The sequence below is a fragment of the Dermochelys coriacea genome, chromosome 25, assembly GCF_009764565.3.
Source record: "Dermochelys coriacea isolate rDerCor1 chromosome 25, rDerCor1.pri.v4, whole genome shotgun sequence".
In the NCBI taxonomy this organism is placed as follows: Eukaryota; Metazoa; Chordata; order Testudines; family Dermochelyidae; genus Dermochelys; species Dermochelys coriacea.
Genome location: NC_050092.1, coordinates 14,658,050 through 14,937,070, shown reverse-complemented (window position 1 = coordinate 14,937,070; position 279,021 = coordinate 14,658,050). Strand labels below are relative to the sequence as shown.

The window sequence follows — 279,021 nt, the reverse complement described above, 5'->3', positions numbered from 1 at the left end:
TGTGGTCAGTGGTGATTGGCGGTCACCCCCTTCTCCCAGCACCGGTTGCAGCCTGTGTTGCCCCACGTACGCGGCCTCAGCACGACCTGAGCGGGCTCGCTCCCTGGCAGTGAGGATTCCTTGCCTGCCATTCAGCCCCGGCCTCTCTGCTAAGGGGCTGAGCCAGAGACGTGTGCAAACAGCATCCCTGCCTGCTGGCTTCGGCACTGGAGCCCGGCACTGCCATAACTCCTGAGGTTCAGTCCTTCAGGCTACTCCCACATCCCCCTTCACCTGTCAGTGGGTCACTTTCTGCTTCCCCAGCATCACTCCCTGTCTGGCATCCCTCCCAACCCCATCTCCTCACAGCCAGCGTCATCCCTTGTCACTTTTGCTGCCAGCTCCCCAGTGCCTTCAGGCTCAGCCGCCCCAGATACCATGGGGCAGAGTCAAGCCTTACATGGAGAACTGGCTGTAAGTCCCATAGGCTCTGCTGTGGCCTCACCCAGCTCTGGTGCGGGAAGGGGTAGTGGCTTTCGTGGAGTGAGGTGAGTAATCGCTGCATGTGGTCCTGGAAACCTTTGATTTGTTTGTGTCCTTGAAATTGTGATGCCACTTTGCATTCGGCCTTGAGCTCGAGATCCGAGGCTGAGGAACTTCCTTCATCCCACTTTCCAGATAGCGCTTGCTGGCAAGGGAGCCACAAACAGGGCAGGGGTGAAGGAACACACGAGCCAGCCAGCTTCCCCCACGGTGGCAGGATCCCAAGCTCACTGGCGGAGCACTGCAACAGGTCAGGTGGGAAGTCCGTGGGCTGGCCCTGCACGTGTAAGGACAGCTGGAGAGAGCATGGGTACAGCAAGTGCAGGCTGGGCCTGTCCCCTGATCAGCTGCCCCAGTCCGTGTCCCCTCCCAGCATGACCCCCATGACTTCTCTCCCCAGCAGGCCTGGCGCTTCCTGGTCCAGGAGCTGTGATCACAGCACTAGCCCTCAGACCTGGGGGCCTCAGGCTCTTCCTTCATGACCCACAGAGACTGTGTGGCGAGAGTAAATGCCCCAAAGGCCTCTGTGTCTTTGCTCCCCCAGAGTCAGCTGCCTCCTTCCCATTGAGGGTGTGTTAATGAGGGGATGGACACCCAGACACAGCCCCTCCTGCTGCTAGGTGCTGCGTGTGGAAATGCGTGGCAGCTTGCAAATGCCCCATAGCAGCGGGGTGTCCAGGGCCGGTGTCCCAGGAACCTGTCTCTGCTTGTGCTTCCTTGTAACTAGGCCCTGCTGCCATGCAAGCTGCACCCAGGGGTGCCAGACAGAGCTCTTGGGGGGCTAATTCCCGCACTCTCCACTGTGTGTCAGTGTTGGGCTCATCCCCGGGGCTCAGCACCAAGCAACGCATGCTATCCGCTGAGCTATGTCTCACCCAAGGTTCAGCCCCAGCAGTGCGTGTCCTGTTCAGAAAGTCGGGAACCTGGGGCCCCCTTTCATGGGACACCCCCTCCCCAGGAGAGTCTGTGATGGTAACAATTTGTGCTGTTTCTTCTGCTCTTAGACCATCACAGGCTCGTGTATCTTAGGCCTGGTCTACATCAGGAATTTGCTGGAGTCCAGCTTCATCTCTTGGGGCGTGAAAAATCCACGTGCCAGAGAGACGCACCCAGCCCAACCTCACCCCCGTACAGCCCAGTGATAGGTCCCTGGAAGTATTCTCCCAGCATCCTAGCCCCTGTCTCTTGGAAGGTGGATTACCTACGTGGGGGGAGACCCCTGGGCATAGGCAGTGTCTGTTCAGAAGTGCTGCGCTTTCCCCCAGTGCTCCCCAGACACTGGCTCTGACTTCAGAGGCACCGAGGGGTTGGTTGAGTCTGGGAGTTCCCAGCGCTGGTTCCCTGTCCCTGCTCCATCTGGTGCGGGTGGGAGCTGAGTCAGCCCTGGGCTCCTCACCTGTTCTGCTACCGCAGCTACTTTCCCTGCTGCCCTTTCGGCCGGGCCAGGGTTTGCTGTTCTGAACTGCCTGTTTATGGCTTTATTTATCAGGAGGCTTCTGCCCCAGAAGGCCAGTGTGCAAACACGCGGCACAAAGTCCCAGCAGATCAAAGGGCCAGCACTGCCGTTAATGTCTGCCCTGGGGAGTGCAAGGCAGAGCCTGGTGCACCCAGACCGGCACATCCCCCTGCCCTGATCGCCCCTCTGCTCAGCAGCATCCACGCCAGGTCCCTAGGCGTCTCCCTAAGGGAGCCTCCGGGAGCTCTGCTGGGAAACAGCTGTGCTGAAGGATCGAGCCTCGGATGGAGCCACAGCCCGTTACCGTCCCACACCACTGGCTCCGTAGCGCCTGAGGGGCAGAGTTGGGAGGGGGCTGTCAACAGCAGCCAGACTCCTGAGCCCCCTGGAAATCAGTAGGGGAGGGGGGAGCGCAGGCTGGCGTGGCCTCTCAGAGCCCGGTGCCTGGCTCAAAGGCCGTGGTTCGTTGGGGCTCCGGCTGTGCGGGGCTGACAATGGGTGTTTGACGTTGGACAGTCGAGCGCCCTCGTGCTGCAGGCAACTGGCTCCGGGCAGGGGAGGGGGCAGCCTACGTGTTCGCTACTCCCTGGGAATCCCTGAGCTTGGGAATCCAGGCCTGCCAGGGGCCCAGCCCCACAGCCCTGCAGGCCAGGCTCATCTGCTCCCACACTGGGCGGCCCCAGGAGGGGGCAGGCCAGCTGGGCTGTCGGCAAGTCCTGCTGGCACAGGGTCAGCGGGGAGCACCACACTGCTCCCCACGGGGGGCTGTTCCCTGCTCCCCAGCACAGCTGGGCCTGGCTCCAAGCCGGCTTGGCCGGGTTAATGTTTACTGCTCCCTTCATGCCAGTAACACCCCTTATCTGGGTGATTATTAGGTAATTTATTAGATAAGGCACCTCTGCCCCGGGCGCGTGCCACCAGCCAATGGCCGAGAGGGGAGTGATGCCAGTGTGAGGGCTGGCACTTAGGATGGCAGAGAACCTGCCTCAGGGTGCATGGGAGCAGTGCCCTCCCCTTCCCACCTCACCCCACTCTCTCTGCTGTGGGTTTGGGGCACCTCACCCTGCCCCCTCCATACTGGGTCACCAACGGGGGACATTGGCACCATTTGCTGTCTGGTGGGAGCCCAAGAATTGGCCCCCCCAGGGCCCCGGCACCAGCCCAAGCACGGTGACTAGGGAGTGTGCTCTATGGCCATGTGATGGGAGCCTTGTCCAGCTCTTGGCACTCAGTGCCCTGGTGCTGGGGTGTCTAGCAGCTGAGGTCCTGCCCACTCTGTGCTGGGCCCAGCACTATGAACCGAACTGGGCCAGGGAACTCGACCACCATGGGCCACTGCCGCAGCGAGCGAGCAAGTCCCCGCTGGAGGGGCAGCTCTGCCTGTAGCCCCCGGCCCGTTCCTGCTCTGACGCTGGCTCTGTCCCACCCAAGGCTGGTGTCAATGCAGGCTCCATTGGTCCCGCTCCCAGCAGCATGGGGGGCAAGGCCCCATGGCATCGGCCTGCACTCTCCTGCGTGGGGGGTGTTTGTTCCCCGGCCACAGTCACACACTGATCTCGGTGGAAGGGGGGGCGGTTCGCTCTCAGCTCCCTCTCTGCCAGACTGGAGCCTCTCACGGAAGATCCAGGCTTCATTCCCTAGGATCAGGCAGGGAGCACCGACCTGGGAGCCTCGAAACCACAGGCTCCAGCCAGGGCCCCCAGCTTGGCCTGTCGCCTGCACCCAGGGCCACACTGTTCCTTGTAAGCTGTGGGCATGTGCACGCGCACACAGATCCTAAACCCTGTGCACACGGCGAAACACTGCGTGCACAACAATTTGCACAGAAGAAATTTTTTGCGTACACAGCCTGTCAAAAATTAGAGGGAACACCAGGGCCCAGGCTGCCCTAGCTTCTGCTGGGAGGCTGCAGGCTGGGCTGCTATGAACACAGTATCCTCCCCAGGGGAATTGCTCTCGAGGGCTGTGGGTCAGGATCCTGCCCCCGCCACCCCCGGCTCTCTGCTCAGGAGAGGCCCAGCTGGGTGGAGGCGTGTTGGCTGAGAGCGACTGGCAGAGCAGAGGGCTGTTGAGGGGGGCAGCGACACAGCTGGGGGAGAAGGTGGCGCTCTGCCTTGCTGGGCTGTCCCTGCCCTTCAAGGGTATATTCGAGGGCAGCCGAGGGTGTGCCTGGCGCCGCTCTGAGCGGGATGCACGGCCCCATGGCCGGGTGCCCCGGGGAGCCAGGCTCTGGCCCGTGGGAATTGGGCAGGCTCGTGCCTGGGAGTTCAAAGCCCACAGGGAGCTGATATCAGCATCTTCCGCTCCCTCCCCTGCAGCTGCGGCTCCCTGGTGGCCCCTTTGCAAGGCTGAGCAATCACCTGCCGAGGCGGGCGGCCCCTCCCAGTGCCAAGGTGCTGGAGGTGTCAGCGGTTTTACCCATGAAGGCGAGTGCAGTGCTCCCTCCACAGGGCTCCCTGGAGCCCAGCCCCCTCCCCCACACTGCCACGTCTGCTCCTGGCGCCCGGGAGGGCTTAGGCTCCACAGGACGAGTTTCAAAGGCCAAGGGACAGGTGCAGAGTTGGGCTTCCCAGGGATGCTGCCAAGCTTGTCATTCATAACCCGCTGGTCTGGCCTATAGGCAGCCCTGGCTGTCGGGTGTGAAGGCAGGGCCCTGCCCCACATTGGGTTGTGACTGGAGAGCACGAAGGAGCCTGCACCCTGTTTGCCCCCATTGGTCCTGGTGTTTCCAGGGTCCCCGGCAGCTAGCCCCAAATACAACGGAAAGCAAGTCAAGCCCAGGGCACCTGGCCTTCCTGTGGCAGCGCTCAGCAGGGCAGCCTTAGTGCAACCAGCAAGGGGTGCTCCCAGCCCACGGTGACAGGTGACAGCTCAACGCTCAGCCGGGGGCGATCATGGACCCAGCCGGCTAACACAGGCCCCTGCCTGGCTCACCCCAACCTGCTGTACTGTCTTCTGCAGCCAGTCTCCTGAGTGGACAGACGACCCTGCCTGCCTCACGCTCCCTTCCCCTGTTTCTTCTCCTTCCCCTCCCTGTGCCCGTGGGACTAGGAGACCTGGTGCCAGGGCCAGGTTCCTGCGCTGCACCCCTGTCCCTGCAGCCCAAGGAGGAAATGCTGGCTCCACCCCCAGGCACCATTGCTCCTGGCTGTGCAGCATGGGGCAATGCCGTGTGCCCCCATTCTGCCTGGGGGATGTGGGGCAGTGCCGTGTGCCCCTATTGTGCCCAGGGGACGTGGGGCAGTGCTGTGTGCCCCCATTCTGCACAGGGGTAAATAGGAATCAGGCTTCCAGCCCTGCTCGGTCAGTATTTGTATAACCAACACACCTCCTGGATGTGGTGTTCTGGCCTGTCTAGTAGCACCAAGGCCACTGAGAGAAAGATTAATGAGTCCGCCATACAGCCTTAGCTAACAGTTGGTTGGCTTTTAGCTCATGCAATAGAGGCTCGTATGCTAAGCTCCAGAGGTCCCAGGTTCGATCAACGTCAGCGTTACATTTGCACAGTCCTGCTGTGTCACAAGATGCTGCAGCTGGGGATGGTTTCGCTTTGAGCCCCAGCTAAGATGCAGCATCATGTCGCTCAGAACTGGAGCTGAGAATGCGCTGGCCCGGGGCCAGGTGGGAGCACTAGAGTTCACCGTTGCTTCTGTGCCAAGACCAGCGGCAGTGTGCCGGTGACACCTGCTTTGGGCCAAGGCTCCAGGTATGTCCCTGGTGCCCCTTGCCGCAGAAGCTGAGTGCAGAAGGCTCAGCCCCACTGCACGCCCCAGAGCGATTAGGCGCCTTGGCCAAGGTCACCCGCGGGCTTGTGGCAGGAATTGAGCTGGGCGGCCCCCAACGGTCTCTCCATTAGACCATCCAGAGGCAGCATCGGAGCTCTGCCCAGGGGGTGCCATGGTAATGAGTGTGATGTCACACACAGGCCTGTGCCCTCGTGGCACGATGACATCGTATGGAGGGAGCTGGGGGAAGAAGCTTTGTGCCAAACACTGGACTTCTGCAGCGAGACGCCCGGCCCCACCCCACCCCGGCGTGAAAGGCCTTCCTGGGTCAGGACCATTCTCTGGCACTGCCAGCGGCTTCGCCCCGTGGAAGCCGAACAAGCCCTCGCCCCGCCGCACTCTGGGCACAAATCCCCTGTGGTGGGCTTGGTAGGGCAGGCTCAGTGCAGGTCCCATGCTGTCCCCTGCTCTGCTCTGGGGCAGGCAGAGCCCTTGAGCACCTGCCATTTTTCCCTCCCTGCTTCCCCTGGAGTCTCTGCTCTGATGTGCGGCGGGGCTGCCCTGCTAGGCATCCTGGGAAACATGGACCCAGAGTGGGTGGCACACTGCAGAACAGCCCTGCCCCACAGAGCAGCCAGCAAAAAAACAAGGGAATCGAAAGGAACCAGCGTGGAAATGGCCTAGAACCAGCTCCGTATGAGGGACCTGGCATGTCTGTGCGGGGAGAGAGGGCTGAGCGTGGGGAGGCTCACTAAAGAGCAGCTGATGGCTCAGCTTGTAGAGAATGATCAGTCTGAGAAACAGGCTCCAGACCGCGGGGGGCTCCTGGGGTGCCCGGAGAGCCAGGGAGTAGCTGGGGGGGGCAGTCTGGGAAGCAACAGGGAGTATCAGACCTGACTCCCCAGTCAGCACAGGGGGGGCCCCAGTCAGGGTCCCCCCTAGTGGAGCTGCAGAGACTGGAGCTGGAGCTAGAAGCGAAGGAGCTGGAGCTGGAGGAGCAGAGACTGGCAGACAGAGAGAGAGAACGAGAGGACCCTGCAGAACAGCGGAAGCATGAGTTGGAGTTGGAGGAGCAGTGGGCCAAGAGGGCCTGCCGGGGAGTAAGTGGGGAAGGGCCCCGAGATGCCAGTGTTGTAGGGAATCTAGACACCAAACTGCTGCCCAGTTCAAGGAGGGGGGTGGGGGATATTGATGCCTATCTCACAGCCTTTGAGAAGGCTTGTGATCTGAACCAGACTGACCCCACAGACAGGCTCCGCTGTCTGCCCCCCATGCTGGGTCCCAAGGCCATAGAGCCATTCAGCCAAATGGATGGTATTGAGACGGGGGACTATGACCTGTTCAAACAGGCTTTGCTGCTGAACATCCCCAGACACACCCCCTCTATCTATCTATCATTTGAACTGACTCCCAAGGCATACGGGAAACGATTCCAGGGTGTGCGCAAGACCTCGGGTGTCACTTACAAGGAGGTCACCAACCTGCTGGGGGAATATCTCCGCAAGTGGAGGAAGGGCGCAGGGGCCACGACCGCAGGGGACGTGTATCACCTGGTGGGGTTGGAGCAGCTGTAGGACAGCTGCCCTCCGGACCATAAGATGTGGTTAGCGAATTGGAAGCCCAAAGATCTGTGCAGTGCAGAGGCCCTGGCAGATGAGTTTGTGGAAGCAGATCGGGGGCAGGAGAGAGACCCGCATCGGGGACTCAGAAGGGGAGTCACCCAGAGACCTCTCAAAGGTGGGACTCCAGGAAGCCCAACCCAGGGGTGCCCAGGAATGCCGGGGCGGGCCGACCCCCCTCATGGGACTTGAGGGACCTGAAATGTAATTACTGTGGCCAAAAGGGACACAAGGTGGTGCAATGCCTGAGGATGAAGGAAATGGCAGCCAAGCAGAACCTCCGGGGTGTCAGCTGGGTGGGAGCCCACGGAGAGGGGGCACCACCGGGCCCGGGGGCTGCAGTCCAGAGGGCTGTGCCAGGGTGAGGGGACCGCCAGGCCAGGCCCATGGGGGAAGGTGGGGCCTCAGGTCCAGAGCTCCCATACTCAATCCGCCCGGTGAGTGTGGGACAGGCCCCGGGGGACGATCGCCACATCATCCCCATTGAGGTGGGGGAAGAAGCGTCCGGGGTCTGGGACCTGGATGCAGAGGTGATGCTGGCGTGGTCCGAGGTGGTGGGCCCAGACCAGCTAGTGCCCAATGCCTACATGACCCTTAGTCCGTGACGTAGCCCAGCGCTAATAGCTCCTTCTCCAGCAGCTGCCCTCGCTGCTCTGGCAGGAGCAGCCCTCAGACCATGACATCAGCGCACAGCCTCGGATTCACGCCCTCGGCCTCGTTCCAGCAGCTCCATGCAAACCCATCGTTGCAGCAGAGACCAGCCGTGGTGAGGCCTGGGGCCTGTGCTATGGGAAATGGCAGTGCCGGGCGGGCACCAGGGTCACTAATGTTCAACTTGACATGTGCCCACTCAGTTCCGCCCACCTCCCGGGCATTCACTGAGCTGGTCCCAGGATTGCAAGGGTTAGATCCAGCCAACTATTTGCCAGGGCCCCATGCCACCTCCGCTGTGGGGAGTGTGCATGGGGCTGCTCAGCCTGGCTACAGGGCAGTGCCAAGGGCAGGCTGCAAGGGGAGCCAGGCCCAGGCTTTGTAAAGAAATACGGGGGTCTGTGGGGCTCAGCCCATTTGGTGGATCCCCCTCGACTTCCCGCTTTGCCCACCATGCCTGACACTGCCCCGCCCACACAGCTGGAGCCTCTCACTTGCCCAGCCTCACTGCAGGAGTGTCGCTGGCACACAGGGGCAAGCGGAGAATCAATCCCGGTGCCTGGAAGACCTTCGGCAGGGCTCCGGCCATTATCCCACCAGCCCTTAGTGGCTGGCGAGGTGAATTGGAGGGTTCTGTCTGGGAGCAGTCTGTGGCCAGGCCTTGCGTGCCGTGAGCCCCTGCAGGTCCCTGGGCCTGGCTAGAGCTGGGTGAGACCCATGGACCAGAACCTTGCACTGGAAGAGCCACCGCTCGAACACCTGGCCCGTCCCCTTTCCCCGGCTCCTGGATGTTCCCCACCTCCCTGGGCTCTTCGCCCTCAGCCCTGGGCCTGGCACAGAGAGGAGCTCCGCGGTCACTGCTGGCAGCCCCAGACTAGCTCAGTGTGTGCCAAGGCCCCAGCAAGGGACAGAGCCACATTGAGTGGGGATGAGGGTGGCTCTGCACAGCCCCCCTCCACCCCAGCAGGTTCTTTCTCCTGCCATCCCATCCATGCACCAGGGCTGGGGCGTCACCCTCCTTTCCGTCCAGTGCGCCGGGCGTAGCTGTCAGTGGCCGACTCTGCTCTGTGCAGTTGTGCGCCTCGGGTAATGGGACAGTGCGTCCCTCATGCCCCCCCCTTCCCAGCCTGCAAGGTCCCATCCCCCCACCCCCGGCTTGGCCAGGCGTGCTGCAGTTCTAACACTGAGCTGTGGCTTGTAGCTTCTCTCTGGGCCAGGAAGCGTCTGACCTCAGCCCCTCAGAGAAGAGACCTGTAAAGGGATGGGAGAGGGTGTGGGGGCAGGAGGAAGCAGAAAGAGGCTTTGCCTTTAAAAATAACCCCGGTATAAATCCCCTAATAGCTCCTCAGAGCGAGGTGTGGAAGAGCCTGTTGGGGTGGGACGGGGCCCTCAGCTGCAGCGGCATGTGACGCACTCAGCTCACCGGGCTCTGCAGCTGGGTCACCTTGTGCCCAAACAATGCGAAGCTGCAGAGGCAGGAGCTTCTGGGCAAGCTCAAGAGTGCTGTCTTCCCCCCCACCACCCCCCTGAGCTCTTAGACCAGCAGCCTCCACCCCTAGACCTCCAGCATCCGATGAAGTGAGCTGTAGCTCATGAAGCTTATGCCCAAATAAATTTATTAGTCTCTAAGGTGCCACAAGTCCTCCTGTTCTTTTTGCGGATACAGACTAACACGGCTGCTACTCTGACACCACCCTTAGGACCCTACGCTGGTGCAGATGGTCTCTAGCGCCTCCCGGCGGCTGTGTGTGGAAGTGCAGGGCCACAATGGCAGCGTTTCCCACCTGCTTGGGGCAAAGGGCTGCCAGGGACTGTCAGACCCAGGGTATAGGGGCCAGAAGAGGCCCGGGCACAGTGCAGGCCCTACCTGGCACCAGGGATCTGCCCCCTGGCACTGAGCAAGTCTCGCCACCTGCCCTGACTCCAGCCCCAGAAGTTGAACGCTTTTCCACAGGGCCAAGATCCCTGCACAGAGCCAAAAAAGAAAAGGAGGACTTGTGGCACCTTAGAGACTACCAAATTTATTTGAGCATAAGCTTTCGTGAGCTACAGAGCCAGGTGCCACAGTGGAGCCAATCTGATTCCACAGCCCGCTCGTCCTCTCTAGGTGCGCCAGAGGGGGGCTGCCCCAAATGCTGACCATAGGAATGGGGCAGGGCGCTGATCTGAGCCCCTGGGGGGTCCTGGGCCCTAAGGTGAATGAATGGGGCCCCACTCCCCAGCACAGAGCCTTGCCCTGTCAGTGCAGGACCTGCCCCAGTGAGGGAGGGGAGGCCCCTGTGGCCGTCTGGAGGGCAGTGTGGCTATTGACCCTGCAAGTGTGGGCACTGCAGCACGCTGGCTCGTGGCTACAGTCTCTTTATTGAGTCTGGTGCAGACAGCAAAAGCGGGCGGGTCCCCCACCCCAGGAATCCCCATGACACACCATGGCCTGGCTGCCTTGAGCCTTGCTCTGAGCACATCTCCCTCGATTCCTGGAGCCCCAGCGCTTCGGGTCCCTCCTTTCCAGTGAGGCCCCACTTCCTCTGGGAATCAGCTCTGTCCTACCCATGTCCCTTTTGCCCTCTCTTGTGGGTTCCACTGGGCTGCTTAGTGAGCCCCAAGCACTGCACAAGTGGCTGGATGCTCTGTGGGGTGGCCGTTTGCTGTCTTCCCCTCCATAAGTGTCTCCCCCCGCAGTTCCCAGGTGCAGAGGAAACCCCATGGAGGCCGAATTGCTGGTGTTTGGGTCCCAGCAGGGGCTCAGCCAGTCTGGCGCAGAACAAGGCATTTTGGCAGGAGAAGCGAGAGCTATTTCTGGAGGAATTTGCAGACTGATGCAGGGGTAGGATCCCCCTACCCTACCCTGTGAGGAGCTCTCCCTCTGTAGGGGGAGGTGAAATTCTAGCCCTCCCCCACCCCCAGTGGAAACCTAAGCTGTCTGCATTCCCATGGGGCTGAATGGGGTCATGGCGGCAGGGTAATAACCCGGGTGGAAAGCAATTGCCAGGCGATTTTGCTTTAATTGGGAACCCCAGCAGTCCCTCCCTGGGGAGTGACACATGATCACAACTAGAAAAGGAGTACTTGTGGCACCTTAGAGACTAACACCTTAGAGACTATTGGTTAGTCTCTAAGGTGCCACAAGTACTCCTTTTCTTTTTGCAAATACAGACTAACACGTCTGCTCCTCTGAAACCCATGATCACAACTGCTGAATGTGGGACTGTGGCACCCAAGCCCCACGGCTGCCTGAGCCCGCTTCCCTAGAGACAGCCGGGGCTGGGGCGCCTCCAGCTGGGCGGGTGGAGGGCTCATTTGTCCGGGATGATGTACACCTCCTCGCCATCACTGGGTGTGGGGACTCTGCTGCTGTACAGCTGCTGGGTGTTGGCGTAAATGGGCTGGTCTCCGTGGCAGGTATCACTCTCCATGTAACACTCCTCGTCCACCAGCTGCTGGACTCTGCGACAGGCAGTGGAGAGAGCCTTGCGTTACCCTCCCGGAGTGGGGAGCGGCTCAGGAGCTAGTGGACTCGGGGTTCTGCCACCCACTCCTGCGCTTAGTGCCTGGGGACAGCCAGTGCACCAGGGCTGTGCAAGCACCAAAGGCTCCACACGCAGGATCTGAATCCCCCCTGGGCTGGCACTGGCTGGCTGGTCAGCCTGGGGTGGCTCCATTGATGGGGATTAAGTGGAAAGAACTGGGCCGAGACGCATTTATACTGCAATGTCTGAGCGGTGTGCAACCTGCCAATGCCCCAGTGAGGCAGGGCTGTGCTAATAGCTCGGGGGAGCTGAGGCCAGGGAGAGCTGGGGTGACATGCCCTAGGGCCTGTGGGGGGCTGTGGCAGAGCCCAGGTCTCCTGGCTAGCGCCCAGACCGCCCTTCCGCTCCATGTCAACGCTGCCCCAGCATGAATGGGAGGGAACAGGTGGGGCCCCAGCTCCTGGAGAAGTGGCAGCCCTGGGGCCACGGCTTCTAGCACAGGGGAGTGTCACCCCCGCGCCTGGAGTCTGGTCACAAGCTTCTGGTCTTTTTATCCAGGAAACTGACTTTGTTGCAAGAATTTCTCTGTGGCAAATCCAGACAGCAGCTGCGGGGCCAGGGGTAGGTTTGTGGGATGTGGAGTGACATGTGACAGGGGAGGGGGCAGGGAGGGGATGGGATGAAGCGCCGTGATAGGGACTGGGGCGGGGGGGATGGGATGGGATGGAGCGCCATGACAGGGACTGAGGGGCCGGGACTGACTCACCCATCATGCCCTGAGGGTGACGAGCGAGGTGTTGTTCTCAAACCACCTCCCCAAACTTTCCATATTTGTTAATTTCATCAGCGGCTCTGTTTCACCATCCCGGGTTTCAGCAAAGCAGCAGGGTTAACCCCTCCCCTGCCAGTCAGGCCGAATCCCCTGGCCTCGCGGATTTGCCAAGGCAGTGCTGCTCCACGGGGGAACGGGGGGGAGGAATTAGCCAGGAAGTTGCTTAAAACCCTCCTCGGCTCTGATTCATAGATTCATAGATACTAAGGTCAGAAGGGACCATTCTGATCATCTAGTCCGACCTCCTGCACAGCGCAGGCCACAGAATCTCACCCACCCACTCCTATGAAAAACCTCACCCATGTCTGATAAAACATCTTGGGCGAGACCAGAACCCAGCCTCAGCCTGCTGCAGCCCCAGACACATCCAGGTGGCTCACCCGGCTCTCGACGTCTGGCATGTTTCACCCAGACACTAGGTGGTGCCTCCTTGGGTTCCCAGAGTGTTTAAAGGGTTAATAGCCATCCAGTGGAGGCTCTGTTTCTAAGGTGCTCTCTGGACTGAGCACACAAGCCCAACCAGCCGGACGTTGCTCTTACCTTAAATAACCCAAACTGATTGATGAGCCCTCGGAGAGGAAGGCAGGTGGCTACCCCCTCACTCTATCTATCTATCTATCTATCTATCTATCTATCTATCTATACACACCCAGCAATCTATCTATCCATCCATCTATCTATCCCCAGACATGCCCCCTCGATCTATCTATCATTGCATTCTCCCCCTGCATGCAGCCTCCCAGGTTGCCTGCCCTGAGGGAAGGGGACCTGGTGCCCCAGGGATGCAGAGTCAGTGCTCACCTGTACTGCGGTCCCTTTCTCTCCAGACACTTGTATTGCCCTCCTGGCTGGGAGTGGCCAATGAAGACGTTCTCATAGTCGCTGGCCTGGCCGGGGCCTGGCTTTGCGTTGCGGCTGATGTAGCGTGGCTGGCCGCGGGCGACCGATGCGGTGGATTCCCGCTTGCTGTGGATGGCGGAGGCCTGTCTTTTCCTCCCGAGCAGGAGCAAGGCCACACCCAGGCCCCCCGCTAGCAGCAGCACGGCCAGCACTGAGCTGGTGAGGGCCACGCAGAGCAGCGTGCAGAGGGGCTGGCACTCCTGCCTGTAGAACTCGGTGACGTTGAAGGATTCCTCCTGCCCTGAGCGGCAGTAGCAGGTGCGCTCCATGCTGTTGGTGGGGCTGCTGCCCATGCAGTGGCTGAGGACACTCGCCACGACGTTGCACTCACAGTCCGTGACCAGGTGCAGCAGGCTGGAGGCGTTCTTGAAGAACTCAGTGGGCAGCCCCCGCAGCTGGTTGTGCTGCAGGTAAAGCTCCTTGAGAGTGCGCGCCTGGGAGAGGAAATCCGGGGGAAGGGTCTGCAGGTGGTTAAAGGACAGATCCAGCATCTTGACCGACCCCCCCAGCTGGGCAGAGCCATTGATTTTCCTGATGCCATGGTTGCTGAGGTTCAGGCCTGTCGAAGTGTTGCTACTGAATTCCAACCAGTTCAGGAACAGGCAGGAGGTTGTATTTGGAGACCCCAAGCAACGCGCCCAGCCGGACAGCGCACTGTGGAGGAGCAGGAGGAGCAGGGCTGCCAGGAGTGCCAGCATCTTCCTAGCTGGGAAGCCAGACACAAGCAGGCTGTAAACGGGGGGTGTCGCAGCAGCACAGAGGTGCAGGAGGCGAACCCCCCTTCGGTCCTATCTGCTCCACGCCCCAGGCTGGGCTGCTCTGTGCAGGCTCCCCCGTGGGCCAGAGGATGCTGTGGGGACTCCTGGTGCATTATGCCTCAGGCCCAGGTAGTACTAGCCCCTGCATGTTCATTATGCAAAGGAGGTGGCGGGAGGGGGTGGGGAGAAGCGGGGGCTGCTCCCCTGTATCACTCTGGGTGCCCCCAGGAGCCCTGGCTCCCCTCGCCCCAGCCACGGGCTGTAGTCGCACCAGTCTACTGGGCTGTGGAGTTCTGCTCGGAGTGGGCACCTGGCTGAAAAGTAGAGCTGGGGAAGCAGCTGCTCTGCAGAGTCACATGCCCTGGCTTTGTGGGGAGAGGAGGGAGGTGGGGGCGGAGAGCAGAGCTGAAGATGGTCAGGGGCAAATGGGGCTAGAGACACGGCCTGAGCCCGGGGAGCCCGGGGGGGGCGGTGTCCATGCTCCGGCTTGGCCTCGGCCCTATCCCCAGGCCCCATTTTCTCTAGCGGACGATCATGCTGGGCAAAGGGGCAGCTGTTTTGCAGGGCTGGGGGTTGAGTACCAGAGCTGCATGGGCAGGTCACAGCCCTTTAGCTCAGCGGGACTCTCTGCGGACTGCCAGCCCTGGGGGCGCTTGGCAGAGGTGCCCGCGCCCGCAGGGTTACTGCTGCCCCTGTAGGGAGGTATGCCCGGCCACGACCCCGGGGAGATGGAGTTGGGGCAGACGAACCCCTAGGGAGCAGTGGCGTCGTGGGCCATTCGTGGGTGTCTCCGAGGTGTTCACCGCTCAGGCCATTTGCAGGGAAGGGCCCAGTCGCGACACTGCCTCTGCCCTTCAACACCACTGGCTGGGCCCCCCCCGTGCCAGCCTCTTGCACCTTGTCTGCTCAGAGCTGCAAGCTCCGGCTGAGGGGTGAGGATGGGGCCGCCTGGCCCTGCCCTGCCGCGACAGGCTGATGGCTTGTGGCCAACGGGCACTCCGCTCCCCAGAGGTCGTTCACACCTCCCCACGTAGAGGTGAGCCCGGGCACCCCGCGCTGCTCGGTGGCACAGGGCGAGAGGCACCTGCCCACTGGCTCTGTCTCCATCCTGCCCCATGGAGCCCCCTGCCCCGTACCTGAGCTGTCGCCTGCCTCCCGCCCCCAGCTGCGTCTGCTCCTCTGGCTGTGCGACTCGGTGGCTGGACAGAAGAGGAACAAGCAGTTCCTCTCTTGCTGGCCAGAGGCTGTCACAGCGTGCGGGAGGGACGCTCTGTGATGCAGCTAGAGAGCCAGGAGCGGGTTTGAGGAGCCGGAGGGGAGCCCTGCCCTCACTGGGCCATCCCACGCTATGTGCTGGCTCTGGGCTCCTCCTTCTCCACCACTCTCCCTTTGCTTTCATTTTTCAGTCTGGCATCCCCCTGTGCTGGGTGCTGCCGAGTGAGGGGCAAGTGCAGGGCCCAGGGGGTTGCTTCCTGGCCCCCGGGCAGGGCAAGGCGATGCCGTCCTGGGGCACCACAGCCTGGCCGCAGGGCCAGGACAATGGAGATTGGAGCAGCCCCATCAAGGAGGGCTAACTGGGGAGAGTCCCTGTCGGAGTGGGAGTGCTGGGGGGCTCCCAGCTCTGGAGGGAGGCCCCGCTGGGTAACATCACAGACCCTGCAGGACAACGAGAGGGAGGCTGGGCCTTTCAGGCTGCTGGGAGGTTGCCCCAGCACTAGCCCAGGTGTGAAGGACCTGCACAGAGGTGGAGAGGGCCCGAAAGTGGGCACTGCTGCCAACCTGCGGCCATGGCATGGAGCTCCCTTCCACTGCCCCCAGGGAAGGGGGCCGGGCACCCGGGCTTGCAGGGTGTAATACCCTGTCCCACCAGTTCCTGATGCCCAAAACGGAGCATGGCCCCTGCCCAGCCCACGGCCGCTGACTCTGCATCCTGGGCACAGGAAGGAAACGGGCCTTCCTCTGCTCCGATGTCACAACTGGCAAATGAAACCCGCCCCACCCCCAAGCAGGAACAAATGCTGAGCCAGGGCAGCCCACTGTAGAGGTTAGTGAGTTGGGTCTGAGGGCGCCCAGGGCCTGGTGGGGGGAGGCGGGGGGCTTGGGCTCAGGAGCCTTGTGCCCCCCCCGGCCACTAACCCATAGCCTCCCTTAGCTCTCAAGGTTCTGCATGTCAGTGTCCAGTGCTCCTGGGGCCCCTGCATGGAAGCCCCATGGGCCAGTGCACCCCCGGCCTTCTCTTCTGGCCACAAACACCTGCCTTTGGCCCTCCCTTGCACCATGTCACTGCAGACACTGCCACCCCGCCCAGCTCCTCCCCGATCCCCCTCTCCCTGGGTGCTGTATGCCATGCCAGGCAAGGCCCAGTGCCCTGGAGAGCAGCCTCCCTTGGGCTGTTGTAGGGGGACACGGCCCCCTCTCCTAGCAGCCCTCACCGTGGGCACCACACACCTGACCCCTCCCAATCATGGGCCCAGACTCCTGCTGCCTCTGCAGGGCCAGTGCGAGATGCCCCAGAGCAGACGTTAAGTGTTCCCCGAGCATCTGGCCTGGCTGGCCAGCAGGGCCAGCGTGGCCTGGCAGGGGCCAGAAGGGGCATATCGCAGATCTCAGCCCTGCAGCCTCTGCCCTGGCTTGTCCCCTTCGTCGCGCCTTGCCAAGAGCCGCACACAGCATAGCCTACCCAAGCAAGCCTGACTCCAGCTAGCCCAGGTAACCAGAGCCGGGCCAGTGAGCCGGGCATGTCCCCAGGGGCCCCGCTGAGCTAACCCATCTTCGCTGCTGTTGTGCCCGGGCTAGCGAGACTCATGCTCACTGGGGCAGGCTATGCTCCGCTCTGGCCCTGGAGACAGCCCCTTTGTCACTGATGCCAGAGCCATCTGGAGTCCTCGGCCGGCATCTCCTGTCTTGCAAGCCCCAAAGAGCCTCTGGCTCCCCTCCCCCCTTCTAGCCAGTGTCTGACTCAGGCTTTACAGTGAATTGGGGAAGCTGGGCCGGGTGAAGCAAAGGCAGTTACAGTAAATGCAACATGCAGGGGAAAGCGCTGAAATCCCCCAGGGCTGCTGCCCAAAGGTGGGCTGGGCGCTCCCCTCTGCGCTCCCTGCTCCAAGCACGAAGCAAAGGGTCATGGAAACACGCCAGTGCATTGGCTGCTTCCTTCAGCTGGCTCCAGCCTGGCTTCCAAGTGCACGCGGCTCTAGGGACTCGCTCACCCCCATGGCTGGCACCAGGTCTGTGCGGTGTGCCAGTGAGCCATGCTTTCCCGGCACAGGCCCCGCAGGGAGACAGGCTGGGACAACTCAGGGACGTTAAGGCCAGAAGGGACCATCATGATCAGCTAGTCTGACCTGCTAAACATCACGGGCCCCAAAACCACACACCCCCACTCCCGAAAAAGACCCCTAACTTCCGGCTGAGCCACTGACGTCCTCAAATCATGGTTTAAAGACTTCAAGTTAGAGCGAATCCACCACTGACGCTAGTTTAAACCTGCAAGTGACCTGTGCCCCATGCCACAGAGGAAGGCGAACCCCCCCAAGGTCCCTGCCAGTCTGACTGGGGGAAATTCTTTCCCGACTCCAGATATGGGAATCAGTTGGACCCTGAGCATGCGGGCGAGACCCGCCAGCCAGACACCTGGGAGAGAAATCTCTGTAGTAACTCAGAGCAGGGCCGGCGAGTTATGTGGGCCCATGGTGCCCAGGCTCCAGCAAATTCAGGGCCCAGGGGGCCCGGCTCCACCAATGTTCGGGGCTGGGTCTCCTCCCCCGCCCCACCTGCCACCCCCATGCGTCTCCTCCCTCGAGCGTCCCTGCCTGTCCCAGACAGCTCCGTACTGCACTTCCTCACCAGCCGCCGGGGGCAGGCTGAGGCAGCTGCTGCACCTGTGGAGGGAGGAGGGGAGGAGGCACATGGCAGTGTACCCCCTTGTCCCCCCCCCCGCAGGCGACTCTGAGTTGACTCTGGGGGGGAGCCTTATCCTGGCTGGACCTCCTGAACAGCACCCTGGTGGGGGCTTGCGTGAGTGGGGTGCCAGGGAGGCTGGGAAGGGGGCCGCTGTCCCCTCCCCCATAGCTTGCTGGTGCCGTCAGGGAGAGGGCTGGGGGGAGTCCTCCTCTCTGGCCCCCAGCCCCAGGGCAGCCTGCCTGCTGCACCCCAAACTCCTCATCCCCGGCCCAGCCCCATGCCCTGCACCCCAACCCTCTATCCCAGCCCAGAGCTTGCATCCAGCATCCAACTCCCCTCCTGCACCCCCTCCCCCTGTCTCAGCCCAGAGCCTGCACCCAGCAGCCAAACTCTATCCTAGAGCCCACACCCCTCCTGCACCCAAACTCCTTCCCAGAGCCTTAGGCAGCTGTGTGTGTGTGCGGGAGGGGACAACTTGGACCCGTTCTGGGCATCACCAAAAATTATACAACCCTGCCACCCCTGACGCAGAGCCCTACCCATCTAGTGCCCATCTCTGGCCATTGGAGACATTCGCTGCTAGCTGTCAGGGGTCGGCTGAGCCCCATCACACCATGCCTCAGGCCGCACAGTGCTCCGGTGGGCACTTTTATTTCCCACCTGAGGGGCCGGCGGAGTCAAGAGCTCGCCCAGAACTCACTGAGGAGTGAGCTGGGGAGGCAGAAGCAGGCAGGAGGCCTGAAGCTGTTGCAGTGAGGAAGGATGGTCGGGGCGCTGAGGGGAAATCCCAGGATTGGCCATATGCTGACTCCTTAATGAGTGATGTCAGTGTGAGCCAGGAGCTCTGTGCCCACTGGCAGAGAGCGGGGGAGAGGGGGGGCATAAGGCTGGCAGGGATCCCTGGGGTCTGGAACAGACAGACTCGTTCATGGCATAATGGCCCATCAGGTGGCTAAGGAAAGCCAGCGTCATGCTGGTCAGCAAACTCTCTGCGGAGTTACCTGGGCAGTTCTGGCTCTGCACTGGCACCTGTCCTCTCTCGCTCTGTGCGGGAAGGCAGGTCACCAAAAGGTGGTCTCACACTTTGGGGTGGGGGGTGCTTATCTCTCTGGGGAGTCGGGTGTAACCTGAGTATTGTAGGTTCACCATGGACCCCCATTTACTGGTGGAGTACGGTGCTAGTCAGTAGCTTGCGGGGGCTGCCAGAAAAAGCAAATCCAGGTGGGGACAGCCTGGCTGGGGTGAAGACAGTGACCATGCAAAGCTGCAGCTGGCGAGTCGGCAACCCCCCCCGGTTAGCCTTTGCCCGGGGGAGACAGGCTGCAGCAGGCCTGGGCTCATAAAAGGCAGGGCATTACCATCCTGGTGAGACGGCCTTGGGGTTCACAGCCCCTTCTGGGCCAAGAAGCAGCTTGGTAGCTGAGTTTTGGCACTGGCTGATTTGCTGGGTCACCCTTTGTGTCCGATGGTTCCAGGGCTACTGCTTTCAGAGTAGCAGCCGTATTAGTCTGTATTCACAAAAAAGAAAAGGAGGACTTGTGGCACCTTAGAGACTAACAAATTTATTTGAGCATAAGCTTTCGTGAGCTACAGCTACTGCTGCATTCTTTGCTAACGAGCTGGAGCCAGGCTTTCCTGACAAGGGAATCCAGGTGCTGGGTGTTCCTGTGGAGCTGTGTGTGACGGGGTGACCGGGAACCTGCAGCGTCCCTTCCCTTTGGTTTCAGAGTAGCAGCCGTGTTAGTCTGTATTTGCAAAAAAGGAAAGGAGGATTTGTGGCACCGTAGAGACTAACAAATTTATTTGAGCATAAGCTTTCATGAACTACAGCTCACTTAATCGGAGCATAAGCTTTTGTGAGCTATAGCTCACTTCATTGGATGCATCCGATGAAGTGAGCTGTAGCTCACGAAAGCTTATGCTCAAATAAATTTGTTAGTCTCTAAGGTGCCACAAGTACTCCTTTTCTTTTTTGCCTTCCCTTTGGGCCATTCTGTGCGTGGTGGGTGGGTCGACGGACACGGGGGCTAGCATGTGCCTAGTGCTGCCTGCACTGGCTGAGAGGGGAGAGGTCAGGGGGCGGAGGACGTGGGGACAGCCCAGGCTCCCTCACTCGAAGGGCAGGTGCCCCACAGCCAAGAGCTGTGCTAAAGCTTCCCCTACACCTGGGGCTTTAGCTTCAGGGAGCCAAGGGGCAGGGCGGGACGTCGTTCACTGGGCGGAGGGAGGGGGCAGGGCCTCATGCACACCACATTCGCTGAGCGGGTAGGCAGGGGAGGGGCCCCCAAGGGCCCCAGATCCATGTGCCCAAAGATTCTAGGCGCCTCGGCTGGGGAGGTGCCTGTCCTGGGACACTGGGCCTGGTTCTCAAAGCCCCACGACTCCCTCCCGTTACAACCAGCCGGGGGCAGGGTGGAAGCTCTCAGTACCTTGCAGCGGCTGGCCCTGCTAGTGTGAGCACAGAGACATGCCCACGAATATCCTGTGTCCTGGGGTTCCAACATAACAGCCCCCCTGCTTCTCCCTGCCCCACTTCAGAGTCAGCTCGGGTGGGCAGGGTTGGCGGCACGGCTCCACGGGGCCCTCCCAGCCCCGACCCACTCGGCCAGGGAGTGTCTGCGGGTAGCCCTGCTCCTGCCCTCACCACCAGCCAACACAGGGAGGGAGCGACAGCGCCCTGACTCCAGAGTCACCTGCCTGTTCCCCCCTGTACTCTGAGCCCTGCCGGGGAGGGGGTTCAGCGGGGGCTGTGCTGGGGCTGTGCTCTGGCCTGACGCCAGGGGTGAGGGACCCTTTCACTCCAAGGTCTCTGGTTTGAATCCTCATCAAGGTCTCACATCATGGGCCACCCCTACTGGAAAAGGGGCTGGGGGCAGGCTCCCCACTTCACCACACTTCTAGGAGAGCAGGGGCACACTGAGGGCTGGGCCCCACACTGATGCACCGAGTCCCGGCAGATGCCCAGAGCCCACTGGGAAATTGAACAGGTCCTGGGGTGTTGGTGGGTCCACAGGCAGCAAACCCTGTCCCCTGGCTGCACTGCCCAGGGGGAATCTCATAGCGGCTCAATCTGCCCACGCTGGAGGCTGCCCCACCTGGGAGCACTAGACAGTCCTTAACTCTGAGCCCCATATGGAGCTGGGCCCAACCTGCTGCCCTCCATGGGGGAGCAGCAGGGCCAGGCCCACGCGGGAGTGTTCGACTGACATCTGCAGGGGAGCCGGGGAACCACAGCACCTGTCAGGGCCCTGGGAGTGGAACTGAAGTAGGGAGGGAGACAGAGACAGCGCTGCAGAGCAGAAGGCTCCCCCCCAGCTGGGGGGCAGGCCAGAGAGCTGCACAGAGGGGCAGGGAGGGGGGTACAAACAGGAGGGGTCAGATCTTTGCAATGTCACTGGGAGTGTCGGGCGGCCAGGGTTTCTCTAGTCTCCTCTTTAGGCCCTTGTCCCTTGCGGGGAACAGTCCCTCCGGAGAGGGAGTGACAGAGCAGGGCTCAGTGTGGTGAGCCCAGGGATGTGGGTGTGTGTTCCTGACACTCACAGTGTGTGTGCTCCTGACACCCACAGTGTGTGTGTGTGTGTGTGTGATGGAGTGTGGGGGAGTCAGGGCCCTGCACCCCTCTTCCTGGGATTTGCTGTGACTCTCAGCCAGCCAGTAAAACAGAAGGTTTATTGGACAATAGGAACACAGTCTGAAACAGAGCTTGTGGGTACAACCAGGACCCCTCAGTCGAGTCTTTCTGGGGGGCAAGGAGCTTAGACCCCAGCCTTGGGGTTCCCTGCGTTCCACCACCCAGCCCAAAACTGAAACCAAAATCTCTCCAGCAGGCTCCCTCCTGCAGCCTTTGTCCAGTTTCCTGGTGCAAAGGTGTTACCTCCCCCTCCCCCCCCCCCCGGCTCAGGTTACAGGCTCTCAGGTCTCCCATCCCCAATGAAACCCCCCTGCCACATCCCCAAGTCAGCACTCCCCCCTCCCTGCGGAGTCTCACCACCCTGCTCCCTACTGTGTCACAGTGTGCACTCCTGACACCCACAGCAAGTGTGTGTGTGTGTGTGTGTGTGTGTGTGTGATCCATTTGTCAGAACAAATGTGTCTCTTTTTTTAATGGTGCTGGCTATGGAGGCCACTGGCCAGGGCAGATGCAGAGGTGCGGGGGGGGGGGGGGGGCTGGCTGGGGATTTCCCACATGCACATATCCTGCCTGGTGTCACATTTCACAAGCCGGTTTGCAGCTTCCTGACCACAGATGGCTGGTCACGCAATGGGCTGGTCCCAGGGTTCGGAGAAGGGCCCGATTCCAAATCACTGACTGCGGCCAGCAACAAGTGTAGACATGAACTTAGCAGCAGGGCTCTAACCATCGGAGGAGTGAAGCCCTGGAACAGCCTCCCCAGGGGAGCTGTCGGGGCAAAAAAAACGAACTGGCTTCAAGCCTAAGCTTGGAAAGTTTATGGTGGGGATGCTCTGATGAGACTTCCTGGGTCACTTGTATCGGGCGTGGCCAGCTGGCTGGAGGAACGGCCAAGTGCCAACCCCTGGGCTGACAAGACCTCACATGCCATGCTTGGTCCCGTAACAAGAGGGCAGCAAAGCCACGCCATAGGCCTTGGCCCTGGGAGACTCTGCGGATTGTCTCTGGCTGCAGCAACCATCCCTGGGAGCTAATTCAATCTTGCAATAGCTGGGTCCTGTCAGTGCCTCCCTGTCCCTTTGGGGAGGCAGCCCTGGGGCTGGCTGTGGCCTCTAGTGGCAGGGGAGTTTCACCATCACCAGCTAGTCGGGGCCACTGGTGTCAGGAACTGTACCCACCCGCCAGCCCCTGAGGGCACCTCCCTGGCGAGCGGGCAGCTGGAAGCCAGGTGGCTGGGCGCATGTTCCTTATCTGCCCCAGGAAGCAGATATGGGCTCGGAGCTGCCGTTTTATCAGCCCTGCTGGCTGGCAGGGAAGCCAAGCAGCTGCTTTGCTGGCAGTGCTGATAGCAGTGCTTGGAGCCAACTGCTTAGGGGAGGGGTACAACACTCCAGCAGCAGCCAGCCCAGTGTGGGGTGTCACCCCCCTCTTTGGGCTGGGTAGAGACAGCCCCTTGGCAAGCTGCCTGAGAGTGGCAGGGTCATTGGTGCAGGTGTGGACAGGGGCTGATTCTCGCTGGGCCCCCCAGCCCAGGGCAGCTCCCTGCTCTCCCTAAACCCCTTTTCTCTGCAAAGCAGCAGCCGCGTCCCAAAAGAGCTCTGCAGCTCGCAGCCTTTACCCTGGGGCCTTATCAGAGCCCACTGCCGCCACAGCCTCTGGCACAGCACAGCGGGTGTGCTGTGGCACCGCGTGGCCGGGAAGGGGCGTGGGTAAGGGGGAGTGGAGGCAGAGGTGGGTGGTGTGAAGCTGAGCAAAGCGGGGTAGACAGAGCATGAGTTATGGAAAGGGGGCAACTGGGCGAGTGTGTGCTCTGCCAAGGCACAGGGCGGGGGGCAGCAGAGGTACAGCCAGGGCCCTGCCCGTAGTGGTGTCTGCCTTCCAACAGTGACTGCACTTGGTGCAGCCAGGAACTGTCAGGAAAAAGATAGCTCATAAAATAGAAAATACCATAAAGCTGCTGTATAAATCCCTGGTGCACCCCCACCTTGTCCACTGCAGGTTGCTCTGGTCTCTCCATCTCCAGAAAGGATGTATTAGCCTTGGGAAAGGGGCAGAGCAGGGCAGGAAAAAGGGAACAACTTCCAGATGAGGCGAGATTAAAAAGAGTGGGACTGCTCATCTTGGAGACAAGACACAAAGGGGGGGATGTGAAAGTCTGTACAATCGGATACGCTGTGGAGAAAGTGAACAGGGAAATGTCATTTTCTTCTTCCCATAACCCGAGGACCAGGGGTCATCCGATGAAATGAACAGGCAGCAGGTTTCAAACAAACAGAAGGCAGTGCTTCTTCAAACAACGCACCATCACCCTGTGGGACTCATTGCCAGGGGATGTTGTGAAGTCCAAAATATAACCAGGTTTAAAAAAGGACACGAGAAGTTCCTGGCGGCTAGGTCCAGCAATAGCTATCAGCCCAGATACTCAGGAACATCACCTCAAGCCCTAACCTCTGACTGCGGAAGGGGGGCTGACCGACCGGGGATGGGTCATTCAGTAATTGCCCTGTCCTGTTCGTTCCCTCTGAAGCAGCTGGCATTGGCCTCTGGCAGAGACTGGGCTAGCAGGGCCATTGGTCTGGCCCGGTGTGGCCATTCCTGTGACACTGAGTTGGGTCTCACTGCAGTTTTCAGGGAGAGCAAGTCTTGGAGGGGGCGCTCGATCCACCGTGATCCAATAACGAAATGCGAAGCAAGTCTGGTTCCTGGTGTGGTGAGGGGAGCCCGGTGGACGAGGGCTGCTGGCCTGGGGAGGAAACGCAGCCAGGATGCACACCAGTGGCTTGGGCCTGCGGCCAGTAGAGGCCAGCCTCGATCCAGGGAGTCTCGCAGCAGGAAATGGGGGCTCCCTCCCCAGCTACTCCAGATCCAGGATTCCCAGGAGCCGCCTCCATGGAGGATCCATCGAGCTCCAACTCAGCACTGGCTCAGTGCTGTCTCTGATCCACCCTTCTCGGCCAGCTGCACGGACTTGGCCTGCCTCCAGGAGCCTAATGCACCAGCCACTGCCCAGTGGGCACAGTGCCAGGGGCTCAGCCTTGCAGGGGGACAAAGACCCCAGTGGCTCTGAGCAGTTGCCAGGGCTGGAGCAGGGGCTTTACTGGGTTGTTTGCCATTTCCCAACCTCCCAGGTGAGAACTAGATCCCGGGTCTCACCCTGGGGGCTGGGCAAGGGGCTCCCCTGGTATGGGACCTGCTGAGCCTGCTCCGGCGAGCTGGCCTCAGCCCCCAGCCTGACCTCCCCTCCCTGCAGGCTCCCCTCTCCAGGGAGTAGCTGGTCCAGCCCACAGCAAACACCCTAATCCAGAGGAACCAGAGACTGGCTCCAGCCCTGACACAGGAGGTTTGATTCTCCCCACACACAGTGGGGTGCATAAGCTCCTGCTGCCCACGGGGCCCTGTGCAGGCCCAGAGCTCTCCACACTGTGGGCAGCTAGCTCCGCAGAGACCCCTGGGCCAAGTCCTCCCTGGGCCAGGCCAGTGGCTGTATCCAGGGCTGATTGGCAGATTTTGCCCCCCTCCATGCCCCCCCATGGTCCAAGAGGGGGACTTGGCAGCAAGCCCCAACGTTACCCAGGGGTGACGGCAAAAGTGGAGGATGCCAGCGTGCCCAGCACCCTCCCTCAGGGGTTTGGCAGCGGGGGGCGGGCTGGGAAGAGTCCATTGGGGCATCAGGGATGGGATGACACATGGGCACAGGCAGGGAAATACTGGAGGGGCGGCACTGTCTCCTTCGCAGGGGGAAGGTGCCATGGTCTCATCCCAGTGCCTTCCCCTCCCTCCTTTATCTCCAGCAAAGGGCTCTCAGCTCTGCAGCTGCTGCTCCCCCTCCCTGCCGCGGGGCACTGGGCAGGCAGCTGGTTGTGAGCCCCCACCGGCATGGCAGAGGCCGCTTTCCTCGCTCAATCCTTTGCCCTCCACCGGCAGCCAGATCCGCTACGCTGGAGCCTGGAGAGCGACAGGGACATTTTGATGGGTTACCATGGTGACATCCTCCCCCTCGGCACTGGGATGAGATTGGCCAGCAGACGCCAGACCCCGGAGCAGAGCTGAGCCGCTCATCATCAGCCCCAGCATGAGGCGGGGGCCTGGCGTGGGGCACTGCTGGGAGCAAGCTGGACACTGCCGTTGGCCCTGCTTCACAGCATGTGCCATGGGGATGGCACAGCCAGGCAGGGCAGTGGGGGACCAGAGATGTGCAGACATCCTGGCTTCCTCAACAGCTGGGGAGGCACCGGAGTTGTCAAAGGGGGACCAGAGTAATGGGTGTGTTGGCAACATGTCTGTCATAAATGCCCACATAACCAGTGTGATGCTGGCACACCCAGTGGCAGCTCATGCCAAGGTGCCCGTGCCTCGTGACCACTGACAAAGGCGGAGCTGGACTCAGTCTGGCACGCCTGGGGTCAGTGGCATTAACCTGGGTAGCAGGGCTCAGAATGGGTTTGGCTGCACTAAGTGTGTGGAGCTGCTGCTGGCCGTTAAGCTTACTTCCAATACCTGTGATGATTGCAAGGTGAGCCCCAGCATTTGCATTGTGAGTCTTTGTACCCGTGTACCTCACCAGACAGGAGCGAGTCATTGCTTAGTGCGAAGTGCTGGGGTCCCGTCCCGCCCCACCCAGATTTCAGCTGACACCACAGGGACTAGAGTGGAGCGTTAAGGAGGACAAAAGACTTTGTTGTTTACTTTCGCTCTCCCTGCCTCAAGCAGAGTGAAAAGGATTCCTCCCAGTGGCTGAGTTTGCAGCTCAAAGTGGAAGGGGGGGAAGGGAGTAACAAGGAGGAAGTGTATCTCTCTGCTGCTCAGACTGGGGGGCAAGGGTTCTAGGCGTAAGCAAGGGCTCCCCAGCTGCATTAGCCTGGGTTAGTCCCATATAGAGCTTGCTGATTCCTAAGGTTAAGATTTTGTCACAGTTGTTTTTAGTAACAATCATGGACAGGTTGGGAGCAATAAACAAAAATTCACAGGAGCCTGTGACTGGGTGGCGGGGCTGACTGCTGGGGGGACTGTCAGCTCCAGCCCCTGCCGCCTGCAGCAGCTGCTGACAGCTGTGGGTCTCCCACTGCCCGAAATGGCTCAGAGCTCTAGGCCCACCACGCCCATGGCGGATCAGAGCTCTGGGGATCACACTTCCTGCACCAGCTGACAGGTCCGGCCTTGCCGCCCCATGGCATGGGGCTGAAGCTGAAGTGGAAAATATCACGGAGGTCTCTGAAAGTCACAGAACCTGCGGCCTCCATGACAAAATCTGATCTTACTATAGAAGCTACTATTACTGTTTGAAACTTAAGCTTGGAACTCATTCTTTTGGGTGATGTATGTTGACCTGCTTTAAATGTGTAAATGACTCTTGTTTCCCTTCCCTAGTTAATAAATCCGTACAATGTTTATTATAGGATTGGCTACAAGCCGCTGTCTTTGGTGTGAGTTCTAAGGTGCAAGCGACCTGGGGTAAGTGACTGCTCTTTGGGGCTGGGAGTAACCTGAATGTTCCTGTGATCCTTGTTGTAAGGGCCCATCAATCACAAAGGCAGCTTGCCTGAGTGGTGCTAGAGATCAGAGTACCCAAGGGCACTGTCTGGCTCCTTGGTTAGGCTGCGGTAGTGCGTGAGGGGGTCACACTTGGTAATTGGTTGATGAAATCAAGGTGAAGAACTCACCCCCAGTTTGGGATTTGTGCCATGTTTCGTAATAGTCTGAGCTGAAGTTAGTACTCATGCTCCGTGGTCACTGACAGCCAGTTTGGCAGCCAGTATGCACACACGCACAGTGCCTGCACAAAAACACACATAGGATATGGACGCACACTCCCACATGCACAAAATGAGCACAGTGTATGCACACATACCCCACACGTACACACAACTCCCACACACATGCACTCCCCACACACACATACAATATACATGCCCAAGGCATGCACCCCCCCCACCCCACATACACACAGAGTATATGGATGCACGCTCAGACATGCACATGAGCACAATCCATGCACACATACCCCACATGAACAATATACACATACAAAACATAGAATGCATGTGCACACACAAACTCTGCATGCACACACACAATGCATGCATGCTCATGCACACAATAACACACTGCACATACACACTGGAGCGCCTTGAGGCTGGGAGCTGGTTCCCTGGCTAGCTGCCTGCTTGCTCCTGTAGGGTTTGCCTGGCTCCTGCTTTGCCCCGGCTCACTGACGTCAGCCCCTGGGGCATAGGGAGGCTGTGTGCTGCTGATGCTTGGCTCGTGCTGCTGAAGGGCCGCTCCATGTTTGGCATAGAGAGCGCCTGAGAATCCTGGAGTGACTGGCCACGGCGCGCTGGCTAATCCCTGCCAATCCTCATGGAGCCGAGCCGACTCCATGGGGCAGACACAGGGACTTAACTCTGCAGCCCTGAGCGTGCAATACCCCAGCGCTGCAGCCACCTTGGAAATCAGCGCCCGACGTGAGCCGTGCTGGGGCTGGATGTGCCCAGCTCTGGGATGGGAGACTGGCACTGTGGGGATCCCCTGCCCGGCCCCTTGGGTGTCACACCCCGGCACGGGAGTCAAGAAGGTGCAACATCACACTCTGAGCAGCTGTGTCTGACCTCTCAGCCCAGGGGCAGGGCATGGGGCCTCCAGGCCCAGACCATTCTGCTGCTCCTCCCTATAAGCAAAGCCACGAGGCAGCTCCTGGAGCTCCCCAGCACCTCACACCCGTTCCTCGCTCTCTGCACTATGCCCCCTCCCCAGGCAGACGTGAAGGAGCCTGCCGGCTGCCCTGGCTGAAGAGGGGTGAAGAGCACTGCCCGGCTGGACACCAGCATAGGGCCTGGTGTGGCAGCTGGCACCGAAAGGGCACATGGCTCCCCAGGAGTTTGCAGACCCCCACCCGGCCTGGGAACGAGGGATGTGTGCTGCAGGGTGGGAGTGTCCCCAGACAGGGGCCAGGTCAGCCTGGGCTCTCTCCCTGAGCCAGCCTGGGGATCACGTTGATGGGACGCCGTCCCTGGAACATCCCGCTCCAGAAGACACAATATGGCCACAGGCTCCAAGGGGTTAGCAGCACCGTGGCCAGCACTGGCCCCTGACAAATCAGAACCAGATGGGGCTGGCGCTGCTGCTGGAAGCTGCCGTCCTTGGCCCCGGTGAATGTCCCTAAGCATGGCCACTCCCCGCCACCCCCCGCTACCCCCGGGGCGCCTCCGTCTGCCTGCTGGGGCTGCTGCTCCTGCCTTCGCTTGCAGGATGCTCTGCCCCTCAGGCAACACAGATCCTGGTGTTGGGGCTGCTGCTCACGCTGCCCGCAGGTGTCTGGGCCAGGATGGTTCCAGCCCATCGCAATGCAGCCCTGCAGCAAACAGGTGGGCACCGGACAGGCAGCGGCCCCAGGAGACCAGCTGCCTGCACCACCTGGAGGTCTTGGCTGAGCAGCCCTGGCAGTCCCCTGCACTTCCCCTGGGAGAGGGTCCCAGAGAGGGCAGCCCCTGCACCTGGGCCAGTCCCATTGGAATGGGGCCTTATGCACGCCAGGCTGCCCAGGTGCTGGGAAGCACCCCGGTGGGCCCACTTGCAAGGAGGGGGTAACCCATTGCCTGCAGGGTGGGGCCAGCTCGGCACCTTGTGGCTGGCTCCTGGAGCAAGATTTAACCCCTTGTGGGGTCTCCCAGCTGGCAGCCAGGCTCATGGCATGGGCATCCTGTGCAGTCCCCAGGGCAAGGAGCTCCTGTGGCCCATGCGCGGTCATGCTGCAGAGGGCGCCTCCTGCTGGGCCAGGCCGGGACATGTGGCCCTGGGTCTCCACTGCTGAGTGCTGGGCTCCCCCAGCCCCTGGGAGTGCCATGTGAAATGGGGCTGCATGGTCCCGTCTTCCCCAGACCCAGCAGGGGACACGTGGCTCCTTGTCCAACAGGTGCACTGAGGGGCTGTGTCCGGGCATCTCCCCTGCTGTCTGTGTGTCTGCCCACCCACCCCAGCTCCCTGTACCACTGCTATTACCTTATCTGTGCCTGGGCAGCTGCCAGCCGCTGCCCCACACCCTGCCGGGCTAGCAGGAGAGACGGGCGCGGCTGCCAGCCCATGGCTCCCCGTTGCGGCCAAGCTGCCATCCGTGTGGGGGGCGTCCCAGAGCAGCCATGTGGGCCCTGTTGCCAGGGAAGCCACTTCCTCTCTCTGGACATGCTGGGAGCAGCTGCTGCAGTGGGAGTCAGGTGAGGGGGGAACCTGGGGGGGGGTTGAGCAGGCCCTGGGTGACGTGGGTTTGATCCCTGCTTCTGCCATGCATTCCCCGGGCGACCCCAAGCAGGTTCCCGTACACTCTGGACCTCAGCTTCTGGCTGGGAATAGGAGAAGGAGCAGCCTCTCCCCAAGGTGCAGGTCCCCCATTGGGGACAGCGGCATGTGGCTTGGCACTGCCATTGGAAGAGTGCCTCCCCGGCCAGCCCCAAGGGCCTGGTGCTTTCCCAGTACGCTCAGTGGGCAGGGCATCCACTCACAGACAGGCTGGACTGTGCCAAGGGGTCAGCGCCGTGCTGGGCTCTGCTGGGTGATGATGGAGGGCCTGGCATCCTGGCCAAGGTGCTGCCTCTGCTCCATCATAGCTTGCTGCCTGGCAAAGAGCTGGGGAAGCCAGGAGTGGGGCAGGGGAAAGCCTCTCCCCCCCTCAGCTTTCTTCCCACTCCCCCACACGCCACACATCCGCCCAGAAGGGTGATTTGAGTCTGCTCTCTGCCAGCGCCACAGGGGGCTGCTGCCCAGTGGTGGGCCCACTGGCATGTGGGGAGATGACTAGGTGGGGGGAGGCATCACTCCTTGATCCCCTGGCTGTGGAATGCCCAGGTCTGGGGCATGGGGAGCAAGAAGTCGGAGAGATTGCCTATGGCTGTGGCTGCTCCCTGATCCTGCTCCCTGATCTCTCTGCACCAGGACACAGCAGGCAGTGTCAGCAGGAGATGGAAGAGCCAGCTCAGGTTTCTTGGCCGGTTTTCCCCCGTGACACTCACACATTGGCAGCTGGGCTGGCACGATGGCGCTGTGAGGTTCCCAGGTCTGCGGTGTGCCAGCAAGCCAGAGCTGCCACACATTCAGCCGAGCGGGGGATCGGTCACCCTGGGCCTCAGGAACATGGGCTGAGGTGTTACCAGGCGGGCAAGTGAGGCCGGGTGGCTGGCAGCCCTGCTCAGCCTCCCCAGCACCAACTGCTGGGACAGGGATGCACCCGGGAGCAGAGTCATCGACGCCCATTGCACAAAGTAACAGAGGAGACCCCCAGCGGCCTCAACCCCTTTGTATGTGGAGTCTTCTCTTTGCTGGCCACTGGGACCAGGCCTCCCTGCCCAGCCCGGCAGCCCAGGGCCAGCAAGCGCCTGTGCTAGGCAGATGGCTCGTCCCTGGGAACTGATCTGAGCCCCCCAAGCCACCAACAGCCACTGGAGGGACACAGTTGCCAGTCACCACTGACCAGGCCTGGCTACAGGCCAGTGGCTGCCCCCAGCCAGCCTGGCTCCTCAAGGCCCAGAAGGGTTCACAGACCTGCCCTAGGCCCTGCAGTGACTCAGTGGCAGAGTGGGAATAGAACCCAGGTGTCCTGACTCCCAAGGCCATATGCTCCCTCCATCCCTGACAGCCAGAGGGGAGCCATGTGCACCTGGGTGGGTGTGTGGTTTCCAGGCAGGGGAGGGGGCCTGGCTTCAAGGAGGTGGGTTGGCTCTGGGAGGACAGAGCCCTGCACTTCCCCCCACCCCCACTTCCCCGCCATGCCAAGGGCCTTGCTGGGGGGAGACCAGCAACGGGGAATCGCCCCCCTGGAGAAGCCCTAGAGAACTGGACGGGGCTGGAGTCACTAAGCATTGCAGACTGGATGGGCGCCACGCTGCATCTGGGGACAATTCTCTGCTGCCTTCCGCAGGCTGGGCCAGAAGCCCCCAGGCCAGCACCCCCGCTCTGTGCTGACGGGCAGTGCTATGGCCCAGCTTGTGGGAGGGCCGTGCAGAGCAGGCAGCTGTGGCTGGCACCCCCAACTGCTGCCCCACACTTAAAGGAGCCCCTACCCTGATCTCACACAGCCCCAGCCCAGGGACAGCCAGGACCAGCACGTGGGGGAGCGGCAGGGGATATAACCAGGAGACAGGATCTGCATTATGTGAGGTCCCCATCATGAAGCCCCTGCCCTGGGACCTTTCCCCCAGGGGTGCAGGAGGAAGCTAGGTGGGGGTGGAGCTGGAGTCATGCAGGGCTGTGGGCGGCTGATATGGCTCTGAGAGACGGTGGGACATTCTCGGTGCTGCTGGGGTCAGGGCTATGTGTGGCCATCGCTGCCTAGCTCCTGTGCCCAGCGTAAGATGCCCCTTCCACCCCCACGCTGGGGCTCAGGTTTGCTAGACTCAAACTGGAGGGCGGGCCCCAGGTCCAGGGGGTTGGAGAAATGGTCTGGCTGGGGCCAGTCGCCCTGTGCCACTCCCTTACGGTCCATGTGCCTGGCGGCTGAGGAGCCTGGGGAAGGTGCTGTGGGGAGAGCAGCCCCCAGAGAGGCTGGGCTGGGCGAGCTGGGATCTCAAACTACTTCCCAGCTCAGGAAGAGGAGAGAGGCTTTGCCATCCTGCCGGTCCCGTCTCCGGCGCTCCGGGCGACGGAGGGGCTGGGGCCAGGGGACACGGAAGGGCCGACGGATTCCTGGCAGCAGCAATCTGCGGGCAGGGGGCACCTCGCCCCCCGCCTGGCGCCCGGGTTCGCGCCTCGCAGCGGTGGCCCCCGGGTCCCCCCCGGCGGAAAGCGGCTCAGCCCCCATTGCCCCGGGCCCGGGCCGGCCTCTCGGCGGGGGCAGCGCGCACTCCCGGGCACAAAGACGCACCGGTCCCGAGGAAAACCGCGCTGCGCCCCACTCCGCCGGCTCGGGAACCAGCGGCCCCGGCTGTTTCACGCTCCCCGCAATGGGGCTGGATGCCGCGGAAGGGCCGGCTGGATGGGGGCGGGGAACGCAGGGGGCAGGCGGCGGCCGGCCCGCTGAGGCGCACCCAGGCCCGGCCCGGGGGTGGTTTCTGCCCGCCGGAGAGCCCCTCCGACGCCCCCAGGCCCGGGGCCGGGAGCGGGAGGGAGCCCGGGCGCCCCCCACCCCCACGGGCCGCCGCGATGCAGGAGTGGCGGGGTTGGGGGTCGGGAAGCAGCGCTTGGAGTCAGGCGCTGCCTCCCTCCGCTGGGCGCACACGGAGCCCGGCGGTAAGTGCCGCCCCCGGGGGCGGGGAGAAGGCTCCAGGGGCGCCCCCGGGGGCGGGGCAATGCTCTGCCCGGGGGGCCTGTGGCCCGCCTGCCTGGGGTCCCAGCCCATCTCCGCCTCTGCTGCTGGAGCAGGGCGCGGGGGGGCCGGCGCACTCGCTGCCCCCTGCCCCTCTCGGCTTCCCCGCCTGCTGAGCACCCTGCTCCAGCTCTTTGCGGCCGAGAGCAGGGTTTGGGGTGCTGCGGGACCCCAGTGCCATGGGGTGGGGGGGTGGGCACTGGTGCTCGGTAGATCCCGGAGAGCCAATCTCGGGGGCTGTTTTTGGGGGGGGTCGCACCTTAGCACCTCCTAGTGGCTGCTTTGCAGGCTGGAGCTTCAGCATTAGGAAAGGGACCCATTGTCCCGGGAGGGCACGGGGCAGCTCGGCCCACCAGAGCGCTGGCACCCTCCAGCCCCATGTGCTGCCAAGAACCCTCCTCCAGAGGGAGGGGAAAGGTGTGATTGGGCTGATGGGGGGCAGCTGCCAGTCGCAGCGAGGGGCGGGGGGCAGGGTGGTTGTGGGGTCAGTGGCAGCACACAACTCCCTGGCCAGTTTGTTTCTTGCAGTGACTTCCCCAGGGGCCCCCTGGCTCTGAGGCTGGGTTTGGTCACTGGGGTGTTTAATGCAGACCAGGGGGGCTATTTCCATCATTGGCGGGGGTCACAGATCCCCAGGAGTGCGGCGCTGGAACAGTCTCCAGGAGGAACCCTGTCAGTGGGCCAGACCCCCTGGAGGTCTCTCTTCCTCCAGGGGAGCCACAGGGCATCACCAATGCCTTCAGCTGGACCGCAGGGCCTTCAGCCCCCTGCTTCCCCTGTGAGCTCCAGGCAGCGAGTCCCTGGGGGAGACGTGCATTCTCAGCACTCGATGCCCCTCACCCAGTGCTGGCAAAACAGCTGGACTCATTCGTCACTAGCCACAGCATGGGAAGGGCCTGGGCTTAGCACAGAGAATCGTCCATTCTGGGTAGCCAAGCTGTGGTGAGCCCCATTGTTCAAGCTCTGTCTCTCCATCTGTCTGACCCCCTTGGTCCAAATTCCAGGTCCGAGCCCTGGCTGTCCCCAGCAGCCAACACATCCCCACCTCCGCTCTCTCCAGCCGTTTGTTCCCAAGCTGGGGAAGTCTATATCGCTTTGGGGCGTTGATTGCTAGGTATCAAAGTCCAGGCAATTGGATTTGCCATTGTCTTTTCAGAGGCCCCCATTGATAAGGGGACCAAGACCCAGACCAATAGGCGACACCCATATCTATGTCTCTGCCTGGTCTGAGAGCAAACAGCCCTTTCCCACCCCCCTAGAAACAATGCAGCACACTGGGGAAACTGAGGCACAAACAGGACTCATAAAAATATTACCAAAAATTCCCACTCAGGCGGTTATCCATCCCCCTCTGTCCCCTGGTTCCTGCTAACTGGGTCTGGAAGGCCCTGCCGGGAGGGGGCACAGAAAGAAATGGAGAATTTGGTTCTGGGAAGAGGGAGCCTGCAGGCCCCTCCAGGCCCGCCACAGGGCAGGCAGAGCTCCCGTGTGAGCAGAGAGCAGCTCCTTGCACAGACACCCCTACTTTGTGGCAGGGAGGAGAAGCTCTAAGTCCTTCCTCTGCCTCCTGGCAGAGATGGGAGCTGCCCTCCCTTTGTCGTTAGCTGCTGGGGTGACTTGGGGGAGGGTTTGCCCATCACAGGCTGCTCTGCTCCAGAGTCCCCCTGCCCCAATGCCAGAGGCCCATAAAGCCCATGGGCTTAGAGTTGGGACAGGGGGCAGTGTTGCCTCTGGGACAGATTCCTAATGCCCTTGCCGTAGGGGACCCCACTCCCAGGGCTGGCCATGCCCCATGGCTCCTGCTGGCGTCCTGACCACATGCTCACCTCCCACGCCCCGCCTGGTCTGGGAGCCATGGCCACCTCCCCCTGGGGCCAGGATACAGGCTCTGGGGCTGGGGCACTGGGCTGAAGATTCTGCCTCTGGCTTTTCCAGCTGGCCCTGTGGAGCCTGAGTTCCCCACTGCCAGCCCCTGCCCGCAGACCTGGTGCCTGGGCAGGGGCTTCCGGGGCCCGTGTCCCTGGCTGGGGCTCTGGAATCTGTATGAAGCACCCCCAGCAGGTACGAGCGCCATGGGGCCAGGTCACATGGGAGATTCCAGGGAGCTTCCCCCCGAGATGGCGGGTGGCACCGTGACCTCTGGCTGGAGATGTGCAGTGTCCATCCAGGCCCTGTGGGGGTGAGCACCGGGGACTCTGTTTCTGGCTGGGGCCCCAGGCAGTGCAAGAGGGAAGCGGCGTGACCCCCCCATGGGTTCAAACTTGGCTGCTGCAGGTGCAAAGCGTGGCCCAATTGCCTCTACTGAGCCCTGCTCTGTTTGCCCGGGTTCTTGTGACTGTGCCACTCAAGCCAGTTCCCAGGGAAGAGCCGTTTGCCCAGCACGGGCGCTCACTGGCCCTGCGCTGCTGGGCTCTGCAGGAAGGCCCAGGTGGCCAGCAAAGAGCAGGCTCCTTGAACAGTGGGGTTGACGCCGATGGGGGCTCCTCTGTTTCTGTGTGGGATGGGCGTGGGGGCTGCAAGCCATAGGTTCTAGGTCTCGGTGTCTGATCTCTGGGCGCAGGGTCCCACTCTGGTCACAAGCTCAAACTCTTCTCTGCAGCCAGGAGGGCCCGAAACCTCCTTTTCTTGTTTTCAAGGAATGCTGAGATCTGCACCTGGTCACCTGAGTCCAGGCCCTGGGGCTTTAAGAGGGACACCACATATCACATGACCGGCAGTGCTGCCCTATGCTGGCAGCGGTGGGAATGCTGAAGCTGATGTTGCTGTGGAACGGTAAGTTTGCGAGTGTCTCGGTGCCCGTGCCTGCCCACGAGCACTGGGATGGGAAAACAGCCAGTGCCGAGGGGCCCAGTTTTCCAGGGGCTGGATGATTCTGTTTGCGCTGGGCTTTTTCTGCCAGTGGAAGGGGGACAAGTGGCCATGCTGGGAATTAACACAGGACCTTTCCTGGGGGCCCCAGCAGGCCCCAGGAGCCCAGGGTGTGGCAGGGTACCAGAGAGGGGGTGTCCATCTCACTCTGGAGGGCTGCTCCCACATGTGAATGCTGGAGGGAGGAGCCCAGCTGGCTCCTGGGCAAGGGTCAGACTCACACCGGGGCTGACCCTGGAAGAAATGAGCTGAACGTGCCCCTCCCCAAGGAAAGGCTGGGTACTGGGAGACCCTGCCCCACTCTGCCTATGAAAGGGCAGGGACGCCAGCTGTTGGTGAAACAGGCTTGGAGGGGTGCGGGGGGCTCAGCGCGGCATCCTGGTGTGAAGTCAGGGCTCCTGAAACTGTGCTGGACCTGGTACACTTGCAGCACTGCTGCCTGCCATCCCCATGCCAGGCACCTCCCTCCCCAGCTCCCCCAGAGCGGGGAGAGGGCTGGTGGGCAGAGCAGTGCCAGGAGCAGGGGGTCCAGTGGGGAGAGCTCCTGTGGAGGCAGGTCCTGTATGTGTTTCTGCCTGAGAATCTCCAGGCTCAGCATCATTACCTCCAACTGACAGCTGGGGAAACTGAGGCACAGAGGGGCTGACGCTTGTGCTCGCTGTTTGGGTGTGACAGTGAAATCAGCTGGAGGTGTTGGGACTTAACTCCTCTGCAGATCAGATTCTGGGTGTCCCACACCAGCACCCAAAATCCATGGGTGCTCTGGAAAACATGGGTGACTGGGCCACAGTCCCCAGCAAGTCCCATCCTCCATCGCCCAGCCTGGGGCCCCAGCAATGAACATGTATGTAATGAGCCCTGCTGCTCAGGCCTGTGCCTCTCCTGCCCCCGGGTTGGCAGGGCTGCTGGGCACAGCGCTCCACAAAGCCCCTGGGCCTCCCCTCCCCACTCCACCTCACCCCCCCCCATGGGTTGGCCCGGGGGCTCGGGGGCTCCGTATTCCCGTCAGGGAGGAGCCCATGGCGTCTCACTGCAACAGGTTGGTTCTCAAAATGCACCGCAACATGGAGCCACTGCCAGGGCCCCGCGTCTGAGCCCTGCTCCGGGGTGGCTGGAAGTTTGATTTGCATCACTCCTAAAGTTCCCAGTGGGAACCCGGCGTCGAACACTGAAGTGACAGAAAGAAAAGGAGTACTTGTGGCACCTTAGAGACTAACAAATTTATTAGAGCATAAGCTTTCGTGAGCTTATTTTAATTTATATTTATAAAAATTTATATTTTAATTTGTTAGTCTCTAAGGTGCCACAAGTACTCCTTTTCTTTTTGCAAATACAGACTAACACGGCTGCTACTCTGAAACCTGAAGTGACAGAGAAAATCTTCACCCCCGTCGAGTCTCACCTGGCTTTGGAGAGTAGCTCACTCCCCCCCCCCCCCGGCCCTGGCCATGGCTTCCCCCTGGGGCCTAGCGCCAACAGGGGTGTCACGGAGTCTCCGGGCGATGCTCTGGAGCTGCTCCCTGCAAAGCCAGGCAGGACTCTGGGGAAGTTTCTCTGGGAGCAGCCTGTCTGCAGGACACACAGCTCACCCGGCTTCCCCCTTCCTGGGTCTGACCTCGGAGCATCCAGCATCCTCTGCCCCTCCATGCGCTTCCCACAGCCAGTCCATCCAGGCGGGGTCCTGGGGAAGCCAGAGGGTCCTGCCCCCCAACTCTGCAGTCAGACGTGACTCTCAGCCAGTCAGTAAATCAGAAGGTTTATTAGACGACAGGAACATGGTCTAAAACAGAGCTTGTAGGTACAGAGAACAGGACCTCTCAGCCGGGTCCATTTTGGGGGACTGTGAGCCAGACAACCCCGTCTGCACTTCGCTCCTCGTCCTCAGCCAGCCCCAACTGAAACTCTCTCCAGCCCAGAAACAAGGTGTCGGCCATTCTGTGTGTCCAGACTCCTGCACACACCTGCCCTCTAGGGCTCTGCAACGATCATACACCCTTATCCCACCGCCTAGATACTTAAGAACTGCATAGGGGAAACTGAGGCACCCCCACACTATTCAGAGGAAACATTAAGAACAGTCCCGCTTCGTCACATTGGGATCCTGCCCCGGGCCCGAGGGGGACAGATGTGTTGGGAGGGAAGCTGGTGATGGTGCAGTGCCCTGCCGCATCCCGGAGGTCCTGGGTGCCTGCTGAGCTGGGTGCTGGAGTTTCCCTGCGGGCAGCAGCACTACCTGTAACACCCCCAGTCGTGTGGCCCTGCCCCTTTCGCACTTGGAAGGGCTGAGCTGCCTGCCCAGAACGATGGAGGAAGGGGCCCTGCCCAGCCCGCACCCCAGCTCTGGTGCCGGAGTCGCTCTCCTGCCTTCCCTTGGTTAGTTTGCTGTGAGGCGTGGAGCAAAGCGCGTGGCTGGATCCTTCCCAGTCCCCTGCCTTGGGAGCATGCTGGGGGAGCTTTGCTGCCTTTCCCGGGGCTCCCTCCACCCCACTCACTGGAAAGCTCTGAGCCAAGTGTCCTAGAGGGGACCCTGCATGGGCCCTGCCACCTCCCACCAGCACAGGGTGATCCTGGGAGCTGCTGGTTGGGCCAGGGGTCTGAGAGGCACAGTCAGGGCCAGGTGGGTGTCTGTATTCTAGGGGCCCATCACCATGGCTTCTGGGCCTGAGGTGACCTGGCCTGTCACTGGAACTGCTGCTTTGCAAACCTTTACTCCCTTCCGGCGGTGCGATTCCATCCCCATTAAACAGGTCCCAGCAGCCTGGCCTTGCGGGGCACAGTACGGTGCCTTGCAGCCTGACTCCAGCCAGGCAGCGAGTCTCCCAAGGCCTGTGTTTAACTCTTTGCTGGCTGGGCAAGTGGTTGCACCCCTTCCCTGCAGCCAGGGCCCCAGAAGTGAGCCCCAAAACTCCCCAGGAAGGAGCGATAGCAGTGGAAGGTGCAGGCCGGAGGGTCCCACACCTGGCCCTCTCTGCGCTGGCTCTGCTGCCCACAGTGGGCGCTGGCAGAGGGTTTTTGCAGGAACCCAGCGAGAGTGGAGTGTCCTGGGGGCTGGGCTGAGAGCTCCCAGCTCGTGGGGCTCTCCTTGGTTCTCTCTCCTCCCGGCCTCGCCCTGGGCATGCAAATGAGAGCACTGGGCCGGAACCTGCGGCTGCCAAGCCTGGGAGGGTGGGGAGCAGCAGCCATGGAGAGGAGAGGCAGCAGCGTGGCTCCCAGCTGGCTCCAGGGGAGGGGCTGGGGGCCTGGCTGTGCTGCTCTGCTCCACCTCCCAAAGCCCCATCCCAGCTGGCACTGGCCCCCATCGCTCTGCGGGCTGTTCCCAAGGCCTGGCTGGGAGCCCTCAGGGACTCTGGGGTGCGTGGAGGGGACAGCGACTGTGATGGAGAGAGGAAGCAGCACAGACAGCAAGTCCCAAGGTGCCCAGCCTTGCCAAGGGGGTAACCAGTGAGCCGCCCAGGTGAGCCGCCGCCAGGAGGGGGCGGTATATGCAGTATTTGCACAGAGCTCCCCCCCGCGCAGGGTCGCTGCGCCAGGAACCCCCAGCCCAGACAGTTGCGGTGGATGGCTGAGAAGGGACCGTTGGCTCAGCACATCCCTGTGCCAGCCCCGTTCACCTCGCCCCCTTGCACAGTCACGGCTGGACGTTATCTGCCCACCTCCCCCCACTGCAGTCTGAACTCCAGTGGGTCCTTCTGCCAGCTGCTGCATCCGTCTGGCCTGGGCGCATGTGCTGGGTGGAATGAGCCTGTTTATGTAACCGGGGACTTGCTGATCTCTCCTGCTGTGTGCCAGGGGCTTTTGCCTCCATCTGCTCCTTGCCGGTGAGTTCGGCACTGCCGTGGCACACTGAGAGGCCAGGCCCTTGGCTCCCAGCGGGGACCTGTGTCTGGCCAGTAAAATTTTGCACCAAAAATCACAGGCCTGGCAGAGAAGTACGGGGGGGTCAGGGGTCCTTCTACTTCCTTATAGCCCTGCCTCCATTTCCTCCTGCCCTCGCTCCTCTCTTCTCACTCCCCACCTTCCCACTTGTGTGCCAGGACCCCCCCATTGCCACTTGAGGCCACTCGGCATGGCTCCCCCTGCCCCCTTGAGCCAGCCCAGCCTCCTGCTGCATGTGTCTGCAGCGCCCTGCCAGCTGATGCCAGGGGACCATGGGCAAAGGCAGAGTGGATGCTGTGCTGGCATACCAGCCTCCCTTGGCCTTCCCTCCCGGATGCCTCAGTGGCCCCAGGTCTCCTCGCCTGGCCCCTCTGGGGCATGGGGGACTTCAGGGTGTGAGAGCCCAGCTGGCCTGGCTTTCGATCATTCCCAGGGTCATTGCTGGGGAAGCTCCTGCATTCACATCACCATGTCCTGGGACCTGGCAGGGACTCCACCCCTTTCCTGTTCCTGGTACCCCACTTCCCCATCTGCCCCCAGAGCTGCTGATGCCATCTGGAGATGGGGGCAGAGCCAGGGGCCAGTGCCAGGCTGCAGAGCAGGCCTGCAGGGGCTTTCTGTCTCCAGGTTTCTAATGCTCCCTCACCCTGGTATCTGGGTACCTATCCTGGGCTCCCCCACCCCTGCCAGGCCCTCCATCCTGAGGCTTCATCCCATCCTGGCTGAGGTTCCCCACGGCCACCACCTGGGGCCATTGAGCTAGGGACCCTCTGGCCATTTCCTTCCAGCCCCCTTCTCCCTTTGGCCCTCATTTGCTCCCAGCCCCATGTGCCAGCTGGCCCGTGCGCACGCCTCTGTGGAGTGGGCCGAGGACTGTGGTGCATTGGGAGCAGCTGCCGGATGCTGCTGCGCTCACCCCCCCTCTCCTGGGGGGAGCCGGCGCCATCCCACCCCGTTCATTCCCCTTCCCCCACTGGTTCCACGTGCTCCGGAGGGGAGAAACTGGCGTGTGTGGCAGAGTCTGTGTACGCAGCCAAGCGGCAGCTGAGCAAGGCAGGGGGGTGCGCGCAGGAGCATTACCATACGCAGGCTGTAATTATCGCTAATTTCCTAAGTGCAACAAAAAAATGAAAACCCAAATAAAGCTCAGGCAGAGCGGGATGTGGGGGACAGCAGGGTGCGTCCTCCAGCTCCGTGCTGGCATATGGCTTCTGGCCACCTGCCCACGCTGGGATGTGCCTCTGGGGCCAGTCCCACTCCCCTACTCTGCTGGCAGAGATGGATTTGGCCTTGCAGCACCCCTGGGGGAGGGAAACTGAGGCACTGGCATGACCTTCAGAGCTCACAGAGTAAGCTAGTGGCACAGCTGGGAATGGAACCCAGGAATCCTGACCTCCCCCATCCTACCAGTCCTCTGATCTGATCGCTGGAACATGTCCCCACGCATTCCCTTTGAGGGAGGAAGCCTTCTGAGCTTTCAGGTTGCTCCCCAGTGCGGTGCCACGGAATGTGCTGCCCCCACCCCTGGATGGACCCAGTCACCAGAACAGCCCCCACAGCTCTGCGGGCCCCCTGCAGACAGAGCTGGGACCTGGGGTGACAGGATAACACCCCCACCCATGCAGCGGGGGCTGGGCAGTGACAGCCACACGCTGTTCTGCAGGGACATCTGTGGCACTGCAGCAGCTGCCCTGGGACAAGTCTCAGGGGGCCATTGCCAGGCCGGGCATTGCTGGGACCCGGTGCTGAGGCGGCCCCTGGGCCTGGCCTTTGGTTTGTTCAGATCTCATGTTTCTCCACCTTGCCTTGATGTGAAGTGACGTCACTCCCCAGACACCCAGCATAGCACCCAGCTCTGCAAGCCAGCGCACTCCGGGATCCAGCCCCTGCCCAATGCCCCAGTTCTCCCCCCAGGCCCAGGGGCTCAGGGCCATCTTGCTCCTTGAGGCCTGTCCTGCGTCAGCCACACCCCACTGGCATGGCTTGTCTCAGCACTTGGACCCCATGGAGAGAGCCCCCCCCCCGGCTCTGTGCTGGTGCTGTACACTCCCTGATTGGGCTACTTCCCTCAGTGCGCAGGGCTGGGCCTCTCAGCTCTGGGCACCAGGCTGGTCCCCTACCCAGGGGCTCGTGTAGGGGCAACTGGCAAGGGGAAGGGAAGGGGAATGATTGTATCCATCAGCTATGGGGTGCGCCCACCCCAGCCAGGCCATCAGATTCGCCACATCTGTGCCCGACACAGCCTGGCAGCCGAGACCCTAGCCAGCACCTGAGGGCTCCCTGGTAATGGGGCCTGGCTGCACTGGCTGGAGCTGTGTGGTGTGGGGTAGCCCTGGGCTGGGAGCCACATCTGGAGGGTTGGAGGTCTCCACAGGACACAGTCCCTGGAGCCAGACTGTGGTGCTTTGCAGAGGTGGCACATCCGGGAACTGGCAGCCATGGCCTGGGTTCCGGGCTGAGCATGCAGGGCATGGAGAGGCACAAACCCTGTCTCCCACTGACCAGGGGCAGCTCCCATCCCTGGCACATCCCCAATCGCCTCCAGCTGGGATCCCCCTCTGGGGTCCAGAGGGCAGCGGAGGGGAGAAAGGCATGCATGAGACATCCCATAATGCCCAGGCATGTGTCCATTTGCCCCAGTGACAGCTGGTGTAACTGACCCTGGGCCAGCTCTGTGGCCGGAGCTGGGAGAGGGGGTTTGATGGGTCCAGCCAGACCTGCCAATCTGGGTGTGTGTGGAGCGCTGGGCCCTACGCGTGTGCAAGCGTGTGCCGGCGTGAGCAGGCGTGTGCCTTTGTGCATCTCCAGCAGTTTGGTGGTAGATACCGTCTCAAACCCAGATTTAGAAGCATAAATCATATTGCTGTGGACTATCTGCCTGCAGCTAATCAGCACCTGGGCTCCAGGCCGGTAACTGAGCTGCAGACCGGGGGATGCGTGGAACATGTGCACGAGGCGAGATCAAGGACATGCTCGATTCAGCCACTGCTTAAGCTGCAATGAAAAGGGATGAAGACACCCCCCCACTCCCACATGCCCCACAATCCCATGGGCAGATGGGCTGTTCCAGCTAAACCGCTCCCAGCCCAACCAAGAGAGGCACTTTGCTGCGGGAGGGCAGCCAGGAAGCCTCCCCACTCTCCTCCCTCCTCTGGTTCACATCCTCACATGCAGTGGAGCACATCTGGCCGGGGAGCCCAGCTCCTGGGAGCGCTAAATGCTCAGTGGGGTGAGGATGGGAACAGCCCCTGTGGGGCAGGTGTACGGGCCAGTAGCTTCCATAACCGACACAAGGTGGCGCTCCGGCTCCTCGAGACTCCAGCCGCCAGCGTGTTGTTCTGCTCCCGAAGGGGGTGGGTGAGGGGCAGTGCCAGGCACGGTGGGGCAAGCGAGGGGCACCAGCGGGTGTGTGACAGGTGGGCGATGAGCATTGGAGAGCGTGGGTGGGGGGCGTCAGCGGCGCGTGAGGGGCATCAGCAGGCGTGGGGGAGAAGGCCCAGGAACTGCCCCCTCCATCCTGCCTGAGACATGGCTCAGTGGGAGATTTGGGGCCCATCACCCGCCTGGTGGGGCCATGCGAGCACATTGACCGATGTCGGGGGGCGATTAACCCCATCAGTGCCAGCATGCTGTGTGCAGTGGGGGGCAGCATACCGTGCTGTACCCTGGGGGTGCAGTAAGAGCCTGGGGGCTGGGCACATGATGCGCAGAACGGGGGGGCACCATGCCTTTGTCAGCCCTCTCCCCGTTAGCGGCCTGTGAGAGTGGCAGTCATGGAGGAGGCGTTCGGGGACCTGTCGGCCTGGCTGCAGGCGTGAGCTGAGTCACCAGCTGCTGATGAGCAATAGGCAGCTCTGGGCAGCCAAGCTGGCTTCAGACCAGCGACCTCCCGGTGCCAACCCAGAGCTGTCCTGCCCCCCCACCAACCCCTCCCACGAACGTCCCCCGCCCCACAGCTCCAGCCCTAACCATGCCTCCCGGGCACTCCCACGCTGTCCCCTGCGCTCAGCAAGGTCAAGGCCTGGGAGCGGGAGCCTCCTGCTCCGTGCTGCCGAGGGGCCTCTCCCATGTGCCCTCGGAGCAGCCTGCCAGCCCAAATGCAGGAGGCTCCCTGAGGGGGCCATGCAGGGCTGCGACGGGCTGGCCAGCACGGGGTTATGGAGCAGCCAGGGGCTCATGAGACCCCTCCTCACTGCGCTGTAGACAGAGGGAAGCCCAGGTGGTGCAGCCAGCTGGGTGTGTGTGTGCAGGAGCAGACGGGCTGCTCTTAGTGGGGTCAAGAGCTGTCTGGGGACTCGTGCCAGCCCAGAGTGGGGGCTGGGCCTGGCCTGCGTCTTTGATTTGATTGAAGCCCAGGCACTGGGCATGGAGCCAGGCCAGGGCAGTGGGGGCCTGCAGGGAAAGGGACTAGAGGCACAGCCAGGCTGGGCCGAGGATTCCCTCACTTTATCCTCCTGTTGTCATTAGCCCATCACCTGGGCAAGGGCTGAGCTCAGTGGGCAAAGCTACATCCACAGCTGGGGTGGGCTGACAGGGGAAACTGAGGCAGAGCTGCCAGGAGGATGGCACCTCTGTTTCCAGAGGACATAACAGGAGAGAGCTCATACCAGGTGGTCACAGTGGTCCCTTCCAGCCAGAGCATCTATGAATCCGACTCCCCTGGATGGGGCACTTCAGGCTGGCCAGGATCATGCCTGCTGCCCGGTTCACTGTCACACAGCACTGGTGCTGTCCCCAGGACGAAGACGCTGGACAGGAAGATGGGCCATGGCTCTCCCCCTTTCCCCAGCCCCCTGGTGCAGAGAAGAAAGCAACAGTTTGTGTGCGGGGTCATGGTGGAGATTACTCAGTCTTTAAACCAATTCTCTTTCAGTGAGATTTCTACATGGCAGGTTGGCCAGGAAATCTCGTCTTCGGGGGTTTATTTCCCTCGCTGGTGTATCAGCGACAGGGCTGTGTTTTCATAGGGTTTGTACAGGCCATGTTTATTAGTGCAGGTTGTGTGTGGCTAGGGGTTGCGCCCACAGGTTGCTGGGGGGCTGCTGATGTATTGTGCTGACAGAAGGTTGCTGGTACCTGCTGGGCCGGTTGTGCTGGTCAGTGGGGGTGGCTGTGGGTTCAGGCGTGTGGCTTGCACACATGAGTTGCAGGAGTGAGCTGAGTTGTGTGTTGCAGGTTGCTCCCGTGCATGGGGACGGGTTCTGCACACTGGCTAGGGGCTTGGTTGCCCTGAGCACCAGGATGAGGAAACAGCTGAAATGACTAAAAATCGGATTTTATAGGTGATGAAAAGTGCCTGGTAAGTTTCCAAAAAGCTCACGCATTTCTTTCTGTGCTGAAGACCCATGAAAGAGTGGTTTCAGAGTAGTAGCCGTGTTAGTCTGTATTCGCAAAAAGAAAAGGAGTACTTGTGGCACCTTAGAGACTAACAAATTTATTTGAGCATAAGCTATCGTGAGCTACAGCTCACTTGAGTGGCTGGTGCTTGCAGCTTGTGGGGATGGAGGGAGGCCTGGAAAATCCCCTGCCTAGGGCAACCTTGCAAAACAGCCATCAATGCTCATCAGCCCAGGCACAAAGTCTGCTTGGCCGCCCTTCCCAGGGGGAATGGAAGTAATGGGAAACAGAAGGTATTTTACCTGCAGGTGCAAACAAATAATTATGGATACAAACAGCAAGAGGTACCCACACCTGCACCCGCGCGCACACACACTGCCAAGGCCAGTTGAATTCTGCAGGGCTCTGTCAGACAACAACACTTCTCTTCTCTGTGCGTAGCAGCCGCAGCAGGTTCTGACATCCTGTTCCCCTGTTCTTTATCAGTTGCCGGAAACAGGATCTCTGCTTCTTCATGAGTCACCCGCTCCCGCTGCTCGCTCCTCTCCGATGACCTCACCCAGTGACATCATCACTGGCACTGCGATGTCACAGAGTGCATTGGAACAAATGGTGGGAGCTGGAAGGCTCTTGGGAAACCCGAGGCCCTGGTTGCACAGAACACGGGGGAGAGGAATATGCCAAACCCAGCAGCCTGGTTCTGGGGGAAGGCTGAAGAGTTTCTAAATCAAACGTGCTTCCGAGTTCGATTTGAACTGGCCCACAAGGCACCTCAGCAGGGCAGAGCTGCGCACGGAGTCTCCTGGGGGACTGAAAGGAGACGTCCCAGGGTCCCAGCGTCCAGAGAGCTGAGCCCTGCGGCGCTGACCTGCCCTCTGCATGAAGCGGGCTCTTAGTTCTCCGGATTCCCTCCCCCAGGGATTGCAACCGTGGATTCTGAGTGAAGTGTTGTTGCCGTTCCCTGGCAAAGCTGGCCCAGAATGTCTCGTTCCGCCGGTTATTAACCATGTGTTAATACAATGAACAATCATCCCCCCGTATGCATCTTTCATTGTGGTTTAGTAATGGGGAGGAGAAAAGGAAATCACCCTTTTTTCCTTGGCTCTTCCCATGTCCAAACACACCGCGCCAACAGGGGGACCCCACCCAGCTGACTGAAAGGAGAGCCACCGGGCTCTCGGGGGAATCTCGCCAGGCCCGGTGTAACTGTGGAACTCCACGGAGCTACTGAGAGCCAAACTGGGCCCTTAGATCAGGGTGGGGGGCAGCCCCTCCCCCAGGGTCAGCGCCATCTTGGGCATCTTCAGCCCTAGGGTCACCAGCACTCATCTGGCTGCCCTTCTGGGCCAGCCTGTCTCAGCTCCAGGGCCAAAGCTGTCTGCAGACCGCAGGAGGCAGCTCTAAGCCCAGCCACCATTCAGTTCCATGGACCCCCCCAGCCACGGAACTGGGGGGCGGGTGCAGCTCCGGGTGTCATCAGCCAGCGTCAGCTCACTGAATTCAGCAGTTGCGCTGGATTTCTCAATGTAACAGAGCAGAGTCGGGTGTCCAGCTTACCTGACCCAGGGTTTAGAGAAGAGCAGGGGCTAGTGGTCAGGTCACAGGCCTGGGACCCAGACAACCCTGGGCTTTCACTAGAGCTGCCTGGCATGCGCTTGACCAGACACGTTTTCCTTGCACTGTGGCAGTTTGTCAGCGCTGGAAAGTTTCACAGCAACGTTGTGATTTGGGGGAACGTGAAGGGTTCTAATCTGAGTGGAGGCAGCTCTGAGCCGAGATGGGCCGGCTGCTGACGCTCCCCAGGTTGCTGAGCTCTGGATCAGGGCCCACTGCAGAGAGAGGTTTGGGTCACACGGCTCTAGTCCCTCCTCCCCCTAGTGCTGTGTCAGTGGGTCAGGCCCAGGTTTCTGCCCAACCCTGCTCCAAAAATCCAGCACCAGGGAAAAATCAAGAGACTCCAGCCTTATTCTGGGGCTTGTGAGAAAGAACCCCGTGCTTGACCGTCCCCTCCTGGCCCTGCAGCAGCTATGACAGGACCACTCCTCGCACTCCTTTAAACCCCCTCTGCTCATTCCACACAAAGCCCCGGGCAGTGTCACCCCAGCACCTCTGTCTTTATGGGCTTGGCTTGCAGCCGAGCCGGTCAGCTTCCCGCTTGGGATTTCAGGGCTGCTGTTCACTCCTCTCTTGCTGGGGGGCTGCTCGGTGGGAGTCATGCCTGGCCAGTTCTGTTCTATCCCGTCCCAGGGGAGATGGGGCTGGGGGAATCCTGCTCTGCCCACAGGGAAGTACTCTGACTTTCCACACAACGCCCCCCCAGAGTCTCCTCCGCTCCATCCTCCTCTAGTGGTGCCTGGGCACAGGGAGCAGAGAGGCCGATGAGCCAGCCGCAGCCTTGGCTGGGCCCTTAGCTCCGTGCTGCTGACAACCTACCCGGGGCATGAGCTGCCTTGTGCCACAAACCCCCAGTGTCAGCAGGGAGGCCCCAGAGTTTGGCCTCCCTTCTGATTCCCAGCCTGTGAATGCAACTCTCAGCCTCTCGAGAGGGGCCGTAGGCGGAGGGCGCTGGTGCTACAGGAGGCAGCTGCCGCAGGATTTGCCTTTTGACCCACTTGGCTGTCCCCAGGCCACAGCGAGAGGCCAAGCAGCACAGCTGCTGGAGGTGTAGTTTGGCTGCTGATCAGGGACGACTGGCCTGAGCACGGCCTGCAGGGGTCAGTGGTGACTGACCCTGCGTGCAGGGGACTTTGAAACACAGCCCCTTGGCACATCTATTCCCAGCAAGTGGTTTCCATGATATTCGGAGAGTCCCCAAATCTCTCCCAGCTGGGCTCCCTGCACCCCAAGGAGAGACAGCATTCCTCTCGGCCAGGCCTCCATGTCCTGTCCAGGGGAGCCCTGGAAATGTGCCCTCCCTGGGTTAGCACCCAAACGTTCCTGTCACACAGGAAGCAGAAACAGACTAGGAGTTTCTTCTTCCTTTGAAGCCAGAGCCAGTAGACCCAGCAACCTGCACACACAGGAGCTGCTGTGTGAAAATACACATGGGGCATTTCCAGGGAAAATGCAACCAATGAAGGAGTTTCTTACTCAGCCTAGCTGGTCCTGAAATGGTTTCCCAGCCTGAGGGACAAACAGCAAGAGGGGGGTTGGCAGAACACAGTGTCCAGGGCTGGCAGTGGGGTGGTGGGAAGCACCGGGCAGGGTGCTGGCAGTGGGGTGCTGGGTGCAGGTTGCTGAGAGCACTGTGCAGGGTGCTGGGTGCAGGTTGCTGAGAGCACTGTGCAGGGTGCTGGCAGTGGGGTGCTGGGAGTGCAGTGATGGGCCTGCCCACCTTAGCCTTGGGTAGAGTCTGAGGCTGGAGGGAGCACGTGTCAGCGTGGTGGGGGTGAATAGGGGAGTTGAGGGGGGCGCCAGGCCCGTGGATGACGGTGGGGTGTGCACCGTGCCAGGGAGGGGCGGGAAGAATGCGCGCGTGCAGAGCCAGAGCCAGAGCCCCCCGCGCTTCAGCCCCGGCGTTGCCCTTTTAAGAGTTGAGCCGGGGCGGGGGAGGTGGCGCGGTGCCTGGAACAGCCAGCAGAGACAAGGGCGAGCGAGCGCTGCGCGAGCCCCCCCCCGCCCGGTGCCTGCGCGGCGGTTTCAAGCTCCCCCGCCCGAGCGCCGCTGCCGGGTTTGCGGCCGCTGCTCCGGGCCGGGGCCGGCGGGGTGGCCGTGGCGATGGGGCGCTGCGCCGGCCGCGCTCGCTGACGGGCGTGCACAGGCGAACCCCGGCCGCAGCATGTACGCCAAGGGCAAGGGCCCCGCCGTGCCCTCGGACAGCCAGGCCCGGGAGAAGTGAGTGCGCCGGAGCCCGGCGTGGGCCGGCAGCGCGGGGCGCGGGGGGGCCCGTTCCCCGCCCCCTCCCCCGGGGGGCTCCACGCGGGGAGTTCGCCGGGCGATGGGGGCCGGAGCGGGGCGCCCGCGGGCGCGCAGCCGGCGGCCTCCGTCCCGCTCCCCCCGGGGCCGGGGGGGCCGCAGCCGGCTCGGAGCGTCTCAACTTTGCGCCGCCAACTTTGCGCTCTTGGGGCGGCGGCGCGGGGGTCCGCCCGGCTGCGGGCGCCCGGGGCCGCGGCGCCCAGCCCTCGCCCACCGCGGAGCTCCCGGAGCCAGGCGGGTCCGGCCCAGCGCGGGGGGCTGCGAACGGCCGCCCCTTGGGTGACTTGAGCGGCTCGGGGCCCCGGCGTCGCTGCGGGAGCGGAGCGGGGCGGGGGGTCAGCAGGGGCCCCGGGGGGAGTGTCGGGGTGCGGGGACCCAACCGCCGGGGCCGGCCCCGGCAGGAGCCCCCCATTGTTAGGGGCGGCCCGGCCGGGCGCTGCTGGGCCGGGGCTCCCGCCTGGGGCGCTGCCCGGCGGGCCCCGCAATTCGCGGCCGGCCCGGGCTGAAGTGCGGGGGGTGGCCCCGCACACGGGCCCCGCGGCGCTGCTGCTGGTAGCAGGTGTTGATCCTGTCGGGGCCCCGCTGTGCTGGGCGCTGCTCGGACCCAGCCGGCTCCTGTCCCAGGTCTGGGCAAAGGGTCCTGGCCAGGAGGAACCCGCCGCTCCTGGGCTCTCCGTTGCCTGCCCGAGCCGCAAAGCCTGACTGGCAGCGGCCACCCGAGGCAGCAGGTTGCCGTGGCTGGGCACATGTACATGGGGGGGCAGGACAGATGGGGGGTGCTCAGTGTGATGAGTGAGTGAGTTTTGCATGGGGGGGGAAGTGCCAGCTTAGTTTGCCCTGGGGCGGGTGCCAGGTTGGTGCACCGCCTCACCGTGTGCAAACAGACTTTCCCCTGGGGGGGGGCAGTTACTCTGTGGAGAGCCCTGTCTCACCCCCCCCCGTCTCTGCCCCAGGGCAGCTCCCAGTGGCAGCAGGTGGTTTGCGTCCGGCACATCCCAGTGGTCATGCGCTGGCTGGAACCGGGCCCTTTGGCTCAGTGCATGACCTGAGCCGTTTTCTTCGCTGTTGGGCAGATGTGGGATCCCGCAGGGAGGGGAGGGTGAACCTCTTCCTAGCGAGTGGACCAGAGAGTGAAAGGAACCAGCCAGAGACCCTGGAAGGGATTGGTAGCCCCCTCCCCGCCCCCCCAAAGCCTGGCCCTTTTGGGTGGACTTGGGATATTATTTCAGCTACAGAAGGAAGACAATGCAACCTTGGGACCAGACAGCCGCTCGGTGCCTGCCCCTGCCCCTGGAGCTTCCTTGCGTTGGTGGGTGATGGTTGTGAGCATGGGGGTTCCCATAGGATTGGGCCTGTCTCAGCCGGTATCCCATCTCCTACAGTGGCTCTGTGTGTCTCTACTTCAGGGGCTGGAGGGTGCTTTGTGGCCCATCGACTGCCGCTGTGATGGGCCAGGAAGGCTGCGGGTGCTGGGACGGAGGGGGCTGCAGGGCTGGAGCATTTGCTGTAGGAAACTCTGGGACCACCCGCTGCACAAACTGTTCAAGTAATGAGAGCAGGGGAAAGGCCGGATGAGGGAACCCCAGGACTGAGCTTCCCCTCCCCACCCCAGTGCCAGGGCAGGCTCTGGTAGTAGAACGGAGTCTGGACAATTCTCCTTGCTGTGATGGGCCCTGGGGTGCCAGACTGGGCCCTGGCTGAGTCGCTCACGGGAGCCAGATGCTCGACCCGCCTTTGGCACCACTTGGTCCCACTGAGGCAGCCGCGCTGACTCGGGATCCAGGTGAGCCGCATCTTCTTAGCGGCTGCTGCCGGATTCTGTCCCCGCGCTGTCACTCGCTCATTCATAAAAGCGGCCTCTTGAGAGCAGGGGACACGCCTCCTACAAACCCAGCAGTCAGCCGGGGTGGGGGGAACTCTTTGCCTGTGTGTGTCTGTCTGTCTGTCTTCCCTGTGCATGTCTGTGTGTCACCACGGCTCCCTGGGGGGTCAGTGCAAGACCCCGTTCTGCTCCCTTTCCCCAGGCGATGCCAGGCCAGGGGAGCCAAGGGATCAACCCCAGCCTGGCCCCTGAGGGGCTCCCCTGCCCCCGGGCCCCATTGAAATGTCCCTGGCTTGTATCTGGAATCCAGGGGAGAGGGTCTGTTCTATTATGTGACTATTCTTGGGGGTGGGAGGATTACAGGCTGGCTCAGCTGCGCTGGGGGTGGTGAGATGCGGGGGCCCAGCTGGCTGGGGGAATGAATGTGGGGGCCAAGCTCCCTAGGTGGAGGGAATGGCTAGAAGAGCAAGTGACCTGCCCCAGGAGCCGCGGGGCCTGCGGTTCCAGACCCCAGCCTGGTTTAGTAACTCGGAAGGGAGGAGTTGGGGCAGTCGGCCCACCCGGCTGGCTGGGCTCCACGTGGGGTTAGCCGCATTGGAGTCAGTGCAGCTGTTTAGGCAAGTTTACTCCAGGATTGGGGCTGTGGTCTTCCTCGGAGATGGAGAGGGGCTGCCCCCCCCCCCACTGCTTGCTGGCTGGGAGCCCTGGCCTTCTCACCTCAGGGCTGGAGTTCAGGCCTGGCTGGCTGTGTGTGGCCCATGCCAGCTGCTTCCAGGCTCCTGGACAGGAGCATCTGGGTCTGCTCTCCCCGCACGGAGCCGTTCTCCGTACTCCCCACCCCCATGCGGTGCCACTGGTGAGGACAGCTGGCATTGCTAGGTTAGGTCAGCACTGCCCCGTGGGCACCTGGGGCAGGCAGAGCTGGGAGCTGCTGCTGCAGAGGGTGAGGAGAGAGATGGCTGGGGCTGAGCCTGGGGGAGATGCCAGGGGCTTTGGGAGGAACCGTAGCAAGTTGACTTGGCCCCATCTGGGTGTTGTCGATGACCCTTTTGCTTCCCCTGGCGTGACAGGAGGAGAGTGAAGAGCTGGGAGAGGGGGACTCATAGGGAGGGGGCTGGAAGGAGGCAGGAGCAGGTTGGGAGTGCTGCCCGTAGGGGGCCAGTCCCAGCCAGGCCCCGTGGTGACACTCACCAGCGATTGTTCCTGTTGTTTTCTGCACTCGGTTGGTGATCGCTGAGAAGCTGGGATCTCAGCTTGGACTCGCTGGCATTGGTTTTCCTCCAGCACACGTGTGCACACATATTTGTTATTGTAGGGTTGCCAGCAAGGGCTGAGCCTGCATGCAGCTCTTTGTTGTTGTAGCTGTCATGGGGTGCTGGCCAGCTGGGCTCTCAAGGGGTCACCTGAGCCTGGGGGCTGGGCAGCCCAGAGAGTGCCAGGGCCAAGCAGGCATGGCAGAGGTGAGGGGGACCAGGGAGCTTTTGGGGAGACTATGAAGTGAAGAATGTGATCAGTGAGGCCGGCCAGAGCTGGGGAACCCCTGGGGAGTTGCAGGAGCTTGTGCAGCGGCTCCTGGGAACGTGAGGTGATCCAGCCTGGCTGCGGGAAGCCAAGCCTGAAACGGTGGATCCTAGCAGCCAGGGCAGGGCTCCCTGGTGAGTGGAGCCCGGTGGGGATGAAGCCCCCTTGCAGCAGGCCAGAGTGGGAGGAGCCCAGGGGGTAGGGGTTGGGGTTGGAGGGAGGATCCAGAGCAGGGGGTAGGACTTGCAACGGGCAGGCCTGGCTGAGTGGAACTGAAGGGAGCCCTGGCCTGGGGCTGGAGAAGAGGGGAGGATTGAACCTGGGACCTCTCAGGTGGACGTCCTGGAGCACAGGGCCCTGGAACTGGGGCAGAGAGGCTGGCACCAGTCTAGACGTGGGCCCTTGGGAGGCTGAGCTGGAAGGGATGTCCCTGGCAGGGGCAAGGCAGTCAGCTGGGATTTGCTGCGCTCTGGGGATTTGGGACGACTGGCTTTGGCATGAGGATTCTGTGGGTCAGCTCATGGGAATGTGACTGTACTGTGCCCGCAGGGGGACTTCGGATAAACACTAGACTGTTACCTTTGGAGGGTGAACGAAGGGGAAACTGAGGCAGGTGTCCTGGCTGTGCCGTGGAGGCAGTGAGGGGAGGCTGCCCTACTGCAGGAGGGTTGCTGGTGAGCTTTGGGCCTCTCTGTGTTGGTGGGCTATAGTAGGTGAGCCCTGGGCTGTTGGCTTTGGGTTCATTTGTTTTGCTTTAAGGAAAACTTTGTATTGGAGCATTTACACTGAAGAGAAAACACACGAAAGTGAGCCAGACCCTGCCAAGAGATAAAGGGATGAGTCCCAGCCTTCCCCTGTGGGAGGCGCTGCTCTCTGGAGTAGCAGGAGCAGGGGAGAGCCATGCTGCGGGGAAAGCCGGGGGTGGGGGTTGTGCCACCATCCAGGTCCCCTTGGAGACTCCAAAGCATCACTCTGGAAATCTGCCCCATAGAGACTGTCTGGGACCCCCCTGCCCTCACCAGCCTGTGCATCCCCTCATGTGCCAGGCAGTCACCTCCTGCAGCCTTCCCTCCATGCAGAGGGTGAGTGGGCTGGGATAGTATGGGGGGGCTGCCTTCCCAGGAGGGGGCACCAGCTCAGAAGATGGGGTAGTGGCAGCAGCGCTTTCTCCAAGAACTTCTTCCATGTGTCTCCGAGGGTCTCGGATGCGTGGGTCCAGAACCAGTGCTGGCTTTAGTGCTCTGAATAGGCCCTGATCCACTAGCTCTGCAGGGGTTTGTTCATTCCCGGCTGCTGCTCCAGGAGGGGAGAAGACGACACGAGCACTGAATTCTCTGCTGGCATCACTCTGCCCACTGCAGTAGGAGGATGTTGGGTTGCACCAGCTGAGGATCTGGCCCTGGGAAGCAGTGGCTAGAGACTTTTCCCTTTGAATGTCTCATGGAAGTGCAGAGTGGTTGTTATCTGCAGGGCCTTGCCCAGGGGCCAGGGTACTGTGTGCTGCACAAACACAGAGAAAAAAGGACCGCCCTGCCCTGAGTGTAGAGAAAACGTTTAGAATCGGAGACATGCAAAGTTTATCTTGGCGCCCGTAACCATAGTATCTGGGCTCCTTCCATGTCCAGAGCAGTAGCCGCGTCCCCAGTGGGCTCCGTGGAGTGTCTGGCTGCTCTTGCTTTCGGGCAGCTCTCTGCTGGGGGGAGATTTGCGCCTGGCTGTTGTCAGAGGCTCTGTCCTGGGGCTGTCTGGGTGGAAGGATGCTTGTGTCACTCAGGCTCTCCAAGAGGAAGGCTTGGCAGAGACTCTCCGGCTGCACTGGATCCCCTCTGGGCATTTGCTCCAAGGCTGGGTCCCCTCTGTGTGGGCCTCAGCTGTCAGGCCTGCTCCCGGGCTTTGTGAGCCACGGCCTCCCAGACCAGCACATCCCTGACGCCGTCCCAAGGGTCTCTGCCGTTCTGCCCGCTGTTCCCCCAACTCCAGAGACCCAGCTGGTGTCTGGGTGACCATCTCTGCCCTCAGCCCGGCCCCAGACAGCTCCCGAGTCGAGCAGTGGGGCAGCACTGCCTCTGCTGTTCCCCACAGACCTCGGTCCTAGGAGCTCCTGGCTGCGCTGCCTGGGGTCCAGGGCCGAGGCTGGAGCGAGATCTCTGTCCCCGCAGGCTGGTGACTGGGGTGGGAAGCCAGTGTATGCAGGCCAGGCCTGAGCGTCGCAGTGCAGGGGGAGGCTGCTCCTGCTCCCCCTCGCCTGGCCCTGCTGCTGCTGGCCCTTTGGGCCAAGGCATGGCCCATTCCCCTGGGGCTTTCTTGTCCCAGGAAGTCCCGTGCAAGTGACTGTGCCCAGAAGAGCAGTGCTGCCCAGCCCAGTAACAGCCCTGGGTGCTCTGTGAACCCCAGCTTGATAATGGCAGGACCAGAGACCCCATAACTGCCCACGGCGTGTGCCAGGTAAACCATGGCTGGGGGCCCTTTTCACAGGATGGGCTCTCTGTAGGAGTGTAGGGAGCTGGGTCCTGGGCTAGAAAACCATGCATCATCTGTTCCAGCTGGCACACTCCCAGCTTGCAGCCCCTCAGTCTTGCCCCCCCACACACACCTGAGATCCCTGGCAGCATGGTGCCATTTCTTGGCAGGCTGCAGCATTGGGTTTGGGGTGCAGTGGAGCCCCCCCCAGAGTGTCCAATGCACTGAGGTGCCGTCACAGCCCTGCTCTTGCGAGCCCCATAGCGACAGCTCAGAGGGAAGCAAGAGGGCCCTGGGAGAACCTGACTGTGTGGCAATCCTGTCTGGGGGGCTGCTGTCTGCATCTAGCACAAAGGGTTGGGGGAGGGCTTGGGCTCTCTTGGTGCCCAAGGTGTCTGTACAGCACTTAGAGCCCAGGGGGGCTGTAGCTGCTCCTCCCAGGGAGCCAATCGGGGCATCCCCAGCTCCCCACCCAACCAGCTGGCTTCGAGGCCAGCTCAGCCCTTGCTACATGTATGGCTCCCGTCAAGGCCTGCCACTGCCAGCAGTGGGGGGCAGTGCAGGGCACGGGGGGGGGCCGTCCCCCTGCATTCTGGCCTGGCTGTGCTGACCCTGCCTGGATGGTCCCGATTCCAGCCCCCCCACTCCACCCCTCCAGAGACGCAGCTGGAGCAAGCAGGTGCCCCCGCTCCTCTGCCATCCTGGCTGTCTTTACTCTTGCACAGAGGTTACCTCGAGCCTGGAGTTCCTGCGCCCTCTGGCTTGTTCTAATCCTCTGCCCCCCGTGGCATTAAGTCCCGGCTCTGGTGGAAGTGTGTGGTAGTGTTAACCCCCAGGGTGCTGGGCAGGAGCTGATGGAGCCAGCAGGGAGGGTGGAGATCTCCATGCATAGCCCTCTGGCTGGGGTAACCCGTCTGGGTGCCCTGCTGGGTTGGGGCTGCTGGTGGTACCTATAATCACTGCTGCCTGGCATGCCGGGTGGGGGCCCTGGCAGGACTGCGGGAGCCCAAGAGGCCAGTGTGCAGAAAGCTCTTTCCGGTGAGAGGATGAGCAGTGGCTGGCTGTGAATGTGGGCTGGGCCCTGCCATGGAGCCAGGATGGACGGACGGACGTGGGGAGTTCCGGGTAGGGCCGGGCCTGACCTGAGCTGGGCTCTTCCCCTCTGGAGACCCACAGGCCATATCCTGAGCCTGTCCAGGCGCTAACCATGCCGGGAGGGGGAGAGGAGGGGCTGGGTGCCTGGCCGATCCCAGGACACTGTGTGTGTTCCCGGTGTGGATTGTGCTGTCTGTTGCATCCCCAGCTAGCTGAGTGGGCAGGCATGCCAGTGCTGCCCGGGGCCACAGCTGTGTCCCACACCAAGTGGGCACTCACTTTGCAGCCTGAGACCTGGGGTAATTCTCTGCCCTGGGGACGCTCCCATCTCCGCCTATTCTGAGCTGATGCTCTCCAGCCGGCCCTGCCACCTCCTGCTCCCTGTGCCAGAGCAGGCCGGCCGGGCCCCTCAGGTTCCGGCACTGAGCACTCTTGGGGGGGCCCCCTTGGGGGCCAGGCAGCCTGGTGGGGGAGCGGGTTACGTGTGCAGAGCAGGGGCAGTTCTCTGTGGATTTGTCCAGCACTGCGCTTTTCCCCATGGCATATCTGTCTGCCCAGCGGGGCCCTGGTTGGAACCCAGCTCCTGCCATGGCAAGGGGCACCTCCCTGCCTGTGCCAGTTGCTAGCAGTGGGTAGGAGGGGATAATGGCCGTGTCCCGTTCTGAGGGCTGTAGGGCTGAACTGCCTGGCTCCAGCCCTGGCACAAGGAAAGGCTCTCCCGGCCATGTGTTGGGTGGAGATGTGGGCAGGGGGGCACAGAGGATGGCTTCCATTCCTGGCATGGCCACAGCTCGGGGGCAAGTTCCGTAACCCCCCATGCTTCTCCAGATGGGGCTGTGAGGCCAGCGGGAGGCTCCTCCCCCTGTGTATCTAGATGCCAGTCTCCCCAGTCTCATCACCCCACAGCCATCACCCTTTAGAACTGGTGCCCTGCCTGCTCCCTGTGGGGGCTGAATATGCCTGGCCTCTGCCCCTAGGAGCAGAGCAATGCCCCATGAGCCTGTTGCCCTGTGCACTAGTTGCATCTCCTAGGGATCCCGGGGAGTGGAGGGACGATGTTGCATGGGTGGGGAAGTGGCTGAGTTGCCTGCCCTCCGCTCATCCCTCTGCCCCCAGCCTTTCCCTGCTAATCCCCCCTCATGCTCTTTCTCTGCATCGCTTGCCCCTTCGCCTCCCATGAGCCCTGGGGCCTCTCCCGCCCCGTGGCCTGAGCTGGCTGGGAAAACCCCACCCGGTGGGACTTGGACATCATCGTTACCAGTGCCGATGAAGTTTCACTGCCTGTGGCTCCGGGGGACTGAGCCCTGCATGGGACACTTGTCTATGGCTCCTGGTTTGCCAGACGGGTACTGTGTGGGAGCCGCCCTGGCTCATCCCTGCCCTGGCTCGCCCCGGCTGCCTGATGAGGGGGTGGGCTCTGCAGCTGGGGGTGGGGGAGGCACTTCCAGTCCAGGGATTTTAATTCTCAGTGCTCTAGGAAAGCTCCATCTGCGCCTCTCATCATCCCCCTAATGTCCTTCCCAGCCCTGCGGATCCTCCCTTGTGCATGGGGATCTGGCCGCCTGGGGGAGCAGGGGAACCGTGGGTTCTGGCAAGCCCAGCACGCTGGCCCTGTCTGGGGGCCCTGTCTGGCTCCCTGTGTAAACCCAGCAGGGCTGAGGGGGAGGGATCAGCCCGTGCTGCCAGGTGATGCTTTAACGCCTTGTGAGTCTGTATGGACTGGCTGGCCTGGCATGCTGGGGCCACATGGGGGGGTGAAACAAACCTTGCCCCCTTCCCTCCGCTAGTGGTGGGCGAGCTAGCAACCATGACATCCGAGTGAGTATAGTGAGGAGAAGGAGCCAGCTGTGAGAACTGGGGAGGTGGCGTCAGTACTTTTGGGTCACCACTGAACGGGGGCAGCACTGGGGCAGGGTGAAGGGAGGGAGGCTGCAGGCAGCCAGATGACAGGGGTAGTGGGTGAGGGGGACCAGGCAGGGGGGAGCACGGTGCGTGTACCTCCTGCTCCGCAAGGCCTGTTGGGCTCCCTGCTAGGGCGCATCTCAGCCCAGCCGCACAGTGCCATTGTCTGGGGGGCAGGCAGTGTTGATGCTCCGGATTTTCTTGCATTGTCGCGGCTTTTCAATCTGCTTAGGATGTTCTGAATAATTGATGCTTTGCGGTGCAGGCAAATGGATGGAGAAGCAGGAGCCAGTGGCGGGGCTGTAGCAGCCCCACTCTCCCTTGGACAGCCCTGGCTGGGAATGCATTTAAACCCGTCTCCCTGCACGGAATGCCTGGTGCCCAAGGGTGCTCCCTGTGTCACTTCCAGGGCACCGCATGGGACTGGGGGAGCCATGCTGGTTACAGAGTGAGTGTCCTGACCCCTAGGTAGATCCCTGGGGCACTGCCCCTCCTGCTGCATCTGGGGTTATCCCCTGGCTGGGTTTTTTTTCTGAATTTGCCAGTTGCCAGAAAAATAACTTAATCTGCCGGGTTGTTGGTGGGTTTTTTAAATTTATTTTCTTTATTTAGCATGGGTCTAAAGATTTGCATTCCCATCACCATTCACTGGGGTAGCAAATGGTAAAAGTTTTTGTGTCCAGCCAAAGAAGCTGCAGCGTTCCCACTTCTGCAGCTTGAGATAACAGATCAAAATTGTTGAAAATACAGCAGCTGCCTGCCCACCAACACGCCAGCGCCCCGTGCGGGCGTGAGAGGGTTTGAGTCACGCGAGAGTGGGGGGAGGGGTTTGCGGCGTTGCCTGGGGGTGCAGTGGACTTGTCTTGTGGGGGGAGTGTGCGCCTGTCTGTTTGCGTTTCGAAGGGGTAACCCCCGCTGCAGCCCCCCATGCTCTGTGGGTTAGGAGTCTGGCACCCCTGGGGCTGGTACTGAGTGGAGTCCTTTTTCCAACCCTCCCAGCTCCATGGAGCCTGGCATGATGCCAGCAGAGCTGGGCTGTCTGCTCCAGACACAGGCCCCAGCATGTCAGACTCTCCCTGTGGGCCTGGAGGGCGTGCGGTTCCCCTTGGCTTTAGCAGGGCCTGGCAGGGATGGGCACTTTCCAGACTGAGACTGTGCTTGGTTCTGTGGGTCACGGGGTTCTTGGCTTCCTGCCCCGCCTGGTGTGTGGTGTGGCTGTCGTGTTCTACCCCAGAGGCAGCTGCCTGACCCACTGCCTCCCCCCCTCCCCCCAGCAATGGGAGGCGCTTGCTAAATGCTAGATCTGGGCCTGTGGAGGGGCCTTTGTCTGCATCCCTGTTCATGGCAAGGGGAGAAGGAAACCTTCCCCCCCCATGGGGAATCTGGTTTTAGGGGCTCCTGGAAGCACTGGCCACGTATTGCCAGGGCCTGCTCCACACAGCCCCTGTCCTGCATGGGCAGTGCTGTGCCCAGGGGGAGGAGATGGCAGGATTGGACTCCCAGGCCAGATAGCACAGTGGGGCTGACCGTGGGAGGAGGAGGGGTGCAGGCTCCCTGGGGCTTGGCTCTGTGGGGCATCAGGACAGAACTAAACCAGTTCCTCCTGGGATCAAATGCTCTGGCTGGCTCAGCACCATGGGCTGCATGGGGCCCAGAGAGCTCCTTGCATGGGGCCAGGTCCTGCTGCAGAGCGGGCTGTGGGGAGGAGGCATTCCTGGAACTGAGGCATCTCTCGTCTCGTGCAGGTTGGCGCTATATGTGTACGAGTACCTGCTGCATGTGGGAGCCCAGAAATCTGCACAGACCTTCCTCTCGGAGGTAAGACCAGGGTGGCTTTGGGACCCCTGCAGAGTCCGAGGTGGGGGCAGCACCCCACCGGGGTGTCAGGGATGCTAGGTCCCGTCAGGAGGAGGGTCCCTGCCGCACAGAGTGGCTCTCCCATCAGCTGCTGGAGCTTCCATCTCAGCCCTGCTCATGTCCCGTCCCGTGTTTTGGCCAGTGCCGTTTTGGCTCCGCTTGGTTCCATGGGCTGCCAAAGCTTTTGATGGCCCCCTTTGTAGGGGGCAGCCCCAGGCTGGTGAGGGGCCCCAGGTGCACGGCTCCCAGCCAAGGGGGGCTGGGACACAGGGTCTGCAGCTGGGGCAGGGAGAGGGACGCCCAAGTGCGGTGGGGATGGGTCTGGCGGAGGCTGCGTCATCTGGGTGCTGCCACGCCGGGTTCTGTGCCGCTGCAGGACATTGGGCAGCTCTATACCCTGGTGCGCCGGAGTGGGGGGAGGGCTCTAGGGCCGGGCCGCTGGGGTGATTCCTCCATGTAAGGCCTTGGGGGCAAGGAGCTGGCTGAGGGGCTTCTCTGCTCTGGGGTGAAGGTGAGGGCCTGATGGAGCAAATGGGGGCTCCACACAGCACGTTGCTGAACAAGGGCCCCGGAGCTCTGCTGGGGCCCCTCGATCCTGCCCTGCAGCCCCTACTGCTCTCCTGGGTGTGGCTGGCCCAGCGCACAGGCCCCGGGAGGGGGATGCTTGCAGGGACAGCACACCCTGGAGACCATCAGGGAGCTGGAGGCGTGCTTGGGGCCCTGGCCCCTCTCCTCCCTGACCCTATGATAACCCCTGCACTGAGTTGCCCACTGCAGTTAGCTTCCTGCGCACCATGCCCGCAGGCTGGAGTTAGGGGGCTAGCAGATGGGAACACTGTGTGGGGGCTGGGGCTGGAACGCTGCAGGGGTTTGTGCCTGCTGATGCTGCTGCATTTCCACCTGGGGTCTCCTGTCTGGACATGGCTCGGGTGACCTGCCTTCTCTCTTGCAGATCCGATGGGAGAAGAACATCACGCTGGGGGAGCCCCCAGGGTTCCTGCACTCCTGGTGGTGGTAAGTGCCCTTCCAAGCTTGGGGCGCGGGGGGACTGTGCCCCAGGCTACAGCCATGGGGTGGGCTTGCAGTTCCCCTAATCAGCTGGGCTCTGCCAGGGAGGGGATGGCCCCTGCCCTCTCCTTGTCAGCGGAGCAGGGGAGGGGGCGGTTGTTAGTGGAGGGGGAAGGGCTGTTTCCCCCCCCCCTCCCTCCAGTTCCTGTCCCTGCTGGCTATTCCCTCTGCCGCTGACACTCATCACCTCGAACCCCATAAAGCTGCTGCTCTGCTTTTCCCATCAGCCTGCAGGAGCAACTGGAATTTATTTTGGGTCCCCCCCGTCCCCTCCGCATCCTGCTTCCCGGAAACATCCTGGCTCCCCCAGCGCTGGGCCCCACCACGCCCAGCTCACACATATGGAGACAATTTGGCTGGCCCCAAAAAGGCAGAAAGCACCGTTCCTAGGCAGCCACGGGGCTTCGTCCCGTTCGATCTGGGCCTGACCTACTTCCCCGTGGCAGCCCAATGTTCTGGGACCAGCGGGTTCCTTCCAGGCTCCCATAGCTCAGACGGGAGCGCAAAGGAGACAAGGGGTCAATGTACAAATGGGGCAGGATTTGGTTTGTTCCGCACAGCTCCTTTGTTAAAGCGGGGTAAACTAAGGACTCCAGGAGGAGTTCATGGGTAGGGGTCCATCTCTTCCCTCTCCCAGGAGCCTCACTGGGGTGGGTTTGGAGCCAGGTCTGGTTCTGGGCTGTTCTAATGGCCCGGGCTGGGGGGCACGGAGCTCCCATCCTCGCCCGCTGAGCTGTGCGCGCCCTGTCCCGCCTGTCTGCACCATGACAAAGTAGCTGCCAGCAGGGGCAGCGACTTGTATGGGCCCATGGTACCCTGGCTCCAGCAATATTCAGGGCCCTGGGGCCCGACTCCACCAATGTGCGGGCCGGGTCTCTCACCCGGCCCCGCCTGCTGCCCCATCGCACCTTCCCCCAGCCACCCCGCACCGTGTCCCCAGGCCCTGCCTGCTGCCCCTGCATCCCTCCCCCACCATGTCCCCTGCCTGCTGCCCCTGCCATACCTCCCCCTTGTGTCCCCCAGCCCCGCCTGCTGCCCCCCCTGCCCCGCCTCTCCCCTGCAGCTCCAGGCTGACTCTGCTCTGCTGGCTCCTGGCATCAACTGCTGCCGCAGGGTCCTAGTGCTCCCCCTTCACTAGTGGCAGGGCAGGCTGCCCTTCTGCTTCAGACCCTTCCCTTTTCCGGCAGGACCCTCCACCAGCACAGGGGCCCCCCTTCCCACAGTCACTGCTCCTGCCCCACGCTGGGCAAGGGGCAGCCCCATCCCCAGTGAGGAGCAGCAGCAGGGGAGGAGGGGCACATGTGATGGCAGTGGCCCCCTCCCCCCGCACCCACCACAGGGAGGGCAAGGAGGCTTCCTGGACCTGAGAGGGGCCTTAGGAGCATGTGCAGTGACAGTGGTGGGGGTGAATGTGCTGCTGGGGGGAGGGGGGTCCCTTCCTCCCCAGCAGAGCTCACTGCAGCTGGCAGGGAGAGGGCTGGGGGAATCCTCCTCTCTGGCCCCAGCCCCAGGGCAGCCTGCCTGCACCCCAAACTCATCCCCAGTCCTGAGCCCACTCCTGCATCATGAACCCCTCATCCCCAGCCCCATCCCACAGCCCTCACCCCTACACCCCCTCCCTCAGCACCCCCTCCTACCCACAAACTCCCTCCCAGAGCCTGCACCCCTCATCCCTTCCTACACCCACATCCCCTGCTCCAGCCTGGACCCTGCACCCAAACTCTGTCCCAGAGCCTGCACCCCTACCCCCGCACCCTCTCCTGCCCCCAAACTCCCTCCCAGAGCCTTATGCAGGTGGGGGCAGAGTTTGCGGGGGGGGGGACGGGTTCTGGGCACCACCAAAATTTCTACAAACCTGCCACCCCTGGCTGCCAGATGCCCCGTGCCTGGCTCCACCTTCTGGTGCAGCCCAGCTGCCGGGGGCGTGAACCTCGCCTGGCCCCCAGCTGCAGAGAGCTCTCCAGCCCCACCACTCTGTACTGGGACTGCCCGACTGCATGGGGCTGGGATGGACTCCTGGGTCTGTGGGGAGTGCTGTCCCAGGGCATGCTGGCAGGGGGTGCTTGTGGGAGGCCTGTGGGGGAGGAGGGGCTCCTGCCTCCCCCTCGGGCCCCAGCTGGATGGGGTTATTCAGGGTCCTCTCTGTGCAGCCCAGCCAGCTGTCTCTTGCTTCAGAAGTTTGCCCCCCCCATCCTCTGTTTGTGACATCACAATAGTCACCTTGGCAACCAGCCGTGATGTCACAAAGAGAAGAATGAAGGGCCGGACAGTGGCTGGAGTGCAGGGGGCTGGGTTCTGTTCCTAGCTGCATGTCCTTTGCCCCCAGAGCCGCAGGGGAATAGGGCCCAGCTCCTGGAATGGGGCTACTCGTGATGGGTACCCACGGGAGATGCCTGGGGGGCCTCACCTGCCAGCTGGGCCCCAGGAATCTGAGTGTCCCCCTGCGTGTATGCAAGGTGCTGTAATTTCTGCTCCTCTTCCTGGGGATCTCTGGGGGGTGAATGCAGCAGAACTGCTCCCACCCCATGGGACGGACTGGTGAATGGGCCCCAGAGATGAGGGAAAAGCTGGGGTGCAGTGAGGCTGCCTGACCCACTGCTGCCTTTGTGTTCAGGGTGTCAGTCCATCCACGGTGCTGTGCTTCCATCCTGGGTGGGTGGGTGAGCCTGCTGAACTCTGGACTCCTCAACTGTAGCATGTGCCTACCTGACTGGGGGGGCGGTCCCTGCACTGGGCCGGAGCCCCTGCTCCTGCCGTGGAGGAGGAAGGGGTTCAGGGCTGTTGGGGGGGAGGGCATGATCCCCAGGGCAGGGTGTCCCAGAAGTAGCAGGGGGGATCCCCAGCAGCTGGGGTTGTGGTGTGGGGGAGAAGGGATGAGGCCGTGGACCATTCTGCTGCCCAGGGCCGTGGGGGTTGCGCCCCTGAGCTCGGGGGTTTATGGCTGGACGGAGCAGCGTTGCTGCTGCCCGGCCTCCTGCAGGGGGCGCTGACACTGGCCAGACAAGTGCTCCATTGGTTCAGTGCCTGGGACCCGGCCCCGCTGCCCCCCTCCCCTGAGCCCAGCCTGGCCCTGTGGGCGCCCTGGAGTGAGCTGAGTTTCAGGGCCGGTCTGGGGGTGGGGGGGGTGAGATGAGATGGTGACATCAGAGCACTCAGCCACTCACCCCCTGGCTCCCCATGGTATATTTGCATACCATCATCCTATTGGCTGGAAATGCCAGGCGTGGCTGACAGCAATTCGTTTTTAAAGGAAGAAAAGGAGGACTTGTGGCACCTTAGAGACTAAAAAATTTATTTGAGCATAAGCTTTCATGAGCTACAGCTCACTTCATCGGATACTGTAGCTCACGAAAGCTTATGCTCTAATAAATTTTAGTCTCTAAGGTGCCACAAGTCCTCCTTTTCTTTTTGCGAATACAGACTAACACGGCTGCTACTCTGAAACCTGTCGTTTTTAAAGGGCAGTGCTGGAAATATTCAGGGGGCACAGCTGGGTGTGTTTAGGTGCAGACCCTGAAGGGAGGAGGAAGGGGCTGCATGGGGCCGGCCAGAGAGTGGGGGGCTCCTGCCAATCGCTGTTGATGTTTGCAGGGTGAAATGCTGGAAAGGGGGTGAGTTCGCTTGGCAGCACTGCACCCGGCAGCAACTTGTGGGTCTGTGCATGATCGTGCCCCTCCACGCACACAGTCTGGACGCTGCCCCCCAGCCCCCTGCTATCCCAGCCTGTGCACCCCCAGCTGTGCTCATGCTGCCCTTCAACCCTGACCCACAGCCCCTGCTATCCCAGCCTGCGCTTCCCCGCAGCCCTTCTGGTGTTTCTCTATCCTGACCTGGAGCACCCTGCTATCCCAGCTGGGGCTCCCTGCCCCCATTCCCACCCCACGCTGTGCTGGTGCCCCAGTCCTGTTCTCAGCCTGCAGTAACGTAGGCCCCATGCATGGCGCTTGGTGCCTGGCTGGCAGCTGTGCATGAGGCCAGAGCAGTGCCCTTCGTTCCTGATGGCTGGGTGCTGGCAGGGCCCTGGCTGGCTGGGGGCAGGAGGCAGAGACCGGGCTGGGAGCAGAGTGACGGGGGAGCTGGTGGTCTCCCCTTTGGGCTGGCTGAGGGGTTTTGTGAGTAGCTGGGATGCCCAGGGGTACGGTGAGGGACTCTCTTCAGCTGGGCCTGGGGCCCGTGAGAAGCCCCTTCCTAACCAGTCCTAGGCTGTGGGGGGTGGTCCAAGGCCTCTTGCTTCCCTCCTCTTTGTGCAGAAGCCTCAGTGCCAGTGGTGGGGTGCCTGGCCCAGCTAGAAATATTCAGGGCTGGGCAAGCGCTGCTGGATGGGCCCTCAGGTTGGCCCAGTGGCTTTGACGACCCCGGCGCAGCCCCTGCATGGCACCAGGCTCAGTGGGCAGTAAATAAAACCAGGCTCAACTGGGGAGAATCGCCGCCAGCCAACACAGGATGCAGCCCCCAAAGCCCCCAGCCAGCAGTAGGGCGGAGGGTCTCCAAAGGTCCAAGTGCAGCCGGCGTGTGTAACTGGGGCTCCCCAAGCTTAGGCACGTTGGCAGGAAGTACCAGGGCTGACACCCTGGCCCACAGGGGAAGGGGTCAGTCTGGGAGTCGTGGTAGCCAGGTTCATTCCTGGCTTGGCCCCAGACTTCCAGTGTGACCTTAGGCAAGACTGTCAGCCTCTCTGAGCATCGCCTCCCCGTCTGTACAGTAAGCAGGATAGATCACTCTGCCCTGTGCTTGTAGAGCCCAGACCCATCCTGCTGATCTAGCTACAGTGCTTAGCAGCAGCGAGTGCCCCTGCCCCACCTTCTCCTGGGGCACTGGGAGCCAGTGGGGTTCTTGCCCATCGGGACCTGATGTCTGTGTATTTAGCTGTTTCCAATAAACTATTAGGTGATGATGGTTTTTGCAGGCATGGGTGGGGGAGAGAGATTGGGATTAATCCTTGGGCTTCTGGAGTAGCTTCCCGGAAGGCCTTGCTGGTGCATTATGCCATGGCCGAGCCGTGGAGCAAGATGTGAGGCTGGTGGCTGTGCGATCTGCACGGCCGGATGGCTCACCGGGGCCACACCAGGCTGCCTGCAGAGTGGGAGCAGCCAGGGGCGAGGGGGCTGCAGGCTCCCTTGGGGTCTCGGAGAGCGCTGAGCCTCTTCCCAACCCCTGGGCTGCCCATAAACATGGACACACACACACACACATCATCTACCCTGTAGGCCCCTCCTGGGTGCTTGTCAGCCCAGTGCATGAACGAGCCTGTTTGGGCTAGGGTGGGTGCCAGAGACAGGGTGGCTCTGGCCAGGCCCTGGCCTCCCCTTCTCCAGGATGTCGCAGCCTGATGGGATGTTCTTGGGATTTCAACTTCAGCTCCAGCTGATGATCTTAGCAACTGCAACCTGGGAAACCACTCTGTGGTGGAGCCTGTGGGCTGGGGGGGAGCCGGGCCAGCCCCAGGGCCTGGAGCCAGCCACTGCATCTGGAATGGGATGCTCCCAGCACGTTGGGTCAAGTGCAGATGTGCCATCGCTCCCCCAAGGGCATGGCTATTCTCCACTGCCCGCTGCAGGCGATCGGCCATGGGCAGCCATGCACTGCCCTGACCCCGTGGGTCTGGCCTGACTCCACGGCCGTGGCTGGCACCAGCACAGAATGAGCCTCCATGGTTCCAGTCCAGCAGCCCCTTGTGCTGCTGTTAATGGGTTAAGATTGGGGCCGTCAGGCTGGTGGTGGAGTGAGATTGGTGGGTCGTGGCTGAGGGGCTTCAGCATGATTTTGTGGCACTAGTGCAGCCCTTCATGTGGGCAGGGTGAGCTGGCTGGCACCAGGGCCCCTCCCTCTAGCTCAGACACAGCCATAGGCCTCATTGTCTACAGCTCAGCACAACTGGGAGCTGCTGCTCAGGGAGAGCCCGGAGCAGGGGGCTGCGGGTTGGGATCGAGGGGCACCAGCAGAGCTGGGGGAACCGAGGGCTGTGGGAACGGAGCTGTGGACTAGGATCGAGGGGCACTGGCAGAGCTGGGGGACCCCGGGGCTGTGGGTCAGCGAGGGGCACCAGCAGAGCTGGGGGTTGCTGGCTGGGGGGTGTACAGGGCCTGACTGATGCGCTCTCTCCCCGCAGCGTGTTCTGGGACCTGTACTGCGCGGCGCCGGACCGCCGGGAGACGTGTGAGCACTCCAGCGAAGCCAAGGCCTTTCATGACTATGTGAGTAACCGCGTCCCCGCCAGCGGCCAGGGCTGAGCTGGAGGCTCGGGGCAGAGGGCTTGGGGCAGGCCAGCCCCACCGTGCTCTGGGCTGGGCTAGGGTGGGGCAGCCTGTGCTGAGTAGCCCTAGGGGACCCAGCTGTGCTGGAGGAGTTGTGGGGCTGCTGCTGTTGTTACTCCCCTGTGCTGGGGGGTGTCGTGTAGCCTGGGAGGGGCAATGTGCTGTGACAGGGTCGGGGTGTGTGTGGCTGTAGTGGGGGGGCAGTGTGCTGTGATAGGTTTGGGGGTGGTGGTGGTGGTGGCTGTAGTGGGGGGGCAGTGTGCTGTGACAGGGTCGGGGTGGTGGTGGTGGCTGTAGCGGGGGGGCAGTGTGCTGTGACAGGGTCGGGGTGTGTGGCTGTAGCGGGGGGGCGGTGTGCTGTGACGGTCGGGGGTGGTGATGGCAGCTGTAGCGGGGGGGCGGTGTGCTGTGACAGGGTCGGGGTGCGTGGCTGTAGCGGGTGGGCGGTGTGCTGTGACAGGGTCGGGGTGTGTGGCTGTAGCAGGGGGGCGGTGTGCTGTGACAGGGTTGGGGTGTGTGTGGCTGTAGTGGGGGGGGGCGGTGTGCTGTGACAGGGTTGGGGGGGAGGTGGTGGCTGTAGCGGGGGGGGTTGCTGAAGCCTGGGGGGGTGGTGTGCCCTAGCATGGCTGTGTCTGCTGGCTGGATGGGTGCTTGTGAGGAGCCCCCTTCCCTCCCCTCCCGGCCACACCTGGGGCTAGGAGTCATTGCTGAGCCCTTAGCTCCAGGCCTTGTGTTCTCTGCCCTGACCCCGGCTGGAAGCTGTGTGGGGCCCGGGCAAGGTCCCGCCTGGCACCTCCTGAGTCTCCCGGCAGGGCTCTGGAGCAAGGCGCTGAGCATTGGGCTGCAGACTGGGAATATCTGGGCTTACCCAGGAAAGCTCCCCAGAGGCCGAGGGGTGCTAGGAAATGGGTGGCGGGGACAGGCCCCCAGGGCAGACACTCTAGGGGTGATCACTCCCGTTCGAGATGCGGGGGAGTTGGACCCTGTATTTTCGGGCCAGGAGGACCATTGTGACCATCTAGTCTGATCCCCTGCGTAACACGGGCAGAGACCTGCCCCCACTATTCCTAGCACGGAGCTGTCAGGGAAACAGCCCAGGGATGGAGACTCCTCCCCAGGCCTTGGGAAATTTGTTCCAGTTGTTAATTACTCTCAAATCCACCCCTTATTCCCAGTCTGAGACTAGGGGGAGGACTGTGACCTGGTGGGATGGGGATGCCCAGGTGTCATGCAGCAGGGGCTCTGCCAGGGTCACCATGGCACCTGCTGGGTCGTTCCTCACACACCCACTGTGATCTCTGACCTCCTGTGGGTGATCCTAGACCCCGGGCCAGGGCAGGCGCCATCTCCACCTGGGGCTTGAGCTGCCATGACCCACTGCCCAGGTCCCTCCCACAGATGGCAGGCATGCGTGCTCTCTTTGCACGCATGTGTGCAAGCACACTCGCCCAGTCATGCAGGCATAGCAGGGTGTAGGTGGTTCAGCACCCACTGGCTGGGGAGTGCCAAGGCAGAGGTCAAGGCTAAGAGCTGGAGTGTGCGAGGGGCACCTCTTGTGGGCAGGAGGAGAGCGAGGGAGTTGTCTGCAGGAGCTGGGCATGGGGCTGGAAAGGGGGGAGCAGCCATGATGCAGGCGCTGGGATAGGTTTGCTGTTAACGACGCTGCGTGTTTGTGCCGACAGCTTCCTTTCTCCTGTCATTCAGTTTGTGTTTTCAGCTGTATTGTCTCCCTGCTAAATACCCTATTTGCCAGCTGCGGAGACGGGGCGTGTGATGGGAACGTTTGGACAGGTGGCTCATGTGTTTTGACTGCGCTCGTGGCTGGTGGGTTGGGGGGGAGTGTGTGTGTATGACAACTTCTGCACAGCAAGGGCTGGAGCCTCTTTCCTGGCACCAGCCCCCGTGTGCTGCGGCCAGCTCTGGTGCAGGACAGGGGCAGTGATTTAACCACATGCCCGGGTGAGTTAACAGGCTTTTGCAGGGAGGCTCACTTCTCAGCCCGCCTCCCTCTGCTGGGGAGGCCACCAGCCACATGGCCAGACCAGGCCTTCTCCCCACTGCAGGGCTGACCCCCAGGAAGCCAGCTGTGAGGGCAGCTGCATGGCCCGGGCACCCATCTATCAGGGACCCAGCTGAGAACCTGCAGACTCATGTCACACAAGCCATTGACTGTTCCTCAGGTGATGACAGTTCTGTCACTGAAGGGTGGGGTGAGATTGGACCCAATGACCACAAGAGGAAATCCCCACCCTGGGGCTGGATCAGAGCCGGTGTCCCCTGGAGGGGAAAGGTCCCATCTCCCATTCCCCACCCCCCACTCCAGCCCCAGCTCCTAGCTGGGGTTTGGGCGCTGGGCCATGTTGGCCAGAGGGAGTTGATGTCAGGACTGGATGGGACCCAGGCTTCCTGGCTCCCTGCCCCCTGCATTAAGCCTGGGCCCTGTGAGAGGTCATGGCAGGGAGGGGCTGCACCCCACTCCCAGCTCATAGTCGTCCTGGGGTGAGGAGCAGGGAATTGAGGTTCGCTAGGACCCAGCACGCTGACGGGGCTCTGCTCCCCTCCAGGTGGCTCTGGTTACACCAGGGAGGGAAAGCCTGGTGCATCTGGAGCCGGGCCAGGCCGCCCATTACCAGCTGCAGCCCAGAGCCCGCGAGGTGTCAGTAACAGGGAGCAGGGGGCACAGCTGGGTGTGTTTAGGTGCAGACCCTGAAGGGAGGAGGAAGGGGCTGCATGGGGCCGGCCAGAGAGTGGGGGGCTCCTGCCAATCGCTGTTGATGTTTGCAGGGTGAAATGCTGGAAAGGGGGTGAGTTTGCTTGGCAGCACTGCACCCGGCAGCAACTTGTGGGTCTGTGCATGATCGTGCCCCTCCACGCACACAGTCTGGACGCTGTCCCCCAGCTATCCCAGCCTGTGCACCCCCAGCTGTGCTCATGCTGCCCTTCAACCCTGACCCACAGCCCCTGCTATCCCAGCCTGCGCTTCCCCGCAGCCCTTCTGGTGTTTCTCTATCCTGACCTGGAGCACCCTGCTATCCCAGCTGGGGCTCCCTGCCCCCATTCCCACCCCATGCTGTGCTGGTGCCCCAGTCCTGTTCTCGGCCTGCAGTAACGTAGGCCCCATGCATGGCGCTTGGTGCCTGGCTGGCAGCCGTGCACGAGGCCAGAGCAGTGCCCTTCGTTCCTGATGGCTGGGTGCTGGCAGGCCCTGGCTGGCTGGGGGCAGGAGGCAGAGACCAGGCTGGGAGCAGAGTGACAGGGGGAGCTGGTGGTCTCCCCTTTGGGCTGGCTGAGGGGTTTTGTGAGTAGCTGGGATGCCCAGGGGTACAGTGAGGGTCTCCCTTCAGCTGGGCCTGGGGCCCGTGAGCAGCCCCCCCGCCAAGCCCCTTCCTAACCAGTCCTAGGCCGTGGGGCGTGGTCCAAGGCCTCCTGCTTCCCTCCTCTTTGTGAAGAAGCCTCAGTGCCAGCGGTGGGGTGCCTGGCCCAGCCCCCGCCTGTGGCTTCGGGCTGTGCAGAGTGGGCAGATGGCAGCGCCACAGGGTGTGCAGGGCGGCAGCCGAGGTTCACGGCGCTGGCCGCGCTCTCGCCCCGGCTGCCCTTGGCTGGCAGGCTGCAGCGCGCGGGGCATTAATATTTCAGGCCCGTGCTGCAGGGAGCGTCGCGGCTCCTGCTGGCGCTCTGTGCACATGAATAACTTTCTGGGAGGGGAGCAGAGCGCCAGGCTGGGCCCCGTGGGAATCTGCCAGCACACTCCGGAGAGCGTGGGGCGCGCCAGCCCTCAGCCATTGGGGGGGGGGGGGCGCTTAAAGGGGCAGTCGCTCATTCCTAGCCGCTCCCTCCCAGCACAGTCCTGCAGCCCCACAGGGTGTCTGTCGTCTGCCCCCAGCCACAGGTGCTGCTGCCCCCAGAAATTTCCAGGGCTGGGTCTGGCACACTGTGCTCTTACATGCACGTCGTGCTCCCAGAGAGAGAGAGAGACGCACCCCATACACATGAGCGTGCACAGAGGGGCAGCCATGCATGGGCCTTGCATGTACGCACAGCCCCTGTGAACACACACAGTCACACAGATACACACCTCACATGTGCGCACACCCACCGTGACAGACAGAGCCATGTGCACATGCCCCATCATGATCCCAGGCCCCTGGTTACTCCCCGATGCCCTCTTCTCTGCCAGCCAAGTCTTAAGTGTTCACTTAAATCACATTTTCAAGGTTTAATTTGTAACCAGGAGGGCTGCAAACAGGGCTCCTGGGCTGGGTGTGGGTCCCCTCGTGTTAAGCAAGGCCTGGCCTGGGCAGGATATGGATGGCAGACCTGTGTAGAAATTGCTGGGCTGGTGAGCTTGGGGGTGATCTCCCTGGCAGTGCTGACCCTGCTGCCCTAGAGCAGTGCTGGGGGGCGGCTCCATGCTGGGGGGCAGTGCTAGGGCAGGGGAGATGTCGCAGCCTTTTCTCCTCTCCCAGAGAACTGGGACAGCCTTGGCCCCTTCTTCACCTTCTTCTGCCACCTTGGTGGGGAGGGGTCAGTTCCAGGACCTCCCGGTGCCCCATGCGTGCAGAGCCCCACCCCCTGCTCTGGCAGGAAGTGCTCTGGCGCCTCTGAGCGTGGGGGGGGGCAGGGCCTCAGCTTTGGGCCCCATTGTGCCTCCGGCATCACTCCCTGACACTGTGCAGGGATCTGACCCAGATGGAAGTGCCCCCCCATTAGATGCCCACCCAGTTTGGCAGGGTGAGCTGCATTGGGGCAGCCAGTCTGATTGCCCTGTGGCCCAGCCTGGCTGTGGGGCTTGTGTGTGTTTGGGAAGGGGAGATGTGGGGCAGGTCTGGGGTGTGCTCGGGGGTCTCAGTCAGACACCCCCAGCAGTGGGGCGCTGGATGTCTTTGGAGCTTGCCCGGGGAAACGGAGCACTGGGCTTGCTTGGCTTGGCTATGAGGGGACAAGCGGCTCGGACATCTGGAGAGAATTAGCCCCGGCAGCAGGAGCCAGGGGCATCCAGCAAACGTGTTGTCGCTTCTTGGCTGCACCTGGCTCTGGGGCACCCTGCCAGGCTTAGGGCTGGAGTGGCAACAGGTTAGCCCCTGCGGCCCCGCTCCCTGCACACAGCTGGACAGGCTGGAGGCAGCCCCCCTCTCAAGCCCTGGAACACCCCAGGTGTTGGGCAGCCACAGAGAAAGGCCCTGCTCCAAGGCCGGGCCCAGCACAGGTCCCATCCCACCAGCCAGAGAACACCCTGGCTTCCCCTCTCCTCCCCTCCCCTCCCTTGCCAGCCCTGCAGGGACCCAGTTCCCATCACCCAGATGCCGCTACCTGCCCCTAGGAGTCACAGCAGAGCCTGGCTGTTCCTCTGGCCCCTGGTGCTCAGGCAGCCCTGGGGGCCGGGGGTCAGGGCTCTGCAGCAGCTCGGGCACTTATCTGCATGGGGCTCCTGGGGAATTAATCAGTGGCCACAGAGTCAACAGCGCAGCTGCCCCTGGCTGCCTGTGTTTGACTAGTGTGGGGCAGGCCCTGGCTGTTTGTCCTGGCGCTCGCTTTGCTGCTCTGCTGCCAAGCACTGACCTGCCTGGTGGCTGGCGGAGTTGGCAAATCCATATGCCACGCTGTGCCTCGGCCACGTGCAGGCCGGGCGGCCCCTCTGGCAGGGCAGGAGCCTGGTGGGACGTGATAGCTCATGCTCTACACTGGATGGGCGGCCCAGGGCGGGGGGCTCATGGCCCTGCATTGCCCAGGGCTATGGGCCCAGCAAGACAGCAGTGGCCCTGCAAGGGACGTCCACTGTGGGGAGTGGGAGGGAAGCTCTGCCCCGGCACTGAGGAACTGGACTGTGTGGGGCACCAGGGAGCCAGCTGGTGAAGTGGGCAGGGGCTGTGGGGTGCTGGTGCTGGGGGGCTTTGACTGGCTCAGAGTCCAGCCCTGGGCTGCAGCAGGGAGCTGTGGTGCTGGAATAGGCAGGGGTGGAACATGCCCATGGTACCCTCAGGCCCCCCTGCTGGGAGCCTGGTGGCTGAGGCTAGGTGGGGAGGAGGCTGGTGCTGCGGCTGGATGGAGGGCAGAGAGGCTATTGGTGGAGAAAACCCCAGGGGGCTTGGTGTGGCACAGTGCTCCTGGCATGGCCCCCTTAGGGCGATGCCACCCCTTCACCCCCTCCCCGGCATGGGCCTCCCCTTCCCAGCTCTGCCCCTAGCATGGTGCTCCCTTCTGGCCCGGACCTCCGTGCAGTGCTCCCCCCCCCCCCATGCTCCAGCATGGTGCCCTCTCCCAGCTGCCCTCCGGCATGGAGCCATCTGTTTGTTTTGCTGGCTCTTTAATTACTCGGGTCTATTTACTGACACTGCTGTCAGGCTGCTGAGAAGGACACTAATTGCCAGGTACATAATCCCTGTGCCATGCAGCCCCAGCACTGTGGGCATATGCCCTCTGGGGCGGGAGCCATCCCAGCTCCATGGTGCTGCCTCAGGGCCGCGGTCTGCCATAGGCCAGCTCCGGGCAAGGGGCGCTGGTGTGGGGGCAGCTGTGGGGTTTAGCAGCTCAGGCCCTGCACTGGATCCTGCTGCAGGGACTGGCTTTACTCGGGGCCTCTGGTGCCATGGAGTGGTCTGGCGGTTCGGGAACGCTTCGACCCTGGCTGCGGGTGCTATTGGGCTCTGCCCTTCTCGCAGCCGCAGGGTGGCACCGGCCCCCCCAGCCTCCTTTGGGTAAAGTCCTGAGTGGTGGCTATGGGAAGGTGACCCCTGGGGAGGCCAGTGTGATCCCAGCCCTGTGCTCATCACCATGGGGAGGGGGTGCGTGTGTGTTGGGGGAATCTGCCTTTTCTAACCCACCTACGCATGGGGGGGAAGATGGGCTCCAGTTAGAGGCTGACTGAACCAAGGGGCCTCCTACCTCCCACCCTGCCTGAGCAAACTCTGCAGGGGGAGGGGATGCAGGCTCCCTCCGTCCCATCCCCCGCTTCCTCCTCCCAATCTAGGTTGGCTAGACAATGCAGGTTCCCCCCCACACACACACATTTCCCACCCCCCCAGTGCTGCCGCTCCCCCTCCTGGCTCTGCCCCCTCAGCACTGGCCCCTTTGTCTCCTCCACATGGAGGCGGGAGCCGGGCTGGGCTGGTCCCATTGTCTGTGCCAGACGCCCCGCCCAGCCCCCGGGCCCTACGGGGGTCCTGGCACCCAGGCAACAACTTGCCAGAGCGACAGCTCTTGGAGCCTATGTCCCCCACCAGCAACAGGGCACCCCCAGTTCCCCATTGCCTGGCGGAGGGGCTGCCTCTATACTCCAAGCCCCCTGCATTGGGCACTACCCAGAGCCGGAGGAGGCTGGCTCTGCCTGGCTTCCTGGGAACGTTGTCCCAGAGGGATTGGGGGCTGTGCTGTTCTGCCCAGCACATGCCCCTGGAGTGCCCCCAGCCTGGTGCCAGTCCCGCAGTTAACCAGCTCTGGGAAGACATGGGTAGGCTCCAGAGAAACCTTCTTCTGGGCAGAGCCTGCCTATGCCCCCCTCCCCCAGATCTCCCACCCACACGCTCCCCTCCCCCTGGATCTCCCAGTCCCCCATCTCCCATGCCTCCCTCCACCTGGCTCTCCCACCCCCATGTCCCCCTCCCCTGGATGGCCCACATGCTCGGTCAGTAGCTGGCGAGGGGAGGGAAAGGTCAGGCCTAGACGCTGGGGGCTGCAGCAGCCTGCCCTGCAGTTGGTGCCCTGCAGCCAGGCTGTCGCAGCAGCCGGTCACTGGCAGTAGGTTCTAGTGGTTACAGACGGGGATGGGGAGTCAGACCTCCTGGGGTCTGTTCTCAGCTCAGCCCCAGACTCGCTGCGTGGTCCTGGGCAGGGCTGGCTCTGTCTGTCTTTCTCCGGCCGTTCCAAGGCTGCCCTCTCTCTAGGACAGTGTCTAGGTTCAGCCCCCCGGGGTCCCTGCCTTTCCCCTCTGGCTGCAGGTTTGCCAAGCGCTGGGTGTTTTATCAGGCCAGGGTGCAGCGGGGGCCGGGGGTCTGTGCTGGAGGGGTTAATGTGCTCTCTGCCCCCACCCTCCAGCCCCGGGCAGCAGGGTGGGCTGGGAGCCAGCTCTGTGGTGCTCACGCAACCCGCCCCGGCCGGCCGGCCGTGTGCTCTGTGCAGAACCGATTGCCACGCTGGAGTTAATGAGAATCTGGCGCAGCGACACGGCCCAGGCAGGCCCCGTTGCCATGGCAGCGCTGCCTTGCATATGTAAAGCAAAAGTGCTTTGGGAGCGGGGAGGCCACTGGGGGGCTGGGAGCCCCAGCAGAGGGGTGCCTCCATGGGGGGTCAGAGCACAGCCCCCCACGTTGCTGCCCTGGTGCCAACCCTCTGCCCTGGTGCAAGGGTGAGTCAGGACTGGCACCAGCACAGCTCACCTGCTGCACCCCCAGCACCTGGCCCCTGATTGATAGCCGGCTAAGTGGCATGGCTGGCTCGTTCCGTGCCTTGGCTGCAGGTATTTAGGCAGCGGAGAGAATTGATGGTCTGTGGAGCCCAGCAATTCGGCCATTAGCACTGCCCACAGCAACCAGAACCCACGTGGGCACCAGGGGAGGCCCCAGGGATCAGGGGGTGGCTCTCCGGCCAGCAGCAGAGCGGCTGAGCTCACCTGGCTGTGGGACCCAGGTCTGACTCTGGACAGGCTCCCTTGGCCCCTGCCCTGGTTCTAGCCTGTCTTGTGTTGGACCAGCAGGGCTGAGAGCCCCCAACTTGTGGGGCTGGGGAAGGCAGGGCCCCCAGAACTTGCTTCCCAAACTCCCACCAGGTGCCCTGCCTGGGAGTGCGAGGGGAAGCCCCTCCTGGGGCTGGCCGTGGGGGGGTCCTCAACACCCAGGCCTGGGGCTGGGAGGAGCAGAGTTGAGCCCTGCCGGCGAGATTTGGAGTTGTGCCACAGGGGATGTGCACTGACAGCCCCCCACATACCATGGGCAGGACTCGCACACCCTGGGCAATGCCCTGCTGTCTGAGCTGGGGGGGCATGGGGACCAGCTGCCCATCTTGGCCACCAGCCAAACCCTGGGGCTGCCCCTCCAACCCTCATGGCTGATTGTTCTGTGCATCGCGCTGCCCCCTGCTGGTGCTGCGCAGACCGCGGAGAAACTGCCCTGTGACAGCTGGGGTAAAGCCAGGCAACCCCACCCAGGGCAGCGGGCAGCAGCCGCTCTGCTGGACTTGAGAGTGTCTGGATTGTGGGGGGCAGAGTGAGCGTGGGGAGGCAGAGTGTGGGTGTGGGGACAGGGCCCTGGCTGGGGCGGGATGGTCTCAGGGGAGGCGCTGTGTTATCTGCCCCCCTCCCTTCTGGGCTGGCATTCGCGGTGTGCGTGATGACTGCCCATCGTGCTCTCCGTGCTCTCCCTGCTGCCCCACCTCGGCTGGCCGGGCACTGACTGGAAGGGTCCGGTACTGGGCAGCGTGTGGTGGTCTGCTGGGCAGTGGAGGCAGGGGACGGTGCCCTGGGGGAGAGGACACAGGACATTGGCAGGAGCTGAGCTACTCCAACGAGGGGCAGTCCAGGACCCTGACAGACACAGCCGGGTCGGGAGTGGAGAGAGCTGTGCAGGCAGCCTGTCCCCTGGAGCCTGGGGAGGATGTGGGGGTGCTGCATGCATGGTGGGGGCCTCGTGCTCATGCCCCCCAGCCCCTCTGCTTTCGTGATCCATGACCAATGCACCCCCCTGGCCATGTGCCGCTTTCTTGCATGTGAGCCCATAGGCGCTAGCAGCGAGGGCCAGTGTCGGTCGCCTCAATGTGACCCCATGGGAAGGAGCATCGTTCTGGTGCCGGGGCTCATGGGGTGCGGAGGCTGCACCAGGGGCTAGTGCCCATGCCAGGGGCTGGTCCCCACTAGTTCCCCAGGCTGCAGGCAGGAAGGCGGGAGGATATCCTGTTAGAGAAGGGCATGATCTGTCACCAAGCAGTGTCTGGGGCAGCAGGGGCCACCTGGCTAGAACAGCCTCCTAGCCAACAAGCACTTCTGGATGGGGCCCTTGGGCCCCTCTCCGCAGCAGGCCAGCCCAGCCCTTGCACCTCATCCCCAGTGCCTGCCAGCCCCTCTCCCTGGGAGCTGCAGCACTGGGCTCCCCTCCCCGTTAACCCTACAGTGGCTGACGGAGAGAGGAGCCCACTGCTGGGCTGTGTGCTGTGACTAGCGGGTGATGCTGTGCCGGGAGGGGGTGGGTGTCAGGGAGGTGGGGTAGGATTCTCATGCTAATGGCACACTCACATGCGCACATGTGTGTACACACAAACCCCCCGCCCCATGTGACCATGCCCCTCCCTTCCTGTGCATGGTTACAGGTCTCAGTGGCTACTTAAGGTATTTGTGCTTCTGCGGGGGGGGGGGGGGGAAGGGAGATGGAGAAAGCAAGTCTCTGCCCCTCTCCCTGCCACAGCAGGTGGTGTCAGAGCAGGGCAGAGGTTGTGGGGATCCTGCCCCCCTGGGGAGCTCACTGGCTGCCTGCAGGCTCAGGCAGTCCCTCCCCCCCACCCTTTATTCTTAGTTAATGCCTGTGTGTCTCTGTAGTGCCTGTCACCGCAGCTTCCTGGCGCAGCTGGTCGCAATGAGCTGGTGCAGGGCACCAAACCTGTGCCTATACCCCCTGGCCACGGCTCTTCCTGGGAACAGCCTGGGGATTTGGGCCCTGCTACCCTGCGCGCCCTTCTGTGTGCTGCCTAGCGGCCCTGAGTGTGGTACCCCCAGCCCCTGCTATCCCGTGAGGGAGCCTGGCACCAGAGCAGGGCGGAGGGCGGACAAGTGAAAGAGCTGGTTGGGGGGCAGGCTGGGGGCAGGGCGGGTATAAGGGCAGGAGGAGGTGTTGCTGGGACAGCCGATGCAGGGGTCAGGTGCTTGATGGGTCCTTGGGAGCCCCCAGCTGCCTTCGCTCATACCCCTCTGCCCCCGCACCGGGCCTGGCATCTTCTCCCCCTACAACTTTTCTGTGCCCCGCTGCCACGGATGCTCTCCCCTCCCCCGCACATTGCCTCCTGTCCGCCCTTCTCTTGCCCCTCCCAGCACCTCTCCTTCCCCTCCCCCGCATGCCCCCTCCCCTCCCCCGCATGCCCCCTCCCCTCTCGTTTTCTCTCGCTGGTTTTTGTGACCTTGATGCAGAGACTCCCCAACCTGTTGCCATGGCAACACCTGCTTTGCATCTCCAGGCCTGGAGCGGGGCTGTGATTGACAGCGCTGGGGGTGTCCCCAGCCCCGCTCCTCCAGCCCCGGGCAGCCCCTCACCCTCCTTTCTCATCACTGCCTCTGCGGCAGCACCCGGCCCGTCGGTGCGGGATTGGCCCCAGAGCCCATACCCAGCTGCCCCATGGAGCTGGGCTGGGTGATGTCCCCAGGAGCTCAGACTGGGGGCAGCTGGCCTGATCCCTTTCTTCAGTGCTGAGCAGGGGGCACATGGGGCTTGGTGCTGGCTCAAGGGGGCTTCCAACCTGTGGTGCCAGGCTCCCTCGGGTGCCTCTTCTGTTGGGGCGCTGGGCTCTTGCCCTGCCGTGTGACACACACTCCTGGGCTTTGCCAAGCAACCCACGTTGCCCCTCCAACTCCTTCCTCGTTCCTACCCCAAGCGCCCCAGCCCTGCCTTGGAACCGTGGGCCAGGGCCAGGAATCTCCTGGGAGCCTGCTGCTCCCCTGCGCTGGCACCTCCGGCTTTAACCCTCTCCGGGCTGCCCTGTCAGTGCTGACGCCAGGCATCCTCAGGCCTCACCATCCTGATGGGCATCGTCCCCTGCCCCCAAATGGGCTTTCCCGCTGCCCACGGTGCGCCCTTGTGTCCCGCCTACCCTGGGCCCTGACAGATGCCAGCTGGGGCCTGTCCAGCTGGCCCCCCTTACCCTGCTGCCTGAGTTGGCTTCTTGGCAGGGCTGCGGGCAGCAGCTGGCTGTTGGCGGACAGTGGGACACTGGTGGGATTGGAAGGCTGGGTCCCAGTTGGTACCGTCTGTAGGATGGACTCAAGACCACGGCTGGGAGCGAGCCCCAGCTCCAGCAGGGCTCTTGGCCTTTCTGCTGGCCATGGCTAGCTCCCCCCTCCCTGTGACGGCACTGCCCTGGCACCGCTGGGGCTCTGGGCTTGGCCTGCAGCTGCATGGTCCTTGTGGGCACCAGAGCTCTGCCCAGGCTGGGGGCAGGGGTGCCAGCTCCCTCTTCGAGATCCTTGCATGGGCTCTCTTGATTCTTGAGTTGCCCCAGTGCCCTCAAGGAGACATTTGCCCCCAGCCCTGCCATGCTAGGGTGCCCACTGCCCAGTCCAGTGCCCTGGCCCTACCAGCCCTGTGCTTACCAGCGCCCCTGCCATAACACATGTGCATGCCCTGAGCTGTGGTGAGGAGAACAGCTGTAGCGATGCGGGGAACCCCAAGGGGAGATGGCAGCTGGCTGGTGATGGGAGGCCCTTGGGGAGGCCTGGAATTGGGGTGCACGTCTAGGGGTTTTTGCCATGCAGTGCTGAGCCGGTCTGCCAGGTCTGGGAGGGGCCGGGAGCCAGCCCTGTGGCAGTGTGGGGGCCTGTTGGGGCAAAGCGGGGCCAGGTTGCGGCGAGCCCCAGACAAAGGACCGCATGCGGCGGGTGCAGGTGGCCAGGCGGTGAGGGGGTTAACGAGCACGGGTGGAATGTGGGGGGGAGAGATTTGCGCGGCTGGCGTTGGGGAGGCCGGTTTCATGGGGTGCCGCTCGGCTGCCTCGCCTCCGGCGCTGTTGGTTTTGGCTGCCTGCACAGACTCTCCATTGTCTTGCAAATGATTTGTGCATGGCTGTAAAGTGAGTTCAGCTGGGCCCAGCCTGCTCTGATCCTGCTGCTGATAAATGAGGCAGGGGGCCATAACTGTGTCTGCTGCAGGGCCCTAGCGCTCGCTCGCTCGTTCCCCCTGGAGCAGAGAGGCTGCTTCGGCCAAGCCGCTGACCCACAGGGACAGGGCATCAGGGCCTGGCAGGAGCGGGCTTCCTGCTGCCTATGACCTGTGTGACTTCACGGGGGAGAGGGTGGGCACAACCCATGATGCCGGCTCAGGGAGGCAGCACTGTCCAGTGCAGCAGCCCTGGCCCTGCCCTGCTCCCGGCAGAAAGGCCTGTCCCCTGCTGGGGCTGCTGCCTCCTCCTAGAAGCTTGTCTTGCCCTACAGCATCTGGTGGGAGCGGGTGGCATGGGGCTCCATGGGTGGGACTGGCTGGATGGGAGTCCCACGCGGCCCGGCTCCGGGGCTGGAGCACCAGGAAGGCAGCTCCCCAGGCTGCAGGTTGGCAGCAGATGCTGTACATGGTTCCGCTAAGCCCCAGCACTCGCCTCCTTGGGCCAGGTCACAGGCGAGCAGGCCAGTGGAGGGGATGAGGGTGGTGGGAGGAGCCAAGTGCCCTCAGGCAGCGTGGCCCCCTGGGGAGAGGGCATGTTGAACTGTCTGGCAATGAGTGCCGGGAATCACAGGTCAGGACTCCTGAGTTCCATCCCTAGCTCTGTGTAGTGGGAGTGAGTCTGTGCCTCAGTTTCCCCATGCACATCATGGGGGTGATATTTCCCTCCTGGGTGGCGAGGAGCTGGTGTCACAGAGTGCGCTGAGTCCTGGGGGTGGGTGGTGCGGCGCGACCGGGTTCCTCCGCCCAGGCCCCACAGTCCAGGGGCTGCCAGGAAGCCTGATGCCCCCTCTCCTTGCTGGCGTGGCCTCCCTGGGGGGCTGCCCACGCATGGCACCTTCATGCCACTCAGGCTTTTCTGCTGCTGCTGGCTCAGCATGGTCACTAGGAGCAAAGTGGCCCCACATTATGTCCACTTGTCTCTCCACTCCCTCTGCCTGGCCAGCCCAAGCAACATCACTACATGCCAACAGGAGTGGGCTAGCCATGGGGGGCCAGCTCCCCAGGAGAGCCTCTCTCTGCATCTGAGAAAGTGTTTGGCACCACCCGGGCATCACAGCGCCTCCCAGACACTTCCACCTCCCGCACTGCAAACAGCATGGAAAGTGAAGCCCTGTGTTTGGTTTGTCCTGAGTCTTGGTGCTCCTCTGCCCCCTGGCCTGCCCCCTCCCTGTGGTGACACACAGCAGGGGCAGGGGTGGGGGTTCAGCCGGAGAGGGCGCTGGCTCTGCGTGGGGGGTGCAGCTGTCAGTCTATTCCTGCCCCAGTTGTGACTGTGTCGCATGTCGTTGCTTGGCAGGGAATTAGTGAGTGAGAAACCCACCCGCCCACACGGCCTCCTTATCTCTGCCATCCATGCCAGCGCTCACCGGGAGGCGCTGCGCAGCCCAGATCCCTGCAGACCCAGCGGGGAGGGGGCTGCCCGACAGAACCATGTTGGCATAGTGCCCCCACCCCACCCCTCCCTGCACCTCCCCTGCCAGGAGCCCTGCTCTGCAGAGCCTGCAGCTGGCCAGCCCCAGGTCTGCTGTGCTGTGGGGTCTGCTGTGCTGTGGGCTCTGCCCAGGCGGGTGGCCGGCGTCGCCTCTCCATTTAAGCGTGATGGAGGGAGTGTTTCCAGGCAGGCCCGGCTGTGTGCAGCGCCCGCTTGCTCAATTGGTGACATCTGTCACGGAAGGGATTAGTCATATTTCATGTAAATGAGTCACTGGCTCCTGAGAGGAGCTGCTGGGCTCGGTCAGGTGGGGGCGGCTGTGCGGGCTAGCAGAGCACACGCCATGCGAGGGGCTGGAGGGTGCATGTGCAGAGCCGCCCATCGCTAGCCAGCCCGATCCCGGAGCACCTCCCTGCACAGGTGGCTCGGATGCTGTGGACGGCAGGGAGATGCCCACGAGCAGAGGGGTGAAAATACCTGGCTGCTCTAGGAGGCTGGCAGAGTCCTCCAGCTGGGTCGTTGTGACATCACTGGGAGGGGCCTTCTGATGTCACACCAGCCTGTGATGTCACGATGTCTCTGGCTAGCATGTTCTGGTAGGGGCTGGGCAAGCCAGGGCCCAGGAGCCTGAGGGTTTGGGGATGGGGGCACAGGCCAACAAGGGGAGGCCCGTGTTCCATGGGGTGGTGTGTCCTGCTCTCGTATATAGCACCCGGGGTGGGTTGCTTTGGGGCACTCTGGGTTGAACGTGCTGGCCACGGAGGGTCTGGCCCCTTGGGCAGGCATTGGCACGTGGTGCCTGCGGAAAGAGCCGGAGACGCTGTCTGTCGAGCAGCCGGTGGGCGCGGGGCTGAGATCACTGTCTGCACCCAGTGGGAGGGGGCAGCCTGGGGGAGCAAGGGGGCAGCTAACAGGCCGCCTTCCCCCATAGGCTCAGCAAGGGCTTCCCACGATAAATGCAGCCAGCACAGGCGGGCGGGTGGCCAGGCACTGCGAGGCCCAGGCTTGCATTGACAGCCCTGGGGATGTGTCTTCCCCATAGCAGATACCAGGGGCAGCAGCATGAAGTTCTCATGGAGCCACCCCCTAGTCTGGAAGGGTCCCACCAAGAGGCACCAGAGGGTACTAGCTCCAGTGAGTCCCTCTGCATTCAGAAGGGAATGGGTTTGGGGGGCTGTTGATCCGTTCTGGATCCAAACCGGCAATGCCTAGAGAGAAGAGGCCCCATTCCCCCCCCCGCCCCCACCCCCGAGCCAGCCAGTCAGTCCCCTGCCGGGGGGCTGGCCCAGAGCTGGCACTCCTAGAGGGGAAAGGCCTCATGTCCCATTGAATCTCCCTCACCATCCCCAGCCGGTCTAGGTTAGAACCAAATCTTTCCTGTAGGGTGGTGAGGCCCCTGATTGTTAATGGGGGGGGGAGGGCGGAAGCTAGTATTAACCCTTGGCTTCCCATGCAGCTGGTCTGGTCACTTGCTGAGCCTTGGAGCCCAGCTGGGCTGTGGGCCTAGATGTCCCTGGCCCTCTATCTGCAGCGGGCTCAGTGGGCAGCAGGAGGTGGCTGAGATTCCCCACTGGGGGCACCAGCTGGGGGTCTCCAGGGCTGGTTATTCCCAAACCAGTACATGATGGTTCTGGTGCGGAGGGTTGTAATGCATGTGGGGCGCAGGGGCTTGCCAGGCTCAGCAGGAAGACAGGCGGGTGCTAACACCCTGCGCCAGCTCCCCCCCCCCCGTGTGCCCTGCAGGGGGTCACTGCTCTGAGTGAGCTGTGACAGGAACATGGACCGGGAGGGAGGGAAACAGGCCTGATGCAAGGGTGAGGGCCAGAGGCTGTGCCCTTGAGCCACAGCTGCAGCCTCCCCCAGGGCTTGCCAGGTGGGGGAGGGGCCCTGGCCTTGGGTGAGTCACGCGCCAAGAGCTGCGGGGGAGACAGCCGGTGTGCTCTGGGGATGGCTAGGCTGGCTCTAAGAGAGCCCTGGGGGGGGCCGAGGCATCTGGCCTGCCCCGGGGCCAAGCGGGCACAGATGCTGCTGTTAGGATTCCAGGACGTTCACACCTGCTGTGCAGGGGGACGCTGGGCCCCAGGTGCCAGGCAGGAGAGAGTCAGGCTGCCCAGCTCCTTCCCACCGTCCCAGTGGGCAGAGACACTGCCTCTGTGCGTCGCGCCCAGGGGTCACCTGCGCCGTCTGACCCATCCCTCCTGTTCTCCGCCATCCCACCCCACCTAGGCTGTGTCCCCAGGAGCAAAGGGAGGGGAAGGGGGGCCCAGGTCTGCTAGGCCGTGGTAGGGCCAGCTGGGGGCACACTCCTAGCGCTCCAGTCGGGCAGGCCCTGTCCATGCAAGAGATCGGATGTAGGCTCAGTGGCAGGGGGCCTTATGGAAGGGAAAATCCCTAGGGTGATGGAGGGGGATGGTCCCAGCACAGGGGCCAGAAGGAGACGACAGGACCAGCGGGGCGGGGGAGGGATTGCATGGGGCCCTGGATTTGGCAGTGTCTCAGCCAGCCCCATGGAGCAGGGCCTCTGGACCCCCCAGCCCCTTTGCAGGCCCCTTCCCCAGCACGGAGGTGCAGAAAGCAGCCGCCTCCCTTTCAAATTGAAACCATTTGTGGCAGAGCAGCGAGGGGTTGAGCCGGAAAGCCAGCGCATTCCTTCGCTTTAATAGCTCCCCTCAGCCGGACGCGGCCGGTGGGGCCCAGGGTGCCCCCCTGCACACAGCACACCCACGCGGGCCTGCCCCCACAGCCCAGCCCAGCCTGCTGCACCCTGCCCCACAGGTGGCCTGGCTCTGACTCCCCAGGCTGGGGTGTGGGCTCTACCGAGGGGGACTGCACTTGGGGGGGGTGCTCTGGCTGGACTCTCCATATATTTCCGTCTCGCTCGTACTGAGATGTGTCCTGGCTGGACGCCCTTGGGGCAAGGAGACTCCAGCCCAGGGCCAGGCACTCGCTCAGTGGCTCCTCCAGGCACGATCTGCTGGGCCCCTTAGCGTCCTTGGACTGCACCACCCCATGGCAGACGAGGGAGGCTGCAGGCCAGGTGTGGCCTGGGCAGGGGGTGCTTAGTCTGGAGCTCCCTTTGTCTCTCCTAAGGGCGCTCACTCTTGGTGCATACTGGGAGCAGTTGGGGGGATCTGCAGGGAGCCCCCCCACCTGCTCCCCCAGCTCCCTGGCAGTCCTGGAGAGTTGCACCCGCCCTCCGGCTGGGGCATGAGCTGCGCTGGCAGAGCAGAGCGGCTGCAGGTCAGGGTTGAGGGGCATTGGCAGGGAGCTGAGACAGCTGCGGCCTGGGGACCTCGCCCCTGCTCTGGTCTGTGCTGGGTGGGGACCCCCTGGGCCAGCTCCCCCCAGCCCGCTGCACATCCCTGAGGGATGGTTCATTCCCCCGTCCTGATGCCTCGCTAATTAGTGCCATTAATTTAATCCAGTTAGCTGCACGTTGGCATGAGCGTGGCCCCAGCTGCCTTGACTGTCAGATGTGCCCTTGGTGCCACCTGTAATGAGGGCAGTCAAGGGGAGCTGACTTTGGGCAGGGGCCGTAATTAGTGCATGGGGACCATGGGGACCAGAGCCGAGGGGTAATCTGCAGGCACAGTAATGAGCAGGCGCTGGGCTGAGCCTCACTGAGTTTGCTGGTGGCGGCCCTGAGCCTCGCCCAGTGCCCGGGGGGTGCGGGCTGGGGAGGAGAGGTGCTTCCCGAGGGGCTGGCACCTCGACTGGGTGAGGCAGGCTCCTGGGCTGGCTGGGCCATGGGCAGGGGCACGTTCCAGTCCTCCATTCCTGGTGGGACTCAGCGCTGGCAGCTCTGCTGAGACCCCAGCAGAGTGCCCGGGGAGCAAGGGCCCACCACCTCTGAGTTGCTTGGGGCAGGGGCTGAGCCCAAGCATCCAGCTCCTCCCTGCCTTGTGGGGCCGCAGGGCCTGGCCTGAGCGTTGTCGCCCCAAGGAAGCCGAGCTCCCCCCTTGTCCCCAGTAGGCTGGTACCAGCTGTATCCACTCAGGGGTTAGCGTCTTTGGCCAAGGCAGGCAGCACTGCCAGGTGCCGAGATCTCCTGTGCCCGAGAAGTGGGGCATTGGCTCCAGGGTCCTGGCCACCCTGATGCTCTGTGCACCCCCATGCCCAGCCCGCACTCTGACAGCTCCCAGCCCTTCCCTGGCACACTGGGTCATTCGTTTACCTGGTTGCCATCCCAGCTGTTCAAAAACAAGCTATCCCGCCGAGGTGCCAGGCCCATGGCACCCCACTGATTGCCAAGCACATCTGCCTCCTGTCTGGCCTGACAACCCCTTGCCCCCAGCAGGGTGAATTCCCTCCCCACCTGGAGCAGAACCCCTCTGGGGTGAGGGACCGACCCCTCACAGGCCTGAGATTCACCTCAGGCTCCCCACAGAGGGCCCCAAGCCAGGGCAGAGAACAGGGCTCTCAGCAGCGTCTGTGGGCATCGGCCCCAGAGCTCACGCTCATGGGAGGTCCCAAGAGGGGCAGTGACTTATCCAGACTGAGCGGCAAGAATAGAACCCAGGAGTCCTGGCTTCCTGGACTGGGCCATACCTACTAGGCCAGGTTGCCACTTCAGCCCTGTGGGAGGTGTTCTGTCACTGGCCAGCCAGCTGTGGGGGTCTGGGTGGGCAGCAGGGGGCTGAGGGGTGCAGGGCATGTTCAGCAGCACAGCCTCCAGGGGGGTAACTGAGGGAACATGTGTGAGGAGGCTTCCCCACAACCCCAAATTCAACCACTCTCCTATGAGAACCAGCCCGAACCAGCGCCATAGAGGGGGGAGGGTCTCAGCACCGCCATGGGGAGTGGGGGGCACGTGTGGGGCACTGAGGGAGGGGCATGCATGGGGTATTGGAGGGCCCCCCAATACTCAATACAGGCTGTCCTACCTGGAGAGGCCTCTCCCTGCCAGGGCTTCTGACCCCTCACTGCAGCTACCTGGGGGCTGCCCCCCTTCCTGGGCTGGGAGCGGGGCTGGGCAGTGTGGACACAGCATATTCCCAGGGGCATGCGGGGGGGGGCGGGCTGACTCCCACCCTCCCAGACTCCCCTCCCTAGCCTTGGACAGCATGTGACCCCTCAGGATGACCTTTGCTCTTTCTCCGCAGAGTGCCGCAGCGGCCCCCAGCCCCGTGATGGGGAACATGCCCCCGAACGACGGCATGCCAGGAGGACCCATGCCACCTGGTTTCTTTCAGGTACCCTGCCCCACTGCATGGCCGGCTGGGGCCCCACTGGCGTGGTGCACTGTGGGGAGCAAGCGAACGCCCAGGGGACAAGGTGCCCGGGGGTGGGCGGACCCCACAGGGATTTCCCGTGGAGGAAGAGGGCAGCCCTAGTCCTTTCCCTTGGGGTCATGTAACCCCTGGGAGCCAGTGCGCTGCCCTCTGAGACCCAGCCAGCCCTCCACAGCTCTGCCCTGCCAAGGGGGACCCTGTGGGCCTCCTTGCCAGCTCTGCCCTTGCCCTGCTGCGGGGCACTCTGCTGGGTGGCTTCAGTGCACAGCTGGCACCACTGTCCCTGGGCCAGTGCCCTCTGCCGGGAACCTCCAGCAGTGCCAAGGGCTGTCCCAGTGCCCAAAGCAGGTGTCAGTCACCGTCAGAGCCTGCTGCTCCCAAGGGCTGCCTGCACCCATGGGGGCCCTGCTGCGTTGCAGGGAGTTGGGGGGGGAGAGGGGAGAGCCAAAAGTGGCAGCCCCCTTCCCTCTCCCCTACTGCGCTTCAGGAGCAGCCACCGCGCTGCGGGGGGGGCTGCCGCCCCCCATGTCCTAAGCCTGGCCGCTGGGCCTCCACTCGGGATCTGCCTGGTCGCCAGGGGGGTGTGAACTGGCGCTGAGTGGAGAGGGTCTCGCTGCCCTGCAGCCGAGTGGAGGCTGGCCCATGCATCTGGCACTCAGAGCTGTGGGCCCAGCTGCAGCTCCAAGGGGGCCCAGCCCAAAGTGCTGCGTGTGGGGCTGGCACGTGCTATGGGCACTGTCAGGACACATGGTCGGCTGCAGGCTCACCCACCCCCTGGGAATGGAGGCCGGGCAGGTTCTGGCCAGGCTGGTGGAGCTGCCAGAGACAAGGGGGGCAGAGGAGGTGGAGGGGAGGGGAGCTGACGCTGTGGGCACAGAGGAAGGTGCGGCCAGGGGGTGCACAGGGTCCGTCTGTGTGCGAGGAGGATGCCTGGGATGTGTGCAGGAGAGCGTGTGCATGAGGGGGGTGCACAGGGTTGGGAGGTGTGTGCGGGGAGGATGACTGGGGTTGTGTGTGCAGGAGTGCGTGTGCACGGGGTCTGTGTTTGCATGGGGGAACACGTGGGGGTATGTGAACAGGGTCAGGGTATGTGTGCGGGGAGGGTGCTGGGGTGTATGTGCAGGAGTGCATGTGCACAAGGGGGGTGCACAGGGTTGGGTGTGCATGCAGGGAGGGTGCTGGGGTGTGTGTGCAGGAGTGCGTGTGCACGAGAGGGGTGCACAGGGTTGGGTGTGCGTGCGGGGATGGTGCTGGGGTGTGTGTGCAGGAGTGCATGTGCACAAGGGGGGTGCACAGGGTCTGGTGTGCGTGCGCGGAGGGTGCCTGGAGGGTGTGTGCAGGAGTGCGTGTGCATGAGAGGGGTGCACAGGGTCCGGGTGTGCATGTGGGGAGGGTGCTGGGATGTGTGTGCAGGACTGCGCGTGCATGAGGGGGGTTACACAGGGTCCATGCAGGTGCAGCCGGGTGGCGGTGTGTGGGCATTGCTCCGGGCGTCAGCGTTGGCAGCTTCACTGTGCAGCTCCGGCAGCCGAGAGCCAAACTTCTTGCTGCTGGGGGGAGGACAGGAAGGGATGTGTGGGGAGACGCTGCCCCCTTGTGTCGAGCCCGCCACGTGCCTCCTTGGCCGTCCCCTGTCGGCCTGCCAGGGCACTGCTGGTGCTGAACGGAGGCATGGCTGTGCCAAGTCGTTATCTCCTTAGCTGGATAGAAAATGATTTTATTAATTGCATCATTTAGCCCCGCGCGGCGCCCGCGCCTGGATTGCCTGAGCCTGCCCGGCGGGAGCTGGTTCAATATTGCAGCCCTGCCGACGCCATATGTTCCCCATTACGCCGGGAGCCCTGGGAGGCTGAGTGGTAAATAGGGGCCAGCGGCACTGCCGTGCGGGGATGGGCTCGCTGGTTCCGCCGCGTCCTCATGCCTGTCCCGGCCCCGCCGCCCTGAGGAGGAGCCGGAAGCCGGATCCCTCACGCACCTGCCCTGTGCTCAGAGCTGGATTGGGCAGATGGGTCACAGCGCCCGGGGGTGGGAAATGGGCCCCTCTGCCTCTCCGTGGCCACAGACTCACAGCACCGATGCGCTGGCTGTCGGTGACGTGCTGGGGGCCTGGGGTAGGCGGGCGGCAACAGGCTCTAAGGGCCAGGGTAGCGGTGATGGCCGGGAGGGCGAGGGGCTTTTGTGGCTGGAGACACTTCCCCTGCCCCACACGGAGCCACAGTGCAGCCTGTGCCACACGGCCAGTGCAAGAGCCCCCCGGCCTGCTCCAGCTGGGCATTGGCTCCGCTTTGAGTCTGTGCCAGGCCGCATCCAAGGGCAGCCTGCAGCTCCGCCCCTCCCCATGGGGTGGGAGCCGGGCGGGCAGCGTTCTCAGGACCCTGGGGTCACCGCACCTTCCCCCGCAGGGACCGTCTCCTGGGAGCTCAGACGGGCAGCCACGGCCCCAGGAGTCACCTGGTGCTGCCAACATTCAGCTCTGCCAGCTGGAGCCTTTCTCCTGCCCCTCGCACCAGGGGACAAGCGGCCCCCCTTGCCCAGCCTCGCCCGGCGGGTTGAGCCCCCATTTGTGGAGGGGTGCCTGTGGGGGGCGGGGGCTGATGCAGGCTCGCTGGTGAGACGGGGTTTGCTGCCACCTGCAGGTGGACGGGGGGACCGGCATGAGGCCGGCATCAGGCTGACGGGTGCCCGGGGCTTCCCCTCACCTCTGGCCTGCTCGGCCGGCAGCTGGAGACACCCACTCCCAGTGCCCAGGTCCTGGGCTGCCCCCCACATGCCAGGCACCCCACGTGTTGCAGACTCCACCTCCCCCAGCATGTGTCCCCCACCCCGGGCAATGGCCGTGGCTCAGCATGGGAGGGCGGTGGCCCCGTGTCCTGGCCCAGGGCAGCAGCCAGGCAGAGGTGAGCGGGGAGCTCAGGTACATTGTGGGGGTGTCTCTGGTTGGCAGTCCCCAGGGAGAGGGACCCACCAGCAGGGCCTAGGAGCAGACGAGGATCCAAGGGCAATGGGTGAAGGGGGCTCGGCCCAGCCCCTCCCTCCTGTAACCCTCTGTGGTTTGTTTCTCTTGAAGGGACCTCCAGGCTCTCAGCCATCACCACATGCACAGCCTCCGCCCCACAACCCCGCCGCCCCCATGCTGGGGCCCCACAGCCAGGTAAGGCCGTCTGGGGGGAGCTGACCCACCACCCCCTAACAGGTTGGGCCTGGGGAGGAAGCCTGCCAAACCCTGTGTGCGCATCCCCCCCACAAGCCACTCTGCCCCCCCGCTTCCCCCCACATGCCACTCTGCCCCCTGCTTCCCGCACACTCACCCACTCTGCGTGGGGTCACTCACCTGAGTCTCTGTGGGCTCCTGCAGCCTGGAGGACGGGTGGACGTTGCCACAGACCCTTGGAGATTCCTAGGTGTACCCCAGCCCCCCGCGCCACACAGCCACCACGTCCTGATCAGCCGCACACAGCCCAATGCCCGGCAGACTCCGATTTTCAGGCTTCCCCACCCCACCCTGTTCCCGAGCGCAGGCTCAGCACGGCCCGGGACAGGCAGGCAGTGAGCTCCGCTTCCCATGGGCCCTGCCCCGGGCAGCTGCCTGGCCCGGTCCCGTCCTCCCAGTGGGAACTGCGCAGTGGGTCAGAGCAGGCCCCAGAGCATCTGCTTTGCCATGGCACCCTCCGTCCCCCGGCTGGGAGATAGGGGCCTCCAGGGACCCTCAGCTCCCCAGGCCTCCCGGCAGCCCCTTCATACGCTGACGCCTGTCCCAGCCAGGCCTGAGTGCAGGGAGCAAGGCTGGGGCCTGAGAGGGGGATGGGGGGTAGCCGTGCAAAAGAGTGGGGCCATGCAGCCCCCCGGCCCCGTCGAAGCCAGTGCCAGCGTCTGTGTGCCACACGAGGACCCTGGCCCCTCCACGATCCAGCGTCCGTCGCTGTGAGGAAGGGGCTGGGGGCGAGTGATGTGGGGAGACCCTTGCAGCTGAGAGGGACCAATGGGGTAAATTGGGAGCAGCAGGGCACGGGCTTGCCTGGGCACCACTGTGGGGGAGCCCAGCTCTCGCTCAGGGAACGGGAAGCCTCAGCCCTTAGGAGCCATCCACTCCCATGCAGGGAGCAAGGCTGGTGCCAGGAGGCTCTGGGACCCTCCGGCCTCCCTGGGCTCTGCTTCAAGCGGGCTAGGAGAGTCCTGCCCTGGGGGGTGAAGGGACAGTCCCTGGGGGGCAGCTGGGGGGCTGGCTGGTGGGGTGCAAGGGACTCTGTGAGGCCATGGCAGCACGGGCAGCTCCCTGCCCTATCACGGCGGCTCTGCCCAGCGCCCGAGAGGGCCTGTTGCTGGGAGATGCCGCAGGGCAAGGCTGAGAGCGCAGTTGAAATGGCAAACCCCAGGCAGGCGGAAACAGAGGGACCAGCTGCGATGGCAGCGCTGCCGGGCAGGAGGGCAGCAGCCGTAACCCCAGCATCAGGGCAAAACACCTTGTGCCCATTGTGTCAAATGCAGCGATGCCATGAACAGCAGCCCCACAACTAGCCCAGATGGCTCAGGGCAGGAGGCGCAGGCCGGGAAACCTGCCACTAGCCGGCTGGGTGACCTTGGGCAAGTCACTGCCTCAGTTTCCCCATTGCCAAATGGGGACAATGCTAGTGATACGGGGCCCCATGGCAAAGCACTAAGAGCCCCCTCATGGGGGAGGAGCTGAGGAGTACAGTAAGACCCCTACCTCTGCCCTGTCCCCTGCGGGCACCAAGCCGTTCACTTACCCAGGGCCCTGGGATGAGGAATGCTGGGTGCATGCGGCCTGACGGGGCCTGAACGCCTGGGTTCCTGCCTTGCAGCTTCTAACTGGGCCACGCATCACGGCTTGTGGTTAGACCCCTCTGAGCAGCGGGCAAGCTCCCAGCTCAGGCCTCTCTGCCCCACAAGCCCAGGGGGCTCTGTGCTCATGCCCCGCCCTGGCTGGCCTCAGGGTATGTGCGCTCACCTGTCCCCCGCTCTGTCTCTTGCAGCCTTTCATGTCCCCTCGCTACCCCGGTGGCCCCCGGCCCTCGCTCCGCATGCCAAACCAGGTGAGGCCCCCGGGCCCTGAGAACTGGGGACGTCCCAGGGTGGGTTGCCCCAGGGCTAAGCCCCCTGCTCCATGTCTGGGCCAGCTCCCTGGCCACTCTGTGGGTCAGGGAGTGCAGCCCTAGGTATTTGGGGCGGGGGCTTCAGTCAGTGCTCCTTCTCCGGGGGGGGCTGTGCCATTTCCCGTGGGGGTGGGGTGGTCCTTCTCCAGGGGGAGCCTGGTCCATGCCCTTCCCTCCTGATGGCTGCAGCTCCAGGCTCATGGCCCTTCTGTTCCTGCAGCCACCCGTGGGGGTCCCGGGGTCCCAGCCGCTGCTGCCCAACACCATGGACCCCAGCACAAGATCACAGGGTGAGTCATGCCACCCGCGTGGCCCCCCCTCCCCACCACAGGGTCTCCAGTCTGCCCCCCCCCAAGCCAGGTCAGGCCCTGCCAGCCCCCAGTTCTGGGGCACCAGTGGCACACAAGTGATGCAGCCGCCAGGGAGGAGACAAGGGTCCCGGCTGGGAGCAGCCTGTCCCCCAAGGGGGGGAGCCTTCACTGTGAAGGGACAGGAGCTCCAGGAGCAGAGGGGAAGCCTCTCACCCCCATCTCTGTGGGGAAGGATGAGGCCTTGTGCTGGAAGAGCACCTTGGAATTACAACCTCTCAGTGCTGGGGGCTCCATGGTGGGGACCAGAGCCCCATGGGGACGTGGCGGGAGGGGAGCAGGGAGCAGAGCTCTGGGAGTGGTGGGGGGGGTCGGGGAGCTGTACCCCAGGAGTGAGGGGGTTGAGGGAGGGTGGGGAAGCAGAGCTCTGGGAGTGGAGGGGGGTCGGGGAGCCACTCTCTGGAAGTAGGGGGTTGAGGGAGGTCAGGGAAGCAGAGCTCTGGGAGTGGGAGGTTTGGGGGGGTTCAAGGAGCCATGTCCCAGAAGTTGGGGTTCAGGGGAGCTGGTTCTCTGTTGCCTTGTTCACCTTTCCCTCTCCCTTTACACAGGGCATCCGAACATGGGGGGCCCGATGCAGCGGATGAACCCCCCACGAGGCATGGCCGGGATGGCGCCCCAGGTGGGTCTCCCGGGGTGCCTTTTATCTGGCACCCCCGCTTGGGTCCTGGCCTGGTGCAACGCTGTGACTCCGGAGCACTGGGAACCGCATCATCCCTGAGGGGATGGGATGGGGGCAGCATGGGCACAGGTCTGGGAGCCAGGACGCTTGGGTTCTATTGTTGGCTCTGGGAGGGGAGTGGGTTGTGTGGGGGAGGGGCTGGAGCCAGGACGCCTGGGTTCTGTATGGCTGGGCTATTGCAGCCCCTCAGAGGTTGGGCCCGTCTCCCCCCGCCACACGCTCACCTCGCTCCTGCTCCTCTCTTGCAGAACTACAGCAGCGGGATGCGACCCCCGCCCAACTCGCTGGGCGGCCCCGCCATGCCCACCATGACCATGTAAGGCACCTCTCATCCCCCTGTACCCTAGCCACAGCTCCCTGCCCCCCACGACCCACTGGGAGGGGCACAGAGCCAGCCCAGCACCTGCAGGATTGGCCAGGGACTCCTGGGCCACTGAGGGCCATGCCCTACACCCTGTGCTGCAGATGAGGCTCCTGGCCATGGTCTGGGGCCTGCAGCTGCTCTCCTGGCAGTGGCACTGGGCCCAGCATCCAGCACATCCCCCCCAGCAGAGCCAGAGGGATTGGCAGGAGTCCAGGCTGTCCCACTGCCATCAGTCACCCTGGACAGACACACAGATCTGGGGGCAGGTGGGCAGGTTTCGGGGGGAGGGAGGGTGGCTGGCTGGGCAGGGCTCGGGGAGTCCATGGCTGGTGGGGAAACGGAGAGGGAATCCCAGCCCTCCACACCGTCCATGAGGGCAGAGTGGGACCATCCATGTCCCAGCTGCCCCATGCCACCCTGTCCCACCCCCAGCGACCTCAGATCCCAGCACAGGGGCGCCCCCCCGCAGGGCAGAGTGCACGCAGCAGTGGGCAGGTATGAAGGGCCCCTGGGAAGTGCCAACCTCATGCCTGTTTGTATTTCAGGGGCCCAGGAGGGCGAGCGCCGTGGCCAAACCCCAACACCAACTCCGTGAGTCTTGTGCGGGGGGAGGGGGGGCAATGGGGGCCGGGCACAACGCACGGGGGGGCACGTGGCAAGGGACGCTCTCCGGGCACTCGGTGCTGACTCGGCCCCTCTTGTGTCCCCACAGATCGCATACTCCTCGTCATCACCAGGGAGCTACGTGGTGAGTACCGCAGCCGCCCGGGGGGCGGGAGGTGCTCTGCCCTGCAGCACCATGCTGAGCGCCCCCAGCATGCAGGCCCTGCACCTTGGGGGCATATTGCGCTGGCCGGGCGCTGGGTGGGTTGGGGGGATCCTCCCCAGGGCACGGGGCTGGCTCTGTGCCAAGGGCTGAGGCTCTAACAGCTCCTGTGCCTTTTGCTCTTCTCCCGCAGGGCCCTCCCGGAGGTGGCGGCCCCCCAGGAACCCCCATCATGCCCAGCCCAGGAGGTGAGCTGGGGGGGGTGACATTGCCCAGCCTGGAGGGGAAAAGCAGCTGACACATCTATGCCTCTCACTGGGGGGCAGGGGGGGGGCTGCAGGGCCAGCGAACCCCAGTGAGTTCATGCGTGACTGCGCAGTGCCCCCCCCCCGTGCTCTGTGGGGCTGGCAGCACTAACCCCCCTCTGCTCCCCCCAGACTCCACGAACTCCAGCGAGAACATGTACACCATGATGAACCCCATCGGGCCCGCTGGGAACCGGCCGAACGTGAGTGCCCCCACCACACGGAGAGCCCTGGGCAGTCCAGGCCCTGCCCCACCCCACAGCCAAGGGGTGCTGATGTGGAGCCGGCCACAGGCAGAGAGAGCAAGCTCCAGCCAGGGCTGCTCTGCCGGTGCTCCTCAGCCCCGACCCCCCTGCCAGCCCAGCCCAGGCCCTTCCCACAACTCTGCCGGTGCCCCTCAGCCCCAACCCCCTGCCAGCCCAGCCCTGGGCTTCCCCTTCCCTCACCTCTGCCGTGGCCCCGCTCTCCGTCCCTGCTGCCCTTGGGCGTGCGGGGTGTTGTGTGGGAGCAAGTGGGGACAGAGCGGGCTCTGCTGGGCGGTTGGTGGCCATTGGCGTGGCTGGCTGTCCGCACTGCGGCGGGCCGGCTCTGCAGTGCCAGAGGCCTCCGTGCAGCACTGGGAGGGCTCCTGGAAGCCCTCTGGGGTACTGGGGGCAGAGCAATGCTGGGAGCGTCCCTCAGGCCCTGCACCCATTTCCCCTCCACTCCCATCAGCTCGTGCATGGAGCCCCGGCGCCACTATGCCCGGGCAACCATGCCCAGCACTGATGCGCTCCCTTTCCCTTGCAGTTCCCGATGGGGCCTGGCCCCGATGGGCCCATGGGAGGCATGAGCGCCATGGAGCCCCATCATATGAACGGATCCTTAGGTGGGTAGCCCCAACCTCTCGCCCACTGGAACGTGTGCCACCCACACGGGTGGAGGGACATCAGGATGCCCGAGGACCACCCCAGCCTGAATTCTGGGCCTGGCTCTGCCCTGACTGTGACCATGGGCAGGTCCTTTCCTCTCCCTTGGTGCTACCCCTGGTGTGCCAGGGCGGGGCTGTCCCAGGCCAGGAGCCCTGCGGTTCTGGCCCATGTGCTCAGACCTGCTCCAGCCTCCCCTCGGGGACTCAGCCCCTAGCGCTGCCAGCTGAAGGCAGCCTATGGGCCAGTAGCACGCCCGGGAGGCTGCCAGTGGCAGTGCCTCCCCGCACAGCACATTAGCATCACCTCCCCTGCTGATGCAGGGGGAAACTGAGGCAGAGAGGCCAGAAGAGCCTTACCTATGTTGGGGGGCGAGGGCAGGAGCCCTGCCATGGAGTAGGGCTGACACTCTGCAGCATAGCCTGGACTCCCTGGGAGGTGGGTCAGTGTCTACTGGATGGAGGGGCACAGCCCCTTTACCTGGTATGGGGCAGTGCTAACAGGACCTGCTTGTCCTTCCAGGCTCTGGCGACATGGATGGGCTGCCAAAGGTGAGAGCACAGCATGCCCATTCTACCCGCTCCCTAGGTGGGGTTGTTCCCCTGGGCTGAACCCCTCCCTGGGGCACCCCCTGCCCCCTCCCAGGGTGGGCAGCCTGTGCCTCTCCCTTTCAAAGGGCCAGGGTATTGCCAGCTGTTAGGGGTGCAGCCCTGCCTTCTTCTCTGGGCACAGTGGGGGTGACCGCACACAGGCCCCCCCCAGCCCCAAGGGCAGCAAGCTGCCAGGCCCCCGCCCCAGGGCCCCCTGGGAAGGCGGGTCCTGGCCGGGGCTGGGCTACAGCAATGCCAGGTCCCCTTCCCAGGAGGTGGGTGCCAGCAGCGCTGCTGGGAGCTGGCTGCCTTTTGCCCCTGTGGCCGGGGGGCAGCAGGCCCCCCTCTAACCCGGGCTTTCCTGTGCCCCTGCAGAGCTCACCGAGTAACATGGCAGGGCTGAGCAACCCACCCGGGACTCCACGGGACGACGGCGAGATGGGCGGCACCTTCTTAAACCCCTTCCAAAGCGACAGTGTAAGGGACTGGGCAGGCCCGCCGGGCAGGCGGAGAGGGCGGGGCGGGCGGGGCTCCCGGGGCGGGCGGGGCAGCTGCAAGGCATCGGCCACCCCCTGGAAGAACAAGCCTAGCACAGTCGGACCTGTGGCGGGGGCCCTGCGCTGGAGGAGCCTTCCCGAGGTGTGAGCTGCCCCGCCACAGAGGAAAGGGGTCAGCTGAGCCCCCAGCTCTGAGGCCAGCAGGCTCCCTCTGCCCTGCCCCCCACAGTGCGTCGGGCTGGCCCCGGCGGCCTCCCCCCGCCTGCTAACGCTCTGGTGTCTCCCGTCTCTCTAGTACTCGCCCAGCATGACAATGAGCGTGTGATCGGCTCGGACGTCCCGGCGCAGAGAGCCAGACGCCCCTGCGGTTCTAAACTATTTAAAACACACCCGCAGGAACTGGCCGCCTGCTCTCCTGCCAGCACCCCCCATTTCCCCCTCCACCTGGGGCACAGGCCCACCCTGCCTCCACTGGCACACAGCCCCTCCCCCCCCCGGCACTGCCCTCCCACTGCACCAGGCAGAGGAGCGAGCTGCCAGAACTGGGGCCCTGTTGGACTGGTGCTGTGGGGTACACTGTGGGTGGGTGGGGGGGCTGCTTGTGCCAGGCAAGATGCTGTTCCCGGGCACGTTGGGGGGGGCGCGCTGGGCTGGGAGGTTGGAACCTGCTGACTGTATGGGGGGGAATGGTGGGGGGGAAGAAGGGGGCAGGACAGAGCTGTGGCTGCACCAGCCCAGAGCAGTGCTGGGGGCTTCCCAGCATGGTTGGGCTGGCGGGGGGTGGGGGCACACAGGGGTCCAGCCACAGGCAGCCTCCTTCCCAGCCGGGCAGCAGAAATGGGGCAGAGTGAGGCTGGGGACGAGTCCCCACCAGGGGTGCCAGGGGCCAAGCCCAGCTGGGTTTGCTGTGACACCCCCCCCCCCGGCACCAGGACCATGCTGCTTGCTGTGCCCCTTGGGGGTTACCAGCCACAGCTGGCAGCCCAGCCCCCAGCTCTGCCCAGCCCCACACAGCAGGGTGGGGGGAGGGGGGGTATTTATTTAAGGGTTCGTTTTGCTGTACAGGGTTTAATTTATCATGGGCTTCCCCCTCACCCCCACCTCCTCAGCTTCCAGGGATCCCTACCCCCACCCCCTCCAGGGGGCTCAGCTGCACCAGAGCCCGCTATGGAGCCATGGGGCAGACCCTAGAGGTCAAAGCAGCTGGGGGGGGTGAGGGGGCAGGGTGCCTTGAGCACCCCACCCAGCAATCTACCCCCCCCCCCCCCGGGCCATCAGCAGGAGTTCTGGGCTACCCCCTCAGTGGAGTTACGCCAATTTGTCATCTGCTCATTGGCAAATACCCTAGGGCAGGGGTGCTCTGCCACTCGACCCCTCCCTTTCTGCCCCTGCTGCCCTAATGGCCATGCCCGCAGCCCCTGCAAACCACAGCACCTCAGCCTAAACCCCACCCCCCACCTACAGAGTCCTCCCTCTACCCCCCCCCCCCCAGCTGCCAGCTAAGCAAAGCTGCCTCAGCCCCCTCGTACTGCCCAGTTACCCACCCCTCCTTTCCTGTGGGCACCCCCAGGGCAGGGGGAATCACCCTCCCCCCCATGGGGTGATAGCTCTCAGCTCGCCCAGGAGTCCAGCTGCACCCCTGGCCCTTCCACAGCTGGAAACCCCCTATGGAGCCTCTAGGGAATGGGGGCCCCCCAGCCCAGCAGTTTGCTCAGGCACTGTGATTTCCCCACCACTACCCCCCCCCAGGCCCCAACTGACAGACTGGGCTCGGCCCTTGCCCTGCAGCAAAGGGAGGCAAGTGTACATAGGCCCCCACAGCAGCCCCCTTTGCCCCGGGCACCTGGGCCAGCCGCCATCAGGACCACTTTTAAACTTTCATATGAAGGATTTTTCCCCTTTTATAAACATGAAGGACCTCAGCAGCCCGGCGGTGTTTCCTCCCGCTCTCAGCCCAAAGCCGCTTTGTACAGCCCCACTCCCGCCCCCACCCCAGCCCAGGCAAGGGGGCCTTAGGTGGGTTTTCTGTTGCTGTTGGGGGTGAACCTCCGCCTGCCTCACTGGTGTGCTGTGCCCGCCGCCGGCTGGGAGGGGACGCAGCCAGCTGGCATATTGCGGCCGCCGGGCAGCGCCTCCCCTGCTAGGTTAGCGCGTTGTGTAGGGATTTCGTCTGTTCTTTCTACTCTGAAGGCTTTAGACTGAAAGTTGCTTATCAAAAAAAAAAAAAAAAACAAAAAAAAAAAACAAAACAAAAAAAAAACAAAAAACACACCCAAAAAACCTGCATCAATAAATGTAATTTGATTTTTTTTCATTGCTCCGCCTCCTTTGTCTCCCCCTTTGCCTGCCCAGGACCCCTTCCACAGCACCCCCCTCCCAAGGGAACGATGCACCAGAGCAACAAGCACCACTGTGCGTTCAGACTGGCACCCCGACAAGCACTCTCCTGCCGGAGCCACGAATCCTGCTGCCCTTTGCCTGCCCAGCACTCACTGAGCCAGGACCCCCCTTTCACTGGGCCCCCACACCAGGAATGGTGCTAGGGGCAGAGACTTGGGACAGCTGGGAGAACCAAGGCAAAGACCCACACCAGCTGAAGCTGGGTAAAGCCCCAGGGCACACATTCCAGGGCAGGGCTTGTGGGGCACACCCCAGGGGGACCCCTTTCACAGGGACACCACTAGCTCCAGGCACAACCTTCCCAGGGAGGGCCACAGGGCACCAGGCGGTGCAGAACATGGGGGGCACGCAGAGGGACCAGCAGAGACATAGTGACTTGCATGCTCCCACTTTATTCTAGAAAGACATTCACAGCTTCCAGTTACCGTCAGTGGGGCCTGGGTGGTTGGGGGGCGGGGGGGCTTCTCATGTGCCCCCAAATTAATTCAAACTAAGAATCCCCCTACAAAATACAGCCCTCCTGATGGGCCATGGGGGAAGGACTGCTCCTGTCCCCCTTCAGGCCGACCACGGCCCCTCTCCAGCTGTGGCAGTTCTGCCCCCATGTCTCAGCCCATACGCCCCTGGGAGCCGTTGTGGCCATGGGGCAGGGCCCTAGTTGTCAACGTGCAGCTGGGCCTGTGAGGTGCTGTGCCCGTTACTGGCTGGGCCCAGATAGCCATTCACTTGGGCAGCTGCCCGCTTGTGGGAGACGGGGCACTCAGCCAGACACGCTCGCTTCAGACTCTGACACGGCCGCTGCATCTTGTGCTCCAGCAGCATGTGGTTCTGGGGGGGCAGCCCCACACAGGCCCTGGATGAGAGAGAGCAGCATGTCAGGGAGGAGGGCGGCAGAAGCCTTCACGGACAGACAGACAGCCCATGGGCTGGGCACCACCAGGTCTCTGAGGGGATCTCAGCACCAGGTCCCACGGGGGCTAATGCAACTTGCCCTATCCCCACCAGGCTCAGCCGAGGGCCCGGGCTGCTCCTGGAGGGCCCTGGTCACTTGGGTTGGCCAAGGGAGCTGGCACTGGAAGTGTGGGGGAGAGAGTGGGCACCCCAGGCATGGAGGAGTGTGGGGCACCAGCCCTGGGGGAGCGGCGGTCAGCGCTGAGCTGGAGGAGGGGACGGGGGCAGAGGGCTGGAGGGGCAGAGCCAGGGGTACCTCAGGATGTTCTCAAGGCAGCTCCTCTGCCGGAAGAGGGCGTTGACGACGGGGGAGCCCTTGGGCACCAGGGGCGCCTTACACAGGAAGCCCAGGATGGACAGGACACTGTGGAAACCCTGGAAGTCTGGGTCGCTCTCTGTGCGGAAGCTGATGCGTTGGCAGAGCTCGGTCAGGATGGCCAGGTCCAGGATGATGGGGCTGGCCAGCAGGGAGTCCTGGGGGTGGGGCAGAGTCAGTAGGGGGGCCAGGGCCCAGCTCCCCCGCCCCAAGGGAGATGCCACCCAGGGCCAGATGGGCCAGTGCTCCCCCCAGCCACTGCTTCTCCCTGTGGCACCATCAGGGCAGGGAGGGGAGAGCCACAGCAGCCCAAAGCGGGGGGGGGAATTGACCCTGTGCCCAGAGATAGGAGTTCCCTACCCTACCTCGCAGGTGTTGTGTATGACGATGGTGTTGGTGCCGCCCATCATGATCTCCGATGTGTACTCATCCAGCGCCCGCTTGCTGTCGCCCACATAGGGCACATACTTAATCACCACCTACAAACCAAGAGCCACCTCAGTGCGGGCCCCAGAGCCACTGCTGGGCGGGGGGTTTAGGGCAGCTTCTGCCCCCCACAGCAGAGCCAAGTACAACTCTGGGGGGGCTCCCTCACTCCCCCAGATACTGCCCCTCCCCCAGCACTCACACAGTGATCGGGCTTCTCCTGGGGCCCGTAGAGCAGGGGGTTCGACTGCACCATATCGTCCACCACATTGCTCTTGGAGGCCTCCTTGGAGCGGAACTGCTGCGGGGCCGACAGGTTCTTCCCATCGTTGTTACCCAGGTGGTTGTAGCTGACGATGGACACGGTCTGGGGCAGAGAGTTGGGGGGGAGGGGATGGGTCACAGCAGCCTGAGCCCCCCCACACACATACAGACCACAGCCGCAGCTGGGGGAGCCTTGGTCTCCCTGCACGCCTCCAAACCCAGTTGCCAGGGCGGCCTAGCTCCGCTCTGCCCCCCCACCCCACCCCACCCGCCATGGGACAGGTTTGTCTGGATTCCGTGGGGAGGGGCCAAGCTGAACCACCTCCGGCCCCACTCCCGGGATGCTCCAACCCCACTCAGCCTCCAGAGCCCTTGGGGGTTATGCAAGTGTCATCATTCAGATGTGCCTCAGTCCCTACCCACAGCCCACCCCTCCCCAACACACCTTAATCCCAACCTGCAGCCCCTCCACTCTTGCGGTGCCAGGCCTCTGGCCCCCAGGGAGCTGGGCTGCACCCAGCTGCAGGAGGGGTTACAATTCCTCCCACCCCACTCAAGGGCCCTGCTCAGGCCAGATTCCCTCTCCCTGGTGACTGTGCCAGGACTTGGCCCTGCGCTCTAGGTGGGGAAACCCGCCCAGACCCCTCCAGCAGCCGCTGACCTGGCCCAGCAGCATCACCAGCCCGGCATTCCCCGCAGCGGGCACCCCCAGCACCCCCTCACCTTGAGGCCAGCGCTGACCAGGAAATCCACAAGCACCGACTTGAGCTTGGTCTGGCCAGACTTGAAGTCGTCTCCGCAGATGAAGACGTGGCGCTGCAGGGCAAGCTCCACGGCGCCTGGCACGAAAGTGTTCTGGGGGGAGCCGTTGATGTAGGCACAGCCCTCCAGGATGCTGGCCACGGCAAAGAGCGTGGAGGGAGACACCTCAAGGCCGCGCTGCGTAGAAGGGGAGAGCTCAGTGCAGCCCCAAGGGTGGATGGAGCCCCTGGGAAACCCTGCCCCAGCACATGGGCAGGGCCCCCCCACCTCCCCCCAGCCTGTGGGAGTACCAGGCCCTCAGAGAGAATATATCACAGGGCACCACTGCCAGCTCTGCCCCCCTCCCCAGGACACCAGACAACCCAGCCCCACCATGCAACGGGGCTGCTGCTTCCAAACCCAGCTCCTCCAGTCCCCTTCCCCCCAGCTCTAGCACTGTCCTTCAATGGGTCCCCCCACCCCCGGCAGGAGCCAGAACCAGCCCCCCAAGCTGGCTGCGTCCAGAGCACCAGAGACAAGACCAACAGCCACTAGCCCAGCCAATGCAGCGTGCCCATCCCCCAGAAGGTGGGGGGGGGCGCACGCCCCCCACAGGCTCTCACCTCGATGGCTTGCAGCAGGTTTGCAGCTGTGTCATTGACCCCCGGCAGCACATCGCAGAAGCGCTCAGTGTTGGCCGTCCACAGGACCACGACCTTGTCCACTCCGCTGGTGACCTTGAACTCCTGGATGTCCGTGCGGATCTGCATCACCTGCACGAGGAGGCTCCTCAGCGCCTGGCAGCACATGCCAGGGACAGGGGACCCGCGGGGAAGCTGCCTGGCCCCCCAAACCACTGCAATTTGAGGTTGACCATCCTGCCCAGCGTGGGTCAACTCCGGTGAGCAGCAGGGATGGTACTTGGAGTTAGGTGCCAGGACTGTGCCCCCAGCACCCCCCTGCAGAGCACAGGGCCCAGCCTCCCCACCGCTGGCGTGCGGCCCAGGGCTGCCCTTGGGAGCAGCAATGTCCTGGGTCATGCAAGCAGAGGCCGCTCCAAAATCCCAGCCCAGCTCCCCCAGCCCGGGCTGCAGGGTCAGAGCCAGCGCAGGAGCCCCAGGGAGCCTGCTGCATTGGGGCCACCCGCTCCCCCACTGCGGCCATAGGGTCCTGGGGCTTACCCCTGCAGCAAGGGGAACGTAGTGGACGGGGATCCCCACACACACCTGCTCAGCCTTTGTCCCACGGAGGACATTGTCGGCTCGGTCCTCCTGATTGGCTGCAATGAACCCCGGGATGTAGATGGAGGGGCGGGGCTTCATCTTCACCATGTGGGGCCAGAGCTGCTCCTGCAGCTGCCAGTCGAGGACCTTGGCCCGTCTCATGGCCTCAGCCAAGTTCAGGGAGGAGATGTCCCAGCCTGAGATGCAGGAGGAGACGCCAGTCAGAGCTCTGGGCCCCTGCCCACACAGCCCCCTCCCCCCAGACCCCCATACACACAGCCCCCCCGGACCATCCCACCCCCCCAGCGCCCCCCCGGGCCACCTTCATGCTCATACAGCCTCCCCTTCTGCCATCACAGCCCCCACTCAGGTCAGCCCCTGCCCACAGAGCCCCCGCCCCCTTGGACCATCCCACCCCCCACCCACACAGCCCCCACTAACAGCCCCCAGGCCATTCACACTCACCATCAAAGATGATGTCATTAGGGTGCACCATGGGCAGCAGGTCCCGGAAGGGCACATAGACGTCGCCCGTGGGGCTGGTTCCCAGGCAGACAGTGGATGCTTGCAGCAAGGAGCCGTAGTAGTTGGCGTGCTGGGAAGAGGGAGAGCACCAAGGTGACACTGAGCCCCAGGGGCCCCCAGGTGGGGGAGCTCCCCCACCCCCGGGACCTTCCAGGAGGGCACAGAACATGGAAGCAGGGGTAGGGGAGTCCCCAAGGTCTGAGTGCACAGCTCCCGGCACGACCCGTGCAGCTCGGCTCCCAGCCGGACCACGCCGCATGGCTTGGGGTCAGCCCCCCCTCCCCATGCAGGGTCTGAGCACCACGTTCCCATCACCGCAGGCCCCACAAGCACTTCCTAGGCCATGTTCAGGACAGACACGGCCCCCCCAGCACAGCCCAACTCCGCACCCCACAGGCTGGGAGAATCTCAGGGGCCAGCCTGGAGTTCTGGGGCCTCACAACCAGGAGCAGGGCTTTGGTTCATCCACCCACTCGCCTGGGCCCAGGCTCCTTTTCGTGGGCAATCGGCTGGGGCTGCATCTGGGTGTTTGAGATGAGCCAGCTGGTCACAGGCCCTGCAGCCTGCAGGGGCTGGATAGAGAGCACCTGCACCCTGGCAAGTGCTGCCAGACGCCCGGGGGGATGGGGGGGCAGCAAGACTCACTCACCTTCCGTCCGGTCTTGGTCATCCAGGAGAGGCCCAACCTGTTGGCCAGCACGGCCGCTGTCACCGTGGTGCCATTGTTACCGCCCCATCCCACCAGCATCACCCCCAGGCGGGGGACCTGCCTCTCCGTGCGGAAGGTGAACTCGGTCAAGTGCGGCTTCACCTGGGAGCCCCAGAGACAGGAAGTGAGAACCGGGGCGCAACCTTCGCACACAGCACCAGGAGAGGAGGGGGGCGGGGGAACGGGACAAGACGCAGGTGGGGCACCCCATGGCCATGACAGAACCAGACACAGCAGGGCTCTGCAGGGGACGGGGAAGCAGCACCTAACCAATGCACCAGGGCAGCTTGCCCAGCCCACCCCAAGGCTGGACCCCTCTGCAGTGGGGCAGCTGCTCCCACCAGCTCCTCAGAGCCCAGGAAAACTAGGGCACTTAGAGCCCCGGCCTCACGGCCCAGACACCCCCAGGCTGCTGCGGGCACAGTGGGGAAGCAGCTCTGCAAACAGACCGAGTGCAGCAGGGCTACAGGCAGGACATGTCCCCAAGTGCCCCCTTGGCTCCATCGCTCCCCTGGCCTGGGCGAAGGAACCCACCTCATGGCTGCAGATGCCATGTTGCGGCTCACGTTCAGCCGGAGTCCAGCCCAGGGCAAGCTGGGCTCTGGGCCACTCCCACCATTGGGGCAGGTGCATCAAGAAAAACAAATGCAGTTCCCCTTCCAGTGGGCACAGGGCCACAGTCCTATGCTGGACCCGCCCACAGCAGGTACCTTGGTGACGCCATCCTCCCTGCTCACGTGCACGGTGCTGTATGTGTACTTGGCCTCGATGTAGTCCTTGCTGTAGGTCACATCGGGGCTCTCAACGAGGAAAGTCTCTGCCATGGTTCCTGGAGCTGTGACGTGGAGGAAGGAGACTATTACAGACCCACCAGGCCTCGTGCCCAGGCCCCGGCAGGAACAAGGCTGCAAATCATTCACCACCCGCTGCCCCTGCGACCAGGATACTCCCAGCTGTCCCCTGGGCCAGCATCCCCACACCCCCACCCCAGACTGGCTCTTCCTCTCCCAGAGCCCTTTGCTGAGGCGGGGCATAATCCCCACTGTACAGACAGGGAAACTGAGGCAAATAGCAGTGAAGAGGCCTGCCCCCCTACCACCACCCAGGTGGTCAGAGAGAGAACCGAGGCATCCTAGCTTCCAGCGTGCCATGCTGCAGCCCCATCGCACCGGCAAGAGGAGTCGCCAGTGCCCAGATGCTCCACAAAGAGGTGCCCAGAAGTGGCTGGGTTTCTGTGAGGCTGCGGGATGTGGGGCGGGGCAGCTCAGGCCAGGCCAGGCTCATTCAGCCCGGGGACATGCCAGACAGCAACAAAACAGGCCAAGAAGTTTGGCTTATTCCAACAGGCGCTTTGGGCTCACGAGGGCAGGGAGGCATCGGGCTGTTTTGCCGGTGCCCAGTGGAGCGAGGGGGCAGGGGCAGGGGGCATGGGCAGCTCCGCCAGCACCCAGCCCAGGCCCCCAGCGGAGCAACACAAGCCAAAATAACCCAGGGACAGGAGCGCAGCTCCACCACGCCCCCCCTCCAGCCCAGCCTACCAAGACCCCTGTCTCCACGCACCGCCCCCCCAGCAGGGCAGTTAGTGCCATTACCTACAGCACACCATAGGCAGGGCAGGCCGGGAGGCTTGGGGGCCTGGCTTGGGGGGGGGGCAGTTCTTAAGGGAGCCCCTTCCCTGCTCTTCAAGGCCTCCCCCAGCTGCTCTGACAAGGGCCGGCGTGGGTACGACGCCCCGAGATCTCCGCTGCCCCGCGGTCGCGGACTCACCACTGGACCGCAGCGGTCTCGCCTCGTGCCTCAGTTTCCCCCATTTGAATCACGGGAAGCACGATCGGGCCGCGATGCTAATCTGTGCCCACGGAGAGAGCTCGGTTATGGGGCTCTACCGCCGGTCCCTGCCCCCACAGTCAGCCCTGCCATGGGGCAGCAGCTCAATGGGGCGGGTCCGGAGAGGGAGACTCCGCCCCACATCGAACAGGGGCCCCGCCCGCGCAGACCCCAGCTCCCCGGTGCCCCCCAACCCGCGGGGCTGAGCGCCCCCAGCGCACGCTCGGGGTCGGGGGAGGTCCCGGCTCCCCGGGAGCGCCAGGGGCTGGCGAGGGGGCGCAGCCCGCGGGAAATTCACGCCCCCCCGGAACCGCCATGGAAGCCGAAGCCGGACCTGCCCCGGGCTAGGGGCTTCCCCCGTCCCGAGCGCTCCCGGCCGCGGGTACCGGGGCCCGCCGGCAGCCCCGGCTCACCTGGCTCGGCTCGGCTCGGCTCTGCTGCGAACCCCTGGGGCACGCGGCGGCTTAATCGGCTCCCAGGGCCCGCCCCCCTCCCGGCGGCTCCGCCCCGCCGTAAATTTCCATCAGCTGCGGATTCCCCCACTCGCCTGGGCCGGACACGTGCCCGCCCCCCCCCGCGGGGTGTGAGCCTGGCACCCCACAGGTAGCATCAGTGCCCAGGAGCCCCTGCTCCCAGCACTCCCCGGGACCCACTGTGCTGCTGCTCCTTCCCTGGAGGGAGTCGCTGTTTGGAGGGGGCGATCAGCCCCCACAGCCGGTGCCAGTCGAGGGGGGGCTCAGCTAGGCAAGGCTGGTCAGATAGCAAGTGGCACAAATCAGAACACCTGTTTTTTTCAGGAGAGGGTCAAGTTGGGTATCAGACAAAGCCCCTGGCATCGGGACGTGTGGCCCCCCCTGGGGTGTCCAAGAGCAGTTCCACTCTACCCCCAGCCGGCGCTGGTGGGACGGTGAAGCTCTTGCAAGGGGGAGGCCTAGCCACCTCCCAGCCCCAGCGGGGGGACTGGTCTCTGGCTTCAATCCAGGCAGCAGCTGCGTGCCCAGGAAGGGAGCCACTAAGCCAGCCTTCATCCCAGCCCCGCTGGAGCCAGGGCCCTGTGCCCATTCCCCGAACCAGCCCAGCCCTGCAGCCCAGTCCCCCAGCCAGCCGCTGGCCGCCCTGCACCTCATTCCCTGCAGCCCAGACGCCATGCCAGCCCGCGGCCTATTCCCTGCGCCGGCCAGTGGCCCAGCCCTGGGCTCCACGCTGCCCCCTCCTCAAGGGGAGAGGGCCCCCGGCCCTTCCTTTTTTGTGTCGACTATTTTCATGAATTGAAACCACAGAGCGAGGCCCCCTGGGAACAGGCCGGGCAGCATTTGCTCCACAGAACAACTAACCCCCAGCCACTCTGAAAAGCTGCGGAGACGCCAGATCCCTCCTCACCTCCCAGACCCCCCCCCCCGCTGAGGGGAAGACCCCCCACACACACACACACTTCGGGAAAGGAAAGTGAGAAGTTTCCAAGCCATGCATGTGCCACAGGGCCAGGCCTAGGCCCCAGAGCTTAGGGCTGGCCAGCAGGCCCCTGGCTTCAGCCCACAGCAGAGTATTTGTAGTGGAGCAGTGCTGGGACTGCAGCGATCCCAGGCCTTGGAAAGGGGCCTGAAGGCACCCTCCCATTAATATCCATGGCAGGACAGAGAGGGAGACACATCCCAAAAGGGGCTGTGGACTCCCCCAGAGCTTGGTGGGAGTAGGCAGAAGCTGAGAGCGTTTGCTGAGTGTGTGTGTAGGTTTTGTGATCGGGTGCAGCCTGGCTGCTCTTGGTGCTTGATCGTAGTGAGATATGGGACTTTGCACATTCTTTGTAAATAAGCAAAACTGCCTCAAAGAAATACCTGTCACCCCTTTCTACCCTCATCTGGAACAGCAGCAGGGCCCCAGACTCTGCCTAGCACCGGCCTCCCTGGCACAGGATGCTTTTCCCTTCTCGAGCCCATGCCCTGTTAACAGCTCAGAGACTCTGGGCCCCCCTCCCCTCCTCTAGCTCCCACTGCAGCCCCCTGGTCAGAAGGCGATGCTGAAGCAGAAGGCGGCCACGGCATTTGCAATCACACAGCATGTCTGAAATGAACAGAACCCAGGCATCCTGGAGCTGAGAACAAAGGCAGCCATGCTGATGGACCGTCCACACAGCCATGGACTCATCGGTGTGTGATCTACACTTCACAGCAGTGGTTCCTGAGGCCATGGGCAGCTGGAGCTGGGCAGCAGGCAGGGGGGCTGCTGTTTTGCTCCCAGTCTCCCCAACCCCTGTGATTCTCTGCCGGTTCCCTCTCTCAGATCCATTCTGGTCCAGAGGGTGCTGGGCACTGCCTGACCTCACCAGCTGCTCCTGGCCACTGGCCGTGGGCCAAGCCCTCCCAGAGCAAGGCAGGGGATGAAGTGTGTGTCCTTCCTTGCACCACATCCGGCTGCCATGTTAGGAGAGAGGCCAACTCGCAGCAGTGTTAATTATCACTCATACTCCACGCCCTGGGGGGCGTCCCTCACACTCCCTGCCAGATGTGCTCAGATCAGCCTGGCTCCTCAGAAAGAAATTTCCTTAACCAGTTGTGAGAGCTGGGAATGGAGGGAGGGGCTGCCCAACCAGCCTAGCTGGAAGCTTACAGCTGGCCCAGCATCCGGCACCTGCAGGAGCCCAGAGTCATCATGGGGGGGCTGATGGGGTGACGGTGGGCACCTGGCCGAGGCCAGGGGTTAACAAACATAGGGAGGTCAGAGCACAGGAGCAGGAGCTCAGCTGCTAGCAAGCACCATGCACAAGAGAACGAGCAGCGGGACAGGAGAAAAGGGGTCAAGTTCTGCCCTGATAGGAACAGGCCTCACTGGCAGTGGAGCAGAATTTGGATGTTTATCCTCCCGCAAGCACCTTTCAGCCTGACTTTGGTGTCCCAAAGTGCTTTGCAAACACTGACTCACAAGGGCTTGGCTTGTGCAGGGAGAACACAAGGCTGGTGGCCATGTTGCACTCAAAAAAACCCTCCCACCCAGCAGCCTCTGCAGCCTTCCGAGCTTGTTCTGAGGGAGAGGTTGGGATGCTGGAAAAGGGGCTGTCCCCCCACGACAGTGACACCTTGTGCAGCCCTGGGCCAAACACATCCCACAGTAGCAGGGAGAGGTCAGGGTGTAGAAAACATGGGCAGATATTTATCAGGAGCTCAGTGCAAACCTTTCACCTCAACAGCCCCTGGTCTTCTGCCTTTTGCTACCCCCCATTTTGCTTCTCTAGCATCCCAAGCAGCGCACAGAGAAAACTTGGAAGCTGAGCTCTCCTGGGAGAGATCCTGCTGCTCGCTATTCGGCTTCATATCCCTGGGAGGAAAGCATCCGGTGCATTAGCAGTAAATGGTGGGGAAGGGGCCTGGAAAAGCTATGTCCCCCCAAAGGAAGCCTGGCTGTGCTGGCCCCAGCTGAACAATGCTGGCAGTGGCAGGCAGATGAAGGACAGAACAGCCCAAGCGCTGGAATTCCAGAGCCTCAGCAAAGGATTGAAACAAAAACATGGCTTTGTACCAGCATCTTGGCTCTGAAAGTCCTGGCCAGGGGGCCTGGAGCTGGTACTTTTCCACTGCTTCCCCTTTTTACCCCCTCCCATGACTTCCCCCATTGTTCCTGTCCCACTGCTCCGGCTCCCACCCTCCCTACAGGAGTAGCACATGAGCAGGGGCTCCCTGGCTTCTGCTTTTCCAGCATCACAGCGAGGCCAGCAGCATCGCCCACGTCTCCAGCTCTCTTCTGAACACCAGCCACCAGCGCATGCTGTCTTCTGGCAAAGCATCGCCCCCGGCTGGTGTCCATGGAGACCGACCTGACCTCAACAACAGCAGCTCTTAGAAACCACCATGAAAAGCCCCCCCGCGAAAAGTGAAAGCTGCCCCAGGCTTCTGCAAGGAGCCCTGATCGCTTGGCCCCAGGTTGTTCCTGCTCTGGGAGCCGAGGGAGGCCGTGAAGGCCGATCTGGAGCAAAGGTGCCTGGTCCCATTAACAGGGCTCCAGGGCCTAACTCCCAGCCCCACCGCAGCCCCACAAACATCCGGGTGTTTCGCAGGTTATAACCCAGGCAAAGCCAGTCGGCGATGGGGACCCTTGGTGTCATCGTGGCACATGGACAGAAGCTGCTTATGGAGACGAGTGCCCTGCACTATGTGAGGGAAGGTACCTGAGGGCAGAAGCCAGGGAGGCCAGAAGCATTTTTAAGTGAACAGACGCAAGGAGCAGCTGGGTGTTGCTTAGGATTGGCCATTCTGGGACCTTTGTGTATCACAACAGGGCCCTGTAGATTCACACCCTGCCTGGCTGCACACAAGGTCTGATACTACTGCCCCCCTTAGCAGCAGGCCCCTGACCCATGGCTAAGGGTAATGCACATTCCAGAACCACAGCCTGCAGCGGGCAGAAGGGAGAACGCCCAGGAAAATCCACAGAGATCAGGCTCAAGAGCATCCTTGGGGTGTTTATTAAAATGGATCTGGGGAAAGTCCTACTGTTCAATCTTGCCTTAAGAGCCCTTGCCACTCAGGGAAGGGAGGGGAGGGAGAGCCTGCATGGCTGCAGAGAAGGTCTGTCCAGGGAAATGGACTAGAATAGATGGGGGAATAAACTACTCTGAACTAGCTCCTACTGTAGATGCTATTCCACAATCAAAGTGATTTTAGTCCTGAGTAATTACTCCAGGCTAGCAGCTTTTCTGGTCACCCGACCGCAAAGCTAGAAAAGCCCTGAGAAAGTCATCCCCCAAACCACCCCTGTACATTCACTAGTGGGTAGAATTTGGCAGGTGGAGCCAGCTGTGGCCTGGAGCCTTAGGGAAGACTCCCGGGCCCTGCCTGCACACCTCTCCCTTGACCATGTTTATCCTCCCACCCCTGGGGGAGGTAGGACAGAGCAGCATCTGTCTTATGCAGTGACTTCTTTGCATCATACAAATGCTACAGGACAGGAGGCTGCAGCCAAGACCTCTGGGGACCGTTGAACTTCCAGATCCCTGGCTACAGTCACCTCCTGCCTTGGGCTTTTGCGAGGGTAAGTTTTGAATTCTTCTAGTTTAAGGCTACCCCGGGGGACCCACCTTTGTTAAATCCCACAGCTGAACCTTGTCACTGTTTGCCTCATAGCTGGCAATATCACACTCACTTCAGAGCAAGGGAAGCAGCAGCTTGTGCTTGATGTAGCGTAAGTTGACCCCTGCTTACCCTGAAGGACCAGCTTTACTGTGCAGCCCAGAACTCCCTGGGAGAAGTTGGCCAGACGTGAAGCCTGCACGAGAACACGCTGCCTAACCTCACAGAAGAAGCTACCCAGGGCACATTGCTCAGCATGTCAAACTGGTACCTGTTAGCTCATCCCTGGCTTCTGGGCACCCCAACAGAGAGCTGGGTTTTAGGATCACGCAGGCTGAGAGCTGATTAGCGATCACACATTAAACTTTCAGCTAACGGACAGGAGAGTCAAGTTTCCAGACAATTAGGTTCAGATAAGACGGAAGCTTCTGTGGCAATGCTGGGCATGGCAGAGAGGAAACAGCCAGTAAATTTCCACTTGCAGGTTTCTCTCCTGCATTCTGCTAATTGGTTCACTTCTTGATCCTGCCTGGAACACAATCTGACAGCAGTTTATAGACTGGGAATTACCTGGAAGTGACAGGAAAGAAGCAATTTAGTGCTATTTACACACACATTCCATTCTGGCAATTGAGAAGTAGCCTCTGTCCAAAGGGCAAGCTCTGTTTTCTGCCCGGAGTTCAGTGCTTGTTAGAGCCTCAGGCAGCCCCCTCCCCAGGTTCTGAAAACAAGGGGAGGAGATTGATCCAAAAGTCCTGTTCTGCTAGTCCACACAGTGGCTTCGGAGACTTCCATGTGTTGGGAGTTTGGAAAACAGGATGCAGACAGTGAAGAGAACATGGTAGAGATGCACAAAATAAGGAATGGAATAGAGAAGGGAGATCTGGCACTCCCTCTCCCCTGATAAAAAGATGAAAGGAAATTCAATGAGATTGAAATATTTAAAAATGAAAATATTTTGAACAGAACATGTAATTAAATGATGGAACTCCTCACCACATGAGATCAAGAGCTTGTGTTCCTCTCCCCCTCCAATACAGGTGGTGGTCACAGAACAGACAGCAGCTATTAAGGGAAGTAAAGAGGCTGTTTTAGGAATGTGTTTGGATACTGACCAGTCACTAATTGTTCTCATTTCATTCTTGTGTCAGACAGGATTTCCTCACCCAGCCTGCGTGCTCAGTGCTGGAGGATTCCTAGTGTCCCTCATTTACTCTCTCTTTTAAACAGGTTTCAGAGTAGCAGCCGTGTTAGTCTGTATTCGCAAAAAGAAAAGGAGGACTTGTGGCACCTTAGAGACTAACAAATTTATTTGAGCATAAGCTTTCGTGAGCTACAGCTCGCTTCATCGGATGCATCTGATGAAGTGAGCTGTAGCTCACAAAAGCTTATGCTCAAATAAATTTGTTAGTCTCTAAGGTGCCACAAGTACTCCTTTTCTTTTCTCTCTTTTAAAGTATCTGAAACAAACAGACAGGCACTTTTGGTGTCTTAAGTTAGAAACTAGGACTCCACAAGCTGGATTGCTTTGTTGGGTCTGTTCTCCCACCCCTGTGCCCCTGCAGCTCGGCAACATCCGAGTCCCGAGCCCCTTCACATCTGCCAACACATTTCATCCTGAGCATCCCTGATCTCCCCAGCAGGTATTGCAAGTCATGCTGAACTGGTGGTCCTGTGAGGTTTACGCATGTACAATGCCATACCAGTAAGCAAGAAGGCAGATACTGAGGCAAAGAGCAGAAGTCTTAAGGGGACAAAAATCCACCTTTTGAAGTAATGCCACAGGCTAGAGTTTCCCACGAGAACTTTGTAACGGCCCCTTTAAGGCATTTGCCATGTTTAAATATGCAGAGTACAAGTCTCGTTTGCACATTAAACTTTCAGGCTGCCAGAGTCAGGTTTCTAGACAATAAGATGCAAATGAGGATTTCAGCTTAAACAGCCTGGGCGGGGCACTAGGGAGCCTGCTGAAAATTTCCACTAGCCAAGTTTTAAATTCTTACTTTTCTCAGCTGTCATCTCCCACTTCCATCTGAGGGCTCTGCTACCCTATCTCCAAGGATCGTGTCCCTTACTGCAGCACACGCCCACAGCAGAGGAACAAGTAGCACCCGGGGAGAGTGCAGGAGGGAATTTAGACAGAGCTAACCCACAACCAAGTCTCCTGAAAGTGCCCCAAAGCAAGCAGGGGCACCAAGCGCTGTGTGGAGAGGGGTCTCCAGCTGCACAGCATACTCCATCCCCATGCCGTGAATCAATACTGGCTGAGGGTGCACTAACACCAGCTGAGCAAATGGTCCTGGATTGTGGGTGCTTTCACAAGGGCCGCAAAGGCAGCCTGGATCAGGTGCTCTGCTCACTGGTTCGTGGAACACGATGGATTCTCATGCGACAGCTGAGGTACCAGCAGATTCTCCCTCCCCCAGCATTGTGTGGGGTACAGGCTGTTCCTAATTACACCTGGGAGGGGATGTCTATTGGTGCCAGGACCTGGTATGCTTTCAGTTAGAATTCTGCCGTTCTTCCAGGTGTTCTCTCACAAGCCAGCCTCAAACCCAGGGAATTGGCCATGGACCAAGGTATCACCTTCCACCTTCCCCTCAAGGGCTGCAGCCACTAGAGGACTCCCTGATCCTCTATGCTCCACAGCATCTCCCCAGTCCAGTCTGCACACACCACTGGGCTTGAGGACAGGAAGGTGCTTGGGGTTGCTGCTGCCAAAGAGGATTTTCCCTGGATCAGTGGGAAATTAAACACAAAGTAAAGTTTAGACCTGACAAGAATGTGCCCTAAACTAAGCAAGCCAGGCCATTCAGAGGCCATGGAGAGCACTGTCCCACTGCCTCGGTGGTTCTCAAACTGGGGATCATGACCCTCAGGGGGTTGCAAGGTTATTACATGGAGGGTCATGAGCTGTCAGCCTCTACCCCAAACCCTGCTTCGCCTCCAGCATTTATAATAGCACTAAATATAGAGTTCAGAGTAGCAGCCGTGTTAGTCTGTATTCGCAAAAAGAAAAGGAGTACTTGTGGCACCTTAGAGACTAAAATTTATTTGAACATAAGCTTTCGTGAGCTACAGCTCACGAAAGCTTATGCTCAAATACATTTGTTAGTCTCTAAGGTGCCACAAGTACTCCTTTTCTTTTTTTTAAATATAGAGTGTTTTTAATTTATACAGGTGGGGGTTGCACTCAGAAGCTTGCTCTGTGAAAGGGGTCACCAGTACAAAAGTTTGAGAACCACTGCACTGCCCCATGGTGGCTGAGCATTGTCATACACCTCATTAAGCCAGTTTGGATCCAAATGTGCTGTACACACTGCGACCAGCCAAGTAGAATGCATGTTAATTCCTGTCTGTGAAGCAGCTGCATGAGCAGCACTGAAACAGGGACATCCTGGTCCCTCTTGCAGTGGAAGTCAGCAGTTTGTGAAATTTTCCACAGGGTCACAGGTGTCTATTTTCGCTGCCCTTCTATCACCTGAACAGATGCAGGCAAGTAGGGCAGGGCTAACAAAAATAACTATGAATCCCCCAGTGAGAACATTCTGAGATTAGGATTAGTCCACTTCAGAGAGCACCTTGCCCACACTTCACCCAGAAGAGGGTTGAGAGCCACCACTCTGGCATTGGAGCACAGGTAAGTACTTTGACACTGCAGGTAGACAGGGCTTTGGATTAAGAACCACCATGGGAGAGAAAGGGGATAAATCAGAGCCAATTAGAGCAAACAGATCCGAAAGCTCTAAGAACACAAAGCAGTTGATCCTGAATTCAAATCTCAACTTGAGGGAGTTTTCTGAGCATCATGAGCCTCTGTCACTCAGGAACAGAGAGAGAAAAAAACAAAGCTACACTGTTCTGCATCTGCAATGAAGTTTCCTGGGTGAAAGTTACCAAGTCCTTTGAGGTTGATAGGCTGAACGCTAGCCCTGGGATGTACCTCTATCACATCCTGATAAGTGTCAGACCATACCCTGTGCCATTGTTTCTCTTTTCTACTACGCCTTATGTTTTGTAATACAGAATTTTAGCACAATACTTCAAACATTCTAGTTCATTCTTTATTGGGGTGTTAGACCCCATGCCAGCCATTTATCCTCAGAAATAAACTCTGAAAAGAAATATACAACCTTGTTGTGCTTGTTTTCCAATACAGTGAATTTATTATATGTTGCAAAATCAGCATTCAGCTTTTTAGTGTACAAAAAGACACTAGCTCTTTAAGAAAAGATTAGGAAAGCTGAAGAGTATGCTGCCTTTAAATTGTAACATTTTGGCAAAGTGAAAAGCTCTTTGTAAACTCCAACTCCATGGCTCAATATAGTTTTATCCACAGTACAATATTACAAAGTAAAACACAGTATCAATAAGTTAGATCATACTTAATCATCTAGAACTGGTTTCTATTAACCCAAAAAGCACAAGATTTGCCTAGCTTCATACTCTCTAAAAAGGCAAAAAAAAAAAGGGGGGGGGGGAAGGAGGCAGAGTTGACTACATAACAGACCAAAAGAAAAGTGAAGCAGAAAGTTAAGCTAATTGGGTCTCACAGTTTGGATAGTCATTAAATATTTTTTCAGCTTTATATTCCGATTCTAGAAGTTCCAGAATATACATGTAAATGTACATAATACATCTTTGTATACAACTCTGTTTGCAAAAATATTTTATAGCAGATGTATAAAGACTGATAGCCATCTCTACTTCCCTCAAAAAAAATTCCAAAAAACCTTTTCAAAATATTAAGGATGAGAATGAGAAGTGTTTCCATGGAAGAATTTATTTATCTTGATTCATAACTGATGCCCTTTACTGCCGGTTTGGAGTTTCACAGTTCCTTGCATTTTCAAGAGGAAGCATATACTTCGTGTTTCTGTTGCTTAAAAACATGTTGGCTGATAAATGTAGTTTATGCTACAGATTAGACCAACAATCTGAAAGCCATGGACGAAAAAAACTCTTTCAAACCCAACTGCATGTATCATCTGGTAGAATGTCGCTGTTTGCATCCTGAAGTCACGATGCACCAGGGAGACGCTGCCTTCTGGCAGAGGCTTTACACAGATTTAGTGCTGCCACCAAAAATGCTGGATTCCCTTAACTGCCAGATACCAAAGCTGCCTACAGCAATACTCAGCTGCTTTTCGGCTGTGCATTGTGAATCCTCACAACATGCCCAGAGACCTCTGCTGATAATAAGTAGTACACAAACGAAGTGAAAAGGGAGCCCAGTAGCAGGGCAATGTAATCACCCACATTAACCACAGCTGGAACAAATCAGATCACTGATGCTCTAATAAAATAGATCTTGATATGACTCAACTACAGAAAGTCTGTCAGATCAAAGCTGTTTCAGATCTCCTATGTTTTTAGTAGGATTTGAGCTAAATCAAGGAAAAATGGACACCCTTTGTTTCTGATATTCCCATGAAACCACCACTTGCTGTTGGGGGAGGGGGGGAAAAACCTCATGCATGTAACCTCAAGAGAAAACTCATTTGACAAAAGCTTTTCACTTTAAATCATCCATATTTTTCAGCTTTCCCTATCCAGTGGGAGCCTCAATGGGGCATGAGATGTTCTGAAGACAGCTACTTAGGTCCATGAGACAAAAGTAACCTTCCCCTGATCTCCTACCCCTTGGAACTTTAGTCTGCTTTGTGGGTAGGGGAAGCGAAGACACCAACATTTTCCTTAAAACTTCAGCTGTTTCTGGACTTCACTCCCACAAACACTGGATTTTTCCGCCAAGTCATTCTGCAGACCTCTTTGTGAGCCCGAGCCCTTGGTCGATGCCCCCCTTGCCCTTCCAACTCCTTACTAACGCTTTACTGACTGGTTTTGAAACCACATGAGGCCCTCCTGCTGATCTGCAGAACATAATTGGCCACTGGCTAGTCATGGATCACAGCTACAGAACCACCTTACCAGAACCAGAATAGCAGTATATGCAAACGGCTCCCATTAGCACTAAGTCAGATCCCTGCGGGAGCTCACTATGGCAGCATCAGTGATCACACTGGGGTTGGAGGATGAGGCAGGAAAGAGAAACTGACACTTTAAAACGATCTACACCTTGAACAAGGGCTTTTTAAGACAACAAATGGTGGGAGGTTTTGGAGTACAAGCCTATTAAACTAGCAGCAACAGAGTCCAGCTAGAATGGAATTATTTCAGATGGACCCACATTTTCTTGGGCAGGAAAACACAAAACCGAACCTAGTCAGAGAAGAACTAGTCCTCCTCCTTATTCCTGATGACCTGACTCTGCCATCTCACTCTCTCAAAGAGGATCACATTCTTCTGATGCAAGGAGCCATTACTGGGGACGAAAGAAAACCTCTGCTGTTTGGAAGATAAAGCGGAAGCGAGTAAAATCACACAGGCTGGCAGGATTAAAGGTAAAAACCACAGAGCTAAATGGCACCTTTGTGCTTTTTGTGGAGTTCTTCATGCCTTGGCCATGTTCTAAAGTGTTCCCTTCAAGTCCAAAAATCCAGAGGAGAAAGGGTTAGACAAAGCACAACAGTGTAAGTGACCTGCCCTGGACATGCTACCTTACTTCTCTCAAACAAGTTCCGGTTCCTGTTCGGAGTGTCTGTTTCTCTGCTGCTGCTTCTTTGGAAATGTGCAGAACACAGAACAAGAAAGCATCACCCTCCCCCACCCCACCAAATCCTTATTTATCCCATTCTAAGGGTCATTACAAACAACAAAATAACTTCTCTGGGTAATTATCCAATGAGCATTAGTAATACTGCAGTTATAAGACAGGGAAGGTTCTGAAACACTTGGCCTAAAAGGAAAAGGGAGGCACAGTTTTAGAAAAGTTGCTTCTTTTTATATATATAGAAAAATATACCACAGTCTCATTAGCAATTAATAAAATTGGCTGTCTTGGTATAAAACTATAAAAGTCAAAGACAGACAGGTCTCAGTCTTCCTGGCATTGGTATATGAAGTATAAAGCAGGCTGACTGAATTGTGCATACTGGAGAAGCCATGGCAAAGTTTACGCCGATTGTTTCCAAATGCACAAGCTGGATAAGAGATTTCATATATGAACAATCCAAAAGTCTGCATCGGACAAAGCCTTCGGTGCAGATTCCTGGGCAGTTTCCCTCCTGCTGACACAGCCACCTCAAGGAGAGCACAAACAGGAGATGACGACCAACAGGAACAAAGGACGAGAGCTCTGGGAAGTTGAGTATTTCACATGATGCCATGTAGCGCAGACAGCTCGCAGAGGAGCATTGCAGGTGCCAGAGACGGAGGTAACTTAGCAGCATTCCAGTTCCTCACCATCTGCAGAGCAGAATAAGCAGCACAGAAAGAAATGGGCCGGCGATAACTAAACTTCATTCCAAACGTTAATCCATGGAAACGGTTGATTCTTTACCTTTGGGAGTTTTATTCACTTGAGGCAAGTTTTACCTTAAGCGTCAAAAGCTGGCTTCAATAAAGCAGATTTTCCTTTTTTTTTTTTTTTTTTTTTTAACCTTCCAACTTTCAGAGAGAGTAAAACTTGAGAGGACTACATCAGGCGCTGGTTTTGCTACTTGGTTTAGAGGCTGGCGTGACAGACTCTGCATCATAATCATCCCCAAGTCCTTCCAACCACGAGGACGTCGTGCTTGGCTCTGAAAGGAATTTATTTTTCAGTTGTATAAAGGAAATGGTAACATCCAAGTGAATTTTTTTTTGCACTGCCCAGTCCAGATATTCATGCCAAGACTAAAACTGCTGCTGATCATACTCTGCTATCAATTTTTTTATATGAGCCAGTTTGTTGTGGAGGTATTCGCAGCGATTCTTTTCTTGGCTGTAATTAGGGTTTGTCTGCAAGGAAAAGGAAGATACAATTACCAAGGTTAATAGTTCTCCAGTTCTATCATAACACACATCACAGATACAGAGTGGGTCAGACAGCCCCAAAATGTAAACCACATTGATGCTAGTTAACAGTAGGCACTGAAGTTTGGTTCCTTTGCTAGATGGACAGTCACTATCCCTGAGTCACTGAAGAGCCTAATACTTTTACCATCCAATTAAGTTTCTTCATCAGGAAGATCTTTCCTCCTCCCTTAAAAAGGCACTTGGATTTGTTGTTGCCAGGTTACAGCAAAGTGTGCTGGTCCTGGATGGTGTGGACCAGTTCTATTCCTCAACCCACCCTCTATCTAAAATTGGAAAGCTGTTCTGAGCAGGGTAACTCCAGTAAAAAAAAAAAAAAAAAAAAAAAAAAAAAAAAAGCAAAACATCCCCTTTAAGTGGGAGACAGCTATAAGTCCCCCTTCCTTCATTAGGCTAGCATTAGGCCAGAGCAGGTACTGCAACGTGTATCCTAGCAGGTTGTGTGTTGCAGATCTGGGAGGGTACAGGCCAACAACTTCTACATTTCTCATGAGAGATGCTCTGGAGTGAACCTCCCCACCACTGCGGAATGAAAAGGGAAAGAGGTGCCCATTACTTTTGAGTCACTTTATATTAAGGCTCTATTTATAAAAAGTTTGATTAACAGACATTGCAAGAAATGGTTAATTGTTACAGATTGTAATAGGTTGTTATATTACCATCTACAACACATCATAAATGATACGCGCTTATAACATTAAACCCTTATAAAACTATCAACAGAACCTTATAAATGCAACCAGACTTTATTTAGATTAAGATGATGTCTTTCCTAACAGTGTAAGAACATAGGCCACAGCGTCTGTTCTGTAACTGGGGACCCCAGCCCCTGAATCAGGAATGCCAAGTAGGGTATTGCTAGAAGGATAGCCAGATTTTGATTACACTTGAAAAGTTTTAATATCAAACTGCAAGAGACCAAATAACCAAAGCTCTGCCAATTTATTGTCTAAGGCAAAGCAGCACAAAACAAAGAGAGCCTCCAGGAACCTGTGTTTTGCAGCCTACAGTTCATCTTAGACAGAAGGTATTGACAGATGTATGCATTCATATTCATCATATTTTTCAGTAGGGCTGTGTACAAGTTAAAAGCACTGTGTGCGTCACTAAGATCCAACCCATCTGTTCATTAACTTGTTCTGCATCTTCCCTTATCTCCTTCACTGGACACCACAGTTCAAGTGCTAGGGGCTGGGAAGACACCTCTCACGCTGACGGCAGGACATTCACGTGTCTGGTGTCTGATATGTTCCAGATCTGCCTATGCCAAGCACTGAGTTGTGCTGTGCAGGGTATTGAATACACCTTGACATGAGTGAGCAGAAGTGAACCGCACTGTGGGACGAGCACGCCACATTCAGTTACCATACCTGTCCCCATGCTGGGATACAATGTGGTGTGCAATGCCCCACACCTATGTAGTAGCTAACAAAGGGGGATGCGATGGGGTGTGTAGATAGGCTATCAAGCAATGGCACAACAGCTTTATCTGCAGCATGCACAGCTCTGCCCTCCCTCCCTGCCTCGGAGCTGAACCACAGGATCCTTCTAAAAAGGGAAGTGGAGCACAGGGAAAAGTGCCCCAGAAACTCCCTTCACAAAGCCTACAAACTCCTTAGCAAAGGGAGGGCTCAGAACCCTCTTCACAAACTAACAATATGATAAAAGAAAAACCACAGTGCTTCAAGGTGTGCCCCATGTCGCTGCTCACTGCCAGGCTCGCTGCCTTCCTGCATTTCTACCTCACCTATCCAGACTACAGCACCTCAGGGCTGGGACCATGTCTTTTTACATGTCTGAGGCACATAACATACTGCAGGTGCTACACAAAGAACAAAACAGGCCAGTATCCTTAGTGGACGATTTTAATAGCCAGTCCATCTGTGTTAGTAGCCACTTTAAACGTAGTTATATCCTCATGCATTGAGAAATGCCAGTGACACCACAAAACCAGGGGGACCCCAATAACTGTCACTCAGGCGGTGCACCTCAAAGCCTAGAGGTACCCTTTCGCGATCTGAGGCACTAATGCAGCAATGTAACTCATCCATTCTTTTGCCAGCATTTCATTCAACACAGACAAAGTGTTGACTAACATGTCTCCCTGAAGGGCCTTGCCTCAGCCACTGACCCCGATCTAACCAGCAGAGGGAACCCTTTCCTTCCTGACGAATTGCAGCCAGACATCACACAAACTAAACCGCATCCGATGAAGTGAGCTGTAGCTCACGAAAGCTTATGCTCCAATAAATTTGTTAGTCTCTAAGGTGCCACAAGTACTCCTTTTCTTTTTGCGAATACAGACTAACACGGCTGCTACTCTGAAACAAACTAAACCGTGTCCCTGGTAAATGGAGAAAGGGATTATTTTAGTTTGTAGCTGAGAGTTTTCACTCACCTTTTTAATTTTACGATATTCCTGTAAAATCTGATCGTGGATAGTCTGAAAAAGAAAGGAAATCAAGTTCGTTTCCATAAAAACAATACAACTGGAATCTACTTTAGAGAGTAGCACACTTTGATTATTCAAAGTTGAGTCAAGTGAGACACTGACCTCTTTCCCAGAGGACACTGTTTATCAAACTATCACATGGAAAAAATTACTGTATATTCCGCTCTCCCTCCCCCATTTTCTTGCACCTGGAATTATTTTGATGCGTTTTAGGTCAAGTTAGCCGTTTCCAAATTGAAAAGTGGCCAGTTCAGAATTTCCAAAGTACAGGAGACATGCTAACTTAATGGCAAATTTTTTTTTTCCAAAAATGTATATTGGTATTCACATAAAAGAATTGGATGTTCAATATCAAAAGGGAAAAAGCAGCCACAGTTTAGTGGAGAAGTGGCAGGTACAGAGCCTGAAATATGTACAGCTGCCCAACAATTTGTTGATCCAAAACAAGGGCCTGACTGACCCCTTCAACAGTTACTGTATGTTTTACTGAGAGTGGTTTCATTGGCTTCAATGACTCACCATGGCAATGGTTACGCTGATAGCAAGTGCTGGAAGGATTAGGGGATGAGGAGAGCTACCTAGACTACTCTGCAAGTAGCTTAACTTTTCTCCACCAACAAGTGTTGAATTATTTTGCTGTCCCAAGAAAAGCAACAGCAAAACAAAGGGTATTTCAAAGGAAGGGAAGGACATTTGAGCAGTACAATAAGTGCTCTGTAAAGAACAGTTTATTATCCTCAGTGAAACTTAGTTTCTCAAGCTAATGAATAGTTAAAGCTCTTAAAATCAGTCTGACAGGTTGAGTAATACTCTACTATTAAGATCAAAGTATCAAGAGAAACAGATGACCCCATATTAGCTCGCTTTCCATCTTTAATAAGCTCCCATACTGGTGAAATATTTTTCTGGCTAGGATGATACACTAATCGCTGCCAGCAGGATTTGGCTGGGGACACCAATTGTCTCAGTGAGGCTGCTCATTGTCAACAAGTACCACAATATGTGTTTCAACTGAAAGAACACAGGGCTGTTCAAACAGCCTGTAACGCTGTCAGCTGTATGTATGCTCTGCATCCATCAGTTCTGGGCTGTGTACAGTACATTTAATACAGTGCCTGATGTAAGTCCTCCCAAGACACCCCAACAAAAAGGCCATGTGAACTACAAACAAAACACAGCTCTACAAGTGGCAGGGTTAGGTTTTCAAACAAACAGATATTTCTGCTTATACCTTATATTCTTCAGAGCCCTGTGAAAGCTGCTTCAGCTGGGAATCTAACTGGGTGAACCGTCGAGTTATTCTCTCTATCCGGGCATGCAAGTCTCTGTACTCATTGTACTCCGCATTGAAGTCATTCTTATAACTCTGACGCTGCTCCAAAGAGGAAATGGGTGCATATTTTCTGAAGGGAACAGAGTTTAAACGGCAGTTTAGAACAAATTTCTCTTTCCAAGCAGCAAGGTTACTGCAGTTCAAAGAAGCAGGTCTGGCAGGTGCCTGCCTTCCAGGACAAACAGTGTTATTTGCATTGCAACAGCACCTGGAGCCCTCAGTCAGCACTGGGCCCCCACTGGTGTGGGGACTGCATGAACACAGAAGACAGCACTTCCCATATTAAAAGAGGAGACCTATCCCCTCTTCACCTTCTGAAAATACCTTGCATGAACTGAACATACTGAGAGTGCCCATGTATATCCAAAGGCACATCTAGTAGGTCATTTAAAAGCCACTCAGTTAAATCAAATGCAATTAACCTGACTTGCAGCAGGGCACCTTCTAACTAGTCCGATATAAGGGACCACTCTTCCCTTTTCATCTCACATCTGGTTTACCACAGGTGACACCACCAATATCACACTTTACTCTTTGCAGCAGTGAGTGGGAGCTGGAGTGCTGCCAGGCTAACAGGTCTTGAGTGACTGAAGGAGAACAGAGAAAAGGACTCTGAACTAACCCTCTGTATTAAAGGAAACCTAATTTATTAAAATGCACCACTAAAGTGACTGAATTGACACGTATATTGTATGCAATGTTGTGGTCGCCACATCGGTTCCCAGAATGAGAGAGACAAGATGAGTGAGGTAATATTGTTTATGAATCACCTTCTGTCAGTGAGACAAGATTTCAAGCTACACAGAGCTCCTCCTCGGGTCTGGGAAAGGTACTCCGAGCCTCACAGCTATGTATTAGCTTATTAGAGGATATGACTGTTCCCTGTACTGAAAAGTTGTGGTTTTACTGGGCTATTGACCACCAGACTGCATAGGAGAGATGACACAAAGCGATCACTCCATGCTTGAGCTATCAATCCTCATCCTCAAAGATTTTCAAACCCTGAGCCTGGGAGCTTAACTTCATAACTTTGCTGGACACAGGCTGTCCCCTCACTAGCACTTTTGTTTGCTGCACTCAAACAGTCCTCAATTCCTGCAACAGCAGCGCCAACATAAGCTCAAAGAACTCAGCTGTGAACTGCCCTATACAGTCCAGTGGTCTATATATCAGTAAAACAACCATTTTGATTAGAGCACGGGAAACAGTCATACCCACTAATACACCAACCTGTGACTGGCCATTTTTGCATTGCAAGCAGAATAAAAGGATGCCCTTCTCCACCTCTTCATGAAGCATAAGGCTGCATGATCCCTGGGTACCCCAAAATGGATCCAATGGGGCTAGAAGAGGGCTGGCAGAATTACCTAGTCCGATTCAGGGGTATATACCAGATCTGAGTGACATTTCACAACAGTGGAAAGTGTGGAGTTTTATTTACAAACAGTTCTGGCTTTAAACTACCAAAAACCTCAAATAGAAGGTATGTGAGTTACTCATAGCAACAAGTACTGTTTAATAGGAGTCAGGGGGATTTGATTAAAAAAAGTCTAAGGTGAAAAACCTGGCACCATAAGCCAAGGATTACCCTGCCTATGAGTAACAACTCTGACTGGTATTTTGAGCCTGCTAGTGTGCTGCTTTTCCCCACCTAATTCAACTATCCATTAACTTTCCATCTGGAGCCGTCTCCCCCCCACACCACCACAAAGACTTGTGAGTCATCACACAACAGTCAGATGTCACTAAAACAAAGGGAGTTAGAAACTCACTATCCTCCCCCCACCCCCCCAGCAAGGAACCAGCTAAAATAAAATCTCAGTCAGTCAATGACTGGACAAAGGATCGAGAGAGCCATATTTAACAATGATTGAACAAACAGGTTCCTGGCTTAAAAGTGAACTGACTGATACTACAATCATTAGCAAAATTTGTGAAGACTAAAATATTACGGATAAATACACTTAACAGAAAACATTTTAAAAAGCAGTTTCTCACTTCCTCATCAAACCCAGAGTACATGGTTTCCCTTGCAACAAGATGATCTTTCAGATACACCCTAAGAATCCAGAGTACTATTGGGAAAGTGATGGACTTCTGTCTAATATTGAGCAAGTTATTTCCTCTCAATGTCTCCATCTAAAAAACAGGATATATTTACCAACCTCCAAACAGTTTGTGAGGATTAATGTGTTTCAAGGGCTTTGACAATTAGATATTGTTATTTATGGGGTAGGTGTAATCAACCACTGCAGTGAAAACAGCCTTGAACTCTGGGGGGCGGGGGGAAGAGGGAGGGAAGAGAGAACCTGCTGTAAAACCTAATTGGAGTTTAAGGCCAATATCTGGATTCAATATCTGGGTTTCTGGGTTTTTTTTAAATAATTTTTACAGAGTTTTAACATAGAAATCAGAGTTCTAACATAGAAATGAGAAAATAACTGAGTGATGGTTAGTTATGTCTTAGTCACTAGCTGGTTTTGATGGGCCAAGGTAACGATACAATGAAGATACTTACAATAAATAATCTGGCATTTCTGAAGTTGATGTTGGTACACTAGAATTATTGCATGTTCCATTTAAACCTGCAAAAAAATAAAAACCCACATTTGCATCAACCCTACATCTTACAAAGGTATGTTAAGTTAAAGTCCAACTTCATACCCCATTTATAAAATGCATTTTCCTTCATATAAGATTTGTGTTTCTAGTTTAAACTGACCAAAGACAGGGTATCAATATTATGAGATGGCTGGAATTGCAAGATTTAGCGAATATTGATCTATTTGCAAATGCGTTGAGCAGCAAAAACATCCCTTAATTTAACTAGTTTATAAATATTGCTGCATGTCTCTCAGCAGGGATAACATACTAATCCCAGCACTGGTGAACTGCAAAACAAATTAATGCAATCCAGATGGGCAGATCAGAAAGTTGAGCAGAGTATAAATTATTTTCCCTTCTATTCTATACTACATGCTTTACTGCTATTCACACTATAGATTCCTGGAGGAAGTTTTACATGTCAGAATGGGATGAAGAGATATGTTCAACACTGCATTTAGAGATTTATGATTTCATAAAGCAAACTCCAGCTGTTATTCATGCACATCTATAGACTAGGCCATCCACACACAGAGCACAACAGAAAGCACTCTATTCCAGAAAGCTAGGAAAATTGGGAGTTGGGGACAAGTGGAAGTGAATTGGCAAAGGACTCAGGCTAGGTCTACACTACACAACTTTTAGCAACATGGCTGTGAAACTACAGCGGTGTCGCTAAAAGTCGTGCAGTGTAGCTGCTGGTTGTCGGCTTTCCGGCCAACAAAACTTCCACCCCCCACAAGCGGCGTTTGTGTTGTTGACATGAGAGAACTGCAGCCGACAACACGCTGTTCACATTGGCACTTATCACAGCAAAACTTCTGTCTTTCGGGTGTGTGTGTGTGGGGGGGTAACACCTTTGAAAGAAACATTTTGTTGTTCAATTGCCAGTGTAGACATACCCTAAGAAAACCTTATGCGATTTTTAGGCGAAGAGAATGGCACCAGAACTTGGCAAGCGTAAGATTTTATAAATAGGTCCAAGGTAGACTTGACTTCAATCTGAGCTGAACACAACTAACTAACTATTCCTTTTACATTTCAAATCTGAGGAACTGTCCGAGACTGAGGTGTCAGAAGTGGTTTTGGAACAAATTAATAAATTAAACATTAAGTCACCAGGACCAGATAATATTCACCCAAGAGTTGTGAAGGAACTCAAAAGTGAAATTGCAGAACTACTAGTTATGGTACGTAACCTACCACTTAAATCAGTCTCTGTATCAGGTAAGTGTAGGGTAGCCAATATAACACCTATCTGTAAAGAAGGCTCCAGAGGTGGTCCTAGCAATTACAGGCTGCCAATATGCTTAATTTCAGTACCAGGCAAATTGGTTGAAACTATAGTAGAGAACAGAATGATCAGACATATAGATGAACACAATTTGTTGTGGAGGAGTCAACACAGCTTTTGTAAAGGGAAATCATGCCTCACCAATCTATTAGAATTCTCTGAGGGAGTCAACAAACATGTGGACAAGGGTGATCCAGTCGAAACAATGTACTTGGACTTTCAGAATGCCTTTGACAAGGTTCCTCAGCAAAGGCTCTTAAGCAAATCAAGCAGTCATGGGATAAGTTATCCTCTCATGGATCAGTAACTGGTTACTGGTCACTCAAAACTGCCCTCTTCTGTTCATTCCTTCTGAAGCATCTGGCCAGCCACTGGCATGCAGTATGGCTATGTTCTTATGACCATTTCAAGGGAGGATACCTCATAAGTAGTGGGAAATTAATTTGAAAGGTGAGTAGTGCGCAATGACTTGATAGGCCCTACTAGGAAGTCAACTGCAGTCTGAGAGGAAGAAGCAAGTTGCAGAGGCAAATGGGGGTGACTTCAAAACTATAGAACTGAGGGTGTACTCATCCTATTTTGGAGAAGTATGATGTGCTTCAAAATCTTCCTTCAAAGCAAATGAGTTAGCAAAGCAAGCAGAATCTTGACTATATATTGGTCTTGTAATACAGAAATGAGTTACACAGGAATGGTAGCATATTCCCCAACCCCCCATATATAGCATCAGCTAGAACGACTTTGGTGTTTTCATCCTCCCTAAAATTCCTCTGGAGTAGTTACCCCAAAGCTACTTCTGAAGTAATAAATCCAGTCCTAGGATGAACTGCCCCATACATTCCTATCGGAGGCTGTACCAAGACTTCAACTAAGGAGAAGGAAAGCGTACCAGGAACAGGAAGTGGGCATAAGGACTACCAGCATGAGTACTGCAATCTTGATTTCTGATGGTGAAAGGAGACAGTCCTCCCCACCAAATTACTTACTTACCTGAGTATGGGTTAGTGAAGTGAAGGACTATTTGGGACAAGGGTAAGAAGGAAAGCAGAGAGGAGAGAAAAATAAATCAACAAAAGGTTCATTTTGCTCGAGTGCCACCTACTGTCTAATTCAGGAGACCCCGATGTGGTCATCTCCAGCTAAAACAGAACCAGTACTAGTCTGCAAGGACAAACTCAACTTCTATTCAAGGCATCTGGGAGATGTGGAGGTGAACCTAGCTGGATTTACCCAACCAGTTACAATGCTGAATCCAAGCATCACCTACTACATTTTGTTTATGGTTACTTATAAGCTCCAATCACTTGGAGCACTGCTAGGAATTGCGGAAAGTAAATTACTTTATAAATGTATAGATGTGATAAATGTGGGACAAGTGAGGAAACACCCAAGCTCAGTTCCCATTAATACAGCAACAAGTCAGAACTGCAAAACTGCTGTTTTACCACTTTTCTACCTTACTTTCTAGTCTGGGATTTTTAAAGTGTCAGTAGCTAGAAAGAGAGAATTGTAATATTTTGCTACTGAACAAGAAGTGTGTCAGGAAAATAGCATGTATATTCTGCAGGACTTACACCAAAATCAAGAAGAGTCACACAGACGAGCAACAGGAAGAGAAGAAATTCACAGAAAAGTGAGTGAGTATCTGGCACACAGTAAATAAGATCAAAATAGTAAAATGAGGTTTGATGTATTAATGGAAAGCATCCTGAAGTACCAAAACCTTCCCTATTTATAATGGTCTATACAGCCTACACAAGAGCAGTTAAAATCACTGGTCAGCAATCAGATCCTGTGTACATGAACTGCTCTGGCTGGTATGGGAAATCATAAGAGTCAATATCTTCTCTATTGAGCTCACCCTATATTGATCTAGATGTTAGTTCTTTAAAACAAGTGTGTACCTTTATCAAAAACTATTCATTCTATTTTTTACTTGTATTTGGGCTTTAACAGAATGCATCTCCTGTAAAAAACTCTACTCAAAAGAAAGGAATGTATATGCATTCTCATGCATCAAAGGTGGAAATGGATTTAGTGTGGTTAAAAACGGAATTTAGTTAGAAGTAATGGGGTAAAATTAAGGAAAAAGGCTGGATGTAAAGTACAATTTAGTGACAGATCTATGAGCCTTGAACTACTATTCCCAAAGGCTGCAGCAGAAGCAATATTGCTTGAGACATTATTAATTAGACTTGACAAAGTAGTAGCAAACAGGAAACATGACTGCACTAGCAGGTGAATGGACTGAATTAGCCAACAGATCTTTTTCCATGTAATTTCTGTGAATCTACGCAGTAAGTAATCTCTGAAACACTGAATTGGTGGTTTTTTGTTTTTGTTTTTTTTTGCCATTCATCCTTTTTAACACTTGAGATGTTGATAGCCTTGTTGATCCTTGAGAAAATTAGATCAGGTAAACAAGATACAATAATGAACCTTATTAGTTTGAAAGCTTATACTGTTTGAGTCTGAAGAACAACAGGTATCATGTTAAGTTTATCTACAGCTTCTGTTGTATCCAACATTAAAAGCCTTTGATGTGACTAGGTTTTCTATTATGGAGTTAAAATCAACACAATGACCAACAATATGAAAATGCAAATCCACTGGGAAACAGATTGGCAGCTATAAGTAATCAGTGACAAACTGGTATTCAGACCAGAATGACTATTCATGTACTAATACAAGGCTTTTAATTTAATGAGGAGAAACTTGACACAATCAGAAGTAGATTCCAAAACAGTATAAAATAAAAAGTTAAACAGGAAAAACTTGATATACTCTGCACAGAAAGACCATATGTTGATCTAGGTAGAGCTAGTGAGAGAGCTAGAGAGAGGCAGGACACTTTGGTGTGACGGGTTTAGAACAGAAAATCTATACCAATATTTTCCATGCAGCCATTTGTTCATACAGGCAGGCAAAGTGTTTCAGAATTTACATACCTGTGACACCCTTGGGGGTATTAATTTTTAAGCCACTTTTCTTGATTAGTTCACAGTCCTGCTTCTCCTCTTTGCATTTCTCTTCACTTTTCTCTTTTCTCTCTTTTTCTTTGTGCTTTTTGGATTTTTTCTTTGTTTTCACATACAGTGAGCTACAGTTGTGTTTGCTTGTTTGGGGACAGTCTGTTGACAAAGGATTAGTCAATCTGTCAGTTGCCTCTGGGTTCTCACAGTCTCTGCCATTGTGACTTAGGTCACTGCTGACATCGGAAAGGGGGTCATGAGGCCTTGGAAGCTCCAGAACTGGTAAGCGAGAGCCGGAGCTGACAGAATCGGCCACAGCTGACTGCACCGCAGGAGCAGGTGCATCTTTTCCATTCGAGGAGTTCAGTTTCCCATTGAAAGTGGGCTGAGTTCTATGGGCCAAGTGAGATATCCTAGGCTTTTTGTTGGCTAGTGGATCAATGAATTCCAGAGGCTGGGATCGTTTCTGAGGACAAAGAAAAACATTCTTTTAAAGACTAACAAGACAGTGATTTCAAACGAGTCATTTGCTTTAAATACTCTGCTTCACCAGTAGATGGCACTGCTATATCAATAAGCAAACAAAATCACTAAAAAAATAAATGCAATAAAATAAAGTACTTTGACCAGCGGCCCAAAGCAGAAAAGGCATTCAATAAAGATATTCAATAAACTTTCTTGTTCTGTATATAGGGAGAGGGAAACAGATGCAGTCATATTATAACTTTCCATTCCATTAGTATCTCAGGAGGATACTAAACAGTAGCTACTAATGTTAGACATTTCTAATATCAGCAGGTCCAGATAATTTGCATCCAAGAGTTTTCAAAGAGCTGGCTGAACCATTAAAGTTGATTTTCAATAAGCACTGGAATCTTGGAGAAGTTCCAGAAACCTAGAAGAAAGCTAATGTTGTGGTAATATCTAAAAAGGGTGAAGAGGATGACCCAGGTAATCTTAGGCCTGTCGGTAACATATAGGATTCAATTAAAGAATAAAAGGAGGGTAATTAATTAATACAGTCAATATGGGTTAATGGAAAATAGACCCTGTGTAATGCGATATCTTTCTGATGAAATTACAAATTTAGTGATAGTGTTGATGAGACTTCTGTAAGGTGTTTGACTTGGAACTGCATGACATTTTGATTAATAACCACAACAATATAAAATTAATGCAGCACACATTAAGTGGATTAAAAGGTGGCTACCAGATGGTTCTCCAAATGTAACTGTAAACCAGAAATCTTCTAGCAGCTGTGTCTTAGTGGGTTACCACAAGGATCAGTTCTTGGCTTGATGCTATTTAACATTTTTATTAATGACCTGGAAGAAAACATAAGATCACTGAAAGTTTACAGATGACAAAAAATGGGGTGGTGGGGATGGTCACCGAAACAGAGTGATCTGGATTGCTTGGTAACCTGGGTGCAAGCAAACAATATGCTTTTTAATACAACTAAATGTAAACATATGCATCTAGGAACTAAGAATATAGGCCACAGTTACACATTGGGGGAACTCTATCCTGGGAAGCAATGACTGAAAAAGAGTTGGGGGTCATTGTGGATAATTGGCTGAACATTAGCTCCCGGTGAGGTGCTGTGGCCAAAAGGGCTAATGCAATCCTTAGATGCATAAACAGGGGAATCTTGAGTAGGAACAGAGTTATTTTACTGGCACTGGTGAGACCACTGCTGAAATCCTATGTCCAGTTCTGGTGGCCACAATCCAAGAAGGATGTAGATAAATTGGAGAGGGCTCAAAGAACAGCCATGAGAATGATTACAGGATTATAAAACACACGTTGTGATACACACAAGGAGCTCAATCTATTTATCTTAACACAAAAGGTAAGGGACGACTTGATAACAGTCTACAAATCCCTGCATGCAGAACAAACATTTAATATTGGGCTCCCGAATCTAGCAAAGACAGGTCTGACATGATCCAGTGGCTGGAAGTTGAAGCGAGAGAAATTCAGACTGGAAATAAGGCATACATTTAACAGTGAGAGTAATTAACAACTGGAACAGTTTACCCAGGCTTGTGGGGGATGCTCCATCACTGGCAATGTTTAAATCAAGACTGGAGGTTTCTCTAAAAGATCTGCTCTTGGAATTATTTTGGAACAGGTCTCTGGCCTGTGTTATCCAGGAGGTCAGACAAGATGATCACAATGGAACCTTCTAGCCTTAGAATCTATGAATCCAATTCAAATCCACCAAGTTGTCTCGCCGGAGACCCCAGATAGGACGTAACTGCCAGGCCTCAATCCAATACAGGAGAAACCTAATTCTGCTACCCAAGCAGCTAATTCTCTTAGAGACCCTAACAGTAATTGCACAGCCACACAAAAAGGAGTGGGAGTGCCAAACTGGACTAGAAGGCCCTTGCGCAGAGAGGCTGTATGGGCAAGTGGACAGAGAAAGCTGTAAGAGGTCAGGTTCTAAAAAGTAATTACTGGTCCTACTCTGCCCTCTTCGTCTCCTGTAGAAGCCCAAACCAATCCCTGTCAGTCTCTTTCTAACTTTTTTGTTTCAAATTTCACCCAGTGGAAGCAAAGCTACCGCTATGCAAGGGGTAATGGAAGATCACTAACAAAACAGAGGGCTGCAATCCCTTCTGTCTGGAAAGCATTTTGAGAAAGTATTTGCCAAAGATGCTGCTTTTTCAAAACACCTACATAGGATAATGGCAAAGGAGGAAGCATACTCAGTGGTCAGATCTCCAAGAGTCAGGATTTCTGGACACTACTCCAGACTGATACTGACTTACTTTGTGGCCTTTGGTTAGTTACTTGAACTTTGTGCCTCAGTCTCTTCCCCTATAAAATAGGGACAATATCCTTCCCCACCTCACAGAGATTCAAGACTGAATGTTTGTAAAGAGCTGTGAGTTCACAGTACGAAAGATGCTAGAGAAATGCTGAAACTCACCATACATAGAGAGGCATGATCTTAACCACTACTCACATATGGAAAACTCCTGGCAGACTGGAAGTGAAGAGAAGACAGGAATTTTCCACTTGCCTTTTCAGACCTATGGGGATAGAGTTCTGAAGATAATGCTTTGAGAAAATACTTTTCAGTGATAAATCCACTGCTGATGGATGAGGGTAACTAACCACATCTGCATCTTAAATCAGATGGTTGTTGGGGGTTACAGATTAGCTTAGGAGGAGTTACACGGTGAAAGAACTTTTCTTCAATCAACGTACAAAAAGCTTAGCTTGGAGCCAGAAGCTATGGCTGCCAGCCCTAATCCAGTTTCAGAGGTAGCCAAATTATCTTGGATAGCCTTCAGTACCACAGCGTACATTTGCCTTGCTGAAAAAGGCTGCACAGAGTCTGAGGCAGGATTATTTAGCACCCACTGGAATACTGGGGATAGTTTTGTCTGTTTCTTTTGGATATTTAATGATTGTCCTTACTCACACAGACAGCATTGTTGTGTTTGCAAGTGGAATTTTTGTTCCCTCAAAGCGCATTTGGAATCTCCTTTGATGGAAATCATCCGATTAGCTTTCTTCTTCCAGTTAATTCCCTGCGTTTGCCAACTCGAGAAGGCCCAAGAATGCTTGGTGACAGGAAGTCCTGCTTTCCAGACTAGTTACAATCAGGAGGGATGTGGAGAGGAAATATGCACTCTGCCAAGGGTTTATGGGACAACCACATCACTTCCTCAATGCCTCCTGGTGGCTTTTCAATATTGTTACCTCCTCTTTGCTACAAGGTGCAGGGCTGTGCAGTTAGAGGGAGGGATGCAGAAGACTACAAGCAACCCCCAATAAGCGTGCCCCACGTATTCTGGTGCCTGCAGATCCTGACAGATGAAAACAAACCAAATAAAGAATGGCCAATTTTTACTCACCTTAAACTAAGGCCAGTATTACTGCTAACATCACCACCATGATTTTCTTGGATGAAACATACTAGATAAATACTCATATTTTAGAAAAAGTTCCATTTGAGAATGAGGTACACGGCAAGCACAGTGAAAGTCCCAGAATGCGCTGCAGCAGTCTCCACATGGGATGTTACTGAGCAGCAAGCTGGTGCACTATAGATTCACACCTTGACTTGCCACGTAGTACCTTGCATGTAGACAAGCCCTTAGTTGTGCTGGGGAGCTGGTCGTTACTGGCTAGCTCTAAATTATTGGTAATGGGTAAAATTGTCAAAAGTGTTTAAGTTCCAGAGGAGCAGAAGTGCCACAGGATTTCAATAGTTTAAAGAGTAAAATTTTCCAAAGCCTTTAAGAGGTGAGGTTAAGCAAACAGACTGCTGAACCCCACACAGATAGCACAGCACAGCATAGCATCTTGGGAGGGGAAATAGATTCATGTGGCACTCACAATAATGTTCTACCTTTGTGCAAAGTTTTATAATCGATTAATCTTCACCACCCTTGTGCAGTAACTATGTCCAGTTTTACAGATGGGCAAGCAGAGGTTAAATCACCTCCCCACGCCTAACACTGAGCCAGTCGTTGGGTTTAGACTGTGGTGGCTCCAGACTCTGAGCTCTGTGCTAACCACCAGACACCAAGCTATCCCACACACTAGCCCCAGCAGTTCACCCACCTACCTGAGGAGGGGAAGAGGAGTTCACATTGTCTTTTGGCGGACTCAAGGAAGGAGCATCTCCCACAAAACTGCTAACATTCTGGGGCTGACAGAGTTTCCTGAAAAACAGAATGTATGGTGGTTTAGACCCTGTACCCGAGGGACCAAAAAAAGCATCAGGTGGCATTGAAGACTCTCCTCTAGCATGAGAGGATCATCTGAAAATTATTCAGTAAATCTGCACTCATAGTAAAGCTAATGTTTGATATTCCCATGCAATTGGCCTGGAGGTCTAGTGGCAAAAGTAGTTGCAAGCTCTAAGGGCCAGTGGGGACTTCAACATTCCAATGCCGACAAATTTCGTAAGCAGCAATAGCTGGTGTGGGAGAAAGCCCTCCTTACCTCAGGCACAGCGACTATACTGCCCCTAGAAAGGGAAAGGGTGATTCCCAGATGAGTCAAACCTCTTCGAAAGGAAACAAAGTTCGAGATGTACAATCTTTGCCCAGTAAAACACTGAGGGCACCAAAATATTGAAGGAATCTCCTTCTTTCCCCACCATCTGCGTATTCATCACGAGCAGAACAGGTCCATGCAGCGCTTCCAAGGGTTGAGTCAACAGAGCAGTGAGTACCCCTGCCTGAGAGACGGGAGTCAGCCTGATGGGGAGGTAGCTTTTTTTTTAAAAACACACTTACCCTCCAGCCTGTTTTCCCTGATGCCTAACCCTAAATATTGCTACTGTAGAAATTCATTCTACTCTAACAAAATTATTCCCGAGGCACGTCAGATAAAACATTTATATTAAAACTAAAAAGCCAAGTGACTGTACTGGATGGCTTCATTGTGTTCTAGCCCGTGCTTGACGACTGATGGATGCCCTTTAGTAATCAGAATTCATTTAGAGTCTCACTGACTTTTCAATCGTTTTTCAATCTTGTAGCGTTATGGTCTTACAAAAAATTAATCAATGCAGAGACCTTCTTACCGGGTCCCTGCTTTTAAGGCAAGTTCAAATGTTAAATGGAGTAAATCTCTCTCCATTAGGAGAGCATTTTAGTCCACAAAGGGTGGGACAATTATCCCTTAAAAGTGAGCCACTGGGGTGCTAAAGGGGAGAAGTGGCATCTGTGACAAGAGCCTCATTGGTCTGTTATGCACCAGACAAATTTAAGGCTCCACAATAAATACTCTTTAAACTTGCACCTCCCAGATGATTGTTCCAAGTGCTGCTCTTGCAGAATTGTCTCAAATAAAATGGCAAACTCCTGCATCAAAAACAAGATACTACAGTTCATTTTCATTGCTAAATCCATCCACCTTCTGTTAAGCATCAAATCTCATTTTTCTATGTAATTCCATAGCTCCCAGAGCAAGTTTCAGAGAACATTAACTTTGCCCTGGGACTTTTCCAGCATGATCCAGAGAACCCATGTCTTACATCACTCAGGAAATAAATGCCTTCTACTGAATCAAGTTGCATCTGTAAAGAAGTTAACTCTGAAGAGGATTTAGAAAAACAAAAAAGGTTTTACTGTAGCAGTTCTACAACCCACATAGATCTTGGTTACTTAACATGGGTAAGTTCTACCAGAGGAACTTGTTTCTTTCCCTAACCTGAAGCTCTGATTACACTTCAGCAGCTAATTTCCATGTTTAAATCCACATTCTCTTAATTAAGAGATTTAAACTAAATGAAGTGACAAAATAAACCAAACAACCATGCCTCAATGGTAACGGTCACCTAAAGAAACATGCTTGAGGGACAGTTATTTGTATGCCTATGAAGGGGACTAGTGGCAATGCATATAGATTACAATTAACTGATTTTAAAGTCAAAAAGAAAAGGAGTACTTGTGGCATCTTAGAGACTAACAAATTTGTTAGTCTCTAAGGGCCACAAGTACTCCTTTTCTTTTTGCGAATACAGACTAACACGGCTGCTACTCTGAAACCTTTTTAAAGTCAGTTTCTCATTGACTAGCCTCAAGTAGGGGGGAGGGATAGCTCAGGGGTTTGCACATGGGCCTGCTGAACCCAGAGTTGAGAGGTCAATCCTTGAGGGGGCCATTTAGGGATCTGGGGCAAAAACTGGGGATTGGTCCTGCTTTGAGCAGGGGGTTGGACTAGATACCTCCTGAAGTCCCTTCCCACCTTAGATTCTAGGATTCTATGAAGTACGATGACATCTCCTAAACTAGTCAACAAAAGCAATCCTAGGCCACCTCTCTTTACTGAAGTGAAAGGTGTCCAAAAGGGATAAAGCCACTGAATCCAATGCAGTTTAAGTTGCTAACACCCAGGCCTGGTCTAGGGGTAAAACTCAGGCTGAAATAGTTAGACGCTCGGGGCCAGGGGTGTGAAGAATTTGCACCGAAGCTGTGCCAGCCTAACCCAGTGTAGGCCCAGTTACATGGGCAGAAGAATGCTTCCAATCAACCTAGCTACCATTGCTTGGGGATATGGAGTTCCTATAGTGACAGACGGACCCCTTCCACTGCCGTAGCCTGCATCTAGACTAGTGCTTACTGCAGCACAGCTGTCGTGCCATTGCTATGCCACTCTAGTGCCCAGAGCATAGACATGGTGTCCAAAGACTAAGCTACAACACAGTAGGAAGGCCGGAAAAAGGGAGCAACACTGGAAATAGCAAATCAACCCAACATTAATCCTGTTAAAAACAATTTAAAACATCTAAAGCTGGGTTATTGAAGCAACTCTTAAGGCATCTCAAGCGTTCAGCTCCTTGTTCTTATGCTCACTAGAGTGCTGTCAAAGGGTATTTAACAACTGGACAGAACTAAGCAGCAGCTGAGGCTACCATGGCAAAAGTAGGTGAAACGCTGCATCTGCTGCCTGTGCTCTGAGTGTTTCTACCAGCTTCCACGCTACATGGTTTCCCATTCTGTAGTCTCCTTACCTGCAGCGGCTGAGCAGGCCTTTGTTTGTACAGCTGAATACGTCCTTTCCAGGGCCTATTTTTAGATCTTTGCGTAACTGAATGCCACAATTCGAGAGAAGCAGTAAACACTTCTCTGCTAGGAAGAATCAACTTTTTTTTTTTTAAAAGCCGTACAGACTAAGGATAATTGTAATTTTCCATTTAACTATAATTCAGCATGAAGGATGTTTAAATTGGTTACAACACACCAGTTTGAGTATTCCTAAGTATGCCAAAGAACATTTAGTGTTACAGATTTTGTTGGTTTAAAAAGTCTCATCTTCAAGCCAACTGTGCTTTCAAACCATGGAAATGGTTCAAACAAAAAAGCTATATTTTATATTAACCAAAAATCACAACAGAAATAAGCCTCAAAACAAGTCCAAATCAAGTCTCTACCTGCACAACAAACAGTACAGACTGGAGAAAACGTGCAGAAACCAGAAGTGGGACTATAAACCCGTAGAACAGAGTAGAGTCCCCTAAGAGAGATCTGCAGGGCTATAATTTAAGGGGTATAGTTGCAAAGTACAGGTACGATGAGAGTCTTTGTGTACTCCCAGACGGAGGGAGACTTTCAATCCTAGGGACAAGTACCTGATGAAGTGGACAGATTCTAACAGTCTGCTTACTGCCCTCCTGCAGCAATAAACATGTTTTCACTCTTTCTGCCTGCCAAAGAGAGGTTCTAATCCCACAGGCTGTAATGAGGCAAAACTCAAAGGTTTGAAAAAACAGCTAGAAACAGAGAAGCCATCCTAGCTGCCTCTATGAGGGGCTGCTAGTAAATAGGGACATGTACAAGGTAAGAGGCTTCTGTTCAGGTGGACTCCTGGGCAGTGAAGGCTAGGTAAATGGGCAGAGGGGTGATGGCTGCCATATGCAGAGCTACATTGCCTTGTTTGCTTTAAGCTCCATCTACATGAGGTTTAACGTGATTGATCCTGAGTCACAGTTAACCCTGGGGTGACCCTAGGTTACCTGACACAAACTTGTAGCAGAGCAAACACACAATTGAGAGACTTGTGTTTGGACACAAAGTGTGTTAAATTGTGCTAGATGGGACAATCTATGTTAAACACGACCAAAACCTGCTCACACAAATACAGCTCAAGAGGATTAAAAAAGAAGTTGCCATAAAAAAAAAAAAAAAAAAAAAAAAAAGACAGAGCCACTAATGGCAGGGGAACATCCAGAAGAGCAGGGAATGCAGTAGCTGAGCAGCATGCCTAGGGCAGAAGAGGGAAGTCACATCATTGGATAACCTGTCCTCAGGAGAAGGGACTAACAGAAGTCTGTGCACAGAGGACAACAAGGCAACAAAGTGACATGTAAGGGGAGAGGCAGAGAAGGAGAGGAGAAATTAAATGAAGAGCCAAATTTGATGGAGAACTACCTCCCTCACTAGCTAAATTCTGTTAGAGTTCTAAACAATCATTAACTTCCCATCTAAGGAATGGCCTTTTCTTTCCTCCCATATTTTTCTGTGGCTTGTGTTTCCATTGGTTAAGAACACAGTGACATGCAACTTGTGAAATTCCTAAAGTTTAATAGAGGGACTGCTGTGGCAGAGCTCCAACTGTGTCCCCATGGGTCCCGCGCTTCCAGGATTATGCTCGCCTCAGAGGCTCACTGCAACCCTCCACAGAGCCCTTCTCTCTCTAAGGCCAGGTTACTGAGCCCTTTTCATCATAAGCCAGCAAGGAGGTTGGTGAGAGAACTCCCACAGTCTCTGTTGCTCCTATGGGCTTATTCAAGAACAGTTTAGCCTCCTGTCCTGACAGGGGCCTGTCTTCCCCTTCCAGGAGGTGTTTCTGTAGTACTGGGTTGGGGGGGAACCCGAACCTACTCTCTACTCACCAGATTACAGCCCAGGGACCCTAATGGCAGCAGCTGTTGGCAGCCAACCTTTCACTGCCAGAGTTGCTACAGTTCCCTGGGCCACTTCCCCACAGCTTTCTCAACGCCTTCTTCACCCTTACCTTAGGGCTCCCTTTCCAGTGGCTTGAGAATGTCTTCATTACCCAGCCCTTCAGCCACACTTCCTCTCCTCTGGCTCCCCTCAGCCTGACCATAGTGAGCCCTTTTTTATAGTATCAGAGGGGCCTTAGAGTCAGGTGTTCACATTAGCCTAACAGCTTTAACTGACTCTTTGCAGGCTAATTGGAATCAGGTGTCCACCCTAGCCTGGAGCAGCCCCTGCTCTGGTCAGTCAGGGAACAGAAAAGTGCTTCTCCAGCTGTCAGTATGTCTGCCTTCTACTACTCTGCTGTACCCAACTGGCCTGGGTCTATCACACTGCATACAGTTTTGGTGAACATTCTTGAGCACATTCACCAGCCAAATTTAGTAGCAGATTAAATAGGCTGCATGTTAGAATCAAATATTTGACACTATGGACCAGATCTTCTGCTTGATGTAGTTCTATTGACTTCACTGAGCTACCCCGATTTACACCAGCTGATCTGGCTCGCTATTTACAGGCCCAAGTTAGTAGATTAGTAAGAGATCCAGCTAGCAGATGACATCACAAAAAAGTGTGGAACAATTACCGAACAAGTATCCTCTTCAGTAACTGCTGATCTCCTTCCGAGTAGCCAGGCCAATCTTTCTGTACATCTTTGTACATACCATCTTTCAATGTATAAGTGCTGTCCTTGGCACTCAGATTTGCCACCTGAAATAGAAAAGTAATTTGTGAAAAGCAATTAGAGTCTGGCTTTCACAAATTTTTACAAAAAAATTCAAAAAATCTGGATGAAAAGATGCAACAGAGAGTTAGTGAACCAGTTATAGTCACAGGTGTCAATAAGCACCAGGATTAATATTTGCTTCCAAATTATTTATCCAACTGTGTCTTCTTTTTTGTGTACAGTGGCAGCACAATATTACTAGCACCTAGGAGCCCCAGCAAATGTTCATTTACATATCAAATTATACTGAGATGCAAGTACAAAAACTTGAGACTACAAATGGCCATTCAATACGGACACAAAATAATCTGGGGCTGCTCCAACATGAGTTAAGGGAAACATCTGGAAATAGGCAAACAATTTATCAAGGCTGTCCAACACCTAAAATGAAGCTGCATATCAACAGATATACAAACCGTTATGGTGACAGCTTTGTTCACAGCTGCCTGAAGACAAAGTTTCCCACTGTAGAGAGGAGTAATCAAAAATAGAAAAGATGTAATAGTCTGGAAGGGCAGGAGAAAGAATGCTTCCCTAGATACTTCAGGTCCGCACAATGTGGTTTTATGGCATACACTTCTAGTTAAAGTGACCTGCTTAGTTTCATGGGAAAAGAAGAAGTGGTCATGTTGACAGCTACTACGAGAGAGAGAAAGCAAAACTTACCATTAATAACTTGTACTCCAGAGCTCAACAAAATAATCACTTCACCCAATAATCATATTCTGTAATTAATATAGCACATGACCTTGGGAAGCTTTTTGCATTTTGACAGAACCTACCACAGAGATTTCCTATACACAGAGACCATTCAAGGCCTAATGGGGAACTCTGTTGAAGCCAACAGAAACATGTCAGCATGGAAACAACTTAGGTTTCCCCACTGTAATTCATCTTTCAACAGTTAGACGGAAATTTTAACTCTCAGCTGCAATTACCTTCTCATCTGAAAAATGCAAGGTTCATACACATTTATTAGTAACTCTTACACATCCAGGGATCATGCCTTTGTAAATACTCTAAATGTCTCTACAGCCTGTCAGAGGACTGCAAAGCACCTTCCAAAGCACCAGTCAAGGATCACAGTTCACTTATGGGATGAAGTACTAAGCTCACTTTTACAGAAAGGGAAACTGAGGTACAGATGTTAAGTACTTGTGCAATGTCATGTTTACAAAAAGGCAAAGACAGGAAGGAAGTTCCGAATTCCATGGGTTCTTAGTTCCCTGCTCTAAAATAGACTGCACTTTAAATTTGAACATGTTCAAAACTATCAGTTTGAGATAAAACATATTTTCTGGGGTTTACCTAGTTCAGTAGAAGTGGTTATATTTTAGGTTGTCTTTATGGATTGTAAATCATCTTGACAGCACACTGTATGAAATGTGCTATTAGATTATCCTCACAAAACGATAAATTACCCCCATAAAAAACAAAGTGAAGAAGCAGGAAACATGACATCTAACAAGAAACACTATGTGACAATCTCATGTACGAAGTTCTAGTCAAGGACTGAGCATTGCACGTTTTGCAGATGAGAGATAAACATGCAATCGTCAATTTACGTGATAAATACTTCGTTTTTCCTTTCAGTTTTATCAATGTTCCAAAATCCTGAGCCAAGCAAAAGATGAATTACAATGTATGTTACATTTAAAAAAAAAATCACACGGGAATGTCCGATATGGAGAAAAAAAGGGGGGGAGGGACAAAAAGCCAGTTTCTGCTTCAGAAACTCCCCGAAAATATCTTCTACCAATACCCAGATCATTTTCCCCTGTTGCACCAACAGCGTGCCAGGTATTGTACAGACAGGCCCTGCTCAGAAGGTCTTATAATCTACTCAGAAAAAATTCTCAGGATTTTTTTAAATTGCTTTCCACATCAGCAAGTCCTGGGAACACCACAGCTCCTGAGACCTGCACGCTCCATTCCCCCAGTAGTATCTTTTGAGAAATTAAGACTGTACACTTAATACTAGCACAGTCCTGTGTAGATAAAACAGCATAATGAACGGACTCCCAGACACATTTGGGCAGGAAGTTAACACAGCCTGTGTTCTGTACTTATTGTTTGCTTGAGGATGGGAGCACCACCGCTGCAGAGAGGTAATACATTTACAGCCAACCCAGAGTTATCCCTAATCATGTTGGTAGTGTTGCGACTACTAGTCATAGCAGCAACCTGCTAGAGGTTTGTGACTATATTAGTAAAAGATTACAGCAGAGACTGTTCACTGAAGTTACGCAACATTAAGACATTCAGGAGGTTAAAAAACTCAGAACGGTACTGCACATTGAGGCAGTAGTTCTAATGGATTAAAATCCAGATTGAGAACCAGTAATGCCAGAGTTACAATCTGAATTTGACTAATAACTCGTATGTCCTTGGGCAAGCAATTTCACCTCTCTGTCTCAATCTCACCAGCTACATATGGGGGTTAACAATTCCAATACCTAAAAGACAGGGATGTTGTGACATTTAATTAATTGTTGGTAATGTGTTCTGAAAATGTAAATACTATAAAAGCAGTAAAGATAATTATTACTAATAGCACATTCATCTAGCACAAATAAAGTTGGAGTATTCAGGCTGGTATTACTGAATTGGTACAACTTGAAGTCAAGCATTAATGTCTGGCATACATGAGAATATGACTAGCAAGAAGCTGCATGATCTTCAGCATTAAACAATACAATACATTTCTTTAACAGTAAAGGCATGATTTGAGAGATGCCGAGGGACAAAGTGAGCAGGGAACATTCTCTCTTTTGGATGGAAAATACTGCATATGCTAATTTATTGACATGTTATTGTTCTGCATGTATTATGAACACCTCTGAACCCTATCTATCATAGTTCATATCAATTCATACTCAGGTGTTAAATGTTTGCCACAAAGCCATAAAAGCAAGGAGAGGTCACAGTTTGGTATTAAATACACAATATACTGCAATGCAATTTGAAAGTGTGGAAGTGACCAAAATGTCTGCTCTTAAAGCGGTCCTAATTTGGTAGATAATTTATACAAATTGATTATAAACCCCTGAAAGTGAAAATGTTGAGGGGCTGCTAATGTGTCTCTAACAAAGCCAGTATAATATCGCAACCTATCCCTTAGTCGATTCTTACTAGGCACAGCCATTGAAGAAAATTAATCTATGGCTCACATCAAAGCTGCAATTTAAGTATGGACTAAGACAAAAATCTACCAACATTATGACACCACATTTGTCTTAATGATTTAGGCAAACATCTAGGTAGGACTAACCTGTTGCAGGAGGCTGTCCAGCAAATCCTTGTCCTGCTGAGAAAGTCCATCCTTTTGCAATCTGAGAATAAGTTCAGGTTTCTTATAAGGCTTTAGTGCCAATAAGTGCACAACCCTATCTTTGAAGGGTCTCTGAGAAATTGCACTATTGCCTCTCTTTATTGCACTGGCGAGGTTGACTGGTGTTGGCCGTTTCCTAGAGGGAACGGCATCGGAAGCTCCTGGTGCAGGCTTACGCAACTGAACCTTTTTGCCTAAAATGAGATGAAAACTTAGTGAACTGCGGGAGTCAGCTTGTAAAGTCCAGTGTTTTGCCAATGTGCGTATGTACATAATAAACTCCAACATGAAGCCCTGATAGACAACAATGGAGGACTCAAATACACATACTCCTGTGCCAATGGAAGTCCAGGACAAACATTCGGCGAAACCTAAGATTTAATCCAAGCGTGTAAAAGTAACTGGAAGTCCAAAGCAGCGTCATCACACATGGGGAACATGATTATTAGCAGCTACAAACTTGTAGAACTTCAATTCTCTGCTCACCAGTCCTACTATCTTCACAATGTTCTACATCTCCTACTGAGTCCAGCCAGATTTTTCCTGTGAAAAGGAAAGTCCCACAATTGCAATGTAGAGCAGCACTGTAATACAGAGTGATAAGAGCAGAACTGGTCAATGGGAGGCTCCCCCGCTACTGATCTCAGCTAAACTGTTCTCCAGCAGATGTTTCTGTTTTTAGAACAATAGGAACTTTATGGGTCTGGTTCCACAAGCCCTCCCCCTGAGAGTAAATACAAGGACACGGATGGGGTCTAACCCTTGCATGCTAGTCTAGTTATCTATCATACTGACTATTTAATGTGACGTTTCTATTTAAGTAATAACTTTCAGCCTCTTAATGAACATTTGTGTACACTTGAGAACTGTAAAATAGATTTTAACATTCAGTTCAAATCCCCCAGGAAAAACTTCCTCAATTCCATTTTGGGAGTTTTGTTTTTATCTATTTCCTTTTGATTATACCCTCTGGGCCTAAGTTTTTCCAGCTACCACGTCAAGCCTGATTTTTTTTTTTTTAATGGAAACCCCTTTGATGTGACACAGAGGCAAACTGCATCGTTTGCTGGAAGACCAGTCGCCCCTCCTTCTTAAAAAAAAACCAAACAAAAAACAAAAAAACCCTGCGTTGTTTCCATATGGAAAACAAGAGCTTTCTTAATGAAAAGCCAGATTCTATTATTAATCATAAATATGCCCCCATGACAGAGAATACAGTCTATAGAAAAGAAAACAAGATAGCCAAAACAAGAGGCAAAAGTCTTCACATCTTGCACAGTTTTATAGAAGCCATTTAAAAATTAACAGCCATTTTAGTTCAAGCAAACAGAGTGAACTAATCTGGCATAAATGAAATCCAGCTATTTATTCCAACAATTTTTGGAGATCTTATTTCAGCATGGCAATTCTCTCTGCTTAGGAAACGATGTTTTCAACTGAGTCATTGGAAGATGCTGCTGATTGTGTGCAATGTTTGTCTAGTCTACTGAAATGTAGGTTGCATAATTTTTTTAAGCCATCATTTCCTGGGTTCTGATTACACACAAATTGATGCAAGTCAATAAAGTCTGTTCCACTGGTGGGGTGGAGTGAAGACAAAAAGGAAGAGAACCAAAAAGTCCACACATTGTTGTTAAGCATCCAGAAGTTCAGAGGTCTAACAATCTAATTTCTAGAAACGGGATAAGAAATGTCATAGGAACAGACTCGTCCGGTTTCTAGAGCTTGCTTGTTTTTTTTGCCAGGAATCAAACACCAGAAATATGTTTTTTGTGACATTTCCATTTACAGCTAGAACCAAGAGGTAGAGAGATACACACAAAATACACCTGATGTTAAACCAAACCCTTTTTAACCTCAACAAGTGTTCTGTTCAAGGGTCAGGCTTATCCAGACTGCTCTAATTTTCACACTTAATGAGAAATTATTTAACTTCTTCATAGCAATCAGGTTGAGCTGCCTGAAATCACTATATATACACATGCATAAGCGCTGACCCCCTATAATCTCCTGTAAACATTAATTTTTTTAAAAAAAAATCAGCTTTCCTTCCTCTCTCAGATCATATAAAGTCAACAAGTCACATACATGCTTGCGGATCCTGTAAGTCAGATGCAATGTGCATCTTACAAGATGAGGCTACTCTGAATATGCATCTTTACCCCCTAGGTTGGAAAGCAGGACCCCGGACCCCTCTTCCTTCCCTTTCCTTAAATATAACCCTGACTACTGTGTTCCGAGTCCCCCCTCCCCAAACATTTTGACACCAAAGTCTCAGTTTACACAGTAAACCCCACCCCCACCCCAACACTTGCTGGCTGTGTTCATTTTATAGAGGGAAAATTTTAAAATTCTTACTAGAACTTAAGTTTTATTATCCTTTCTTTCTGGGAAGCTGTTTGCTCATGAGCCTGATGACTTTATCCCTTTACTCTAAAGGTTTTTCAAATATGAAGAGTTAAACAAAATTAAACAGGAAATCAATGAATTTCCATCCTGATTACTATCTTAATCCTCATCTTTGAGCACTTGGTTGATAAAACTACGAGTGAAGGTCAATTCTACATTCTGCAACTCACATTCTGTTCACAGACATCCTCTGTGAGGAAACAAGTCGTCAGATCACATGAGCTGGGAGAAGAAAAACCAACTGACTCATAAAAATTGAGGCTGGGCCTTCTGGGTTACACTAATTGTTCATGTGTTTGGCAGTGGATAGGGATCTGAGCCCAGGGAAAGCACCTCCCCACTCCAGTTTGGAACCCACTAATAATTTGTCCTGTATCTCTTCCTTCCCAATAGAGATTCTATCTTTCAGCTTGAAAGGTAGAACAGTTTCTTCCATGGCTGCAATTAACACCATTACCTTAATCCCTTTGTTGATTAATACAAGTTCAGTCCCCAGATGACATTTAATGGCTTTCCTTTCATTGCAAATGCACCCCAGGTATGTGGAATAGCATGGGTGGTTCATTTTCGTGTATCTGGTGAGTCGGCCAGTACAGAAACACTTTTTGTGACGCAGTACAACGATTTGGTCCCCGGTAACAGAAATAAAGAAAGACTCTCAAAAAGCAAACTGCAAGGCCAATCCTCAGCTGCCATCTAGGAACAGAATGGTCATTGAATATCTGACCACTAGCTCTGCTAAGTTTCAGAGTAGCAGCCGGGTTAGTCTGTATTCGCAAAAAGAAAAGGAGGACTTGTGGCACCTTAGAGACTAACAAATTTATTTGAGCATAAGCTTTCGTGAGCTACAGCTCACTTCATCGCATGCATGAATGCATCCACTGAATGCATGCAATGAAGTGAGCTGTAGCTCACGAAAGCTTATGCTCAAATAGCTCTGCTAAGTTCAGTATTTTTACTCTAAAGAAGTTACCAGACCCTCAGACACTACCAGATACTGTTTAAAAGCAAGATGTGTGTTGTCAGGTTTGGCCCGCAAACCACTTACAGTCAAGCCGTGCATAGCCCAGACAAACACTAACAGATGCATCCTAGGTGGGATCCAGGTACTGCTCCAACAATCACGTTGCTTCTTACCTACGTATCTCCCACCGGGTTTAATAACTATTGCGCTTCGGCTGCGAGTTTCCTCCTCAGCTTGTGCCATGCTCTGCCTTGCCTTCTGGTAGGAGTCATCAGTAGCGCACACAGTGATTTTATCCTGTATGCTTCCAAGACAGTCCAGATGGATATTACCATTGCTGTAAAAAATAAACGATAGACTCAGATATCCCTAGGGTTAACGTACATTCCGCTGTTGGCTAGTAAGAGACCTGAAGTTACCTGAAAGCAGCTGTGCACATCATGGCCTTTTGCTAAGTGTCAGTTCCTTGTATAACAAACCATACTAACATTTTTCTGTTTATGTGGGGGGAAAAAAAACAAAACAAAATCTACTACTAGCGAGCTAATCAGTTTATTACTTCAGATTCCTGCCAGCAAGTTATTACAGAAATAATTATACTCACATGGCTATGCTTCATATAAGCAGCTCAGATTCTTGTACAAATATGAATAAAGCCTAATATCCCTGTAAGATGACATCTTCATTTGCCATGTGGTTAAAATGACCTGGGCAAAATCACACAGGAAATCTGTGGGAGAGCCAGGAATAGAATCCAGATCTCCCAGCTTCAAGTCCTATCCCTTAAATACAAGACTATCCTTCCTCCACAAGAGATTTCTGCAAAATGGGTTCAAGAGAAAAACTTGCTACTCTGCAGCAGCCACTGAGCAACAAGCTGTTACTGACAGAGCTGAACCCTGCCAGAACAGTAAGAATGGAAAATTTAATGCAATGGTCTCTGATGCAAGCACCTCAGGACTAGTAGATGTCTGAGCTTTCCAAGCCACTGGAGAATTAGGAACTTTTTCCTGCGTTTGTCACTGGGAAAGCGTCAATAAAGTCACTGCAGCTTTCTAAGGATAAGAAAGGTAGGAAATTACACAGGCATTGAAAAGGGATTGTAGCCCAGATACTTAAGCCCTCCTGCAAAGCATTAACCTAGAAGAATTTCCAGGGATCTCACTGATAGACCCATTAACCGGTCACTTAGTTCCCAACCATGTTTTTCAAAGGCTCTGTGCACTGTAATGCAAAGGTGTTCTCCTTCACAGTGCATCCTCCCCAGCCCAATTCTCACTAAAGGCAGAGCTCCCCTGATCCACACTACAGGGCAGGGGGAGAGAGAGGAAGGGGGGGTGGGGGTGGGAGGAAGCACATGCTGTTGATCACCATACAGTGCAACTAGCCTGTGTCTGCCCCAAGTGAAGCCGAATTTGGTCAGAAGTTTTTTCAAACTAAAGTAGCAATACATACGTGGCCGTGGAGGCTGGGATTTTCAAAAAGCACTCAGTACTTCACTAGCTCTGCCACTGAGATCAATGGGTTTTTTCCATTGATTTGTGCACTTTTGAAATCCCACTTGAAAGCTTTAGAGGAACACTTTAAACATAAACGAGCACTATCTACCCCTGGAGCAAAACGATCTCCAAAACTAATGACTGATGTCAGACACGAACAGGATTCCCTGGCCTTGCCTAAAAAGCTCCCTGCCCTGCCACCATTTAGCTTCATTAATTATAGTGAAGCAGGATACTTAGTGTGCACAGGCCACTAGTGGCCACCAGCATTTTAGTCACCAAGTTTTCTAGATCTGCCGCTGTAAGTGGGGCTAGTAAGTGTGCAGGTTACAATATTAGTGGTCTGTCTACGTTAGCATCTCCACCATTGCTAGAGCTGACATTTTAAGAAAAAGAAATTTAACAGACACAGCAGAAGCCTGTAAAACAACAAAAGAACGTGGAATGTGAAGAAGACAGGGGCATTCTTTGAACCTATCTGCAAAAAATCCAGGAAGTGGCTGGGACAGGTAGTCATTTTTCTGTGTATGACTCTCGGCACACACAAGGTCCCACAAAGGGAAAGCCTCCTCGGGGGGGGAGGGAAACCACAACAAACCACCACTTACTTTAAAGGCGCATTTACATTTCACTTCTCTTCATAATGCAAGTAAAAAAACCCCGATTCCGAGCAACAGGATTTTTTTCCCTTTTTGATGTACCACTCACCTGGATACATACTGCTGTATACAGTCAAAACTCCCCTGCGGGCTGTCCCTGCCAATATTTGAAAGGTAAAACATGAAAGTTCGCACTTCCGTTTGGCAGTCGGGCCTGGGAATAGTGATGTGCTGTTTGGAAAGAAAAAAAAAGTGGATCATTGGGAAGTCTGCTCTACCACAAACACAAGACATTCGGAAGGTCACTTAGTGCTGAATTTCTCAAAAGTCATTTTCAGCATTTAACACAAGTAACATTTGTGATTTATGGCACAGAACACAGGAATGAAGTCAAGCAGAAGGAGCAGGAGTAAGGCAGTTTCATATAGTTAACGAGCATTAACAGTTGCTTCTGTCTTCCCTTCTCCAGCCCAACCGCAAGTCATTTTCTAGTTTTATTTATTTTCTCCAATTATACAGTACCAGAAAATGGCAGTCTGGTCTTGGTCACAGAAGGGTAAGATGGGTGTGAGATTTAGAAATAGCGACGGAATGAGGGAGAAGAGCATTATGAATTTTTACCAGCAAATTCACTCTAAGGCAGCAATTGGCTTTTTAAATTCTGGTTTACCACAGCAAGACTGAATCCAAACTATCTGGGGAAGGTTTCTGAAGAGGTATGCTTCCTGTGGATTTTATCCTGCCAGCAGGTTCACCCTAGGGCTGTAGATTCTAGACTTGCCTGGATAGCTATGTCAGTTGGGGTGTGATTTTTTGCCAACATAGCTATGCTGGTAAAAACCCTAGTGTAAGGGCAGTTATATGGGTACAGAAATGTTTATGGCAGTATCAGCTTAGGTCTGTCATGGAGCCAGCAGTAAGTTATACTGCTGTAGACATTTGATATCAGTGTAACTGCATCTACGCTAGGAGGGGTTTGCCAGTTTAGTTAAACTGGTAATGTTAAACCAACAAAAACCTCCTAGCATAGTTTGGACTTTAATGATAGATATTTTTTGGACGTAGCATGGCTTAGCAGCTCATCAAAAAGAAATGCACCAGTTAAATCTAGATCAAAGGCTAGACAAAGCCATTTGAAGTATTTCTGCCAGATTCCAGAAAGATAAGCTGGAAAATGGTTTCAGAGCTCTTAGTAGTGAGAGAAGGTGCTCCTCTTGTCCCCCCAAAATCTCCTACAGTTATCAGCACTTGTGTTGGTAACATGGGGAGTCCTACTGTGGACAAAGTTGTTTTTAACACCATGTCATTGAGATCTCTCAGGGAAGGTCTAGACAAGATGGTAAGAATGCTGATGAACACCTGTGCTCCATCTAAACCAGTGCCACTGATGTTGCTACCACTGCAGGAGCTGCACTGGTACTACACCACAGGTGGGAACTTTTAGGGATTTTTTAAATGAGCGTGCTAGTGTAGATAAGGCTCAAACGTGCTTCTGTATGTAAAGCAACATGCAGGTCCTTGAAATCCACTTATCTACCCCAAGCTCTAACATATCTGGCTGCAGGCTCAAGATTCACCAGCACAAGCTTTTCTTCTCTGGTCTTGTGCTCTGCCAACTGCAGACATTCAAAGATCATGAGTCAGACCCCCCTCACACACGCAAAAAACGAAGACGGGATTAAAAAAATCATGACAAAAACATGGGATTCTTTTTATTTGCTTTCTGGTGTTGGAATTCAGAGTGCATCAGGGTTATATTTTCAGGTTGGTACGGAACCATAAGAACTAGAAGCTTTTTTTTTTTTTAAACTAATGGAAAACAGATTCTCGCATCATCACTTGATTCCAGGAGCTAGGGATTTAATAAGATACCAAGTATTGTGATACTTGAAATAAAATTGCAAGAGCCAGCGTAGCCAGTTTTTGCAACTCAGTACAGCTGCAAGAACATGGGACCTGGTCCCAAAGATCTCCCAAGGGATGCCCTCCTCATTCCCAGTAGCATGTAGTGCTCATAAGAGTGGAAGATAGGAAGGTGGGAGCCACAGAGCAGAAGAAAAGTTGCCCCACACGCAGGCTTGATGAAATTTTCTTTCAGGACAGAGGCAGAAAATGAGCAAAGAGGAAATGGGAAAAAAAAAAAAAAAGCTGAATCTACATGAAGGTATGGGTGGGGAGTGACAGCTATCTGCCAATCACAAGGGGAGGGTCGGAGTCTCCACCAGAAGACACTGACAAACCCCGCTCTAGAAAGTTGGTCTACCCTCATTCACTCATGCTCAAATCATAGTTGCTGTTGTCAGTATTTAATTCAAACCAGCGTGGGCTGGCTTTTTTAAAATTAGTGATCTGGCACTAAACAGTGCCACATAAACCATTAGAAATTATGATTATTATCTCTTGAGAGATTATAATTTCCAAATCAGGATTTCAGGCTCACATTGGAGAATGACCCTGCTATTATATGAATCACACATTAAGTGTGCTCTGCAGAGAACCCTACAGATGACACTGGCATCAGCCTAACTTGTACCATTTTCTCATGGATAACGAATTCCCTGAGTCCTACCGCACTAGTTTTTAAAATAAAAGAGCTACTTGTCTCTTTTCCCTGTATGTTCTGGGCTCAGCATGGATTAGGGCTTTCCACAATATAAATGGTTGATAATTAAGATGGTTGCCAGTGGAGGGTACAAAATGAATGCCCATTGTAATCTATTTTCAGTTGTACCATACACTATTTAAAGTTTGGTTTCAGAGTAGCAGCCGTGTTAGTCTGTATTCGCAAAAAGAAAAGGAGTACTTGTGGCACCTTAGAGACTAACAAATTTATTTGAGCATAAGTTTTCGTGAGCTACAGCTCACTTCATCGGATGCATCCGATGAAGTGAGCTGTAGCTCACGAAAGCTTATGCTAAAATAAATTTGTTAGTCTCTAAGGTGCCACAAGTACTCCTTTTCTTTTTATTTAAAGTTTGACTGCCTATAAGGGCTTGTCTACACAGAGAATTAGTACAAAGGCTAGCCAGAGTGTGAAACAGCACACCAACTTGCCACATCACTAACTTGCCATGTGAACACTGGGGGACTTGCTGGAGCAGTGTTCATATGGTGAGTTAGTCCAGGGCAAGCTGGTGCGATATGCATGTACACCCTGACTTCCTGTGCACTAATTCACCTTGCAGACAAGCCCTAAGTGAATTACTGGTTGTATCTTGTATCACCATACATGCATATATGTCACATCCAAGTCTACCATGTCCAACACAGCCATGGGTCGAACTGGTAGCCATTTGCTGAATAATATAAACTTCATTTAGTAGGATCTATTCGGCTTCTGGGTGCTTAGTCTCTTAGTTTTGGCCTCCAAGTACTGTAACAGCAGAGTGCTCCAACAGCCTAGGAACCCAATGCTTATTATGTCTTACTATTGGTCTGGCAAGAAATGCTTCAGGGAACCGTGCTTGGCAAAATGAGTGCCCCTAGTGCTCCTCCCCTACACAAGTATAATTTCTACATTGGCAAACCTTGCCTGCCCCTAGTTCCTAGAAGTGGTTTTCCTCATTTCCAAAAGAGCAGATAAACATCAAATGTCACTTCACACAGTTTGCAAATGTGAAACGTGAGCAAGTTACTCAATCCAGGAATTCAATACTTTAATATAAATTCACTGGACTTGATTGGGTAGAATTCCAGCTACCAGTGCTGTACCAAGATATAACACCAACTCTTTTCCTAAAGTAAAGTGCAGTGGACTGAGTGCTGGGAACTTCTCAGCTGTCAAACACATGATGGGTGACCAGGGGTTTCAACCTGTCACTTTCCTCATCTGTAAAATGGGTATAATTCTGGCCTCTGAGAAGTGGGATGTGAGGATGTTTGAAGATTTAAAATGTTAAGTGTCCTCTATTAATTTCTTTTTGACAGAGTTAATGTTCCCTTTTAATAATTTTATTAAGATGATGTTGAAGTAAAAGGAAAACGGTACACAGTTTAAGCACAGACATTTCTGGTTATCAGGGATTAAGGTACAGATTATCAAGGGGTGCGAAATTTGGTTTAGGAACGGGTGGCGTAAGGGATACATAATCTGCAATCTCCCCATTTGGGGGTAAAAGGTTAACGGGTCAAAGTACAGACCTTGAGATATGGGAGTATGTTGTTCATATAATGGCTATGTTCAGGTGTGGAGTATAATGAGTGGATACGATGATGAGGATGGATTTACCCTCATTTGGTGAGATTTAATGTTCAGTGAGTTTATGGTTCCAGTTCATATGGTCCAATGGAAAAAAGTCTCTCAGTTCCTTTCCCAAAGTTGATGCATGATGCCGTACCGGCTCACACCTCCTGCTACTGTTGGTGGCCGGTGATGTGTTCGATGTAGATGTCCCTGGACCATCAGATGGTGTCCGAGACCATGAGACGTCGCATGAGCCGTGCGTAGCGTCGACCGATCCCACAGGTCCACAGCACACACTCATTGCAGAGGTCCCAAGCATCCAGGGCTCCGACGATCAGGGCATCCATCTGCACCTCGTAGCCCTTCGCTCTCAGGGTGTCGGCCAGGGGGGCGTATTTTTCCAGCTTACGAGCTCAGGCTTCGCAGAAGGCCACGGTCCTGTTCTCAAAGGAGACCGTGATGTCGACGAGGATGATCTTTTTCTGGGCCTCGTCGGTGACTACCATGTCAGGTCGCAACTGGCTGTCAGTACCAGGGATGGCACAGTTCACAGCGACCTCCCCCAGGCACGGTGCGATGACTTTCACCAGGCGGTTCTGGATGGCATTGTGGCGCAGCTGCCAGGCTCTGGACTGGGGCTTGCAGCTGCACAGGACGTGCGGCAGGCTCTCCGAGTAGCCGCACTTCCTGCGATGCTTGTCTCTGTTCCCGTGGTGGATGGCTCCGTTGAGCGGGACGCAGTTGAGCCGGGCATGGTGGATGAACCGCCCCCGGCAAGGAAGTGGTTGCTGGCGTCCCACTTGCTGGTCAGTTTGAAGGCTTTACCCTGGTCTGGTTTACACTAATGTTAAGTGTCCTCTATTAATTTCTTTTTGACACAGTTAATGTTCCCTTTTATACTACTAGATACACCAGCATGTACAGAACAAAGACAAGATGATCTAGTGGGCCTTTTCTATCTCCCTATCAATGTGGAACCGTTCCTTATGGTACATTTTCAAGTGTTTTGTCCAATACTAACTAAGTAACCAAATCAGAAATTAATGAGCTACTACAAATTTGACACTTGGCTATAACTAGACGATTGCTATTAAAGTCGCAAACCTAGAACTTCTGTAGGATTTCTGCAAGTTACAAAGCCAGTGTCCTCCAGGAACACAATTGAGACTGAGGTGACCAAGATCCGCAATTAACATTTACGTTACAATTTGCTTGTTTCAGTACTGAAAAGTAGATTTAATGCAAATTGACAGTTATCTAGGAATTATTTTTAGCTGAAGCAGCAGGTCATCCAGCCATCTAATCCACATAATTAGTCTTCAAAAGAGCCCCGATGCTGGTGTTCAGTAATCACTATACCATGTAACCACTGGTATTTAAAAATAGCCCATTTACAGATGTGACTTTTGTTCTCTATTACAAGAAATCATCTGAAACAAAATGCTACACAGATGAATGTAAGTTTCACTTAGAACACTACTGCTAATGCAAGTCCATACCAAGAAGTGGAAAAAATGGCATGCTTCCAATTAAGTTATTCACACATTTGGGGTTTTTAAAAATACCTTGTGAAAATATTAAGATAAAGCTGCACAAAAATATCATAAGAAACTTAAGATTTTAAAATTAATTTTAACTAGTTTAACTTTTTTCCTCCTTGCTCCCCCTTTCCACTCACCACCTGCAAATCTGACCCAGCACTAACCCCCACTCAGTACACCCTTCTACTGAAACAGAAACTATCCTCAGCAACTCTTGTACATTTCACAATAATTTGCATTGCAAGAACTGCCACCCTTCAGAACGCTATGATCCTGAAGCTTTTGAATTCTAATTTAGAACTGTCTCACAGAAAGAGTGAAAAGTGAATATTTTATGAAATAATTAACAATAAAGTAAAGCGTGTTGATAATGAAAAATATTTATACAAATGTAACAAACTGATGTGTCTCTTGAAGTAGCTTAATGAAGACCATACAAGGCAGCTTATTTCAGTGATGGATCCAGCACCTTTGCATACCTGCTTTAAGGCAGAGTAACACTACAGCAATGATGACCTATTTTCATTATTGCAGACATTCTGAAAAGGCCAAAAATTATAAAAAAAATTGCATGATAACACACTGAGAAAGTAGTTAACAAAACAATGCTAGTTTGAAGATACACATCTCACAAGAGCAAGGATAATTTCTAATTTGTGATTAAAACGACCTGTCAAAGCTTTCAGGACCCAAATGTAATCTACCTGGGACCAATGGTCATATCTGGAAGATCTTTCCTCCTGATCTCAAACTAATAAATTGAAAGAGCTGTCAGTCACATTTCGGGCCAACAACCCTGACAGCCTCCCTTTCAGCTTTGCATTCCCTAGACAATGAAGAACCACTGCCATGCTTCGCTATTAACTTGAACTTTTTGTGCCTAGTGATTTGTCCCCCAACCTTAATATTTTAATTATGGAATAATGATCAAGATGAAAGGTATTTCCAGGGGATGAATGGACAGCCGGGAGACAGTGGTCTGAGGTACTTATTGCAAACATTACATGCTAATGAAAGAACGTGGACATATGGCATGGAGAGCATTTCTAGAGAATTAATGTCAATGTAAGGGAAGACGCATTTCTCTTAAAATGTTTCTCACCCTCTCATTCCCCCTGCTCCCTCCCATCCCAGCCAAAATATTTCTAAGAAATTTGCAGGATTTTCTTCTCTGCAGGATGGAGGCAGACAGGGAAAAAATGTCTCCACCTTTATAAACGTGTGTTGCTGGAAACTGCGTCTTTAAATTATATTCTTTCTTTGAAATATGTCCCAGATACAGAATTTGTGACCCTTAAAAGTTATATCAAAATCATCTCCATAGCAACATGCATTATGAGGTAACATACAAAGGCAGCAAACGGCGGGAGGGAGGGGAGAAGAGGGAGGGAAATAAAGGAAGAATGGGGGGGAGGGGGGAATAAATTTGTTCCAAAAATAATAGACCAAAAAAGGCATTAATGTGATCATTTGGATGTGAGGACTTGTTAAATACTGATCTTAGCTCTTATCTATTCCATTTGAATTGGAGAATTTACCAAAAGTTCCTTAAAGTTAAACTGCTAATTCCTTAAAGCAAGGCTCTATACTGACATATAGGAATACTACAATTAAAAGCAGCTGGTTACGTAACTGCCAGCTTCTTGTCCTACCCAGCAAAGATAATAAAAAAAGACAAAGCTCCTTCTATCTGCCCCAACTGAGCTGGTTCTCGCTCCCTTCAAAGCTCTACCTTTGGCCTTTACTTGGCAGTGCAATTAATTGCACAGTTGACAAGGCAATCGGAGGTCAGCTCTGGGCTGCCAACAGCCTCTTTCCACCCACAATGCCTCAGTGCAGCTCAAACTGTGCAGGTCTCAGTGTTTCACTCATTAAATGGCCATGTTAGAGGTAATCACACTGCTTAATTCCCTTTCATTCAACATAGACTACAATTACAGATGACTGACAGCGGTTTCCATTAAAAACTTCTGTGAAACTTTAAATTAGTGGCCAAAAAAATCCAATAAAGTGCACTAATTTTTTCCTTAATGTGTTACACTTTAAAAATAACATTGATAATTAGGTTTTATTTCAAGTAGGCCAAAAATGCACTAGCTTTAAGAATGCTGATCCCCAGTTCTGTTGGTAACACTGCAGTGTCAACCTCACTAAATAAAGGGACAGGATAGGAGAGCAGGAGTTGTACTTTGAAGTCGTTCAGATGAATTTTCCCCACTGAAACTATATCCTTGGAGAAGGAAGATAATGTAAACAGCTAGAAAAGGAAACTTCTTCTAACTCGTATTATTATAAAGTTTACAGTGAAACTAATATTTAGATCCTTAAAAGGTGACCAGTTAAGGGGGACATTTGTGCACCTTGCTGGCTTCTTCATTGCAGGCAGGGCTGACGGCACCGCTGAATTAAAGCTGCCCAACATATCCCATTATAAGACCTTGTTTTCAGTTGCTTACAGTTAACTTTTGGGGCACGAATTTTCCATGCCAAGTGGCTGCCTCACATGGAATTTTTCAAAAAAATTCCACCATCTATAAAGAAAGCCTGAAAGTGGCACCTTCTCTGCATGCCTACAGCACCCAAAATCAAAAAGAGGCTTGGGGTTATTTGTTTGAAACCTTACAAAAGCTATTATACCCTGTTTTGTTGATGGCTGGGAGACTTAGTGGGATTACGAAACTACAAGGCACTGAAATGTGAGCACCTGCACAGGGAAGGGATTACTAGATTTTGTTAACACCTATTTAATTCGCATTTGGAAGATTTTTTTCACAACCACATAAGGGCTAAAAGTGTAATATTTACAAAATGATAGCACAGATTCTGCTGCACACTTCTTTGGTGAGGGATGGATTCTGCAGCAAATTCCATGGCCGCAGAATCACAAAAGAGACAGGGAGCTAAGTACAAAGAAAAGGAGTACTTGTGGCACCTTAGAGGCTAACAAATTTATTTGAGCATAAGCTTTCATGAGCTACAGCTGTAAGCTGTGAGTTTACAGCTGTAGCTCACGAAAGCTTATGCTCAAATAAATTTGTTAGTCTCTAAGGTGCCACAAGTACTCTTTTTTTTTTTGCGAATACAGACTAACACGGATGCTACTCTGGAGCTAAGTACAGCATTTGAATTCAATTCTCATTTCAGCGGCAATCCTGTGTGATGGCGAGTCAGAAGGTAAAACTTTACTTCCAAGAAACAGACCATGTAATTTTGCTCTACTTAATTTTCCAAGACAGTGAAACTGACACACAAGATCACTTCTTATAAGCTAAGCTCTCTCTTGGAAACTGCCCCAGATATCCCCAAATTTGAGTATAAAACTGTTCCACTTCTACTAGGAATGTAGTAATTGCCATTCAGGAACAGACTAGTGGCCACATAGTAGAGCATTCCATCAACAAAGGCCAGTCCCACATACTTCAGAAGAAGCTGTAAGAAACTTTTCAGACAGCTACGAGATAGCCTGCTCCAGGGAAAGTTTCCTGCTGACCCCCAATAGTTAAAGCTTGGCTGATGCTCTGAAACATGAGGGTTTATATCCCTTTTTTTTTTTTAAATTTACCAGAACAGCTCTAGATATTCTTGTTACCAGTAATCATTTTTTGAATCCTGATAAGCTCTTGGACTGCGATATCCTGTGGCAATGAGCCTCACAGGTTAGTTATGTTGTGTGGACATATTTATTGGTTTTGAATCTGACACTTGATTTCACTGAAGGTCCCCTTCTTTTTGTATTGAGAGAGGTACCTTACAGTACCTCTGGTTCTTCAAGATGTGGTAGTCAGTATAGATTCCACTGCAGGTGCTTATACAAAGGCATAAGGGGGACAGCTACGATCTTCCCTCACTTCTCCTGTAATTCAAAGCCAAAGTTGTTGAGGACTTTGAAAAGTGGGGATAGAGGGAGAGTTGTGGGATCCACACAGACAACAACATCTCAAAGAACCACAGTCATTGTAGGGTAAATAACCATTCTTTCTTCAAGTACATGTCTCTGTGGATTTTACTGTAGGTGACTGGCAAGCACAACTGCTCAGTATGTTGGACTCTCTTAAGCAGAAGAGGCACCTGCTGTGTTCATCTTTCAGTGGAATTAGCCCATCACAAGATAGGTAGTGCTTGAAGCCCACAGGTTTCAAATCCACCATGTTGAGAAGGCCTGCATAGGGGTCTGGCTGAACATTCACTCCAGATAGATTGATAGTGTTGACAGCAGTGGCATGTCAGAGACTCAGAAGAGTTCTGGATGTTATTATGAAGCATTTGAAGAAATGTAGCCAAAGCTAAGAACCTGAGTCCAACGTACCGCCAGGTTCCATCTTGCTGCCACAAGCAGTAAAAGGGAATGGAGGGAAGGTCTTGGCCGCCCCACCCTTTATGCCCCCATACAGGGGCACGAGGTGACATCGGGTGCATCATGGCCTGGACTGACAGTTACTTATAAAAATTCAATCACACATGCACATGGGTGCTTACAACAGGATCCACATCAACTTAAACCAGAGAATGGCGTTCCTCATTTTCTGTCTCTACACCATTTATTTTGTGTATTTTTAAAAATGTGTTCTCTTATCTCCTCTAAAGGAAGTAGTCCCTTGCTTTTTGATTTGCATATGACAGCAATTTTCCATGCCACATTCATTCCTGTTGCCCATTTCCCTACCCCCTCTAAATCAGCTACATCTTTTTTTCAGATCAAGTGACCAGGACTGAACATCTCAGGTGAGGCCAAACTATTTTTAGGATGCATTACAGCATTTAGTGTGTTCTTCTCACACTCATTCCCTATGCATGTTAACATTGTTTGTTTTGACTTCTGCTGCATGTTGAACAAAGGTCTTTATTGAGCTGACTACGATAATGCCCCACTTTTCCTGTGTGCATCCAGTTAAATACATCTATAAGGTGTGTGAGTTCTAATTATGCTCTCCAGCATGTATTTCACATTTATCAACATTGAATTTATCTGAATTTTTATGAAAAGACCTGTCAGCCAATCCCCATCAGTTCACTGAGTGGTCATGAGAGACTGGTCTCGTTGTACATTCAGCCACATTGCAGAGGTAAACCATGTCATCACAACAACGTGAGGTTTAAGACTACCACAAGATGACAGTCAGAGACTTCCATTGCAATCCACCATCCCAAAGACTCCCTCGGGTTAGAGATCAGCATCCCATTGGGATGAGCTGGCAGCAGCAGGGAAGGCTTCCAGAACCTGCTGGCCAACACTGCAGCCAGTGATTCAGCATGAAATTATTTAAAATGAAAATGCCTTGGACATGGTACAAACCCAATTACAAAATCCAGGAAGAAATCTGTATACTTTTTGGGCTCATGAAAGTTAAGGTTAAACAAGGTTGGGAAGAAGCCAAACATACAGTTGACAAAGTTCTCACCTTAACAAGGGAAAGCAGTTTTAACAGGCAAATTATATCTGAGGGCATAAAGTGGGCCCTTTAAACAAAGGGATAAGAAATTGCCTTTACATAAGCAATTTAAAAATCTGACTTAAAATTTACAGTCCCATTCTGTGCCAATCACAAGGCTCTCCTTTGGGCTACATATTATACTCATATTTGTTTCCTTTTCCAAATAGTTTCAGCACAGTGCTACTGATCTGTTACATGTGCACCCGGGTGGGGGTGGGGGGGAGGGGTATTGCACATTTTGCCTCCTATATATCAACTTTGGTTCAATTAAATGTTGGGACTGCATTTCTACCTAAACTACCTAGTTTGACAGAAGTTCTTACAAGTTGGTTACAAAAATAAAATGTTCAAAGCAGAGTATTTAGAACCATCTTGGTAATCACAGATTAAATAGGCACTGTTGATTCTGTAGCCATTGTCATTTCTGTAATTAAATTCTACTTAAAGAAGAAATTGTTCAAAACAGTTTTTGCCCACAACTTGGGCTCCATGTGTTCATTATCTTTATTTAGGGCCAAATTCTAACACACTGGTATAAACTCAGAATGACAATTTACTTCAACTCATAAATCACATTGAAAGCTGCAGATATTCAGCACTCTAAGGTCATTTTTCATTTAGGTTACTAAATATGAATTTAGGAGCTCAAGTTTAGGTACTCAGGTCAAAATTTTCAAACCCAAGTTTTAAAACTGGGACCAGTGTTCAGTTACAGCTGTGCAAACAAAAAAAACAATGGGATCACACAATGTAAATGAGAGCAGAATCTGGTTTGTAGAAAGAACACAACTTGTTTCATACTCCTGGGTAAATTGGTGCTACCAGTGATTAGAAATAAAAATCATCTTGGAAGTGGACCAAACTTGATCTGGAGTTAAGACATAGTGGGAATATCTACAAGGCAATTAAAAACCCTGTAGCAGCTGACTTGGGCTCCCAGGGCTGTTTAAGTGCAGCATAGACATTTGGGCTCGGGCTGGAGCCCAGGATTTAGGATCCTGCGAGTGGGAGGGTCCTAGAGCTTGGACTGCAGCCCAAGCCCAAATGTCTACACCGCAATTAAATAGCCCCTTAGCCCAAGTCAGCTGGTGTCTAACTGCAGCAGAGACATATTCAGTAAGGGAATACACAGTGCCATTCAGAGTAGAATTGTCCTTTAAAGGAAATCATTTAAACAAATCAAGAAGGGTATATAGTATTAAGGCAGCTACTCAGTTCTTAGCTCTCTTTCCTGTGCCGAAGCATGTCAACACATGATAATTAAGATGACTCAGTTTAAGACTCATGCAATGCTTCAATTCAAAAAGAGTGCATCAAGAACTGAGCACCAGAATTGATGAGGAATTATTTTTTCTAGTTGAGTCCCCCAACATTAAAAATAACACCTTTTGTATTTAAAGATCTGTAAGTGACAGCTTTAAAATGTATCAAAGCGTTGAGTTACTTTTAGTTGAGATCATGGAAATTAAGCACCTCCATTGTCAGTAACTAAATAAAAGACAGTTTCATGCTTCCATAAACATCCGATGAATTCAGCAAAAAGAAAAATTATAAGGAACCAAGATTCCGGAATAGAAGAACTTTGGGGTGTGCTCAACACAGGAGCTACACAGTTGCTTGGGACTGACTAGATGTCAATCCAAATTTCACAGTGCACTAATAATGCAGTCTACCAGCATTATTCTGATTCACACCTCAAAATGTAGCATCAGAACTGCCAGGTTGGGTGAGGTGTTTCCCAAGGGCATAGGCAAGGCTTCTATGAATTGCTACACTTATCACACATAGTAGTATCACTTGTATTTTTGGTTTCCTCATTCTTCTTGGCAGCAAGGCGTTTTTAATGTGTCCCACTATGGCTATCAACAGTGATAAACAATGGTGAGAAATTGTAAGGAAAAACAGTCTGTGTAGACCCAATGCTCTTACTTGGACAACACTGTGCGCACAACTCAATGCTTGTTAAAAAACAAAAAAAAAAAACCCAAACACACATCACCCATTAAGGTAAGACTGACACATGCATAAGAACAGCCATACTGGGTCAGACCAGTGGTCTATCTTGCCCAGTATCTGGTCTTCTGGCAGCAACCAGTGCCAGATGCTTCAGAGAGAATGAACAGAACAGGGAAATTTCAAGTGATCCATCCCGTTTTCCAGTCCCAGCTTCTAGCAGTTGGAGGCTTAAGGACACCCAGAACATGGAGTTGCATCCCGGACCATCTTGGCTAATAGTCATTGATGGAACTGTTCTCCATGAACTTATCTAATTCATTTTTTAACCCAGGACAGATCTCACATAGGTTAACTTTAAAGCAATCTGTATTTACACCGATGGGACAGCCTTCCAGCCAGACTGATACACAAACTTACCCCTTGGTTTCCTTGAAATTGGATTGTTGGTCTCAATGCAACAGAGTCCTACAAAACAAGGAAAAAACAAAAACAGTCTCAGTCATAACACGCACTACCAAAAATATTCAAATAATTCAGTCTGCATTAACAAGGACACTACAATATGTATCTTTTGAAGTGAACTAACGTCAAAGTATTGCTACTGATCTTTTAAATTGAACATTTAATAGTAATAAGAAAAACCCTATAATGCTAATGGCACCTTTGAAATGCCACATATTGAATTCCTTCTTGATCCCTGTAATCATTAACTTACACCTTGAAACATTATATTTGAGGCACATGCAGACACATTGGTTGTATATTTGCAATGCTTAAGTAGTTTGTAAACCTACATTCTTAGTAGGGGATTAAGGGGAAAACCTGTTACACCACTCAAATCTAGAATTTTAGGTAAATTATTGTTCCACCTAACTCTTCAAGGTACTTAACTGTCAGGTTCCTGTTAATAGTATCTTACAACGAGGTTGTGACACTGACTGCCCACTTAAAACAAAAAACAAAAACAAAACAAAAAAAACGGGTTTTTCCCTGTGACACTAATTTGCTTTCATTTCAGGAAGTTGCACTATTGTTCGTTCAGTTACGACCCTATAAAAGGTTTCAGAGTAGCAGCCATGTTAGTCTGTATTCGCAAAAAGAAAAGGAGTACTTGTGGCACCTTAGAGACTAACAAATTTATTTGAGCATAAGCTTTCGTGAGCTACAGTTCACTTCATCGGATGCCTATAAAAAGTTAAACCCTATAAAAAGTTCTTTATAACAGATATCAATTGAATTCAATAATTAAGTTTTATTTAGATTATGGATACACTGTTATCCAAAAAATAAAAATAAATATATATATATATATATATTATATATAAGGTTTGCATTCCCTGATACCTTAACGTTTGATGGCACTGGAGGCTAAAAAACAATCAGCTTCAAGTCACTACTTAAAAGATACTAAGAATGAAAAATAAAATGTATATAACTACCAATTGGTTTGGAAAGCTTGTGCAATCTGTGTAGGTTCTTTTCACTTCCTAAACCCCAAAACATTTCAGTGCATTTTAATGCAATATATTCTTGCCAATAGCCCAGCATTCATGCTCTACTGATAGGGTAGCAAGCATGTCTAATTAACTAACACATTTTGGTAGGGAGACTGATTTCAGTATCAGCCTTCCAAGTGATGAAACGCAAGTAGTTACATACACCTTGACTATGGCCATTTAAAAGGAATGAATTCCATTAGGATTTCTCTCTGAACTGCTTTAACTTTTCTGATGCGATTGGGTGCACGCAATAGGGGAACGCTTTCTGTGCTACTTCCATGTATCCAGGACATCCCGACATTTCAGAGACTTCAATGATTAATCACCAGAAATATGCATACGTAAGAGGGCGTGCCTAGCAGTGAAAGGGTATGTCTACACTACAAAATTAGGTCAAATTTAATAGAAGTCGGTTTTGTAGAAAGCGTTTTTATACAGTCGAGTGTGTGTGTCCCCACACAAATGCTCTAAGTGCATGTAGTCAGCGGACTGTGTCCACAGTACCGAAGCAACAGTCGACTTCCGGAGCTTTGCACTGTGGGTAGCTATCCCACAGTTCCCGCAGTCTCCACCACCCATTTGAATTCTGGGTAGAAACCCCAGTGCCTGATGGGGCTAAAACATTGTCGCGGGTGGTTCTGGGTACATATCGTCAGGCCCCCGTTCCCTCCCTCCCTAAAAGCAAGGGCAGACAATTGTTTTGCGCCTTTTTTCTTGAGTTACCCGTGTAGACGCCATACCACGGCAAGCATGGAGCCCGCTCAGCTAACCATCACCGTATGTCTCCTGGGTGCTGGCGGACATGGTACTGCATTGCTATACAGCAGCAGTTTATTGCCTTTTGGCAGCGGACAGTGCAGTATGACTGGTAGCCATCGTCGACGTAGTCCTGGGTGCTCTTAAGAGGCGCCTGGGCAAACATGGGAATGACTCAGCCAGGTCATTTTCCTAGTTTCGTCTCATGGTGATTGAGTCCTACAAGCAGTGCACTGTCTTTTAATCTGCAGCTAGCAGAAGATGATGGCCAGTAGTCATACTGCACCGTCTTCTGCCGAGCACCCAGAAGGTGACGATGGCTAGCGGTCGTACTGCACAGTCTGCTGCCAGCATGATGTATAAAGATAGATGAAGTGGCTCAAAACAAGAAATAGACCAGATTTGTTTTGTATTCATTTTCTCCTCCCTCCCTCCCTCTGTGAAATCAACGGCCTGCTAAGCCCAGTTTTGAGTTCTATCCTTGAGGTAGCCATTCAGTTTCTTGCAAAGCCACCCCCTTTGTTGATTTTAATTCCCTGTAAGCCAACCCTGTAAGCCATGTCGTCAGTCGCTTCTCCCTCCGTCAGGCCAACAGCAGACAATCGTTCCGTGCCTTTTTTCTGTGCAGATGCCATACCACAGCAAGCATGGAGCCCGCTCAGATCACTTTGGCAATTAGGAGCACATTAAACATCACACGCATTATCCAGCAGTATATGCAGCACCAGAACCTGACAAAACGAAACTGGGCGAGTAGGCGACATCAGCGCGGTGATGAGAGTGATGAGGACATGGACACAGACTTCTCTCAAAGTATGGGCCTTGCCAATGTGGGCATCATGGTGCTAATGGGGCAGGTTCATGCGGTGGAACGCCGATTCTGGGCTCGGGAAACAAGCACAGACTGGTGGGACCGCATAGTGTTGCAGGTCTGGGACAATTCCCAGTGGCTGCGAAACTTTCGCATGCGTAAGGGCACTTTCATGGAACTTTGTGACTTGCTTTCCCCTGCCCTGAGGCGCAAGAATACCAAGATGAGAGCAGCCCTCACAGTTGAGAAGCGAGTGGCAATAGCCCTTTGGAAGCTTGCAACGCCAGACAGCTACCGGTCAGTCGGGAATCAATTTGGAGTGGGCAAATTTACTGTGGGGGCTGCTGTGATGCAAGTAGCCAACGCAATCAAAGATCTGCTGATATCAAGGGTAGTGACCTTGGGAAATGTGCAGGTCATAGTGGGTGGCTTTGCTGAAATGGGATTCCCTAACTGTGGTGGGGCCATAGACGGAACCCATATCCCTATCTTGGCACCGAAGCACCAAGCCAGCGAGTACATAAACCGCAAGAGGTACTTTTCAATAGCGCTGCAAGCACTGGTGGATTACAAAGGACATTTCACCAACATCAATGTGGGATGGCCGGGAAAGGTACATGATGCGCGCATCTTCAGGAACTCTGGTCTGTTTCAAAAGCTGCAGGAAGGGACTTTCTTCCCAGACCAGAAAATAACCATTGGGGATGTTGAAATGCCTATAGTTATCCTTGGGGACCCCGCCTACCCCTTAATGCCATGACTCATGAAGCCATACATAGGCAGCCTGGAGAGTAGTCAGGAGCTGTTCAACTACAGGCTGAGCAAGTGCAGAATTGTGGTAGAATGTGCATTTGGATGTTTAAAAGCACGCTGGCGCAGTTTACTGATTCGGTTAGACCTCGGCAAAACCAATATTCCCACTGTTATTACTGCTTGCTGTGTGTTACACAATATCTGTGAGAGTAAGGGGGAGACGTTTATGGCGGGGTGGGAGGTTGAGGCGAATCACCTGGCTGCTGGTTACGCACAGCCAGACACCAGGGCGGTTAGAAGAGCACAGGAGGGCGCGGTGCGCATCAGAGAAGCTTTGAAAACCAGTTTCATGACTGGCCAGGCTACGGCGTGAAAGTTCTGTTTGTTTCTCCTTGATGAAACCCCCGCCCCTTGGTTCACTCTACTTCCATGTAAGCTAGCCACCTCCCCACTTCCCTTCGATCACCGCTTGCAGAGGCAATAAAGTCATTGTTGCTTCACATTCATGCATTCTTTATTAATTCATCACACAAATAGGGGGATAATTACCAAGGTAGCCCAGGAGGGGTGGTGGAGGAGGGAAGGACAAGGCCACACAGCACTTTAAAAGTTTAAAACTTATTGAATGCCAGCCTTCTGTTACTTGGGCAATCCTCTGGGGTGGAGTGGCTGGAGGCCCCTCCACCACGTTCTTGGGTGTTTGGGTGAGGAGATTATGGAACTTGCGGAGGAGGGTGGTTGATTACACAGGGGCTGTAGCGGCGGTCTGTGCTCCTGCTGCCTTTCCTGCAGCTCAACCATAGGCTGGAGCATATTAGTTTGATCCTCCAGCAGCCTCAGCATTGAATCCTGCCTCCTCTCATCACGCTGCCACCACCTTTCAGCTTCAGCCCGCCACTTACTCTCTTCAGCCCGCCACCTCTCCTCCTGGTCATTTTGTGCTTTCCTGCACTCTGACATTGTCTGCCTCCACGCATTCGTTTGTGCTCTGTCAGCGTGAGAGGACAGCATGAGCTCAGAGAAAATGTCATCGCGAGTGCGTTTTTTTTTGCCTTCTAATCTTCGCTAGCCTCTGGGAAGGAGAAGATCCTGTGATCCTTGAAACACATGCAGCTGGTGGAGGAAAAAAAAAGGGACAGTGGTATTTGAAAAGACATTTTATAGAACAATGGGTACACTCTTTCACAGTAACCTTGCTATTTACATTACATACATAGCACACGTGCTTTCGTTACAAGGTCGCTTTTTGTCTCTCCCCACTGCGTGGCTAACAGTGGGGAACATTTCTGTTCAGCCATAGGCAAACAGCCCAGCAGGAACGGGCACCTCTGAATGTTCCCTTAAGAAAAGCACCCTATTTCAACCAGGTGACCATGAATGATATCACTCTCCTGAGGATAATAGAGAGATAAAGAACGGATGTTGTTTGAACACCAGCAAACGTACACTGCAATGTTTTATTCTACAATGATTCCCGAGTACGTGCTACTGGCCTGGAGTGGTAAAGTGTCCTACCATGGTGGATGGAATAAGGCTGCCCTCCCCAGAAACCTTTTGCAAAGGCTTTGGGAGTATATCCAGGAGAGCCACGAATGCCAGGGCAAATTAATCATTAAGCATGCTGGCTTTTAAACCTTGTATAGTATTTTAAAAGGTACACTCACCAGAGGTCCCTTCTCCGCCTGGTGGGTCCGGGAGGCGGCCGTGGGTGGGTTCAGGGGGTACTGGCTCCAGGTCCAGAGTGAGAAACAGTTCCTGGCTGTCGGGAAACCGGTTTCTCCGCTTATTTGCTGTGAGCTATCTACAGCCTCATCATCTTCCTCATCCCCAAAACCTGCTTCCATGTTGCCTCCATCTCCATTGAAGGAGTCAAACAACACGGCTGGGGTAGTAGTGGCTGAACCCCCTAAAATGGCATGCAGCTCATCATAGAAGTGGCATGTTTGAGGCTCTGACCTGGAGCGGCCGTTCGCCTCTCTGGTTTTCTGGTAGGCTTGCCTCAGCTCCTTAAGTTTCACGCGGCACTGCTTCGGGTCCCTGTTATGCCCTCTGTCCTTCATGCCCTGGGAGATTTTCACAAATGTTTTGGCATTTCGAAAACTGGAAAGTAGTTCTGATAGCACGGATTCCTCTCCCCATACAGCGATCAGATCCCGTACCTCCCGTTCGGTACATGCTGGAGCTCTTTTGCGATTCTGGGACTCCATCATGGTCACCTCTGCTGATGAGCGCTGCATGGTCACCTCTGCTGATGAGCGCTGCATGGTCACCTGCAGCTTGCCACACTGCCCAAACAGGAAATTGAAATTCAAAAGTTCGCGGGTCTTTTCCCGTCTATCTGGTCAGTGCATCTGAGTTGAGAGTGCTGTCCAGAGCGGTCACAATGGAGCACTCTGGGATAGCTCCTGGAGGCCAATACCATCCAATTGCATCCACAGTACCCCAAATTCGACCCAGCAAAACCGATTTCAGCGCTAATCCCCTTGTCGGGGGTGGAGTAAGGAAATCGATTTTAAGAGCCCTTTAAGTCGAAAAAAGAGCTTCGTCATGTGGACGGGTGCAGGATTACATCGATTTAATGCTGCTAAATTCGACCTCAATGCCTAGTGTAGACCAGGGCAAAGAGTTAATGGCTTCAGAGTCTATTAAGCAGAGTTTCCCTATTGAATTCCATAAGGGATCTTTCCAATTGACATCAAATTATTGTGGCTTAGCAAAGAAAACCTCTGAAATAGAAAAAAAGTCTATAGACAGACAAACAACAAGCTTAGAGCAAGATGAAACCCACTGGGTGTTCCACTGCACATCCATTATGATTTAAGTCATTAACATAGCTTCCAGCAATGTAATCAAGTCAGGTACCCACTATGACTAAAGAAAAACAGTGGTCTTGAAGTCTGGAAAGCACTCACTTTCTGCATTGTACTGAACACTCTGCAGACAGGATATAACTTCATAGTGAAATGATAAATGTCTTTAGTGCGCTTCATACAGGGTTCACTAAATTCCTTAAGTACCACGACACTGCATACCACAGCACACTGTTCATAGACAGACTGGCCAGCTCTTGTTCCTGGTGTCAGCATGTACTGTACAGTGTATGTCCATAAATCCATATGAATGCAATTTAGGGGACACTGAATTTGAAGGCATTTTAAAAGAACACTGCATTGCATAAGAGCATTGCATTTTTGTATCTAATTATAGATTTAAAAGCATCTGCAATTAAACCTGGAAAATTACTTAACTGGAATAAAAAGCAATCACATGAAGTTCAGAAGTATTGTATGCAAATCATGACAAATTTGTAATCACAGAACTTTTTATAAATATACTTATCCAACAAGCAACATTCACTTTTGCACCACTGCAGAAGAAAAGATAATTTATGAAAGATTCCGGGGCAAGGAGACTCGTTAATTAGGCGACAAGCTTTAGCTTTATTTTACACTGTACTTTCCCCTACCCTCAAAAGGGTATCTACTGTTCTTCCCATCCTACACCCAGAGGTTGGAGATTTCTTTGATCTCTTCATTGGATGGAAAGAATTCATCACCAATGTCAAGGATCTTTCATAGGCACTTATTTTTGAAGGAGTCTAGTTTTTGTCCAATGTTTTGGTAGATCTCCAGCTCTCACAGCTATATGTTAGCACTGAGATTATGTTTGAATTGAAAACGCTCAGTTTTGGTCTGACATACCTTTGATTTCTCAGTTTTTTTCTAGCATCTCCGATTTCCATGTTGAGTTAAGTAACTGCTGTGGATGCCTTTCCTATCTAAAAAAACAACGAGTCTGGGGGCACCTTAAAGACTAACATTTATTTGGTCATAAGCTTTCATGGGTAAAAAAACCCCACTTCTTCAGATGCATTCCTATCTAAATGTTACTTCCTTCTTAAGGTCTCCATTGGCTAGTATGATGCTGCCCAGGAACTGTTCTACTTTTTATTTTTGTCTTCTACTGTGATGATGATGATGCTTGACATCTACGTTTTGAGCATGTTTGTTCTGTTGTAGCTAATTTTGAGCCATGCTTGGCCTACTGTTTTTGCCATGTTATCTGTCTTGGAAGCTTTAAGGCAGTGACGCTCTGTAGTGCAACATCATTGGCAAAGTCTAGATCTTCTAGGCATTTGCTATCTACTCACATTGCTAACACCCTTCTTTATTACCCAGTCTATGGCAATGCCAAACCGTGGACATAACACACAACGTAGTGTTATCTGCTCTGTTTCATTATTGTTTCAGATGCCTCAAAATAGGAGCTACAGGCAGTGATAAATGGATTGAAAGGTTATCAAGGTTTCACTCTTTTCACAAACACTATTAGCTACTTCCCACAGCAATAAACCTGGATCCATAAGACAGGTGTCTCCAAGCCACATCCTGTATTAGGTAAAAGTGAGGTAGCTATTTTGTGCTCTCTCTAGTAAGATCACCATTAGACCAAAGCTGTACTAAATCATGGCTATGGTCCTTTCTATAGTAGTACACCATTTCTTAAGAGTGAGGGCCAAGAAGTCAGACACTGGAGAGCTTGTACGCAGTGTAGTTGTAGTCATGTCGGTCCCAGGATACTAGAGATTTCTCATGCCATATATGATTGGGCTTGGGAGCAGATGATCTCAAGTGTAATTTTATTTTTGAAAGATGTCCAATAAGCCCTACTAAGCATCTACCTTGAATGAGAAATAAGATACATTTTTCTTAATTCATCCATTCCACTCAGGAAATATGACCCTTCCCACCGAGGCTCACAGGTGTCACTCCCTTCCAGTTCCCCACAGTTAACACAAGTTAGCAGCCAATATTAGACCAAAATGAAGCAGGGCTATACTCTGTACATAATTTTAAGAAAGAGTTGAAGACTTGATCAAGCTATTCAGAATAATGAATAACCCACAGCTTCAACTTCAAATTTGATGCATGTTCTATTTCACAACCTCCAAAATCAGTGATAATCCTGCCACTATGATGATCCCCAAAATTTCACTTATTTAAACAGTGAACCTTCCACTTTACACACCATCACTCACTTGTTCCCTAGGAGAGACAGCCCGTTTCTCCATTTCCAATTTGTTAACTACTGCTCCTGCTCAACACCTCAGTTACCAGTGATGTACAGTAGTAAGTTTTCAAATACAAAAGCTCTAGACTAGAGGTTTCAAACTGCTAGCCTGCAGGCCAGATTCAGTTTCTGCAGAACATAAGCATTCATTTTTTTTAGATGTTTCTAGACTTTATGGTTGCAAAGAAAGCCTTTCAAAGATATTCTTTGAGATGTGTGGTCCCTATCTGTATGTCACTGTGGGTACACATGTGCTCCATGCAACCAGAGCTGGAGAATTTTGAAAGCAATGTCCATTGGTCCACACTTGTGCCCTGGCTCACCTCAGGCCTCTCACCGAGGAGATAAAGGGCAGATCAGACCAACTGCTTCTCCAGTTCCTTCTCCACCATGAATCAGAGAAAATCTGAAGCAGAGGGGAAGGAGGGAAGACAGTGGAATACAGATTGATTAGACAACACATCTCAAAGAACCTCCAGTCACAATGCTGCTACTGATGGTACCACTGGAGGAAAAATCACAGCCTGAAGAAGGAATGGAAGACAAACTCCTTCCAAAGGACGGCTTCCTGATGGAATCATAACCTCTCTCAAAAGGGAGTGACCTAAAGGAGCAGGAGACTCCAGGTATGGGAGAGCGAAGATGTCCTCAGGAGGAGTGTAGATCTCTGTTCTTCCCATCATGAGAAGAGTCCTGTCTGCCTGAACCGCAGGAGCTGCAGACACAATCTGTTCAACAGATGCTAAAAACAAAGATAGAACCGTGGATGATCGATGTTCTCAATCAATCTTCGTCAGTGCCAGCGGATTCCAGGTTTGTACTTGGGAGGTTCCACAGGCATGGGCACCACCAGATTGTGATCCAGTGTCAATGGAACATTAGACTGTGGGCATTCTTATTGTGCCTCAGACTTAGGATGTCCTAAATTCTCTTGAGCTGATCTAGTGCTTAGTTTAGGCAGGGCTGGATCAGACCTGCTCAAAGTGGATTTGGAGGAAGACTTAGTCTCATGCTTATGAGAATGCTCTCTGCTCTCCCAACAAGACCCGGCCAAGAGCAGACTCTGCTCCTGATTTGGACATTGTGGCAGGAGGCACTGTCTTTGCTGAGTCACGCAAATATACAGGGGGTGCCCGAGCTTGGGTTAGGTTGCTGCCTCATGGCCTTTTCCATTAGGTGCTTCCTAAGGCAAAAGTTCCCACCTTTCCCAGCCGTAGCTAAGCAACAAACTAGCCCTTACCATTTTAGAGAGAAAGTGGAAAACATGACCCAAGCATACCCTAAAGGCCCAAAAAAACCATAAGGCAAGTAATTCTATTTGTGTAAATCTCATGACTTATGCTCCAATCCTATGATTTACTCAGCACAAGCAGACCTGTGCCCCACTGAAGTCCTGAACAGAGTAGTTTTGATTATCTATTATTTATTGTTTTGTTTCAAACACTTCATCCCAGTCTTTCTGCAGAGTGAAACTACATGCAGCAAAAACCAACGCAAACACATCCAAAGACTAGTTGCCAAGGAAACATAAGAGATCCACATCTCAGAGTCCCAAAGTTCATTAAGAGTTCTAGTAGCACAACATACAAATCCCACTGGTAATATCTGTAAGGAATGTACTCCTGGAACGTCAAACAGTGGGTGAAGAAAATTCAAGTTCACTAGTCACCAATTAATTAAGTTAGCATCTATCATTCTCAAAAGGGAACAGGCTAAATAGAGATGTCTATGTCAAGACATTCCAAAATCTGACTGCATAGAGGCACCATCCCTCCAGAAGGGCATATTGTCTGGAATACTGTCAACTCACCTATGCGTTTAAAAGTGAAATTTACCACCCATCTATTACTTATATTATTAAAATGCTGCCTTCTTGCAAGCCAGGGGTAGTAGCACCTACAAGCCCTTGACATGACCAAGACTCCATTTTGCTAGGTGCTTTACGAACACAGAATAAAAAGACAGTACCTACCCCAAAAAGTTCACTTGGACTGTAAAGTATTAACCCACCATAAATTAATAGTTTAGAAACCTATACTGTTTTCCTTGCCCCTCTACCACACACAAACTGTATTGGTATAGTGAGGATTCCAACTCCTCAGCAGTGTATCATCTTAAATTAGATGCACTACGTCATTTCTGTTCCTATTAAAAAGTTCAAATTGAAGTTTTGGTCAGAGTGTCAATACTGAGTTAAAGGCACTTAAAGATTTTAAACTTCCAGAACTATGGCTCTGACTTGGAGAATTTCAGCACTAACAGGTTTGGGAAAAAACACAAAAACAAAAAAACAGATACCAGCTTTTGTGCTTTTGCAGCCCTGTGATTTTAAAAGACTACCAACCCACTTGAGTCACTTGAGATGGTTACAAAACTGTCAGTTTAGGGGCTAAGACTTACAACTCCTGTGGATCAAGTTCAAGATGTAGAATAATGGAAAGGTTTTGTACTGTGAGCGCGCGCGCACGCACACAGAGTCCCTAAAAAGACAATAGTGGGCATCAAACCCCCAAGCAACGGACTTCCCTGTCACCAGGATATCACTTCACAAAGAACTCCAGAGCTAGATCAGCTCGAGTCTATTCGCTCATGCATGCCCAGATACAATGATCTCTTCTAATCCAAGTTAAAAAACAAACTGTATTGGAAAGCCAGCACTGCATTTCCTTATATGATCCTTAGATGGATAATTCATTTTAGTTTAGATTCTCAATTGAAAATAACTGGGTTTCCCTTAACTATGAACTGCACTACAGGAAACCTGTTGTCACTTTACTTCCCCACTGCACAATAGTTTGAGAGATGTAGGAACTTCCTGCAAGACACACTCAGGACTATGCCTCTGGAGGCAGGATTTAAGAAAGAGAGGAATCCTACTTTCTGCAAATGGACAGTTTTGTAATTGACCTCAAGTTTTAAATGCAACTTGTCAAAAGGACTTTTTTTTTTTAAACTGCCCTCCCCCCTCCTCCACCCTTATGTATAAAGGCAGCCTGAAAGGGGTTTTTTTTTTTTTTTTTTTTTAAACCTTAGAAATATCAGGAACATGAAGTCTGGCCTTCCCAGGGTTTGCTGGAGACATTCCTGGGGGGGAGGGGGGGAAATCTCACACATAAGCACAGTGACAGGTTTCAGAGTAGCAGCCGTGTTAGTCTGTATTCTCAAAAAGAAAAAGGAGTACTTGTGGCACCTTAGAGACGAACAAATTTATTTGAGCATAAGCTTTCGTCAGCTACAGCTCACTTCATCGGATGCATTTTCCACCAAATGCATCTGATGAAGTGAGCTGTAGCTCAAGAAAGCTTATGCTCAAATAAATTTGTTCGTCTCTAAGATGCCACAAGTACTCCTTTTCTATAAGCACAGTGGGAGCTCTCACACCTTACTTGAGGGGATGGAATGCTGAATTTTTAAGATGTCTTTTCACCAAAGTGTTCATTAGGCAGCAGAATTTAGATGTTAAGAAAAAACAGTAACAAAAATTTAAATATGCCTCCTTTCTGCTGTTGAGCTTTCAGTCTCTTGACTCTTGTGATGTTATAATTTTTTGTTAGAATTCTGTTAGAAATTGGTTAAGAGACAACACTAATAAGAACTTCAAATTAGCCTGAGAGGAGCCCAGTGTAAGACACCTCCAATCTATAAGAGACAACAATTACATTTACAGTCTGATGTGGCAATAATTAACATGTATGAGAACAAGAGATCCTCAGCCACTGAACAGATAAAACTTTTGCTTTACCAAGATCCTCATACTGCACTTCAGGACTGGGCTTGCTACCCATAGAGCATGTGCTTCTGCCAAATCTAACCATGAAAAATCACTTGTGAAGACAAACTAAAAAAATCACTGTTTTCCCCTCAGAAAGTCTTATAGTAATGAAAGGATCATTAAATATACTGTTATACCACAGAAAAATGAAAAGGTTAAAAAGCATCATTTAGAACAATCTTGATGAAACAGCTACATGATCACGAAGCATCTTAAGCTATGCTATGTGTACAACAAAAAGTAGGTCAGTAAATCAGATTCCTGAACTTCTGGGCAGTAGTTTCCAGAATTTGTTTTATTGCTCTGCATCTTGCTGGAAGAACCAAACTGGAACAATACTTTTAAGCTTCAACCCATCACAGATAGAGCTTAATTAAGATTAGTCTTACTAACACTATCCTGATATAGATCTAGTAATACGACTAAAGAGTCCAGATGAAAAAGGAACCTATGGAGGACAGCTTTGAAAAGGTAACCTTCCATAAGACCCTGTAAAAACAGTTTAAAAAAAGCCTCTTCAGTCACAAGTCAAAGTGTTAAGATCAAACTTCAATTGCAATATCAATAAAAAGTTATGAATTATTTGTGGATCTTGTCATAAGTGAGGTTACTATGGTCAAAGGTAAACACATGCAAGTATTAGCCTTAATCATCCTTTTGACATTTTATACAATTTGAATTCAGAGCTTCCATTTTGTACACTTATCCGTTTATGAAAATGTAAAAATGAAGTTTGAAGTGAATCTTAAATACGGCTAATTAGAAATATATTCAACATTAACAGCATGTGGTAGGAATTGAATCTATTGGTTGGGAGGAATCTAAATGCATGAAGTTATTTCACTAAATCCCACTACTGTTTCTTCTCATTTTCTATTCAGGAAAGTAGTTTACTTTGAACAACAGCAACTCAGTTTCTCACAAAAAAAAAAATCTGACAAGCTATTAAGGAGTTTCCCAAATTGTTATGAAGTACTCTCAGAATATCACTTTAAAAGATGCTACAAAAAAATTAGCAGCCAAGGATTACTGCACAAGCAATTTTATCCTCTTAAATTGAGCTTCAAATGGGTAGCAGAATTATCTATAAACAAAAGCATCTCATAGCAACTGCCAATACTTTTTTCCAAGCATTTACTATAAAAATCTAAATGTGTTCTGTTTTAGGGGTATTTTGTTTTAGAAACTACAGTGGATCTACTCATTATGACTCCAATCCAGTAAGACACTTACGCAGGTGCATAACTAAACATATAAGCAGTACCACTGCAGTCACATTACTCGGTGAGTCAAAATGCCTCAAGACTCTTGCAAGAAATTTCAGAAGCTATACAGAAAATGGAAAACATGAACAGGCAATGAAGGGAGTTGTGTCTTTCAACAAGAGGCTTGTCAGACCTGATCTGTGGAAGGAGGAGTTGTGTCACAATCAAGAACCTAAGGAAATGGAATGCGCTCCAACAAGCAGAGCAAAGTCAGTATTGGGAATGCACTGGCATGAAGAGATTTCAGAATCAAAAGAGTCAAACCTAAAACTAAGCTTCGGATAATGCACACACTGAACTAATGTAAACAAAGTGTATTAAAATGAGCCAAGCATATAGCAATGTGCAGCACCACGGATAAAAAGGAATGTGATGTATTTAAGTATGGATTGTTTAAACAGGACCAGCAGTGCAGTTCCCTTACTAAAAGTGAACTTGTCCACTGCCTGTATTTAAAAAATGCATACGAGTTTGCCATGCAAGTTATGTAGTATGATTCACATATGTATTTCAAGACTTTTCCCCTAATCACTTTTAAATCTAGTTTGAAGTATAACTGGATAATCCCGAAACTTGTAGAAAGGACAAGAGTCTGGTCCTTCTAGTTGTATCTGGTACATACAGCTCAAGTTAAGCAGTTTGTATGCGTGGGATGCATGACATGGATGTCATGTTACAGCAGATGAAATATAAACATGTACTTAAATATGTATAGTCACCTTCTACATGCATACAGAATTTGATGGTAATCAGATTTACAAGTCAGGAGGACACTGAAAGAATCATCCTCCTAGCTTTAAAACTTACTTTATCATCAGTCCTCTATCCGCAACAAGCTCGTGATATCACAAACAGAAAGACTGGGAGAACAAGACACTTGTAGCTTTACAGTAAGGTGGAAGCTTCATCACTACCATACCCTCTTCAAAGCAATTATGAATAGAATATCAGGGTTGGAAGGGACCTCAGGAGGTCATCTAGTCCAACCCCCTGCTCAAAGCAGACCAATCCCAACTAAATCATCCCAGCCAGGGCTTTGTCAAGCCTAACCTTAAAAACATCTAAGAAAGGAAATTCCACCACCTCCTTAGATAACGCATTCCAGTGTTTCACCACCCTCCTAGTGAAAAAGTTTTTCCTAATATCCAACCTAAACCTTCCCCACTGCAACTTGAGACCATTATTCCTCGTTCTGTCATCTGCTGCCACTGAGAACAGTCTAGATCCATCCTCTTTGGAACCCCCTTTCAGGTAGTTGAAAGCAGCTGTCAAATCCCCCCCTCATTCTTCTCTTCCCCAGACCAAACAATCATAGTTCCCTCAGCCTCTCCTCAAGTCATGTGCTCCAGGACCCTAATCATTTTTGTTGCCCTCCGCTGGACTCTTTCCAATTTTTCCACATCCTTCTTGTAGTGTGGGGCCCAAAACTGGACACAGTACTCCAGATGAGGCCTCACCAATGTCAAATAGAGGGGAACGATCACATCCCTCGATCTGCTGGCAATGCCCCTACTTATACAGCCCAAAATGCCATTGGCCTTCTTGGCAACAAGGGCACACTGTTGACTCATATCCAGCTTCTCATCCACTGTAATCCCTAGGTCCTTTTCTGCAGAACTGCTGCCGAGCCATTCGGTCCCTAGTCTGTAGCGGTGCATGGGATTCTTCTGTCCTAAGTGCAGGACCCTGCACTTGTCCTTGTTGAACCTCAGATTTCTTTTGGCCCAATCCTCTAATTGGTCTAGAGCCCTCTGTATCCTATCCCTACCCTCCAGCGTATCTACCTCTCCTCCCAGTTTAGTGTCATCTGCAAACTTGCTGAGGGTGCAATCCATGCCATCCTCCAGATCATTTATGAAGATATTGAACAAAACCGGCCCGAGGACCGACCCTGGGAGCACTCCACTTGATACCGGCTGCCGACTAGACATGGAGCCATTCATCACTCCCCGTTGAGCCCAACCATCTAGCCAGCTTTCTATTCACCTTAGAGTCCATTCATCCAGCCCATACTACTTTAACTTGCTGGCAAGAATACTGTGGGAGACCGTGTCAAAAGCTTTGCTAAAGTCAAGGAACAACACGTCCACTGCTTTCCCCTCATCCACAGAGCCAGTTATCTCGTCATAGAAGGCAATTAGATTAGTCAGGCATGACTTGCCTTTGGTGAATCCAAGCTGACTGTTCCTGATCATTTTCCTCTCCTCTAAGTGCTTTAGAATTGATTCCTTGAGGACCTGCTCCATGATTTTTCTAGGGACTGAGGTGAGGCTGACTGGCCTGTAGTTCCCAGGATGCTCCCTTCTTCCCTTTTTTAAAGATGGGCACAAAATTAGCCTTTTTCCAGTTCTCCGGGACTTCCCCCGATAGCCATGAGTTTTCAAAGATAATGGCCAATGGCTCTGCAATCACATCTGCCAACTCCTTTAGCACTCTTGGATGCAGCGCATCTGGCCCCATGGACTTGTGCTCATCCAGCTTTTCTAAATAGTCCCGAACCACTTCTTTCTCCACAGAGGGCTGGTCACCTCCTCCCCATGCTGTGCTGCCCAGTGCAGTAGTCTGGGAGCTGACCTAGTTCGTGAAGACAGAGGCAAAAAAAGCATTGAGTACATTAGCTTTTTCCACATCCTCTGTCACTAGGTTGCCTCCCTCATTCAGTAAGGGGCCCACACTTTCCTTGACTTTCTTCTTGTTGCTCTTAACATCTCTTGCTAGCTGCTGCAACTCCAGGTGTGATTTGGCCTTCCTGATTTCACTCCTGCTTGCCTGAGTAATATTTTTATACTCTTCCCTGGTCATTTGTCCAATCTTCCACTTCTTGTAAACTTCTTTTTTGTGTTTAAGATCAGCAAGGATTTCACTATTAAGCCAAGTTGGTCGCCTGCCATATTTGCTATTCTTTCTACACATCCGGATGGATTGTCCCTGTAACCTCAATAAGGATTCTTTAAAATACAGCCAGCTCTCCTGGACTCCTTTCCCCCTCATGTTATTCTACCAGGGGATCCTGCCCATCACTTCCCTGAGGGAGTCAAAGTCTGCTTTTCTGAAGTCCAGGGTCCGTATTCTGCTGCTCTCCTTTCTTCCCTGTGTCAGGTTCCTGAACTCGACCATCTCATGGTCATTGCCTCCCAGGTTCCCATCCACTTTTGCTTCCCCTACTAATTCTTCCTGGTTTGTGAGCAGCAGGTCAAGAAGAGCTCTGTCCCTAATTGGTTCCTCCAGCACTTGCACCAGGAAATTGTCCCCTACACTTTCCAAAAACTTCCTGGATTGTCTGTGCACCGCTGTATTGTTCTCCCAGCAGATATCAGGATGATTGACGTCTCCCATAAGAACCAGGGCCTGCAATCTAGTAACTTCCGCGAGTTGCCGGAAGAAAGCCTCGTCCACCTCATCCCCCTGGTCCGGTGGTCTATAGCAGACTCCCACCACGACATCACCCTTGTTGCTCACACTTCTAAACTTAATCCAGAGACTCAGGTTTTTCTGCAGTTTCATACTTGAGCTCTGAGCAGTCATACTGCTCCCTTATACAATGCAACTCCCCCATCTTTTCTGCCCTGCCTGTCCTTCCTGAACAGTTTATATCCATCCATGTAGTACTCCAGTCATGTGAGTTATCCCACCAAGTCTCTGTTATTCCAATCACATCATAATTCCTTGATTGTGCCAGGACTTCCAGTTCTCCCTGCTTGTTTCTCAGGCTTCTTGCATTTGTGTATAGGCACTTGAGATAACTCACTGATCGTCCCTCTTTCTCAGTACGAGGCAGGAGCCCTCTCCTCTCGTGAGCTCCTGCTCGTGCTTCCTCCCAGTATCCCATTTCTCCACTTACCTCAGGGCTTTGGTCTCCTTCCCCTGGTGAACCTAGTTTAAAGCCCTCCTCACTAGGTTAGCCAGCCTGCTTGCGAAGATGCTCTTCCCTCTCTTCGTTAGGTGGAGCCCGTCTCTGCCTATCACTCCTCCTTCTTGGAGCACCATCCCATGGTCAAAGAATCCAAAGCCTTCCCTCTGACACCACCTGAATAGCCATTCATTGACTTCCACGATTCGACGGTCTCTACCCAGGCCTTTTCCTTCCACGGGGAGGATGGACGAGACCACCACTTGTACCTCAAACTCCTTTATCTTTCTTCCCAGAGCCACATAGCTATGAGCCTCATCATATTCCCAAGTACTAATTTAGCCATTTGCACAGGAGTTTGCCAGAAGCTGGGAATGAGCGACAGGGGATGGATCACTTGATGATTACCTGTTCTGTTCATTCCCTCTGGGACACCTGGCACTGGCCAGTGTCAGAAGACAGGATACTGGGCTAGATGGACCTTTGGTCTGACCCAGTAGGGCCATTCTTATGAGTTAGGACAAAGGCTGATTTTAAAACGGTCCTCTTGAATTTTGCAATATTGGAATGCTGCAATAAACATTTACAAGTTTTGGTGAAGCACTTATGTACAGGTGAGAGCTTATCACCAGACAGATCACCAACTAAACAAGAAAAACTACACTATAAAGGATTTTGTATGAACTCAACAATATGAAGGAGTGACTGAGTACAATCTGTGAATTGTAAACAAGGGATTTTCAATATTGGACTCTAATCCAGTGATGACAATGGAAGCAATGGAGTTTTTTCTCACCAATATTTACCCCTACTTTGCATTACAAGAACTGTTGCTTTGAAACCCATGTAAAGTACTCTAAGGGCTCAATTTACAATCACTTAAAGCATTACCATGTGAGTCAACACGACTACTCATGTGAGTTAAATTATTCACATGCGTAAAAGTTTGCAGAATAGGAGAAATTATCTGTGCTTACTTGAAAGCTTCCTTCCTTTACGTAATAAAGTCCATAGATCCAGTACAATGGGTACTTCAGCCTGCTTGCAACTTGGGGCACAACCAGACCTGTCACTCACCAGCAGCAGGGAAACATTCTGGCACTGAAGCTCCCCGCCAGTTGAGATAGATTCCATAGCCAAGATAATTCCATTCTATTTTCCTAAATTACAGATTGTATTCAATATACTTTGAGGAAAGAGTATGATTTTTTTCCTAATACAGACCATGGGAAATTCTCACTACTGAAACAAACCCAAGTCTCTGGACATCAGTTCTCATCTCTGTTTGGAATGATCAGTATCTCCTGGGCAAGAACCTTATTACTTGGAGAGGCCATTTTCAGGCAAGTATAGATAAGTGTTCCTATTCTTCATAATTCTATGGTCCGCAGATCAATAAAAATAAAAATGGATCTTCACACCCTGCGCCTCCAGGGTGGGAAGCAGGTTTTTCTGTAAATACAGGCATCTAAATAAAGTATTTTATAGATCCTCCATCTTCATCTGGGTACTAAGGCATGGACAAGACTTCCACCAAAAATATGGCTTTGGCTGAAGACTAGATGACTGACAGATTCTTGGTAAATTTATGTACTGACGGATACCTAGCAGATCTCAATACAGGAGAATGTATTCCTCTTCCCTTAGACTGTCAGTGCTCCAAAGGTGTAGACTTTGATGCTTATCAGAAGGAAGAATATTTCTTGAATTTACTTTGGGAATGAATGCTGAGACAGCTGGGAGATCTGCTTGTCTTAATTAAAAGTACAACACTAGGTGTCTCATTTCAGAAAGCTCCTAGTTTCAAAACTTGTCTGACTGGAGATCACTATCAGGAAGTCTACTTTGATAGCATGAGGATACCTCTTAGATTCCGTCCAGAAAGTTCTGGAAGGAGCAGAATGAGGTTCCAAGATCATGCATAGGGAAGGAGGCTCCTGAGCTCTGCAGTCCAAAGTGTGGCTGCTAAAGCAGGTGCTAGGGACTTAGGCACAATCTTCCATCTGGCAGGCTGCCCTTCCATTATCACTCCTCTCATGAAGCTGTTTACCCCTTGAGGCAGTTTTTCCAACCCTGCCTGCCTGGTGTATGCACAGCTCCAATGAAAGACTTGATAAGGGGGTGAAGCCAGAGACTCTCTCTGGCTCTTGGCCTACCTCTTTCCTTGAAGCTTGTAGGGACAGCAGCTGCTTTAAATGCCTCAGAAGAAGAAGCAATGCTGAGAGGGCAATCTCCTCAAAAGGAAAATGCAGTCTTGGACCACCACTGGGATTGACAGACACTGAGCCCCAACTGTTATCAGAAATTTGAAATAAAACTTGGAATCTCCCTCAGAAAAAGCCCTGCAGCTGACTGCTGAGGAGACAAATAAAACTACAGGGTAGAGGCAGCAGGTTTGTATAACCCCCATCTGTCTGATATGGAGGAGGTCCACTGAAGGCAAATTAACAATGCAGTCTTTTAAGCTCCTTAGTATTCCTGTTTGATAAGAGGGTTTCAAATAAGAGCTTTAACACTGGTCATTAATATTTGAATGCAATATTACTATGATTTGTTTACAGAATGGTTTTAAATTACATAAACCTTCCCTTTAAGCACAGTGAAAACTGTTTTAATTTCAACTTCAGTGCTGGTATAACTTCACTTCACTAAAGGCTCTTGTTCTTGAGAGAATTTTCACCTCGCTGCAGAGCCATACTGTCTTTTTACTTACACTGTATGTACAAAAATAAGCCTTTAACGCCCAAGAGAACAGATGCCTCTGAGACACTAGATGTGATATTCTGAACCTCTTTTTAGCACCAGCAGACAAATATTGTGAAAGGCGCCTTTGGTAATGAAATCAACTCACTGAACATCCAGTTAAAATCCGGGGACTTAGAGTAAACGTTGCTTGCAACCAAAAAGCTAAATCATTAAGAAAAAACAAGATACAGTCTTCCAACAAAAACGCTGCACATAGTAAGTACAGTTCAGGGGTGTTTTCAGAAGGAGAAATGCAAGAAGTTCAATTCCTTATAGAAACATTTTTCAAAATAAATGGGATTTGACTTTAGCACATGCTAAAGATTATGCAAGTAAACTAAACTGAGATTAGACACTTACTAAACAGACAGATTTTCACAAGTGCCAAGTGTGATGGATGTGGAATTGCTATGTAATCTAATACAGAGATTAAGATTTTATGTACGATATACGTGACCTGGTCAGTGAGGAGAAATTATAACCCAATATACAACAATACTTTCTGGACGAACGTATTATCAAGCTTATTAGGGAGCTGTGAGAAAAACAGGGAAGCAACACAATGGATCCAGATAAGCAACCTCTAAGCAGAAACTTGAGGGCAATTACAAGACAACATGGGAAATTATTAGCTCTGAAGATTCTACATCATGTCTCCCATGAAGATGCAAGCCTTCTTAGAAACCCAATGATCACAAACACTTAACAGTTAAAAAGTCCTTCTCGGAAGAGGAGAGGTCAACTGTCATGGGGACAGGTTGATAGAGAAGCTGTGGAGGAGTCTGAAAGAGCGGTCTCTTCCCCCGCATCCAGAGAATGGGAAGCCTTAGGAAAAGGCAGGCATGCAGAGGGACTGGTTTATTTATTTTTTTCAGCCTGTCAAATGTTTTTGTTCAAAATAAATGCTGCAAGACAACTGTTGGGTCACTGGATGCCATTGTCATTGCTCCTGGAGGGAACAAATCTTCAGTGCCTGCAGTGAAGTCCGGCCTGCTGCAGTAATCATGGTTAATACCAGGGGACTGCAGTTCAAGGGTGATTTGAGAATGGGAGAATCATGATTCCACCCTGAGTCAGGTGATGTATATAGCAGTTCTCAACCAAAGATCTGGGGCTCCGGGGGGCGGGGGGGTCATGAGCAGGTTTTAGGGGGGCCGCCAAGTAGGGCCACAGGGCCACTGCAGCCAGGACAGAAAGCCAACTCCACCAAGCAGGGCTGGAGCCTGGGGTCCCATTACCCGAGGCTGAAGCCAAAGCCCGAGCAACTTAATTTTGTGGGGTCCTCTGTGGTATAGGGCCCCAGGCAATTGCCCTGCTTGCTACTCCCTAACACTGGCCCTGGCTTTTATATGCAGAAAAATAGTTGTGGCACAGGTGGACTAGCTGTGGTGTTTTTATAGCATGGCGGGGGGGGGGGGGGGCTCAAAGAAAAAGCTTAAGAACCCTTGGTCTAGAGGCCTGAAACCTATGTGGATGCACTCCAAGAGACCACCAGGTGCAATTAGTCTTGTAACCCGAACACCAAACACCCACCATTCCCAATGAAGTCAATGACAGCTACCGGTCCTCAGTGCTATGAAAAATCAGGGTATGTGGTTAGGCTCCCAAGTTTGGAAACTTTGGCCACAATATTTCACACCTGTTTAGCATTCTATATCTACACAATATATGACAGCTTAATAAAATGGCCATTTGCCTACTATTAATTCAAATTACCATCCTAAACATCAGTAAGAAAACAGCTAATTGGTCACATACAACCCTCTAAAAAATATGCAGGTGTTTGAGAAATTTTCTTCTTTGTTTTTTTCCCCCCAAGAGAGTGTCAGGATTTCAGCCCACTGGAATCTGAAACTATGTTAATAATGGAAAACTTTATTGTGCCATTTTAAATGTAATCTTATTAGACAGGAATGACAATTTCCAGGATAAGCTGCATGCATTGCAGAAGAAGCCCACCAGTATGCTTACAAGTTGCATTCGGATACTCTCAGAAACAAAGTTCTTATGTTGAGTTTAAAAATTAGAGCCATTGGCCTAACAACAACATATCTAAGTATTATCTTACTCAGCTGTGATTTTGGCTAAACAGTGACTAGACTTAATTTTTACTCACCTATACAGTTTTTACTGAAGGCAGGAAATATCTGAACTGAAAGGATTCAGTAGCTTGAAGAAAAAGGTAACAATTCTGGAACATGTCACTGCTTTACCTTCGGACAACTACTACTTTATCATGATGTAATTGCTTTTTATTTAATGCAGGAAGGCCCTATTGCTACAGTTTAGTTCATATTTAATTGTTTTGTTCACTCACATTCTGAGTATTTCTGTCATCTTTACCATGGATGAAAAATAAACCTCACCATAAGAGAGCTCCTGATAATATTTACTAATTAAAACCATTCCAATAAGGTTTGTGGAACTCCGTTTTTGGTTTTGGTTTTTTTTTCGGGTGGTCATCCTGAATAAATCCACCCAGAGGAATAGCAATCAAGAATTCTCACCTTGCCATGCTAAAATTCAGAGTGCCACAAAAGAATGAAGAAGTCTGGAGGTGACTAGCTGGGGAAAATATACTTATCCACAGTCTTCCTCTGAACTCACTGACAAAACTCCCACTGACTATGGAAGCAAAGTTAGGCTCCTTAACGTTTTATTTGCCAGAAAATAGTAGGCCAAACCTCAAGTGCTCACAAGTCTTACCACATCCAATGGAGTTGAATGGCCTTGCACCTCAGAGGATCAAGCCACACAACAATTTTTAAGAAATAGTATAATCATTCAGAACAGTCCAGAAGTCTGCTAGCACATTGTAAGTTACTGTTAGTGAGAGCATGTGAAACCACTCCCATCCACAATGGAAACTTCTGTTAAACAGGCTATTCAAGGGTTATTCTCTCTCTTTCTGTTTGTATATCAGGAACAGACAGATTATATTGACAAAATAGTTCTTAAAACTCTCAGACTAGCAGCAATAAAAGCCAATACCAGGAGAGTATAAAAAGTTGAAACAATATTTCCCAGAGCACTTGAGAGTATTATGCTGCGCTGGCAAATTCACAGTCAAGAAATAGAAGTAGAAAATAGAAATAAAATTCTACACTTTTTTGATTGAAAAGGATGATATAATACAACTCTAGGAAAAATCCATTCCGCATTAATGCAACAGTTCCCTAAACCCATTTCTTACAAAAATAGCAGAAATCTAGTGATTTGCTTATGAAGGGGAAAATATTTTAGAAAGACTAAGTCAGAATTTAGGTCACTTCTAAAGACCAGCACCTCTATATCGCAAAGCACAACCATGTACCTTCTAGCATAGTTCTGTTGGCAGAATCACCAGCAGATTTCACGATTGCTCTGCAGCTCAAAAATAGGATAGGGACAAAAGGTGAAATGACTGCATTTTCAAAGTGTGTACCAACAAAACAGATCTTTCCTTTGGTTTTAGAAGCAAGTATCACAAAAGGGTAGAGTTCTTAAGCAACAAGGCAGAAAAACTTTCACACCAGTAAAGTGTACAATTTAGAAAAAAATGTTACAATTGTTCAATGGTGTTAAGGTTATAATTACTAACATTATCTCTCAAGAAACTCGTATGATGCAGCTCACTGTATATAAAAGTTCAGGAAGTCTCCTTTGTACTGACAGGTTTCAGAGTAGCAGCCATGTTAGTCTGTATTCGCAAAAAGAAAAGGAGTACTTGTGGCACCTTAGAGACTAAAATTTATTTTTGAGCATAAGCTTTCGTGAGCTATAGCTCACTTCATCAGATGCATTCAGTGGAAAATACAGTGGAAAATACAGTATTGTGAAAGATGCCTTGCTTTTCCAGTCTGTGTGTGGGAAATCCCTCACCACCTCCAAACTATCTAGGAACCTAGCTCACTAATGAACTATGTATAGTTTAAAATTTTCAGTGTACATCAAACAGTTCTTAACTCTTCTCTCTTTTCTTCCTGGCCACAACTCAGTGTATTTTCCACTGAATGCATCCGATGAAGTGAGCTGTAGCTCACGAAAGCTTATGCTCAAATAAATTTGTTAGTCTCTAAGGTGCCACAAGTACTCCTTTTCTTTTTGTATTGCAAGTTAGTTTACAGAAATCTCAGTTCTGGCAAGCTTCCCATGAAGACATTCATACTCAAAACAACCTAGAAAATCTCTTTGATGCAACACCAGGTTTTCTGCAGAAATATTTTATTGGCACTATCAGCTCTTGTTAAATTAGGAAAGGAATGAAAAATATGGTAGAAGGAAACTGAATATTCCAAAATTCCCAACCCTGTTAAAAGGTGAATTGAGTTGCTATTTTTTCCTCCAAAATCAGTAATATCAGTTAACTATACAGTTAAACTTCATTAGAATATTTTAAAAGCCATTTCCCTGAGGCAGTTTGAGATCAGGCTTCTGTACTCCCTCGGAGAGAGAAGAGCTTTCCTGAACCACTTACTAGACGCTTGAGATGTGATCACCTCTCATGAGGGAAACAAACAAGTTGTGGCCAGGAAGAAGAGTTAAGAACTGTCTGAAGTACACTGAAAATTTTAAACTATACATAGTTCATTAGTGAGCTAGGTTCCTAGATAGTTTGGAGGTGGTGAGGGATTTCCCACACAGACGGGAAAAGCAAGGCATCTTTCACAATACTCTTCACCAAGTAACCTTTCCAAAATAAAAATTTTAGACTAATTATTCCTGCTGGTCTATTTTTAAAATCACATTACTTTCAGAAGACAAGCAAATCAGAACTCCTGGCCATTTGTGGACAATGGAAATTACATAGCATTTTTCACTAGGGGTATTAACTTATGGCTCTGGCCAGTTATACCCTGCTTAAAAATCCCTTTCCTCTTCAACTTGTTATTGTATTCTTCCCGAGTTCCTGTTCCAAACTTTTGTGTAGTGTTGTAATACATGGTTAAACAGCTGCCATGTTCCACTCCAGAGGGGACAGAAGTGTCTCCTGTATATAGTGCCATATAAATATAGTACTAAAAGTGCAACTACAGTTAATACAAATTACATGCATCTGCCGAAAGAAAAATAAGCCCTTTTTCTTCTATACCACATTTCCCCAAATCAAGAGCTACTGAGAGTTTTATGGCAAATTTCCTCATACAAACTTAACAAGAACAGTGACTGACCCAGTCAACCTTCCATACTTTCCCTATTGGCTTTTGTTTGAAATGCTTTGGCCAAAACTAATGAACTTTGACATTAGTTTAAAAAAAAAAAGTCACCACTGCTTCTCTCCATTTAAATAGTAAAGTAGTTCAAAGAAATCTTTTCCATGCTGACTTGTATCAAATACAGGCACTGCTTAATACTACAGACTGTTTATTCATACTCCCTGTTTATTTTGGCTTCAGTCTTTGTACTGTACAAAATCCTGGACTGTGAAAAGAAAGATGCTTTCCCATGTAGCAAAAAATTGTCCCATGGAAGTCTGTTTCTTCCACAACTTTACACCAATCCCTTTCTCACCCACTCCAAGAAAACGTGAGAGAATATATATAAATTAGTACAATAACCAAGTTATTTCATCATAAAACATCTTCAAAAAAATAAAGTACCCTTGCTGAGGAAGTTTTATCAAGTGGCCAGAGAACAGGATTTGGAGTCAGGACCATGGTTCCATTTCTTCTCCTGCCACAGGCTTGCATGACCTTGTGAAGCCACTTTACCACTGTGCTCCCATTTCTTTCTGTAGAAGATGGCTAACAACTTATGTGATACACAGGGGTGTTGTAAAGCTTAATTTATTAATATCTGCCAAGCACTCAAATCCTCAAAGGAAAGCTGGAAGTTAATCAGTACCTTTAGAGTAATACTGGAAATGGGAAAAATCTAAAATCCACTGTCATTCTGAAGCTCTTGACAGTTCTAAATGGTTATTTCTGGTTATCACTGTTATGTCAAAGAAGCTGATTATTTTTCCATAACTAAGCAGTTGTTGCTAGCCGCCCAATTACTGCCAAAATGGATGTGTGCATACGAGCATCATTGTCCTTTCCTTTTAACATGACTTAGTGGGTTTCACTGAGCCCTCAAGCACCTTTTCACCAACAGCATTTATTAAAAAAAAAAAAAAAAAAAAAAAAAAAAAAAAAAAAAAAAAAAAAAAGATTTTGAAGGGACCCCGTCAAGTTGAAGTCTAGTCATTTAAAAAAATAGTTTAAATAACCCCAAGTAATACATCTGCCCTTTTTGCTCCCTTTCCAATTTGAGTATTTACAGTTATTTTCCTAATTTTTAAACTATTTGTTTTTAAGTGAAAGGCTCACAAAGGGTTTACTATACAAGGGAAAGAATTGACGATCCACAAACTCCCATCAAATGTACAAAGGAAACAAAGCAAAAAATGGAGAAAAATCATTTCTTTCCATTAGTGTAACAATAGGTAGTCAACCTCACCTCTGAAAGTTTACAAAAAGAAAAGGAGTACTTGTGGCACCTTAGAGACTAACAAATTTATTTGAGCATAAGCTCAATTTAGTTACCAATGGCCCTTTAATCAACTAATTCTAAAAGACTGAACAGTTGTACTAGCCTACTAGTGCTCTGCATAGCAGGCAAAAACCAGGTAAGTTACAAAACATTTTCAGCTGTAAACTAATAAAGGGAAGACAACCAACTAAAGCTGGTAGATCCCTACAACAATGGAAAAATGTAAAAATTTGCGACTGCTCTGGTAAAAATCCACTTGTAATGGAGATCGGTCAGAGAACACCGAGCCCTTGGAAAGCTAGAAAGAAAAGCTGAAAAGTTGAAAAAACATTGGAGAAAACTGAGGGAGGGTTCACAGCACAGATACTCCAATATAGCCATTTCAGCCTGCCATTTTTGAGTCCAATATAGGCGATAAGGTAGCATGTCCTATACAAAAGTTACATAAACGCAACCCAACAATAGGCCGTTGCAAGTAAGTTTGCCACACAGAAACCAGCGAGAATGGACTTTCAGGCCCTATTCAATAGAAAACACTTAAAACATTCAAAATACAGAATAAATTCAATGGGAAATAAGGCATTTAAAGTGCAAGATCTCAAAATTGCAGTTCTGAGTTCTTCCTCACCCATTACACTACAGACATCAAGATTCCACCCGCGCTGCATTCCACTTGCACCCAAGACAAGTTAAGAAGTCAGTTCAGAGCCCTAACACCCATGATACCAATGACAGTTGTTCAGATACTGAGTGCAAGGTCATTTTCAGAAGACTTGACAAAATGTTTTTCTTATAAAAGTTTCATTCCTTTATTAAAATAATTGTATTCGCTTTATACTCAAATTCATATTATTACTGAAGTCTGTTATATGACAACTGCACCAGAATAAGTGTCAGCCGGTAATATTCCCCTTCAGTGTGTCTATTCTATAGAGCTTGAAGAAAACAGCATAATCCTAAACATTTGAAAAATGAGAAGCAAAATGTAACCAGAATCTATAAATTGAATGTGTAAGAGAGAAGTCACTACACTGACCTAACATTGTCACCCCCCATCGCAGCATGAATGTACCAACTGGGTTATTGTTAACCTAATATCAAATCATTCGTTTGAGGGGTTGCTTTTAAACAGGCAGAATTGGTTGAAATAAGTACACACTCATAATTTAGGACATCCATAGTTTTTAATCTTGTTAAAGGGACACAGACAGTTTAGGTATCAAATTTAAGTTCGTAGAAAATCAGTTTTACAAAAAATCAAAAATATCTGAAAGATGATCTAATGTTTTTTGGGAGTTGGTTTATATTGTTTTAAACCTTCCCAAAAAAAAAAAAAAAGGCATATATTGTTTGGATTGAAATAATCCCCTGAAAAGTGAGCAATCAAAAATTGCAGTATTGCGGTAGTATGTGAAAACCAGAACTCTTCATTATCTAAACTGAGTGAATTTCAAAAGTTAAAATAATCAAAGACAAAGTTAACTTTAAAATGTTCACTTTCATTACAAAGATATTTTCAGAAATACAAGTAAGGAATTCCTTTTTAAGATGAGACTCAGCATTAAGAACTACTATGAAAAGGATCTTTCCTACAGCTCACAAGGTCAAAAATGTGATAAAAAGCTTTTTAAATGGTTTTAGAAGTGGGTTAGTGACCATTGTGAACAACAGTTTTTACTGTCAAATACCCGTGCTTCATTTGTACACAAAGTCATGACAAACAGCCAAGTATTAACAAAGCCTTTATGCAAGTGAATTTTACGTATTTTTCCCACAAGCAGATTGACACATGCTGGTCACATGCATGCTGCTGACTTGCAACTCCTGCAAGTTTGTTAAAATGCAATTCTGAGGAAGTCGAAACCGCTTTTCCCATAGGAATCCATGGTATGAAGGGGGGGGTTGGTTCCTGAACCAAGGCTTGATAGTACAAAAATCTGGGTTATTGTGTAAATAAATAATAGATGACTCATGTTACAACATCCGTGTATTTACTGTGCACTGTATTTTGTAAGCAGCTTTAACGAACATATCGACTAACACGTGCTGCTCCGAATGCTGGCAACACAGGCTCAGAAAGCCAGGGAGAATGGCAAACATGCTGAGCTTCAGCCAATCACTGTTCAAGCTTTCTGATTGGCTCCCGGCCCCGGGCTCAGCCAATCAAAAACATGCAGCAACCCTACCTGGCAACAAACTACGCTGCTGCCTCGAAACCAATCAGAAGCAACCTCTTCCAGCTCCATACCAGTATAACCCAAGAAGTGATTGCAAACGAACTTTATGCAAATGGAGCATTATAAGGGCAAAATGGGCAGTCAATTGAAAAGCGTTGTTAGTGGTGTCCGACGTAAGCTGGGCGTTGTAAGTCCGAGGACTCCTTGTACTCTCACTCAGAAATGCAATCCATTACGGTCCCTCCAACTACAGGCAGTTAGTGGCCATTTGTAACCCCCATGAAGTTGTAGGTCACTGACCTGAAATTTGTCTGGCTTTAAAATGACCTTTGTACTAAAAACAAAGTTACCGAACTACTAGCAACAGAAACTTCTCTTCCAGGCTCTAGAAACTACTTCATTGAAGTTCTGGCAGTTAGTTTCTACAAAAGGAAGTTTAGCCAGTAAACCAAACTATATACACAAGTGATAATCTAACCAAAGGATAGCAATGACACCAGTTCTGTACACCATTCTCAACATCATACTTATTACACAAAATAAATATTAGTGATTGTAATTCAGTTAACTGTCAGTTAATTGATATTAAACTCCACACCAAGGCTGAATTTTAAAGAGGGTTTTTTCTCTGTATTCTTTTAATGAAAAATATGGTAATTCCAAGCCTCCAAGTAGGGTAAAGAAAACATCTCATTTGTTTTAGAATATGCTAACAAAAATACAAGGTTCTTTCAGATGACTGCTTGCCCACAGAATGATCTTAGCTGGCTGACAAAAGTGTCACTGTGATCCTTACCTGCTCATAATTTGTACTACTTTTGTTGCAGGACAGACTACAGCAATGGAATTAAGAGTTCAGATTGACTTAACATGCCCAACTGTCAAACCATGGCACATACCTCACCACATGCACTGCTGAACCTGGAACAAACAGCCAGAACTGGTTTTCTTGGTTTTACTGCTGTGGGCATCTAGATCTTATTGCTACATTTATCTTTCTTAAATAATTAGGCTGTACAGTTGAAGCAACATGGAGATGAAAGTAGGCTGCAACGCAAAGTACACAACCCTCAGTGGGGGAACAAGAATCAAGGGAATCCTGAAGAAATCCCACCACCTCCCTACAATCCATCCCAACCATAAAAAAAGTCAAGAGTCTAAACTTAGCTTCCACCATGCTTTCAAACAGCATCACCAGCTAGGTCAAGGTGCTTTGAGTCTTAGTAAACGTCAAACATAACATGAACTGAAGAGCACAGTTATACTCAACCAGGGCTCTTCTGAGTCACAGAAATTCAGGGAAGCCACTAGTTCTTCCTTGCAGATTAATGAGAAATAGAGTCATTGCAAACACTCAACACTTCCACTGGAATGATACCGGGTTGTTTCCATCAAAGTTGATGATGTTATGCAAAGCAAACAAGTTAATTTACAAGTTAATTTCACAATGATTTCATCTGCCTAACCATCTTTCCCTCCCCATTTCAATTACTGTGTGCTGCTGACAAGATGCAACCACCATCTCTCTGTGCTGCTGGACTCCCTCCTGCCTACTAACACTTAATTGGCTGGAGAGGCCTCTGTTGAGTAAAGTGAGGCTCTCCCTTCCCCTCAATAGACCTTCTGGATGAGAACACACAAAACTAGCACTGTTCTAACTATATTTTTATTTGCACTGCTGGGTTGATTGGTAACATAATCCATTCCAAAAATAAACTGACAAACAGTAGAAGAAACTTCTAAATTAAAGAAATCTGCCCTTAAAAATCAGATGTTTCTCTGCTCCGCACCCAGCAGTCTGTGGACGTTAATGGTTACAAGGGATTCCAAAAGTGAGCATCAAAAATCTAAGATAAGAACAGTAAAAATATACTACCTCTGCTGACTAAACAGAGAAAAACCACATCCCTGCATCAAACCTTGCAGTGGTACAAGCTTAAATGTCCTTGAGAGACTTTTACAGCCTAGCAGACAGAGAATCTCTTTCACTGAGCAGAGTTAGTCTAGTAACGCACATACGAAAAAGATAGTATGGCTATTGAACCTTCACTCAGTTATATGGTCAGAATTTTTATCCTCAAAATAAATGGTAATTGGAATGATAGTGGATTGTTTTAAGAAAACAAATGGCTGGCTATCTGAGCTCATTTGAGGTTAGATACAGTTTCTTTGCTGTCAGTTTATCCAAGCTTTATTTTAAAATTAAATTTAAAAAAAAAACTTCTCAATACTGGGTTGGATGCATTGGCTCCATAATTGCATATGTAAAAGATGCAGTTTAATCTCTAGACAGGTAGGTACTACCAAGTGGGTTTCTCTACATTGCAAAGGGTTGCAGAGCATCAATTAGAAGGTCGTACAAATAAACCCTAACCGCCAGCCTATACACCGCAAAATATCAGCAGTAACTCTTCCTGGTAAGTGGGAGTTAAGACTTTTTAGATTTAGGAATTACAAAATATACATTTCCGTTGATCTTGATGTAGAGATCAGTCCTGCACTATTTAAAAATGGCATCAGTAGTGTGTGCTCAGTTACAACAAAATTGTTTTATTTTTCTAGAACTTACGAATCATGCCCCTAGTAAAATAGTTGCAGCAAATTCCTAATCGCCACTGTTACACAAATTAAAATTCAGATTTCAAGCAGATTTAAAAGGATATCCCATTTACTTTCATAAATGTTATATAACTATCCTCACTACTAACCCTTTGTTGACAATAATCCTTTGGAAACTTAAAATCAAAAGCCAGCTTCCTTAGTAAACTTATTTTTGTTCCAGCACACCAGGTTTGTTATTGCAGACCTGCTTCAAAACTCTGAGCTGCACATACTGGTTTGTTATTGTAGGGTCACTTGCCTGCAGTGATTTCCCACCCACTCCCACTTTTCAATACAGTGAAAGTCAGGATTAGTAACTGTTTCTTATGGAGTCAAACTAAAACTTAAGGGTTTTGTTGTTTTCTGAGACAATAAGGGTCACACAGAAACTTTTAACCTCAAAACTAGAAACAAGCTCCAACTTCTGCTATGGCATCATAAAAGGCAGCCCACAGGACTCCATCACTGCAGCTGCAGGCAACTGCTGTGGCATTACAGGAAACACCCCCCACTCCTAAATCCTGAATGAGTGACAGAAAGCAGAACAGACACCACTTATACATACACTGGGGATCTAACAGAGAAAGCTCGCATTCCCATAGACAGGCAGCGATTCCCCTTCTTATTGAACGGCTGCCCATGGGATTGGGGACAGGATGCCAATAGTCCATCCCACATAATGTAACTCCCAGGGCAGGAGTAGAGTGGGGAAGGCAGAGGGCAAGGACTAGCTCACAAAAGTCTAGATGAGATTGAGAGTAACGTCCCTTTAAAATAAAGTACTGAAACACTTATCAGGGGCTTTTCGGCGTGGAGGAGGTGGGAGACTAGATTAATAAGATTTCTGTTTTAAAGGATAAAAAAAGTGTAAATCAAGATTTGGGATTTACCAAGATTGTAAGTACCCCATTAAAACCCCCTGAAAGTTCAACTGACAATTTGTTTTTTGGATCTCTTCTTAAAACATATTAGGAATATGGGAACAGTGATGTGAGATCAAATGAATGGTCCATTTGGTCCAGCATCCCTGGTTAACAGTGGCCAGTACCAGATGCTTATAAGGAAGGTTCAAGAAACCCCATAATGAAAAAGATTATGGAATAATCTGACTAAAGAGGAAGCTTCTTTCTTTCTTCCCCTCTCCCCCTTCACTTGTGTCTTTATTTGGGAAGTTTTAACAGCTTTATAAATCCTAGCCATGTACGTATCAGAAACAATACAATAAGCATTACAGCAGTGAGCTTTTGTTTAGATAAACATTACACAGTAATATAATTATTGGAGTTCTCTATTTAAAAGGATGTTGCTATCTTACAGAGTAAGCATCTTTATACTGCTTAGGACATGTCATTTCTAGTGATTTTATTAAATTGAGTAAATTCTCTGATTACACACTTAGTCCAGTTAGGTCTACCAAATTTTAATCCAAAAAAATTGGACAGGTGTGCTGGAGGAAGTTTCTTTCTACTCCCTGTCAATTTATGTCTATCTTATGTCTTGAATCACAAGTTTATATCCTTATATTCTTATCCTCTCTCATGTAATTGAACTTTCTTATTACCCAGACATACGCATAACCCTTTGTGAATCCCGATATAATTGTGAAACTCACTGCCATACAATGTGTTACGAACAATACTATTTCCTTTTACCATTTTAAATGTGCAACCTTTTAGTTTCTCCCTGTGGGTATCATGGGTTATTTTATTTTCAAAATCAAGTCCAACTAGTCTGTATTAGTTCCAGCAGTGAGATCTAATTTACATTCTATACAGAAAGTCCTAATTTAGTTATTTCATCAGACTGAGGATGTTTCTGAACTTTAACCATATTTGTGGATATTTTTCCAGGTTCATTCTTTCCCTGTAGATAGGTTCTTCAATGGATGCAGCTTTCATCAAGCCAGATGACCACAGCTTCACACATGGGATTATTTTTTTTTCAGTCCAAATCAAGACAGTGCTCCATTTGCCATTCAGAGTTAATGATAAAAAAAAGGATCTTATTTCTATCCTTTACATTCAGTAAGACTATTCACAGTAGTAAGTCAAGTATGATTTAGGTACAAATCGCTCAAGTTATAACAGCAGTCCATCTCTTTTAAAGACGAATTCACAGATTCAAGGGATCGTGCCAAATCTTGCACCCATTGAAGGCAATGGAAAGAAGACCAAGTCCACTGAGAATTTGTTTGCTGAAATATTAAAGACCTTACAAACCCACAAATGCAAGGAAGTTCCTGGTTGAAAATGGACTAGAGCAGTTCTGACTCAAATTAAAAAGCTGCTTTACACCATTCTCAAGTAGGACTTTTCTTGCTTTTGTGGGTTTAAGTCAGACTCAGTATTTTTAGTTTTAGAAAGACTACATTTGAGTCTCTAATTTCCCTTGGGTATTTTTTTTTAAACACTTACAATAAAATTCATATCCATCTCATTCACTGAAAGATATGTCCGACTGAACCAATCAAGAATTTGTGATCTTTCCTCACACCTGTCATCTCGTGACCAAGTGGTACGACTTCCAGACCATTGCAGATTTCAAAGTGCTTTCAGAGTAGGTTTACTTGACACAACTTGCCCAAGTGATGGTTTCCTCAGCAAAGCCAAAGTCAGTGGCTAACAGGTTACACAAATAAAGCTTTGTCAATTCCCTTGTTCCCCTGCTTTCTTTTTCTTTTTTTTTGGGGGGGGGGGGTGTATGTGGAAAAAAATCAGAGACTATTTGATTTTTTCCACAATGACTATGAGCCAACAACAATTTAAAACTGTGCCAAGGAGCTGGAAAGGTATAGCAACAAAAATCAGAGTCTAGACACTGAAATGTGGAATATGATTCTAATAACCACAACTGGCACATAAGCTCCTGAATGTAGCCCATCACATAATGGCAGGCCCTCCACTAGCAGGAATATAAAGATCAAGATTAAAGCTTCTTCCGCTTAGGGTATGGGGAGATGTTATGGCCAAAGGATCTACACCATGTAGATTAAGCCAGTATTTCTTCCATCCCTACTGGTATCCTTTGCTAGGGTTGTGTGCAACATTCTTATTCTCGCTACACACTATTAATTAGTCCATACTAAACTCTTCTTACTGTGCTGTAAGTATCAGAAAATGACTTCTCTCTAATCAAAGGAAGGGCATGTCATCCAAAAATTACTGAACTAGAATTTGGGGTTTGAAAGCTCTTAACCAGCGCTCCAAAGAATAACTTTTAAAAGGGATGTGGTAATAATCAGACTTCACCAGTAAACAGATATAGGAAATGACAAACGTTTTAGAGTGTTCTGTAGTACCCGCTAATCTCTGTCACAAGAAGCTGCATCGATCTAAAAAGGGGACATCAGTCTCTACCTTTAAATAAATAGCATAATCTGTAGTAAAGGTTCAAGGAGGAGTAGAACTCAGGAATCCTTGGTCCACAGTCCTATGCTCAGACCACATCTCTCAAGTCACATAGTCCACCCATTTTCTCTACTCCAGTTGGTCCAAGAGGCAAATGCATCAGAAACGGTTTATCTTTTCTCCGTATCAAAGGGCCCAGGGATGGTTGTAGGCTGGGCACATGAAAAGAGGCCACACATGGCTGCTGATGGGCTGGAACATCACCTTGTCAGACAAGGAGCTGCCCTTTAGCATCAAGTACTTGAAGTTTGCTGCTACAGTCCAAACTGCCTGAAATTCTCTCCTAGATAAAAAAGGCCAAGAAAGTGGTTTTGCTGCATAGATTGTGGAGGGGGAGGGAAGCGGCACGATTGAGGTTACAGAAGCCACCAGACTGTAGCTAGATCAGAGAAGCCTCAAAATGGGTGGAGGTGGGCTGCCAAATAAAAGTCATGTTGATATGCAGTGACCAATTTTCAAAGTTAAACAAATCTGGTTTCTTTAAATTAAAAAGGCATCCATCCAAAACAAAGAAAGTGTACACACAGCAGTGTTTTTTCTAAACCCTGACTATTCATTAGAGCAATGCAAAATGCATTGGATTTTTAATGTTTCCCTTTTCACTGCAGCACTGGAACTCAAAAAAACTATCAGGTTAGGACAAGAGCTGCAAAAAATGGTGTCATCTTGTTTATTATACCAAAATTCTTAAAGATCAGTCAACACACAACACTAAATTACTACAATGTGCAAAGACTGCCTTAATGCATGGGATACTCTAAGCAACATTAATGCTACCACAGAAAGTTATTTCTCCTACAAAGTCTAAGCTTCCTTCTCTGTATGATGGGTCCAGGTAAGGGTTTAGGCATGCTGGTTGGGGAAACCTGGCTTTACTGCTGTCTGTTCTGTGCCTGCTCTGTGTGTAATAAGAGGATGCAAGTCTGGGGGATGTCAATCTGGTTCCTTTTGTTAGGATGATGATGTTCATAAAAGTGTCATTATCCTTAACATTTCTAGGGTAACAGAAAGTTGTTAATGCTCCTGAAATTACTGATGATGCTAGACTAAGGAGAACCCCTCTTCCCTCACACCAAAAAAACAATCCCTGACATCCTTACAACTGCACATACTACTCTGACTATTCTATATAGAGCCTTAAAATAGCTGGTGTAGCTCCAAACTTTACCTACTCTTGCAAAGCAACTCCATGCATCCCAGTGTCTCCTTTTATGCATTATTAGCAAACCGCTAAATCAGCCAAAATGTATTCCGCTTGCAGGGATTATTTGGCAGAAGTTGGTATTAAAGTGATGCATGTACTGTCTCTCCCTTCTCACTTTATAACATGCACAAACAGATTAGAGATACTTTGCAAACTCATCCTGCCACAGTGAGGTCTCTGCAAATTATTGAGGAAACAAACACATAACTAACCAGCTTCATCTATCTACACTGAGCTCTCAAATTTTAGGTTTTGTTTTTTGGGGGCTTTAAGACTCTCTCCTCCCCCTTAGTAACAAAAAGAAAAGGAGTACTTGTGGCACCTTAGAGACTAACAAATTTATTTGAGCATAAACTTTTGTGAGCTACAGCTCACTTCATCGGATACATTAGTAACAAAGAATTGCTCTGCTAGAAGGACAAAAGCCTTTACTATATGAGTGAGTGACTGCGACACAACAGCTGTAGTCTCTCTGCCAGGGAACATTACAATAAACTAAAAAAAAATAAGAAAACACATTTCAAAGTGATTGAGACACATGTGTTTGACGGTCACCTATTAATAGACCATGCTCTAAGGTTAGCTGTTAGTTTATACTGTAAGCATACAAGCCACTTAGAGATATATACTTTGTAATAGTGCACAGTGCTCATCTTAAAAGGATGTTATCAAACACAGTTTTCTTGAGTCTAATTTTGAACGACCAGAGTTTGATAACATATACTTCAAATAGTCTGAAGTTTAAAAGTATTTTGTAAGGAATTTAAAATGTTTTCTCTGTTCCCCTGCTGATGTTTATAAGAGATTTTCAGTACAGAAGCTAGTTGATCATGCAATGGAAATGGTGGAAATAAGCATGAGTTTCTTCTCGCAAGATGCTGAACACAGTGGCCTTAATCCAGCTGCTGGATTTGTGCCACAACGCTCAGCACCTTGCAGGATTTAAGACCTATCTGCAGATGAAGAACTGGGCACTAATCTTTCAGTGTTACCTACTCTAGGAGTTACTTGTTACAATATATAGATAAAATATTTCAAGACAATTGTGATTTTCAAGCTAATGGTGTGCCTTCTTTAAGGCATAAACTTGCTGTAGCTCAAATACCATTTCCTCTTGCTACCACTTTCAGTGATAGCCTAACAAAATATCGCTCTCTTTACTTTTCACTGGCATATCACCAAGTAGTCCTAATTTTCAGTCAGCTACCAGCAGTACAAAAAAGCACATAATAGGTTTATAATCTGCCACTGAGTCCCATAGCAACTGTACGTCACTTTAGATGTAAATTATAGACAATTCCTTCCCATGCAATTTGAAGAGTAGAGAAATAAATCTATAATTTGAGCAGATCTAAATGATATATGGTTGGAGAAAAGCTACCCTAAATAACTGAAAGGAAACGGCCAAAACATACCTCAAACCACTGTCTGTCCGCTTTCTTGAAATGAAAGACAGCACATTCAGGTCAAGATTAAAAAGTTTTAACAAACTAGTAATGTTTGGTATATCCTGCCCCATCACTGCTGATCATCAAGGGGGTGTATGTGCAAACAGACAAGTTTCCTTTTCTAACCAACCTACTCCTGACTGATTCACTTAGCAACATCATAATCCCATGTTAGTGATGTCATAAATGCTTCAATTTTGATGGACTGAAGGCATCAAGAAAAGGAGTACTTGTGGCACCTTAGAGACTAACAAATTTATTAGAGCATAAGCTTTCGTGAGCTACAGCCGAATGAGGCAGGAGAAGAGACAGGTTACAGAGAAGGAATTATGCAAAAAGCTTTAAGATAATTTAATGGGTTTTGATTAAAAAGCTACATGCTCTCAACAAGCATTGAGACATGTGCATCCCTTTGAACAGTCCGTGCTGAAGATTAAAGGCTTCATTTTTGACTTCCCACAAGACAAGAAAAAGAAAACTCTGTGTGACCATGCATGCTGTGCAAATGAACCAGATCTCTTACACTCAGCATCTGCTTTGGTAGCCTTCACTTTACTACTGAGAAATTAATGGGCATTTGACTGAAAATACAAACAAGAGTGCAACTGGCACAGGAGCAGTATCTCACTCCCAAACTGGAAGATTCATATGTCATCAACAGACCAAGGTTCCAGGATTAAAGCCAAAGGACTAGAGCGTGCTGTGGAGGGGCAATACCCTTTGGTAGTCCACATCCCAAAATTCATTAGTCTGGCTCAACTGGTGGCCTCAATTCAAGAGAGGTGCTATGGAAAAGTAGGGGTGGAGAAGTGCCTGCAGGCTAGGACTGAGGAGAGGTGACAGAAGCTTGCATCGTCTCCACTTGCCATACTCACAGCAACACCACTGGCTCCTGAATTTCATAATCACTACAATCTTCACAAATAAAGGAGAAAGGCTGATAGCAGATGTAATACAGAAAGTACATGCATTAATTCTAAACATTCACAGCATATTGCCCGTTAAACCATGAAGCTGCAGTTTTAAAGAACTACAGGCTAGAGCCATAGGAGATTCACAATTAAAGGTTCCATCATCAGCCTTAATGCTACCCACATACCCTCACCCACCCCACCACCGGATGTAGAACCTTGCTAGTGGCTACATGACATTTAAGCCTGACATGTCATGTATAGGCATTTTAGTCCAGTATATGCCCATTTAGCCAAAACTCTATTATCTGTACCACCGCATTATCTCAATCTCTTCCTTGTCTCCCATGTATCGCACATTGCAGGAAAACGAAGGGACTGAATAATGCAGAGGTTCAGGTAATAAAGCAGAGACCGCCCAGTTAGAACTGCATGGAGGATGACCAAGCCCCCTGCCGGGCAGGCTCCTGCAGCAGTCCAGGGAGCACTCTGTGGCCCACTGACATGGGGCTGTGACAGCCAAGTTGCAAAGAGCTCCCTGCACTGCAGCAGGGCCAGTGACACCTGATCCCTGTAAGCACAAGGTGCAGGGAAGGCTGTAGTCCTGATGGGGCAGAGCAAAGTCCTGGCTGGAGGTCTTTGCTCAGTCCTACACCTTGCACCTCCAGGAATGGGGTGTTACCAGTCCTGTGGCAACACAGGGAGCCCTCTGCAGCCTGCTGTGACAGGAGTGAGTGAGTGGGGCACAGCAGAGACCCTGGGCTAGAATTCAGAGGAGGAGAGATTGTTCCAGGCCACTCCAATGCTGAATGGCTCCTGCCCTCTCGATTTATCTGAATAAAATCCCAGTCCACCATGCTATTCAGTTAACTGGGAGTACCCTGTACTATGGTTTTCAGTTGTACAACATGCTTATGTCACGTACAAGGGGAAAGGGTGGCTCTGCCAGATTTGAAAAGGGTGGTGAATGGATTAAGAGCATATCTTTGGCCCTGAATTAGGAAATGGGTCAACACTAGTACTGTACAGTGTTCAGGACCCAGGCTAACCAAACAGAAAAATAGGAAGTGCATCAATGGTGTCTTGAACTGACCATCTCAGGAGAGTCATGGGAATTGTTGGCTGACCAGAAGGAACAGGAGGCAGGAGAAAGCTGGCAGCTGTGTCCTGCCTGATGTACAAGTTGACTGCCAAGCAGAACATATGCATATGCCAATAGTGGAGATGGAGTAAAGCAAAGCTGACGCACAGCCATCTTCGTTGGATTGCAGACAGAGCCGTTTCCAGCAAAGATGTGAAATATTGCCTCATTTTATCTCCGTGGTTATTAGCTCTTAAACAGAATGACAACACAGACTCAGATAGACTTAAGCTGTGCAACTGTGCATCTAGTTTTCAAAAGTCTACAATCATGAGGGTAATTACTTGGGCAAAGGGTCAGACAAACGGCAGAAAAAATAGTGGTCCTAGAAGTGCATTCTCCTCTTCTCCCCAATGATGCTGAACATAGCATTGCTACAAGTTTTCTTACTACACAAGAGTCACAACATATCCTTTATCTTCATGCCCACCTCAGTGGGAAATCCACTGTGGATCAAGGTGAGTATATGACCCTAACTTAACACACTTGGGTCATGAACAATTTTAAAAATGGTTTCAGAGTAGTAGCCATGTTAGTCTGTATTCGCAAAAAGAAAACGAGTACTTGTGGCACCTTAGAGATTAACAAACAATGCATCCGATGAAGTGAGCTGTAGCTCACGAAAGCTTATGCTCAAATAAATTCGTTAGTCTCTAAGGTGCCCCAAGTACTCCTTTTAATTTTAAAAATGTAATTCGCCCTTCTCCAAAAGGAGTTTTATACACTATCTATAAGGAGTAATTGAACTATTATTAAGCCAACAAAAATGGTACAACAACACATGGAAGAGTGGCTTGGGTCAAAAATGACTTACCATATATCAAAGACCCAACTAGGAGGGAGAAGTCCAATAAGCTGCTCAGAGGCTTCTAACTAGAAGCCAAGTCAAGGAACAGAAGTTAGCTTTGCCTATGTTATCCGCCAGTGGTGCAAGCTATTATCAGGTTTCAGAGTAGCAGCCGTGTTAGTCTGTATTCGCAAAAAGAAAAGGAGTACTTGTGGCACCTTAGAGACTAACAAATTTATTTGAGCATAAGCTTTTGTGAGCTACGGCTCACTTTTTCTAAACGCATTCGATGAAGTGAGCTGTAGCTCACGAAAGCTTATGCTCAAATAAATTTGTTAGTCTCTAAGGTGCCACAAGCTATTATCAAGCATTCAAGGGGAAGGGAAAAATCAAAAGCTGATGGCAAATTCTCCTTTTGGGTGTTCACTTATGGACTATACACTCAACACATGCATTACAAAATCAAAGAGCAAACTAGAAAATAACTGGAGATAACTTTTTTTATCTTGACTGTTTTGGCAGAATTCCAGAGACTGGCCACAGGAATCACACTAACATACTATACAGGGATATGGACAGGTCAGACTCCAAACAGATTTGACTTCAAGTAATAAACAGAATTGGATTTTTACATTTTCTTGGATAAGGACTAGACCAATACTGCAGTCAGTTACACCAAATTTAAACTCAAAAAGACCAGGACAAACCCTTTGCAAGATCCTTCCATTTACCTTCTACAAACCAAATTAAATTAAAGACTAGCCTTCACATATACTGAAAGAGCAGCAAGACAGCTTCTTGGCACAGCACATTTCAGAGGAAGAAGACAAGTTCAACAAGCTAGAGAAACTGTTTATAGAACAAACACAGAAACACCACAAGTGTTTAATAGCCCACAAATTGTCATGTTATTTATTACACAAACTAGTGAACTCTTATAATTTCCTACCAATTTAACCATTAGTAGCAGACAAGCCCAACTGTTTCTCTCTTTCAGATGGGGAGCAGAAAGCAAAGTCCATTAGTAGCCCTTGGCTACCAAACAATGATAGAAACCACACATCATTTAGAAAATAAGCAACCCTATTCATGTGTGACAAGCACTCAAACTAGTTTCCCAAAATATTTAACAGCTGCCTAAAATCCTTCCTTCCCACTAAAAAACCCCTTTCCTTGACCAACTAATTTTGGAGAAAAGCTACTACACTATTAGAGGCCTAATGTTTCCTTCACTCATGACTGTTCACCTTTCACAAAGCTGATAAACACTCATTAAAATATAAATTGCTATTACCAATGTTAAGTTGATAAACCCTGGAACTGTAATTACCTTTAACCCTCGTGCAGAGATTGCCCAACTCGCTTCTGTGATGTAACCAACACCCTAAATTAAAAATAGTGTTGTGACAACATATAGTTTATTCTACAGACGCTGGCAAGCAGGATGTTTCTAACAACAAACAGGTTAGAGTCCCATCTTTTACCACCTACCTGCAAGGCGAAGACAGAAAAATGTGCACTGCACAAGAACAAAGAAAGAAGCTATATTTTAAATCAATTCTAGAGACAGCCTAGTAAATGATGTCCAGCGTTTCCATTTGTATTTATTTACGCAGTAGCTAATAAGCTAGCTGAGTGCAATTTGAGGAAACATCTTGACAACAGCCTTCCTGGAAATTTTAAAGATATCAAAATACAGCCTCAATGGTGAAGAGAAAGAGAAAAGCTAGCTCCCTTCTCACCTACCGCAATTAACAGTCTGCTCTAGAGCACAGGGAACCCTTGTCTATGCTCAGACCAAGGTATCTGCCTGCCTGGAAGGGGAAGCTGATAAATCTGAGCTTTTAGTGAGAACAGCAGCAACAATGACGGGGACAGGAGAAGGAAATTCCCCATGTTACCCAACAGTGTTAAATATTCAACAGTGAGCGAAAGCTGTAGCCTCTTCCTTCCTAGGAAGTGTTTCTCTTGAATGCTCCTCCAAGGTGGAACCTGGGCTCTTTCCAATTGAGGACATTCTGATTCTCCCCTTCCTTATCACCCTGTGATATGGAAGGATTAACACCCCCTGAATTGTTGGGGTGCTGAACCCCTCAGTACAACACAGATCTCTGCCTCACTGCTGGGCGTGTGTGTGTGTAAGCAAATTCTGGGTATTTTCAGATTGAAGCTTCACCTGTGTAACCTGAGGGGTACAGCCCCCAGCCCAAGAGAGGGAGAACAGTGTCTGAAAGTTCACAGTATAAATCGCATCCATCACTGGCTCTTGGTAGGGAGCCCAGGATTTGAACCTTTTCTGGATGGAGGTGACCCAAGCGCCACCACCCCAGATTCCTACCACTTGGGGGGAGAACCTGTCCCATCAGCACCCCCCCCCAACCACCACCAAAGTGGTGTGCAAGGTGCCTCAATAACATCTTCTCTCTACATGACCCTACCTAAGCCCTATGCCAGACTTGACGCCAAGCCCAGTGCCCCCTGCCGCTCCTTGCGGCATACAAGGGGGATCCAGGCCCCTAGGCGAGGGCAGCTAGGGCAGAAGCCCCATGGACTGGGATAGGGGGGCACATCCCCACAGAAGATGTACCTCTGCAGGAATAGGCACCTCCTGGATCCCCCCACCCAGCTCCCCTTAGACCAGGAACCTCATCAACACCAGCGCAGGACCCAGGAAGCAGCCCCCCAATCCCTGGGACTTGGGGGGGGCGCAGTCCATCCTCACCAGGCCTCCCCTGCCTGTGGGGAGAATGGGGTCAGATCCCTGTGGCCCCAGGGGGGAGACTCTGCATCACTCCACTGTCCTCCATGCCAGGAGCCTGCCCCCCACCCCCGGGCGGCCCCCCCAATGCCCAGCTGCGCCCCAGAGCCGGCCCCCCATACCCAGCAGCGGTACCTTGCAGCCCTGGTAGCCCTCGAAGGCCCGCACCGCGCTGTCCGTCAGCTTGACGTGGAAGACGGAGACGCGGGTGCCCCGGCCGAGCCGCCCGCAGGACAACCCGTACCCGCGCTCCGCCTGCAGCGCCGCCATCTTGGGACCGTCTCCCCCTCCGCGCTGGGGGGGCGGGGCCTCCGGTCCTCGGACACGCCCCCTCCTGGATTATGCGCCGGGCGATTCGCTGAGCCCCGCCCCGCCGGCGAGCCTGTTGCTGGGCGGAGAGGGGGCACGTGGGCGGGCGAGCGCGCTCCGATTGGCCAGGCCGGCGAAGGCTGGCTTCCGATTGGTGTACGGCACTGAGAGGCGGGGAGTATTCAAATGAAGGCCGCTATACATTGTGGGTAGTGTGGTCCTGAAGCTACCCTGAGCCGGAGAGCAGTGGAGGAGAGGCCCCGGGGGGTGGGGGGCAGGGGGCAGGCAGTGAATGGAGAGTCTGGGGGGCTAAACTCTGGGATGTGGGGAAGGGGTTCTCTGGGGGCTGGGTTCAGGCTGGAGGGGGGGGTGCACCCCTGAGGGGGAGTGGTTCAGAGTTGGGGTGCAGGGTGGAATGAGGGTGCACCTCTGTGCAGGAAGGGTTCAGAGTTGGGGCTCAGGCTGGAAAGGGGTGCACCCCCCCGGGAGGGGCTCAGGCTGGAGAGGGGGGTGCTGGCACCGTGCAAGGGGAAGGGCCTCAAGGTCTAGGCTTGAGCCCCAACACACCAACCCAGCCCACCCCAGCCAATTGACCAAGGCCGGGGGGGGGGCATGTGGTCTTGGGCAAAGTGGTGGGGTTTTCCTGTGTAGACTCTTCAGTCAGGTTAAGGCTTGAACCCCTTTAATTACATGGCCAGCAGTCTGGCTAAAGCAATAGGTGCCGCCACTCCTGCCTGCAGTTACGCTGGTATCAAAGCAGCACGTCTTAGCCCAGTGTGGGAAGGGGAATACGCTGTCCCCCGTACGGAACTTTTATTCCAGTTTAATGGCATCCATGTGAGGGGAAGTATTGGTAAAACACACTCCCCCCCCCCCCCCGGGTCATTACAGGTACAAACGCTGTGTAGCCCACAGGGGTTGTAGCGATTGAGCTTGTGCACGTGGAGCCAAGGCAAGCGGCCACCTAGAAAGCTGCCCAGCTGTAAGCAGGTCACTGTCCACTCCCGCCCGGGATGCTCTCTGTGCTGCAGGCCTGGTCTACGCAGGGCTGGCAAAAGGAAGGACAGTTATCCTCAGGTGGCAGCTGCTGCAGCGCGGGCTTTGTTAGCAGGCTCAGCTCGGTGAGTAGCTGAAGGACGTGCGGCTGGCAGCGACGTGTCAAAGCTGCACGCACCTGTGACTAAGCCGTGGGGGTTGTGGCGAGCACAATGTCCAGTGGAACAGCTGGTACAAGGCCAGCGGTGGGTCCCTCTTGCTCCGGTGTTGGCCTCACTTCCTTCATCCGCTTGCGGGAGGTTTGTTCCTCCTTTGCCTAGGCAGTGAAGTGAAACTGAGGGGGTGTCCGTAGTTCCTGGCAGCTGCTCCTCATTGCTCCGCCCTACCCCACTCAGCCTCCATTGCCAGCTAGTCTTAGGGCTACTGCAGGGAACCGCTCTGAGGCTGGAGGACGCTGGGGCTCCCCAACCCCCCAGCCCTTGACAGGAAAGCTGGTTGTGCCATCTCTAGTACTTCTGTTGTTAGAGAAGCAGTTCCTCAAAATGCAAACAGGCTAGCTAGTAAGCCAGGCTGCACCTGCTGCACTGGAGCAAATAAGCAGCACCTGGACCACAGCCCACTGGCCCACCCAGCTGGGTCTGGCCTCTTGAGCTCCTGCTACGCCGCAAGGTCATAGGGCAGAAAGGAGGCTCCTCTCCCCAGAGGAAATACTGCAGTTTGGTTTAGTGTGACATCTTACTGTTTGAAATGCAGCTAACCTGTGAAATTCAGCACAGGCAATGCCGGGCAGCAGCCTCGGGGACCGTCTGTCCCTGACCAAGGGGATTAGAATTACCTGTGTGTGCGTCTGCACCTTCCAGAGCTCCTGCGAGGTTACTAAACAACATCAGCCATGGCAGACCAGCCAAGCCGCGTCCCTCGGTCTGCTTGGGTTGCCATCAGCAAGATGGGTTCTGCGCCTTCACTAGAAAGCAGGATCGAGTTTGTCTCTTGAGCAACTAAAAATAGCTCCAGCCCGAGGAAGCAGCCACAGTATCCTGAACAGGGCATCCTGGGGTCTGTCTACACTGCAATTAAAAACCCACAGCTGGCCTATGCCAGCTCACTTGGGCTCATGGGGCTTGGGCTAAGGGGCTGTTTAATAGTGGTGTAGACATCCGGGCTTGGGCTGGAGCCCAGGCTTTAGGCCCCTGCAAAGGGGGTGGGTCCCAGAGCTCAAAATGTCTGCACCACAATTAAACTGCCCCTTAGCCTGAACTCCGTGAGCCCAAGTCAGCCGGCACAGGCCAGTTGCAGGAGTCCAATTGCAGTGTAGATGGACCTTTGGAGGGCATCAAATTGGTAATCAGAGCCTCTCAAAGAGCCAGCAGCCAAGTATGTGGGGAGGGGTTTCTGCCCCTTTCTTTCAGGTATTGCCACGTCTCTTGTACAGCGTCACTTTAGTGTGCAGATGCCCCAGACACACGTGGGCTCTGAGGCTTGGAACAACTGTGGTGCAGCGGCTTAGTGCTCGCCCCTCTCCTTCCCGGGGTGCATTCATAGCCAACAGGTGGGAACCGAGCAGCCGGCTCAGATCCCCACTAACCCATACCAAGGTGCTTCAGGCTGGTTTTTAGAACCCAGGTTCAGCTACTCACAGATGAATGTCGCTCCAGGGGCCTGGGATGGGCTTCCCACCCTTGTAGCAATCTCCCGCGGCCCATGGCTACAGGGGCAGGTCACAAACCTTTGCTGAACGGGGAGATTGAAGCTGTTTTCTTGAGAACGTTATTTTCCAGTTCCTCCCAGCTTCCCCCTGCCCAGCGCTGACCGGGAAGGGAAAGGCTGGGCTTGTCCCCTCCGCCCGCCAGCTGGCACTGTGTTTATTAAAGTGGAGCAGCAGCCACTTGGTGCCCTGTGTTCTGACCTATGGCAGAGAGCTCCGGCATCTGCAGTATTTCAGCCACAGGAGAGCCAGTGCCCTGAGGGCAGCCTCAGGCCTAGCTGAAGGACCATGCCAATTCCCCACCCTGCTCATGCTCACTGGGGTGGAGCAGTCCAAAGAACATGTTTCTTTGGACCCGTCAGCAGGTTTGGGCCCACCGAGTGAGCTGTAGCTCACGAAAGCTTATGCTCAAATAAATTTGTTAGTCTCTAAGGTGCCACAAGTCCTCCTTTTCTTTTTTGCGAATACAGACTAAGACGGTTGCATACAGGGACAGGTGCAAGAGAGTGTGACAGCAAATCAGAAACCCCTTCTAGAGGGCAGGGATGGAGCTATGTCCAGGGCCCCCTACGTAGGGCCCATGGCATGGTTCCCCCAGCTGCAGAAGCAGGCTTTTCCTACCAGGCTGTGAGGTGCTGGACATGTCCTGCTCCTAGCCATGTGGGCCCGCAGCCCAGCCAGCAGCTCCCACCACAGGTGCAACTGGCCATTCTCCCCTGGACTCCAAAGGCGTCTCCTGGGAAGGGCAGCCTGGCCCTGCCCCTTGACTGAAAGGGCCTGGGTGTGGAGAAGGTTCCTGTTCCCCCCAACACACAGTGGCTAGTTTTCTGCCAAATGCTTCCCCTCCCCCAGTCCAAGCAGCGCTGTCCCTGCCAGTCCCACACCTTCAGCAGCAGTGAGAGTAAACAGCTTCAGCCCCCCCCATTGCACCTTGAGCAACAGCCCCCCAGCACAGACTGCTCCCCTCTGCCTCCGAGGGGCCAGCTCACAGGCTGGGGGTGCTCACAATGCTGCTCATCAGCAGGGCCTAGCCCCAGCCAACTGTCTAGGGAAGCCAGGAAACCACCCTACCCCTCATCAGCCACCACCCCAGCACTGCTCAGAATCACCTTCCCACTGCCTGGACTGTCTCTCCGCGCTGGCCAAAGCAGATCTCCTGCCAACCAAGAATAGGGTGCATTGGAGGTCAGGGTGCTGCTCTAGGGCCCTCCGTTGCCTACCGGGGAAATTCTTTTGATGTTCTCTGCAGCCCCCAAGGGCCGAGACAGACAGCAGTGCACCTGAGCTATAGGCATCAGCCCAAAGAGCACGGCAGCCCCCACACCTGGCACTTGCCTGGCAAGGAAGAGACCCAGCTCTGGAGAAGATGCAACTGAGAGATGTCCTTTTATTGGGGATTTTCAGTTGATGGGGGGTGGGGGGGAAGAGGAGAGAATAGTACTTTGACTCCATAGCTGCGCAGCTGGTAGGACAGTGTAGATACACACAAGACATGGGCCCTGCTGCACAGTGGGGAGGGAGGCACAGGAACTGGACTGGACAGAGCTACAGGCTGAGGGGAAAATACCCTCCCCAGGGGGACTGTAGAGATCAAACCCCTAGGAGACAGAGGGATGAAGTGGACATGAGACACGCAGACATTGCGTCCCTGCACCGTTCCTGCCACATGGTGCTTGACAAGTGTGTGCATGAATGCTGGGGGGGGCAGGATGCTCTCAGAGAGCCCCCTCATCGTCTGCTGGAGGGGCTGTGCTCTCCTGGCTGCCCCCACTGCCCAGGGACAGGGCCAAGGTGCCACCTCCATCACCCAGGGAAACCTGGCACAGAGCATGGTGGCTGCAGTGGCACTAGAAGCTTTTACAACAGAAAAACAGACTGTTCTAAGCCAGCCCTCGCTAGCTTTGCTGCAACAGGCAGCTGAGGCTGTGGTACTGTAGCAAGCCAAGCTCATTTTACAATGGCACCCACAGACATGGCTACCGGCTCCCAGTACCTAGGGGATGGGGTGCTGATTGCATGCCCTCCCCCACAGCCGCATGGAGAGCAGCCACTGCCATGGGCCCTGGCAAACCAGAGTCATGGCCACACAAGCCCTGCCTGCTCTACCCTCCCCCAGAAACAGCTGCATCCCTTAACCTAGATTGGTTCTTAGGGGAGCCCCTTCCTGCCTGACCGACCATCAGAAGGGGGCAAATGGTACCAGAACAGTTAGCGCACTGCTGGCACCAGGTTGCAAGTTCTGCTGGGGCAGGAGGATGAGGGACCAGTGGTCAATGCGTGGAAATGCCGGGCTCTTCGTCCCACACACACAGGGCTGGCCCACTCTGGGCATCTCCACCTGGCCTGCCAGCCCTCCAGCCATGCCCCATCCTGCTGCAAAGGGGCTGCTGCAACTGCTGATCTCACGTGTGGGGGTGCCAGGCCCCTCTGGCAGAGAAGGTTGTTTCTGTGATTGACAATCAGTGGGTAACAGGGAGGGGAGCGATGCACAGAGCTCCGGTTCCTCTCTGGTGGGAGGAAATCAGACAGTCCACGCCGGTGCAGGTCCGGAGGTGCCGGGGCAGCTGGTGGGGCAGACTGGGGTGCGGCCCAGCTCCTTGGGCCTCTCCGCAGACGACACTAGTTCCTTGCGGCTATGACAACAGACAAGGCCACGCCACCGAGCGCTACAGCTGTTGCGCCAAAGAGCCACTTCCAGGGAATGGCCTGGAGGGGAAGGAAAGAGCCCAGGAACGTTAGAGGAGAGCCTGAGGGACCCGGCAGAGCCATCCAAGGGTGCTCCAGGGAAAGGCTGCCCTTAACAGTGGATTCGTTAGAACCCTGCTGGCCCTGAGGCCAGAAAGCAGCATGAGGAATCAGTCCTGTGCCTGCCCACGTTGTGGGGGAAGGGGGGGGGGTCAGGAGCCCCAATCCCAAGCTGGGGTGCAGGGAGGTTCCCTGCCCCAGGAGCATTTGAGCATAGCAGGGCCTGAGTGGCAGCCCCCTACCTGGCCAGGGATGATGCCATCAGGTGGACAGATGGTGTTGCAGCTCTCTGGGCTGCCGTATCAGGAGCCATGTCTCAGTTTCACCCGTGACCTGCCAGCCACAGCAAGCAGGCACCTCTAGCCTCTCCACCATGGATCCCTCCAGCTGGCAGCTCCAGTCTCTGCTCAGAGCCAGGCACACAGTGGCCTTTCCCTGGCATGTGCTGGCTCTGTGCTGACCAGGAGAGCCCCAACAGGCTTCCTAGTGCTAGGAGTGGAGGCGACCCACAGCCCAGCACACACGGGCACAGGCAGCTGGCTGCTCTCTTGCTGACACCAACAGCGAACGTGGAACCGCTCCGGAAGCATGAGTGATCTCAGCGCCCCCTCAGCACATTGTCGCTGCTTCCCCAGGCCCCTGCCACCTCTGCATCCCCCACCACTCACCCAGGGTGACTTGGCTTTGCATGTTGCAGGGGTGCTGCTCGTGCCAGGGTTCCCCAGCATCTTCCTGTACATCGCGCTCTCCACGTTCTTCTGCTCCGCGTGTTTCTTCACCAACTTGGAGAGCTCCGCATGGATAGTCTGGGAGTGAGACAGCCAGGCATACCTGAGAAGCAGCCCCACTTCCCCCCTCCAGCCAGCTCCCAGCACGCTGCACAGACGGGGCAGAGAGGAAAGAGCAACACGACAGCCCTGTGAGGACACAGAGCCAGCAGCCCCTTGAAGCCGGGCTCTACCCCACTGGGCTTCCGAGGGCTGCACGAAGGAGCTCAGAGCCCAAGGCTGCTCCACCCCACTGGGCAGCAGGACCACGAAGACCCAGGCCATTTCGCCCCAACTCTGAGCAGGGGCAGCACACCTTGGCTACTCAGTCTGGGCAGGCCAGGCCTCTGCCCGGGAGAGCTGGCAGACGTGCCAAGCAAGCAGCTCAGAACAAGGACTCCTGAGTACGGGTCCTTGCTGTGCAGCCAGAGGCATCACTTCCGTGTCTCAGTTTCCCACCTTTGAGAGCCTCACGAGGGGGCGACAGGGCCTTGTATTTGCTCCAGCCCTCTAGAGGGCGAGATGCACCCTAGTGGTAGGTAACGAAGCCGCACCTCTGTGGCTGGTCTGCCAGAGCCCCACCCTGGGGCAATGGGACCACAGCAAAGTCCTGTTACAATTCCCCCCACCCCGCTGCCACCAAATCAGATCCCTCCACGAGCACGTGGCTCAGCCTTGGGCCATCAGCCGCGACAGGCCCATTACAACCACTGGGGATGGTTCCTCAGCATGCCAGGAAAGGGCTGCTTGCCCTGCCTGGCTGGGGCTGCTGGTCAGGGCAGGGACATCCCCAGCAGAGGGGGGGAACTCCAGCAAGGGCAGGACAACAGGAGAGTCCCGGGCAAAGCAGTTCCTGCAGCTTCCAGGGCAGAGCTGCAGCCAGCGCCACAGCTGTGACAGTCATGCTTGGACCTGTGCTCCCGGCAGGTGCTGGGCACGGCGGCCTAGCCAGGCTGGTGTCCCGGACCGATGGCCTGATGTGCCTTCCCCCGCAGAGGCGGACATGGTGAGTGAGTAGCCGTGGAGGCAAGTGGCTCAATGCCCAACTGGCTTCATTAGCCCATTCAACCCTGCCTTTGGGAAGAGTCAGTGGCACGACCCTCCATAACCCAGAGAGTAACACGGCAGCTCCCAGAGCAGCAGCACCCAGCCAGCTCCCACAGCAAGGAGCCCTTCCTGCACCAGTCAAGCGTCCAGGAGCGCTGCCCACAAGCAGGCTGCTCCCCCGATCACCAGGAGCCTCGTGACTGGGGTGGGGCCAGGGCGGACACAGCAGCAGAACCACTGCTCTGGCCCAACAGGAAGGAAGGGCATCCCAGAAAACCCCACATCCCCTGATGCAGCTGCCCCCCACCCTCCTTCCCTGCAGGCTTCCAGAGCCGGCACAGCCAGCCGGGAAGGAATTGCAAGGGCACTGGAGCAATGAGCAAAGTTGAATGCAGACTCCCGACCCTGGGTCATGTGCGAGTTTGGAGCAGGCCCCGAGGCAAGCTGCCCAGGTGGCCCTTGGGGTCAGAGCCTGGAAATCCCTTAGACCGTCTGCAGTCTCCAACCTGAGGAAATCGCAAGATCATTGCGCAGCCCTTGGCCCGAGGGGGGAAGGGATGCCTGGCCCAGAAAACTTGGGTGCGTGTTGGGTAAAGCTTCCAGGACACCAGAGCCAACCCCAACCCCACTCCCAGGTCCCACTATTTTCTGTGCCCCCAGCCACAAGAGTCACGGCCGGCCGGCTCGGAGGGGAAAGCAGCCCAGGCTTGGCGTAAACATGTCTAGGAGACACGTGGATCAGCATCAAGCAGGAGAGGAGCAGAGGCCAGCCCACCTCAGCCAGAGGAGGTGCACGGCAGCATGGGGCTTTATGGGGAAGCAGGAGTGAAGGGAAGAGCGAAATGGGGTGGAGGGGGACAAACTAGTAGCCCGTCCCCCCAACAGCTCTGCAGAGACGTAACTGACATCAGATTCCATCCTTCCTGGAAGCTGACCCCACCTCTGCTCACCAGGTAACAGGGCCTGTCGGAAAGGGACGTTAGCTGCGTGAGGGGACAAAGGCTACCTTACAGGAAGTGGTGCCGTATGCTGATTTCACAGCCACTGGGAAAGGACTTTTTTTGGTTGTAAAGGTGACTAAAATTCTGCCCAAGAAACAAGGAACAGCAGAGATGCAGCAGTTTGTTCAGATTCCCACTGGAGAGAGAGGACAGGGGAGGCGAGGGTCAGTTAAGATCAGCTGGAAGTTGGACTCTAGCAGGATCCATCAAGCCCATGCCAGTCTCTTTAGCGTACTCCTGACCTGCATCCCTGTGAACACCGGGAAGTTACGCTGGAAAGCCCCGAGGTTTCACAAGAGGTGCAGGCTACTCCCTGTGCAGCCTGAAACTGAGCTCCCTGCAGTCCTACCCTCTTAGAGCAGAGCTAGGTTCACACAAGACAGGTTCGAGATCCATTTAGGGGCATTTTCCCAGCACTTTGGGCAGCGAGAGGTCACAGTCTCAGCCCCCCTCTCTGGGATACAGCAGTAATAGCCCCCGCCCCCACGGGCTGAGGATTCCTAGCAGCCACGAGCCGGCTCTCAAAGCCCACATCAGAAGAAGCAGAACAGAGCTGAGTGCGGAGAGGACCCGAACCCAGAGCCTGGAAAGACTCAGCTATTTGGCTTCAGGCCTTTGCCCCTTGTGCAGTGGGACTGCGCCCTCTCCTGGGGGAAGCTGGATACTTGTTTCCACACAGTGGGCAATCCCACAAAGCGTCTTTGTAAAGGCGCACGGGCATGGTGAAGTTACCTAAAGGAGCCAAGTTCCTTGACTTCCGTTACTTATCCTGGGTGTTTCTAAGACTCAGCTAATTTAAAGGATCCAAGTTCGCTGTTCCCCACTGATGGGCTCTCCCCATGACTCCTCTCTTGTTTGGTTTCAGAGTGGCAGCCGTGTTAGTCTGTATTCGCAAAAAGAAAAGGAGGACTTGTGGCACCTTAGAGACTAAAATTTGAGCATAAGCTTTCGTGAGCTACAGATGCATCCGATGAAGTGAGCTGTAGCTCACGAAAGCTTATGCTAAAACAAATTTGTTAGTCCCTAAGGTGCCACAAGTACTCCTTTTCTCTTGTTTGGAGCAATGAGAAGTCAGGGCTGTCTCGCTTTGGGTTCCTGTACGCTAGCCAAGCACTGCAAGGGAAGGGCTCTTCCTTTACAAGCGATGCAGAATGTCCAGTTTGTGCTTTTCATGGAAAGAGATTTAGGCTCTGGAAAGAGGAGCCTTTCCAAAACCAGCCTTTGGGACCAAAATTAATCCGACCGTTTCCAAAGTAATAAAAACCAGGGGCGCCAGACAGAAGATTGGATTCTTGACAGTGTGTTTTTAAGACGCTTTTGAGAGAGAAATGCAACAAGTTAGCCCAGTGATTGCTGCTTGTCATAACCCCACAGGCTGTCTGCCAGGTCAGTTCTGTTAGGAGGGCGTCACATCCAATGGCTTTCATGGGAGTTGTGAGCCCATGAGGAATTCTTGGGTACAGTCCCTTGCTGTGCAGCAAGACATCTCCAGAGCAAAACCTGCCCCTGCAGGGGCAGAAATTAGCCAGCACGGCCTTTTCACCGACCCTGTTTGAAGAGTTAGAATCTGGAACCTCCACATAGAGGGTGGGAAGAGAAATGCTCAATATTGCTGTGTGCTTGGCTTGCACCTGATGAAAGGCACCTGTGACAACCCTGGGGAACTGAATGATCAGACACAGATGAACATGATTTGTTGGGGGAGAGTCAACACGGCTTTTGTAAAGGGAAATCATGCCTCACCAATCTACTAGAATTCTTTAAGAGGGTCACCATAAGCATGTGGACAAGGGTGATCCAGTGGATTACAGACTACTTGGGCTTTCCAAAAGCCTTTGACAAGGTTCCTCACCAAAGGCTCTTAAGCAAAGTAAGCTGTCATGTGGTAAGAGGGAAGCTATTCTCATGGATTGGTAACAGGTTAAAAATCAGGAAACCAAGGGTAGGAATAAATGGTCAGTTTTCAGAATGGAGCGAGATAAATAGCAGAGTCCTCCAGGGGTCTGTACTGGGACCAGGCCTATTCAACATATTCATAAATGATCCGGGAAAAGGTGGCAAAGTTTGCAGATGATACAAAATTACTCAAGACAGTTAAGTCGAAAGCTGACTCCGAAGAGCTACGAAGGGATCTCACAAAACTGGGTGATTGGGCCACAAAATGGCAGATGAAATTTATTGTTGATAAATGAGAAGTAATGCACATTGGAAAACAATCCCAGCTGTACATACAAATGACGGGGTCTAAATTAGCCGATGAGGGGATGGAACAGCTTCCGTGTGAGGAGAGATCAAAAAGGCTGGGACTGTTCAGATGGGAAAAGAGACGACTAAGGAGTGGGGGAGAACATGAGAGAAGTCGATAAAATCGTGACGGGGTGAAGCAAGTGAACAAGGAAGCGTTATTTACCCTTCACATAACAAGAACCAAGGGTCACCCAATGAAATGAATAGGCAGCAGGTTTAAAACAACAGAAGTGAGTATTTCTTCACACAACGCGCAGTCACCCTGGGGAACTTGTTGCCAGGGGATGTTGTGAAGGGCAAAAGCTAAAAAAGAATTAGCCGAGTTCCTGGAGGTCAGGTACCTCACTGGCCTTGCAACCCTGTGCTCTGGGTGACCCTAAAGTTCTGATTGCCAGAGGCTGGGACTGGACAACAGAGGATGGGTCACTTGATAATCACACTGCTCTGTTCATTTCCTCTAGGGCACCTGGCACTGACCACTGTGGGAAGACAGGACACTGGGCTAGACGGACCATGGGTCGTGTTCAGACTCCTCTAAGCCACAGAGCAGGCGAAGCTACATTCTGCAGCTCATGAAAAACAAGTCCTATGTGAGTTAGTTAACACCACTGCCCTCCAGACTCCTGCAGCCTTTGCTCCTGGGAACTCTGACAGCCCAAAGGAGTGGCCAGGTCTCTGCTGGACAAGCAGCCCCTGTTGACATTCCTGATGCGCATGAGATGCTTCGGGGAGAGCTGGGATTGTGGCTGACAACATCGCTCACATGCCATCATACCGGTATCCCAGCCCCCAACTGGGCCAGCTCGTCTTTGGCCTCTTCCCTATGAGGAAAAGGTGCGTTCTCCCCTCAAGCAAATGCAAACTCAGTAACAGCCTACGGAGACAAGGCAGTTTGCTGCTTTCACACAAGTTAAACCCTAGGCTCTCCCGTCCATCTCCATCAGCCCCGGCACGGCTTTGATGCCATTCGTGGTAAGACCAGTTTCCCAAGGAATTCTGCTACATGGCCGGCAATCACAGGGTGCGGTAAGGTCACAGAGAGACAGGCTGAACATCCAGCAAGTCCATCTGATGGGCCTAGCTAGAATCCAACCAGGTGGCGCCTGACCCACAGGGAAGCCAAATCCTTTTTGGACTTGCCTGGATGATGAGGAGGGGGAGTTACCACCATCTCTCTTCCTAGCAGAGATGCTCCCTTTTACACTGTAGGCTCTTTGGGGCAGGGACTGTCATTCACTAAGTTTGTACAGCCCCTAACACAATGGGCCCATCCTATCTGTGACCTTTAGGTGCGACAGGGATATAAAGTTCTAACACCACTGCAGTGAAATGCCCACCGAGATGCCTTTTCATAATCAGGGGCACTCGCTGACAGACAGGGAGAGCTTGTCCCCAGAGCAAAGCCCTGCTCTGCCCCGACACATGAAGGGTTTGTGTATTCTGCCCCCGGCCCACGATCCTCACTGCCATCCTGGGTATTTCCTGGCTGCCTCAGGGCTTCCGCTCCTGCAGCAGGGCATTAACAGGCAGGAAATTCCCCACCCAGAGCTCATCCCAGCCCATGCACTTAACTGGAGTCCAGCTCTTTGGGGCTGCTCCCAGGGCAGAGTCAGTCATGCTCTGAACTGCCAAGCAAGGAGCCAGGGCTTGGTTTCCACCCCACCTCCTGCAATGATGGCCCAAGACGCTGGAAGTTGCTGGGCTAGGATCATCAATGTAGAGGGTATTTTTAACAAAGGATTGGGCTGGAGGGGCACCTGCCTATCATGGGGGCAAAGGAGGAAGAGGAAAAAGCAGAGACCCAATAAATCCAATTTCCCATGCGTAACCAGAGCCGGTTCAGTCCCTACACTATGCAGTGTGAGCACACACCACATGGTACCATAGCAATTGAGCCCCCAGGAGACACTGCCTGCCTTGCATGTGCCAGCAGAGCAGTGCTGACCTGCTCCCGAGGGTGCCAGCCAGTCCGCCTCCCCACGCCGGGATGGCTGGCAACACGAACACAGAGTCTCAGTGAAGCGATGCCACACGACCAGGAGCCTGGCGGCTCGGGCGGGTAAATCCTCAGCTGGTCGCTCACTTCCACCCCAGCAAGAAGAGGAACCCACTAGCCAAACCCAATGCACCAGCAGCCCAGCCGGCAGGGTGGCAGCAAGCACACCAGCCTACCTTGTTCGACGGCTCCAGCTTCAAAGCGGCTTTGAGGAGGGGTATGGCCTCGCTGTACTCACCCTGCTGCATCAGCACCTGGAAGACAAGCCACAAAGCTGAGCAGAGAGGCCCCTGGCAGGCCCCCAGCAGACACGCTCCCACCCAGGCCGCAAGAGGCCAGGGTCTGACCAACGCTCCCGCTGCCAAGGGGAGGGGGCCTTGCACAGCTCAGAGCCCCATTCTTACCTTCCCCTTGCGGAAGAGGGCCTTGATGTTCTCCGGCTGGTGCTCCAGGACCTGGGTGCAGGATCTCAGGGCAGCCTCATAATGGTCCAGCTTGAGCTGAGAGGCTGCCAGGTTGTTGAGACATTTCACCTTCACCTCCAGCAGCTCAGTCTCCTCCTCTGGGCTGAAGTGGACTGCAGAGATCCCAGAGCCAAGTTACATCCGCCCTGCTCCAGCTCCCTTTGGTTTGCATTGCACGGAACCCACTTCCCTAGCCCGCAAGCCATGGAGGTGGCTAGACCTCACCTGGGCCACCAACAGCCCGGGAGGGTGATCCCTGGTAGACTGCTAATGGGCTCTGGGCAGGACAGAAAGGAGCCAGCCTCTGCCCCAAGGGGCTCACAGCCATGGACAGACCAACAGAGGGTGCCCATGACGACGAGGCTCTCAGAACCGTGCTGGTATGGCTGCCCGCGGGGGACGCTGGGGGCAGAGCAGGTGTGCAATGAAGGAAGCAGGCTGTAAAGCCACCTAATGCTGCTTTCCAAAAAAAAAAAAATCTCCCCTGACACGGCAGAAGGGCCCCAGGCAAGGAGGCATCTCAGAGGGCAACAGTTCCCGAGAGACACAGGCTGCCAGAAGACCCAGCTCCCGGGTGGGGGATTCCCCGGCTCAGGCGAGGAGACTCTGTTCGAAGAGCAGCGTGTCCCAGAGGGGCCAGCGTCACACATGAGGACGAGAAGGGCTGAGCCCCGAGGGCTGGGCACCGTGGTGGCAGAGACACCTCAGACATGCAGTAACTCCACTTCCCAGAGCCCTGCTGCCCCCAGAGAACAGCTGTGCGGGCAGGAGCAGGTACCTTTGGAGCTGGAGTTGATGGTCTTCAGGGCGATGTCATAGGAGTTGATGGCCAGCACATAGTCCATCTGCTGGTAGTAGAAGTTCCCGCGCTCCCGCTTGCGATTGGCCAGCTGGATTTTCTCTCCTCCCCGGAGGAGCTCCAGGTCGGGAGCGTCCTGCACGGCCAGCAGCTGCACTTCCAGGGTGAGGGCTGCGTGGGGCGGGATGTCGGGGCTCCTGCTCACATGATGGAGGAGACGCGATGGCACCTCTCGCAGGAGGAAGCATGGGCCCAGTCGAGGCTGCGGTGGCTCTGGGGCCAGCGACGCCATCGCTCTGCGTCAGAGCCGCCCGCCGCCAGCTACTGCCCCTGAACACCCACCGGCTGCCAAGGAGCCGTGCAGATGCAGTGCTGGGGAAAGGGGCAGCCCGACAACTGACACACAGACCAGGGAGGGCAGCAGAACAGACCCTGTTGCCAGCTATGCCTCATTCCCGCCCTGGAGAAATCCCACCCTTCCCCGAGGGGCAATGGGGCCCACTGATGCCTAGGCTTATCTACTGGGACTGCGGCTACAGGGCGAACTGTGCTGGGGACATGTCGATGAGGAATCACACTGAGACCAATACCTCCTCTCACTCTCCCCACGGCAGAGGCTCCAGCCTTCAGCCTCACTGCTACAGGCCAGGGGGCTACCCCGGCTAAGCCTCCTCTCCAAGGATCCTCCCCCCTCCCTTTGGTCCTGCTGCGGTTAGCCTCCCACAGCCTCCCCGCGCGGTCCCAGGACCCCTCTCACCTTCCCTGTGGGCCGTAGCAGTATTTGGCATCCGACATGATCAAGGCAGTTTCTCCCATTTCCAGCAGCTGCGCACACAGGTCTAGGGCCTGCAGGGACCCAGAGTTCAGAGGGAGGTCAGCAAAGGGCTCTCTCTGCTCAGGAGCAGGTGGTCATGGATTCAAATCCCACAGCCAGACTTGGGCTCCTCCCCACAGGGCTGCTGTAGTGCGGGCAAAGGGGCTGTACTGCTGGACAGGTCATTAAACCAGCACAGGAGCAGCTCAGAGCGCAGGCCGGCCACCAAGCAAACCAGAGCGAGCCTGGCACAATGCAGGGACAGAGCAGGGGCAGGCCAAGAGGGCATCAGCCTGTAGTCCCAGAATTGGGGCTCTGCTTCCAAACCACAATGCTTAGTGCAGAGTGCCAGGTCAATCAGCCAACGCAACCCGGTGCCTTCGAGCGAGGCAGGGAGCCCCGCTGCCCAGGCGGGCAAAGGAAGCACTCACACACCTCCTATGGGTCGCCAGGGGGGCGCACTCCCTCCCCCACCTTCACTCTGTCCCCGAGTTCTTAGAGAATAAAGCCAGCTGCCAAATCCACCTGTCAGGATAAAGAAGAAATTCCCTGGGCCCCTCCTCCCCCGCATTGCCCCATATACAGCATTCCTCAGGGTGCTGCATTAGCCAGGTGCATTACAGAGATGACAAGGGAAGGAGACACCAGGTGTCTGCAGTCACTCGGGGCAGGCAGGATACTGGGACCAGCATAAGCAGCCATTTGATCCACACCAGACCCTCCCACCCTAACATTCCCAGGTCCATGAACCAGGCTTTGCACGCAGGCTGGACTCCACCAGGCAGGTCAGCTGCTGTGCAGAACTGCTTCTCCTCCCCCTCCCCAAACACCTCTAGCTCCAGAGCACACAGGCCTCAGCCCCTCGCACCTACCTGCATGACGTCGCAGTCTCCCAGGGTGAAAGAGAGGCTGGGATTGTCCTCCACCACTCTGCCATCCTCCAGCATCACCTTGAGTCGGACAGTGACATCTTGGCCTTTGCGCGGCCGGCTCTCCACGCCTTGACCTGGCACCAGGGTCTTCTTCTTGAGTAAGCCACTCCCTGGGGAGAGAGATGGGAGCCAGAAGCACGTCACACCCAGCAGGAAATAGAAAGGCTGTTGTGGCTCATGCTGCCCATGTCCACTTGGGTTTAAAGGGAAGGTGGGGGTGGGGAGGCAGCCAAGTTGGCACATTCCCACTAAGGGGCTGATGCCAGGCTCAGAGCCGGCCACACAGCCACTGCTCCCAGGGCTCATGTTGACAAGAGCGTGGTGGCCCTGAAGAGCCACTGGATTCACAGCCCTGGGGTACAAAGGCTCCTGGATACAGACACCGAGGAGGGAGAATGGGACAAAGCAAACTCACCCCCCAGCAACTACCACCAACCTGCTGCTATCCTGCCAGGGAGAGACAGGGCTAGAGACAAGAGTGAGGGTTCACGCTCCATGGACTCTCTGCTGAGACTTTAGCTGGAGGATCCCCCGAAGAGCTGCCACTTACCTCTCTGGGGCAGGGGCTGCGTCTCACTCAGCATTTTGTAGGTTCCAAGGCCAGAAAGGACCACTGTGGTCAGAGAGTCTGACCGCCCAGATAACACAGACCAGAAACCTGCCCCTGCTCATTCTAGGGCAGCTCTTTGTATTTAACCATTGGGACAATTTACCGAGGGTCACAGGGGCATCTCCATCACTGGCCATTCTTAAATCAAGACTGGATGTTTCTCTAACCTATCTGCTCTAGGGATTATCAGGAGGCAGCCTCTGGCCTGTGCTCGCAGGGGGTCAGACTAGATGATCACAATGCGCCTTTCTGGTCTTGGGATCTATGAATCCTTTGGAAAATCATCCAAATCTTGATTTTAAATTCGCCAGTGATCAAGAACCCACCTTGCCCCTTGATAAATGAGTTAATGACTCTCACTTGAAAATTTACATCTTATTTCCAGTCTGAATTGCTCTGGCTTCAACTTCCAGCCCTTCAGGGGACAACGTTAATACAAGTGGTTGGCTACGCTGAAGAGCCCATCATCAGATCTCTGTTTCCCAGGTAGGGATTTACAGATGGACCAAGTCTTCCCTTAACCTTCTCTGTCACCGAACAGACTAAGCTTCCGAGTACCTCCTGGAGGGGCACGTCATCGAATCCTTTCAACAGCCTCCTGGCTTTTCTCTCAAAGCCCTCCAGTGTATCAACATCCTTCTTTAACTGTGGGCACCACTGCTGGATACAGGATTCCAGCCGCAGTCGTAATGGTGCCCAATGCAGCGGTAACAACCTCTCTGCACCCACTCGCCATCCCCCTAGTTTGTGCCTCCCAGGATGGCATTAGCCCTTTTGGCCCCAGCATCTCATCAGCCACCACAGTCCCCAGATCTTTTTCTTCTTGGGAAGCACTAGCATGCTCTGAATGCTGCAGCGATCCAAGCCAACAACCTACATGCCGTGGGGGGCTTGGCCAAGACCCTCCCGAATGAACACACCCCTGACTCACAGGAGGTGCTGTAATCAAACTGCAATGATGGCCGACACCCGACCTGGGCACAGACAGGTGGCCCAGAGGCCAAAGGCTCCATAGCGAGGCATCTGCCACACCCTCAGGCCCCCTTTCCCACACCACTACAGCATCTCCTGAGCTGCTGCGGGGGGCACATAGGAGCCCTGACTTCAGCCTGTTTGCCCTCGCTGGGAGGAGGGAGAAGGGGAAGGGCTTATGACAACAGGAAACAGCATGGCATCTTCCTACACAGGATCTTACCCAAGACATCAAGCCACTTCTCAGCTGCCCAGGGCACGTTGGAGACCTCCTCCAGGGCTTGTTCTGACCCAGGTGCCTGGGTGTCATCTCTGGCTGGTGGGGCCCTTCCCGTCCCTATGTTCTCCAAAGGGGGGAGTTCACTCAGGTCATCGTCGTCATCCTCATCTAGGACTTCAAAGTCCTCCCCGCTGTCCAGCATGGAGGCGCTGGCCTTGGCGAGGCCCAGTGAGCCAAGATCGATGCTGGTGTCAGCCCAGTCAGGGGAGCCATCGGCTGGACCCTCCCCTCCAGAAGCCATTGCAGAGAGGTGAGGATCAAACTAACTAGGAAGTAAAAACAGAAGAGGATGTTTTGTTTGGGGTTTTTTCCCAGGGAGAGGCGGGGAGGGGGGAGTTTAGAACAGCTGTACTTTGAGATTCAAGAACTACCTTGAAATGGGGCCTTGGAACCCAGCTCCCTCCTCCCCTCAGCCCAGCAGCCCTTGGGGAAGTCAGCACTCACACTCTGATAAACAGTAATCATCACTCAGATATAGCCAGGGTCCAGGACCCTGAGCTACCGCGAGAGAGACTGCAAATGGAACAGAACCAAAGCACCTGAAATTGCTATTCCCTCACTGAAGCACAGTGGGGCATGTTTGCCCATTGCTCCCCTGCCCCCATCCTGGCTGGTGCCTGAACTCTGGGTGCAAATTGACCGGCTATCTTTTACCTCTGGTCTTTGCCATGAGCTTCGCAGGGCTTCTCCCCCGGCTCTGAAAGCCAGAAGCCCGGCACGGAAGAGTTAATGTACAGCCGATCCCAGGATCACTGCAACCACACGTTTCCCTAACTAGTTTCCATTTATAGCAAGACCTAGGAGCTGGGCTCTGTTGGGAGACCGAGCCTAACATGGCACAACATGGGGAGGAATTAGGAGCCATCAAGCTCATAGGCAGCAAAGAGCCTAACTGGCAGAGGGAAAATATTTCCCAGATACAGAGTCTACAGCCGGGTGGGTAGCAAGCGAGCCTCTCAACAGGGTTTTAGGAAGGCCTGGTTGACAAACACCTAGCTGTGGAGATTACCCCAGCGCTGGAGGAACGGGCGGCTGGTACCTCCGGGCTGGGCTGTACCCTTAGGCAGGCTCTTGGTCCTCAGTCAAGGGGACAGTTCCAGAAGGCCACCCATTCGGCGAGGGGCTTCATTCCTCTTTTCCAAGGGTATCTTTAAATAAAATAAAATATCAATCAAAAAAGCTTGAGGAGTCTCTTGCAGAGTCTGCAATCCCCACCCAGCCCCCATTTGGAGATATCTGGATCCGATACCAGAGCCACCCATACACTGTGCTGCTTTAGAGCCAACTATTGCTAAAAAATAATCCTTGGGAAGAGGCGAGCGAGTGATGCCGCCAAGAGTCCAAGGGCAGACAGATTATGTCAACCCAGCTTCCCAGCCTGGCCTCACACTCAGAGGGTGGAGGACAAGCCAAGGCCTCAAAGAGAAACAACAGGAACCTTGTGTCTCCACCGCAGAGCCCACCGCTGCTCTGGGTAAGGCAGAGAACATTCCCAGCAACAAGGGAAGCTTGTTCACAGCAAGAGCTCGGTCTGCAAGCAAACGCCATTTGCTGGGAGCGGTTTATTACACGCAAAGTGCCACAAGTAGCATGCTGAGGAAAAGGCACCTGCTGCTAACAGCAAACTCGCAAACAGATCAGTTCCCAGCCAGGGCATGAGAAGGGGCAGCCAGCTCGCAGACAGAACAGGAACACCCTGGCTAGCTTCAGACAACACAAACCCAGCTCCACAGAAGATAGATGAGAGCAGAGCGCCCATCAGCCTGGGCCGAGCAGGCAATGAACATGTAAGAGAACAGATTTGGGATGGACAGGAAGAGACTGGTCTGGTGACAGCTGATGGAGATCAGCTGCCTTAGCATTCTCCTCTGGAGTAGGTTTCAGCCTTGCTGCCAGCTAATTACAGAAGCGAAACCAAGGCTGATCTTGGACACCAGCCCAGGACCACAAAAGACCACCTATGACCTACACTTGGAACTGGAGATATCGAGGCAAATAACAGAGTCTGCAGCTCAAACATCCAGACAAGAGCTACAGTACCGTGCCTAGCACCTTGGGGCCCCAGCCGTGGATTGAGCTCTGAGGCCCTAATGCAATACACGTGATAAAGGATACAGCTCAGAACTGTCCACCCACCAGCTCGGAGCTCTAGGCTTGCTGGAGAGCATCCTTCTCCCCGTCCGGGTCCTTCCAGCCTCCTGGCTAACGCACCATCATGCACCAAACAGCAATGCCTGGATCTAGCCATTTGTATCCACTATGGCAGGGGTTCTCAAACTGGGGGTGTGACCCCTCACGGGGTCACTAGGTAGTTACATGGAGGTCACGAGCTATCAGCTTTATGAGGTTGACAGCCCTTAGCCCCCATTAAATTAAATCCCCCTGCCCCCGTTTTTTACTTACAAGGGGGGGTGATACTCAGAGGCTTGCTGTGTGAAAGGGGTCATCAATACAAAAAGTTTGAAAACCACCGCTCTACAGCAAAGACAGGCCAGAAAAGATCCATATTTTAGGAAGTTACTCCTCAGTGTCACGCCCACCCCCTCCAGTTATCAAAAGGGAAAGACTGGGGAGTTTTAAATAAAAGTTCCCTCTTCACCACTGCCACAGTTTGTTTCCCTTTCTCTCTCTTTGGGACTGGGAAAGATGCTCAGATCCATAGCAATGAGGACCAGGTGAGTAGCTAGATAGACGGGGGATAATAATCCTGATTGTATCCCATCCTTAGTCCCTGGCCTGAAGAGTTTAACAGTGTAAATCACAGGCCGGTCTCACACTACAAGTCTGTGCAGCACTCGGCACAAGTGGCCCTCTGGGAGCTACCACAGTAGAATAATGAAGATCAGGCCCATAAAACACAAATAAATCCAGCCCGGTCAGCGTCCCCTTCTGGTTCTCAGGCCCTTGCTACTGGCCAGGCTCCTTGTGATCCCAATGCAACATGGGAGGTAAAGTTACACTCCTTCTAAATGTAACGGACATATTGCTTTTCACACTTGTCACTCTGATGAGTGTGCTCCCAGAACCCCGGGCCCTGAAAGGACGGGCACAACTGGGACAAGCCCGGGAGCTTCCCTTAACCAGTCACTGGCCAGGGAGACTCAGGGGTCTGGCAGGCCCAAGACACTTTTCTGCTGCATATGGCCTGAGCGAATTCATCCTTGCCTTAACCACTGCCCCCTCCCCCCCTGCAGCCCCCAGCCCATTGCCTGTTGGCCTTCGCCTCTCTCATTGCCAGTCCCTCCAGCCCAGGCTGCCAGCCCAGCTATGAGACAGGCTGCAGCAGCATGCTGGGTCACCACAGGGAACACACGCACCCAGCTGGGACGCTTAGCAAACAACAGGCAAGTTAGAGGTTGTAGTCACCATGCCAAGGTACAAGTCCTTTAAGAGACAGGACCCTAGCTACCCACTTCCGCTTTCCCGGGCTCCTGCCCACACCACCCTGCCCCAAGTCACTCGCCAAGGGGGAATTCAGAGTAAAGCCCCCAGCCAAGAGCACAGCATGGATTGGCACCCCGCAGGGAGAGCCCATCCAGAGACTCAGGCCGCTCCAGTCTACAATAAAGCACCAGAAGGCAGCCTAATTCTGTGAGCCCCACGATGCTCGGAGAACTGCCTGGATTTACGTGACAGCGTTTCCCATCACCCCAACGTCGCAGCATGGGGCAGGAAATCACATTTTCCCCCAGCAGGCGTTTCAATTACGGAGCGATACAAAGCCTCTGTGAGGGGCCCAGCCCAAATGGGCAACACCCGCTGGAGCCTTGGCCCAGCCAACAAGTCCAGGCAGAAATGAAGGTATCGTCCCCTCCAGCAGTTGCCCTTTTCAGGCCCCGCTTCCCAGCAGGAGCCACCCACAGAAAGAGATGGCAGGACAGAAGCACCAGACTTAACAGGAGCTCACCACCAACACGGTGAGAGCGATATGGGGACTGGACTCTTCAGCCTCACCAAAACCCCAGGGAGCAGGAACAGATGCCCCTGCCCTTCTCTGCCAAGCCACTGCAGGCCACACAACTGGTCAGCGGGCGCCATGGGGGGACTGCCCCTTTGGAACGATCCCCCTCCACACAGTCCTTCTGCGCCCCCCGCCGCTCCTGGGGTTCCCCCCCGCCCCAGGACAGGGCCCCGCCGCTCCTCACCCCGGGGCCCCTGGGGTTCCCCCCCCCGCCCCGGGGCTCCACCCCCGCCCCATCGCTCCTGGGGTTCCCCAGGGCCCGTCCCCCACCCCCCCTACCCCTAGGGTCCCCCCCGCCCCGGGACCCCGCCCCGGGACCCCGCCACTCCTGGCCCGCCCCATTCCCCACCCCGCCGCCCCGGGGCTCCCCCCCGCCCAGGGCTTCCCACCCCCACCCCCCGCCCCTGGGGTTCCCCGGGGCCCGTCCCCCACCCCCCGCCCCTGGGGTTCCCCCCCACCCCGGGACCCCGCCGCTCCTGGCCCGCTCCCCGCCCCATCCCCCACCCCGCCGCCCCTGGGGTTCCCCGGGGCCCGTCCCTGGGGCTCCCCCCCGCCCCGCCCCACCCCGCCGCTCCTGGGGTTCCCCGGGGCCCGTCCCTGGGGCTCCCCCCCGCCCCGCCGCTCCTGGGGCCACGATCCCACGGCCCTCTCCGCCCCCGCGGGCTGGGGAAGCGGCTTGGCCCAGTCCCCCGGGCGCCCCTGCCCTTCACAGGCCCCTGCCGAGGCAGGGCCATCCCGGCCGCGCTCGGACACGGGGCACCGGGCAGGGGCCAGCCCCCCCCGCCAGCTCCGGCACCCACCTGGCCTCCGGGACCAGCTACTCCAGCCCCGCCCCCGGCTCTCATTGGCTCCGCGGGCCTGCTCCTGGCCCGCCCGCGGCTCTCATTGGCTCGCCTAGGCGAGGAAGGCTGCCGCTAACTGGCTGGCTGCAACGCCCGTCCCGTCTGCATCGGCCTTTGCCCGGAGCCTTCTTAAAGGGGCCGCGGCCTGTAGGGCTGCGCGCAGGTGGGCTCAGCCCGGGCTGCGGTGTTGGGGCGTGCGGGGGCTCTGGCCTGGGTCCCCGGCGTGGCACGCCGGGGGGGAAAGGTCGTAGCAGCCTCCACTGCCATGCAGAAGGGGCAGCCAGCAGGCCCCAGCATGCACCGCTGCACCGGGGAGCTGGCAGGTCCCAGCATGCACCGCTGCACCCCTGCCCTGGGGAGCTGGCAGGCCCCAGCATGCACTGCTGCACCCAGCCCTGGGGAGATGGCAGGCCCCAGCATGCGCCGCTGCACCCAGCCCTGGGGAGCTGGCAGGCCCCAGCATGCACTGCTGCACCCCTGCCCTGGGGAGCTGGCAGGCCCCAGCATGCGCCGCTGCACCCAGCCCTGGGGAGCTGGCAGGCCCCAGCATGCACTGCTGCACCCCTGCCCTGGGGAGATGGCAGGCCCTAGCATGCACTGCTGCACCCAGCCCTGGGGCATGCCAGGCCCCAACATGCACTGCTGCACCCAGCCCTGGGGAGATGGCAGGCCCCAGGATGCATTGCTCTGATCCAAGGTGGCATCCACCCCACGGGGATGGCACAGCCCATCAGTGCATGTGCCCCTTGATGCTGGCAGCCTGGACTCTGCCTCCCCTTTGCAACTTGGACTGAGACAAAATCCCTCATTTTAATCCCTGGATTGTGTGTGACAACACAGAGCTAGTGTCCTGGTCACTTTTGTGGCTGAAAGTTATCTACCTCCTATATGCAGCCACTGCACCCTCATTCAGGGTCTTTGTCACACGCTCCATCCCCAGGGGGCCTGGCAGGTTGAGAGGTGTGATCAGGGCAGAGCACTGCAGTCCTTCTGCAGGCGGCATCTCTTTGTCAATGACACTATGTATGTGTGGCTGAACTCTGCGGGAAAGAGGGCGCATTCTGCCTTCCCCTGGCGTAAACCTCCAACCTTCCTCCCATGTGCTAATAGCTCAATAAGTTTCCACGTTCATGGATGCTTCCCTTCTTATGTATTGGGACCAGGATAGAGTGTCCCAGTCTTCAGGAATTCTCTTGTGCCGGTTTGATCACTCTTCTCATCCATTTTATGCCTCACTCATGCAAGACTTTCACTAGGTCTGTCATCACTTCATCCCTTTGCCTTCATTTCCTGGACCACACTTCTCACCTCCTCCTCTGTTAGGTCAGGCTCAGGCATCACATTAAGATCATATGTTGGCAACTCTGCCCTAAAAGGGCTTTGCCTATTTAAGAGGCTCTCAAAGTATTGTTTCCAACTGTCCTTTCATTTGTTTGGGTGTCACTAACAATCTCCCCAGACCATCATTTACCAATGGTGTTAGAATACCATCCTCTTTCCCTTAGCCCTTCATATGGGTTATATCTCAAAATTAAATAACTATTGGATCTTACACATTTTTATCACAACATAGGGCACAAATCCTCCATCATACCCACTGACACCAGAGAAAGTATTTTTAAATTCATAGAAATCTGGGGCTAGGTACCATGGTAGATATCTCCAGGAGATATACAAAGAACTTTCCCTAGAATGTGTTAAGTATGGTGCAGTAACATCTGTCAGCAGGCAGCATTCTGAAATTGACTCTGAAATATGAGAACCTAAAGGAAGAGATGAAGAAGTAAGCCCCAGTTCAGGAAACCATCCCTATTTGGGACAGCACTTGAGCACATACTTTACATGCACCTACAATTAATCTCATGCTTCAATGCTTTCTTGAATTGTGGCCCTAGACTACTCTGCTTTAATACTCATTTAACAAACAGAAGATCAACACAGAAATTTGAGATTTAAACAAAATAAGGTCACTGCCCCTGTTAGGATGAGCAGATTAATTCTTCTCCATTATTCATATCACTTTCCTGCACACACAAAGGAGCAATATTCAGTGCAAGGTTACTGATTTATCTCTAGGTTACATTTCAACCAGGAACTTGCAGTATTTTAATTTTTCTGTAAGAAAGGAAACATGATTTTTTCCTAGGGCAAAAGATCACCCATTTGTGACGTATGTCCAAGGACACCAGATCACCACCTTGTGATTTTTTTTCCAAGTCACTTGACCACTGGTTCATATATATATATATATGCATCTATACACACCATTGGTTCATATGAATATTTTTATTTAAAAGGGACCTTACTGGACATGGGCAGGACTTCATCCTTACCTTCTCTTCTTTATTTTCTGTCTGAGTCATGCAAGCTTTTAAAATGACACCATCCACATCAAAATCTGAGGAGAAATGTTGAACATATTCAGAAATCCATTCACATGGCCTTGAAAAACTACCAAGAGATGCATAACTTTTTAAAATTGAAGTTGTTTTTAAGATTGCCAGGCCAGTAGCGAAAGAGGATGAAATTTCCTTTCCCTCTTATGGTCTGTGATGTTGTGTGCGCGTGCACGCACACACACACACACACACACACTCTCTTTTGGTGCGAGTGAGATGGATGGAATTTCTATTAATGAAAGACCCTTGATTTAGATTATTAAGGGGAAAGTGCTAAATGAGGCCCTGTTTTTAGAAAATCTGGAAGACAAGTGGAAAAGGAAGCAGCATTTCAGCTGGTCTGACTATCTGTGCTGGCAACGTCTGCCTTATCTGATTTATCGGTAACTTTGAGGCTTACTGCAAACTGAGAAAAAAGTGAAGCAATAATTTTCCTGAAAAAGCCCTGCAAGCTCTCGTATTTTTTCTGACAAATGACTCACCGAGACTTGGGGAACTTTTCTCTTGGTGATTTGTGCTGGCAAAGAAGCTTGAAGTTGGACCAGCCTGTGCACTGACTGGACCTTATATGAAGTAGAAAAAAGTTGCTTTGATTTTATTCCAGTCCACTGGGCTCAACCTGTACACTGCTCAGCCAATCTGTCTCTGATTTAGTTTCCTAGGGATGCACAAGAATGTACTGCTCCCAGAGAACCTCATAAATATTTCTGTGCCTGTGTAGGTACCCCAGAGCCCTTTTGGTCACATTAATCTTCTAGGTTTCAGAGTAGCAGCCGTGTTAGTCTGTATTCGCAAAAAGAAAAGGAGGACTTGTGGCACCTTAGAGACTAACAAATTTATTTGAGCATAAGCTTTCGTGAGCTGTTGCTCACGAAAGCTTATGCTCAAATAAATTTGTTAGTCTCTAAGGTGCCACAAGTCCTCCTTTTCTTTTTATTAATCTTCTACAGCCTCATCCCTGAGAAAATTTATCTCTAGGGATGGGGGGGCGCTTATGTTATCCAAATAGCTGAGGGGGTCACATGAACTGTTACCCACTGGGCCAGAGTCCCTACAACGTCAAAGCCAATTTCCATGCTCTGCCAGAGTCCCCACAGTGCCCATGACCCCTGCCCAGCTGGCTTCTCCACATCAAAGCCCACAACAGTATTACTTTTGTTGGAGCCTCCCCCTTGAGAGACCCAGAGGGCAGCTGTGCGAGCCCCCCCCCAAACAGACACTGAGTGGGAGGGGAGCTGAGGGGGCTCCCCTTTGGGACACTGAGGAGGATCAGGGTTGTGGGGGGCTCCCCCATAGAGCCACTGAGGGGGAGCTGTAGGGGGGCTCCCCCTTGGGACACTGAAGGGGAGGGGAGTCCTGGGGGGCTCCCCCATAGAGCACTAAGGTGGAGGTGGAGCTGTAGGGGGTTCCCCTTGGAACACTGGGGGGCAGCAGGGTTGTGGGGGGCTCCCCATAAATCACTGAGGGAGAGGGGGAGCTGTAGGGGGTTTCCCTTGGGACACTGTGGGGGAGGGGTGTTATGGGGGGGGCTCCCCCATAGAGCACTGAGGGGGAGGGGGAGCTGCAGGGGGTTTCCCTTGGGGCACTGCAGGGGAGCAGGGTTGAGGGGGGCTCCCCCAGAGAGCACTGAGGGGGAAGGGAAGCTGTAGGGGGGGCTCCCCCTTGGGACACTGAGGGGGACAGGGGTTGTGGGGGGCTCCCCATAGAGCACTGAGGGGAGGGGGAGCTGCAGGGGGTTTCCCTTGGGATGCTGAGGGGGAGGGATGTTGTGGGGGGGCTCCCCCACAGAGCACTGAGGGGCAGGGGGAGGGGGAGCTGAGGGGGGACTCCCCACAGAGCCCTGAGGGGGGAGGGGAGGGGGAGCTGCGGGGGGGCTCCCCACAGAGCCCTGAGGGGGGAGGGGAGGGGGAGCTGCGGGGGGGCTCCCCACAGAGCCCTGAGGGGCAGGGGAGGGGGAGCTGCGGGGGGGCTCCCCACAGAGCCCTGAGGGGCAGGGGAGGGGGAGCTGCGGGGGGGCTCCCCACAGAGCCCGGAGGGGGGAGGGGGAGCTGCGGGGGTTTCCCTTGGGATGCTGAGGGGGAGGGATGTTGTGGGGGGGCTCCCCCACAGAGCCCTGAGGGGCAGGGGGAGGGGGAGCTGCGGGGGGGCTCCCCACAGAGCCCTGAGGGGCAGGGGAGGGGGAGCTGCGGGGGGGCTCCCCACAGAGCCCTGAGGGGCAGGGGGAGCTGCGGGGGGGCTCCCCACAGAGCCCTGAGGGGGGAGGGGAGGGGGAGCTGCGGGGGGGCTCCCCACAGAGCCCTGAGGGGCAGGGGGAGCTGCGGGGGGGCTCCCCACAGAGCCCTGAGGGGGGGAGGGGAGGGGGAGCTGCGGGGGGGCTCCCCACAGAGCCCTGAGGGGCAGGGGGAGCTGCGGGGGGGCTCCCCACAGAGCCCTGAGGGGGGAGGGGAGGGGGAGCTGCGGGGGGGCTCCCCACAGAGCCCGGAGGGGCAGGGGGAGCTGCGGGGGTTTCCCTTGGGGCACGGGGCGGGGGTAAGCGGGGGCGGGGTCCCCCAGGGGGCCAGGGGCGGGGACTCCTTGCGGGACCTCACGCACATGTACGTGCTGACGCGCCGGTCGCGTCGTGCGCGTGGCCGCCATCCCGGAAGTGAGGCTCTCGCCCGCGGATCCCGCGAGCCGCCGCCGGCCCGCGCTTGCTCCGGCTCCGCCGCGTCCGGTCCCGCTGCCCCACGGAAGCCCCCTGGCCGCGGCGCCGCGTCCGTTATGTGAAGGCGGCGGCCCCAGGCTGAGCGGCCGCCCCAGGTGCGCGGCCTCCGGCTGGGGAATCAGGGGGGTCCCGAGCCAATGGGGGGGCCCCGGCTGCCTTGGGGCGGGGCTTTGGGGGGTCTCCATCCAGTGGGGGGCGGTGATTCCATACGAGGAGGGGTCATGAGCTGTTCCTATCCGGCAGGGGAGGGGCTATGGGGGTCCCATCCTATGGGGGGCCGGGGGCTCCTATAGGGCGAGGGGTTGTGGAGGGGCAGGGGGTTCCCTGGGGCGGGGTCCTGTAGGGAGAAGTGTTACAGGGTGTCGCCATCCAGTGGGGGTCTGCGTTCAGTGGGGACACCTGAGGCCCATGGGGAAAGGGCTTGAGGGGTTTTGGAGTTGGGGTGGTCCCCAGACAAGGGGCTGGAAGGGCTTCTAGCCAGGCATGAGCCCTTCTAGCCGGCCACATCTCTAAAGGATCCAAATTTCCTCCTGGGGGTAGGCGAGGCCGTACTTTATCCCATGAGCTGTGTAGGTGTGTGGCTTTGGCGGGGCATCTCTGTAGCGGGACTAGATCTTGCCCTTTGGGAGAGGGCGAAGGGCTGCAGGGGCTGCAGTCACAGCGAGCAGCTTTGGTCTCATTGCTGCAGTTCTGGTTGTGTGTAAGGTAGGAGTGAAGGCGTGGCTGGTTCGGGAGGGATTCTGCTTTCTTCCTTCCTCAAGGATCTGACTGTTGTGAAAAACAGTTTGAGGGTGTCTGATGCTGTTTATTGTTGCTAGGGCCGGTGAAGGAAGCTGCTTTATGTCTTTGTGAGCAGCCCTATGAACTTCCCCTCTGTATCTCTGTCCCTTTCTGCAGGCTGCAGTGTACAGTAAAATGGAGCCCACAGCCTCCGGTGTGTTTTGCAGCAGGGTGCTAAGTATGGTGAACTCTGAAGACGTGAACGCCATCATTTTGGCTCAGAAGAATATGTGAGTCAAGTGGAATCTTATCAGCCAAAATACCCTGCTGTTCTGTTCAATAAATATACAAATATCCTTCTAATTGCTAGTAATTCAGAGAAACTGGATGACTCAGTGGGGTTAGCATGTGTTATAAAACCCTTGATCACTACTTCAAATCTGTCCTAGGTTGCCAGTGACTAACTGACAGCTGTTCTGTTCAGTGCCTGTCAAAATGAGTTGCAAGGTCTTAGTTCAATTCCTAGTGGGCATGTGTCTGGGCTGAAGAAGAGAGGGTTACATTTGCCACTTGTAGGCTGTCGTAGCTGAGAGGTCAAAGACCAAAAGAGCTGATCTTTCCGGGGCATGGGTGAGCTGCTTTGTGCTAATGCAGACTTTCTCAATTACTGGTGCTTTGTCAATTCTGGGAATAAACAGAGGCCTTTAGTCTGCAGGACAGTCAAGTCAGTGCCATCCTTAGTGCTGAATTAATTTCCTTTTTTAAACAAATTTTAAATATTAAGAAAAGTCCATCCAACATGTCTTAGCTGAACTTCACGTCTGTTCTCCCTTTTTGCTGCTTCTTTAAACTCCTCAATTCACTTATTTTGAATTCTTCCCTCAAGCCCCAAATTTCCTGACAACTTTCCTGTCAGTAGAAATAGTCAGTTAGACTCTGATTGATTTCACTAGGGTTTTGCCCAGGGTGAAATTTTGCATGCAGAGTTCTCTGGGCAGGACTGGGGCTTTAATCGCTTCAAAAGCTTTTCAAGGAGAGGAAAAGAAGGATATAATTTTCTTCCTGACTTTTATGGGGTTTGTGCATGTTTTTGAGATAATTGTGAAAAGTCTTACCTGGTGTGCTTTATTTTTGGAAACTCATGGACAAATTCCCCATGTCTCTTCTCGCTCTAGGCTCGATAGATTTGAGAAAACCAACGAGATGTTGCTCAACTTTAATAATCTATCCAATGTACGCATGCAGCAGATGAATGAGAGGTTCCTGCATCACACTAGGACGCTGGTGGAAATGAAGAAAGATCTAGATAGTATCTTCCGAAGAATCAGGTGGGCTCTGGATTCAAAGTCTGGGATGCGGCATCTTTCTATAGTGCCTCCTGTTGGATGATAGAGGAAGGGCCCTGAGTGGATTCAGAGGGTATCCTGCCCTGCTTTCCCTGTCCCAGGCAAGGTCACTGAGACACATTGACCTCTGTACAGCACCCCAGGAGGGTCAGAAAACAACATAATGGTGACTAACAAACTCTTTCAGAAGGGGAGTGAAAAAAGGCATAGCTTGCTTTTACTCTGCAAAACAAACCAACATGGGAAGGAGGAGGGATGTGGCATTTGCCATAGTACATTGGGTGTCAGGCTCCTGGCTTCCAGTCCTAGCTCTAATAAATTTGTTAGTCTCTAAGGTGCCACAAGTACTCCTTTTCTTTTTGCAAATACAGACTAACACGGCTGCTACTCTGAAACCAGTCCTAGCTCTGTCACTGACCTTGTGACTCAAGTTACATCACCTCTCCATGCCTCTGCAAAATGGGGAAAATGCAGACCCACCTCACAGAGGGCTTGTGAGGCTTAATGCTTGTAAAGGGATGTCCTATCCTTGGGTGAAAGGTGGTAGAGAAGGATTACATATTATTTAAAAGCTTCTAATTTCAATTCTGGGGACAGCCTTGTCTTTGCTAAGGTGGAGGTAAAGTCATGAGACTGTCAAGAGTCTGCAAAGCAGTAGAGTATTTGTTGATTTACAGTGAATTACTTTATTCAAAAGCTCTGGGGCAAGGGGGGTAGTTTGGCCCCTTTACTTCTCAGTGCATGGAGTGTAATAGCAGGTGCCCCTGCCCTGTGGTGGGGAGGTGCAGCAAGCAGGCAGTCCATGAAGAGACCTGGAAGCTGCTGGAGCAATCAGGGGCCTTGGAGCTGTTGCTCCTTGATTGGGGTGCGTGACACTTCTCAATGCTGCAGTACCCCATTTCCAGAGTGGGAAGGGACCTCAGGCTCCCTACTTGCTACTGGGTTTAATAAAGTGCTTGAAGGGAAATGTCCCCTTGGGGAACATCTGGCGAGAGGAGATGTGGTCAGGACGTGACACATTACGCCTCACATCTAGCCTTTGTTCAGCAGGGTCCGGAGCTCAGGAGGGCCTGGGATTTCTGTTCCTGCAACAGCATGAACGTGCAGTGCAAGGGCATTTTATCTTAATCTGCTTAAAGGGTTCCTGCAACAAAGCTTGTTCTGCTGAATGCTCGGCAGCTCTTTCGTTGGAGGGGGAGGGGCAGTAGGTTGGTAGATATATTTATGTACTTGGTTAAAACTCAGCTCTCTTTTTCTTCTCCCTCCTGCCCCCTTACAGGACCCTAAAAGGGAAGCTGGCCAAACAGTACCCAGAAGCTTTCAGCAGTGAGTGTCTCCTTGTTATTCAATCTGATTTACAGCCTTTATATTGGCTTCCTTCCACTCTGATAAATCAGAACTTCTTGGTAATACAGCACTGGTTACTCTAGAGTCCCAGTGCATCTGAAGCTAAAGAGAAATGTGTGTTTGGGCCAGGGGCAGGCAGCTTGCAGTGTGGAGTCTCTAGCGAGATTTTTTTTTTTTAAATACCTCTGTGTTACCCAGTGAAAGGTGGCTGGGTGTAGGGTACAAAGCTGCAACTGGCTGCCAAGTTGAGTGCACATCACAGCAAAAGAGCTGGCAGGTTTTTTGTTAGTACAATAATGAGCAGCCAAAGATTTTTGAAATAGAAATTGTAAGTTCGAGCACCCTCGAGTCCTTCCTCAGTCCATTTTGGTGGTGATTTAGGATTCCTTCTGCAGTCATCTGTTTCCTCTTGCTGATACCTGTACCATGTCATCTTTACTCTGGGTAGCTGGAGTAACATGTGGCAAAGATACCTGGAGTCCTGTCGTCTTTATGCAGACACAATTGTTACCTCAGCAGTTTATTCTGTTTCTCTCCTTTCAGATATTCACGAATCTCCAATTCTAGAAGATGATGATGATTTTGACCCTATTCCAAAAAGCACGGCGACCACAATTGCTACCTCTGAGCAGAGCACAGGGTCTTGCGACACAAGCCCTGACATTATTTCTCCAACCCTGAGTCAGGATTTTGAGGATTTATCGCAAGGCCGGTATGATTCTCCAGCTGTTAATGGACAGAGTCTAACAGATGATGAAATGGCCAATGAGCTGGACTAACACGTTCTAAAAACTAAGGCATCAGCTGAATCAGCTGCATGGACTATGGAGCGCAACCAGAGAACTTCCTGTCCTGTATTTATATTTCTGTGTTTCCTTGGCCATTTATTTTTTTATGGGGAGAGGGAAAGTGACGGCTGAGTGGAGAGGGGCCCATCACATGGTATTTAAAACTGCCATCATAATGCAAATGTCGAGTCTGGGTATGGCAAACATGCAAAATGTATGAATTGAAATGTCTCTTCTCTGTTCTTGTTTGTTTGTGTGTTCAGGGGAGAGCAGTAACCCAAAGGTTATCTTTGAACATTAGTTTCTGGACAAATAGAGATCTTCTCAGAAGAGTACTCTTAACTGCTTTTCTTTATATTTTTCTTAAATTTACTTGGTTTTACACAGAAATCTTGAGGCTCTGTAATTTACAGTGCATGCAAACCCAAACTATAGCCTCCTTACCAGCATGGTACAAATATCTCTCAGCTGTGGCTCGCAGGAGCTTATACTTGCAAAGCAACAATAGCTTGCTTTTTGTGATCTTCTCTGCCTTCTGAGAGGCCTGCCTGCACGACAGGGCCATGTAGCTAATTAATATATGCTAATGATTTCTCTAGCACCTACAGAACGTTTTTTCCCACACGGTAGCAAAAACCTGAAGTCCTCTTTCTTTAAGTGCGCAGCTGTCCTGTGCTGCACCTTGGATTTTCAGGAGGGAATCTTTTATAACCGCACTCGCATTGCTTAATGGAGACCTTTGACTGGGACAGTTTGACAACTACTATGGCTGTACCTTGCTCTCTCTCGTGTTCATCATATGTTAAATTATCAGGTAGTTTCTTTGGGTAAAACCTTTCATTTTTCAAACTGCGATAAAGACCCTGTACCGAAATGTCTGCTTTTTGTCTGTTTTCACCTGACTTTGCCAATGTCTGTGTTTAATGTATTGCTGAGAGCCAGGATGGAAATAACTAAACCTGTTGTCAATCTAGGAGGGAGGGGAAAGTTGCCCTCTAATCCTCAGTGGTTGTGATCAGCATATCTCCAGAAATATTATAGTGAAAAGAAAATATTTTTGTATTACATGTTTACAAATGCTAGGAGAAAATAACCAATAGAGAATTCATTAATAAAACATCCATCCAAACCACTTCATGTTCCTTCTTTATTAGGTGGAATTTGTGCATATACGCTGTAACTTCCGGTCATTAGAGGTGAAGTTTGGTTTCTCCGATAGCTGCAGTGGCTATCACATAAGGGACATAGGAATGGTCTTAATTATAGAGATGTGATCACTATACCATGATTAAGAGTGTGAATTAAATGAAAATAGAAACAGAATTGGTGAGCTTTCCTGCACAAAGCAAAGGCTAGATTCTGAGAGCAACTGAGGGAAGCAGGTCCGTGCTTTATGGATCTGCCTTTACTCCCAATTCAAAATATTTTAATAGCAGAGGCCAGTAGCACCACTAAATTAGCTGTTGCATAGCGGTATAAATTGCTTAGGCAAATGAGGATTCTGCACAAGGATTGCAACCTCATCCCTGGATTTTATACCCAAATACAGAAAAGTTGGTGGAAACTGACATTTCACCAAAGGAATTGGGATAGCACTTTAAAGCTTTTTATTTTTAATGTTGGTGCTACATACATTTATAAAGCATTAATTCCTATAAAGCTGGGGCCTGCACACAGCTTGTGAACAATGTATACTGAGAAAGTTACTTCCAGAAGTTAGCAGAACTGATTAAAGGCTTTCCCTTAAATGAGAAAGGAAAGTTGTTTAATGCTGGGAGAAAGAAGCCGTGCAGACCTACTGCCACTCCTTCGGGAATGAGCAACAATGACAAATGGGTATGGGATAAAACCCCAACACGCTGTGAACTCTGCCCTGGACAAATGCTTGGTGTGTTGGGTGGGGAGATTTAATGTTTCATGCACAGCTGGTGTTAACCTCCAAACACAATGCAGAGCCCTGTAGATATTATATCTACCTCTGAGAGAGAGCATCTTACATTTTTTTGGCAGCATCTCTACAGTACACAATGCTGATAAAGCGTTTTGAACTGTCCGTGTGAGTGTGTATAGTATGTGAGCATGTATGCATATGTGTATGTACATGGGTGAATGCACTGGGCACATGTGTCCCCATACATGTATGTGCATGGGTGAATGCACAGGGCACACGTGTATCCTCATAGAACTTGAAGAGGACCTCCAGCCCCCTGCACTCATGGCAGGACTAAGTATTACCTCCTAGACCATCCCTGACAAATGTTTTGTCTATCCTGCTCTTAAAAATCTCCAATGATGGAGGCTCTACAACCTCCCTAGGCAATTTATTCCAGTGCTTAACCACTATGACACACAGTTTTTCCTAATGTCCAGCCTAAACCTCCCTTGCTGCAATTTAAGCCCATTGCAGGGGTTAAGAAAAACAATTTTTCTTCCTCCTCCTTGTAACAACCTTTTACATACTTGAAAACTGTTATGTCCTCTCTGTCTTCTTTTTTCCATACTAAACAAACCCAATTTTTTCAATCTTCCCTCATAGGTCATGTTTTCTAGACTTTTAATCATTTTTGTTGCTCTTCTCTGGACGTGCTCCAATTTGTCTACATCCTTCCTGAAATGTGGCACCCAGAATTGGATTCAATATTCCAGCTGAGACCTAATCAGCACGGAGTAGAGTGAAAGAATTACTTCTTGTGTCTTGCTTACAATACTCCTACTAATACATCCCAGAATGCTGTTCGCTTTTTGGCAACAGTGTTACACTGCTGGCTTATATTTAGCTTGTGGTCCAGTATGACCCCCCAGATCCCTTTCTGCAGTACTCCTTCCTAGGCAGTCGTTTCTCATTTTTATTAGAGCATAAGCTTTCGTGAGCTACAGCTCACTTCATCGGATGCATCCGATGAAGTGAGCTGTAGCTCACGAAAGCTTATGCTCTAATAAATTTGTTAGTCTCTAAGGTGCCACAAGTACTCCTTTTCTTTTTGCGAATACAGACTAACACGGCTGCTACTCTGAAACGTTTCTCATTTTGTGTGTGTGTAGTTGCTTATTCCTTCCTAAGTGGAATATTTTGCATTTGTCCTTATTGAATTTCATCCTATTTACTTCAGACCCTTTCTCCAGTTTTTTAGGATTATAATTCAAATTGATCTGATCCTCCAAAGCACTTGCAATCTCTCCCATCTTGGTATTGTTCACAATAGTGTACTCTGTATGCCATTATCTAAATCATTGACCCAGACTTTAAGTCGTGCAATTCTTATAAACTGCCTATGCCCGTAAGTGATCTGCACGCTGACTGTTTACACTGTCTGGGGGAAACCCACCTCAGCGACCCTTGCCTTCCTCTGCAGCATGCGGCACGGGTCACTTGCTTGCGGATTCTCTGCACCTTGAAGTCTTTAAACCATGATTTGAGGACTTCAATAGCTCAGACATAGGTGAGATGTTTATTGCAGGAGTGGGTGGGTGAGATTCGGTGGCCTGCATTGTGCAGGAGATCAGACTAGATGATCATAATGGTCCCTTCTGACCTTAATATCTATGAGTCTATGATATTGAATAGAACTGGACCCAGAACTGATCCCTGCGGGACTCCCCTTGTTATGCCCTTCCAGCATGACTGTGATTCACTGATAATTATTCTCTGGGAATGTTTTCCAACCAGTTTTGCACCCATCTAGCTCCATCTAGGTTGCATTTCCCTAGTTTGTTTATGAGAAGGTCATGCGAAACAGTACTAAAAGCTTTACTAAAGTCAAGATATACCACGTCTACCGCTTCCCCGCCCCTCCACAAGACTTGTTACCCTGTCAAAAAAAGCTATCAGGTTGGTTTGACATGATTTGTTTTTGACAAATCCATGCTGACTGTTACTGATCACCTTATCGTCTAGATGTTTGCAAATTGATTGCTTAAGTTTTTGCTCCATTATTTTTCTGGGCACAGAAGTTGAGTGGACTGGTCAGAAATTCCCTGGGTTGTCCTTATTTCCCTTTTTAGAGATGGGCACTAGATTTGCCCCTTTCCAGTCTTCTGGAATCTCTCCTGTCTTCCATGACTTATCAAAGATAATCGTTAATGGCTCAGATATCCCCTCAGTCAGCTCCTGGAGTATTCTGGGATGCATTTCGTCAGGCCCTGTGCGTGGGTGCGTGCATCGGTGAACACACAGGGTGTGCATGTGTCCACATACGTGTGTGTGTGTGTGTGGGCGAATGCACAGGGTGTGCATGTGTCCACATAGGGGGGGGTGTGTGTGTGGGCAAACAGGGTGTGCATGTGTCCACATATGTGTGTGTGTGCATGGGCCAACACACAGGGTGTGCATGTGTCCACATACATGTGTGTGTGTGTGTGTGCAAGTGTCCACGTAGGCGTGAGTGGCGCTTGCACACCTAGGTGTGCCTGACCCCTACAAACAAACTCCCCCTGCCGGGGGGGGGGGCAGGACCCCGCCCACAGCCCCATGCGGGGACCAGCCGCCGCCGACTCCGCCCCCTGAGGGCCTCTCCAGCCGGGAGCTGACGGGGGCGGAGTTGAACGGGGGGGCGGGGCCTTGGTTGTGACGCGCGGCGCCAGGTGGGCGGGGCTCCATTATAATCCTGCGTGCGCGGCGCGTGGGCCGTCTGACGTGACGCCCGCGTGCGCTGGGCTGTTTCCGGTTCCGGTGAGGCCCCTTCTCTCTCTCTCTCTGGCGAGGCGGCTGGGTGAGTGCCGGGCGGGGCCGGGCCGGGCCGGGCGGGGCGTTGGGGGGACCGGGGTGGGGGCGGCCGGATTGAGGGGGGGGCGGGGGCCCAGACTCTGCCGGGCCGGGGGGGGGGGCTCGGGGCTGCCCCCCCCCCCGCTGGGTGACCGCTCAGTGGGGGGCGGGGCGGGGCCGTTGCCTGGCTCGCCACGCGGGGCCGGCGCTGACCGGGGGTTGGCTCGTGCAGGGGACACGCGCGCGCCACGATGCAGATCTTCGTGAAAACCCTGACGGGCAAAACCATCACCTTGGAGGTGGAGCCCAGCGACACCATCGAGAACGTCAAGGCCAAGATCCAGGACAAGGAGGGTAAGGGGCCGGACGGGGCTGGACGGGGCTGGGGCTCGTTGTTAAAGCCGGGGCAGTCACTTCTCCGCCCCCTACGCTGCCTTTTGGGGGCGGGGGTCCTAAGCTCACGTTGGCAGCTTTATCCCCCAACAGGATCTGGGGACCCCCCCTGCGTCTCTAGTACGGGGTCTGGCCCCTGCTCACAGACTGGCGGGGCTGGGTCTCTTCTGCCTTGATCCAGTCCTCTTGCTCCACCTCTGCTCCCCTGCGTGCCCCAGGTCACAGATGAGGGGACAGCCGGCCACATTTCCGTGAGGGGCGTTGTGAAAACGTTATAGCGAGTGTTGGAAATTGCAGTTTCTGCGACAAAATTGTGGCCTGTGATATTTTCACAGCTTTATGAAGAATGGTCCCCGAAGTACCTTCTCTCTGAGGTCTTGGGCTCCACGCTCCTGAGAAATGGATGGCTGGTGTATCTGATGAATGATGTTTACCTACCAAAGAAATGCAGCTGCTAAGGCATGGTAGCAGTTAAACACCTGCGCAGCATTGCTTCACATAGGGCCGTGCAACTAAGTGCACATGTGGTTCAGAGCGTAGTTGTAGCCATGTTGGTCCCAGGACATTAGAGAGGCAAGATAGGTGAGGCAACTTCTGTTGGTCCAGTAAAAGATACTGCATCATCCATCTTGTCGCTCTCTTTCAGTGGTTCTCAAACTTTTGTACTGGTGACCCCTTTCACGTAGCAAGCCTCTGAGTGCGACCCCCCCCCTTATAAATTAAAAACACTTTTTAATATATTTAACACTATTATAAATGCTGGCTGCAAAGCAGTGTTTGGGGTGCAGGCTGACAGCTCGTGACCCCCCAGATAATAATCTTGTGATCCCCTGGAAGGTCCCGATCCCCAGTTTGAGAACCCCTGCTCTATTTGTTTTGGATGCAAATTTAAAAAAAAATCATTTTAGTTTGACCCACAACATGTTTTGAAACTTCTGGTGTAAAAAATAAACATTGTTTTGTGTCAACTACAATGTTTTGCTTACATTTTGAGGAAATTCCAAAACTGAAATGTTTCACCTCTTCATTTAGGAAGTGGCATTTCAGCGCTTCTGAATTGTTTTCAACCAAAGCAATTTGCCAAAATGACCCAAATTTCTTAATTATTTTGATGGACCCGAATCTGCATTTGTGTTACAGCAGATCACTCCCATCAGGTCTGCTGCCTCCCTGAGGTATAGTGCCCCATGGGTTGTGGTTTGCTCTTCAAATAATCTCAATGTGATGTCAAAGGCAATTCAGTATTCCACACATGGATGTCTTTTGTAGGTATCCCTCCTGACCAACAGCGTCTGATCTTTGCTGGGAAGCAGCTGGAGGATGGGCGTACTCTCTCAGACTACAACATCCAGAAAGGTATCGTTTGCCAACATATTACCACTGTATAAGACCTGGGCTCAAAAATGGTTGCTAAACAGTAGCTTAAAGAACTACTAGAGGAAATTCTGCTCTTTCTGCTTGCAGAAGCTATCACTCGATGTCTTCTACAAGCCCTGGGGAATAGTGAATTGAATTCACATATCAGAAAAGGATTTTAGGGTCATGATGGATAATTTATAGAATATGAGCTTGTGGCACAATGAGGAAGCTAAGAGCTAATGTATTTCTTGACTGCGTAAGTAGGGGAATAATGACTAGAAGTAGGGAGGAGCGGTGTGATCGCTATCAAGTCTTAGTAAGATGGTTATTGGGATACTGTGTCCAGCTCTGGTGTGAACAACAGACTGGAAACGCTTCAGAAAAGAGCTACAAGAATAAGGCACTGTCTTGGAAAACGTGCCTTAAAATAAGACTAAACAACCTCAGTCTATTTAATTTACAAAGGTTAGATTATTTCAGGGTGGTAGAAGTACCCACGTGGGGACAAATTTAGATAGTGGGCTCTAGACAAAGGCATAACAAGATCCAATGAGGCTAGACAAATTCAGACCAGCAATGAGGTGGACATTTTTTAGTGGAGTGTAATTAACCATTGGAGCAAATCTCATGATGTGGATTCTGCACCATGTGCAAGTCTTTGTAAAGAGCCTTCCAAATCTTGGTTTAATGTGTTTCATCTCAACTGGAAGTTGTGGTCTTGATGCAGGAACTACCTGGTGAAACTGTCTGGCCTGTGATATGTAGGAAGACCCTCTAGATCACAGTGGGCCCTTCTGGCTTTAAAATCTAAGCATTGGAGGTTTCATGTAAGACGTTGCTCTCTTCTGTGTCTCTAGCATATGGACTCTTAGAAATGGCTTTGAAAATCTGGATTTGTGGGGTTTAGGCTGAGACACCCATATGGTGTCTTAAGAACAATGAGAGGCCCAGGCGTCTAAAGAACTGGAGTGTTTGTCCCATTTGCCTTTTGGAAACTGTCATAGCTCTTCCCACCCTCCCCTGGCAGTCTGGTTCTGCAGTGGGAATTGAGTTAATTTGGGGTTGAGACTGAAACCACCAGAACTGAAATAGTCACTACTTTCTGTGGCAGTAGCACTTGGGACCTGGAGTCCCATTATGCTCATTCCTCTGCAAACAAGGGGAGTTCCTGCCTCAGTGCTAGCTCTGAAATGCTGCTAACTTGGTGTGTTCCTCCTTTCAGAATCCACTCTGCACTTGGTGCTGCGTTTGCGTGGAGGCATCATTGAGCCTTCTCTTCGCCAGCTCGCACAGAAGTACAACTGCGACAAAATGATCTGCCGCAAGTACGTGTCTCCTTACGCAATAGACTCAGCGTTTTAGCCTCTGGAGGGGAGTGTAGCTGCTGCACTCTGAGGGTGAACAGCTTTGAGCAGCATCCTTATGTATTTGTGCTCTGATGTTTAATGGGTGTCATTAGGTGATCAGTGTGCTAGGAGGCAGTTGATAATGGAATCGGTCATAGAATAAAGAAAAGGAGGACTTGTGGCACCTTAGAGACTAACAAATTTATTTGAGCATAAGCTTTGTGAGCTACAGCTCACTTCATCCGAAGCTTACGAAAGCTTATGCTCAAATAAATTTTAGTCTCTGAGGTGCCACAAGTCCTCCTTTTCTTTTTGCGGATACAGACTAACACGGCTGCTACTCTGAAACCTGTCATAGAATAGATTGCTCAGTGTTGGCCTGAGGAGCTGGGTGGAGTAGCTAACTGCTTTGGGCAACTACAGCAGCATCCTGGCAGCTTTAACACCTTTTACCTCCAGCTAATGCTGTATCAATCTCTCAACCTCTTAGAGAGGCTACTGTTCTGGATAGGTCATCTTCAGAGTCACTGGGGTTGGGAAGGGCCTGTGATGGGTCACCTTGCCCATTCTGCATGGGACAGAGGAGATGCCATTATTTCCATCAAGGATTGGTGGGTGTCACATTCTCTACTGAACTGACAGCTGTTCATAAAATCCCTTTGCATCATAAACGCGGGAGGCCAGAATAAATTGACATTGGTCCATCCTAGATAACTTCCCTCATTCTCTTCAGCTGCATGTTCTTCCCCTCTGCTTGCTGCCTCAAGTAAATATGCTCATAGTATTCACAGGGGGGTTGAATGGGATCTTGCCATGTGAGGCAGAGCCTCCTGGGAGTTCCCAACCCCCAGAAGAGTTGACAACTGTTCTTCTGCCCATTTCAGGTGCTACGCCCGCCTGCACCCTCGTGCTGTTAACTGCCGTAAGAAGAAGTGTGGCCACACCAACAATCTGCGTCCCAAGAAGAAGGTCAAGTAGAGGGAGCTACCTGTCTTTGGCCAGTGTGGCTATGTGCTGTTGAATTCAAGTCGGGTAGTCAGTCTGCTGCAATGTAGCTTGGTCCTGGGTGAATAAAGCTACTTCCAGTGCTCAGCCCCGTGTTTGTCATTTACCCTCTGCCCTCACCTGCACAGTTTTCACATTCTTCAATGCTATTCAGACCAATGCAGAGAAGATCATGTGCATATCCTGTAAAATGTGTTTTCTGCATGTCTGTTACTAATGTGTTTCAACATGAACTGCAGGGCTTGATTTAGACACTTCTCTGCCATCCTTAAACTTGCCTGATCCATTCTTGGCTTCCTGCAGTACTGGAGAGTTACTGTTCCTCAGAACATACAGGGCAGATGGATTAAGGAATTCACAGTGCAGTGCCTACCTAGCAAACATTCCTGTACTGTAGGAACAGAATTCAATAGCTAAGTCCATGCTAACACATGGACTATCCTTTGCTAAAAGCATCTCTCAGATTCAAGGTGATTTCTATTTTCTTAAAAAGAAAAGGAGGACTTGTGGCACCTTAGAGACTAACACATTTATTAGAGCATAAGCTTTCGTGAGCTACAGCTCACTTCATCGGATGCATTTGGTGGAAAAAGCAGAGGAGAGATTTATACACACACATACATACACACACACACACGGAGAACATGAAACAATGGGTTTATCATACACACTGTAAGGAGAGTGATCACTTAAGATAAGCCATCACCAGCAGCAGGGGGGGGAAAAGGAGGAAAACCTTTCATGGTGACAAAATGCATCCGATGAAGTGAGCTGTAGCTCACGAAAGCTTATGCTCTAATAAATTTGTTAGTCTCTAAGGTGCCACGGGTACTCCTTTTCTTTTTGCGAATACAGACTAACACGGCTGCTACTCTGAAACCTATTTTCTTGTTGGTTTAAAGGGAATAGCTGCTGTGTTAGGAGCAGGTTGGAGATTTCTGTGGCTAGTTTACACCATCCTAAAGTGGCAATCAGGGTTGTACCAAAAACCTGTTCTGGTGGCTGGGGGAGGGTGAACCAGACAGCATGTGGTTGGAATAAAAGCCCACAGCAGTGAGGCTGCAGCTGCAATGCTATAGGGGCAGCGCTGGGAAGTCAGCTTGTTCCTCAGCTCTACCCAGAAAGGACCATGTCAGTTGGGAAGAGGGGAAATGCCTTTCCTTCTACCAAAGTCACTCCCCTGACAGGAAAGGGGGCAGGAGCGTTAGCCTCTTCTCTTGTGTTCTGTCAAACTGAGTGACTGCCCCTTGCAGGGGATAGATCCTCATGCCATACTGAAAAAGCAAACTACATGGCGGAGTGACTGAGATCAGTGTATGGTGCCAGCCTTGCAGGCTAGTGAGCTGAAAGCCTTGACAATCTCTCTTTTGGGAATTGTTTGCTCCAATCCAGCACAAGGTCCTGCTCAGATGTACCAGTGCCTGTCTGAGACTGGAGTTTTAGGGTCAAGCTCAAGTCAGTCGGCTGCCCTTGTAAGGAATGGGGGGTTATTAGCCTGTGTTGTTCTAATGTGGGTATTTTACTTAGACACACAGATGAAGGGCGCTTGCTGGAATGAAATGCGGGTGGAAGGTTCAATGTTTAGCTCTGGCAATGCATCTCACTCCTGGCCTGTAATCTTGTAGAAGAAAAGAAACTGCATGAGAGCCCCCCACTTCATGGCCACCTTTCACCTAAGTCAGGATTTTAACCATGCCAGTGGGAGCTGAAAGGGCTAGTGTGCAGTACAGCCCACGGGGAAACAGCATTCTGGTTCCTAAGTCAGAAAACAGGGTCATGGAGCTGAGTGTTGCAGACATCGTTTTCCAAGTGAGGAAATACTATATTACCCCTGCTCTGGGACCTTTCTACTGGCCTCCACCATCAGCTTTCATGAGCTTTAGCTAGGGTGACCAGATGTCCCGATTCTTAGTTTTGTCCTGCATCCCACCTGCTCTGGACACAATTTGTCCCAATATGGTGGCTTTGGCTGCTCCTGCTGTTTTTTTTGTTGTTTTGTTGGTTTCATCTGGTCACCCTAGCTTTAGCCTAAGAAAGCCTCCATCGAGGCTGCCCTTTGGCTCAGGTGCCTGGGAATGCCAGTGTGCTCTCAGAAACAAATGGTTCGGCCATGGGTGTGTCTCCCTGGGCCCTTGGCTGAGTCCTCCTGTAACAGGGGGATGATACTGACCCCCTTGCCCCCAGCCTCTAGCGAGCTAATTAACTGCAAATGTAAGTCCTGTCCTGAGGCCTGCCTTGTTCTGTTCCCCCCACACCGAGCCCTCCAGGGTCCTGCTCTGTGCATGTCTAGATGCTACAGCAATACAAATAAGGATCGAGCTCGGGGGTTCGCAGCCTCCCCCTGCTATAAAAACTCTACAGCCCCACGGTGTGTCAGCAACTGCATAGACAAGGCCAGGCTGGCGGGGGGGGGGGGCAGCAAGCAGTGCAGTTGCCCAAGGCCCCATGCCACAGGGGCCCCAGTGAACATTGCTCAGGCTTCAGCCCCCCAGGGGTGGGGCTCAGGGCCCTGGCCCCGGCGAGTCTAACGCGGGCCCTGCCCGGGGGACCCCCCGAAACCTGCTCGCGGCGCCCCGGATGATAGTGACGGGGCGGGACCAGCGTCTCAGGGCCGCTGCCCCCCCCGGCGGGTCATGAGGCTGCCGGGCCTGCAGGCGGCCGCCGCCTCCCCGTTTCCTCCTGCCCGTCTCGGCGGCTGCAGCGCCGGTCCCTGCGTGCGGAGCTGGGGGGGCGCCCGGCCGGGGGGAGCCTCCTGCAATGGTGAGCGCGGCTTTCCCCGGGGGGGGCCGGCACAGCACGTGCCAGGGCCGGGCCAGAGCCGCTTTCCCCGGGGGGGGCCGAGCCGAGCCTGGCCGGGCCAGAGCCGCTTTCCCCGGGGGGGGCCGAGCCGAGCCTGGCCGGGCCAGAGCCGCTTTCCCCGGGGGGGGGCCGAGCCGAGCCTGGCCGGGCCAGAGCCGCTTTCCCCGCGGAGGGGCCGGGCCGAGCCGAGCCTGGCCCGGGCCGATCTGCCTCGGCTCTAGCTGCGGCCACACTTCCCGGTCCCGCATGGGGCAGAGGCTGCCAATCCCCCCTTAGCAGGGTCCGCACGGAGCCCGGGGCGGGCTGGTTTCTGCCCCTGAGCGGGGCTGGGCTCGCAGCCTGCCCCCGGCCACAGGATCCCGGGCTCGCCTTTGCCTAGCGCGCTCCTGGGGCTGCGACTGCCCTGGAGCGAGCCGGGAGCTCCCACCCCACGCCCTGGTTTGTGGGTCTGGGGTGCAGAGTTCTGCCCGGCGCAGGGGGGTCCTGGGGGCTGCATACCCTCAGGATGGCGAGGCCTCAGACACCAGGTGGTGGGGGGCAGACACCGGAGAGAGGAGGGTGCTGGGACTAGAGATGGGGAAGCCCAGCTGTGAAAAGCAGCCAGGGGGAGGAGAGTGGAAGTGACTGAGGTGAACCAAGCCAGGCGCTATCGGGTAAAGAAACCCGTCTACAGCAGCTCCTCTCAGGCTGGGCCCCTTGCCACTCCCCGGGCGTGAGAACCCTTGGCCTTTCTCTTCCTTCCCGGGTTCATAAATTCAGCTGAGGGCCCCCTGCCCTCCCAGCTGTGCCCCCAGCAGAAGGCTCAGGAATGCCAGCCCAGTTAAGGGGATGTCTGAATAGAAATGGGTGGAGAATGGGAGTGGGGGGCATTGGAGGAAATCCCCAACCCCCCTCTATCTAATAGTAACGTAGCTAGTATTGACCCTTTACTTTTAGTGATTAGTCAACAAATATATGCAGCCATATGCTCAGTGTTACATCATTTGCAACCGAAGAGCAAGTGGTGGCCAGGGACTCAAACTCACAATTTATAGTGGTTACTGACCATCTCCAGAAAGGTCAGTAGCAAACAGTTCATGGAGCACATTCTGATTGGAAATTTTTTTAGTCCAAAAATTTAGACCAGTTCTAATCACTAAATCACCGTAAGCATTTATAAGGTAACACTGTCCTTTGCAATAAGGCTCCTTCACACCACTCTGGCAATGTAAAGGAGCCTTAAAATTTTTACACCTGTCTCTGCTCTGCCTGAGGGACAGCGCCTGCCCCACACTTACCGTGTCAGAAACATCCCAAAGCCCTGGGGATGACCGAGCGTGCCACAGTAGTGAGTGAGCATTGAGACGGACAGTGTCTCTCTCTCTCTCTCTCTCACACGCATGACTCCACAGCCCCCTTGCCCTGGTGGTGATTTACATCTCTACTGGCTACTCTGAGCACCCAAAGCAACCTGCCTACACTGCTGGGAAGGGGTGTGTGACCTTTGCTTCCCTGTCAGAAGTCATTTTTCTGTGGGGAAGCAAAGAAATCTGCAGGGGCCATGAATTCTGCACACACGCAGTAACGCAGAATTCCTGCAGGAGTAATCTCCATGTGAGTAGAGAATATGAATAATTAGCACTAGAATAGTGACTATTAGAAAACAAATGCTACATGCTACAGGGCGCAAGCCAACCTATGACCACTGGGGTCAGGAGGGATCAGGTCATCCCGTCTTTGCCTGCTGCCCCTTCCTCTGATGATGCTGGGGCTGGCCCTGGTGGTGAGAGGAATCTGACCTAGATAGGCTGCTGCACTGCTCCAGCCTGGTGATCCCAGGAGTATGCCATAGCCAGTTGTGTGCCCTCTAATGCCCTGTAAAGCTTGGGCAATGGCACACTGGGTGTGGTTTAAGCTCCTTGTGGGCAGTAGCAGTGCATGGAGGATCGTTAGGCCGGAATTTACTGTCCCCTTTAATTGGGTGGGATACCGCAAGCTAAAAACTCCAGCCGGACAGTGTATTGCTAAGAGCACTCCCTCCCGCTCGCTCTCTGCCTCCCCCCAGCCCTCGCCCCATTTGGAAGCAGAAGCGTTAGGGAGCGGAAGGCGCTTTGCTAAGCGCTGGCTCGGAAAGTGCTGAAATTGTGCTTTGGAGACTTGTCAAGCACACAACCCGCTTGGAAGGTTGTGAGGTTGCGGCGCTGGCTGCAGATGGCCAGGGAGCGGGGGCTCCCGCAGTACTGGGTGAGATGGTATGAAACCTCCATCGCCCAGTGAGGGGCTACCCTGCCCTGGGTGCAAGCAGGTGGCTGGGTGATGCTCACGGGAGTCCTGGCGACGCTGGAGCAGAGCCTCCTGGCTTGGTGCTGGGGGCCAAAGGCGATGGGGCTTGGAACTGGAGAGGCCGGCCGGGGGCTTTGCCAACAGGAAAGAGCCTCTGGAGCTGCCAAGTTAGAAAACGCAGCTGTTGTGTGGGGGGCTGGAGGCCTTGCCGTGCACTAGACCCCAGCACGGTGAGAGCTCTGGGGAGGATCCATGCACGCACGCAGGCCCTGCCGCTGCTCCACAGCTCAGAACAGGCCCATGGAAAGAGGCTTCTGGGAGCCTGTGGAACCTTCTTCTGGGGAGCGAGAGAAACCGGATCCCACAGCTGCGGCAGCGAGGACTCTGGCCCCAGAATAGCCGACTCCGAGGCCGTCCACTGCTTACTGGGCTGGGGGGCCCTGAGCTCACCACCCTGGCCTCCCTCTGAGGAGCAGCTGCAGCCCCTGCACCTCCCACCCCTCTGCCTCGGGCTTGGCATCGGAGAACCCAGAATGGTGGGCCGGAGTGCTGGGGAAGTGGGAGTGGATGCAGGGGGGTGGCCACAGCCACATTTTGGTCACTGGTTCAAATCCAGCCCCAGGTTAGAGGGAACAGGATGGTACTCGGTACTGAGGGAGCCCTGGGGTGCTTTCATCTCCATGGCCCTGGCTCCAGCCCATCCTTCGGTGGGGAGATGCAGTGGGTCTCATGATGGGGACCTGCTGGCTCAGGGAGGTCAGAGAATGGGATATTGAGACATTCCTCTCTACAGCCCTGGTTCCAGCTTATCCCTGTTTTGGGGTGACTGGATGGTCACAGGATTAGGAACCCCTAACTCCACAGAGTGAAGAGCCTGTCACCAGCTCCAATCCGGGCTCATTCGGGGGGACTGGCTGGCTTGGGGGTTGTGAAATAGGACATGGGGCCTTTCCCATCCGGCTCCAGGGCAGGGGACTGGCTGGCTCAGGCAGGGAAATGGGACACGGGGCCTTCCCTTTATACGGCGTGGCTCTGATCCATCCCAGGGTGGGAGACTGACTGGCTCAGGGGTCCAGGAATGGGGCACAGGGCCTTTTCCCTCTAGGGCACTGGTTCCCATGTGGCCCCAGGTTGGCAGTGGCAGGCAGCTGTGACAATGTGGTGGGGGTTAGTGCCGCAGTCCCTGGGTGGGGAGCCTTGCAGGGAGGAGGAGGAGGTGCCCCATCTCCATGCAGCGCCCTCCTGTGGCTGGTCTAAGGGTGGCGGGGCTGGTTGCGGGGGATGCACTGGGGCCTGTCTCGCTGGTTCAGAGCCATCCGTGAGCCCGTTGCCCCAGGGCTGGTGGACGCCATGAGTCTCATGCTATCTCTTTGTCTCTCCCGCTGGCAGATGGACGACGCTTTGAAGCTGCTGCTGCACCGCTTTTACACCCTGCAGGGGGAGCGGGTGGAAGCCTACCGGCTCTTTGAGGAGTAAGTGACCCCAAGGCCGGAGAACCCCTGGTGGCTGTGGGCTCCGGCTCGCGCACGTGCCGGATCCCATCCTGTCCTCTGCCCCGGTCGCTCTTAGGGGGATCCGCACCCTGGCGTAGAAGGGCAGGCTCAGCCCCGCTGGAGACACCGATGTGCTGGGGCTGGGCGGGACTCCGAGTCTCAGCCCATGTGGACTGTGTATTTGGGTGCAGACTGTGCCCTGGTAGACAATGCAGCCCCAAGCCAGCTCAGAGTGGGAGGCAGCAACCTGCCCCCAGACCAAGTGAGGCTAACTCCTGCCAAACGGGGACTTTCAAGCAGATTCTTCTTGCCACTGGCTTGCTCTGGCCGCTCCCTTTATTCGCAGGCAAACTGGGCAGGGTCGAGGGGGTGTTACTCCACCTAGCGGCCCTATCCTGGCACCTCTGCCTGCGGGGCGCCCCAGACTCAGTTTCTGATGCTTCCCGCAGCCCTCTGCAGCCTTCTTCCACCTCCACCTGTGGTCCAGGGGCACTGAAGCAGGAGGGGAAAATGGGGCCATCCCCCTGCCCCGTTGACCTTAAACTCCACAACTCCGGCTGAGGCACGTGCTGGCTCTGAGGCCATTCCTCCCTTGCTGTGGTGCTTAGTGCCCAGTCTCTAAAGTTTGGGCCTCCCCTCCTGGCTGGCAAAGGATCCCAGGAAGCAGCAGCCACTGCTTGCTGTTCAATACCTGGGCCTGGCCCCTGCGGGCTGGAGCTGAGCTCCGGCTGGCCAGGGGGACCCGGCACACCAGACACCTGTAGCCCATTTCAGCGACATCCGGGAGATGATTTACTCTTCCGGATCCAGGCCCTGGATTCTAACAAACAAACCAGCCCCAAGCCCGGCCAGCGGAGGTTAAGCTGTCAGGCCTGGTAACAATCCTCGGTAATGAGCCCTTCCTGAGCACTGGCAGCCAGCGGAGGTACTAGCTGCTAATTGAATAATATAGTGGAAAGGCTGGACAGGAAGATACCTGAACCGCTGACTGCAGGGGTCATGCAGAGGGTAGGGAGGGGGCCATGCGCCTCTCTGCAGCACCAAGCTGAGAGCAAAGGCTTTGGGGTTACAAATCCCTGCCTGCAATTTGCTGTGCCTGGAAGTTATTACTGTACAGCCCCCAGACAGGCCTCCATCATGCCAGTTGCTGACCAGCAAGAGACTCCTTGCCCCAGAGAGCATCATTATCCCGTTTAAGGACTGAGGCCCACACAGAGTCAGTGACAGAGCTGGGATTTGAATCCAGGTCTCCTGAGGCCCAGTTCGGTGCCTTTGCCACCCAGCCCGTGCTTCCTGAGCTTGTCGGGAGCATCCCCTGCAGGGGTCTAGTAAAAGGGGCGCTCTCGGGAGGCTCATTCATGTCAGATGACCGGTTGCTTTGTCTGGCTTGCAGGGGCCATCGGGCGTATCTGAGCAGTGGGCCACACTACGACTTCCTCCGCTACCGGCAGCTGGTCCATGAGATCACGCTGGCCTTCAGCGGCATCTCCCGGGAGATCCTGGAGATCAAGGAGCAGCTCAAGGAGGAGCACGGGCGGCCGGAGCTCGCCCAGCACCTGTCCAGGGTCCAACAGAAGGAGAAGGAGAAGCTAGAGCTGGTGAGAGGCCCCTGTCTCCTCCCCTTTGCGCTGGGGCGTCCAAGGTGCCAACAGCCGCACTGCAGGCTGAGGGCCTCGATCTACTGACAGAGCAGGTGCAGTGTCAGCGTAGGCTCCCCACCCCTACCCTGTAGGGCCCTTCCTCCCCCATTAGCTATCCAGTATTCAGAGCCCCATCAGGCAAGGGGGCCTGCTGGTGCCAGCTGTGGGGGTGTGTGTTGTACTGTAGACACTGCTTCCTAGGAGCTGGGCTGAGCCCTAGCAAACTTGTCTCTTATAGCCACCCCCTCAGCTGCGAAAGGGCAGGAACGTGCACTCATGGCTGTGCTGGGCTAGTATTGTGTGTGAGGCCCCAACCAAGATCAGAGCCTGGTCGTGCGGGGCACTGCACAGCCCCAGACCCTGCCCCAGACAGCTGCCAGGCTGAACGGACGAAGCGGGGGGAGCAGTCATCTCCCCAAGGCTACGCGGTAGGTCGGTAGCATTGCTGCTAATAGCCCTGAGGCCCAGCCTCTACTCCCATCTCTCTCCTGTGCTGGAGGGGCCTTTGGTACAAGGAATCGAGGAGTGGGGGCTGGGGTGAGGTGGGGTCACTCTGAGCCTGACCCATCCTGGAGCCATGTGGCTTTGGTGTTATTAATTTGTGCGGAAGCCCGGGGTGGGTTTGGGCCCTGAGGTACCAGATACTCTGGCGTACGTTGCCCAGCCTGGGTGCCGCTCTGTGGGTTGGGTTGGTGTCTCCTCCCCGGGAAGCTCGACTTCACCTGTCCTCCTCCTTGTAGACGGCCCAGCTGCAGCTCGCCAGGCAGAACGTCCAGGACCAGCCCAGCGTGCCAGCCCACCAGCAGGAGGTGCAGGAGCTCAAATACAAGTAGGTGCCCTGGGGAGCTGAATGCCTCACGCCTTCGAGCCCCATGGTAGGGAGGGGGCATTGCCCCCCCAGCATAGGGGCTAGTGGGAGCCCACCCATGAAGCCAGGCGGGAATGGCTCCAGCTGAGCCTGTGGCATGACGGGGGGTGAGGGCTGGGGGCTCCCCCGGTACACACTCACTGGGCACCCAGCTCCTGGGTTCGAGGGGCAGGGTCAAGAACTGCTCTGGCCAAGGTAGGACGGGGGCTAGCTCAGCGCCCAGCAGCCTTTGGGGAAGGAGCAGGGGGGAGGAGTGCCGGCTGTTTGTTTGTGTAGCGTTTTGCCTGTCGGACCCTCCAAGCTGGGGGCGACGTATGTGACCGGCCGGGGGGAGTGGGAGCTCCGGGATGGGATCTGCCAAGGGGGCGGTGGAGCAGGCTGGACTTGGCACGTGCTGCGCCAGGCCCTGGCAGCTCCTTTATCATCCCCTTTCTTCAAGGCTGGGGCGGAGGAAGGGCGCAGGGGGGATGAAAGCGCCTTCCCCAACCCCTTGGCCCCCTCTCCTTAACCAGGCCTGAAGGAGACCCAGATGGTGCCTTCAAAAGCTCTCTTGTTTGTCGGCCCTCCGGATTGTTTAGCGCTGCCGCATGGCTTTGGTGCTGATCAGTCTCTCCCGGGCCGAGTGTTTCATAAACAGCGCCGGGAACGCGAGGCAGCCCAGATAATACACTCCATATGGCCTTTATTTATAGTTTCCATCCGCTCTCCTAGGCTAATTAAAACCATTGAGGCAATCAGCGAAATTCTCCAGGACCTCAAGTACGATTCGGAAGAAGCCGAGTGATGGGTCTCCCCGTGGGAATGACTGGAGGAGGTGGGAAGCGCTGGAGGGGGTCAGCTGGGCGGAGCGCTGGGCCGCATGGCAGGGCTCTCGCTCACGTCAGGGTCTCGCTCCCCATGGCGGGATCCTCTCCCCGGCAAACCCCAGCCTTGGCGCCCCTGCAAGAAACTTGTCCAGGGCCCTCTGCCAGGCGGGCAGCAGCCTTTGCAACAGAGGAGCAGCTCGACTCTGGGCTGTCCCAGCACAGGGGCAGGTTTGCAAAAGGCCTCCACAGCCAGCAGATCCCACTGGGAACAATGGGGAACCCTCCTCCCGCCTGAGAGCAATGGAGAATCCCCACTGAGAGCATCAGCAGCTTTGGGGGCTGAGCCCCTTTGACAAACTTTCCCAGTTCGGTGCCAGGTGGGTGGGTGCCCTCGAGCCCGCCGGGTAGGATCAGGGTGCAGCCTAGATGTGTCGCTGTCTGTCCGGCAGGGCTGAACGCCCCCTCCCTCCAGGTCCCTTCCTCCTGCAGAGCCAGGAGCCCTTTGAGTACAGACAGAGCCAAACCTGTGGATTTGGGGAGAGATTTTCCAAGTGCCAAGGTGGCTATGGGGGGGTGCCGTGCTCCTAAATCCCCTGGGTGCTTGGGAAATCCCTCCCCCCCCATGCAGCAAGGCGTTTTAACCATGTGCTGCAACCTCTTTCAAGTCTGTTTGTTTTAAGAATTAAGCAAAGAACTCTCTGGGGTTGTGGCTGGGCTTGTTTGTGGCTCAATAAAAGGCAGGTGGGCGCTCAGAGTCCTGTCGCTGTCTCCTTTGCTCAGTGAAATGCCACCGATGCTGCTGCCAGCCCAGGCTGGTGGCACCAGGGGCTGCCCATCTCGTGCCCCGGAGGGCCAGGCAGAATGGTGAGAGCATTCCCCTTTCGTACCCAAGCCCCTGGGGCACTCTGGCCACTGGCTGCTCTGAGAACTTGGAGCTCCCCCTTCGCCCCAGGGGCTCTGACCTCCGAGGCAGGATAGAGTCACGCCCTGCCTGTGGGTCCGTGGTGACGGCCTGTATCCAGCAGCCATGAGGGAGGTGCTTGTCTCATCTCACCATGGCGCCACAATTGTCTCCCGCTGGGCCTTCCCACGAGCATTGCACCGGGCACCTCACAGCCCTGCCCATTACTGCTGCCTGGCCTCTGCAGCATGCCTGGGAACAGGCAAGGGGCACCTGCAAAGTGGCAGTGAGTTCTACCAGCCCCACGCCCCAGACGCTGGGCCAGAGCCAAGGACAAGGTGGGCCGGGGCTGTGCCAGTTCCTCCACAAACTCTGTCCTGACCTGCAGCCCCCCACCCATTCCAGCCCTGGGCTCCCCCTGCTCTTCCGAGGCCCCTTGTCACGGGGGCGGGGGGTGTCACAGCATGGTCATGTGACTGGTGAGTCATGCAATCCAGCCAGGCCTTGGGGAAGATGTGCTCTTTGGGTGGAGCAGAGGAAAGCGCCTCCTGGAGCCAAGACCCTTGGGGTGGGGGGCAGCCCAGGGAGGGCGTGACCTGGGCTCCAGGCAGGCAGCCTGCACCCAGCGGGGAGGCCTTGGAGGGGGCTGTGGTGGGGAAGGCTTCTCGCTTTCTTTGTGGCCAGCCTGGAGGGGCAGGGCTCAGGGAGCAGCCCCAGGAGGAGAGCGGTGGTGTCTCAGCCAGGAGGGTGGGGTTGGGTCTGCAGAAATCCTGGCAGCCATGTGTAAAGCCTTGGTCAGTTGGACCCCAGACGGGGCAGCTTGGTTTAAATACTCCTTACTGGGAGAGCCAGGAGGGACGTGAGGCTGGGGTGTGTGAAGGGCCGCCCCACGCCAGGAGAGGGGGTGCAGCGGAGCTGGTGTCCCCACTACTCCTCAGGCCTGACCTCCAGCCCCCCTGCTCCGGGCTCTGCTGCTGCCCCTCGTGTGCGCACACACACACCCCCCCCCCCGGCATGCAGCTCCACCATGGCACCTGAGCCTAGCACCCCTTTGTTCGGGGCTGTGCCAGGGCTGGGCGTTCACTGCAGTCCCTTGTCATACCTCACCCAGGAGAGGAGCTGGCTCAGGCTCGCCAGCCAGGCTGCAGCATGATCACTCATGGCCGGCAGGACACGTGTAGCTGACCGGGCCATGCTGCCTGTGGCTGCACATCACACTCAGGCCTGGGCTGCACACACTGCACTGGGGGGCAGACCTGGGGTGGAGGCAGATTGGGTCTGAGTGGTTTACTGGGGTTTAACTCAAACCAGTTCCCGATTGACTTCTGCATCACCAAATTATCCCTGAGCTGGTGCCGAATAAGAGTGGCCATGCGGCCTTCAGCACTGCTCTAAATACGCTGGTTTAAAGTCACACCTTACGTGTAACTGGTGCAACACTGTGGAGACAGACACACACACACACTTTTACTCTCCCAGCCCCACGTGGGGCCGTTATTTATGGTTTCCATCCACTCTCCTAGGCTAATTAAAACCATTGAGGCAATCAGCGAAATTCTCCAGGACCTCAAGTACGATTCGGAAGAAGCTGAGTGATGGGTCTCCCCGTGGGAATGGCTGGAGGAGGTGGGAAGCGCTGGAGGGGGTCAGCTGGGCGGAGCGCTGGGCCACACGGGCAGGGATCTTGCTCACGTCAGGATCTCGCCCTGCGAGGAGGAGCCCCTTGCTCCACCCACTCATGCCAGATCTTTTTTCTTCCTGGTTTTCTTTCCTTTATTAAATAAAACCAAGGGGCGCGCCCCTCCCCCTACTCGCCCCGCAGACCGAGGCAGGGGTTGGCTAAAGCCACGCGACGCTGCGTGTGCAATGAGCAAGTCCGTGCGGGCACTGGAGGTGATGTCCATGTGGAGACCAATGCTCGGAGAACCATGGCCATGGCTCTGCGCTCTGGTGTTTAATGTGCAGCCAGAAAATGAAACAGTTTCCCTGACACCTCGGGGTGGGGAAGGGTTGGGCTGGACTTCGGGCCCCCAGGGGACCCAGTGGGGGAAGTGGCTGTCATTTTCATGAGGCTCCTGAGGCCGGATTCTTACGGAGGCTGAGGCCCTTTGGTGAAGTGTGGGCAGCATAAAGGGGCCGTTCAGTCAGTGGCACTGTGGCTGGCACCCCAATGCACTGGCAGGGCCGTGCACAGGCGTCTACGTGTGTAGCATCCTGACTGTCATTTACACTTTGCCCAGAGGGGGATTCTCTGGCAGGTAAAAGGCCCCCGTTTTTCCTGCCCAGCAGCGGTGCCCCTCCATCCAGCAGGCACCGCTCAATGTCACCGCCTTGCAGGGAGCACTCTCAGCAGTGACAGGGAGGCTGCACCAGGGGCCCCTGCCAGGGAGCAGGGCTGGATGCTGGAAGGGGAGCGCCTGGGGGAGCCGGTCAAAGTCCAAGTCTTTCTTACTGTCCCTGCTGGAGAAGAATGATTTTGGGGGGGCGGGGGAGTCCACGCCCTTCCCCCCAATCCTGAGGGCTGGGTGAGGTCCAGCCACGTGCGGGTGCCATGCAACTCCAGCCCAGTGCTCCCTCTGCTCTCCTGCCACTGCCGAGCGCGGCAGGGGCTACAGCTTATCGCCGGGTAGCACCTAGAACGAGAGCACAGCCCAGCTTCCAGAGGCAGGAACCGCGAAGCCAAATGTCCCCCACACCCTCCCAGCCAGTCGCAGAGCAAACCTCTCCTGTCCCAGCCTGTCTGTGGCCCATCAGCCTATTCGCCCTCCAGCAACTGTAAAGCATGCAGGGCACGTCTGCTTCCTCCTATAACCTCTGGGGCTAGGGCTGGGGCTGGCTCCCACATGGGCACCAAGGGCTGTGGTATGGGCTCAGGGCCCGGCGGGAAAGTCTCTGGGAGGCCAGTGGGGCAGGGGGGAACAGAGCCGGCTCCAGGACCCAGATTCCCCAGGTGCTGCAGCTGAGCTTGGCTGGCCGGGCAGGATGTCTAGGCAGCTGCTTTGCCACTCCAGAGTGGGGCAGGGCAGCTAGAGCCTGTGTGTGCTGCTTTGCCCTCGGGGGAGCAGAGGTGGAGGGTGTGCTAAGGAGCCTCATGGCCAGGGTCAAGGAATGCAGCCTCTGGTGGATGAGGGCCCTCTGCCAGGCCGGGCACTGGCTGGCACATACAAGGCTGCCACTGTGCCAGGAGCCGGGAACCCTGCAGGCTCCCATCCCGATGACCCTGTATAAATCCAGAGGGCAGCCCCTGTGCTATGGGAAAGTGCAGAGGCCTGACCACCTCCGAGTGCTGGCTCCCAGGTGCCCCAGCCTTGGCCCCCATCTCCAGATCACTGGGGCTGGCGAAACCTTGCCCCAGGGCGGGTGCTGCAGCAGGCAAGATGCCCCTTCAGGGCCATGGAGAGCAGCTCCCAGGGGGACAGTGGCAGGAATCTGATGGTGAAGCAGCAGCAGCCGCCTGATGGAGGCAGCTTTGTGTATCTGGAAACTCTGCTCCTCCTCGCAGGGCGAGGTGACATGAGTGGGGGGCACCTGACGCCTGAACTCCCTGCCCACCTCCCTCTCGGCACAGAAATGTAAGGAATCGGAGAAGGGTCCTTACCTACCTGGTTCCGTGTTTTGTGGGATTTCTGCAGCCAGACACGCCACTGGTCATAGAGCTTGATACTGAGGTTGGAGCAGCCGTAGGCGTGTTTCTTCACCCAGCCGAAGAACTGCTTGAGCTCCCGCCGCAGTGTGGTGTTCTGCTCGCCGCTCTTGGGGTCGCACGCGCCTGGGGCCCGATCTGGGCCAGGGAGAGCAGAGGGGGTCAACACAGTGCTGCTGGGGCTGGGGATACCGGGGGGAGGATGCCCAGGAACACTAGCACCTCTGTGGCCCTGGACGAGTTCGTCTTTGGCCACGTTCTGGGTTTCATGAGCAACACGGGAATTGCGGCCTAGGGCCCAGCTCTGGCAGTGCCAGCAGCAGAAGACAGGGCGGGAACCCTGCTGTTCTGGAACTGACGAGGGGGCCATTTCTCCCCGGTGCATGTTCCCTAGTGGTCGGCTCACCTGCGGAAGCAGGAGGGCTCCTACCCCTGCTCCCTGGGGCTGGGGCTGGGTCTGTGAAGGCAATTTTCAAAGCTGTCTAGACAGGACCCTCCTATAAGTTTTAATGTCTCCAAATGTGACCTAAAAACTTGTGTCTGCCTAAGAATCCCCCTCCCTCTAGCGCTGAGCCTCCAGTGGCTTTTCTTGGCTGGGGGCAGCTGTGGGGGTCCCGTGCTCCCCCTTTTGGGCAGTCAAGGTGCTGAGCCTGTGGGTCCCCCAGCGAAGGCCAAGGTGGGGCAGAGCTGTTCCAAAACTAGGGCAAATCCCCCAGTGGTCCCGTGTTACAAATGCCCAGGGAAGGCGTGACATCAAAGTCACATAATAAATAAAGGCAGGAGAGCCCTGCTGAGCGGTGGGGTCGTGCTGGCGCAGCGCAAGGGGTGGAAACGAGGTTCACTCTCTCCCTGCTGGGAAATCAGAGCTCCGAATTGGCTCCTTTGCAAGAAATCCAGGTGCCGGGCACAGAGCGGGGCCAAGGGGGGAACAACCTCTCTGCACGTCCAGTACGCTCCGGAAAGTGGGGAAGCAGAGGCTGGGCTGCTGGGGCCTCGGCAGCCTGCCCCGCCCCCCCACCCCACCTGCCCCCTCCCTTTCCAACCCCATCGCCCCCAAAAAACAATGCGAATCACAGCCAATTTGCAAATGGCGCAGGAGGAATGGCTGCCCCAGCAGGACTGAATGCTAATCTAATTATTGCCAGAGCCAAGGGGGGCGGGGAGGGGTGACCCTGAACTCCAGCAGCTGGCGGGGTGCCAAGACCCCCGGCACGCCAAGGAAAGTTACATCTCCGGGAGGAATAGGGGAGTCAGCGCTCCGAGCCATCTGGGGGGAGGCACTGGGCTGGATTTCCGGCTTTGGTCTCTCGCTCTCCACCCTGGGCTGAGGGAAGAGTGGGGTGGGAGCATTGCAAAGGCTCTCGGCCTGCTGGGGAGCCTGGAGGGACCCCTCCAAGGCAAACAAACTGGGGGGGCTGTGATGAGCGAGAGCCTCAGCTGGAGAAGGTGGAGTTGCAGTGCTGGCTTTTCCATAGCAGCCGCCCCAGCTGTCAGAGCCCCCAGGCACCATCTGTGGGGGAGTGGCTCTGTCTCACCCCAGGCCACGCAGCATCTCTTGAGCAGGGCATGGAGGGTGTCTGCCATTCCACAGCACAGTGCCTGGCTGCAGGGAAGTGCCATGTCCGGTGCTCCCAGCACCGCAATCTCGAGGTACCCGATGGCCGAGAGCATTCACCTGGCTCCCTCCCGCCAGCTGGGAGCCCATGGGCCAAGTACCCGCTGCCAGCCTGAGGCCCCTCACTGCAGCCTCTCCACCTGGGTTCTGCTCTCCAGTGACCCATGCAGATCAGCTGGGTCCCTGGCAGGTGCCCCAGGGCACGGCATTGCCCCAGCCTCCTCCCCTGTCACCTGCAGGCCATGCTAGCATGGAGGACTCAGAGGGGCCCCTTCTCCCCTCCCCTGCCATGGTTATTGCTGCAGGGCCACGCTGCTCACCGCTGCGAGGAGTTGAGGCCGCCGTGGGGTTGCTCCAGTCACTCCAGATCCCAGCCTTTTTGGAGCCGTAGATCCCAAAGGGATTACACCGGACTTGGACGAAGTACACGGTGCCGGGCCGCAGCCCTGCCAGCCGGCAGGACGTCTGGTTCCCTACATCGTCCACGACCTGCCAGGAGAGGAGGAAGCTGGGTTCCAGGCACGTTCCAACCTGTAGCAGAGCTGGCAGCTGCGCCCTGGAATTCATCTTCCCTTGATACCCAGAGATCCACACGGAGCTCGTTCTCTGGGGAGGAAGGATGCCCAGAGAGCCCTGTGGCCTTTGCGGAACCCCTGGCCCTGCGCTGAGCGAGGGACAGGCCAGGCCCAGGCCCAGGCCAGGCTTTGAGCACCAGGACCAGGCCAGTCCCTCTCTAAGCAGGCGTGCGTGGTTCCAGTCTCCTGGCCACCTGGGTGAGGCACTGTCCCCTGGAGTCCTGGGACGTGCGTGCTCCCTCACACTCACCTTCCACTCCGAACTGTCCTCCACCCTGTACTGGATCTGATACTTGGCTTGAAACAGAAAATCCTTCAGTGCAGGTGGGGAGCTCCAGCGAACGCTCAGCTGGTCCTCCAGGTCCCCAACTCGGCTCACGGTGACGTCCGCCGGTGGGTCGGTGGTGACTGCCAGGGGGAGAAGATGTGTTAAGGGGACCAAGTACAGGCAATGCCGGGGAAAGGGCTGCTGGCGTGACCTAAATGAACAGCCCCACCCCACAGTGCAGCTTTTAGGGAGTCCAAGATGCCACTGAGAGATAGACAGTGTTTGTGCGTGGAGACAGGGAGTCACTAGCAATAAGGCCTGGCCAGACGGCAGCTGTGCCCAGATCCCAGCTCCCGTTTTCACAAGGCCTGGGAAGGGATTGGGTTGCTCCTCCAGGGGAGGTTTTCAGGCAGGGAATCTGCTCCTGTCTCCAGATACTTTCATGCCTGGGCCGAGTAAGGTGTAAAGTGCTAAAGCAGCTTGCATGCAAGCAGCTCTCCCGTTCTCGTGGCCACTAAAGCGCAGTGCAGGGAGCACTTGGGAGCAGGATCCTCATGTGGCTGCGGGGCCCACTCGTGTGCCTCTGGCCAGGGAAGTAAGCTGCTAATGCTCCAGCCCTGGGGGAAATCTCAGGGGGTGGGGTGGGGTCTGGGTGTGATGAATACCCAAGCCACTGGGGGGCCTCTCTGACCCTCCTAGGGCTGGGGGGCAGGACCAAGCACCCACAGTGTTTTGCTACTGCAGACCAGCCAGGTGCCCAAGTGGAAGGGAGGGGTGTTGGGACTTGCGGGGAACTCTGAATGAAACCCTTCTTTTAGCTTCTTTCCCCCGTTTGCTGCGAGGGCAATCAGTGGGCATTTGCTGCCCTTCCCGTTGCCTGGGGCATTCGCTCGCCTTGCTCTTGTTGCCGGTATGTGTGCAATGGGGGGGTGGGCACGTGTGCATTGTGGGGCACCCCCTCCCCATACTGGACCATAGCAACTGCCCATTCCTGGTCTGCGAGGGGGATGTGACATCTGCCTCTGGGGACCTCCATGGATCAGCACATCATGCTGGGTTAGTCTCTAAGGTGCCACAAGTACTCCTTTTCTTACTGCCTCCCTAGTATACGACACAAGAGGAAACGGGCATTTCTTCCTCCGGCCATGAGCCAGGGATGTTTCGTGTTCTCCGCGATGCAGGCTGGACATCTGGTCTTAGGTCATGTGGCAGCCCTGCCCCCCTTGCCTTGGCCTGGCAGCAGGCCCCAGGATGGAGGTGGAGCCCCTTTCCTGGCCATGTGCCTTGTGGGGCAGAAAGGGTTAAGGAGCAGCAGATGCCTCCAGGAAAACTTGGAGAAACATCCAAATTAGATTAGAAGCAATTCTGCTCACATATCGTCCATTTCCTGTTGCCCTTCTCCGTCCTTCTCTATTACCAGGGAGGATGCCATGAACCCAGGATCCTGGTCCCCCTTGGAGCTCCATTACGCCTTCCCCCACAGCTGAGGTCATGATCCCTTGTGTGTGACATCACAGTCATCGCCACAGCAACTGGCTGTGACATCACAGTTGGGAGGGACGTGGCTCCAGGTGGGGAAGGAGCAGGGCAGGGACTATCCTGTTTGCAGGCAGTGCGGGAGGAGGGCAGGGGAATGCAGAGACTGTAGGTCTCAAGGAAGGATCAGGTCTCGCCACAATGGGCTGTAACATTCTCCATGAGGTGTCAGCAGCTCTTTAGCACGTGAGAAGCCCCCCAACTCCCCTCGGCACTGCTCCAAGCAGCCAGGGCTCGGATTACCAGAGCCGCTCGGCTCCAGAGGAAGGAGGTTAGTTGGGAGCAGAGGTGCGCTGGTAATTAGGGACGGGCTGCCCTATGCCTTCCCACCAGACTTTGAAATCCTTTGGCTCCCCTTTCCTCCCCTGTGCACTACTGCTTCCCACAGCAGTCAGCCCCACAATGGTGCGTCCAGCCTCGTGGGGAGCTTGCAGCAATGGGAGGTTCCCATGGAGGCCCCTTGTGCTGGGATTCCACCCCGGAGCACCCAGTAGGGTGGCTAAACCCCTCCTGGGCTGGAGAGGGGGTAGAGACCATGGGCTGTTTCTGAAGGATTTAAATCCCCCTCTCAAAAATAAAAATCTAGTCTGAAAAAAATCCTTTTAAAAATGGCCAAAAATGTGAAGGAAGGAAAGAGAGAGAGGCAGGAACCATGCGAGCAGTGGCCCCGTGCAGGGAGGGGGTGGTACAAGCCAATGTCTCACCCACGTCCAGAATGTCGAGCATGACGACTTCAGAGACAGCCACTCCGAGCCGATTGGAGGCCTCCACCCAGATTTCATAGGGCGTAAAAAGAGCCAGGTCTTTGGGGATGTGGCAGGAGTACTGCCCTGCGGTGCGATACTCCTGGCACGTGTTATCCCGGCCATACCACCTGCAAACAAGAGGCACCAGCCCACCCGTCAGGTTGAGTTCTCTGCTGTCAAGGGAACTCAGTCAGTTTGCAACAGCAGAAAATTTGGCCCTTGGTTTCCATCCAACCTTCCATAGACAGCTGAAACTGCTTCCGGAACTCTGCGGATGCACATTGGTTCTAGTGCATTAAGCCGGGATGTGTCTGGTTTCCTCACTGGCAGCTTTTGATGTCACTGAGCTCTTTCGGTATTAATCCGTTGAGCACTAGGCATGGACAGCACTGCCAAGTCGACACCCTCCATGTTAATATAGGAGTTAACTGCTCCTAACCGGAACTGTGATTCATTCATCTGCTGTTTAATACTTGCAGCGTCTCTTTTCAAGGTGTTAGATTCCCAGCCCCAAACACTAACTTATGCTATTTATCCAGAAAGCAAAGACTCTTTGTGCTTCTATGGTGCCTTAAACTCAAGGATCTCAAAGCACTTCCCACATGCTAATGAATAATGCGCACAATCCCCCAGGAACTAGGTCAGTGCCATTTGCCCCATTGTATAGATGGGAAAACCAAAGCATGGAGAAATTACTCAAGGACAGGTACAGAGTCAGTGGCTTAGCTGGGAACAGAACCCAGGAATTCTGGCTCCCAGCCCCCTGTCCCCCTCCCACAACTGGGAATAGAACCCAGGAGTCCAGGCACACACTACTATGCGTGTTAGCCATGCACTCCTCTTAACTTCCCTGAGAGGATGTGTAGAAGAAGCAGTGGCAGGACATGCTTCCCCTGGGCTGCACCCTGCCTGGGTTTCCCTGCCCATACAGTCCTTGGCCTCTCTCAGGCTGCCAGCAAGGAGAAGCCTGTTAGGGATCAGACTGAGCCCCACCAAACTCATTGCACATGCTGGCCAATGGCGCTGATCGGACGGCAAGAGCTTGCAGCCTGTCTTTCCCCTCCGGGGTGGGCATGTTGGAACTTGGAGGAGCTGCATACTGGTTCCCCTCTTTGTAGGTCTTTTGCTGCAGCACTTGCCTCCCAAAAAATAACAGGAATTAATCTCCCTTCCCCCCACCACACCTTGCCCATACCTGAGTTTGTATTTGAGGGTGTAGTTGGTGTGCAGGTAGGTCTCGCCTTCTGTGCCGGGGGCCCATGTACAGGTGAGGTCTTTCATGTTTTTGGACCAGCAGGTTATGTTGACTGGTTTTTCTGGTGGCACTAAAAGGGAAAAGAACCCTTGACATGAAACCCGTTCTGCAAAGAAACCCCCAAAGCTCCCACAGCTCAAAGCAGCACAGAGACTTACAAGGGCTGAGCCAGAGAACTTTGCTCAGTAGATTTGTTGAACAAACTGTTTTAAGATCCCTGACTAAATGCATTTAGATGCTCAACTAAAATCAGCTCATTTGTCACTCACTTGCCAGGACTCAAGATCAGGATTCTGTGATTCCCAGGCAAGTGTGGATGGCATCGTCAACATCCAGAACACCTCAGGGAACACAGGAAAATGCCCTGAGCTGGGTGCCAACAAAACCATCCACTGTTGTAGGAGAAAGACAGGCTCCTGAACTCAGGTCTTGGCAGGTGCATGAAAGAGCAAATGATTTCCAGATCTTTGTTTTAAATGTAAGTGCTTTTGTTGGGTTGGGGTGTTTTTTTTAAACATCCATCCATTTATTCTGTTGCTAAGCTGGGATCTGAAGCAAAACTCCAAAAAAACCCAATGTTTTGTTCCCAGTTAAGCCTCTGTATTCTGAGAAACTCCTAGAAGTGTCCTTAAAATAGCCTAAGATAAAATCTTATGATCATTGATTTGGACAACTGTAATTTTACCAGTGATTGCCAAATAGTCTTTCTGCTGTCATGTTCTCACATGCAGAGGCTAAAGCCAGCTCTGATAACTCCCAGGCTTAGAGCTCCATTAATTAATGCTGGGAAATGAGCAGTTAGTGCAAATTATTGCAAGGACATCACAGGTGCAAATGATTAGTGTACAAATTACTGTTAATATTGTTAATATTGCAGGGGCTTCTCTGATTCGTGTTCTTGGTAACCAACAACACTGTTTTAAATTACTCCGTTTGTTCTAATGAAATACTCAGCCCCTAATGAAACAGGTGGACACATGACAAAATGCAGCTTCTCATCTGGAAGAGAAGCAAAATCTCTCTGAACATCTTGCCATTGGTAGAAACTGGTGGAACTTTTCTGACAAGAGCTGGAGTGTTTAGCCTAGTGTCTGGGCCAAATGCCCTCCAGTGGTTCTCTCCCCCTCTAAATACCCTTGGCAGTTTTGATTAGAGATGTTATTCTTAATTTCCCCTCCTAAAAGCTATTGAGCTGTGCTGCCCAGTATGTTCCACCCCAGAAACAGCTGCATGTCAGTGCGTGGGCAGTGACTGCTCTATCCATACAGTCCTTAAACTGCTTTGGGACCCCTTGGAATGAGAGGTGCAATCTAAAGTTAAGGTCTATCAACGAACAAGGTAAATATCTCTGTGTAGCCAGATTCATCCCTGTGTACGCTCCCAATTCAGCAGACTTGTACCGGGGATGAATTTGGACTGGTTTGTTTTCCTCTGACTGGGGTGTTTGGGGTGAAACAACATCTCTCGACACAGATGCACTGCGAACCTACATCCCACATAAAGACAGGAGCCAGCCAGGATGCTGCTGTCTCTGCCGTGACACACCAGGTTATCTCCTGACTGCTGCCTCGACCCGTTCAGGTTGGCTAGAGCCACGCTGAGGGTGGTGCCATTGAGGACCTTGTAGGACTCTGGGGGGAGCCGTCTGCCATTCAGAGTCCAGTACAGGTCCTCTGCTTTCAGGTGTAAGTCAGAGTTCACTGAGCAAGTGGCGGTGAGCGAAGAGCCAATCACCAGAGTTGGATCTTGGGGGGATATGACTGCAGGATCTGCAGCAAAAAAAAAGAAAAAAAAAGAAAAAAAAAATCAAGAAACAATCTCTTACGTGGCTCGACCTCTAGCTCTTCCCCCAGATAGACTCTGGTCTGCCTGCCAGGTAAAAATCCTCCCTTGCTCTTATGATGAAAACCTAGGAGATGCCTGGGATTTATATAGGCAGGTTTGGCAGCTTTTTCCCACTTGGACAGTGAGATGTAAATTGAATGTGGGTTTCTCTCCAAGAATAAGCTGATTGTGTCAGTGGAGAAGATGTCTCTCGTTCACCGCTGCCTGGGCAGGGATTGTTTATGTGGTTTGCTTTGGCTTTGGTTGCGGACAGCCTACGGGGCTGGGTTTCGGTGGGGCGTGGCAGCCCATGGCTGGTGGGTGGGGCTCATGGCAAAGGGGATTTCAAAAGCAACTGTGGAAACACTTTTTCAAAAAACACATTCACAGCCAGACCTCCCCCAACCAGAGAGGGAAATGTCAGGGACCCAGAGCTGGTCAGTTACACACAGTTCTGGAGGGCTCCAATTCAGCAAGGCCCTAGAGGACAGCTTAACTTTAAGCATGTGCGTAAGGCCCGAGTTTGGAGCATAAGCCCCTGTTGTAGGCACCTACGCCCAGTTTTGGCCCACGGTGATGCACAGGACTCCTCCTGAGACCCTGGGGGTACCTAAACTTACTCGTTGTCTAACTTTTTGCAGTAAAGGCTCCCTAGACACCTATGTTTCTGCCCATGAATGTGCAATGGCTGCGGCCCTGCGCCCAACCTGATTCCCAAACCAGGGGCAGACAGGCCTGTGCTCTGGCCATCTGCCTCGTCCGAGGTGCTGCTCAGAGGAGGACGTCCCTCCTACCTTTTAGCCCAGTGGTCAGGGTACTCACCTGGGATGTGGGAGCCCCCGCCAAGTTCAATTCCCTCCTCCACCTGATAGGGAGAAGGGATCTGCAACCTCTCAAGTGAGCGCTGTAACCATGGGCCTATGGGATAGTCCAAGGTGGGGAAAATCCCTCAAATCTCTCCTAGTGAAGGTGTTTCACTCTGGATAAATAAGGAGAGAGTCATTGGCGCAGAGGGGCTGGATCCTGGGTTGCCTACATCCTGGGTGACTGCTCTAACCACCAGGTGACAGTGTCCGTCTCACAGGACTACCCCTCCTCCTCCCCAAACCAGCAGGAGGCACTGGAGTCCAAAGCGGGTTCCTGGCTGAGAACTGGAGCAGAAGCAGGCACCCCCCCGGAGCTTGGGGACTCCTCTCGTTGGCATCTCCCATGGGAGAGCCTAGCCTACTGGCTTTTGTGAATCACAGTCTAAGGGGCCTCTCTCGCACCATTCATTGTGCAGGAGTCTAGGTGCCTAAATTCGCGGTGATTTTCCCAAGCACTCAGGGTCAGGCAGCATGAGGTTCTGCTGCCCAGCACCTGAGAGCTTTGCTGGGTCGAAGCCTAGACCTGCAAATCCATCCCCTACACTCGGGAGCACAGTGTGTACCCAGAGTGTCACGCTCGTCTGCACACTCCAGTTTGCACTCCTAAGCTCCACCTGCTGAAAGGGGGCGAGCTGTTACAATCACATTCCCTCCCTGTGCCCCATTTGACACAGAGCTCAGATACCTCCATTTGACAGTGCAGCCCGAAATGTATATAGACAGTCGCTGTATTTATCTCACTCCAGGCATTGGAGAGAGACACCAAGGAACATTTTAAGCCCTGATGCAGCACCACGCTTAAGACCATACTTTTATTATAAGTACCACTAACTTAACTGGAACTGCTCATGTGCTTAAGGTTAAGCATGTATTTAAAGGGTTTGCTGAGGCTTTATTTTATTTGTTTGTTTATATTCCACCCTCTGTGCCACAGGGCCACCCTGCCAAGCTCTTGGAGATTTACATGACATTTCTAGCTATCAAAATATGGGAAGCGCCACCGATCTCCATCTAATGGAGACTAACACGCTTAATGTTCCAGCGCTACTTTGGTTGCCCTGGAGATATTATAATCAACCACTGCTGAACAAATGCCACTTTAGAACTTTTTCAGCCAGGCAACTGCTTCTCCAAAAGGCTAATTTTCTGCTCCTGGCTGTGATCTTCCCCCTGTGGCTCTCTGCCCAGGGGCAAATTGCACCTCAGTGAGCTAGACAGTGCATTTATTTGGGATTAATTCTCAGAGCCCCTGACAGCACCCTAAAAGCTCCCAAAGCCCCTCTCCACAGCTGGCAGGCAAAACAGAACCCCACCAGCCTGCAGCCTCCCTGCCCGCAGTGCCGATGACAAAAGAACACACTGAGCCTTAAGCCCCAGCCTCGTACAGGTGCTGGGCAAGGAACTGAGTCCACAGTGCAGTCCCTGAAGTCAACAGAGTTGGGCCTGGTATTCCAGTGACAAACTGGGGCCCCCACTTCATTGCTGTTTACTTATATTGTGCTAGTGCCTAGAGCCCCCAGACAAGGCTCAGGGCCTTGTTATGCCGGGCACGTGTTCGGCACTGCCCATGAACAGGGCTGCCTAGCTTGGGGATACCTTGACATCACTTATCAAGGGAATGATGTTTTCTCTTGGGCCAGCTTAGTCAGCATGGTTCTAGGCTAGCCTCGTAGAATGGCCTAAGCATAACTAGATGCCTGAATGAGATGAGGAACCAAAGCTCAGAGGGGACCTTTGCCTCGTGTCTCTAGCGTGCAGAGCTGCCACTGGGGAGTGTGCAGTATGGGTGCTGCACAAAGCTTTACGTTCCCCTTTGCTAAAAACAAACAAAGGCCTGTCCAGCTGCTGTACGGCCTGAGAGCCCCCAGAATGAGGTGAACAAGCCCATGATGGTGTGGCTGATGAATCTCTGCAGTTCAGAACATCCAGCCTGATATGTAGGACAGAATGCACCTTGGCCTCCGAAAGGGCCTCTGAAAACGTAATCACGCTGCACGCAAGCATTTCCATCCACCAGTGTTTCTTCCATCAGGCAAACCCTGAGGAGCTCGCAGTGAGAAAGCTGAAGCCCTGTGGATAAAAGGGGCCAATGCTCTGGGCCCTAATTCTAGTAAATCTTAATCTAAACACCACTGGAAACATGTACGAGTGTCATAAAACAGACACGTTTCCCGTCCTCCATGCAAAGCCTTAGAGAGGGAATGTCTGCAGGGGCCAATTGTTTAGCAGTATTTTTTCGAGACAGACCCAGAAACGAACATGTGTTTTAAAAGGGAAAAGTGTGAAGTTTTCAGATTGGAGAAGAATGGGCCAGAGAGACACAGTCACTGTGTGGAATGTACAACTCAGAACTAAAATACCTGCTAGAAGTTTTATTACTTTCCTATTTTTTTAAAAAGAATGCTGATCAGGTGCTAAGTAATACTATAAAGTAAAACCACACGTCCAAGGTGTCAGGAGCATTTACTCTTTTCTTTTGAAGGGCCGGATTTCATTTTATTTTTATATTGGAAGTTTAAATGCCTGGGAAAGGGGGAAAAAGTCTCAGAGAAAAGCCTCTGAGATCACACAGCAAGAGCATGCTTTAACTGGGAATTGTAAAGATTTTAAAAAATAATTATCTTCAAGATCCCCAAAGGGGAAAACAAAGGAGAATTTGTACGGTCTCAAATTGTGTAAAAAATACAGTTAACATTCCCACAGATCCTGGGAAATGTGGTGCACAGATCCCCTTGTTGCTGGGCCAAAGTGACATGACAGACTGCAGAAATCCCAACTGAAAGAGCCATTTTGGCCAAATGCTTTGTTCCTTCACAATCTTCCTCTACCTTTTTTCCCCCTTTCTCATTTTGAGGCTCAATTTCTCATGCTCCATCCCCCAGCTCAAAAGTGAATTTTTTAAAATGTTTTATCAAAATCCATAGAGTCAAATGTGAGGGTGGGGGGAATTAGCCATTTTAAAAGTGCTTTGGATTTATTTTTGAGTTCTGGTCACTCGGAGGGGTTCATTTCTGCATGTCACAGTTAGCCTGGGCTTCGTCTTCATGCAGGGTGGGTGCCTAGACAGGATTGAAAAAAAATGGCTCCCAAACGTATAAAGTTATAAGGGACTGAAAATGACGCACTGGCCACTGACCTGGGGGGCTGCTATTTCTATTATTCAAAGCAACTCTAAGCATAGCCAGTCATGCAGGCTGAGTTCATAAAAAGCATAGCAGAGAAGTCTACTTTTGCTGAGGAGAAAGGACAAGCTTGTGGGTAAAGCACTGGCTAGGGCCTAGAGCGACATGGGTTCCAGTCCCACCTCTCTTATGAGACTTCCTGGGCATGTCACCCTCTCTGTGCACCTCAGCGCCTCACCAGCCCTGGGGGCTGTAATATGAACACACCCCTCAGAGGAGGGATTTGGGGCTCATGTTCTGTGGTCTGTGCCTTGGGAGGTTCCCCAGAGTGTTCTTGACATGTGTCTCACAGCCCAGGAGACCCATAGGAAAGTGTGTGTCCCTGGGTGGGCATCGTGCCAAGTCTGCTGGGGCAACAGAAGTGCCATACACAGGGTGGTGCCTGGCTTGCTGTGTTCTCGTTGGAATCTCTCTGGCCACTTCCATTCTGACCCTCTTCTGGGATGTATTGTGGTGACTCTAGCTGTGATGGGGGAACATGTCACCAGCCTAAAGGTACCGTCTCTCTCCCCCACCAACCTGATAGCAAAAAGGGGGTAAAATACTTTTGACCATAGACTCTGGAGATTTAGGAAAAGGGCACACTCCCCCCTGCCCAATGGCAGCTCCAGACAAGCCACTGAAATGTACGTCCCTTGCTCTCCCCCAGCCCTGTGCATTTAACAGGCCCTGCTGCGTCTCTGGCTGTCCCTTTGGATCACCTTTCCATGCATAGGAATACTCCAGCCAGCATCAAAGCGCTGAATCCACTGAACTCCAGTGAAATCAGGCGAGTTACTCAAGGAGGCGGTTAGAGCTGGCAGGTCACATCTAGCCCAGTTCTCCCCAGGATGGTGCCTGAAAAACACAGACTCCAAGGCAGTTCCATACGGGAAGACTGCTCCCCAGCATAACAGACAAGGTTTGTCCTCAAATTGAGCTTGAATTTCTTACCTTCACCCTAATCTGGCCACAAAACCCCTAAACAATCACCCCCTGCCGATGTAGGTGCCCATCGAATACCTCCAGACTTGGACAGCAGTGTCTGTGCACACCTGGGACCCTGCTGACTAGAGCAATGCTAGAGCCAGCTGGCATGTGGGATACCCCACTAACGCAGCAAATGCCACCCACACAGTATTAACTCAGGAGTGCCCGGGTATTGCCTCACACTTGGGGCCTGGTCCTGTAAACCTTACCCATGCAAAACTTCCATTGACTTCAATGTAATGGGAGTGCAGGATGGGGCCCCCGGCTGGAGAGAAGCTGGCCCCACTTCTGAGACCCTCAGGGGGCTTTAACTCCAAATTCCTCAGTTTGGGTGAGTTTCCTTGGCAGGACCCCAGCTTAGCTGCTATTTCAGTTCCGAATAATTAGCTATTGCTGTTTAAAAATTAACTGCTAATGGTTCTTGTTAATCAATCATTAAATAAGTCATTGCAAGCTCCTTACTGCCTGTCAGGAAACAAGGCTCGGCGCTGAGGAGCCTGTGTGGGTCCTACTCGCCAGGTACAGCGCCAGGCTACCGAGAGGGAGGGAAGCCCCGAGCGAGCCTGGGCTCCTGTTCCCGGGAGCCCACAGCAGCAGCGTCGCGGGCACTTGCTTTCACCACAGGTGCTTGGAGCAGGACTGTCCTGGCTGAGGTTTCCGGCGTCCTGCTGCAGCACTGCGTGTGGCTGGCATGGTGTGTCCAGCCCAGGCCAGGCTGGGGGTGGCTAACGCTTCCTAAACAACAGCAGCAGCTTTCCTTGGCCGGACTGGATCGTGTGTTTGCAGCAAACAGCGTATTGAGAAATTCCCATCATAAAAAGGAAGCACCAACTTCCTGCTCCAGGAGAAAGGGAATTCCTCCCCCCCATCCCGCCCCTTGCTTGGGAAACAAAAACACAACTCCAGGAACCAGAGGCTAATTTGTGTTAACAGCACTTCTGGGGCCTTAGGAAATACACTCCCCGTTCTGAGATGCAGGCACACACGCACAGATACACACACACACAGGCCAGATACACACCACAGATAAACACACGCACACAGCTATATTCCCACCACATATATATATACACACAGACTCACCACAGATAAACACATACACACACCCCACACAGAGACACACACAGATACCCTTACACACACCCATCCACACACAGATACAGGCAGGCACACACACCACAAATACACACACACAAATACACTCCCCCCGCCCCTACACACAGAGAGACACACACCCCACATACAAACACACAGGCACAGATAAGCACACCCAGCCACACACACAGATATTTGTTCTTGGTGAAATGATCATCCCAACGGAAGGAGGCAGAAACTCGCCCCCCACCCAAAGCCCAGACCCTTCTCCTGGAGGGAAATATCTGGGCCCTCAGGAGCCACTGAAGGGCCTGCTCTGCTCCACTGAGTGAACAGACGAGCCCCCACGGCCCAGACGGACCAGGAGTGGGACTGAGGGTTCCCTTCTATTGTTCTCAATGGGGATAAGAGAGATTCTCCATTGTTCTCAATGGGGGAGGGGGGATTCTCCATTGTTCTCAGTGGGGGAGGGGGGATTCTCCATTGTCCTCAACGGGGGCTGCGCCCTTCAGGTCCCGAGCTGGGAGTCGAGCCCTGCGGCGGGTCTGGGCACAAGTCCCCTTGCCCGGCTGCTTCCCGGATCGCTGGTCACCGCGCCAGGCGGGTGCGCCCCCGGGACTGGGCTGGCAGCTCCCCCAGAGAACCGCTGGGGCCGGGCGTGGGTGGACCCGCGGCGGGGGGACACAAATCGCGAAGCGGGTTAGGACGCTTCATTCCTGGGGAGCCGCCCGCACCTGACCTCAGCCTGCGCCCCGCGGCGGCTCTGCAGAACAAGCACCCCAAGCCCAGCAGCGGCGGCTGGAGACGGGAGACGAAGCCCAGGGGAAGGGGGTTTTCTCAGCCCCCCACCCCGGGCTGATCTCACCGCGGGATCTGTGCGGGCCCTGGCTGCCGTGTTGCGCTGGGGCTCAGAGCCCGCCCCGCGCAGGGAGACGGGCCAGGCTTGGCGCCCCGCGCTGCGGGGGATTTGGATTTACAGCAATAAAGCCCTTTGTTATGGCCTCGGTGCGTTACCCTGTGGCGCACCCCCCGCCCGGCTGGCTGCTCACCCCCCCCCCCATTGCGCTTGGCGCGGAGCGAAAGGATCCCCCTCTCCAGGTGCGGTTCCGGAGGCTCTCCGCAGACAAGATCCCCCCTCTCTGTGCGCAGGCTGGGACCCCGCGGGAACGAAATTCCCGTCTGCCTCGGGGGGCTGGGGGGTCGGGGCAGTGCGCTGGGAACCCTTTGTTATGTCAACGGCCCGAGCCCGGCACGTTCTCCTTGGACTCGCCCAGCCAGGCTCGCCCCGTGCCTGAGGCAGGATGTGTGTGTGTGTGATCCGGGGAGCACAGATGGGCAGGGACGGGGGGGGGATGGGCCCCAAAGAGAACCTGGGCTGGGGTGGGGGAGTTATTATAGGGGCCTGGGACCCCCGACCCCGCGCGCCTCGGAAATCCACAGAGAGCAAATGAATGGGATGGCAAAGGAGGAAAAATAAGGACTAACGAAAAAGAGGGGAAGGGGCCTTAGGAGACCCCAACGGGGAAGCGCCCCGCCCCCAGCAAGGGGGCCGGATGCAGGGAGGGAATGGGGGCGCATTTCGCCCTGGTTTGCTGCAGATGATCGTCGGAGGAGCCGCGTTTTCAACCCGCACCACCGATTTCTGCGCTCTCCTCACGGCCGCTGCGCCAGGGGCGCACGGAGCTTCCCGGCGTCCACTCCCATTGTTGGTGTCTCTCTCCCTTGCACGGTATTTTGGGGGCAGATCCGTGCACCCGCCATCCCGTGTGCGCGGGGCAAAGGGCTCGGGCAAACCCCGAAGCGTTGCTCTGGGAATTAAAAAACTCCGGGCGCCTCAATTTTTGCTCAGAGCAAAATCTCCCCCGTGCGCCCCACCCCACCCCTTGGCAAAGGACTGGCCGTTTGCGCTACAACCTTGCTTGGCCCGGGCGGGCTCTGCCCCTCCCCTGCTATCTAAAACTATCCTTCCCTCGACCTTCTGCCTTGTCTCTGTCCCTAGTAAGGCACCTTTGCCTGGGCCGGGCGATCCCCTTTTACCAAGCGCGCTCTCCCACCTTGCAATTGCAAAAGGTGATTTTCTTCAGGCTTTTAAAAATTCCCCATTCGTGCCACATGCTGCTGGATTTTTCTATTTCCCTCATAACCCCCAACCCCAACAGTCTCTCTCTCTCTCTCTCTCTCTCTCTCTCACACACACACACACACACACACACACACACCCTACCTTCGCTAGTTCCTAACCGGTTATCGATTTCTTGCTAGCATTGTCGCATCAGATACTGTCTATTACTGTCTTGCAAAACATCCGTGCATCTGCTGCCCACCTTACCGAGAAAAGGCCCGGGAGAGAACGGAATGCGGCGTTACTTACATGTCAAGGATTCCACTCGAGGAAGACAAAGCCAAAGGAACAAAAAAGTGATCATATTGCAACACTTTTGTGTGGGAGCTTGGGGATTGTTCTCCACCTCGAGGGGCAGAAATGGTTCCTTTCTCCCCTGCAGATGTTCCCTATGGGGAATGGGGTTCCCCTCAAATTTTTTCCCGGGTGTGTATTTCCCACACCCCAATTTTAAATTTCAAGAGATCTTGAGAAATGCCTGAAAGAGGAGCAGAGTGGAAGGGGGGGTGGGGGGGCAGAAACACCAACAAGTTTTGGAAAGTCCTAAGCAAGTCTGAACAACTGAAATTGACAAGCTTCTTAATACGTCTCTGGCCCCGCCTCACCCTGCCCGGTCCCGCCCCCATGGGGGGACAGAAATTTACAAACCCTAGTCAGAAGAGATCCTATAGTATTTCCCCTATTGTCGTCCCCCCCCTTGTCTCTGGGTGGCTGCAGAGCAAAAGAAAGGGATGTGGGAGAAAGTCCCCCCAACCCCCCCATCTCAATGACATTTCCTGAAATCGCGCTCCTCTTACTCAATCAGCGCCTTGCAAAGATCAGCTGTGACTCACGGCTGTAAATACCTACTCGGCCCTGGGCTGCTGCCCCGCGCAGTGCGGTTTCTTTGTGCGTTGTTTGTAACCTTTCCCCGCTGTCCGAGCCTGGGACCCGGGGCGGGGGGGTTCACAGCCGGTCTCCCGGAATAACGCCCCCAAAGCCCCTCGGCTGAGGGTTTCAGGGTGTCCCGCCCGCGCCCGCCCGCCCACCCACCCCTGAGGCTTGGAAGAGAGACACATTCCCTGCGCGATTAGGTGAGTAATAAACCCTCCGAGCTGAGCCCAGGAACCGGGATTACAGCCCCGGGCGCCTTGAGCGGGGCCCTCCCACCCTGCCTGGGAGCCCCGGCCCGGCCCCGGCCCCTCCTGACCGCGGCGGCTCTTCCTCCTAGTCCACGGGCTTGTCTGGCCAAGAGTGACCCGCCATTTCTTGCCCCCCCCGAGTCCGTTTGCTCCTATTGCTTCTGCCCTTCCCTTGTTAATGAGAGAAGCTGGGTGTTTCCTACAGACACTCCTGCCCCGGGAAGGGCTCGGGGCCTGGTGTGCTCGGGGCTGTACAGACAAGGGACAAAGGGCTTCTCTTCGCACAAGGGTCGCGCTGGTTTAACCGAGAAATCAGTTACTTGCCGGGCACGCTTCGCAGCCGGGTGGGAATCGGTTTTCTTCCCCCAGCCAATTTTTCTTTATTTTTTGTGTGTGTGTGTGTTTCTGCTGTTCCCCCCCCCCCATTAAAATAAACGTGTTTTAAATTTTTTGGGGGGGATTTTGGCAATTAAAATAATTTTGTTTTTTTCAGTGACCCCCCCCCCCTTCAATAAAAACAGACATTTCGGCTGACACTTTCCATTTCATTGAATCGCAAGTTTTCCATCAAAGAAACTGTGACTTCCACGTAACTCTGCCTTAGATCTGTGGAGCAGAAGTGAAGGCAGCAAGGGGTCCACGTCCATTTAAGCTAAATCAGTATTAACCTGGTTTACATGGACTTAAGAGTGACCACAGGTTTTTTAGTGATATTGATTTAAAGACACCTTATGTGACACTCATACAACTTTGTGTGTGGACTGGGTCCAAAGAGCCAGTCCCTGCGCCCACAGCTCCAAGTCCAGGTGTCACATGTAGAGCTGTAGTCTCCAGATATAATAGAAAGACGGCCAGCCAGAGGTCCTAGCCAATTAAGGATTGGACAAACCCGAGAATATGCTTCTTTCGGAAAGAAATTGGGCTTTTAATGATCTGTCCAGGACCTAGACACTGCTCCTGCTGAGTGCTTTACACAAATATAAATAAACAGTGGCAATCTTGGCTAGGCTGTATTTTCTCACAGCAGAATTTCCTTTCTTGCTCCTCCCCAGCCACCTTCGTTCCCAACACACAGATTTAACAATTGTACCTTCCATTCACATCAAATGGGACCTAGCCATTTTGGTGTAAACAGTACTCTACAATGGCATGGATTCATGTCATTAAAGAAGGTATCACAATGTGTGTGCACAAGGATTAAAGTTGGACTGGCAGCCTTCATTCTGGCATTCCTAACTTGGCAGGGCTTCACTTTGCAACCTTAATGTTCTGTAATGTAACTCTCTTTGGGACATCATTTCCTCATTTAAACAAATAAATCAAATTGTGTGGGGGGGGGAAACAGTCCATGCTGTGGACCAACATCCACACACGGGTCCTCAGCAGAGTTGTGATCTTTAGATCTACCAGGTGTAACTGATGCAGTAGAAGGCTGCTACCTTCTGTGGGGACCCAGCACTAGGGTGGGATGGAGACACACACTTTGGCATAGGGGCTGAACAGCTGACAGGGACGAATGCAGAGAGGGGAACCCTGGGTTCCATTCCAGGTTCTAGAGAGGAAGGCGTAGTTGTGGTCACAGACTCTTCTACCCCTGCTTCCCCAACGCAGATACAGTCCCTGCCCCATCCCCTTCAACCCCCAGCTTCTGTCCCTTTGCCTGCTGCTTTCCCTTTGAATCTGGTCCCTAGCTCCTGTCCCCCACCCTGTATCTTCCCTCTTCCTCACTCCTCTTCCTCCTCCTCCATGTGGCCTGGCCCCAGCAGGTGAGTAAGGGAGAGCCCAGGAGAGACAGCCTCCCTGCTGTCACTTCTGGTGCCTACTGCAGCCCCACACTGTGGCAAAGAGCAATCACAGGGCCAGTCCTCTGCCGTGCCAGGCTGGCTCATGCTCAGTCACTTTGTGTGGATGGCACATATGCAGTCCAGCCACCCGAAGGAGCAGGGATGGGATGGGGCATGTTCAATGCAGATGGAAGTCTCAGTGGATTGAGTTGCCAAACTCCAACTAGTGCAAATTGAGATTTTTCAGAGCCTTATAACTTGGCCAAGTTTGGGTGAATTTTCAGTGTTGGCAAAAGGCACCTCCCCGGCACCAGGGTAACCTCCCCTGCCACATTTCAAGTCCCTGCTCCAGAGCATGGAGATGCTTGAGCTTCTTAATGAAGCAGCTGGGCAATTTTTTTTTTAACATGGGCAAAACAATGTATTTCTCCCTAGCCTCATTCTTGGAAACTGCTGAACTGTTTTAGCTGAAATTTCCCCAACATTTCAGTCTGAGGCAGACACCCAGCATGGCAAATTTCATCCCATGCTTAAAGTTTGGCAAAGGTTTGAAAACAGGGTCTTATAATGGAAAGTATTGGGCAACATTCATTATAGGTGATGCTAACAGCTATACATATTATGCAGTAACACCCTTCATCCCAAAAGATCCCATCACATTTCACTGGCTCTGAATAAAGTGCTTGCTTCCATCTCC

General features: G+C 53.7%; 9 protein-coding genes and 2 long non-coding RNA genes across 31 annotated transcripts; 6 read left to right on the top strand and 5 right to left on the bottom strand.

Moving 5' to 3' along the window:
- Positions 1-10,315: 10,315 nt before the first annotated feature.
- LOC119848344 lies at positions 10,316-15,191 on the bottom strand. Its single transcript, XM_043502554.1, has 4 exons — positions 15,067-15,191; positions 13,074-13,878; positions 11,164-11,417; positions 10,316-11,024 (listed from the first exon to the last, which is right to left on the bottom strand). The coding sequence occupies exons 2-3, from the start codon at positions 13,868-13,870 to the stop codon at positions 11,267-11,269; spliced, it is 948 nt and encodes a 315-aa protein (XP_043358489.1). The 5' UTR covers positions 13,871-13,878; positions 15,067-15,191; the 3' UTR covers positions 10,316-11,024; positions 11,164-11,266.
- A 9,739-nt stretch (positions 15,192-24,930) lies between these two features.
- LOC122457508 lies at positions 24,931-37,695 on the top strand. Its single transcript, XR_006277068.1, has 3 exons — positions 24,931-24,941; positions 25,315-25,321; positions 37,531-37,695. It is a non-coding gene; the product is annotated as an uncharacterized LOC122457508 (long non-coding RNA).
- Positions 37,696-48,404: 10,709 nt separating this feature from the next.
- SSBP4 (single stranded DNA binding protein 4) lies at positions 48,405-98,131 on the top strand. Its single transcript, XM_038384100.2, has 18 exons — positions 48,405-48,666; positions 59,293-59,365; positions 60,357-60,418; positions 66,582-66,666; positions 86,106-86,195; positions 89,302-89,385; positions 91,226-91,285; positions 91,566-91,635; positions 92,262-92,332; positions 92,641-92,708; positions 93,302-93,347; positions 93,469-93,504; positions 93,716-93,770; positions 93,960-94,030; positions 94,617-94,695; positions 95,258-95,286; positions 95,701-95,802; positions 96,118-98,131. Exons 1-18 carry the CDS (start codon positions 48,611-48,613, stop codon positions 96,145-96,147), a joined length of 1,167 nt encoding a protein of 388 aa, XP_038240028.1. The 5' UTR covers positions 48,405-48,610; the 3' UTR covers positions 96,148-98,131.
- A 463-nt stretch (positions 98,132-98,594) lies between these two features.
- Positions 98,595-105,773, bottom strand: ISYNA1 (inositol-3-phosphate synthase 1). 2 transcript variants are annotated; one of them, XM_038384092.2, is made up of 12 exons: positions 105,618-105,708; positions 105,145-105,226; positions 104,088-104,212; positions 103,318-103,479; positions 102,609-102,738; positions 102,147-102,340; positions 101,544-101,693; positions 100,903-101,118; positions 100,118-100,282; positions 99,855-99,968; positions 99,430-99,647; positions 98,595-99,075 (listed from the first exon to the last, which is right to left on the bottom strand). In XM_038384092.2, the coding sequence occupies exons 3-12, from the start codon at positions 104,199-104,201 to the stop codon at positions 98,877-98,879; spliced, it is 1,662 nt and encodes a 553-aa protein (XP_038240020.1). In that variant the 5' UTR covers positions 104,202-104,212; positions 105,145-105,226; positions 105,618-105,708; the 3' UTR covers positions 98,595-98,876. The 2 variants fall into 2 exon arrangements, with proteins under 2 accessions (XP_038240020.1, XP_038240022.1); XM_038384094.2 differs by lacking the exon at positions 105,145-105,226 and having other exon boundaries at positions 105,618-105,773.
- Positions 105,774-114,401: 8,628 nt separating this feature from the next.
- On the bottom strand, positions 114,402-204,725 carry ELL (elongation factor for RNA polymerase II). Of its 2 annotated transcripts, none has more exons than XM_038383883.2 (12): positions 204,494-204,725; positions 161,368-161,415; positions 147,948-148,069; positions 145,914-146,077; positions 142,308-142,561; positions 138,896-139,020; positions 133,425-133,521; positions 128,813-129,302; positions 124,485-124,551; positions 121,865-122,036; positions 120,580-120,624; positions 114,402-118,106 (listed from the first exon to the last, which is right to left on the bottom strand). In XM_038383883.2, the coding sequence occupies exons 1-12, from the start codon at positions 204,626-204,628 to the stop codon at positions 118,002-118,004; spliced, it is 1,824 nt and encodes a 607-aa protein (XP_038239811.1). In that variant the 5' UTR covers positions 204,629-204,725; the 3' UTR covers positions 114,402-118,001. The 2 variants fall into 2 exon arrangements, with proteins under 2 accessions (XP_038239811.1, XP_043358451.1); XM_043502516.1 differs by lacking the exon at positions 114,402-118,106 and adding an exon at positions 119,249-120,384 and having other exon boundaries at positions 120,521-120,624.
- Positions 204,726-205,548: 823 nt separating this feature from the next.
- LOC122457454 lies at positions 205,549-223,742 on the top strand. The gene is made up of 3 exons (XR_006276976.1): positions 205,549-205,894; positions 207,731-207,748; positions 223,732-223,742. It is a non-coding gene; the product is annotated as an uncharacterized LOC122457454 (long non-coding RNA).
- Positions 208,739-231,921, bottom strand: FKBP8 (FKBP prolyl isomerase 8). 16 transcript variants are annotated; one of them, XM_043502496.1, is made up of 11 exons: positions 231,837-231,921; positions 229,179-229,243; positions 223,052-223,190; positions 221,986-222,308; positions 220,121-220,290; positions 219,192-219,280; positions 218,414-218,631; positions 217,576-217,748; positions 217,348-217,425; positions 210,782-210,919; positions 208,739-210,074 (listed from the first exon to the last, which is right to left on the bottom strand). In XM_043502496.1, exons 4-11 carry the CDS (start codon positions 222,281-222,283, stop codon positions 209,988-209,990), a joined length of 1,251 nt encoding a protein of 416 aa, XP_043358431.1. In that variant the 5' UTR covers positions 222,284-222,308; positions 223,052-223,190; positions 229,179-229,243; positions 231,837-231,921; the 3' UTR covers positions 208,739-209,987. The 16 variants fall into 16 exon arrangements, with proteins under 16 accessions (XP_043358431.1, XP_043358433.1, XP_038240115.1 ...); XM_043502498.1 differs by lacking the exons at positions 229,179-229,243; positions 231,837-231,921 and adding an exon at positions 226,804-227,150 and having other exon boundaries at positions 223,100-223,190; XM_038384187.2 differs by lacking the exons at positions 229,179-229,243; positions 231,837-231,921 and adding an exon at positions 226,804-227,147 and having other exon boundaries at positions 223,082-223,190.
- KXD1 (KxDL motif containing 1) lies at positions 231,878-237,278 on the top strand. Of its 3 annotated transcripts, XM_043502507.1 has the most exons (6): positions 231,878-231,923; positions 231,961-232,055; positions 232,843-232,958; positions 233,844-233,996; positions 235,294-235,340; positions 235,905-237,278. In XM_043502507.1, the coding sequence occupies exons 3-6, from the start codon at positions 232,864-232,866 to the stop codon at positions 236,138-236,140; spliced, it is 531 nt and encodes a 176-aa protein (XP_043358442.1). In that variant the 5' UTR covers positions 231,878-231,923; positions 231,961-232,055; positions 232,843-232,863; the 3' UTR covers positions 236,141-237,278. The 3 variants fall into 3 exon arrangements, with proteins under 3 accessions (XP_043358442.1, XP_038239824.1, XP_043358443.1); XM_038383896.2 differs by lacking the exon at positions 231,878-231,923 and having other exon boundaries at positions 231,963-232,043; positions 232,846-232,958; XM_043502508.1 differs by lacking the exon at positions 231,878-231,923 and having other exon boundaries at positions 231,969-232,043; positions 232,846-233,996.
- Positions 237,279-240,702: 3,424 nt separating this feature from the next.
- UBA52 (ubiquitin A-52 residue ribosomal protein fusion product 1) lies at positions 240,703-245,041 on the top strand. The gene is made up of 5 exons (XM_038383885.2): positions 240,703-240,858; positions 241,084-241,205; positions 242,514-242,600; positions 243,826-243,928; positions 244,834-245,041. Exons 2-5 carry the CDS (start codon positions 241,103-241,105, stop codon positions 244,925-244,927), a joined length of 387 nt encoding a protein of 128 aa, XP_038239813.1. The 5' UTR covers positions 240,703-240,858; positions 241,084-241,102; the 3' UTR covers positions 244,928-245,041.
- A 4,955-nt stretch (positions 245,042-249,996) lies between these two features.
- Positions 249,997-255,576, top strand: REX1BD (required for excision 1-B domain containing; the record flags this gene model as incomplete). The annotated part of the gene is made up of 5 exons (XM_043502890.1): positions 249,997-250,551; positions 251,405-251,487; positions 252,902-253,106; positions 253,889-253,977; positions 254,728-255,576. Coding segments are annotated over 5 exons (1,005 nt in total), but the record flags the coding sequence as incomplete, so codon positions are not given.
- Positions 255,577-257,188: 1,612 nt separating this feature from the next.
- CRLF1 (cytokine receptor like factor 1) lies at positions 257,189-275,982 on the bottom strand. 2 transcript variants are annotated; one of them, XM_038383585.2, is made up of 8 exons: positions 275,669-275,982; positions 266,852-267,130; positions 265,302-265,431; positions 264,065-264,234; positions 261,807-261,964; positions 261,302-261,470; positions 259,322-259,504; positions 257,189-258,356 (listed from the first exon to the last, which is right to left on the bottom strand). In XM_038383585.2, exons 1-8 carry the CDS (start codon positions 275,721-275,723, stop codon positions 258,340-258,342), a joined length of 1,161 nt encoding a protein of 386 aa, XP_038239513.1. In that variant the 5' UTR covers positions 275,724-275,982; the 3' UTR covers positions 257,189-258,339. The 2 variants fall into 2 exon arrangements, with proteins under 2 accessions (XP_038239513.1, XP_038239512.1); XM_038383584.2 differs by having other exon boundaries at positions 259,326-259,504; positions 275,669-275,981.
- Between the last annotated feature and the right edge of the window lie 3,039 nt (positions 275,983-279,021).

Bases quoted from the DNA above. Each gene is read 5' to 3' on its own strand.
- UBA52 (XM_038383885.2), top strand. From the start codon at position 241,103: ATGCAGATCTTCGTGAAAACCCTGACGGGCAAAACCATCACCTTGGAG. The intron at 241,206-242,513 runs GTAAGGGGCCGG...TGTCTTTTGTAG, and splicing joins CAAGATCCAGGACAAGGAGG to GTATCCCTCCTGACCAACAG. The intron at 243,929-244,833 runs GTACGTGTCTCC...TGCCCATTTCAG, and splicing joins GACAAAATGATCTGCCGCAA to GTGCTACGCCCGCCTGCACC.
- KXD1 (XM_043502508.1), top strand. From the start codon at position 233,647: ATGCAGAGTTCTCTGGGCAGGACTGGGGCTTTAATCGCTTCAAAAGCT. The intron at 233,997-235,293 runs GTGGGCTCTGGA...GCCCCCTTACAG, and splicing joins AGTATCTTCCGAAGAATCAG to GACCCTAAAAGGGAAGCTGG. The intron at 235,341-235,904 runs GTGAGTGTCTCC...CTCTCCTTTCAG, and splicing joins GTACCCAGAAGCTTTCAGCA to ATATTCACGAATCTCCAATT.
- CRLF1 (XM_038383584.2), bottom strand. From the start codon at position 275,723: ATGATCACTTTTTTGTTCCTTTGGCTTTGTCTTCCTCGAGTGGAATCC. The intron at 267,131-275,668 runs GTAAGTAACGCC...TTTTTGCTGCAG, and splicing joins TCGAGTGGAATCCTTGACAT to ATCCTGCAGTCATATCCCCC. The intron at 258,357-259,325 runs GTAGGTAAGGAC...CTCTCGTTCTAG, and splicing joins CCCACAAAACACGGAACCAG to GTGCTACCCGGCGATAAGCT.
- SSBP4 (XM_038384100.2), top strand. From the start codon at position 48,611: ATGTACGCCAAGGGCAAGGGCCCCGCCGTGCCCTCGGACAGCCAGGCC. The intron at 60,419-66,581 runs GTAAGTGCCCTT...CTCTCCCCGCAG, and splicing joins TTCCTGCACTCCTGGTGGTG to CGTGTTCTGGGACCTGTACT. The intron at 89,386-91,225 runs GTAAGGCCGTCT...TGTCTCTTGCAG, and splicing joins TGCTGGGGCCCCACAGCCAG to CCTTTCATGTCCCCTCGCTA.
- ISYNA1 (XM_038384094.2), bottom strand. From the start codon at position 104,201: ATGGCAGAGACTTTCCTCGTTGAGAGCCCCGATGTGACCTACAGCAAG. The intron at 103,480-104,087 runs GTACCTGCTGTG...TGGGGCTCCCAG, and splicing joins GGGAGGATGGCGTCACCAAG to GTGAAGCCGCACTTGACCGA. The intron at 101,119-101,543 runs GTGAGAGCCTGT...CCTTCTACGCAG, and splicing joins ACCTGCTGCAAGCCATCGAG to CGCGGCCTTGAGGTGTCTCC.
- LOC119848344 (XM_043502554.1), bottom strand. From the start codon at position 13,870: ATGCTGGCACTCCTGGCAGCCCTGCTCCTCCTGCTCCTCCACAGTGCG. The intron at 11,418-13,073 runs GTGAGCACTGAC...TGCCTGTCGCAG, and splicing joins AGAAAGGGACCGCAGTACAG to AGTCCAGCAGCTGGTGGACG.
- ELL (XM_043502516.1), bottom strand. From the start codon at position 204,628: ATGGCGGCGCTGCAGGCGGAGCGCGGGTACGGGTTGTCCTGCGGGCGG. The intron at 139,021-142,307 runs GTTAGTCCTACC...TTTCTATTTCAG, and splicing joins TGGACAGCCTCCTGCAACAG to GTGGCAAATCTGAGTGCCAA. The intron at 129,303-133,424 runs GTAGGTGGGTGA...CTTTGTCCTCAG, and splicing joins ACTCCTCTTCCCCTCCTCAG to AAACGATCCCAGCCTCTGGA.
- FKBP8 (XM_043502496.1), bottom strand. From the start codon at position 222,283: ATGGCTTCTGGAGGGGAGGGTCCAGCCGATGGCTCCCCTGACTGGGCT. The intron at 217,749-218,413 runs GTACCTGCTCCT...GGATCTCTGCAG, and splicing joins CATCAACTCCAGCTCCAAAG to TCCACTTCAGCCCAGAGGAG. The intron at 210,920-217,347 runs GTAGGCTGGTGT...TCTCACTCCCAG, and splicing joins AGCTGGAGCCGTCGAACAAG to ACTATCCATGCGGAGCTCTC.